Below are 288,358 nucleotides of genomic sequence, written 5' to 3' on the forward strand. Positions count from 1 at the left end.
AGAAGCCAAAAATATGCAGTGGAGAAAAAAAAAGCATCTTAAATAAAGGGTACTGGTCTAACTGCCTGTTTATCTGTAGAAAAATGAAAATAGACACACATTTGTCACCTTGCACAAAGCTCAAGTACAAGTACATTAAGGACCTCAACATAAAATCAGATACCCTGCATCTAATAGAAGAGAAATTGGGAATGAGCCTTGAACTCATTGGCACAGGCAGAAATTTCCTAAACAGAATTCCAATTGCTCATGCTCTAAGACTGAGAATTGATAAATGGGACCGCAAGAAGCTGGAATGCTTCTGTAAAGGCAAAGAACGTTGTCACTAAAAAAAAATTAACAACCTACAGATAGGGAAAAAACTTCACTAAGAGCACAGATGATACAGGGCTAATATTCAAAATATACAAAGAACTCAAGAAACTAACCCCCCCCCAAAAAAAAAGAAAGAAAGAAAGGGTGGTGCAGAACTTCCTGGTTGCTGCCGCTGCAGTGAGCTTGTAGGCAGCACCCCAGGAGCAAACTTGAGCCTCGGGACAACAGGTAAGACCAACTTTTCTGCTGCAAGCGACCTGCCTGGTGAAGTCAGGACACGCAGAGGCAAAATTCCTCTAGAACCGGGCACTTCCAGTATTTAGCAGGGGGAGTCCCAAACCGGCGGATCCCTGCCCTCAGCAGCTCTCTGCTCCCAAACCCCTTGGGAGAGAGACCTCACCGCCTGGTCAGGTGGGCACTCCTGACGCTGCAGCGCGGAAGAGACCACCAACACTGCCCACCCCAGCTCACATCCCTGGCCCAAGAGGAAACTGTATACGGTCACTGGGTCCCCATAGAGGAGTGCCCAGGAGCTGCAGATCCACTGTGTCTGAGACACCACCAGAACCTGATGGGACCGACCTGATAAACAGTTGTCTCCACCCAAATCCTATGGGAGGGAGAGCTAAACCTTCAGAGAGGTAGACACGCCTGGGAAAACAGAAGAGACTGCACTCTGCACACATTACTGATTCCAGAGGAAAACACCATCTGGAACCCTGGTGCACCTAAGCTCCCGGAAAGGGCGGCACAGATCTTCCTGGTTGCTGCCGCCATGGAGAGTTCTTAAGCAACAACCCATGAGCAAACTTGAGCCTCGGGACCACAGGTAAGACCAACTTTTCTGCTGCAAGTGACCTGCCTAGTGAACTCAAGACACAGGCCCACAGGAACAGCTGAAGACCTGTAGATAGGAAAAACTACACGCCCAAAAGCAGAACACTCTGTCTCCATAACTGGCTGAAAGAAATCAGGAAAACAGGTCTACAGCACTCCTGACACACAGGCTTATAGGACAGTCTAGCCACTGTCAGAAATAGCAGAAAAAAGTAACACTAGAGACAATCTGATGGCAAGAGGCAAGCGCAGGAACCCAAGCAACAGAAACCAAGACTACGTGGCATCATCGGAGCACAATTCTCCCACCAAACCAAACACTGAATATCCAAACACACCAGAAAAGCAAGATCTAGTTTCAAAATCATATTTGATCATGACGCTGGAGGACTTCAAGAAAGACATGAAGAACTCCCTTAGAGAACAAGTAGAAGCCTACAGAGAGGAATCACAAAAATCCCTGAAAGAATTCCAGGAAAACGTAAATAAACAAGTAGAAGCCCATAGACAGGAGTCACAAAACACCCTGAAAGAATTCTGGGAAAACACAATCAAACAATTCAAGGAATTAAAAATGGAAATAGAAGCAATCAAGAAAGAACAAATGGAAACAACCCTGGATATAGAAAACCAAAGGAAGAGACAAGGAGCCGTAGATACAAGCATCACCAACAGAATACAAGAGATAGAAGAGAGAATCTCAGGAGCAGAAGATTCCATAGATCATCAACTCAACAGTCAAAGATAATGTAAAGCAGAAAAAGCTACTGGTCCAAAACATACAGGAAATCCAGGACTCAATGAGAAGATCAAACCTAAGGATAATAGGTATAGAAGATAGTGAAGACCAGTAAATATCTTCAACAAAATCATAGAAAAAAAACTTCCCTAACCTAAAAAAAGAGATACCCATAGACATACAAGATGCCTACAGAACTCCAAATAGATTGGACCAGAAAAGAAACACCTCCCATCACATAATAGTCAAAACACCAAACGCACAAAATAAAGAAAGAATATTAAAAGCAGTAAGGGAAAAAGGTCAAGTAACATATAAAGGCAGACCTATCAGAATCACACCAGACTTTTCGCCAGAAACTATGAAAGCCAGAAGATCCTGGACAGATGTCATACAGACCGTAAGAAAAAACAAATGCCAGCCCAGGTTACTGTATCCTGCAAAACTCTCAATTAACATGGATGGAGAAACCAAGATATTTCATGACAAAACCAAATTACACAATATCTTTCTACAAATCCAGCACTACAAAGGATAATAAATGGTAAAGCCCAACATAAGGAGGCAAGCTATACCCTAGAAGAAGCAAGAAATTAATCGTCTTGGCAACAAAACAAAGAGAAGAAAAGTACACAAACATAACCTCATATCCAAATATGAATAAAACAGGAAGCAATAATCACTATTCCTTAATATCTCTCAACATCAATGGCCTCAACTCCCCAATAAAAAGACATAGATTAACAAATTGGATACACAACGAGGACCCTGCATTCTGCTGCCTACAGGAAACGCACCTCAGAGACTAAGACAGACACTACCTCAGAGTGAAAGGCTGGAAAACAACTTTCCAAGCAAATGGTCAGAAGAAGCAAGCTGGAGTAGCCATTCTCATATCAAATAAAATCAATTTTCAACTAAAATTCATCAAAAAAGATAAGGAAGGACACTTCATATTCATCAAAGGAAAAATACACCAAGATGAACTCTCAATCCTAAATATCTATGCCCCAAATACAAGGGCACCTACATACTTAAAAGATACCTTACTAAAGCTCAAAACACACATTGAAACTCACACAATAATAGTAGGAGATTTCAACACCCCACTCTCATCAATGGACTGATCATGGAAACAGAAATTAAACAGAGACTTAGACAGACTAAGAGAAGTCATGAGCCAAATGGACTTAACAGATATTTATAGAACATTCTATCCTAAAACAAAAGGATATACCTTCTTCTCACCTCCTCATGGTACTTTCTCCAAAATTGACCATATGATTGGTCAAAAAACGGGCCTCAACAGGTAAAGAAAGATAAAAATAATCCCATGCGTGCTATCAGAACACGACGGCCTAAAACTGGTCTTCAATAATAATAAGGGAAAAATGCCCACATATACGTGGAAATTGAACAATGCTCTACTCAATGATAACCTGGTCAAGGAAGAAATAAAGAAAGAAATTAAAGACTTTTTAGAATTTAATGAAAATGAAGGTACAACATACCCAAACTTATGGGACACAATGAAAGCTGTGCTAAGAGGAAAACTCATAGCGCTGAGTGCCTGCAGAAAGAAACAGGAAAGAGCATATGTAACCAGCTTGACAGCACACCTAAAAGCTCTAGAACAAACAGAAGCAAATACACCCAGGAGGAGTAGACGGCAGGAAATAATCATACTCAGAGCTGAAATCAACCAAGTAGAAACAAAAAGGACCATAGAAAGAATCAACAGAACCAAAAGTTGGTTATTTGAGAAAATCAACAAGATAGATAAACCCTTAGCCAGACTAACGAGAGGACACAGAGAGTGTGTCCAAATTAACAAAATCAGAAATGAAAAGGGAGACATAACTACAGATTCAGAGGAAATTTAAAAAATGTTCAGATCTTACTATAAAACCCTATATTCAACAAAACTTGAAAATCTGCAGGAAATGGACAATTTCCTAGACAGATACCAGGTACCGAAGTTAAATCAGGAACAGATAAACCAGTTAAACAACACCATAACTCCTATGGAAATAGAAGCAGTCATTAAAGGTCTCCCAACCAAAAAGAGCCCAGGTCCGGACAGGTTTAGTGCAGAAGTATATCAGACCTTCATAGAAGACCTCATACCAATATTATCCAAAGTATTCCACAAAATTGAAACAGATGGAGCACTACCGAATTCCTTCTATGAAGCCACAATTACTCTTATACCTAAACCAAACAAAGACCCAACAAAGAAAGAGAACTTCAGACCAATTTCCCTTATGAATATCAACGAAAAATACTCAATAAAATTCTGGCAAACCAAATCCAAGAGCACATCAAAACAATCATCCACCATGACCAAGTAGGCTTCATCCCAGGCATGCAGGGATGGTTTAATATATGGAAAACCATCAAAGTGATCCATTATAAAAACAAACTGAAAGAACAAAACCACATGATCATTTCATTAGATGCTGAGAAAGCATTTGGCAAAATTCAACACCCCTTCATGATAAAAGTCCTGGAAAGAATTGGAATTCAAGGCCCATACCTAAACATAGTAAAAGCAATATACAGCAAACCAGTTGCCAACATTGAACTAAATGGAGAGAAACTTGAAGCAATCCCACTAAAATCAGGGACTAGACAAGGCTGCCCACTCTCTCCCTACTTATTCAATATAGTTCTTGAAGTTCTATCCAGAGCAATCAGACAACAAAAGGAGGTCAAGGGGATACAGATGGGAAAAGAAGAAGTCAAAATATCACTATTTGCAGATGATGTGATAGTATATTTAAGTGATCCCAAAAGTTCCACCAGAGAACTACTAAAGCTGATAAACAACTTCATCAAAATGGCTGGGTATAAAATAAACTCAAATAAATCAGTTGCCTTCCTCTATACAAAAGAGAAAGAAGCCGAGAAAGAAATTAGGGAAACGACACCCTTCATAATAGACCCAAATAATATAAAGTACCTCGGTGTGACTTTAACCAAGCAAGTAAAAGATCTGTACAATAAGAACTTCAAGACACTGAGGAAAGAAATTGAAGAAGACCTCAGAAGATGGAAAGATCTCCCATGCTCATGGATTGGCAGGATTAATATAGTAAAAATGGCCATTTTACCAAAAGCAATCTACAGATTCAATGCAATCCCCATCAAAATACCAATCCAATTCTTCAAAGAGTTAGACAGAACAATTTGCAAATTCATCTGGAATAACAAAAAACCCAGGATATTTAAAGGTATCCTCAACAATAAAAGGACTTCAGGGGGAATCACTATCCCTGAACTCAAGCAGTATTACAGAGCAATAGTGATAAAAACTGCATGGTATTGGTACAGAGACAGACAGATAGACCAATGGAATAGAATTGAAGACCCAGAAATGAACCCACACACCTATGGTCACTTGATTTTTGACAAAGGAGCCAAAACCATCCAATGGAAAAAAGATAGCATTTTCAGCAAATGGTGCTGGTTCAACTGGAGGGCAACATGTAGAAGAATGCAGATCGATCCATGCTTATCACCCTGTACAAAGCTTAAGTCCAAGTGGATCAAGGACCTCCACATCAAACCAGACACACTCAAACTAATAGAAGAAAAACTAGGGAAGCATCTGGAACACATGGGCACTGGAAAAAATTTCCTGAACAAAACACCAATGGTTTACGCTCTAAGATCAAGAATCGACAAATGGGATCTCATAAAACTGCAAAGCTTCTGTAAGGCAAAGGACACTGTGGTTAGGACAAAAGGGCAACCAACAGATTGGGAAAAGATCTTTACCAATCCTACAACAGATAGAGGCCTTATATCCAAAATATACAAAGAACTCAAGAAGTTAGACCGCAGGGAAACAAATAACCCAATCAAAAAATGGGGTTCAGAGCTAAACAAAGAATTCACAGCTGAGGAATGCCAAATGGCCAAGAAACACCTAAAGAAATGTTCAACATCTTTAGTCATAAAGGAAATGCAAATCAAAACAACCCTGAGATTTCACCTCACACCAGTGAGAATGGCTAAGATCAAAAACTCAGGTGACAGCAGATGCTGGTGAGGATGCGGAGAAAGAGGAACACTCCTCCATTGTTGGTGGGATTGCAAACTGGTACAACCATTCTGGAAATCATTCTGGATGTTCCTCAGAAAATTGGACATTGATCCTGCCTGAGGATCCAGCTATACCTCTCTTGGGCATATACCCAGATATGTCCCAACATATAACAAAGACACATGCTCCACTATGTTCATAGTACCCTTGCTTATAATAGCCAGAAGCTGGAAAGAACCCACATGCCCTTCAACAGAGGAATGGATACAGAAAATGTGGTACATCTACACAATGGAATATTACTCAGCTATCAAAAACAATGACTTTATGAAATTCGTAGGCAAATGGTTGGAACTGGAAAATATCATCCTGAGTGAGGTAACCCAATTACAGAAAAACACACATGGTATGCACTCATTGATAAGTGGCTATTAGCCCAAATGCTTGAATTACCCTAGATGCCTAGAACAAATGAAACTCAAGATAGATGATCAAAATGTGAATGCTTCACTCCTTCTTTAAAAGGGGAATAAAAATACCCTTGGCAGGGAATATAGAGGCAAAGATTAAAACAGACACAGAAGGAAAACCCATTCAGAATCTGCCCCACATTTGGCCCATACATATACAGCCACCCAATTAGACAAGATGGTTGAAGCAAAGAATTGCAGACCAACAGGAGCCGGATGTAGATCGCTCCTGAGAGACACAGCCAGAATACAGCAAATATAGGGGCCAATGCCAGCAGCAAACCACTGAACAGAGAATAGGACCCCCGTTGAAGGAATCAGAGAAAGAACTGGAAGAGCTTGAAGGGGCTCGAGATGCCATATGTACAACAATGCCAAGCAACCAGAGCTTCCAGGGACTAAGCCCCTACCTAAAGACTATACATGGACTGACTGTGGACTCTGACCTCATAGGTAGCAGTGAATATCCTAGTAAGATCACCAGTGGAAGGGGAAGCCCTGGGTCCTGCTAAGACTGAACCCCCAGTGAACTAGATTGTTGGGGGGAGGGCGGCAATGGGGGGAGGATGGGGAGGGGAACACCCATAAAGAAGGGGAGGGGGAGGGATTAGGGGGATGTTTGCCTGGAAACCGGGAAAGGGAATAACACTCGAAATGTATATAAGAAATACTCAAGTTAATAAAAACAAAAAACAAAAAACAAAAACAAAATCAAACAAACAAACAAAAAAAACCAGCACAATAAAATAAAGTAGAGTATAGAACTAAACCAAGAATTCACAAAAAAGAAATCTTGAATGGCTGAGCAGCTTCTAAAGAAATGTTCAAGTCGTTAGTGATCAGAGATTTGCAAATCAAAATGACCCAAACATTACACCTTATAACAATCAGAATAGCTAGGATAAAAACCTCAGGTGACAGCACTTGTTGGTGAGGATGTGGAGAAAGAGGAATGCTCCTCCATTGCTGGGGGAATTGCAAACTGGTACAACCACTCTGGAAATCAATCTGGAGGTTCCCCAGAAAATGTGAAAGAGATCTACCAGAAGACCCAAGAATACCACCCAAAAGATTCTCCACTATTCCACAGGAGCATGTATTCCACTATATTCATAGTGACCTTCCTTTTGATAGCCAGAAGCTGGAAACTTCCCATATGTCCTATGACAGAAGAATGCATATAGAAAATGTGGGTCTTTCACACAAAGGAATACTGGTCTGCTATTATCAACCCTGAGATTCCACCTCACACCAGTCAGAATGGCTAAGATAAAAAAAAAAAATCAGGTGACAACAGATGCTGGCGAGAATGTGGAGAAGGAGGAACACTCCTCTGTTGTTAATGGGATTGCAAATTGGTACAAACACTCTGAAAATCAGTCTGGAGATTCCTCAGAAAATTGGACATTGCACACTTGAGGACTGAGCTATACCTCTCCTGGGCATATACCCAAAAGATGCCCCAACATACAACAAAGATACATGCTCCACTGTGTTCACAGCCTTATTTATAATAGCCAGAAGCTGAAAAGAACCCAGATGTTCTTCAACAGAGGAATGGATACAGAAAATGTGGTACATCTACATAATGGAGTACTACTTAGCTATCAAAATCAATGACTTCATGAAATTCATAGGCAAGAGGATTGAACTAGAAAATATCATCCTGACTGAGGTAACCCAATCACAGGAAATCACACATGATATGCACTCATTGATAAGTGGATATTAGCCCAAAAGTTTGAATTACCCAAGATACAATCCACAGACCACATGAAGCTCAAGAAGAAGGACAAAGTGTGGATGCTTCAATACTTCTTAAAATGGGGAAAATATTTATAGGAGTAGGTATGGAGGCAAAGTTTGAATAGAGACTGAAGGAACGGCCATTCAGAGCCTGCCCCACATGGAGATGGTATATATATATATATATATATATATATATATATATATATATATATATATATATATATATATATATATATATATATATACCAAAACTAGATAAGATTGATGAAGCTAAGAAGTGCATGCTGATAGGAACTAGATATGGATGTATACTGAGAGACAAAGCCAGAGCAGGTCAAATACAGAGGTGAATGCTAGCAGCCAACCATTGAACTGAGAATGGGATCCCCATTGAAGAAATTAGAGAAAGAATTGAAGGAGCTGAAGGGGCTTGTAACCCCATAAGAACAACAATACCAACCAAGCAGAGCTCCCAGGGACTAAACCACTACCCAAAGACTACACATGGACTGATTCATGGCTCCAGCTGCTTATGTAGCAGAGGATGGCCTTGTTGGGCATCAATGGGAGGAGAAGCCCTTGGTCCTGCCAAAGCTGGAAACCCCCAGTGTAGGGGAGTGTCAGGGCTGTGTGGGAAGGGGTTGTGGTTGGGGAGGGGATCACCCCTATAGAAGAAGGGGAGGAGGATGGGAGAGGCTGTTTATATCCGGGAATCCAGGAAAGGGGATAACAGTTGAAATGTAAATAATAAAGAATCCAATAAAAAAATGAAGACATCCTGAGATTTGCACACAAATGGATGGAAATAGAAAATATCATCCTGAGTGAGGTAACTCAGTCTCAAAAGGACATGCCTGGTATGTACTCACTGACAGGTAGATATTAGCAAAATTTAAAAAGTATAGAATACCCAAGATACAGTCTACAGAACTTAAAATGTTCAACAAGCTAAGGGCCCAAGTGAGGATACCTCACTCCCATTTGGTTGGGAGAAGAAAGCAACAACAAGGAGGGAGGTAGAGAGGGAGGGACAGCAGAAGGAAAATGGGGAAAGGGACATGATTTGGTTGGGTGAGGGAAAAGGACTGAAGCCCTCAGGGCCAGCAGAAAGAATAGAAACAGGCAACCCCCAGAGGAAGGAGATTGGAAAGACCTTCCAGAATGTACCAGAGACCTGGGAAGTGAGAGATCCTCAGGACTCGAAGTGGGGAACCCTAGACTAAAGGTCCTACAGTGGGGACATGGAACTTATTGAATCCACCTTCAGCAGAAAGACAGGACATCAAGTGAGGAATGAGTTTGGTATCCCACAGTCAAAGCTCTGATCCATATTTCTTCACATCTGAAAGAAATGCAGGGATGGAGATAGAGAAGAGCCTGAGGAAAAGAAGGTCCAGAGACAGGGCCCAAGTGGGATCTAGGTCAAGAGGAAGCCCCACAGTCTGACACTATTACTGAGTCTATGGAGTGCTCACAAAATGGGACTTGTCTTGACTGCCCTCCAAAAGACCCAACGAGCAGCTGAAAGACTCAGATGCAGATATTTGTACCCAACTAAAGAACAGAAGCTGCTGCCCCTGTGTTTGAATTAGAAAAAAGCTGGAAGACATTGATGAGGAGGGCCAAGCTGTAGGAAGACCAGCAGTCTCAATTTAACTTGGACCCCTGAGATCTCTCAAACACTGGACTACCAAACTTGCAACATACACCAGCTGATATGAGGCCCCAATATATATAAGGCAGAAGACTGTTGAGTCTGGGTTCAGTCAGAGAAGATGCTCCTAACCCTCAAAAGACTGGAGGCAGCATGTTGTTTAGAGGTCTACTGGGGTGGTGACTCTATTTTGCTCGTGAAAGTAGAGGGGCGGGGAGTGGGTATGGGATATGGAACTTTCAGATGGTAGACTGGGAGGGGAATGGAATCTGGAGTGTAAAATGAAATTAAATAAAAAGAAGGAAAAAAAGAATGCAAAACTCGGGGTTGGGGATTTAGCTCAGTGGTAGAGCGCTTGCCTAGCAAGCGCAAGGCCCTGAGTTCTGTCCCCAGCACCTGGAAAAAAAAAAAAAGAATGCAAAACTCAGCAACAACCTACTTTTATGGTAAGCACGGTCATTTAAATCTCACAAAACCTAACTCATTCCTGAAATAAGGGCATTAGGCCCGCTCAGGATGAATCACTCTATGATTCAAATCACTCCCTAAAGTTTATACCAGTGTTAAACACTGCCACAGTAGGGACTATGCTTCTGCATGAATTTTGGTGAGGACAAACCTTATTCAAACCATAATATTTAAATAAAATCTTGAGGTCCTTGCCCAGACCCCCAAGGAAAAGTTGCTATGCTTATTACCTTATGTTCAAAGGGAGTTTTTTTGCATTTGTATCATACCAACAACTTCTGCAACACTGCAGGATTAGTGAATGACAAAGGTGCAGATCTACTTGTTGAGCTTTTGCTATGAGGTGTAATCAAGTTTAGAATTAATTCTTCTCCTCCTACTCCTCCTGTTTATTCTTAAGTAAAACTTGCCAGCCCTGAGTAAAGTGATCCCAAGACCTGTGTGGGTAGGGACAGTCACCAACTGACTGTAATTTGCAGGTGATTATAGAACTCATCTTTGCTTAAAATTATTCATCACAGGAAAAGGGCCTCATTTTGGTGATTTCAGTGCCCTTTAAAATACTCCATTGAAAAGAAAACTGTTTTCATCTGGGATGTTTGTTAGTCATTTCTATTCAAATGCATATTAATCACATTGAATATTTTCTGCCTAATGCTTAAATAAAAGCTGGGTCATGGGCTGGGCTTGGATGGGATGGCTGAGTAAGCATCACCTAGCAAAGAGTTAGGAAGTGGGTGTTAAGGATTTTGATAGGAAAAAGAGGAGCAGAATGAGTAAAGTTGGAGAGGATGTGCTATTTATGCAGGTTGCTGTAGAATGAGTATGTCAGAAGGGAAATGGGGCAAGTGTTGAAGGCAATACTTAAAAAGACTAGGGTGAAAGCATGGGCTAGAAAACAGGAAGAAGTCGGGACAGAGATGGCCCAGCTGTAAAAGAGCTTGCTGTGTAAATCTGCCTATTTGAGTTCAATTCTTTCAGAATGGGTTAGACCCATGTCTCTCCAAGATAAAATGGGATGTAGAGACAAGAGAATCAGCTGGAAGTTATATACACAGTGCTCCTTCTTCAAAAACAAAGCAGACAGAGAAAACCTCCATACACAGATTGTAGTATATGCGTAACCCCTCCTACACACACACACAAACACACACACACACACACACACACACACACACACACACAGCTTAAAGAGACAAGAATAAAGCATCAGACTCTAGAGCTACTCTGCAATGGACATTAGATTTGCTGATAAATGGTATGTGGCATGAGAAAGGAAGAAAGAAAGAAAAGGAAGAAAGAAAGAGAGAAAGAAAGATCAAACACTGTAATTACTAAAAATTTAAAAGACACCTTCCTATTTCATTTGCTTCAAGAAAATCATCTCTTGTGGGCTATAATTTCAGCATTATCATATGGGCTGCTTACTATACCCTATCTGAACAAATGACCAATCCAATCCAACTGTACCTAGTCTGTTCCTTATTTTTTTTCCTGTCAAAATCCTCTAAATCCCACTCCTTGACTCTTTGCTGTGTAATGATTATTCAGTCATATGGTAAAAAAGCCTCACTGCCTGAGAATTTTTCATTTAGGCATTACCCAGGAAATATTCAATGTAATTAAATGCATCTGGGTAGAAATGACTAACATCCTAGATAAAAACAGTTTTCTTCTCACTTGGGTGTTTTATAGGGCACTGAAATCACCCAAATGAGGCCCTTTTCTTGTGATGAACACTTTTAAGTGATGATGAGTTCTATAATCACCTGAAAATTACAGTTAGTGGGTGACTATCCCTACCTACACAGGCCGTATGGTGACTTTATCCAGGTCTTACAAATTTTACTTGAGAAATGAAGGAACATTTGCTTCCAACTGTGATCACCTTTCGTAGCAGAAGTGTAGCACTTGTCATAGACACCTATAATTCACTAGTCTTGCTTGCCATGTACCCACTACCCTGAAGATGCTGATGTGCTACAAATGCAAAGCAGCCCATGGGAGCAAAGTCTGAACCCTCTGAACCCATGAGTTGCAATAAAATATTTATTCAGTTGTTTATGACAACGATTTAGTCAGAGTGAAGATCAATAGAACCAGTACACCTTATAAAGCATCCCTCTCTTTAAAACTAGGGGCCCTAGACCAGCCTGAAGTAATTGGAGTAAAAGCAAGGCTTGCCAGTATGTCATTTGTGCTAACAGCAAGAGGTATCACTCCCATTTCCATTCTCGGATCTGGGAATATCGATGTGGGAAAAAACAGGAACATATGCTGAATGGCCAATTTACTTTATCTGGTGTTAACTAATGTAAATTTCTTCAAAAGTTGGCAGAGACACATAAGTGGAAGCAAGCACGTTTGAACGGAAGAGATCATATAGGAAGTTCAGGTGAGCAAAAAACACAAAACTCAGCAACAACCTATTTACACTGTCATTAAACTCCTGCAATACAGGCTTTAGGTCCTCTCAAGAGGAATGGCTCTATTATCCAATTTGCTACTTAAGGTTTCCATTACACACTGCCATAGGAGAACCAGGTTTCTGCATGAGTTTTGGTGATGATAAATCATATTCAAACCACATAACTCTACAGATGTTCTTGCAGTCCTTGTCCTAGCCCCATAATAATGGTTATCCGTCATTGTGACCTCCCTAATAAGGAAAAAACCTATTTTAAGGAGTTTTGGAGTATCCTAGATATTTAATATGTGTTTGACTTCTGTAAAGTCAATATTTCTCTTGTGGTTAATCCTTATAATTGCAAATTATTCGAGCTTGATCAATATTTTAATTTGACTCTTGCCTTACTTTGGATTCTATTTTGAGCAAACTATCTTGTAATGGTTCGTAATATGTTAACTTGCTAAAATTGTACTCTACTTCCCCATCTGCATCCATGTGTTCATTTTGGACTAAGGCCAGTAAAACAGTATATTACTGAGGATGGGCAGGCTAGATGGGAAGAGCTGTCTATTCTGAAGCCCATATGTGTTGTTCTGCTGTCTCACACCATTAATGTGAAGCAACATGTGGCCTTAGAAATGACTTGCATCCCCCTGATCCTCCTTCAGATTTTTCAGATTCTTAAATCATATAGATGCATTTAACTTCATAACAAAGGGCACCATTTCTGTTGGATATCATTATTACCAAGGTCTAGAACCACAAGAACTGAGGTAGACTTGGTAGTTTCATCCTGCTTATGGGTCTACAGTTTTGGGTGCCATCGCAGGGGACCTGGGATGTCTCCTAATTTGATTTTTGTTGCTGTGATAAAAACACTAACAAAAACAACTTGTGGAAGAATGTATTTATTTGACACATATTTTGGTTATGATGTGTCATCAAGGGGATAAAAGGCAGGAACCTGGAGGCAGGAAAAGAAGCAAAGACCTTGGAGGAAAACTGCTTACTGGCTTGTTCTTCATGTTCACTTAATCTGCCTTTATATACAACCCAGAACCACCTCTCCATGGTTGGCACTGGACAAAGTGGGATGGGTCTTTCCACATGAGTCATTAATCAAGAAAATGCCTCCAAAGACTTGCCTACTGGCCAATCTGATAGAGACCAATCTGAAGAAGTTACATCTTCCCAACTCTCTCTAGTTTGCGTAAGGTTGACAAAAACTAACCAACAGAGAGAGCCTTGATATCAAATGGGAGAAAATAGTCATACAGAGACTACATATCCAGCTTCAATAAATCACATGAACTCAGTAGTATATAACAAATCTCTGTCTCAGAAAGACACAAAACTGAGAAATAAATATAGATGATAGGGATAGGCATACTGTTGGTTCTCACCAGACATCAATTTTGTCCCTCAGAGAACATTTGGCAATATCTAGACATTGTTCTGACTCAGTGTCAGTGTGTGTCCTTTTCTATTGATATCTAATAAGTAAAGATTAGGAATATTGATTGGTAAAATCCCCACAATTCACAAAATTATCTACATCTCCAAATTACAAATAATGTCACTTTTAATGAAATTCTGATGTGGATATAGAAATATCTAGAGATAGATATTAATGATTTCCTCTGATTAAAATCAAAGATACAGATTTTTTTTATACCAAATACAGTTGCAGAGCAAATGACTTCTTTGAATTGTCTTTGGGTGTTACAGAAGTAAGATTAGAGTTCAAAGTGCTAATTAGCACATTTCCAGTGATTAAGAAGGCATTTGTAGTTAACAACAGACTACAGAATTGGAGATACAAAGAATATTTCCATATGGAAGGCATACTTGGTACCTTAGAATATGTTGTGCCAGAAAATATAAAAGGACTGATGGGTTTCCCTTAATTGTGATGGAGAAAGGAGAAAAAAAAAAGACAAACTCAGGGATTAAATGGCCACAGAGAGTTTGGAAAAGTGCTTTTGTCTGACTTGAAAGAATGTTTATCATTTTTACCTAAAGGGCTGAGATTTGTAAAAATCAAGCCCAGGTTTCTTCCTGCCACTGCTGAATTATACAAACTACATTCCCAGTCTCACAGCACCTCTAGGAATAAACTGAAAACTTGTTTGTGGAGAAGAATGAGATCTTAAAACTGGAATGCCATCCTATGAGAAGCTCCTAAGAAAGCAGAGCATTTCTCACTGTTCTAAATTCTGTTTCACCAATAGAATCAGCTCTTCTAGGACCTTCTGAGAAGATAAGGCTCTCAGCAACCTGAATTGACCTGTAGTGAAATGGTTTACCTGTAAGGCACTGATAACTGCCTTCTGGACTTAATCCACAATTATCCTTGCTTCTCCATATCTACCTAGTTCCAACGTGAAAAGCAAAGAACAGCACAGTTTTGTTAGGTACAGAAATTCCTGCTAGTCACCCATCTCTTGAGAGATAGAGGCAGGAGGAATAGGAGTTTAAGATCATCCTCAGCTATGCTGGGAATTAGAGCCTAGGCTATGACAGACTTTGTCTCAAAAAAAAAAAATCAAAGAACAACTTGGAAAAAAGACCTGCAGTTGCATGATTCATTTATGTGGTCAAGGACCTGGGAAATATGTGTTTCAATCAATTCTAAAATGACAGGGTCAAAGTGAAAAAAATATTAAGTACAGAATTTATCGATGCCAGCCTATATTAGTCTGCCACAGCAGAATGTCCCAAAGACAAGGGAACTTAAATATCTGCAAAGCTAGAACTTGAATAACAAAATCTATTTCCTCAGAATTTTAAAAGACTTGGGGTTTGTGATCAAGGCTCAATCAGGCTTGGATTTGGATGAGGGCTCTCCCACTCTACTTTCAATGGCCTTTATACTGGACATGTGTGCTGGAAAAAAGAGAAAATTCTTTGATGTCTCTTCCACTTCTCAAGACACCTACTCTGTAGGATTACCGCCATGTATTTATTCCTTTGCTTAGCTTTAATGACCATTCTAAAGGTCCTATATCCAAGTGCTGTGACTTGGAGATTAGTGCTCACTAAATCTGAAGGGGAAAGTGGTCACAGAGTAGTTTTAAATAGAATAAATACTCTGGATTCATCATTTCAACTTGAATGGCTTAAAATAGTTTTGACAAATTACTTCATCGGTTGTATAAAACAGACTCAAAAGTGATCTACAATAAATGAGTTTGACATGCCAAAACTACCTTCTATATCACAGAAGAAGGAATACAAGGGATTCATGATGTTGAGATGTTGGTTTCTTTATCCACTAAGCCTTCTCACTCTCCCTAACAGAGTTGTGAGAGAACACTTCTTGCTTAGTGCTGACTTCATTCCTGGTCAATATTTACTATGGGAACTGATCCCACAAAGCTGGAAGGTCTATATGCAAGAAGAATGTGGGAACTCCAAGATGACAGCCATCTGGCACTTAATTGTTTTTTCTTTCTTTTTAAGATGAATTGTATCCTTCAAAAATATATATAAGAAACCTATCCCCTGGTAAAATGGGGTCTCTTCAGATGCTAGCAAGTTAAGATAAGGTCATGATGACTTAAGGTGGTCTATGTTCATGTCACTGACTTCCTTATAATAGGAGGAAAATTTAGACATAGAGGCATATAGCACTGATAACAGAAGCAGAGGTTAAATTGTCACAGCTGCAGGCTAAAGAATACCAAGTACTGCCAGCAGCCACCAGAAGCTAAAGAGAAATAGAGCAGATGGGCTCTCACAGACTCCTGAAAGAACCAACCTTGATAAATCTTTGATTTCACACTATTGAACTCCAGACTAGGAGAATAAATTCCTTCTGTTTAAGTCAATAAGCTTGTTTAGTAGCCATAAGAAACTATTCTAAAATTTTTAAAGACAAGATGGAAGGATGTATCATAATTATATGTAGAGTGAATGCAATGGCCACTATAGACTGACTGAAAGAGATTTTTATTGTAAGACTGTTCAGTAAGTTTAGTTTAGATCTTTTCTGCTTACAAATCAAGTGAGAATTTATGAAATGGGATTCTTGGTCCATGGGTTCCTAAGATAACAAGTATGAATTGCCTCTAGTCATATAGGAAGTTAGTACTTACTTCTGCACATTTGAAAATCTAACACTGCCTTTGGCTAGACTCAGAAGCAAGGCAGAATACACCTGAGGAGAAAAGATGTAGCAAATAGTGGTGGCTGAGAAGCTGAAAAACTCTGGTTTCTGCAAGTTTCATAGGCTTCAGCATATAGTAGTGGGGAGGATTTCTGATTGCAGCTTGTGAAGAAGGAATGGCCTCAAAGACATCTATTTTAAGAATAATACTGCATAGTAAATAGTTCAGACTTATGAGTGACTGATGGCTGTGAAACAGCTCCATGCCTGATTGGTTGGGTATCCTCTAACATCACTGCCATACAGAAACAAAGGCATGTCCTCATTGGAGGAAGAAATTATAACCCAGTGTTTTAAAGTGCCAATGATCATTTCCAGTGGGAAATCAGTAGGGGTGGTATTATGGTTCAATGGTAGATGTGTGATCCCTCAGGTTACAGTCTAAGCACCATTAAATAAAAAGAAAACCTTTAAAAGAGAAGGTCGTTGTTGTCATATTTAGACTCCAGTAAATATCCAGAAGCTACTGATTTAAAATTCCAATAGAAATTTTGTAAGAGGAGTAGAATAACAAAACTATAATTATTGAATGTGGAGAAAATAAGAGAGGAAAGAAAAACCAAAATATATTTAATATGTAGGAGGCAAATATGGTGACAGATATAAATAAAAATATGTAAGCATTCACATTAAAAGTAGATGGTTTGAATATTTTGGAATATTTGTGTTTTTGCTGTTGCTGTTGTTTGGTTGGTTAGATGCTTGGTTGGTTGTTTTGTTTTGAGGCAGGGTCTCATTGTGTGGCTCTGGTTGTATTAGAATTTACTGTATAGACCACACTGGCCTAGAAAGTTTGCCTGACTTCTGAGTATTGTAATTAAAGGCGTGCACACTATGTCAGCCTTGTGATTTAAAAAAATAAAACTATTATTTTCTAATGTAATTAGATTGCATCAATCCTCCATTCTATATCCACCTCCTTCCAGAACTCCCAACTTCATAATGGCACTGAGCTTTTAGTGAGTAGCTAATCCCCAGCCAGAGGACTTTGGCCAGATTTACAGTGCCAGGCTTGGGTTACCTCTTGTGGAGTAATTCTTCAGTCCAATAACAAAGTTGTTAAATTGTGAGATTTGAAAAGAAATGAAGTTCAACTATATTTTCTCTACACAATAAATATCATTAGTATAATAATAAAAGCATTTAAAAAGAGAATGTAGATACTTCTTTTCCAATACATGACTAGAATAATATCAGACAAAAAAATCCTTAAGGCACAAAGCATTCGGGTAAGAATAATATGTTAGAAAATTATAAAAATGTGAGACTTGTTTGTGTCTAAGAACATAATTTCCAAATCCATAAATCAAAGGTGGCAGAACAAAATAAAGCAATGAACATATTTAATATATGGTAAATTTTAATTAATTTTTCTTGGTTACCAAAATTTCTAGTTTATGCCACATTTTTCCTCTTTGGAACTATCAATTCATATTTTTGCTTTTCCTATAAGTTAATATGAGCCCAACATATTACAATTATTTTTAAACTAATTATTTATCTGATTATTTATTTCCTTGCTTGTTTATATCAACAGAGTCTTAGCCCATAGCTCAGGATAGCACTCTGCCTGGAAACTTTCTCTTTCAGCTTCCAGAGTCCTGGGATTACAGGATTGAGCAACTGTTCTTGGCACAACAGTTAGTTTCATTTTATTGAATTATAGCATTTTTACTTCCCATATTTGTATAATTCTGCATCATTGATTTATTAATAAATGTCAAGGTTTATTAATTAAATGTAGTTCTATTTCTTGTACCTTGTTTTATGAATGACAATTCATTAGGAATATATATATATATATATATATATATATATGTCACAGATATCCTTTATAATTGACATGTATCAATTTAAAATTATATCATCTTATATTACAAAGACCCTTACAAATGGTACTTTAGGAATAACAAAAGTTGTATTATTTATATTAAAATCTCCGGAAGATGGAAGTCCAGGGTAAGTAAGAAAGCTCTTAAAATTAACATGCTAACTGGGTGGGGACTAACATCACTTAGTAGGTAAAGATAATTGCAATGCAATTACAACTGTCTGAATTTGATGCAGGGACAATATTCTCTGGTGTAAGAAGAGAGTTAATTGTTGAAGTCTGTCCTCTGACATCTAAATGTGCACCATGACAAAGGCATCATATCATCGTCATCAACATCATCATCATCACTATAATTAAATTACATTAAATTGAACCAGAACTTCTCCAATTGAAAAGGTGGGAAGATTTTCATTGATAGAAATAAAAAGATAATAAACAAAAACATAACCAAAAAGTAAAAGAAGAAACATTATAATAACTGTGATTTAAGGCTAATGACTAAAACCAAATTTGTCTGTAACTGGTAAAATGTCAGCAGCAACCTTAGTTTTAAATATTCTTTAAAAGATGTTTTTCTTTTTATGCTGTATGTATGGGCATTTTGCATGTATGTATGACCATGTGTATGCAGTGTTCTAGTAAGGCAACAGAGGTTATCCAGTCCTCTAGAACTAGGGTTAGCCACCATGTGGATGCTGGTAACTAAACCCAAGGTTCTTATCCAACCACTGAACCATCTCTCAAGCTCTATACAATCTAATAATTAAAAAAAAAGATTAAGGAGGGGTTGAAAACAAAACTGTCAGGAGGAAACATATGGGGAATAAATGCAAGTAGGTGCAAAGACAAATATGACAAAATGCAGTGATAACCACAAGAAATAGAATTTGAAGTCCCCAGGAGGCACATGCTGGAAGAATTGACAAGCTTGAATTCTTTTCTAACCTCATGCGAATATTGCAGCTTTTGTGTGTGTCTCTGTGTGTATTTACATAAAAATTATAAATAAGGATAAAAGCATTAGCCTTTGAAAGTATTCTATTTTCACTTAGATTTGGCTCTATTACTCTGCTGTGATATTCTGAAAACTACTGTGTGTTTTGCAGCAATATTCTCTTTGAATTGTTTGTGACTCCTGGAAAACTACAAAGGCAAAACTAGTATGTGGATGATTCACTCATGTGGTAAAAACAACAACAACAGACTCACTTAAAATCTCTTTTTAAAATCAAGCATGATAAAATTCTCTAAACAGAGCAAGTGGTGGGAAAATCAGTCCATGATATGAACAGACTATACTGTTCGGACATGTGATGTTAATGTACTAGTTTGGCTCTACTTAAAAATTAACTGCTATAAAAGTTAGTGTTCTTTAAAGTGTATTAGTCACATGATATAATTAATTCAACTTTTAACTTATATTGTATCATTACAAAGGAGAAGAGAGCATATATATATATATATATATATATATATATACATACATATATATATATATGTATATGTATATATTCATTATAAAGGTTTCACCCTGGGTTTGTACTTATATGTAATTATAAACCATTATAATTTTAAAGAGTTTCTGTCACCATGATTGGCCCAGTAAAAGTAGTCTTTTTCATAAATTAAAACATGTCTAAACAGAACAGTTTTGCTTAAACTGGTTTTGCAGTTGGCAGGCTGCAGATGATATCTAGCTAGGTAACTCTGCCAATCTGTCCTGAAGCACAGGAGATAAAACTTTAAGCTTCTGCAGAACAACAAATGACAATATGCTCCAGTTAATCAAAACTATTCCTAAATACAAGCATCTTTCATTTATTGGACAAAACTCAAAATTAACAAGTCCTCCAACAGCATGTTTACTTAGCAGAAAATAACAAATATACAAGTGTCTGTTTTTCATGCTTTTGTGTTTTATCCTAAGTCACCCCCCAACACTACCCATCATATGCCCCCCCCCCAAAAAATAAGAGTCCCACATGCTCTTTGGACATAATGTAATATCTGGGAATCAAAAAATGAGGGAAAGGAAGATTTTAGTCAGGGAAGGGGGAAATCCCAATTGAAGACAATACTTCATCAAGACATTCACAAAGGCACAAGAAAACCTGGCTGATTAATCAGGTGTGTAGGTTCTTTTCTTCCCCATGATTTCCTGAAGCATTTTGTTGCATTGGAAGAGAGGGCCATGAGTTTATATGAAAACTTATTTCTGTCTGGTGTCTTATCGGTTCGAGGTCACCCTGTTCTAATAATCGGTTACTGGATTTGAGTCTCAGTAATCAGACCCGGGTAGTGGACTGAGACCACTTCTGGGGCAAACATGATCAAGGCAGTGAGCTCTTGATCCTAGAGAGAGGGGACTCAGTCTATGATGTTGAAACAAAAATCCAGTACTGAAATTAGCACCATGGTTCCAATATCTCCATACAATTGAATACATGGTACAGAACATGAGTGAAGCTACTTTCTGTAATGTGGCAGAGAAAATAAAATGGTTGGACAAGGAAGAGTTAAATACAGCTGATTCTCAATGTTCTTGTTTGCCACGAATATTAGTGACCTTAGAGTATAATGGTCAGGAAATTACCAGTGTTCCACATCTAAAATTAAACGCAGAAAGCTGTACTTTGAGCATGAGACTATATCAGAGATATAATTTCTGTCTTTAAGGTAGAATACCACAGACTCCATGATTAAAAGAGATATTTTGGCCAGGGTATTTCTATCTATGTAACTATCTACTTTGACTTCTCCAAGTCTGTCTGATTTACCAGTCCTTTCTTTGAGAATCCTCAATCCTTTCTTTGATACATTGGTTTACCTAATAGCATTCAGCAGAAATGAGAGTATGCCTGAGACTAGACTTCAGGAGGACTTGAATGTTTGTGCTTGCCCTTTGGAAGAACTTCTCAGAAGCAAACTGAAGTATAAAACTACACAAAGAAGAGATTAATTGTTGAACAAGAAGTGCTTTGGGAAAAGTCAACACCTAGCCAAATTACAAATTCACAAACAATTATAGGAGGCACCAAAGAACATGTTATTAAGAAGAATATAGCCTGAACTGCCAAAACCCAATAATTTAATCATTATATGGTTTCCATTTAAAATTATCAAACTTGGGGTATTTCATTAAGTAAGGAAAGTCAATGGCTATTAAATATCTAAAAATGGGCAACTATCTTAGTTTTCATTCATTAATCACATTCTAGGCTTATGATGTTAATTAAAATGTTGACTCTAAAGCTGAAAGTTTTATTAACGGAAGGTCAGCCAATGAGAATGTTAACTGCTAATTTAATTAACAAATGTATACAATTATTTTGAGGCAGGGTCTCTATAATGTAGCCAAGACAGGTCTCTGACTCAGTCCTCAAAAATTTGTAGGCAATAGAGGCATGTACTAGAATACCTAACTCTCAAAGGTCATTTTATTATGTTTTATCACAGCAAAAAATTCTGTACTTCTGTTTATATATCCATTCTGTTAGTCTATGTCTTTTGATTGGGGAATTGAGACCTTTGATGTAAAGAGATATTAAGGACCAATGATTGTTGCTTCCTCCTATTTTTTGTTAGAGGTAGAATTATGTTTGTATAGCTCTCTTCTTTTGAGTTTGTTGTAAGATTAATTTCTTGGTTTTTCTTGAGTATAGTGTCCCAGAACTTAAAGTTTCTTAAGAAAGAAATCAAAGAAGACTTGAGAAGATGGAAAGATCTCCCATGCTCAAGAATTGGCAGGATTAACATAATAAAAATGGCCATCTTACCAAAAGCAACCTACAGATTCATTGCAATCTCCATCAAAATTCCAAATCAGTTCTTCACAGAGATAGAGAAATTCTTGAATTCATCTGGAAATACAAAAAAGCCCAGAATAGCAAAAACTATTCTTAACAATAAGAGAATTTCTGTGGAAATCACCATCCCTGACTTCAAAAGTATTACAGAGCAATAGTGATAAAAACTACATGATATTGGTACAGAGTCAGACATGTAGATCAAATGAAATATAAGTTAAAACCTAGAATTAAATATACATGCCTACCTGATCATTTACAAAGAAGCCAAAACATCCAGTGGAAAAAAAGACAGCATATTCAACAAATGATGATGTCTCAAGTGGCAATCAGAATGTAGAAGAAAGCAAGCTGATCCATTCTTATCTCCTTGTACAAAGCTAAAGTCCAAGTGGATCAAGGCCATCCAGGGACTACCCCTCTTGGGGATCCATTTAGTCTGCAGACATCAAACCCCAACACTATTGCTATTGCTGAAAGGAGCACAGGCTTCCCAGGTCTGCCCCTACCCTTTTGACCTTTCCTCCCTACAAAAGAAGGAAGAAGAAGAAAGAGGAGGGGGAAGAGGTGGAGGAGGAGGAGGAAGAGGAGGAGGAGAAGGGGAAGGGGAAGAAGAAGAAGAAGAAGAAGAAGAAGAAGAAGAAGAAGAAGAAGAAGAAGAAGAAGAAGAAGAAGAAGAAGAAGAAGAAGAAGAAGAAGAAGAAGAAACAACTCACTGGAGCAAGCTCAAACTCCCAATAGCCAGTACCTTAAAGGGAACTGAGTCTCCCTCCCTCTCCCCATGTAACCAATACTAGAAACCCTCAGTTGTGGAAAGCTATACCTCAGCATCTTTGTCACAAATCTTAAAAGATCTCTTCTTTGTTTCTTGTTCAGGCTGTTACTTTTTTGGGTGGAGCAGTGAAGTAGGAGAAGTATAAATGTCACAAAGCCATTTATGTACCTTTAAACTATAAATCTGCAGTCACCAATACCACTGTAAATGTATCTTCCTTGCCCTTTACAGTCAGCAGAAGCATATAGATCATGTGCTACCTTATGATTTCTGGCTTTAGTATGTTCCTTGGACCTCAGCATGGTCTCCTGAGGCAGTACAGAGCACAGACATCAACGTGGTCCTAGTTTGCAGCATGAACTACAGACATCCTGGCTGTAGCCCATGGCAAGGACATAAACATGGCCTCGGGGGTAACAAAGGTCAAGGATACCAATGTGGTCCCCAATAGCAGCCCAGCCCAAGAGCATCAATATGTTCTCAGGTAAAAGAGATATATCAGAGTCCATGGTCCTTCTCCATCAGGGGATCATGTTGATGTTCATGGCCCATGTTACCACCAAGGGCCATACAAATGTCCATGGTCTGTACTGATGCCTAAAGATATGTTAATGTCCATGGAAATGCTGTTGCTAGTAGTCATGTTAATATGGATGGTACAGTGACCTTTAAAAATTGGATAGTGGGATATGCATATTTGTGTGTGTGTGTGTGTGTGAGAGAGAGAGAGAGAGAGAGAGAGAGAGAGAGAGAGAGGCAGAGAGACAGAGAGACAGAGAGACAGAGAGAAAGAGAGACAGAGAGACAGAGAGAGACAGAGAGGTGGGGAGAGAGAGGAAGATAGGGGGGAGAGGATGTAGAGACAGATACAGATTCAGAAACAGAGACAGAGAATCTTGTTTCTTTTGTCAAGAGCTAAGTATATTTTCCAGTATATTACTGATTAGTGATAAATATAGGAACTGAAACCCTGAACATAATTTTATTCACATAACTTTACATGCTAAAAGTATGTTGTTTGGTGTTTTTGTTGTATGTTGTTGGTATGTTTTGTTTTTCAGAACAAACCTAGGAAGTCATTATATTAGTAATTTCTAGGTTCCTCAACTCAGACAGGCTTCATAGTAGCAAAAGGGCAAGAAGAGAAATTAAGTACAAAAAAATTAGTTCAAGAAGCATTTAAATGGTGATATGTTATATAATAGTACTTATATGTTTGTGGCAATCTTGGGAGATGAAAGATACCAAATTCATAAGAAATGTTAATATTTCACAATAAACATATTGTGACATTTGTTGAATAAGTATTAGTGAATGCTGCCTATATATCAAACATTCTAAGCCCTGAGCATATTTCAAACATGATGAAGATAGGTACTGTCCTCATTGAAATTCCATTCTAGAGCAGAGAAACCTATGATAAGCCAGTCAGGAAGTAAATAATCAAAGTAAATTCCAACAGAAATAAAATGCAGAAAATGTGATGTTGACTAAGGCAAGTTAGGAGTAAGGGCTGGCGGTTTCAAATTGCATTTCATGACAAAGCTGAGTTGAGATGGTGACATTTGGGTTGAGGTTTAAATGATGAGAAATAGCAAGTCCTTTGACAAGCTGTGATTGAAAGTTCTTAGTAGAGGAAATAACAAGTAGAAAGGTCCAAAGTTGAGAATAAACTTAGCATGATCAAAAGTCAGGAAGGCTGGTGCGGCTGCAATGTGGTGAGCTGGGAATGAATCATTCTGAGCCTTAGAAACCATGGCAATGAATTGAGGTTGCATTTTAAATACAGTGGAAATTCATGGAAGAGGTTTCACCGACCACAAACATAATACAGACTAAACTTTTAAAGAGCATTATAGAACTATAAGAAGTAATTTAGTTGGAATTTTGTTGTACTCAATCAGCAAAGAGCAGTGATTTTTCTAGGTCCTAGAGTCAATGGTATTATCAGTGAATTATGTTTGTGTTTTCATGGAAAAAATAGATTTGAAATATGCTGTAGGGATAGTTATGGTGGTTAAGGATAAGGAGTGATGAAGGATGACATTGGACTTCTCAGTTGTACCATTCAATAAGAAAAGAGACAGGCTCGGGTACCAAATTTGGGGTGCAAGTGTTTGAAGGTAAGGAGGGTTATAGAGAATTTGTTGAATGTGAGACCACTTAAAATTTTTGAAATGAGGAAGTTGACTGTACAGTGGATATGGTGGCCTGGGACTCAAAGAGGAAATCTGGGCAAGTGTAGCTGCCATGATCACCTTTAACAACAACACAACCATTCATAGCGGCAGGCAAGATAAGCATAGTTTTGGTCAGCCAAAAAAAATTACAAAGAAAATGGGTAGAACTGAATATCATAATTAATAAAGTCAGTCTCGGACAAATATGTTTCTCTCATTTGTGGTTTCTAAATTTTATAAAGTTACTGAAAAGCAGGTATACACATATAAAATAAAAATGGTGAGAAGAAAAAGGAAAAACTGACATGAGGAAAGGGGAAAAAGGAGCGGTGGCTAGATATGGACCGTCTTTGTTCAGCACACAATAGAAACTAACATGAAAATAATTTCTGTGAAATTACCTTGAAAAATATTAAAGGGTAGGTGTAAAGCACAGCTGCTCCTTGTGGGCTCTCCCTCTAGGTCTGGCAGTAGTCTCTCTGCATTTAGAATATAAGTTCATAGAGATCAGACATCCTTAGGAAAGATAAAAATTACTTAACACACATCTTGAAAATGTCAGAATCTTGGATATTAATGATTGGTCTCAAAAAATAATGTTGGTTTTATTTTAAAAAGATTATTTTAAAATTTATTTTCTTCTCCCATCATATCAGCTCAACTCTTCACCATTCCTATTGTCCCTTGTTACTAGGAGACAAGCTCTGTATGATAATCCCTATTCCCAACATCATGTAAACTTGATATAGATGCTTTTTATCTTTAATGTAATATATTCAGTCCTCAAACAAAACAACCTGACATTATCTCATATCTTTTATAAACTGTGATTTCATTTTCATCCTCTTTTTACAGCAATGCTTTTCCTGAAAAGTACCTAGACCTTCTGTCTCAGATTCCCCATTTTGTTCCCTCACTTTAGTCCAATCTACACAAGCATCTTCCTTTCCATCCATTTTTGGGAATCAGACCTTGTAATGGTGAAAATGGCAAATAACCAATTCAAAAGCTACCCTATATTATTTTATGCAACTATTCAAGAATATTTAACAGTCAATCATTCTTCTTTTTTCACTTTTTAAAAATTAGTTTTACTTTGCATGTAAAATTATGAGTTTCTTTATATTTATGCAAGCTCATATTTACCTCAATTATACTTTTCCTGTTTCCTCTGTTTCCCCAAGAAATCTGTTGGCTTTCAAGGCTTATGTTTCTATATACTATGCATGATAGCAAGTGTGTAGTATTCATTCATTAGTTCTTCTATTGCTCTCCCTTGCTTCTCCCTCACACTTGTCTCCTTCTCCATCAGATGGTCTGATTCTACAGTCAATTTCATTTATGATGTATACAATCTTCCCTTTCCATCCAAGCTGTCCCTTCTTAATCTCACTTGCTGGATTTTCCCCACCTCTCTGTATAAATGTTCCTAAGATTTAGCTGTTTTGAATCCTTCCTATCTTTAATTTTAGTATTTATTTAAACAAATTCTACAGTTTCACGATGTTAAGTGTCAGGTCTGTGCCTTTGTCTTCATTCCAGAGTGTTCCTTTTGAGCAGAAGATTCACATGCCTGGAACACATATATGACTAAAGACACATTGGCCAAAATTCAAAGGTTTAGTATTTGTCCACAACTCCATTTATAGCCTTCTACATCAATCCTTATATGTGCTATCAGCTCTGTCTTCAAAATGTATCCTGGTGCTGATTTCCATTCATTACCACTCAATACCAGACAACAGCCAATTGCTAGATACTTCCCTAAACTGTTTTCTCTCCAATCTTGTTTTGTTCTCTATTGAGCAACCAGAGATTTTTGTAAACTATAAAGCAAATCACATCATCACATCACTCCCCTGTTAGAAACTCTTTGGAGTTTCCCATTAGACTCAGAAAAGAATTTGAATTTCTATCTCTGACTGCAGAAGCATTGCTTATCTTTCTGGTTTTATCTCCTTACTATTCCCCACGTTCCTCACACTACTCCCTTCTTATAATCATTTAAACATGAACAATCCAAATTCATTGTTGCCTCAGGCTCTTTCTGTCTGATGATCCTTCTTTCTGGAATGATTTTCCTCTATGCATTCTTACTCTGATCCCTTCTGGTCAACTAGCATTCTGCTCAGGGGTGACTTTGTCTGGGGCTTTCTGTAAGGTAATATCTGCAGTTGCCACCATTCAGTGCCCTTCCCCCATATTCACACTGTGTTTTATTATTATACTTTGCTGGCCAAATGTCATCTGATTAATCAGTTTGTGTATATATCTTTCCCTGAATGTGTCTTCACCAGAACATAGACATTTTTTGTGTCTGCATTCTAATAGCCAGGCAATAACTATACTGTAGAAACAAATATGTAACTTTGTGAATAAGTAGTTGTCATTAAAGAATAAATAAGGGAAATCATAAGAATCCATAAGAAGAATGGATACTTAGAGACAGAGATTTACTATGTATCCCAAGTTGTCTTTGAGTTTAAAAACCCTGTTCTACCCACTGAGTGGTAAGATTATAATGGATGTTACCAGTAATGCGGTGATTTTAATGTTACTTTTACATGAGATGCTAGTGAAGCTTCCAAGTAGAAATGTCTATAGGATATTAGCTTTGTAACTTGCAGGAATTTCAGGCTGAGAATTTTTAAAATATGAAAATGACATTTATGGTAATTTTCTGTAATCATGTTACAAATCACCAAAACATGGTACTTTCAAATAACAGTAACTCATCACTGTGATATTAAGAAAGTTAGAAATCTTAAAGGCAACAAATAGGCAGGAGTGTAATTCTCTGGAAGTTCCAGGATACACTCCATTTCCTGGATTTCTTTAGATTTTACAGGCCATTTACTTCCCTTGGCCAAGGTGCCTTATGACCATCTTCAAGGCCAGTGACATGCCACCTGCTTCTTACTATGTTGAGCCCTTGTGGATAATCGAAACATGATCTCCCCATCTCAAATTCTTCAACATAACGTGATCTTCAAATTGCCATTACAACACAAACAGGCAGAAGATTAGGTAAGTATATCTTTAGTAGGTCAATATTCTGATCCTAGAAGTTAATGAAATATGCTCAAGAAAGATCTATAGGAAAATGTTGCTATTTCCTACTCTTCAGATGTATGGGTAAAGGACTAAAATATTGGGATGTTAACAATGACTACATAAAATTCATAGGCAAATGGATGGAACTAGAAAATATCGTCCTGAGTGAGGTAAGGCAATCACAAAAAAACTCACATGGTTTGCACTCACTGAGAGTGGATATTAGCCCCAAAGATTGGATTACCCTCCCCTGCCCACATCCCTGGCCCAAGAGGAAACTGTATAAGGCCTCTGGGCTCCCGTGGGGGAGGGCCCAGGAGCGGCAGGACACCTGCCTGGGACACCGCCTGAAACTGAAAGAAACAGACCGGATAAACAGTTCTCTGCACCCAAATCCCGTGGGGGGGGAGAGCTAAACCTTCAGAGAGGCAGACAAGCCTGGGAAACCAGAAGAGACTGCTCCCTGCACACACATCTCGGATGCCAGAGGAAAAAGCCAAAGACCATCTGGAACCCTGGTGCACTGAAGCTCCCGGAAGGGGCGGCACAGGTCTTCCTGGTTGCTGCCGCTGCAGAGAGCCCCTGGGCAGCACCCCACGAGCGAACCTGAGCCTCGGGACCACAGGTAAGACCAAATTTTCTGCTGCAAGAAAGCTGCCTGGTGAGCTTGGGACACACAGAAGCAGAATTTCTCTAGGACCGGGCACGTTCTGTGTTTACCGGAAGTCCCACACCCGCGGATCCCGGCCCACAGCAGCTCTCTGCTCCCAGACCTGGTGAGAGAGAGACCCAACCGCCTGGTCAGGTGGGCACTCCTGAGGCTGCAGAGCAGAAGAGACCACCAACACTGCTCACCCCTGCCCACATCCCTGGCCCAAGAGGAATCTGTATAAGGCCTCTGGGCTCCCGTGGGGGAGGGCCCAGGAGCGGCAGGACCCCTGCCAGAGACACCACCAGAACCTGATAGAAACAGACCAGATAAACAGTTCTCTGCACCCAAATCAGTGGGAGGGAGAGCTAAACCTTCAGAGAGGCAGACAAGCCTGGGAAACCAGAAGAGACTGCTCCCTGCACACACATCTCGGACGCCAGAGGAAAAAGCCAAAGACCATCTGGAACCCTGGTGCACTGAAGCTCCCGGAAGGGGCGGCACAGGTCTTCCTGGTTGCTGCCGCCGCAGAGAGCCCATGGGCAGCACCCCGCGAACGAACTTGAGCCTCGGGACCACAGGTAAGACCAAATTTTCTGCTGCAAGAAAGCTGCCTGGTGAGCTTGGGACACACAGAAGCAGAATTTCTCTAGGACCGGGCACGTTCTGTGTTTACCGAAAGTCCCACACCCGCGGATCCCTGCCCGCAGCAGCTCTCTGCTCCCAGACCTGGTGAGAGAGAGACCCAACCGCCTGGTCAGGTGGGCACTCCTGAGGCTGCAGAGCAGAAGAGACCACCAACACTGCTCACCCCTGCCCACATCCCTGGCCCAAGAGGAATCTGTATAAGGCCTCTGGGCTCCCGTGGGGGAGGGCCCAGGAGCGGCAGGACCCCTGCCAGAGACACCACCAGAACCTGATAGAAACAGACCAGATAAACAGTTCTCTGCACCCAAATCAGTGGGAGGGAGAGCTAAACCTTCAGAGAGGCAGACAAGCCTGGGAAACCAGAAGAGACTGCTCCCTGCACACACATCTCGGACGCCAGAGGAAAAAGCCAAAGACCATCTGGAACCCTGGTGCACTGAAGCTCCCGGAAGGGGCGGCACAGGTCTTCCTGGTTGCTGCCGCCGCAGAAAGCCCATGGGCAGCACCCTGCGAGCGAACTTGAGCCTCGGGACCACAGGTAAGACCGACTTTTCTGCTGCAAGAAAGCTCCCTGGTGAACACAAGACACAGGCCCACAAGAACAGCTGAAGACCTGTAGAGAGGAAAAACTACACGCCCGAAAGCAGAACACTCTGTCCCCATAACTGACTGAAAGAGAGGAAAACAGGTCTACAGCACTCCTGACACACAGGCTTATAGGACAGTCTAGCCACTGTCAGAAATAGCAGAACAAAGTAACACTAGAGATAATCTGATGGCGAGAGGCAAGCGCAGGAACCCAAGCAACAGAAACCAAGACTACATGCCATCATCGGAGCCCAATTCTCCCACCAAAACAAACATGGAATATCCAAACACACCAGAAAAGCAAGATCTAGTTTCAAAATCATATTTGATCATGATGCTGGAGGACTTCAAGAAAGACATGAACACACTTAGGGAAACACAGGAAAACATTAATAAACAAGAGGAAGCCTACAGAGAGGAATAGCAAAAATCCCTGAAAGAATTCCAGGAAAACACAATCAAACAGTTGAAGGAATTAAAAATGGAAATAGAAGCAATCAAGAAAGAACACATGGAAACAACCCTGGATATAGAAAACCAAAAGAAGAGACAAGGTGCTGTAGATACAAGCTTCAGCAACAGAATACAAGAGATGGAAGAGAGAATCTCAGGAGCAGAAGATTCCATAGAAATCATTGACTCAACTGTCAAAGATAATGTAAAGCGGAAAAAGCTACTGGTCCAAAACATACAGGAAATCCAGGACTCAATGAGAAGATCAAACCTAAGGATAATAGGTATAGAAGACAGTGAAGACTCCCAGCTCAAAGGACCAGTAAATATCTTCAACAAAATCATAGAAGAAAACTTCCCTAACCTAAAAAAAGAGATACCCATAGACATACAGGAAGCCTACAGAACTCCAAATAGATTGGACCAGAAAAGAAACACTTCCTGTCACATAATTGTCAAAACACCAAACGCACAAAATAAGGAAAGAATATTAAAAGCAGTAAGGGAAAAAGGTCAAGTAACATATAAAGGGAGACCTATCAGAATCACACCAGACTTCTCGCCAGAAACTATGAAGGCCAGAAGATCCTGGACTGATGTCATACAGACCCTAAGAGAACACAAATGCCAGTCCAGGTTACTGTATCCAGCAAAACTTTCAATTAACATTGATGGAGAAACCAAGATATTCCATGACAAAACCAAATTTACACAATATCTTTCTACAAATCCAGCCCTACAAAGGATAATAAATGGTAAAGCCCAACATAAGGAGGCAAGCTATACCCTAGAAGAAGCAAGAAACTAATCGTCTTGGCAACAAAACAAAGAGAATGAAAGCACACAAACATAACCTCACATCCAAATATGAATATAAAGGGAAACAATAATCACTATTCCTTAATATCTCTCAATATCAATGGCCTCAACTCCACAACAAAAAGACATAGATTAACAAACTGGATACGCAACGAGGACCCTGCATTCTGCTGCCTACAGGAAACACACCTCAGAGACAAAGACAGACACTACCTCAGAGTGAAAGGCTGGAAAACAACTTTCCAAGCAAATGGTCAGAAGAAGCAAGCTGGAGTAGCCATTCTAATATCAAATAAAATCAATTTCCAACTAAAAGTCATCAAAAAAGATAAGGAAGGACACTTCATATTCATCAAAGGAAAAATCCACAAAGATGAACTCTCAATCCTAAATATCTATGCCCCAAATACAAGGGCACCTACATACGTAAAAGAAACCTTACTAAAGCTCAAAACACACATTGCACCTCACACAATAATAGTGGGAGATTTCAACACCCCACTCTCATCAATGGACAGATCATGGAAACAGAAATTAAACAGTGATGTCAACAGACTAAGAGAAGTCATGAGCCAAATGGACTTAACGGATATTTATAGAACATTCTATCCTAAAGCAAAAGGATATACCTTCTTCTCAGCTCCTCATGATACTTTCTCCAAAATTGACCATATAATTGGTCAAAAAACGGGCCTCCACAGGTACAGAAAGATAGAAATAATCCCATGCGTGCTATCGGACCACCACGGCCTAAAACTGGTCTTCAATAACAATAAGGGAAGAATGCCCACATATACGTGTAAATTGAACAATGCTCTACTCAATGATAACCTGGTCAAGGAAGAAATAAAGAAAGAAATTAAAAACTTTTTAGAATTTAATGAAAATGAAGATACAACATACTCAAACTTATGGGACACAATGAAAGCTGTGCTAAGAGGAAAACTCATAGCGCTGAGTGCCTGCAGAAAGAAACAGGAAAGAGCATATGTCAGCAGCTTGACAGCACACCTAAAAGCTCTAGAACAAAAAGAAGCAAATACACCCAGGAGGAGTAGAAGGCAGGAAATAATCAAACTCAGAGCTGAAATCAACCAAGTAGAAACAAAAAGGACCATAGAAAGAATCAACAGAACCAAAAGTTGGTTCTTTGAGAAAATCAACAAGATAGATAAACCCTCAGCCAGACTAACGAGAGGACACAGAGAGTGCGTCCAAATTAACAAAATCAGAAATGAAAAGGGAGACATAACTACAGATTCAGAGGAAATTCAAAAAATCATCAGATCTTACTATAAAACCTATATTCAACAAAATTTGAAAATCTTCAGGAAATGGACAATTTCCTAGACAGATACCAGGTACAGAAGTTAAATCAGGAACAGATAAACCAGTTAAACAACCCCATAACTCCTAAGGAAATAGAAGCAGTCATTAAAGGTCTCCCAACCAAAAAGAGCCCAGGTCCAGACGGGTTTAGTGCAGAATTCTATCAAACCTTCATAGAAGACCTCATACCAATATTATCCAAACTATTCCACAAAATTGAAACAGATGGAGCCCTACCCAATTCCTTCTACGAAGCCACAATTACTCTTATACCTAAACCACACAAAGACACAACAAAGAAAGAGAACTTCAGACCAATTTCCCTTATGAATATCGACGCAAAAATACTCAATAAAATTCTGGCAAACCGAATTCAAGAGCACATCAAAACAATCATCCACCATGATCAAGTAGGCTTCATCCCAGGCATGCAGGGATGGTTTAATATACGGAAAACCATCAACGTGATCCATTATATAAACAAACTGAAAGAACAGAACCACATGATCATTTCATTAGATGCTGAGAAAGCATTTGACAAAATTCAACACCCCTTCATGATGAAAGTCCTGGAAAGAATAGGAATTCAAGGCCCATACCTAAACATAGTAAAAGCCATATACAGCAAACCAGTTGCTAACATTAAACTAAATGGAGAGAAACTTGAAGCAATCCCACTAAAATCAGGGACTAGACAAGGCTGCCCACTCTCTCCCTACTTATTCAATATAGTTCTTGAAGTTCTATCCAGAGCAATCAGACAACAAAAGGAGGTCAAGGGGATACAGATGGGAAAAGAAGAAGTCAAAATATCACTATTTGCAGATGATGTGATAGTATATTTAAGTGATCCCAAAAGTTCCACCAGAGAACTACTAAAGCTGATAAACAACTTCATCAAAATGGCTGGGTATAAAATAAACTCAAATAAATCAGTTGCCTTCCTCTATACAAAAGAGAAAGAAGCCGAGAAAGAAATTAGGGAAACGACACCCTTCATAATAGACCCAAATAATATAAAGTACCTCGGTGTGACTTTAACCAAGCAAGTAAAAGATCTGTACAATAAGAACTTCAAGACACTGAGGAAAGAAATTGAAGAAGACCTCAGAAGATGGAAAGATCTCCCATGCTCATGGATTGGCAGGATTAATATAGTAAAAATGGCCATTTTACCAAAAGCAATCTACAGATTCAATGCAATCCCCATCAAAATACCAATCCAATTCTTCAAAGAGTTAGACAGAACAATTTGCAAATTCATCTGGAATAACAAAAAACCCAGGATAGCTAAAGCTATCCTCAACAATAAAAGGACTTCAGGGGGAATCACTATCCCTGAACTCAAGCAGTATTACAGAGCAATAGTGATACAAACTGCATGGTATTGGTACAGAGACAGACAGATAGACCAATGGAATAGAATTGAAGACCCAGAAATGAACCCACACACCTATGGTCACTTGATTTTTGACAAAGGAGCCAAAACCATCCAATGGAAAAAAGATAGCATTTTCAGCAAATGGTGCTGGTTCAACTGGAGGGCAACATGTAGAAGAATGCAGATCGATCCATGCTTATCACCCTGTACAAAGCTTAAGTCCAAGTGGATCAAGGACCTCCACATCAAACCAGACACACTCAAACTAATAGAAGAAAAACTAGGGAAGCATCTGGAACACATGGGCACTGGAAAAAATTTCCTGAACAAAACACCAATGGTTTACGCTCTAAGATCAAGAATCGACAAATGGGATCTCATAAAACTGCAAAGCTTCTGTAAGGCAAAGGACACTGTGGTTAGGACAAAAGGGCAACCAACAGATTGGGAAAAGATCTTTACCAATCCTACAACAGATAGAGGCCTTATATCCAAAATATACAAAGAACTCAAGAAGTTAGACCGCAGGGAAACAAATAACCCTATTAGAAAATGGGGTTCAGAGCTAAACAAAGAATTCACAGCTGAGGAATGCCGAATGGCTGAGAAATACCTAAAGAAATGTTCAACATCTTTAGTCATAAGGGAAATGCAAATCAAAACAACCCTGAGATTTCACCTCACACCAGTGCGATTGGCTAAGATCAAAAACTCAGGTGACAGCAGATGCTGGCAAGGATGTGGAGAAAGAGGAACACTTCTCCATTGTTGGTGGGATTGCAGACTGGTAAAACCATTCTGGAAATCAGTCTGGAGGTTCCTCAGAAAATTGGACATTGAACTGCCTGAGGATCCAGCTATGCCTCTCTTGGGCATATACCCAAAAGATGCCTCAACATATAAAAGAGACACGTGCTCCACTATGTTCATCGCAGCCTTATTTATAATAGCCAGAAAATGGAAAGAACCCAGATGCCCTTCAACAGAGGAATGGATACAGAAAATGTGGTACATCTAGACAATGGAATATTACTCAGCTATCAAAAACAACGAGTTTATGAAATTCGTAGGCAAATGGTTGGAACTGGAAAATATCATCCTGAGTGAGCTAACCCAATCACAGAAAGACATACATGGTATGCACTCATTGATAAGTGGCTATTAGCCGAAATGCTTGAATTACCCTAGATCCCTAGAACAAACGAAACTCAAGACAGATGATCAAAATGTGAATGCTTCACTCCTTCTTTAAATGAGGAAAAAGAATACCCTTGGCAGGGAAGGCAAAGATTAAAACAGAGACTTAAGGAACACCCATTCAGAGCCTGCCCCACATGTGGCCCATACATATACAGCCACCCAATTAGACAAGATGGAGGAAGCAAAAATTGCAGACTGACAGGAGCCGGATGTAGATCGCTCCTGAGAGACACAGCCAGAATACAGCAAATACAGAGGCGAATGCCAGCAGCAAACCACTGAACTGAGAATAGGTCCCCTATTGAAGGAATCAGAGAAAGAACTGGAAGAGCTTGAAGGGGCTCGAGCCCCCAAAAGTACAACAATGCCAAGCAACCAGAGCTTCCAGGGACTAAGCCACTACCTAAAGACTATACATGGACTGACCCTGGACTCTGACCCCATATGTAGCAATGAATATCCTAGTAAGAGCACCAGTTGAAGGGGAAGCCCTGGGTCCTGCTAAGACTGAACCCCCAGTGAACTAGTCTATGGGGGGAGGGCGGCAATGGGGGGAGGGTTTGGAGGGGAACACCCATAAGGAAGGGGAGGGGGGAGGGGGATGTTTGCCCGGAAACCGGGAAAGGGAATAACACTCGAAATGTATATAAGAAATACTCAAGTTAATAAAATAAATAAATAAATAAATAAATAAATAAATAAATAAATAAATAAAAAAGATTGGATTACCCAAGATGCAATCCACAGACCACATGAAACACAAGAAGGATGACAAAAGTGCAGATTCTTCAGTCCTTCTTAGAAGGGGGAACAAAAATATTCACAGGAGGAAATATGGAGACAAAATTTGGAGCAGAGACTGAAAGAAAGACCATCCAGAGGCTGTTCCACCTGGGGATCCAGTCCATTTACGTACAGCCACCAAACCCTGACAATATTGCTGATGCCAAGAGTGCAATCTGACAGGAGCCTGATAGAGCTGTCTCCTGAGAGGCTTTGGCAAAGCATGACAAATACAGAAGTGGATGGTCGCAGCCAACCATTTGGACTGAAAATGGAGTCCCCAATGGAGGAGTTAGAGAAAGGATTGAAGGAGCTGAAGGGGCTGGCAACCCCAGAAGAGCAACAATACCAACTAACCAGAGCTCCCAGGGACTTAACCACCATCCAAAAATGGACAGACCAATGGCTCCAGCTTCATATGTAGAAAAAGATGGCCTTGTTGGGCATTAATGGGAGAAGAAGACATTGGTCCTGCCAAGGCTCGATGCCCCAGTGTAAGGGAATATCAGAGCAGGGAGGCAGGAAGGGGTAATTGGGTAGGGGTACACCCTCATAGAAGCAGGAGGAGGGAGAATGAGATAGGGGGTTTATGGAAGGGAAACTGGGAAAGGGGATTTTTACTTACATTTGAAATGTAAATAAAAATATCCAATAAAAAATAAAAATAAAAATAAAGAATTTTTACATTTAAAAATTATTGGAATGTTATGGAAGAGAAAAATAATATATTTTCATGAAAAGGCAATGAGTTCACATCCAATGCTGGAAAAATCAGCACCAACTATCAGAAACAAAAACTTGCAAGATTTATTAGCTTTTAAGAAAATAATGTCTATAAAGTTTGGTGGAGGTAACCAGATTAGTAGTTAACTGCTAAATGAGTAGTACACAGTTAAAAAATAGATATCAAACTTTGTCCTGTTGAATCAATTCACTAGCAGCTGTTCTGGTTATCTGAAGTAGAAGAGATCATTCAAGGTATGAAATAGTGTCATACAGTGTCATTTCTTCAACTAATATCCAGTTTTCTAAAGAGACTCTGAATCAACTTGTCTGCCATTTTTTTTTTATATAAGAACTAACATCAGAAATGTAACTGACTTAGTGGCATTGGAAGGAGGGTAGAGCTAAGCAAGAACATTGGTTTATGCCAGTTTAAAAGGTCCCTGCCCCATAAGGGTACCCTGTTGGCATATTAGCTATAAACTCTACTCCTGAGTCAATGTAATGGATTTTCAAGCCAATGCCTTGCCAAATTGATTTATGAGATGAATTGCTGCTGTAGCTGAGTTGAGCATTTGAGTTCTGAGTCTGAACCTAACTGAACAAAGCTGCCTACTGCTGTCTTGCCACACTTACTCTTCCCTCTCATTCTACAATCTCTAAAAGTTGTGGGGTGAACATGGCAAACACACAGTACCAAAGAAGCCCAGAGGCAGAGACCTTTTTTGTAAATACAATGTCACTGCATAAGTAAATACAACAAAAAGTATATTCTTAAGATAGTTAAAATAGTAGGTTGTCTCCTAGCCCTGCACTAGTGACATCCAAATGAAGTTATACTTGGTAACACGATTGTTCAGAAATGTGTTCATGGTATGTTCTGGTTTATATTGAGAATTGGTGATCTTCTCTGTGCATCATTTTTTTTTCACCTGGAAAATTATGGTAATAAAAGCTAATTTAAGCTCCACACACGAACAAAGGTGAAAGAAGCAAAGACAATAATTACAACAATTCAAGCAATGGCTGCCAATAGAACAAGAAGTCCCAGGAACATACATGAGTACTTTGTATATGTTCTGTCATTTACTCTTACAACATCATGGGGTGCACACTAATTTATTACTCCTTTCAAAAAGATCTGAGGCATATAGAAAGAAGTGATAGGCTAGTGCATGGAAGACCCAGATTCATGATAGGCTGACAAGGTACTAATCATAATGCAGATGAGGCTTAGCATAAAATTGAGAGCAAGCAAATGCATATGCATAGAAAGAGAAGTACTTTGAGTTTTTTGAGAAAATAGTTTTACTTTTAATATTATCCTTTGAATCATTAGCTGCTCGATATTATTTTAGTATCAGGGTACATAGGTGGTTACTTTCTGTATTTTTTAATAAACTATGTAATTCCCTTTTGACATTTTTGCCAACTTGGTAACAACAACAACAACAACAACAACAACAACAACACCTGCTTTTCTTCATCTGCAAACAAAGCAATCTACAGCTCAAAATGTCATTTGTCATGGTGTCAGACTTATAATCCATAAAACAGTATACTGTTGTATCTTTAATATGACTTTCTTTTGCATTTAAACTAAAATATAATTATATAGTTCTACCAAAGGAAATTAATAGTGGCTCAGTGAAGAAACTTCTTTTCTTAACAGATCATAGCAAAAGACAGTATAGAAAGAAAACGAGATAAAATTACAAAATAAAAATAAAGTTCCCTCTGTGTGTCCTGAGTTCACCGGGCAGGTTTCTTGCGGGGGGGGGGGGGAGGTTGGTCCTGCCTGTGGTTCCGGGGCTCGGGTTTGCTCCTGGGGTACTGCCTGGGTCCTCTCCGCTGTGGCAGCGGCCGGGGGGTCTGCGCCGCTCTTTCCGGGAGCCTCCGTGCACCAGGGTTCCGGATGACGTTTGGTGTTTTCCTCTGGCGTCTGGATGTGCACGGAGTGCAGTCTCTTCTGGTTTCCCAGGCGTGTCTGCCTCTCTGGGGGTTTGGCTCTCCCTCCCTTGGGATTTGGGTGCAGAGAACTGTTTGTCCGGTCTGTTTACTTCGGGTTCCGGCGGTGTCTCGGGCGCAGGGGTCCTGCCGCTCCTGGGCCCTCCCCTGCGGGAGCCCAGAGGCCTTGTGCGGTTGCCTCTTGGGCCGGGGATATGGGCAGGGGTGGGCAGTGTTGGTGGTCTCCTCCGCTCTGCAGCCTCGGGGGTGCCCACCTGATCAGGCGGTGAGGTCTCCCATCTGGTTATTTCTACTGCTACCTGTCCTTCCTGTCTCCAACTGGAGACTGTCCTTCATCTGATCCTAGTTGTGTCAGAACCCCTCAGACTCCAGCTATTTCTCTGATCCTGGGATCCTGAGATCCTGGGTGTGTCGGAGCTCCTGCAGAGTCAACCTGCCTCTGGGATCCTGAAATACTGATCTATTTTAAGAATAGACGAGCCAGAGAATGTTAGAAGTGTAAACAATTGCCTGAAAATATTGGAATTGGACTTCATTCTAGGCCTACCTACCCCAAAGGTGGTGAAGTTTCACTTTCTGCTACTAGTACAGAATCTGTGTGCCAGAGACATTTAGATGTCAGCTGTTCGCCTCAGTTTAGACCATCGAAGAACTTTCCTCACCAGGAATCCAACTTATTCCTCCCTGATGAGCCCTTGGAAGAGGCTGTACAAGGACCAGCAGCAGGAGATAGTATTGTAGATCAGTTACCAGTTTGTCACAAGACCAGCAAAACCAGCTGCAGCCCACAGTCTAGTCTTAACCCAAACTCCACAGTCCATCACAGCTATGGCAGCTGGGAATCCGAGGGAGATTGCATTGCTCAACAGACACTTACAGAAGATGTTCAAGACCAGACTGCCATCCAAGACCAACTCTTCCTTGAACAACTCAGTGAATTGGATGCTGCCTTAGACCAAGGGCCACAGCCTGACTTCGCTGCGTACTTCTCATTCCTGGATGTCATTTAAGAACTGTTGATCCCGAGGTTAGGGACATTCCTGTCTCCATCTACCAAAGTGCATGGATGAAATTTAGAGACTGAATGTTTAACATATGATGTAGAATACTTTAAAGGAAGATTTTTTGAAAGTTTCCCAGTTAATATAGTATTATATATTTTCAGTATATTCCAAATATACAGCCAAAACATAGCATTTGTGTTGATTTTCTCACATGTTTAACATCAGATACCACCTGGCCAGATGCACTGTCTTTCCACCCACTCTTTTAGTCACCCTGTCCCCCAAAGAGTAAAAAAATAAAACTAAACCAGATTAAAAAAAATAGTAAAGTTCATAGTTTCATTTCTTAACACTTAGTTTGTTAACATAAAATTACAGCTGAATTTACAGATCTCAGTGGTCTATATTTTCAATTTTAGAACTGGCTAATATTTCATTCCATAAAATACAATATATTAGTGTAAGTGAAACAGAGAAGAATGTTTTGATAAACAATAAAGGGCTATAGAAACAGAAATAAAAAAACCTTTAGTCATTTAAAAGAACAGAAAAACATTACACACACACACACACACACACACACACACACACACACACACTCTCACACACAAACTTATTAACATTTAGTGACTTTAAATTATCTCCTTTCTCTTTGTTTCTGTCTCTTTCTCCCTCTCCCCACCACTGTGGTGTGGGGGTGTGGTGGTGTGAATATTTACATATGTCTATACTCTTGCATGCACATGCATATAGGGATTAGGAATAGGCAACATCTCTATCATGTTAGATGAAATTGTGTTTTCTGAGAAATGTGGCTATCACCTCTTTAGCCCTAACTTCTTTTTTTTTTTTTTTTTGGTTCTTTTTTTTCCGGAGCTGGGGACCGAACCCAGGGCCTTGCGCTTCCTAGGCAAGTGCTCTACCACTGAGCTAAATCCCCAACCCCTAGCCCTAACTTCTTTTTCTTTATGTCTTGTACTTTAAAAAAAATTATTGGTTATTTTATCTATTTACATTTCTTGTTATCGCCCTTCCCAGTTACTCCTCCATAAACCCCATTCCCACCTGCCTCCCTCCTGCTCTTATGAGGGTGCTCCTTCACAGCCTCCCCTACCATTGATGCCACATAAGTCCATTGTGAAGGTTTAAATATGCTTGGCCTAGGAAGTGGCACTATTTGAAGATGTGGACTTGTTGGAGGAAGTGTGTCACTATGGAGGTGGGTTTGGAGACCCTTCTCCTAGCTTCCTGGGGATGCTCGAACTGTGCCTGGCTTCCTTCGGGTGAAGATGTAGAGCTCAGCTCCTCCTGCACCATGCCTGCCTGTGTGTGGTGATGTTGCCATGTTCCCACCTTGATAATAGTGGACTAAGGAATCTCTGAACCTCTGAACCTATAAGCCACAGTATTTGACCTTATAAAATTTAAATTGGCCATGCTGTCTGTTCACAGCAATAAAATCCTAACTAAGAAGTTTATACCAGAGTGGAGTATCGCTGTAATAGGCCTGACCATGCTTTTGTTTGGAAGAATGTGGATTTGGGGACTTTGGATTTGGAAAGCAGTGGAATGCTTTAAGTGGGGCTTAATGGGCTATCTTAGTAGGAATTCAGAAGTCTTTGTTACTGAGAGTGATTTGAATTGCAGGCAAAGCCCAAAGGGTTTCAGAGAAGAATTTTGGTATGTGTTAGAAAGACTGCATTTGTGGTATTTTGGTGAAGAATGCGGCTGCTTTTTGCCCTTGTCTGAAGAGTCTGCCTAAAGCTAAGGTGAAAAGACTCAGATTAATTTCATTGACAAAGGAAGTCTCAGAAACACCCATCATAGATTTCGTTCTCTGGTTAAGTCTCATGAAGAGCATTTTAATGAAAAAAGAGAAGGTGAAAAAGAAAAAAATACAAAATATATGGTTCACATATTAAAGGGACACCCAGAAGTGAAAAGGACCTGAATCTTTTGTTCAAGGATACTAAATTGAATTAAGGAAGTAATGACCTTAAGGAAAGATCACACCCAGTTAAAGTTAGCTCCAGGCAGCTTAGGATAAACCTTTAATCCCAGAAGGCAAAGACAAGAAGATCTCTGAGTTCAAGGCCAGCCTAGAACAAAGCAAGTTTTAGGTGAAGAAAAACTTAAATCCAGGTGTGGTGGTTCACACCTTTAATCCCAGGAGACAGGCATACAGATCTCTAAATTCAACATCAATCTACAGAGAAAAATCCAGGACAGCCAAGTTTAGGCAATGAAGGAGTTAGAAAAGAGAAAACTAGTGATAATGTAATAGAACAAGGGTGCCATGTTCCAGCTCCTACAAGCAGCAGCTTTGGCCTTGTGTCTCTGGCTTTATATTCAAAAGGAGAAGGAGACTACTGGGACAATTGATGCTGGTTAGTGGTAGCTAAGAAAGAGATCAGTATTGAAAGATCCCTGAAGAGAGACCCTTACTCAAGTCTCGGGAAGTCACGGACCCCAGACACAGAGAGACCATTTTGGATGTAATATGCAAAGGCGAGGTTTATTACAGAGAACTACTATGGAGATCTCCGGGCCAACTAGTATCCCACACAGGAGACAGAGGTGTCGACACCGAGAGGCTGGGAGAAAGGGTATTTAAAGGGAGAAACCACAACCCATGGGGGCAAGGGTGGTATCGTTGGAAAATCACAAGAAGCTTTTGGTCTCTCAAGATTGCTTAACTTTATGGTCCGCTAGTTCCTAGGGGAAGCTTCCTGCTTCTCAAGGTTGTTCTCTTAAGATTCTAATTTAACTTTATGCTCAGCTAGTTCCCGGAACCTTTCTTTACTAGGTCAGGATCACCTATCTAAGGGCCTTATCTTAAGACCTTTTATCTAGTTCTTGGGAGAGCAGGCTCAAGAAATGTGACCTTTTACTTACAGGTAGAGGGAAGGGTCTGGAATTTGAGGTATTTAGGGCTGTTTTAAACTTCTGACCTCTTAGCTGCATTTTTTTTTTTTTTTATCCTTTCAGTATCACTGAGGTGAAATCTGGGAAGTTTTGTTTTTTTTTTTTTTTTTTTTTTTTTTTTTTTTTTTTTTGAGTTGTGTTCCATAGATGCCAAGGTTGTACCTCATGCTGTGACTGGACTTGGTAATGTGTAAGAGTCACCCAAGCGATACTGGTTTTGAAGGCATGAAGGGGTCACGAAGAGCAGCTGAGGCTGGGCACTGTGAGAGGCTGGGGGCTGCCATTGGTGTAGGTGCACCCTCAGTTGCAGTTGATGACCCAGGACTGAAGGGTTCAGGCAAGGGGCTTGAGGCTTATCACCATGAAGAGAGCCAAGGAGAGGCTATTGGTGAAGTGTAGATGCAATGGAAGACTCCAGTATATTGGACACGCCAGTATCATAGGATGGTCACCAAAAACAAAAGCAACAGTGTAGTGTGGATCAACCTGAAGTTAAACTGCTACAGAGGGCAGAACTGGAGAAGTGAAACCGGCCCATGGAGAATCATGTGTGGATCCCAGACATTGAAACAAGCTGTAACACTGAAGCTGCCTTGGAGACTCAAAGATTTTACAGATGCCAGAGTCACCGGCTATCTGCTGAGGAAAGCTGCTAACAGGGAGTGGAACCAGATCAGAAGAAAATAATTTGTTCTAGTTAACAAAGATAAAAAAGAAGTTGAAGATCTGAAGACCCCTTTGATATCAGACATGGAGATGGTCGAGTTTGAAGTTTGCGCATCTGGTTGCCAGTCTTAACTTGGGGATTACAGTTTAAGTGATTAGATGGATCTTGGAAGAGACTAAACTTTGGACTTTTAACATTGTTGACACTGCCATAGACTATTGGGACTTTGGAAGTTGAACTTAATGTACTTTTTTATTATGCTAAATATAGGTATGGCCTCCATAGACTCATGTGTTTAAACAAGCCTATACACGCCTAGGAGTAGAACATGATGGTTTGCATATGGTTAGTCCAGGGCGTGGCACTATTAGTAGGTGGGGTCTTGTTGGAGGAAGTGTGTCACTATGGGGGTGGGCTTGGAGACCCTCCTCCTAGCTGCCTGGGATACTCAGATGGTGCCTGGCTTCTATCAGGTGAAGATGTAGAGCTCAGCTCCTCCTGCACCATGCCTGCCTGTGTGTGGTGATGTTGCCATGTTCCCACCTTGATGATAATGGACTAAGGAATCTCTGAATCTCTGAACCTGTAAGCCAGCCCCAATTAAATGTTGTCCTTATAAAACTTACATTGATCATGGTGTCTGTTCACAGCAATAAGACCCTAACTAAGACAGTTATCCTCTGCTACATATTCAGGTGGAGCCATGGGTCCCTCCATATATATTCTTTGGTTGTTGATTTAGTCCCTGGGAGCTCTGCGGTTTCTGGTTAATTGATATTGTTGTTCTTCCTATTGTGTAGCAAACCCCTTCAGTCTTTCCCCTAACTAATCAGATTCCCTTGCTCAGTCCGGTGTTTGGCTGCAAGCATCCATGTTTGGTGAGACAGTCTCTGGATGGCCTTTGCTTCAGTATCTGCTCCACTTTGTCCCTGTATTTCCTTTAGACAAGGGCAATTCTGGGTTAAAATTTGTGAGAAGGGTGGGTGGCCCCATTCCTCCACTAGGGCCCATTCCTAAACTCCATATGTTCTCCACAGTTTCTCTCTTCACTTTGTTGGATATTTCAGCTAATGTACTCTGAAGTTGGGTCCTGGGAGGCTCTTGCTTTCCTGCCGTCAGAGACTTTTTAGTGGCTACACTGTTCCCCGTGCCCCATTGATACACACCTCTGTTCAATTTCCTGACCAACTATATATCTCCACAGTTTTCTTCCACACCTGATTCTGCCCTCCTTTTTCTCTCCCTCTCTTCTCTTCCTCCTAAGTCCCTCCTACCCTCTACTTCCTGAGATTATTTTGTACCCCCTTATGAGTAGAACTGAACCATCTGCACTTTGGTTTTCCTTCTTCTTGAGCTTCCTTCATATGGTCTATAAGTTATACTGTGGATTTTCTGAACTTTTTGCCTAATATCCACTTATCAGTTTTATCAGTGAGTGCATGCCTGTATGTTCTTTTGTGACTGGGTTTTCTCATACTAGATGACATTTTCTAGTTCCATCCATTTGTCTAAGTATTTTGGGAAGACATTCTTTTTAATAGCTGAATAGTACATTTTCTGTATCCATTACTCTATTGAAGGACATCTGGGTTCTTTCCATCTTCTGGTTATTATAAATAAGGCTGCTATGAACATAGTGGAGTATGTGTCATTGTTATATGTCAGAGCATCTTTTGGGGATATGCCCAGGAGTAGTATAGCTGGGTTCTCAGGTAGTACTATATCCAATTTTCTGAGGAATCACCACACTAATTTCCAGAGTGAAATTAGTACCAGGTTTCAATCCCACCAGCAATAGAGCAGTTTTCCTCTTTCTCTATATCCTCACAAGCATCTGCTGTCACCTTAGATTTTGAAGACCAAATGAACAATCTAGTTTCACCATGGTGGTATGGAGCCTAATCATAAGCAATGTTTATCCTGGTGCATTGGAGACTACAGCAGGAGCTTACTCAGTATACATGGCATAGTTTTTCGACTCTTGAATTCACTGAAGCTGTGTAAATCTTCACTTGTCTGGATTCACCAACATTCATCATGGTTGAGGAAGGGGCATATGAGGTCCCAGTCCTTTCTGAGGATCTGAATTGGCAGTTAACCTTGGTTGTGGAGACAGGTAGAATTTAAAAAAGAAATTTAGTGCTTATCTTCTTTTTTTTTTTTTTTTTTTTTTGGTTCTTTTTTTCAGAGCTGGGGACTGAACCCAGGGCCTTGCGCTTCCTAGGCAAGTGCTCTACCACTGAGCTAAATCCCCAACCCCCTGTGCTTATCTTCTTAAAATGCAAATTTTGTCCATTTTCCTTATACTTTTCATGTAGTGTTGGGGGTTTGTCTGAATGCTGCTATGTAGTCAAATGCTAAATTCTGTACCCCAAGATCTGGTTGTCCCTGACTAGGAAATTTTCACATAGACCAAAAGATGCTATTTAACCCATGTTCCCCATTTTACAGTTAATTGGTTAATAAAGGCTAGTGATTATGATTGGTCAGTAGGAAGAGAAAGGCAGAACTTAAGGATTCAATCAGGGGACTGAGGAAAAATGAGAGGAAAGAATGAGTTAGTAGGATACAGGAAGATGCCACCATGAGAGGATTTGGACCATAACACACAGCCAGGAGAAGCAGCAAAAAACAATGGTCAAATGGCTTGGAAATAAGTTAGAATAGCTCAAAACCTGTCCAACCTAGGCTTTCAGCTTGTAAATAAAATGCCAGAATTGTGTGTCTTTTATGTGGGGTGGCTAGAATAAATGATTTTTTTTATGCTATATTATTTCTTTCCTAAATCTTTTGGATTTTTGTTTGCACTTAGTACTTAATTTTATCATCAGTTCACAGTGTGTTTCCATGCATGAACCCACCTCTGAAGTGCATGTTTATTTTTTATTGGATAATTTTATTTATTTACATTTCAAATGTTATCCCCTTTCTCAGTTTCTCATCCATAATACCCCCTCCCATCCCCCTCGCCATTCTTCTATGAGGGTGTTCTCCCACCCATCCATCCACCCTTTCCTGCCTTCCCACCCTGACATCCCCCTACACTGGGGCATCAAGCCTTGGCAGGAACAAGGGCTTCTCCTCATATTAGTGCCCAACAAGGCCATCCTTTGCTACATATGAAGCTGGAGCCATGGATCCACCCATGTCTACCCTTTGGAAGGTGGTTTAGTCCCTTGGAGCTCTGGTTGGATGGTATTGTTGTTCTTATGGGGTTGTCAACCTTTTAGTTCCTTCAATGCTTTCTCTAACTCCTCCAGTGCAGACCCCATTTTCATTTCAATGTTTGGCTACAAGAGTGTGCCTCTGCATTTGTCATGTTCTGGTAGAGCCTCTCAAGAGATATCTATATCAGGCTCCTGTCAGCATGTATGTCTTGACATCCCCTTTAGTGAATGGATTTGTTGGCTGTATGTATATGGGCTGGATCCCCAGGTGGGTCTGTCTCTGAATGGCCCTTCCTTGAGGATCTACTCCAAATTTTGTCTCCGTATCTCCTTCTATGAATATTTTTGTTCCCCTTTCTAAGAAGGACTGAAGCATCTGCCCTTTGGTAGTCCATTTTCTTGAACTTCATGTGGTTTCTGTATTTTATCTTGGGTAATCCGATTTTTTGGGCTAATATCCACTTATCAGTGAGGGTGCACCGTGTGTGTGTGTGTGTGTGTGTGTGTGTATGTGTGTGTGTGTTGGGTTTTTTATTTGTGTGTGATTGGTTTAATTCACTCAATATTTTCTAGCATACATTTGCCTATGAATTTCATGAAGTCATTGTTTTTAATAGCTGAGTAATACTCCATTGTGTACATATACCATATTTTCTGTATCCATTCCTCTGTTGAAGAGCATCTGGGTTCTTTCCAGCTTCTGGCTATTATAAATAAGGCTGCTATGAGCATGTGTCCTTGTTATATGTTGGAGCATTTTTGGGTATATGCCCAAGAGAGGTATAGCTGGGTCCTCAGGTAGTGTAATATCCAATTTTCTCAGGAATCTCCAGACAGATTTCCAGAGTGGTTGTGCCAGTTTGAAATCCCACCAGCAATGGAGGAGTGTTCCTCTTTCTCCACATCCTTGCCAGCATCTGTTGTAACCTGAATTTTTGATCTTAGCCACTATGACTGGTGTGACTTGGTCTCAGGGTTGTTTTGATTTGCATTCCCCTAATGACTAAGGATGTTCAATATTTCTTAAGGTGCTTCTTATCCATTCCATAGTTGAAAAATTCTGGGGTACAGAGCTAAACAAAGAATTCTCAACTGAAGCCCATTTTTCAGTTTATTGTTCAGGTAAGATATCTCTTTTAAGATATGACACAGCAAACGGTGTCATTACCAGAAACTCACTTTTCAGCACTAAGAATGAAGTACATAATGAAAATAGTAGTGATGCTCTTGCCCATATATAATGGTATCTACAAAAAGAGTGCTCATCACAAGCATGATAATTGGAAAGAAATCACTTCCAAAGACCCCATACATACTGAATGAATATATCTAGGAAAACAAAAGAACATGTGTTTTGGGTTGCTAAACTACTCCTAGGATGTGGCCTACCCTGGAGTACAGTTGATATAATCAGTGCCACAACATTGAAACAATGAATTTTGTTTTGTCCAGCAGATATCAATTTTAAATATCAATTGCAAGTAACTCCTTCTTTCAGTGTGTGGCTTTGTGTCCAATTGTCCTCAGTGATGGAATTTTGTTTGGATTGAACCCGGGCAGGCCTTGTGCATGCTGCCATACTATCTGTAAGTTGGTTATCAGTTCTATTGTGCCTAGAAGATGGTTTGCCTTACAATCATCTGGCTCCTCTGTTTTTTACTTATTTTCCACATCCACCTGTCCATAGATTACCTAGCCATGAGCAGAGAAGGGTGATAAAGACATCCCATTTAGGGCTAAGGCCTCGAAAATCTCTCACTTGATGCAGATGACCCAGTTGTGGGTCTCTGTGTAAATCGCCATCTACATCCCGAAGAAACATCTCTGATGAAATTGTTTTCTCTTTATTCTGCCTTTGGTATTACTGGATTTGTTTGTGTGTTGCGATTTTCATTTGGGTTTTGTTCGTTTGTCTGTTTGGTTGGTTGATTGGTTAACTTTTTAGACAGAGTGAGTATAAATTTGAGAGAATAGGTAGGTGGGGAAAAAGAAGAAAAAGTGGGGAAGAATCTCGAATACATAGGCACTGGGGAAAATTTCCTGAACAGAATACCAATGGTTTATGCTCTAAGATCAAGAATGGACAAATGGGACCTCATAAACCTTCAAAGCTTCTGTAAGGAAAAGCACACTGTCTTTAAGACAAAACATCAACTAACAGATTGGGAAAAGATCTTTACCAATCCTACATCGGACAGAGGGCTAATATCCAATATATACAAAGAACTCATGAAATTAGACTCCAGAGAGCCAAATAACCCTATTTAAAATTGGGGTACATAGCTAAACAAAGATTTCTCAGCTGAGGAATATCAGATGGCCAAACTGCATCTAAAGAAATGTTCAACATCCTTAGTTATCAGAGAAATGCAAATCAAAACAACCCTGAGATTCCACCTCACACCAGTCAGAATGGCTAAGATCAAAAACTCTGCTGACAGCAGATGCTGGTGAGGATGTGGAGAAAGAGGAACACTTCTCCATTGTTGGTGGGATTGCAAACTGTTACAACCACTCTGGAAATCAGTCTGGAGGTTCCTGAGAAAATTGGATATTATACTACCTGCGGACCCAGCTATACCTCTCTTGGGCATATACCCAAAAATGCTCCAACATATAACAAGGCACATGCTCATAGCACCCTTATTTATAATAGCCAGAAGCTGGAAAGAAACCAGATGTCCCTCAACAGAGGAATGGATACAGAAAATATGGTATATGTACACAATGGTGTATTACTCAGCTATTAAAAACAATGACTTTATGAAATTCATAGGCAAATGGATGGAACTAGAAAATATCATCCTAAGTGAGGTAACCCAATCACAGAAAAACACACATGGTATGTACTCACTGATAAGTGGATATTAGCCCAAATGCTCAAATTACCCAAGATGCAATGAACAGACCACATGAAACTCAAGAAGGATGACCAAAATGTGGATGCATCACTCCTTCTTAAAAAGGGGAACAAAAATTTCCATAGGAGGGGATAGGGAGGCAAAATTTAGAGCAGAGGCTGAAGGAACGGCCATTCAGAGCCTGTCCCACATGTGTCTCATATATATATATATACAGCCACCAAATCTAGACAGGATTGATGAAGCTAAGAAGTGCATGCTGACGAGAACTGGATATAGGTCTCTCCAGAGAGACACAGCCAGAACATTTCAAATACAGAGGCGAATGCTAGCAGCAAACCATTGAACTGAGAATGGGGACCCACATTGGAGGAATTAGAGAAAGGACTGAAAGAGCTGAAGGGCCTTGCAACCACATAAGAACAACAATGCTAACCAACCAGAGCTTGCAGGAACTAAACCACTATACAAAGACTATTTATGGACTCACCCTGGGCTCCAACTGCATATGTAGCAGTGAATAGTCTTGTTGGGGCACCAGTGGAAGGGGAAGCTCGGGGTCCTGCCAAGGTTGAACCCCCCCCAGTGCAGGGAAATGTCTGGGGGGGGTTCGGTAAGGGGAGGTGGATGGGGAGGGGAACACCCATATAGAAAGAAAGAGGGAGGAGTTAGGGGGCTGATGGACAGGAAACCAGGAAAGGGAATAACATATGAAATGTAAATAAGAAATACCTAATTTAATAAAAATGGGGAAAAAAGAGTTGGGCATGGGAAATAATATGATCAAAATATACTGTTTGAAAAACATATTAAAACATTAATAAAAAGAAAGAAGTGAGTGAATAAAAGGGGAGATTTACTAAGAAGCCAACATAATAAAGATCTGAGCTGGAGCCAAAGAACAAAGTAAATAATTTTGTGAGCAGGAAAGGGAGGAGACATATCTAGTAAGCAGAAGGGTAGGTATAATAGAATGTGATACTCCAGTCCGTAATACAGCATGGGAAATAAGGCCTAGGTAAGAAGACATTTGGCTACTGTCATTACTGTCACAAGCATATATCTGGTGAACAGTGTTTAAATGAATACTAACATAGAAAGACAGGAAAAATATGGGTATGACAGGGTTTATATGCAGAATTTAGTAAAGAAATGCCTGGAGGATGATGATTTGTAAAAAGAAAAACTATGCAATAAATAAAGCAAAATTCCTTTCAAATCTGGTCCAACACACACACACACGCAGAAAACACAATACCTGAGAGCAGGTTGGCCCATGGGCTTCTGCCACCCTTATCCAGTGCCAACACTTTTGTATGGGACTGATACGAGTGTGGGGGGATACAGCTGGGCAAGAATTTGTGATCAACTTCTGTGTGCCTATGGGAGAAAATCATGTTGGGTTGGAGGAGGGGGCTGTGGAGATTGTGTAGAACTGAATGCAAAATTGGAAATGAGGTCACACACCATTAATTCTTGTCATCATAACTGGGCCGGAATGAGAGACCGAGATGGCTTTTGTTTCTTGGAATTTTGTCTCAAGAGAGTTCTCTTTAAAAACAAATATTAAGCTTTGCAGATGCAGCTGTCACTTTTCGCTGCTTGCTGCAGTCATGGTCAACCCCACTGTGTTCTTTGACGTCACGACTGATGGTGAGCCCTTGAGCTGAGACTCCTTCTAGTTGTTTGCAGAGAAGTTCCAAAGACACCAGAAAGCTTTCATGCTCTGGGCACTGGGGAGAAAGGTTTTAGCTATAAGGGTTCCTTCTTTCACAGAATTATTCCAGGATTCATGTGCCAGGGTGGTGACTTCATATGCCATAATGACACTTGGTGGCAGGTTAATCTATGGGGAAATATCTGAGGATGAGAACTTCATCCTGAAGCATAGAGGTCCTATCACCTTGTCCTTGGCTGGACCAAACACAAATAGCTCCCAGGTTTTTATCTTCACTGCCAAGGTTGAGTGGCTGGATGGCAAGCATATGCTCTTTGGAAAGGTGAAAGAAGACATGAACATTGTGGAAGTCATTGAGCATTTTGGGTCCAGGAATGGCAAGAATTGCAAGAAGATCACCATTTCTGACTGTGGACAATTCTAATTTCTTTTGACTTACGGGCATTTTACCCATAAAACCATTCTTTCTGTAGCTCAGGAGGGTGCTCCCAACCCATCTGCTCACAACACCCTGTAATCTCCGCTCTCATTGAAGTTCTTTGGGTTCCACATTTTTCTCATTCTCTTTCAAATCTAGCTGGATTGCAAAGTTAAGTTTATGATTATGAATAAACACTAAGTAAGAACTGTTAAAAACATTTAAAAACAAATATTTACTTATTTATCAATCTATGTTTTATGAGTATGTTGTGCTGTTGTGTAGGGATGCAAGTCAGAGGACAACTGTAGTGTGTAATATTAAAAAGAAAATCCATGCTATGCCAGCTAGGCTCTAGCTTGTGTTCTTGGTCTGGTCCCAGCTCAGTACTGAGACCACATGCTTCCCCTTGTGAGTGCCTCTCCCATAAACCTTACCAGAGCTCCGAAATCTCACTCTCTCCTTTTCTGGCCTGGCTGTTGCCAAACCTGTTAACCTCCCAAATTTTTATGGCTAGCTGGGTAGCACTCTTGCAAACCCATGCTCTGCTGTGGTTACCTTTGCCTGGAGCTCAGTTGAATCATTGTGAGATGGAAGACACCAAATAATCTTAGTTTAGAACGAACAGATAACACAGCCACTGGGTACAGAATTTCACCAACTATTCTATATTAGAAATCTTCCAGTGGCAGATCATCTGTCTCCTGAAGTAACATCCCTGAGCCTACAAGTTGGTTGCCTTGCCTCTGCAATCCAAAAGGAAGTCCTCTTCTCTTGCTATCCCCTTTCTCATAAGTCCCACCTCCTGGCCTAGTGATTCCTGACCCAGTGACTGGTTTCCTTGTATTTATTATTTTAATCAATTAGGGAAAATTCTGTTACAGACAATTTGTGGAAGTCAGTTCTCTTCTATAATTTGGGCCTCTGGGATCAAACTCAGATCTTCAGGATTGTGGTCAGGTACCTTCGTGTGCTGAGGCATCTCACCGTCCCCAAATGGCTTATCCTTTATCTCTTGCATCTTAGCCACTGACTAGGAGATGGAATCAAGGGGTGAGAGAGAATATGGAGATCAGATACAACACTATGAAAAATAGGATGGTACAAAACAAAGTTCCTAAATGAGACTTGAGCTCAGTGTCAAAAATTGATGGGTACGCACTCAAAAAGAGCAAATGGCGGGATTTTTCCCCCATGGATAAACCAAATGTTTGATCACAAACAACTCTGAAGACATGAATACTCCTAAATAGGCCCATCAGTTTCCCACTCTGAGATCACATCTTGGCAGTAGTTTGGGGAGTAAAGCTGGCCACCTTTAGTATTTCTATTGTTGTGATAAAATTCCATGAACAAAATCAATTTTGGGAGGAATAAATTTATTTCATCTTTTATCGTGTACTTTACAATAAATGGATATCAGGGTAGGAACTGAAGTCAGGAACTTGGAGGCAGAAACTGAAGCACAGGCCATGATGGTTACTAGCTTGTTTTTCAAGGATTTCTCATCTTGGTTTCTTACTAAACCCAGAACTACTGCCAAGTAGTAGCATCACTCATAGTAAGTTGTGTCCTACCACATCAATCATCAAATATTAATTAAGAAAATGGATTACAGGTTTGCCCACAGTCCAATCTCATGGGAGCATTTTCTCAATTGAGGCCTCCTCTCCCAAAATGACTCTGTCTTGTGTCAAGTTGACATAAAACTAGTTAGCACACTGAGGAATAGCTCACCATCTCTAAGCTTTACTCTTTTGCTTTCCCATAGATTTCATTGAAGAGTTCTTTTCTAACAAAAAGAGCAATTACTGTTTTATCCCACAATCCCTGCTATGTGTAGAAGATAGTGACACAAAGGAACCTGATGTTTACACTGTAGGAATGTTGATTGCCAGCTTTGTGCCCCCCAGAAATGGACCACTGAGAGACTCTTTTAATCCCTGGATATATTGGGCTATTTTCTTGTGATGAAAGAAGAAGGGAGGGAGAAGAAGAAGCCTGAGAGTTTATTGTCTTGGTCCATTTGGGAAGAGGACATCAGTAGTCATCAAATGCAAGCTGATAGATCTATAGCATTCAGTGGCTAGTACTTCTTTGAGACTCTCAGGCTAGGAGCAAGTAGTGGTTACTAGTAGTCCTGGTTTCATCTATAATGTTTTCATAAACCCTACCCTTTGGCAAATAGTCCTTTCAATGTCACAGCAGGACATAAAAAACCAGGCAAGCAAAATATTCTGCTGGCTTTTGGAGGTCTAAACAAGGAGAAGTGAGGTATGGGGCTTTCTAATTTAAAACTTTATTAAAGATTTGTTTTATTTTTAAAATTCATATATGTATATTTGTCTGTGAGTGGGTATGTGCACATGAGTGTGAGTGCACATGGAGGTGAGAGGTGTCAGATTTCCTGGTGCTAGAGTTACACACAGTTGTAAAGCACTATACACAGGTCCTGAAAATTGGACTCTGGTCATCTGGAAGAGCTATATGTACTGGTAAATACTAAGCAAACTTTCATTGTAAATTTAGCCAAAGAAATAATGTTTAAGTATCAAATGAAATAAAAGAATAAAATAATCTGTTATTAGTCCTACAGCCCATACATTAGTACTTCTTTTAGCAAAAAATAGAATAGATTTTTATTGATCTGTTAGAAGTTACTGACTTAGTAAGTTATGAATTAGAATTGTTAAAAGTAAAGCCAGATTGAAACTATGACTATTCTGAGTTATAGAACTGCATATGACTTCCAAATATGTGTGGACATATATGGATTAATGACATATCATAGATTGTCAAACAGTGATTCATCCATATAAGCTTTAATTTTATGGAAAAGTAATACTTGATTACAATGATCTCAAATAACAGTTCATACCAATTCATCTTGTTTAATCAGATGAACCATTTCTCTGCCCTCTTCTTCCTAATAGTTTTTTTTTTTACTGACATTCTATTTATAATTAACAAACTTCAAAACCACAATATATGTGCTTGGATCCTGTAGACAGATTTAAACACATTTTGTTCAATGCGGTTGTGTACTCTAAGGTTTAACTGGGAGGAATATTGTCTTCATGATGGGATTTTCAACATGATTTGATGATGCTGACATTAAATATACTGTATACTTAGAGAGGGTCTACTGACTAATCTGTATAGTCTTATTCTGTATAGACATTTGGAAGTATTGTAGGATTTGAGAGCAGATGTTGACATGAATCATTTCTTTCTGCACTCAGATCTCAGATCTTAACATCTGGAATATCTATTCTTAGAAACATAATTTATGTTCCTATATTGCAGTGTCTTTATTTAGAAAATAGACCTGCATAAAAGAGTAGTTATAAAGATAATGTAGATAACACATTTTGTACTTTACATAAGGACTGGTCCATGATAAGTAATTCATAATGGTGAGCATTATAAAGCAGAAAATTGATATTATGCCTTGTGTTTCTACTTTCTACTTGCATCACAAGGAAATTCAAAGCTCTCCCTTTGTTGGATCCAGATTGTAGCACAACGGATGCCTAGTTGTAGGCAGTATTCTGACCGTAGAACCCAACATGTAGACTCTAACACCAGACAAAAATGGTAGCAAAGACTTACTCTGTCAAAGACATAGGACACCATTTCAGGATCCAGGAAATTCCCTAAATGTTTTAACATTGCTCTTTTGGCTTCTGTGATTTTGCTTCTCACTAACAGTTCTTTCTAACCAAAGTATGTCAATCAGGATAGATTGTGTGTGTGTGTGTGTGTGTGTGTGTGTGTGTGTGTGTGTGTGTGTGTATGCATAAAACAAAAAAGAGTGGTGAGGCTCAGGGATGCATGATTTGGGCAACTGCCTATGTGACCAACTTCCAGCAAAAAATACAGATTTTCTATCCATCTTTAAGAATCTCTGAGTGTTTCTTCTAGTGGAGTTACATCTTCCTATCAATCCTTGCTTTGTATTTTGTGGAAATTGAAAGGGTTGGACCTAGTATTATTTTCCAGCTCCTGGATGGGGAAGCTTTGTGAATATAGGATTGGAAACTATTGAAAAACTATTGAAAAAGTCAACCTGCAGAACCTTTGCTCCATATTGGTATTGTGAGGTATTCATTTATGCTTATTATGAACACACAAGCTGTTTTATTATAACTCACCTGAAAAGTCACTTTCAAATTTTCTCTATTCAAAATTGGATGAGGACTGAGGAAAAAGTGGCATTAGGAGAGTAAAAAGACCATCCATTCTAAAATGGCAGAATGACTTGATTATTTAAGTCATTCTGTGATAAAAATATCCTTCTAGAGTATATTTTCCCCTCCGAGTTAAAGAGAAAGTCTTAATAGGGGTTGTGTCTTTGGGGATTATAAAAAGAATGATATTCTATAGAGGTGACACTGAATAAAGAATTTTCAGAACTCTCAAGACACAATTTGAAAGTTTATTAGTCTGGTGATAGCCACATTTCATTATCAAGGTGAATTAAAATTTCAAATAGTGTTTAGAACATACAAATGAAAAGATAAAGGGAGATTCTTGTGCAATTACATATATATATATATATATGCACAAGAATGTATGTATATATATGAGATATATACTGAAATACATATTCATATATATTGAAATAAGTAATGAAAACAACAGAGCTTAGCTTTAATTATAAAGATTAACAAATACCATTGAAGCTCTTTTTTTGATTTGCCTGATTCCTTCAGATTTTTTTTATGTTTCTGTTAGCTCCTTCCCAGTTTGATGATGGTTTTATTTAGAATGACCTGTAGTTTTTATATTTCTACAGAACTATTGAACCACTTTGTCTTAGCACACTAAAAGACTGAAATGTCTTTTATATGTCTAATGTAGATCTGCTTAGCAAATGACTGGCAGGTATGGAGGAGATTTGATTCTCCTGCCTGTTAACAACAGATAATTTAAATTGTAAATGATATAGTCTGAGCTTCCCCTTAGGGCTTCAACTTCCCACAGCTTCTTCCCCTTTTCTGGCCTGAATCCTCACTCTAATACTAGTTTAAGAAACCACTTGTATGGAAATCTTTTAGCACTGATTGAGAGGCACCTAACATAAGACATAGGAGAGCAAAAGGAAATTGATGGCAATGGTAAGTACTGTGGAAGAATGTTTCATTGAAGAAATGCTACTTGAACTGGTCTTTGTGTTGTGGACTTTCAATAAGAAACAGAAAAGAGAGCTGAGGCTCAAAGAAGTCTTGCATGAAGGCACCAAGAGCAACTACTTTAATAATGAGAGGACTGGAAGGAAGGACAAATCCACAATTCTATCTGTTTATGATACCTTGGAATATAACAAATGCCAGAGTGGCACACTAATGCTAAGGGTATGGTGGTGGCATATATACCTTGGTAGTAACCAATCGATCTCTAATGTGGCTTAAGACCTACTCAACAAGAGGGAAATCAAGCCCAGTATGGAAACCTAGTCAGTTACCCAAAGCTAGTCAAATCATAGATCTTGTAGAAGAACCCAAATCACAATTTTAATAGGCCAGCATTAGCCATAATTACATCCCAAATATTTATCCTTATCTACACAGATATTTGTAGTCCTCCTCAATATCAGGGAAACATCTCTTTGGAACAGATAAAGACCATCATAAAAAAACATAACTAATCAAACTGCATGTTCGTGGAGCCCAATTCTAATGGATATATCTGCAAAACACTCCTACAATTGAGTCTCAGGGAACATTGCACAAGAGAAGGCACAAAGACTGTGAGATCCAGAGAATCAGGGAGAATGTTAGATCTTCTACCTATAAAAATATCACCAGCACACGTGCCTACCTATGAACTGAATGATGACAACAAAAATCGATATGCCAAAGTGGACAGAGAACAGACTATGGGGCCTTAATTCTATACAAAATAGTCAACTATGGAATGCTGAGAGTGTGAGAAATAATCTCACCCATGGAAAACCCATCAAATGCATACTTACTACAACAATGGATTGTTCCTGAAAACATAGTACAGTATCATTCTATAAACTAAGTTATATTTATGAGTCCATATATGTATGTTTATATATAACCACATATGCATATAACACGAATTAATGAGAAATAGGCCATGAATTTGAAGAAAAGCAATGAGGGTGTCTATAGCAATTTTTGGAGGGAAGAAAGGGAAGAAATTAGTTAATTATAATCTCAATCAATAGAAAAAATTTTAACAAAAGAATGAAGAAAACACTTGGAATTAATCACTCTCATTTCTATTGCAGCCTTTTTAGATTATGGACACATTATGTAATACCTCTGCTCTTTAGTTCTCTTACTCTGACTTGTCTCAGCTTTCTAATGTCTACACTGGGAATAACAGCTGTACTTGTCTTTTATATTTTTTACACAAAATAAAATGTTATTTGTGAGTGTTTAGCACAGCACATGTGATAATGCCATTTTCTATCAAAGCTATTGTTTTTATTATGACTTTGGTTGATAAGAACCAAAGATATGCAATATACACATTGAATATTTTAAATGTATGTTATTTAGTTTAACTTTGATTAATTTTTGTCTTCCCAAATTTGGGAGTTTGGAGAAGCAGTATATGAATGTCAAGAATTGGATGGAGGCACTCGAACAGCAGATCCCCCACAGTCCAGACACTGCCTAGACCTGAAGGGACCAATCAACAGTTCTCTGCACCCAAATCCTATGGGAGGGAGAGCTAAACCTTCAGAGGGGCAGACATAGCTAGGAAGCCAGAAGAGACTACACTCAGACCACATTTCTGACTCCAAAGGAAAATACCTAACACCATCTGGGACCCCAGTATACGGGGCCTCCAGGAAAAGGCAGTGAAGGCCCTCCTGGTTGCCACCCTCATAGAGAGCTCAAAAGCAGCCCCCCACAAGAAACTTGAGCTGCTGGACCACAGGAAAGACCAACTTTTCTGCTCCAAGCGACCTGCCTAGTGGACTCACAACACAGTCCCACAGGAACAGCTGAAGAACAGTAGGCAGGAAAGACTGCACGCTCGAAAGCAGAAGACTCTGTTCCCTCAACTGGCTGAAAGAAAACAGGAAAACAGGTCTACAGTAATCCTGACACACAGGCCTATAGGAAGGTCTGCAACTGTCAGAAATAGCAGAACAAGGTAACACCAGAGACAATCTGATGGCAAGAGGCAAGCACAGAAAAGCAAGAATATAAGATGCCAAGCAACAGAAACCAAGAATACATGGCATCATCGGAGCCCAATTCTCTCACCAAAAAAAAAAAACCGCTGAATATCTGAACACACCAGAAAAGCAAGATCTAAATGTAAAATCACATTTTATCATGATGCTGGAGGACTTCAAGAAAGACATGAAGAACTCACTTAGAGAAATGCAGGAAAACATAAATAAACAAGTAGAAGCCTATAGAGAGGAATCAAAAAAAATCCCTGAAAGAATTCCAGGAAAACACAATCAAACAAGTGAAGGAATTAAAATAGAAATAAAAGCAATAAAGAAAGCACAAAGGGAAACAACCCTGGATATAGAAAACCAAAAGAAGAGACAAGGAGCCCAGATACAAGAATCACCAACAGAATACAAGAGATAGAAGAGAGAATCTCAGGAGCAGAAGATTCCATAGAAATCATCGACTCAACAGTCAAAGAAAATGTAAAACGGGAAAGGCTACTGGTCCAAAACATACAGGAAATCCGGGACTCAATGAGAAGATCAAACCTAAGGATAATAGGTATAGAAGAGAGTGAAGACTCCCAGCTCAAAGGACAAGTAAATATCTTCAACAAAATCATAGAAAAAAATTTCCCTAATCTAAAGAAAGAGAGGCCCATAAACATACAAGAAGCCTACAGAACTCCAAATCCATTGGACCAGAAAAGAAACTCCTCCCGTCACTAATAGTCAAAACACCAAATGCATAAAATAAAGAAAGAATATTAGAAGCAGTAAGGGAAAAAGGTCAAGTAACATATAAAGGCAGACCTATGAGAATCACACCAGATTTCTCACCAGAGACTATGAAAGCCAGGAGATCACGGACAAATGTAATACAGACCCTAAGAGAACACAAATGCCAGCTTAGGTTATTATATCCTGCAAAACTCTCTATTAACATACATGGAGAAACCAAGATATTCTATGACAAAACCAAATTTACACAATATTTTTCTACAAATCCAGAACTACAAAGGATAATAAATGGTAAAGCCCAACATAAGGAGGCAAGCTACACACTAGAAAAAGCAAGAAACTAATCATCTTGCCAACAAAACAAAGAGAAGAAAAGCATACAAACATAATCTCACATCCAAATATGAATATAACAGGAAGCAATAATCATTATTCCTTAATATCTATCAATATCAATGGTCTCAACTCTCCAATAAAAAGACATAGATTAACAAACTGGATACGCAATGAAGACCCTGCATTCTGCTGCCTACAGGAAACACACCTCGGAGACAAAGACAGACACTACCTCAGAGTGAAAGTCTGGAAAACAACTTTCCAAGCACATGGTCTGAAGAAGCAAGCTGGGGTAGCCATTCTAATATAGAATGAAATTTATTTTCAACTAAAGTCATCAAAAAAGATAAGGAAGGACACTTCATATTCATCAAAGAAAAAAATCCACCAGGATGAACTCCCAATCCTAAATATCTATGCCCCAAATACAAGGGCACCTACATACATAAAAGAAATCTTATTGAAGATCAAAGCACACATTGCACCTCACACAATAATAGTAGGAGATTTCTACACCCCACTCTCATCAATGGAAAATCATGAAAACAGAAATTAAACAGAGACATAGACAGACTAAAAGAAATCATGAACCAAATGGACTGAACGGATATTTATAAACCATTCTATCCTAAAAACAAAAGAATATACCTTCCTCTCACCACCTCATGGTACTTTCTCCAAAACTGACCATACAATTGGTCATAAAATAGGCTTCAAGAGATACAGAAAAATAGAAATAATCTCATGTGTCCTATCAGACCACCAAGGGCTAAAGCTGGTCTTAATAACAATAAGGGAAAAATGCCCACATATACAGGGAAGTTGAACAATGCTCTACTCCATGATAACCTGGTCAAGGAAGTAAAAAAAAAAAAAAAAGAAATTAAAGACTACTTAGAATTTAATGAAAATGAAGGTACAACATACCCAAATTTATGGGAGACAATGAAATGTGTGCTAAGACGAAAATTCATGGCTCTGAGTGACTGCAGAAAGAAACAGGAGAGAGCATATATCAGCAGCTTGACAGCACACCTAAAAGCTCTAGAACAAAAAGTAGCAAATAACCCCAGGAGGATTATAAGGCAGGAAATAATCAAACTCAGAGCTGAAATCAACCAAATAGAAATAAAAAGTACCATAGAATCAACAGAACCAAAAGTTGGTTCTTTGAGGAAGTCAACAAAATAGATAAACCCTTATCAGACTAAGGAGAGGACACACAGTGTCTGTCCAAATTCAAAAAATCAGAAATGAAAAGGGAGACATAACTACAGAATCAGAGGAAATTCAAAAAATCATCAGATCCTACTACAAAAGACTATATTCAACAAAACTTGAAAATCTGCAGGAAATGGACAAATTTCCTAGACAGATATCAGGTACCAAAGTTAAATCAGGAACAGATAAACCATTTAAAGAACGCTATAACTCCAAAAGAAATAGAAGCATTCCTTAATGGTCTCCCAACCTAAAAGACCCCAGGTCCAGACGTGTTCATCGCAGAATTCTATCAGACCTTCAAAGAAGACCTCATACCAATACTATCCAAACTATTCCACAAAACTGAAACAAATGAAGCACTATCAAATTTCTTCTTTGAAGCCACGTACACTGTTATACCTAAAACCCACAAAGACCCAACAAAGAAAGAGAACTTCAGACCAATTTCCCTTATGAATATCGATGCAAAAATACTCAATAAAATTCTGGCAAACCAAATCCAAGAGCACATCAAAACAATCATCCACCATGATCAAGTAGGTTTCATCTCAGGCATACAGGGATGGTTTAATATACAGAAAACCATCAATGTGATCCATTATATAAACAAACTGAAAGAACAAAACCACATGATCATTTCATTAGATGCTGAGAAAGCATTTGACAAAATTCAACACCCCTTCATGATAAAAGTCCTGGAAAGAATAGGAATTCAAGGCCCATACCTAAACATAGTAAAAGGCATATACAGCAAACCAGTTGCTAACATTAAACTAAATGGAGAGAAACTTGAAGCAATCCCACTAAAATCAGGGACTAGACAAGGCTACTCACTCCCTACTTACTCAATATAGTTCTAGAAGTTCTAGCCAAAGCAATCAGACAACAAAAGGAGATCAAAGGGATACAGATTGGAAAAGAAGTCAAAATATCACTATTTGCAGATGATATGATAGTATATTTAAGCGATCCCAAAAGTTCCACCAGAGAACTACTAAACCTGATAAACACCTTCAGCAAAGTGACTGGGTATAAAAGTAACTGAAATAAATCAGTAGCCTTCCTCTACACAAAAGAGAAACAAGCCAAGAAAGAAATTATGGAAAAGACACCCTTCATAATAGTCCCAAATAACAAAAAATACCTCAGTGTGACTTCAACCAAGCAAGTAAAAGATCTGCATGTTAAGAACTTCAAGCCTCTGAAGAAAGAAATTGAAGAAGACCTCAGAAGATGGAAAGATCTCCCATGCTCATGCATTGGCAGGCTTATCATAGTAAAAATGCCCATATTACCAAAAGCGATCTACAGATTCAATGCAATCCCCATCAAACTACCAATCCAATTCTTCAGAGAGTTAGACAGAACAATTTGCAAATTCATCTGCAATAACAAAAAACCCAGGATAGCTACAACTATCCTCAATAATAAAAGGACTTTTGGGGGGAAATCACTATCCCTGAACTCAAGCAGTATTACAGAGCAATAGTGATAAAAACTGTATGATACTGGGACAGAGAAAGACAGATAGATCAGTGGAACAGAAGTGAAGTCCCAGAAATGAACCCACACACGTATGGTCACTTGATTTTTGACAAAGGAGCCAAAACCATCCAATGGAATAAAGATAGCATTTTCAGCAAATGGTGCTGGTTCAACTGGAGGTCAGCATGTAGAAGAATGCAGATTGATCCATGCTTATCACTATGTACAAAGCGTAAGTCCAAGTGGATCAAGGACCTCCACATCAAACCAGATACACTGAAACTAAGAGAAGAAAAAGTGGGGAAGCATCTCGAACACATGGGCTCTGGAGAAAACTTCCTGAACAAAACACCAATGGCTTATGCTCTAAGATCAAGAATCGACAAATGGGATATCATAAAACTGCAAAGCTTCTGTAATGCAAAGGACACTGTTGTTAGGACAAAATGACAACCAACAGATTGAGAAAAGATCTTTAACAATCCTACAACAGATATAGGACTTATATCCAAGATATACAAAGAACTCAAGAAGTTAGACTGCAGGGAGGCAAATAACTCTATTAAAAAATGGAGTTCAGAGCTAAACTAAGAATTCACAGCTGTGGAACGCCGAATGGCTGAGAAACACCTAAAGAAATGTTCAACATCTTAATCATAAGGAAAATGCAAATCAAAACAACCCTGAGATTTCACCTCACACCAGTGAAAATATCTAAGATCAAAAACTCAGGTGACAGCAAATCCTGGCAAGGATGTGGAGAAAGAGGAACACTCCTCCATTGTTGGTGGGATTGCAGACTGGTACAGCCAATCCGGAAATCAGTCTGGAGGTTCCTCAGAAAATTGGACATTGAAATATCCGAGGACCCAGCTATACCTCTCTTGGGCATATACCCAAATATGTCCCAACATATAACAAAGACACATGCTCTACTATGTTCATAGCACCCTTGTTTATAATAGCCAGCAGCTGGAAAGAACCCAGATGCCCTTCAACAGAGGAATGGATACAGAAAATTTGGTACATCTACACACTGGATTCTTACTCCGCTATCAAAAATGACTTTATGAAATCCACAGGCAATTGGATGGAACTGGGAAATATCATCCTGAGTGAGGTAACCCAAACACAGAAAAACACACATGGTATGCACTAATTGATAATTGGCTAGTAGCCCAAATGCTTGAATTATCTTAGATGCACAGAACACATGAAACTCAAGAAGGATGACCAAAATGCGAATGCTTCACTCCTTCTTTAAAAGGGAAACAAGAATACCCTTGGGAGGGAATAGGGTTGCAAAGTTTAGATCAGGGCAGAAGGAACACCCATTCAGAGCCTGCCCCACATGTGGCCTGTACATATACAGCCACCAAAGTAGATAAGATGGATGAAGCAAAGAAGTGCAGGGTGACATGAACCGAATGTAGATCTCTCCTGAGAGACACACCCAGAATACAGCAAATACATAGGCGATTGCTAACCGCAAACCACTGAACTGAGAATGGGACCCCCGTTGAAGGAATCAGAGAAAGGACTGGAAGAGCTTGAAGGCCCGGCTTGCGACCCCATATGAACAACAATGCCAACCAACCAGAGCTTCCAGGGACTAAGCCACTACCCAAAGACTATACATGGACTTACCCTGGGCTCCAACTTTATAGGTAGCAATGAATAGCCTAATAAGAGTACCAGTGGAAGGGGAAGCCCTTGGTCCTGCCAAGACTGAACCCCCAGTGAAGGTGATTGTTAGAGGGAGGGTGGTATTGGGGGGAGCATGGGGAGGGGAAGCCCATGTAGGAGGGGGAGGGGTTAGGTGGATGTTGCCCGAAAACCGGGAAGGGGAATAGCAGTTGAAATGTAAATAAGAAATACTCAAGTTAATAAAGATAAAAAAAAAAGAATTGGATCGAGCCCAAATAAAACTTTAATAATGATGTTAAAGTTGATAATAAAATATTCAAGTACAGTGTACTCAAGCAAGGTCCAAATTTAAAATTGTATTTGTGTTTTAGCTTAAATAGGAAGCTTCCAATCCTCATGTAAGTCTTGATCTTGGGATCCATATGTTTTGTTGACCAGTCTTACAAAGAAATGAATGGCTAGTCAGGATAGAATTTAGGACCATTACTTGAAGGACGGGAAGAATATAATAAAATATATTCAAATTACAAATTCTTTCATATATTAAAACTGTCATTTAGGTCCATTAATAACTTATTTGATGCAATACCTGGGAATCAAATAAGTAGTCTCTAAATGGTACTAAGTGTTAAGGATTATAGGATTATTTTTAATAGAATACTTTTAATATTCCTTAAAATTTGCCTTTAAGTGATCCTGTTTGATTAAGAAACTTATATGTGAAGTTGCAAACAAAACAAAAACTTCTCAAAAGCAGTACAAAAGCCAGGCAAGATGTCACACGCTTACAATCCCAACATTTAGGAAACTAAGGCACAAAGATTGTGGAAGGCAATTTGAGCGACATGACCACTTGCCATCTATCCTCTGTACATAGCACATAGAAAGACCTTCTATGTAAATAAATGAAAAGAAAGAAAGAAATAATCAATAAAAAAATTAAATGCAATTTTATGTGCTGTACCCAGAGGGATAAGATTATGGACAATGAAACTTTGAAGAAGAATTCTCTTCAGATTCTATGTAATCACCTACATGATCAAGGGCTCTATATAGAAATTGTATATACTCTGTCTGAATTAACTTCAAGGGTGTGTGTGAGATTCAAAGGTGCCTTCCTCAAACTCAGTGAAAAAGAGAATACCAATCACAACATCACTACCAATGTTGTTTTATAGTTTTTGCATTAAATGTTAATTTTATCGAACATTCTTATCTTTACATTTTTAGTGTTAAATTAACTGCTGGACACTGTGACTTAGAATTTTTAGCATTTGGGAAGCTGAAGCAGGAAGACTGTAGTTAGCTCAAGACCAGGCTAGGTTACATATGGTGTAAAATTTACTTTTTATTTATAGATAAAAATTTTAATAGCTTTTAGGAACTTTCTTCTTTTAAGTTTCCTTCTACATCTGTGTTGTCTCTGTTTCTTTTAAATTTATTTTTTTCTGTATGCTGATATTCTGTTTCTTTTTCAGACTGCAATTTTTCCTCATATATCTGGTGATATTGATGTCATAGGGAATAATAAGAATAATTTCATTTATGGCAGCAAAAATGGAGAAAACAATAAAATTAAATAAAATATAAAATTTGGTAGACCTCAATAGATTTGAAAAAGTTGTTCCCTGATTATATTTGTATAGCAGGGGGGTAAGGGCTATTGGAGGGAAAAATTTTACTGAGCAGCAAAAGAAAAGTTTGTTTTGACAAATGTGCTGTTGTCATATTGGAAGCGTATTAGTTTACCATAGTGAGCAAAAGAGGGTCAGCAAGATGCAGTTGAGCTAAGATCATTTGTATAACTCCAGAAGTGCCTAGTGAACCTTACTTCAAGGCTGTAGAGCCTAAGGTAGAAAGTTTAGTGGTTCATGGCACAATGTTCCAGAAGTCTAACACAGCAGATGGAGCCTCTTATGGGGAAACTTGAAAGGATGGGGAGGAAATGGAACAGGAGCTAGAAAGACTCATTTTAGAGGTCCCCACCCACTTTTAGTGTATAATCAGTGATTAAATCAGGGCCTAAAATCTGAAAAGAAGATAAAGTCTCTTCCTTAAATTATGATGCCCTTGAGGCTCCAAGGCCTGACTCTCTTACTAATGCTTTTGTGTGTTTACAGACAGGAACCTAGCATGACTGACCTCTGAGATGCCCAACAAGCAGTTGAAAGAGTCAGTTGCTTACACAAAACAATGGACTGAAGTCGGGGCCCCTGTGGTTTAATTAGGGAAAAACTAGAAGAAGCTGAGGAGGAGGGTGACTCCATAAGAAGACCAGCAGTCTCAACTAATCTGGACCCCTGTGATCTCTCTGACCATGAGCCACCAACCAGGCAGCATACACTAGCTGGTCTGAGGCCCCTGACACATAATACAGCAGAGGACTGCCTGGTCTGTCCTCAGTGGAAGAAGATACACCTAACCTTTGAGAGGCTTGAGGCCTCAGAGAGTAGGGAGACCTTTTAGGAGGCATCCTCATGGAATTGCGGGGGAGGAGTAGTGGAATGAAAAACTAAGTAGAGCAGACCAGGAGGGGGATAATAACTGGGCTGTAAATAGATAAATAAATTGCAGGGAGCTGCGATGTGCCGTGCCTCAAAGATGGCGCTGGTTTCTGCCTTCCACCCTCCCAATGGTGAGCGCTCCTTGTAGTAAACAAGTCCTTATTTGGCTATGCCTGCCTGGCCTGCTAGCTTCCGCATAGTGACAGCCTATCTGCATGACCCACGTGGCTTGATAGGATTGGCCAGTGCTAACTATTTAACTGTGGTTCGGGGGCTGCCCTGGGTCAGAAGATTGTATCAAGGTTCCTGAGTAAAACTGCTTGAAGAAGATCTCTTCTGGTCGTGTCTTCCTTGCTGGTCAAGGTTGGGGGCAGCAATAAAAATAAATAAATAAATAAATAAATAAATAAATAAATAAATAAATAAATAATAAAAAGGTCTGGTGCCCTCACAAAGTCTATATCTTCATATGAGCCATTCATTGAGAAGCTTCCTTTAAATTAAAGGATTTAACATGAAAGCACATCTCTACAAATGCAGACATGGATGACTGGGAAAATCCAGAGAGCACAGTCCTATCTCTATACACATAGTTGATTGTTTCTAGGATATCCTCCATTCAAATACCCAAGTCTACAGAAGCTTGAGTCCCTTATGTAAAATAATATAATAGCTGCATAAAACTTGTTCCTTTCCTCCTATATATTTCAAACCAGATCCAATATAAAATAATAAAATACACACAATGAAGTATAAAATATTTTGTTTTACAAATATTTTGTAAAATAAATATGAAATATTTTGTATTTGTAAATCTATTATACTCTATTAGGGAATAATGACAATAAAACCCTATATGCACATATTTGAAGTTGGATAGATCTGCAGATGTGGAACCTGATAATATAGAGGGGGTAGTGTACTAGACTTTGTCCTAAGTCTGAATGAGGCACATTCAGACTTTGTTTAATCCCAGACTGAGCTTCCTCTCATAAAAACCTGGCTCTTTCAGCCTGCTCTTATTTGATTGAGGAAATTGGCTAGGTAAATCAATAAGCATACTTATAAGGGCTGAGGAAAACAAAAGCAGGTGAGATGAAATGGGCTGACACTCATAATCTAGACTTGCAAGACCACATGCACCAAGGGTGCTTGAATCCCACTCTGCATCAGATTGGAATCAATAGGGGAGTTAATGAAAATATCATCGCCTGGGATTATATATAAGCTGTTGATTTATAAAGGCGGTTATAACTATAGAAGCTAATCTGGTCACTGTACCCTGAATCTAGATATGGCCTTCTACGTTGCTTTTGTGCTTTTCCTGATGTAATATGTATTACGTGTTAGGCGATTATGTTTAAACTGGTCTGTCTTTAGAAAGTTCTGGGAAAAGAGTTGTTCTGCTAATATTTACTATGTGCTTACTGGTGTTGCAGTAAAATAAATGATTTCTTTTATTCCGCACTAGGTCTGGCACCATAGTGCCCCATTACATCTGTTAGGTATCTTCATCTCAGTCAGCAAAGCATCTCACCCACTTTGCTCCATCCCATATCACACTGCTGATGGCTACTCTCTGAGCTTGGCAACATTCTCTCTACCCATCTAGTTCCCAAGGCAGTTTGCCACCATGCCAGATATACATATCACAATTCAGTTCAGTGTCTCCAGCCACCACACATTCTCTTCAACTCAATTAAATCGCCACACCAAAGAACACACAACACAGTAACATCTGATCCAATTGATAATATATAATTGCCCACCATACAAAGCCCTGTACACATTCATCCCATAAGAATATTCATAACAACCTGTAAATGTGCAGAAAGGAATATTAACATCCACCTCCTTGTTCTCTCTGCTGCTTCTCTCCTCCTCCTCTCTAAAACTTTTCTCCCGCCCATCGTTCCTTCTTGTCCAATGACAGGGCTCATTCTATCTTGTACCTGCCTTCACCTGCATAATGACATCATCCTATATACTGACCTTTATTACATGTTGTCCTGATCATGTTTTCTGAACTCAAACAACCTTCTTTGATTCATTGCTTGCTTTGTTTCATTCATGTATTAAAAGTGCAAGGAAACTGAAATAAAGGTGTCTGCATCATTCGATAGGCTTCCTACTCTTTCAGATCCTGAGCTTCCAGGTCTCATAGACACAGTACTACATAGGTCACTGAAAGTTAGCATATGTCCTTATCCATGTTTTGTTGCTAAAACTCAACAGTACAAACTGAATAGTTACCAAGAAAGGTGGTTTTTTTGGCTTTTGGTTTTGGTTTTTTTTTTTTTTTTCATAGTTACTACTATATACCATGATAACCAATATGAGGCAGCTCTAATTGATGTGATTCTCACATTGCTTCAACTCAAGAACCAAAATGGCAGGGGTCTGGGCACATGCAAAGGAAAACAAGGGAGCTCTTTTGCCTTTCACTTTCTGCTGAGACAGACTGCTAGCTAGTCTGCTCCCTGGAAGAGGCTCTATCTTCAGACATACCAGCGGACCCGCTGAACATTTGACATCATATCCTGAAGCATACCAGAAGAACACTGTACACAAAACATTTCATAACACATCTTGTGGCATCCCAGGTGATCTGCTGCACCTAGGGAAACACAGCTTGAAGGCGACCCAGGAGTTCCTCTGTACATAGGGCAACTGGGCAATTGACAGTCTGAAGACCGAAAACATTGAAAGCCTCTCTGGACTGTGACTGCACACAAGGAAACAGAAACCACAGTCCAACCCCACCCCCCAGAACAGCTTCTCACAGGACAACATTGTGACTGCTCCTCTGAAGACCCAACAGTCTGAAGTCCTCCCAGCAGATATACTGCATCAGGGCAACAAATCAGCAGCTTCTCTGAATACTCTCCAGTTGGAAGGCCACACAGGAGGTCTGCTGCAGTCAGGGTCACAGGCCTACCAGAAGACCTGTTGTAACCCAGAGACAAAAGAGGCAGACTCTAGAGAGAGTCACTCAGACCAGCAAACACTAGGGATAACAAGATGGTGAGAGGTAAGCACAAGACCACAAGCAACACAAGCCAAAATACATGGGCATCATCAGAACCCAGTTCTCCCACCGCAGCAAGCCCTGAATACAACAATACACCTGAAAATCAGGAAGCTGACCTAAATTCCTATCTCATGAATATAATAGTTATTTAAGGAAGATATAAATAACTCAATGAAAGAAATATAGAGAAACACAAGAAAACAGGTAGAAGGCCTTAAAGAGAAAACAAATAAATCCCTTAAAGAAATGTGGGAAAACACAATCAAACAGGTGAAGGAATTGCATATAGCAGTCCAAGACCTAAAGAGAAAGTAGAAAGAATAAAGAAAAAACAAATAGATTCAAATCAGGAAATGGAAAACCTAGGAAAGAGGTCAGGAATTACAGTTGTAAGTATCACCAACAGAATATAAGGGATAGAAGAGAGGATCTTAGGTGTAAAGAGACCATAGAAGAGATTGACACAATGGTCAAAGAAAATTCAAGACATAAAAATACTCCTAACCCAAAACATCCAGGAAATTCAGGACAAAATGAAAAGACCAAATCTAAGAATAATTGGAATAGAGGAGAAGAAAGATTTCCAGCTCAAAGAACTAAAAACATCTTCAACAAAATCATAGAAGAACACTTCTCCAACCTAAAGAAACAGATGACCATAATGGTCCAAGAAGCCTACAGAACACCAAATAAATGGGACCAGAAAAGAAAATCCTCTCATCACATAATAGTCAAAACACTAAATACACAGAACAAAGAAAGAACATTAAAAGCTACAAGGGAAAAGGGCCAAGAACACACAAAGGCAGATCTATCAGAATTACACCCAACTTCTCAACAGAGACTATGAAAGCCAGAGAGCCTGGTCAGAGGACATGCAGACTCTAAGAGAACACAAATGCCATCCCAGGCTACTGTACCCAGCAAAACTCTCAACATGGACAGAGAAACCAAAATAATCCAGGACAAATCCAAAATCAAACAGTATCTATCTACCAATCCAGCCCTACAGAGGATCCTAGAAGGAAAAATCCAATACAAGAAAAAAACCTATACCAAAGTAAAAACAAGCTATTAAGAATTGCACAACAAAGCCAAAAGGAAAAAAACCACAAGCACATAAAGCTATCTTCAAAAGTAAATATAATAGGAACCGACAATCATCTGTCTATATCTTTCAATATTAATAGAAAAACTCACCTATAAAAAGATATGAGCTAACAGACTAGATATACAAACAACATGCAGCATTTTGCTATGTACAAGAAACACACCTCATTAACAAAGACACACACTATCTCAGAGTAAAATGATGGGAAAAGTTCTATCAAGCAAATGGTCCCAAGAAAGAAGCTGGAGTTGCCATGCTAATATCCAATAAAATAGACTTTCAACTAAAAGTTATCAAGCATGATGAGAAGAGCACTTCATATTCATCAAAGGGAAAATCCAAGAGAGTCACAATTCTGAACATCTATGCCCCAAATGCAAGGGCACTCACATTCACAAAGGAAACTTTAGTAAAGCTCAAACCATACATTGAACCCCACACAATAATACCCAATACCCAGTGCTTACCAATGGACAGGTCATTGAAACAGAAACTAAACAGAGACACAGTAAAAGTAATAGAGGTTGTAAACCAAGTGGATTTAACAGATATTTACAAAACACTTCACCCTAAAACAAAGGAATATATCTTCTTTTCAGCACCTCACAGTACCTTCTCCAAAATCAACCATATAATCGGTCACAAAACAACCCTCAGTAATTACAATTGAAATAATCCCATGTAGTCTATTAGACCACCATGGACTAAAGCTGGTCTTAAATAACAACAAAAGAAATGAAAAACCCACATACATGTGGAAACTGAACAACTCTCTACTTAATAAAAATTTTGTCAAAAGGAAATAAAGAAATTAAAGACTTCCTGGAATTCAATTAAAATATTGACACATCATACCCAAATCTATGCGACACAATGAAAGCAGTGCTAAGAGGAAAATTTACAGCACTAAGTGCACTGGTAAAACAATTTGAGAGATTTTACACCAGCAACTTAATAGCACACCTGAGAGCTCTAGAACAAAAAGAAGCAAACTCACCAAGAGGAGTAGAAGGCAGGAAATAGTCAAACTCAGGACTTATATCAACCAACTAGAAACAAAGAGAACAATACAAAGAATCAGCAAAACCAAAAGCTGGTTCTTTGAGAGAATCAGCAAGATAGATAAACCCCTAGCCAAACTAACTAAAGGACCCAGAGGCAGTATACAAATCACCAAATTAAAAATGAAAAGGGAGAGATAACAAAAGAAATGGAGGAAATTAAAAAAATTATATCAGATCCTACTACAAAAGCCTATACTCAAGAAAAATGGAAAATCTAGACGAAATGCATGACTTTTCTAGAGAGATATCACATACCAAAATTAAATCAAGAGGAGGCAAAATTTCTAAACAGGCCCATATCCCATAAGTAAATAGAAGACATTAAAGGCCTCCTAACAAAACAAGAAAATCCAGAACCAGATGGATTTAGTGCAGAATTCTATCAGACCTTCAAAGACCTGGTACCAATATTCTGCAAACTATTCCATAAAATAGAAACAGAAGTAATACTACCTAATTCATTCCATGAAGCACAATTACTCTTATATCTAAACCACATAAGGTCCTGACTAAAAAAGAGAACTTCAGACCAATCTCACTTATGAGTTTCGATGCAAAAATACTCAATAAAATTCTTGCAAACCAAATCTAAGAACACATCAAAAAACATCATTCACCATGAACTAGGCTTCATTCAAGGGATGCAAGGTTGGTTCTATATATTAAAATCCATTAATGCAATCCACCATATAAACAAACTCATAGAAAAAAAAAACATGATCATTTACTTAGATGCAGACAAAGCACTTGACAAAATACAGCACCACTTCATGATAAAAGTATAAGAGAGAACAGGAATTAAAGGTCCACACCTAAACACAGTAAAAACAATTTATTGTAAACCAACAGTCAATATCAATTTAAATGGAGAGATACTTGAAGCAATGCCACTAAAATATGGGACAAGAAAAGGATACCCATTCTTCCCATATCTATTCAATATAGTATTCAAAGTGCTAGCTAGAACAATAAGACAACAAAAAGAAATTAAGGGGATACAAATTGGCAAAGAAGAACTAAAGGTATCACTATTTGCAGATGACATGATAGTATACATTAGTGACCCCCAAATTTCTACCAGAGAACTTCTCCAGCTGATAAACAACTTCAACAAAGTAGCCAAATATAAAATTAAATCAAATAGATCAGTACCCTTCCTTTATACAATTGATAAACAGGCTGAGAAAGATATTCAGGAAACAGTTCCCTTCACAACAGCCACCAATAATAAAAAATATCTCAGAGTAACTCTAACCAAACAAGTGAATGACCTTTATGATAAGAACTTCAAGTCTCTCAAGAAAGAAATCAAAAATCTCAGAACATGTATAGATCTTCCATGCTCATGGATTGGCAGAATTAATGTAGTAAAAATGCCCATCCTACCAAAGATAATCTACAGATTCAATGTAATCCCCATCAAAATCTCAACACAATTCTTCAAAGACATGGAAAGAGCAATTCTCAAATTCATCTGGAAAGGTAAAAAATGCAGAGTAAGTAAAATAATTCTTAACAATAAAAGAACGACTGGAGGAAATCACCATCCCTGACATCAAGTTCTACTACAGAGCAATAGTGATAAAAACTGCATGGTATTGGTACAGAGACAGAATGGTTGATCAATGGAATAAAATTGAAGATCCAGAAACAAAACCACACATGTGCACACACTTGATATTTGACAATGAAGCCAAAAATATACAATAGAAAAAAGGAAGCATCTTCAATAAATGGTGCTGGTCTAACAGGATATTTATATGTAGAAAAAGGAAAATAGACCCATATTTCTCCCCATGCACAAAGTTCAAGTCCAAGTGGATCAAGGACCTCAACATATCACCAGATACACTCAATGTAATAAAACAGAAAATGGGAAAGAGCCTTGAACTCATTGGCACTGGCAGAAATTTCCTAAACAGAACTCCAATGGCTCATGCTCTAAGATCAAGAAATGAAAAGTGGGACCTCATGGAAGCTTCTGTAAGGCAAAGAACAAAAACAATAAGACAAATTGGCATCCTAAAGATTAGGAAAAAAACTTCACTAACCCCACATCTGATAAAGAACTTATATCTAAAATATATAAAGAACTCAAGAAGCTTACCACTAAAAAACTAAACAACCCAATGGGAAAAATGGACTATAGAACTAAATGAAGAATTCACAATAGAGGAAACTTGAATGGCTGAGAAGTACCAAGAGAAATGTTCAAAGTCCTCAGAGATCAGAGGAATGCAAATCAAAATGATGCTATAGTCTGAATGGCTAAGATGAAAACCTCAGGTGACAACACATGTTGGTGAGGACATGGAGAAAGAGGAATATTCCTCCCTTTCTGTTGGGATTGCAAACTGGCACAAACACTCTGGAAATCAATTTGGAGGTTCCTCAGAAAACTGGAAATAGACCTACCTAAAGATCCAGAAATACCACTCTTGGGAATAGACTCAAAAGATGTTCCACCATGCCACAGGAGCACATGTTCCACTATGTTCATAGCTATAAGATGATGACACAGGTGAGGCAGGTACAGGATAGAAGGAGGCCTGTCATTGGAGGAGAAGGAAGGATGGGCGGGAGAGAAGTTTGAAGGAAGAGGAGGAGACTAGGGGGGAGAGGAGGAAAGGAGGAGACGGAGCAGAGGAGAGGGAGAGAAGCCATGGCAGGTGATGTTAAGATTCTGCTCTGTGTATTTACAGGTTGTTATCAATGTTCCTAAGGGATGGATGGTACCAGGCTTTGTATGTTTAAGTGGGCAATTATATCTTATCAATTTGATCTAAGATTACTGTGTTGTGTGTTCTTTTATGTGAGGGTTTGAGTGTAGGAAAGTGTGCAGCTGGGCTGTGTTTCCGCCAAGATATCTAGCAGATATCTTGGGGCACCCGCAGTGAGGACCTAGCGGGGTAAAGACAATTACACCTTTTTATTTTTATATTTTTACAACAACACATAGCGACCTTATTTTTGATAGCAAGAAGTTGGAAACAATCCAGATGTCCCATGGGTACAGAAAATGTGGTTAATTTACACAATGAAATACTACTCAGCTATTAAGAATAAGGACATCCTGAGTTTTGCAGGCAAAGATGGTACTAGAAAAAAATCATCTTGAGTGAGGGTCTCCACAAGGACATGCATGGTATATTCTCACTAATAATTAGATATTAGCCAAAAAAGTACAGAATACTCAAGATATAGCCCACAGAACTCAAGAAATTCAACAAGCTGAAGAGTCCAAGTGAGGACACATCATTTCCATTTGGAGGGAGAAGAAAGCAACCACAAGTAGGGAGGGAAGGGAGGTCAGGGGAGGGAAAAGAGATGGGGTTGGGGGGAAAGGGGAAACATGACCTTTTTGATGGAGGAAAGGACTGAAGCTCTGAGGGCTAGCACAAAGAATGGAAACAGGCAATCTCAGGAGGAAGGAGGTTGGGAAGACCCTTTAGAATGTACCAGCAACCTGGGAAGTGAGAGACTCTCAGGACTCAAAGGTGGGGGGAGCACTAAATTAAAGGCCATACAGTGGGGAGAGAGAACTTATGGAATCCACCTCCAGCAGGAAGACAGGGTATCAAATGAAGCATGGGGGGGGTTGGGTTAGGGTTCGGTTCCCAGCTCCGAAAAAAAGAAAAAAAAAATGAAGCATGGGGTTGCTATCCCACAGTCAAACCTCTGACACATAATTCTTCCTGTCTGAAAGAAATGCAGAGATGGAAATGGAGAAAAGCCTGAGGAAAAGAAGGTCCAACGACACACCCAAAGTGGGATCCAGGTAAAGGGGAAGCCCCAAGACCTGACACCATTACTGAAGCTGTGGGGCGTTCAGAAAAAGAGACCTACCATGACTGCCCTCCAAAATACCCAACAAGCAGCTGAAAGAGTCAGATGCATATATGTACATCCAACCAACAAACAGAAGATGCTGACCCCTCTGGTTGAATTAGGGTAAAGCTGGAGTAAGCTAAGGAGGAGGGTAATCCTGTAGGAGGACCAGCAGTCTCAATTAACCTGGATCCCTGAGATCTCTTAGATACTGGATCACTAACCAGACAGCATACACCAGCTGAGATGAGGCCTCCAACACATACAGAAGCAGAGGACTCCCGGGTCTGTGTTAAGTCAGAGAAGGTGCACCTAATCATTAAGAGACTGGAAGCCCCAGGAATTTTAGATATCTGGTGGGTGGGTGGGGTGGGGACATCCTTGTGGAGATGGGATGATGAGAGGGGATGAGGCAAGTTTTGGAAGGACAGAGAGGTATGGAATATGTAACCCTGGAGGCAGGGGGTGGAGTGGGAGGGGAATAAAATCTGGAGGGTAAAAATAAATGAATGAATGAAAGAATGCATAAATAAGTAAGAAAGGAAAAGAGGGGAAACTGATTTTGCATTTGCTTTAAACAATTTTTCAGTCACTAATTAGATCCTACTAGCAAGGGCATATAAACCTTGGATATTTCACTATGACATTGTTAACTATAAATGTGTTTATTAGACTGCATGCCTAACTACCTTTAGATGCATGTGGTCTGTAGGACACAGATTGGAATATACTGAGAATGAAATTATAAAAGAAAAGCATTAAGATAAGCATGGAGTCTCCAACCCCATGACGAAACATCTCTCAGGGGGCCCCATCTCCCAGCATTATCAGGTTGACGGATAGTTTCGGAGACATGAACTTTCAGGGGATACACTCAAACCTTCAGTAAATGAGGACAGAAAGACTTCATATTCATATCTCAGTGTGTTCTACATCCTTAAACACGGTACATGGGTACAGACTGTAAACTTCTTAGCCAAGAATAACATTTGATATATAACAAATTGTCACTAGTTAATAACTTGACACACAGATCCCAGAACTATGACCTGTCTTACATAATCCCTCTTTGTACTATTCCCATTTTTGAGCCTATATGTCTTCCATTCAGATGAGGAATCTGATCACACAACCCTATGGAGAGAAACAGGAAAGAGAGTAGTCCACCTTGTAAAGCAAACTAACAGCACTGTGGACACCAGACAACATGGACAAATGAATGTGTATCCAGAAGCATTTTTTCACTGTGTTTTAAACCACAGGCTTTGATAGGGCTCGTTTCCTATGCCAGTTAAGGAATTAAAAGACAGGAAAAGGGCTGGAGAGATGGCTCAGCTGTTAAAGACTAGGCTCACAACCAAAAAGACAGGAAAATTATCAAGCTCACAGTTAGCAGCAGGGAAAATCTCTGGCCCAGCAAAAGAATTAATCCATGAAGAAAGACTTATTTGACATGAGTAAACATATACACAGGAGGCATGCAGAGAAAAGATCCTGTGCTTTGCAGAGCAGAGGGACTCAGGGAGCCAAAACTTGTTCTCTCCTACAGGACTGAGGGTTTTAAGGGTCTTTGAGGGCCGTTTCTTCCTGATTTAGTTTGAACAAATACAGGGAAACCAATAGACCTACAAATTTGGATAAATGTATACTGGTCCAGGCCTTGAACTTGTTGGACTCGTCCTTTGTTTCAGGCTGCCTTTGTTTCAATGAATGAGAAAGAAGCCAAAATTTAGTGGTTCCTCTTTCTATTGTGATAACAGATGCTTTATCAGGGCAGGATCTGTCTAACTCCTAGCCCCTCAAATATTTTCTCACGGCTGAAACACACTTGTGGTACAGTAAAGGTCCCAGTGGTGCTAACCAGTGAGGATGGTGTTACAGAGCCTGGATTAGAGTGGAATGCATTGCAGCAGCATGTCGGGATTATCCACAAAAGATAAAGAGGAGAGGCAAGGGTCAGATATTACTCAAAGACAACCACACTGGCTGACTGAATATTTTTTAGTGGGTATTGTTTCCTGCTGTGACAGAAGAGCTTAAGCACAGGGACATGGTGCCAGTAAAGAAAAAAATTAAGCCTTTAGTCTTCGCTGCTTTTAATGTACAACTGTGAAGAGCCATGAAATGAGAAATAACTGCAATAGAGGGCAATGTGTGAAGCTTTGGAGGACATACTCAAACTATAGCACTGCAGTGAATACGGAAAGAGATAGGCTACATTTTCAACCTGTTGTGTGCCATGCAGGTGAAAACATGTGCTCTGCTACAGATAACGAGACTGTAAGCACTTGGTAGCTGTAATATGTGGAGACAAGCAATACCGAGTTGCTAGCAGACAGGGCTATAGAAGAAATGAGAGAAATCACATTTCTGGGCTGAGTTGTGGACAATGATAGCAGGGTGGTCCAAATGAAAGCACAGAACACAGTCAGTGGCAGAGAGAGAAAACATCTACTGAGGAGAAGCAGAATTACAGGGCTGCAGAGCTGAGCATGAGTTTGCAAAACAGACAAGGAACATTGGTAAACATAAATTTCCACAATTAACTGCAGCTATTTAGGAGATCTTCTGTTCATGGAAACTCTAAAGACAGGAACAGCAATATGATGTTCTGTGAACATTCAGACAGCGAGGAAGAATCCTGGAAATGGAGAAATCCTGAGGAGAGTCTGAACCTACAAAGCCATCATTTGGTTAAAAATAAGCTAAGGGTGCTTTGTTTTGATTGGCCAACAGACTAGGCTTCTGAAAAAATTCAAAGTAATATGTCCAAGCCCCTGAAGACAGACACATCCTTATCTTGCAAAGCTTTCTGTGTGAGCTAAGAAGTCTGCAGGCAGAATCGATGGGAGGGTGCAGCAGATTTTCTGCCTAGGGCAACTAGGGACTCCATTTGTTTTTATTTCTACTAATGAAAACAAATAAGCACAGACAGTTCTAGGGAAAAGAGATACTCTCTGGATTCTAGAAAGGATCAGAGCCTGCTCTTCTGGGGAGCTGGGATGGGCAAGGCCATTAGAAAAGAACCTTTAAATAATTGGGAGAATTGCCAAGACAATCCAGAGAAAGCATATTGTTCCTAGGGGTCTCTGTAATAGCCACTTTCCTCCCCATTCCTCAACATGTACAGAAAAAAATAGGAAACACAAATTTCATTGTTCCATTTCCCAATTCATCCAGTTATTGTTGGTGTTTTTTAAAAATTAAAATCATTAAAAAGGTTTGCCATATTTTATGACTAACTGAAATGTGATGGAGTTTGAGCACTTTTCCAAAGTTGAAATAAAAGACCTCTTGAAGTATATTGTGTTTATTATTCATTCCAGGGGACATCTACTTTAAAGGCACTACTCACCTATTCACACTCATTTGTTTATTGAAAGATGGATTGAAACATGGTCTCACTTGACAATTCATGCTGGTCTAAAACTATGTAGACTATTCTGTCATTGAACTTGGCATGGTCCTTGTGACTCATCCTTCTAAATTGTGGGATTGCAGTTATAAGCCATCCTTCCTAGCTTCATTTTTCAAATATAGTGAACTACCACGCCCACCTTAAAATTTTAAGTAATTCTATATTTTTTCCTGTCTCTTAATAGTGTCAAACTGGATTGTTGAATTCTTGCCTTCTGAATAACCTGAATGAAAGTTATCTATAAGATTGTTTAGGAGAGTTGCAAACAACAAAATCTACTTTGATTGATTTGACTGAAAATTAAATTTATAGATATTAGGCAACTCAAATAATCTTTTCCTATATGAATGCCAATATCATATCCTGTAGCCTAAAGAAAAAGCACCTAGACTGTCCCCGTGCCAAGCCAAACACTAAATGCTAAGAATCTGGTCCTACCACACACTAGTACTGCTATCAGCTTTAATTTTTTTTTATTATTTCTACATCAAGAAATAAGCTTGAAAATCTGCCTTTAAGCTTAGAAATCTCAAAAACCCCCACTTCTAGGTGAAATTATACAGGTAATTATGTTTGCCAACAGAGGAAGATACCCCAATAGATCATCAAATCCCAAGCTGTCAGTCCTAAACACTTAAACAGATGTATATATGAGCAATACTAAAAGAATGCAGTAGGGTGTGTGTGTGTGTGTGTGTGTGTGTGTGTGTGTGTGTGTGTGTTAACAATTCAGCTGTTCCCAACCAGTGAGTCAGGATCCCCAAAAAACCATCAGAAAACACAGACATCTACATTATGATTCATAATAGTAGCAAAATTACACTGATGAAGTAGCAACAAAATAATTTTATGATTGGGGAGTAACCACAACATGAAGAACTGAATTAAAGGGTTACAACATTAGGAAAATTGATAACCACTGAATAATTAAAGAAGCACCAATTAAAAAATAGAAGAATGAAGGAGGGCATGGAGGCATTGGAGGTGGAAAATGGGAAGGTAGAAGTGGTGCATATAAATATAGTACTCCTGTATATTTTTTTAAAAAAAATTAAAAATAATTTAAGCTTGAGCCAACAAGATATCTCAGCAAATACAGACCTTTCCAGAAAAATCCTAATAATCCATGTTTGATACATGGAATATTTGATACCCCATGCCACTGCATACATTACATTGTAAAAGTATTAGTAAATAAAGGAATAATTAATATGAATAACAAATAATTCATATTAATATAAATAAAACAATAATTTAAGCTCATCAACACCTTAGCATTTATTTCTACTTACACAAGAAGAAACTCCATGCAAAGATTGTTTTGTCATTGTTGTTGCTGTTGTTTTACTTCCAAATTTAAGTCTTTGATGTGTCTGATTCATGGAGCCTATAGCATGTTTTTTACTGCATAGAGGTCAGGTATTTGGATTCACATTTCAGTATTATGGAGACACAATACTGAGGAGGTGGAGGTTTTCTCAAATGTACATATGCTTTGGAAAGCAATAAAAAGGGAGCTCTAATAGAAGTCTCCTAAAACAGACAACTCTCCTTCTGGCGGTTCCTATGTGTTACTTCTCTTCCCCAACTGAATCAGTAGGATCTGATGCTAGTTTCCAAAAAATGTTATACTTTAATATATACAGGTATAAACAACTTCTCATCCCACTATCTGAGATAAACTGGTCATATTAAAGGTTCACTGTTAAATAATTCAAAGTACTCAAAGTTTAGTTTACATGAATACTGTTCTATTTTAACAAATTTCTTTTTTTTTAATAGTTTTTTTTTATTAACTTGAGTATTTCTTATATACATTTCAAGTGTTATTCCCTTTCCCGGTTTCCGGGCAAAATCCCCCTCCCACCTCCCCTTCCTTATGGGTGTTCCCCTCCCAAACCTCCCCCCATTGCCGCCCTCCCCCCATAGTCTATTTCACTGGGGGTTCAGTCTTAGCAGGACCCAGGGCTTCCCCTTCCACTGGTGCTCTTACTAGGATATTCATTGCTACCTATGGGGTCAGAGTCCAGGGTCAGTCCATATATAGTCTTTAGGTAGTGGCTTAGTCGCTGGAAGCTCTGGTTGCTTGACATTGTTGTACTTTTGGGGTCTCGAGCCCCTTCAAGCTCTTCCAGTTCTTTCTCTGATTCCTTCAACGGGGGACCTATTCTCAGTTCAGTGGTTTGCTGCTGGCATTCGCCTCTGTATTTGCTGTATTCTGGCTGTGTCTCTCAGGAGCGATCTACATCCGGCTCCTGTTGGTCTGCAATTCTTTGCTTCATCCATCTTGTCTAATTGGGTGGCTGTATATGTATGGGCCACATGTGGGGCAGGCTCTGAATGGGTGTTCCTTCAGTCTCTGTTTTAATCTTTGCCTCTCCCTTCCCTGCCAAGGGTATTCTTTTTCCTCATTTAAAGAAGGAGTGAAGCATTCACATTTTGATCATCCGTCTTGAGTTTCGTTTGTTCTAGGGATCTAGGGTAATTCAAGCATTTGGGCTAATAGCCACTTATCAATGAGTGCATACAATGTATGTCTTTCTGTGATTGGGTCAGCTCACTCAGGATGATATTTTCCAGTTCCAACCATTTGCCTACGAATTTCATAAACTCGTTGTTTTTGATAGCTGAGTAATATTCCATTGTGTAGATGTACCACATTTTCTGTATCCATTCCTCTGTTGAAGGGCATCTGGGTTCTTTCCATTTTCTGGCTATTATAAATAAGGCTGCGATGAACATAGTGGAGCACGTGTCTCTTTTATATGTTGAGGCATCTTTTGGGTATATGCTCAAGAGAGGTATAGCTGGATCCTCAGGCAGTTCAATGTCCAATTTTCTGAGGAACCTCCAGACTGATTTCCAGAATGGTTTTACCAGTCTGCAATCCCACCAACAATGGAGGAGTGTTCCTCTTTCTCCACATCCTCGCCAGCATCTACTGTCACCTGAGTTTTTGATCTTAGCCATTCTCACTGGTGTGAGGTGAAATCTCAGGGTTGTTTTAATTTGCATTTCCCTTATGACTAAAGATGTTGAACATTTCTTTAGGTGTTTCTCAGCCATTCGACATTCCTCAGCTGTGAATTCTTTGTTTAGCTCTGAACCCCATTTTTTAATAGGGTTATTTGTTTTCCTGTGGTCTAACTTCTTGAGTTCTTTGTATATTTTGGATATAAGGCCTCTATCTGCTGTAGGATTGGTAAAGATCTTTTCCCAATCTGTTGGTTGCCGTTTTGTCCTAACCACCGTGTCCTTTGCCTTACAGAAGCTTTGCAGTTTTATGAGATCCCATTTGTCGATTCTTGATCTTAGAGCATAAGCCATTGGTGTTTTGTTCAGGAAATTTTTTCCAGTGCCCATGTGTTCCAGATGCTTCCCTAGTTTTTCTTCTATTAGTTTGAGTGTGTCTGGTTTGATGTGGAGGTCCTTGATCCACTTGGACTTAAGATTTGTACAGGGTGATAAGCATGGATCGATCTGCATTCTTCTACATGTTGCCCTCCAGTTGAACCAGCACCATTTGCTGAAAATGCTATCTTTTTTCCATTGGATGGTTTTGGCTCCTTTGTCAAAAATCAAGTGACCATAGGTGTGTGGGTTCATTTCTGGGTCTTCAATTCTATTCCATTGGTCTATCTGTCTGTCTCTGTACCAATACCATGCAGTTTTTATCACTATTGCTCTGTAATACTGCTTGAGTTCAGGGATAGTGATTCCCCCTGAAGTCCTTTTATTGTTGAGGATAGCTTTAGCTATCCTGGGTTTTTTGTTATTCCAGATGAATTTGCAAATTGTTCTAACTCTTTGAAGAATTGGATTGGTATTTTGATGGGGATTGCATTGAATCTGTAGATTGCTTTTCGTAAAATGGCCATTTTTACTATATTAATCCTGCCAATCCATGAGCATGGGAGATCTTTCCATCTTCTGAGGTCTTCTTCAATTTCTTTCCTCAGTGTCTTGAAGTTCTTATTGTACAGATCTTTTACTTGCTTGGTTAAAGTCACACCGAGGTACTTTATATTATTTGGGTCTATTATGAAGGGTGTCGTTTCCCTAATTTCTTTCTCGGCTTGTTTCTCTTTTGTATAGAGGAAGGCAACTGATTTATTTGAGTTAATTTTATACCCAGCCACTTTGCTGAAGTTGTTTATCAGCTTTAGTAGTTCTCTAGTGGAACTTTTGGGATCACTTAAATATACTATCATGTCATCTGCAAATAGTGATATTTTGACTTCTTCTTTTCCGATCTGTATCCCCTTGATCTCCTTTTGTTGTCTGATTGCTCTGGCTAGAACTTCAAGAACTACATTGAATAAGTAGGGAGAGAGTGGGCAGCCTTGTCTAGTCCCTGATTTTAGTGGGATTGCTTCAAGTTTCTCTCCATTTAGTTTAATGTTAGCAACTGGTTTGCTGTATATGGTTTTTACTATGTTTAGGTATGGGCCTTGAATTCCTATTCTTTCCAGGACTTTTATCATGAAGGGGTGTTGAATTTTGTCAAATGCTTTCTCAGCATCTAATGAAATGATCATGTGGTTTTTGTTCTTTCAGTTTGTTTATATGATGGTTCACGTTGATGGTTTTCCGTATATTAAACCATCCCTGCATGCCTGGGATGAAGCCTACTTGATCATGGTGGATGATTGTTTTGATGTGCTCTTGAGTTCGGTTTGCCAGAATTTTATTGAGTATTTTTGCGTCGATATTCATAAGGGAAATTGGTCAGAAGTTCTCTTTCTTTGTTGTGTCTTTGTGTGGTTTAGGTATAAGAGTAATTGTGGCTTCGTAAAAGGAATTCGGTAGTGCTCCATCTGTTTCAATTTTGTGGAATAGTTTGGATAATATTGGTATGAGGTCTTCTATGAAGGTTTGATAGAATTCTGCACTAAACCCGTCTGGACCTGGGCTCTTTTTGGTTGGGAGCCCTTTAATGACTGCTTCTATTTCCTTAGGAGTTATGGGGTTGTTTAACTGGTTTATCTGTTCCTGATTTAACTTCGATACCTGGTATCTGTCTAGGAAATTGTCCATTTCCTGAAGATTTTCAAATTTTGTTGAACATAGGTTTTTATAGTAAGATCTGATGATTTTTTGAATTTCATAAGAATCTGTAGTTATGTCTCCCTTTTCATTTCTAATTTTGTTAATTTGGACGCACTCTCTGTGTCCTCTCGTTAGTCTGGCTAAGGGTTTATCTATCTTGTTGATTTTCTCAAAGAACCAATTTTGGTTCTGTTGATTCTTTCTATGGTCCTTTTTGTTTCTACTTGGTTGATTTCAGCTCTGAGTTTGATTATTTCCTGCCTTCTACTCCTCCTGGGTGTATTTGCTTCTTTTTGTTCTAGAGCTTTTAGGTGTGCTGTCAAGCTGCTGACATATGCTCTTTCCTGTTTCTTTCTGCAGGCACTCAGCGCTATGAGTTTTCCTCTTAGCACAGCTTTCATTGTGTCCCATAAGTTTGGGTATGTTGTACCTTCATTTTCATTAAATTCTAAAAAGTTTTTAATTTCTTTCTTTATTTCTTCCTTGACCAGGTTATCATTGAGTAGAGCATTGTTCAATTTCCACGTATATGTGGGCATTCTTCCCTTATTGTTATTGAAGACCAGTTTTAGGCCGTGGTGGTCCGATAGCACGCATGGGATTATCTCTATCTTTCTGTATCTGTTGAGGCCCGTTTTTTGACCAATTATATGGTCAATTTTGGAGAAAGTACCATGAGGAGCTGAGAAGAAGGTATATCCTTTTGCTTTAGGATAGAATGTTCTATAAATATCCGTTAAGTCCATTTGGCTCATGACTTCTCTTAGTCTGTCGACATCACTGTTTAATTTCTGTTTCCATGATCTGTCCATTGATGAGAGTGGGGTGTTGAAGTCTCCCACTATTATTGTGTGAGGTGCAATGTGTGTTTTGAGCTTTAGTAAGGTTTCTTTTACGTATGTAGGTGCCCTTGTATTTGGGGCATAGATATTTAGGATTGAGAGTTCATCTTGGTGGATTTTTCCTTTGATGAATATGAAGTGTCCTTCCTTATCTTTTTTGATGACTTTTAGTTGGAAATTGATTTTATTTGATATTAGAATGGCTACTCCAGCTTGCTTCTTCTGACCATTTGCTTGGAAAGTTGTTTTCCAGCCTTTCACTCTGAGGTAGTGTCTGTCTTTGTCTCTGAGGTGTGTTTCCTGTAGGCAGCAGAATGCAGGGTCCTCATTGCGTATCCAGTTTGTTAATCTATGTCTTTTTATTGGGGAGTTGAGGCCATTGATATTGAAAGATATTAAGGAATAGTGATTATTGCTTCCCTTTATATTCATATTTGGATGTGAGGTTATGTTTGTGTGCTTTCATTCTCTTTGTTTTGTTGCCAAGACGATTAGTTTCTTGCTTCTTCTAGGGTATAGCTTGCCTCCTTATGTTGGGCTTTACCATTTATTATCCTTTGTAGTGCTGGATTTGTAGAAAGATATTGTGTAAATTTGGTTTTGTCATGGAATATCTTGGTTTCTCCATCAATGTTAATTGAGAGTTTTGCTGGATACAGTAACGTGGGCCGGCATTTGTGTTCTCTTAGGGTCTGTATGACATCAGTCCAGGATCTTCTGGCCTTCATAGTTTCTGGCGAGAAGTCTGGTGTGATTCTGATAGGTCTCCCTTTATATGTTACTTGACCTTTTTCCCTTACTGCTTTTAATTTTCTTTCTTTATTTTGTGCGTTTGGTGTTTTGACAATTATGTGACGGGAGGTGTTTCTTTTCTGGTCCAATCTATTTGGAGTTCTGTAGGCTTCTTGTATGTCTATGGGTATCTCTTTTTTTAGGTTAGGGAAGTTTTCTTCTATGATTTTGTTGAAGATATTTACTGGTCCTTTGAGCTGGGAGTCTTCACTCTCTTCTATACCTATTATCCTTAGGTTTAATCTTCTCATTGATTCCTGGATTTCCTGTATGTTTTGGACCAGTAGCTTTTTCCGCTTTACATTATCTTTGACAGTTGAGTCAATGATTTCTTTGGAATCTTCTGCTCCTGAGATTCTCTCTTCCATCTCTTGAATTCTGTTGGTGAGGCTTGTATCTACAGCTCCTTCTCTCTTCTTTTGGTTTTCTATATCCAGGGTTGTTTCCATGTGTTCTTTCTTGATTGCTTCTATTTCCATTTTTAATTCCTTCAACTGTTTGATTGTGTTTTCCTGGAATTCTTTCAGGGATTTTTGCGATTCCTCTCTGTAGGTTTCTACTTGTTCTCTAAGGGAGTTCTTCATGTCTTTCTTGAAGTCCTCCAGCATCATGATCAAATATGATTTTGAAAATAGATCTTGCTTTTCTGGTGTGTTTGGATATTCCATGTTTGTTTTGATGGGAGAATTGGGCTCCGATGGTGCCATGTAGTCTTGGTTTCTGTTGCTTGGGTTCCTGCGCTTGCCTCTCGCCATCAGATTATCTCTAGTGTTACTTTGTTCTGCTATTTCTGACAGTGGCTAGACTGTCCTATAAGCCTGTGTGACAGGAGTGCTGTAGACCTGTTTTCCTCTCTTTCAGTCAGTTATGGGGACAGAGTGTTCTGCTTTCTGGCGTGTAGTTTTTCCTCTCTACAGGTCTTCAGCTGTTCCTGTGGGCCTGTGTCTTGAGTTCACCAGGCAGCTTTCTTGCAGCAGAAAATTTGGTCTTACCTGTGGTCCCAAGGCTCAGGTTCGCTCGTGGGGTGCTGCCCACGGGCTCTCTGCAGCGGCAGCCACCAGGAAGACCTGTGCCACCCCTTCCGGGAACTTCAGTGCACCAGGGTTCCAGATGGTCTTTGGCTTTTTCCTCTGGCATCCGAGATGTGTGTGCAGGGAGCAGTCACTTCTGGTTTCCCAGGCTTGTCTGCCTCTCTGAAGGTTTAGCTCTCCCTCCCACGGGATTTGGGTGCACAGAACTGTTTATCCGGTCTGTTTCTTTCAGGTTCCGGTGGTGTCTCAGGCACAGGGTTCCTGCCGCTCCTGGGCCCTCCCCCACGGGAGCCCAGAGGCCTTATACAGTTTCCTCTTGGGCCAGGGATGTGGGCAGGGGTGAGCAGAGTTGGTGGTCTCTTCCGCTCTGCAGCCTCAGGAGTGCCCACCTGACCAGGCGGATGGGTCTCTCTGTCACTGGGTCTGGGAGCAGAGAGCTGCTGAGGGCCGGGATCCGCGGGTGTGGGACTTCCGGTAAACACAGAACGTGCCCGGTCCTAGAGAAATTCTGCTTTCCTGTGTCCCAAGCTCACCAGGCAGCTTTCTTGCAGCAGAAAATTTGGTCTTACCTGTGGTCCCGAGGCTCAGGTTCGCTCGTGGGGTGCTGCCCACGGGCTCTCTGCAGCGGCAGCAACCAGGAAGACCTGTGCCGCCCCTTCCGGGAGCTTCAGTGCACCAGGGTTCCAGATGGTCTTTGGCTTTTTCCTCTGGCATCCGAGATGTGTGTGCAGGGAGCAGTCACTTCTGGTTTCCCAGGCTTGTCTGCCTCTCTGAAGGTTTAGATCTCCCTCCCACGGGATTTGGGTGCAGAGAACTGTTTATCCGGTCTGTTTCTTTCCAACAAATTTCTTATAAACACCTTTACAACTTTAATGTCCTGTATCACTTGTATTTTTAAAAACTAATTTCTTTTAAAAATATTAGGCATGTTTATCCTCTGAGAGACTCTACCAGCACCTGACTGAGACAGATGCAGATAGCTACATTCAACTATTGAACTGAAGTCGGAGACCAATATGGTTGAATTAGGGGAAGGATTAAAGAAGATAAAGCAGAAGGTGACCCACTAGGAAGATCAGCAGTCTCAATTAACTTCCACCCCAAGGAGCTCCCAGATACTGAGCTACCAACCAGGCAGCATACAAGGGCTAGTTCAAGGCCCCTGATACATATAGAGCAGAGAACTGCCTGGTCTGGCTTCAGTTGGAAAAGGGGAAGGAGTAAAGGGATGAGGAACTGTGGAAGTGGGGCTGGAAGAGGGGCAATGACTGGAATATAAATAAAATAAAATAAAAATTGGCATGACTTCTGAGGAAAGGGCTCTGTACACAAAGTACTTGCTACCCAAACACCAGGTTCTGAGTTCAGTCCCCTGAACATGCCTAAACAATCTGGGCTTTGTAGTACATGATTGTAATTCCATCCTTTGGGAAGTAGAAGCTGGTGAATCCCTGAAGTTCACTGAAAAGCCAACTTACCCTACTCAATGAACTCCAGGCCAGTCAGAAACAGTCTTGAAAAACGAAGTGGATGATTCCTGAGGAACAATATTCAAGGTTTTACTTTGTCCTCCACAAGGACACACACACACACACACACACACACACACACACACACACAGAGAGAGAGAGAGAGAGAGAGAGAATACCCTTTTTCATATTTAATATACACCAAAAATCTGTTATTGACATCATTATCTTGACAACATTGAGGATTTAACACGGGGCCTTAGACATAATAGGTAAGTGCTCTACCACTGAATTAAAATCCCAGCATTTTCTGAATTTTTTATTTTGCAATATTTCCAAGCCTGACCTTTAACTTCTAATACTTCTTATATACCCTAGGCAACCCTTTAATTGGCAATCCTCCTGCTTCAGCTTCCCTAGTAGCTGGGACAACAAGCTTTGCTCCACTAGACCCAGAGAATAAACGTTTCCTTTAGAATACCAAATGCCATTTCTTTTTCTTGAATGAGAACTGTTCCTGTGCACACATATTCTCTGGTATCATCCTCATAGATTCTAAGACTAAACCTCTCCGCTACAACTTTATGTCTCTCCCAGTCTGTATTTACTGGAAAAACTTATGCATCTAAAATGAGCATCTGTTTCAGAAACAGAGTCATACTAAACCAACAACACAATAGCGAACTGGAATCCATAAAAGGGAATATTTATTCCACACCCACTGAGCACATTCACAATATGCTGGGCACTGAATAGCAGACGAGGGATACAGAGATAAATAATAGACTGTTATTGCTCTTCATAGTGCTAAGGATCTATCTAGTGAGGGAAACAGAAATGTGCAGCCTTATGTAAGAAGAAAAAGCTACTGAATGGAGTTTGGGTAGATATAGAGAAATATTTGAGATCCTATTTTGTGCATCTTGGAAACAGCTTGCATTTTGGACAAGGTTTTCATTTAATATTATTTGTATAGACAAAGCAAATATTCAGACTTGTCTAAAAACATGGCATTAGATAAACACTGTGTGGAGAATGGTTGTGCTAGCCTAGAGACTTTTCTAGAGATCTATACATATATCAATATATAGACTTCCAACAGAATGAAAAGCATCTCAGGCAATTGTGATTTCATTAATCACCTATTATCTCCTGATATTAGTTTTATAATCTGGTTTAGAGGCAAGGCATGTACATCTTTGGGGCTTAATTCTAGTAAGCATTTTAAACATTCTTGACATCACCTCACATGCAGAAGAAATACTCAGCTGCATGCTTACCCTGCATTTAATTCCACCAGCAAGAACAATAGAATTTTTAAAAAAGATTGGGTTGAAGCATAAGAAATTTAGAAGATACCCACTCAGTCACCACACAAGTAGTGACAAGACTGACAGATCATTTCAGTTTTATGTATGTGTATTTGTGTAGTAGCATGTGCCACTACATTTGTGTCGGTACTAGTGGGCAACAAAAAAAAAAAAGAGTGTTAAATATTCTGGAGGTGCAGCTACAGGCAATTGTGAGCCACCCAACCTGGGTGCTAAGAATCAAATGCCAGTTCTCTAAACAGCAGTAACTGTTCTTAAGAACAAAGCCCTTCTTCCAGCCTTAAGAAAAACAATATTTTTAAAATGAATCTGGAAGGAACTAAAGAGGGAAGTGTTTTAGAGTTTTTAAAATGAAATGCAAACAATAAAAACAATTAACTAGGGGTTGGAGTGATAACTCAGTGGTTAAAAGCACTTGCTGTTCTTGTAGGAGACCTGGTTTTGATTCCCAGCACCATGTGATAGCTCAAAAACTTCTGTAACTCCAGTTCTGGGGAAACAGATGAATTCTTCTGCCTCTGAAGGCCCAACACATACAGGTGATACACATACATACAGGCATGCAAAACATCAGTACACATACAGTAAAAATGAAAACAAAATCATATACATTTAAAAATAAAGTAACACAGATTTTAATATATCATATTCTTCTGTGTGTGTGAGTGTTTGAGTCAAAAGATAGTTTTCAGGAACTGGTTCTTTCCTTTTATGTTGTTTTTGAAGCAAGGCATCTTGATATTTCTGCTGCTGTATCATACACACTACAGGGTATCCAGTTCAAGAGCTTCCAGATGATTCTCCTAGGTTTTCTATCTCACTTTAAGAATGTTACAATTACATATGTATGCTATTACATCGAGCTCTTCCCAAATATTCAACTCACATAGCCAGACTTGTTTGGGAATTGCTTTAACACACTGAACTACTGAAGTTCCTAAGTATATCATATTCTTTAAAAGGCATATAAAATACAGTTCTTATCTCATTAACAGAATGTCTAAAGGGTGTTTAAAAATATCAAAAGCTCGTACCCAATTCCAGTGAGAGACAGATCTGGATTCTGAATTGTGTACAATCCTGAGAAATCAGGGGAGACTACCACTTCTGCTCACATCCCAGGCCCGAGAGGAACCCATCTGGTGCTCTCTGAACACAGGAACCTAGAAGCAGTCAGGGACAGGTTCCTTACAGTCTATGCCTATGCCCAGAGCTGAAAGCCAGTCACCAGGAGCACTGAAACACCTGAGAGCAGAGGTAAGACCATCATTTCTGCACCAAGGGACCCGCCTGGAGCCCTCAGGACACAGTAACCCAGGAGCACTCTGGGACAGGAGCCATCTGGCTTCTACCTGCACCTATAGCTGACCGGGTCCCCAGATCCCATGGGGGAAGAGCAGGACTCTAAGAATTGCAAACATTTCTTAGAGCACAGGGGAGACCAATACTTCTATTCACATTCTTGGCCCAAGACGAACCTGCCTGGAGCCCTCTGGACAGAGTAACCAAGGATCAGTCTGGAACAGGATTCTTCCAGCTTACACCTACAACTGGAGCTGATCCTGTGACACAGCTCTCTATACTCAGATCCTGCTGGGATAAAGCATTTCAACAGGAGCCCTGACACACAGTCATACATGAGGGTCAAGCCACCGTCAGAACCAGCAAGACCAGCTAACATCAGAGACTTCCAGATGGCCAGAGGCAAGCACAGGAAACTATACAACAGAAACCAAGGCTTCATGGCATCATCAGAGCCCAGTTCTCACAACAAAACAAATACTGGATATCCCAACACACCAGAAAAGTATGGTTTGGATTTAAAACCACTTCTCATGATGGATATAGCAGCCGTTAAGGAGGATATAAATAATTACCTTAAAGAAATACAGGACAACACAGGTAAACAAGTAGAAGCCTTTAAAGAGGAAACATAAGGAGCTGGACAGATGGCTTAGCAGTTAAGAGGACTAACTGCTCTTCCTGAGGTCCTGAGTTCAAATCCCACCAAACAGATGGTGGCTTACAGCCATCTGTAATGTCAGCTACAGTGTACTTATATATAATAAATAAATAAATCTTTAAAAAAATAAAGAGGAAACATAAAACTCCATTAAAGAATTATAGGAAAACACAACCAAACAGGTAAAGGAATTGAACAAAACCATACAGGATTTAAGTTGGAAATAGAAACAATAAAGAAATCACAAAGAAAGACAACCCTGGAGATAGAAAACCTAGGAAATAGATAAAGAGTCATAGACACAAGTATGACCAACAGAATACGAAAGATAGAAGAGAGAATCTCAGGGACAGAAGATACCATAGAAAACATTGAAACACCCATCAAAGATAATGTAAAACACAAAAAGCTGTTAATGCAAGATGTCCAGGAAGTCCAGGACACAATGAGAAGATCAAACCTAAGGATAATAGGTCTAGAAGAGGTGAAGATTCCCAAATTAAAGGGCCAGTAAATATCTGCAACAAAATTATAGAAGAAAAGTTCTATAAGCTAAAGAAAGAGATGCCCATAAATATATAAAAAGCCCAAAGAACTCCAAGTAGATAGACTAGAAAAGAAATTCCTCCCATCATGTAATAGTTAAAACACAAAATGGACAAAACAGAGAAAGAATATTAAAAGCAGTAAGGGGAAAATATCAAGTAACATATAAAGGCAGACATATCAGAATTACACCAGACTTCTCACCAAAACCTATGAAAGCTAGAAGAAGATCCTGGGGAGATGTCAAATAGACCCTAAGAGAACAAAAACGCCAGTCCAGGCTACTATAACCAGCAAAACTCTCAATTAACATAGATAGAGAAACAAAGACCAAATTTACACAATTTCTTTCCATAAATCCAGCACTACAAAGGGGAATAGATGGAAAACTCCAACAGAAAGAGGGAAGCAACACCCTAGAAAAAGCACGAAGGGAATAATCTTGCAACAAACCCAAAAGAAGAGAAGCACACAAACACAATTCTACATCTAACAACAAACATAAAAGGAAACAACAAGCACAATTCCTAAATATCTCTTAACATCGATGGACTTGGTTCCCCAGTAAGAAGACTAGATAAAGAGGATCCAGAATTTTGCTGCATACAAGAAACATACCTCACTGACAAAGACAGACACTACCTCAGAGTAAAAGATTAGAAAACAATTTTCCAGGCAAATGGTACCAAAAAACTACATGGAGTAGCCATTCTAATACCTAATAAAGTCGACTTTCAACCAAAAATTATCAAAAAAAGATAAAGAAGGACACTTCATATTCATCTTAGGAAAAATCCACCAAAATGAAATCTAAATCCCGAATATTTATGCTCCAAACACAAGGGTACCTACATTATTAAAGAAACCTTAATAAGGTTTAAAGCACACATTTTACCCCACACAATAACAATTGGAGACTTCAGCAATACATGCTCTTCAATGGACAGACCATGAAAACAGAATATAAAAAGAGATTCATCTGGAATAACAAAAAACCCAGGATAGCTAAAGCTATCCTCAACAATAAAAGGACTTCAGGGGGAATCACTATCCCTGAACTCAAGCAGTATTACAGAGCAATAGTGATAAAAACTGCATGGTATTGGTACAGAGACAGACAGATAGACCAATGGAATAGAATTGAAGACCCAGAAATGAACCCACACACCTATGGTCACTTGATTTTTGACAAAGGAGCCAAAACCATCCAATGGAAAAAAGATAGCATTTTCAGCAAATGGTGCTGGTTCAACTGGAGGGCAACATGTAGAAGAATGCAGATCGATCCATGCTTATCACCCTGAACAAAGCTTAAGTCCAAGTGGATCAAGGACCTCCACATCAAACCAGACACACTCAAACTAATAGAAGAAAAACTAGGGAAGCATCTGGAACACATGGGCACTGGAAAAAATTTCCTGAACAAAACACCAATGGCTTATGCTCTAAGATCAAGAATCGACAAATGGGATCTCATGAAACTGCAAAGCTTCTGTAAGGCAAAGGACACTGTGGTTAGGACAAAATGGCAACCAACAGATTGGGAAAAGATCTTTACCAATCCTACAACAGATAGAGGCCTTATATCCAAAATATACAAAGAACTCAAGAAGTTAGACCACAGGAAAACAAATAACCCTATTAAAAAATGGGGTTCAGAGCTAAACAAAGAATTCACAGCTGAGGAATGATGAATGGCTGAGAAACACCTAAAGAAATGTTCAACATCTTTAGTCATAAGGGAAATGCAAATCAAAACAACCCTGAGATTTCACCTCACACCAGTGAGAATGGCTAAGATCAAAAACTCAGGTGACAGCAGATGCTGGCGAGGATGTGGAGAAAGAGGAACACTCCTCCATTGTTGGTGGGATTGCAGACTGGTACAACCATTCTGGAAATCAGTCTGGAGGTTCCTCAGAAAATTGGACATTGAACTGCCTGAGGATCCAGCTATACCTCTCTTGGGCATATACCCAAAAGATGCCTCAACATATAAAAGAGACGCGTGCTCCACTATGTTCATTGCAGCCTTATTTATAATAGCCAGAAACTGGAAAGAACCCAGATGCCCTTCAACAGAGGAATGGATACAGAAAATGTGGTACATCTACACAATGGAATATGACTCAGCTACCAAAAACAACGAGTTTATGAAGTTCGTAGGCAAATGGTTGGAACTGGAAAATATCATCCTGAGTGAGCTGACCCAATCACAGAAAGACATACATGGTATGCACTCATTGATAAGTGGCTATTAGCCCAAATGCTTGAATTACCCTAGATCCCTAGAACAAACGAAACTCAAGATGGATGATCAAAATGTGAATGCTTCACTCCTTCTTTAAGAGGAAAGAGAATACCCTTGGCAGGGAAGGGAGAGGCAAATATTAAAACAGAGACTGAAGGAACACCCATTCAGAGCCTGCCCCACATGTGGCCCATACATATACAGCCACCCAATTAGACAAGATGGATGAAGCAAAGAAGTGTAGACCAACAGGAGCCGGATGTAGATTGCTCCTGAGAGACACAGCCAGAATACAGCAAATACAAATTGGGGAAACGACACCCTTCATAATAGTCACAAATAATATAAAATAACTTGGTGTGACTCTAACTGAGAAAGTGGAAGATCTGTATGACAAGAACTTCAATTCTCTGAAGAAAGAAAATGCAGATCTCAGAAGATGGAATGATCTCCCATGCTCATGTATTGGCAGGATTAATATTGTAAAATTGGCCATCTTGCCAATAGCAATCTACTGATTCAGTGCAATCCCTATCAAAATTCAAAAACTCAATTCTTTGAAGAGTTAGAAATAGCAATTTGCAAATTCATTTGGAATAATAAAAGATCAGGACAGAGAAAACTATTCTCAACAATAAAAGAACTGGGGGAATCACCATCCAGACCTCAAGCTGTATTACAGAGCAATAGTGATAAAAACTGTATAGTATTGGTACAGAGAAGACAGGTACATCAATGGAATAAAATTGAAGACCCAGAAATGGACTCACACACCTATGGTCACTTGATCTTTAACAAAGTAGCTAAGAACATCCAGTGTAAAAGAGGTAGCATTTTCAACAAATGGTGCTGTTTCAACTGGAGGTAAGCATGTAGAAGAAGGCAAATTGATTCATTCTTATTGTCCTGTATAAAGCTCAAGTCCAAGTATATCCAGGACCTCCACATACAAACCAGATACATGCAAACTAAAAGCAGCAAATTGATGAAAAGTCTTGAATACATGGGTACTGGGAAAATTTTCCTAAAGAGAACACCCTGGCTTGTGCTCTAAGATCAAAATTGACAAATGAGACCTCATAAAATCGCATACCATCTGTAAGGCAAAAGACACCATCATTAGGACAAAATGGAAACCAACAGATTGGGGAAATATCTTTACCAATCCTACATCTGATAGAGGGCTAATATTCAATACATAAAAAGAACTCAAGAAGTTAGACTCCAGATAATCAAATAACGCTATTAAAAATGGGGTACTTTGTTAAACAAAGAATTTTCAGCTGAGGAATATCAAATAGTGAAAAGCACCTAAAGAAATGTTCAACATCTTTAGTCATCAGGGAAATGCAAATAAAAACAACACAGAAATTCTACCTCACAGGAGTCAAAATGGCTAAGATAAAAAACTCACGTGACAACAGGTATTTGTGACGATGTGAAGAAAGAAGAACACTCCTCCTTTGTAGGAAGGATTGCAAACTGATACAACCACTCTGGAATTCAGTCTGGAGGTTCCTCAGAAAATTGGACATTGCACTTCCTGAAGACCCATCTATACTACTCCTGGGCATATATCCAAAATATGTTCCAAGGCATAACAAGGACACATGCTACACTATGTTCATAGCAACCTTACTTATAATAGCCAGAAGCTGGAAAGAACCTAGGTGTCCCTCAACAGAGGAATGGATACAAAAATTGTGGTACATGCACACAATGGTGTACTACTCAGCTATTAAAACAATGACTTCATGGAATTCACAGACAAATGGATGGAATTAGAAAATATCCTGAGTGAGGTAATCCTACACAAGGAAACAGACATAGTGTGGACTCATGGATATTAGCCCAAAAGCTAGGATTATCCAAGATACATTCCATAGATTCCATGAAGCTCAAGAAGAAGGATGACCAAAGTGGGGATGCTTCAGTCCTTTTTAGAATGGAGACAAAAATATTCATAGGGGGAGATATGGAGACAACATTTGGAGCAGAGACTGAAGGAATGGTCATTCAGAACCTACCGCACCTGGGGATCCAGCCCATATACATACAGTAAACAAACCCAGACAATATTAGTGAAGCCAAGAAGTGCATGCTGACAGGAGCCTGATTAGGCAATAGGAAATGTAAAAATGGAAGTTAAATTAGCACCAGGCTCTCTCCTGAGAGGCTCTGCCAGAGCATGACAAATGCAGAGGCAAATGTTCATAAGCAACTATTGAACTGAGATTGGCTTCCCCATTGGAGGAGTTAGAGTAAGGACTGAAGGAGCTGAAGTGGTTGGAAACCCCATAAGAATATCAATAACAACCAATCAGAGCTCCAAGGGACTAAACTACCATCCGAAGGGTACACATGGGCAGATCTGTGGCTCTAGCTGCATATGTAATTAGAGGATGACCTTGGTGGGCACCAAAGGGAGAAGAAGCCCTTTGCCCTGCCATGGTTTGACTCCCCCCACCCCTATTGTAGGGGAATGTCAGGCTGGGAAGGCAGGAAGTGGTGGCTAGTTGAGTGGAGGAAATGGGATAATATTTGTAGTGCAAATAAAAAATATCCAAGAAAAATATCAAAGGCTCTATAAATTCTTAGACTGTAGAAAGAAATTAGCACTAAAAGAGGCTTGAAAGTGGGGAGGGCAGTTCTAAAGAAAGCAATGTGCCTACAAAGTGTGTTCCTTAAACATCTAAAAGATAAAGAAGAGATCATGCTAGCCTGGTGCTAATTTAACTTCCATTTTTACATTTCCTAATGCCTAATACACAACACTGTAAGACGCGGTTGAAGCGTAAGAAATTTAAAAGATACCTGCTCTGTCAGCACAAGAAGCAGTGATGTGAATGACAGATAGATCATGCTCTCCACTAGAAATAGAATACCTCCTGTGTCTTAAAATTCTTTAAGGATACATAGAATTGAGAATACATAGCATGAGAAATTTTCTTGGCTTAAGTTTTCAATCTCCTGAACTCCTACTGCTTGATTTTTGAGGATGTGAATACCAATGTACATTTATGTACTCAAGGTACCAATGTATATTTAAGTGTTCACAGAAAGAACCAACTCAGGTCTTAGGTTTGTCTGAATTGCATTTCTTATTCTCTATATAATGTTACCTAAGAGTGTGTGTGTGTGTGTGTGTGTGTGTGTGTGTGTGTGTGTTTCTGTGCTTGCATGTAGAAGAATCTTCTACCTTTCTTTTTTAAGTCATATTTCTCTTTTTTCATGCTTATTTAATATATGAATGCTTACCTGTATGTGTATATGTGTACTGCATGTGCACCTGTTGTCTATAGAGGACAGAAGAAGTCACTGAATCACCTCAAACAGGAGTTTCAGATGTGTGGAAGTCACCCTTTGGTAGCTGAGACCCAAATCAAGTTCCTCTGCAAGAACGGCAAGTGCCATCTGAACCAGGGAGGCATCTCTCCAGTCCTTCTACCTTATGTCTTTGAGACAGTACTCTCACTGAATCTAGAGCTAGGCTGGCATAGAGAAAACCTCAGCAATTCTCCTATATGTACCCTTTAAGGTATTTGTGTTACAGGCACACATGTGGTCATGCCTGAAGTTTTCCACTGTTGATGGGCTCTGAACTTGTTTTCTTATATGTGTGCAAGTGCCCTTCTTCACTAGTCATAACCCTAGATCTAAATTTAGTTTATCACAGCAAATATTAGGACATTTATAAGTTTATATGGTTATATGACTGTCCAGGCAAACTGCAATCACTTCTTAATCATCTCAGCAGAAGATTATATTTCAATTTTCTATAATGAATTAATTATACCACTTCTTCAGTTGAACAGTAATTTCTATTCTTCCTCTTTTTAGTGAGAAACTGGCTCACATTGCTTTGTCTTTTTCCTGTGGATATTATATTACATTTCTTTTTTAGCTCTAACCTAGTTTTAGAGCTTTATTTAATGCTCTAATTAACGTAGGGAATATTGCTACCTTACCCAGGCATGCAAACAGTCTCTATTAGAGACCAGCAACCATCAATCCTCAGCAGTACTGTTTATGTCTAGAGACATTTTGGTAGTCACAATTTGGTAGGAATACTATAGTCATCTAATGATTATAGGACAGGAATATTGCAAAATACTCTCTAGTCCCCAGGTCAGCCTCCTGCCCCCTGTCAAATTCTCTAGCCCAAAGGTCTGTGGTTTATAAACTCCCTCCTTTTTGGATTAATTTTTTTGACAGTTTCATGAATGCATGTGATATATTAGAATTATTCCTTGCCCCATCCCCCACTTTCTTCTCTCCTCTCATCCCTAGCGACCAACCCTCTCTTCCTTACCAGTCCCTTAATTATAGTCATGAATCATTCTCAATGATTTTGTAGGATAAGCATGAACACTCTCAGCCTTAATCATAGAATTCACTCCTTTAAGTGAACAGTGGCATACTAGTTATTTTTTTGTTTCTTTTCCTTAATAAAGCAACTTGACACAAGCTAGAGTCATCATCAAGGAAGAGAGAACCTCAGTTGAGAAAATAGCACCATCAAATTACCATGTAGGCAAATTTGTGTAGTATTTCTTGATTAATGACTAATGTGGAAAGGTCCAGCCCTCTGTGGGTGGTGCCACTACTAGGAAGGTGGCCTTAGATGCTGTAAGCAAGCAAGCTTGCATGAACAAGCCATGGGAAGAAAACCTTTACTCTGCAATCTTTGTTTCAGTCTCTGTCTCCTAGTGCCTGCCTTGAGTTTCTGCCCTCAGTTCACTTCATTATAAACTGTAAATTTTAAGCTGAAATAAACACTTTCTCTTTAAGTTGTTTTTGGTCTTGGTGATTATCACAGCAAGATAAAGAAACCTATGATACTGAAAGAAGAGACCCAGGGATGAACACAGTTTTGAGAAGAAATGAGTTTTAAACAAAACAAAACCAAAACAAAAACTAAAACTTCTACATTTAAGCAAAACTCTTATATCCTTGTTTGCCACGCCAGTAGACAACATCTTAAAATGGCCTCTGAGACATTCCAGGATCACAGGATTAAATATCACCAATACCTCAGTCCTAGTCAATAATATACACTCACAATGAAACCCCTAGACTCCCCGAGGTTTATATAGCCCTTATTACCTCCAATAAAGTGAGCAGTAATACTGAGAACTGTCTGAAAGAAGTGCCCACCACCCTCTTTTTCATTATCCACTTCTTAGTTAAGATCAGTAAAAATTGTCAAAGAATTAATAAAAGTATGTTTTATAAAATAAACAGTTCATAGATAACCATATTAAAAATCTTGCAAGTTCAAATTATGTTATTAGCTACTGTATTCATTCTACAAACTTTCAGATTTGTATTAGGTAATATTCAACTTGTACTCTGTTTGAACTCTTGAAAATATGAATCTAGTCTATTTTATTCAATGTATTCTCTATCACTTCCAAAGCCAATGTATGTCAGTTGTTCATTCATACAATGGAAAATGGATACATAGGGGTTTAAACCAGTAACTGGAGTACTATTACATAACTAAAGTCTGGAAAAATGTAAATAGGTCTTATGTTCAGAAAAGTCTAAAAAATGTAATTAGGTTTCATGTTCAGAAAAACCATGGGAAACACAGACTTTTTCTTTATTTTTCTTTTCTTTTCTTTTCTTTTCTTTTTTTTTGTCATGTTGTGTCATCATGACACTTGCAGTGGTACTGAAAATATGTTGTTCTCATGTTCATGGCTACAAATAGGCTGGGGAATCTTCAAGTATTACATCCACATTCCAGATCAGAAAAGAGGTTTCTTTGTTGCAGTTGTTTTCTCTTTACTTGTAATATAAGTTTGTCCTAAAATTATTTTCATAGAGTTCATAGTTTCAAACTGTTCATCTGTCACTGCAAACAGAAATGTGGAATGTTTTTAGCTGGATATATATAATGCATTGTACAAAATCATAGATCTTTGAGTAAAGAAGAAGGCAAATTGAAAAGAGGAGTCTACTTCACAACTCATCATCATGCTTTATAACCAAATAAGACTATTTTTTAGTTTCCTAGAAATACTAAGCAATTCAACACACATTTTTTTCTCTTTACACCCAGCTACTGCTATATAGAATGTCTCCTTGCTTCTAAGATGGAAGGAAGGAAGGAAGGAAGGAAGGAAGGAAGGAAGGAAGGAAGGGAGGGAGGAAGGAAAAAAGGAAGGAAGGGAGGGAGGGAGGGAGGGAGGAAGGAAGGAAGGAAGGAAGGAAGGAAGGAAGGGAGGAAGGAAGGAAGGAAGGGAGGAAGGAAGGAAGGGAGGAAGGAAAAAAGGAAGGAAGGGAGGGAGGGAAGGAGGGAGGAAGGAAGGAAGGGAGAGAGGGAGGGAGGGAGGGAGGGAGGGAGGGAGGGAGGGAGGGAGGGAGGGAGGGAGGGAAGAAGGAAGGAAGGATCGATCCACTCATCCTTCCTGGTCAACCCAGAATGCCTTTTTTTTTTTTGAGGTGGGATTAATTGTCCTTGAATCCAGGAGTGGTGGATATATCTATATGGGTATAATATTATTATTTAACCATGTGCTTAAGATGAGAAATCAGTATCATAGTTCACTTTTGTCCAGATGACACACATTTAGACATATCAGAGAGGAAGTATTCTTTTTTTTTTTTTTTTTTTTTTTTTTTCGGAGCTGGGGACCGAGAGGAAGTATTCTTTTTTTTTTTTTTTTTTTTTTTGTTTCTTTTTTTCGGAGCTGGGGATCGAACCCAGGGCCTTGCGCTTCCTAGGCAAGCGCTCTACCACTGAGCTAAATCCCCAACCCCGAGAGGAAGTATTCTTAATTGAGGAATTAAGAGACTTTGAATTTATAAACAGAACTTACATTTTTAAGGCATAGAAACTTTTAAAAACTGTGGGACACTTAACAGTATACTACGCTTTTTACATTCATTCATGTGATCTTAAGATAAAAATCTTGATATTAAGATGAAATATTCACACAGTTAGAGATGTGATATTAAAATGAAATCATAGGGCAAGAAATTCCAATTTGGGGTATGGGTTAGAATGTTTTAGATTGTAGGAGTCAGAATGGTCAAGGACACCATGAGAATATGACCTACAGAGTGAACTAAGCAGGGCTCATAGGAGCTCAGAGACTGAAATGAAAATCATGGACCTTATAAAAGTCTGAGTTAGGTCTCTGCATATAATTTATAGTGGTATAGCTTGGTGCTCTTGTGGAATACCTAACAGTGAGAGTGGATGTGTGGATCTGTGACTCTTTTGCCTGCTTTTGGGACCCTTTTCCTACTATCAGTTTGCTTCATCCAGCCTTAATGTGAGGGTTTCTGCCTAGTGTTATTGTACTTAAAACTAGAATTTTATACTTTTTGTCACCTGACACAAATCTAGATATACCTGAGAAAAGAGAATATCATTTGAGGAGTTATTGCTATCAAATTGATTCATGGCTACATCTATGAGATGATTCATTGATTATTGGTTAATGTAGGAGGCCTTAGTCAACCTCTCCATGTTCTCTAATTCAATCTCCTTCCTTGAGTTCTTGCAATGACTTTTCTTGATGGTAGTCTCTCTCTCTCTCTCTCTCTCTCTCTCTCTCTCTCTCTCTCTCTCTCTCTCTCTCTCCATATATAAAACCTGTAAGGCAAATAAACCCTTTTCTTCTCAAGTTGTTTTTATTGCAGCAATAGATATCAAAGAAAGTAAACTAGGGTAATCATTGTTCACAAAACTGAATGACTTCAATGGAAACTTTCTTTTCCTCTCAGTAATACTTGTAAATATTATCAGACTCAATTCACAGACAAGAAAGCTAAACAGGAGGAAAATAAATAAATGCATTAATTCCAGAAAGTAATTAAGATTAAACTTCTCATATGCCATTAGGACCTTTCTACCTTTTCGGTTCCTTTGTGCATGTTAAATTCAGGTAAATATAGGGTTCGTCGCTGTAAAACCACTTTTTTTTTCTTCAAATAAAGTGCTGTTTGAAGATAAACTCACGCATTCTTTTATGTATAACATATATCATTTTTGCATACATTGTAACATAAGACTTAAATCATCAAGAGCAGGTCATATAGACTGCTATCCCTAACATAATGAATATCTGGCTTTTTACAGAAAATAAGTACTGACTTCTATGTAAGTTATATTACATTCACTTGTGAATTAGACAGATAGATATTACAAATCAGACTGTTAAATAGTTACATTAAATGCAAGACCAAATCTCTTGGGTTCAAACTCCATCTTAGAGAACTTGACCTAAGGTTGAAGTCAAGTTGACTAACAAATATGAACCTCATACCAGTTTCCAGGCTACCCCCCAACAAAACCTGTAGCTAGCACCAGTTTCCAAGTTACCATGCCACAACAAGACCAGTGTCTAGCATCGGTTTGCAGGTTATTCCCCAACAAATCTGCAACTGCAGATTACAAGTTTGCCCCTGGCATTCCACTTTCTAAGAACCACCAAACAGGAAAAACATAGAAGGTAAGTAAGTTTACGGTTCGGCTCCCAGCACCAGCCAATAAATCAAAACAACCCTGAGATTCCACCTTACATCAGTCAGAATGGCTAAGAGCAAAACCTCAGGTGGCAACACATGTTAGCGAGAATGTGGAGAAAAAGGAACACTCCTCCATTAATGGTGGGCTTGCGAACTGGTACAACTGCTCTGGATATCAAATTGGAGGATCCTTAGAAAATTAGAAATAGACCTACCTAAAAACCCAGAAATACCACTTGTGGGAATATACCCAAAAGATGGCCCACCATTCCACAGGATCACATCTTCCATTATGTTCATAAAGGATTTATTTGTGATACCCAGAAGCTGGAAACAAACCAGATGTCCCACAACTGAAAAATGGATACAGAAAATGTGGTTCATTTACACAATGGAATACTACTCAGTTATTAAGAATGAAGACATCCTGGATTTTGCAGGAAAATAGATGGAACTAGAAAATCTCATCCTGAGTAAAGTAACTCAGACCCAAAAGGACAGGCATGGTATGTTCTTACTAATAAGTGCATATTAGCAAAAAAATATAAAAGTATACAATACCCAAGAGACAGGACATAGAACTCAAATACCCAAGAGACAGGTCATAGAACTCAAAAAGTTGAACAAGCTGAGGATGCCTCAGTCCCTCTTGGGAGGGAGAAGAAAGCAACCACATGAGTGGGGAGGGAGGGGGATATGATGTGGTATTGAGTGGGGGAAAAGGATTGAAGTCAAAGGGCTAGCAGAAAGAATGTAACCTGGTGACCTTGGGAGGAAGGGGGTTGGGAGACCTGAGAAGTGAGAGACTCTCAGGACTCAAGGTGGGGGTACTCTAGAGGAAATGCCCTACAATGAGGAGAGGGAACTTGTAGAACCCACCTCCAGGAGAAAGACAGGTCATCAAGTAAGGGATGGGGTTGCTATTCCCCAGTCAAAGCTCTGACCCATATTTCTTCCTGTCTGAAAGAAATGCAGGGATGAAAATGGAGAAGAGCCTGAGGAAAAGAAGATCTAGAGCAGACCCAAAGTGGGATCCAGCTCAAGAGGAGGTCCACGGCCTGATATCATTACTGAGGCTATGGGGAATTTACCAAAAGGGACCAATCATGGCTGCCCTACAAAGGACCCAACGAGTGGCTGAAAGAGTCAGATGCAGATATGTCCACCCAACCAATGAACAGAAGCTGTTGACCACTCTGGTTGAATTAGGGAAAAACTGGAGGAAGCTCAGGAGGAGGGCAACCCTGTGGGACGATGAGCAGTCTCAATTAGGCTGGACCCCCAAGATCTCACTGGATCACCAACCAGGCAGCATATACCAGCTGAGATGAGGCCTCCTAACACATATACAGCAGAGAAATCCTGGGTCTTGGTTCAGTCAGAGAAGATGCACCTAACCCTCAAGAGATTTGAGACCCCAAGAAGTTTAGAGGTCTAGTGGGGTGGGGATATCATGGTGGAGAGACAGGGTTGGGGGCAGAGAGACATTATGGGATGTGGAAATGTGGGGGTGGGGTATGTGACTGGGAAGGGAATAAAATCTGGAGTGTAAAATTAAATAAATAAATAAAATGTAATAAAGACCATAATGCCCCTCCCCTCAATCAGATGTGTGCTAGGCAAGAAACACCCACACTTTTCTCTATAAATGCTTGCCTGAAACTAAGATTAGGCTTGTTCCTCCCCATTCTCCTGCATCTGAGACAGTGGTGTGGCCAAAGCTCCAGCTTGAATAAAGAGACCCTAATGCAGTTTATTGGATCCACAACCTTGGTAGTCTTTTGGGGGTTCAAGAACATTTCCTGGCACAATAAAAGATACGGTAAGTATTAAGAGGAAAATCAAGGATTCTCAACTGAAAAATATATAGAGTTAAAACTGATAGAAAGAAAAGGAAAGCTGTAATTTGAACTTTTCCACACTCTGTGTTTGACAGGAAAGGAAAACAGCCTTAAAAAGAACTTGGGTTATAAAGAAAAATAATTGATGAACAACTCCAAGTATATTTCTCACTTCACAATGCTGCTGAAGAAAGGAAATGAACTAAAAGATGATGACATAAGGAATGATAGCCAAAGATGTAGCCAGGACACAGTAAGCACTCAGAAATCATACACTGAAATGTGGCCCGGTCTTTGGCAAGTATGGTTTCTTCTGAACATGGCCCTTCTAAGTCCTCTGTTCTAGTCACTACTCCTTAAGTATCGGGGAGAAAAATGTCATTTGATCCACTTCAACACCAGAACTACATGAGGTTGGAAGGTGTATGGCTAGAGCCCCATCTATCTTAGTTCCATTTCCTCCAGAGAACTAGTCTTCTATCTTGAAGGAACTTGCACTGCCAGTGTATATATATGTAGTCTGACACTAATATATTAGTTTTCCTTCTGTCTGTGCAATCCAAAGAATTCTATGTGTCATCATCACCACCCTCACACACAAGGGGTCATGTGTAGCAGAGACAGGATGATAAGAGGGTCCCTTGGCAACTGCAGTAATGTTCAGGAAAGCTCATCATAGTCCTCTCAGATTCCTTAGTGTAATGCTTTCCAGATATATTCTGGGAGGGAAAAGCCTGCCTTGGTAGAAGCTTCCACAATCCCAGTGCAGAAACCAGCTGGATCCTAGCAACTACAATGGATCCATCTCATCTGAGTGCTGTGTGTTTAAATTATTAATGAACTGAGAAAGAGGACAACTGTAATTTGAAGGAAGGTGAGCAATTGGGAAATGACAGTCATGTGGATCAAAGGAACAAAACATTCCATGCACATGGTCTATGACTTTCTTACCTGAAATGACTTATTTAGAATGGCTAGTTTGAGCTTGTGGAGAAGTGAGCTTGAGTGTATGACATCTGTGGTGACTTGTTTTATAGCCCAGGTTGTGCTCTGGAAAGACATTTGGGAGGCAAGTATTATTATATATCCTTAATGATTGTAAAGTGTCAGAATTTACTGCATGAAAAATGTAGGCTATAAAAGCCAAGTGGTGCATGCTCTATCCAAACTGCTGTTTGCTCCTCTCTAATAGAATAAAGTCAAATTGTGGCAATATTCAGTGTAAAGTTGCAGTCAGAGAGCAATAATAGATAAAATACCCCTTAATGATGCAGTTACATGGGAACTCGCCCATCAGTAAGTCCTTAAGTATGCAAGCTTATTCTCCAGAACAAACTAAGTACACAAAACCCCATCTGAGTGGGAATTCTCAGCTAGGTAGGAATTCTCCTGTCCATGTGACTAATTTTGACAAACTTCTGAATACTAATGAATAAAATACATCAAAATAAAACACAGCAATGACGACCAGGAGGGCCTATAACAGAACCGCTTTTTTTCTTTTGCTGAGTCATACAGAGATCAAAGTAACAGCCTCTATTTCTTTTCTTTATGTCTCTTGATTGAATAGCCTTAATTTTATACTCTCATATACTCTCTTTTTCAAAAGAAAAATTGGGATATATCACTATTACTGGTGACCAAAGCTATCTTCAGCAGACTGTGGACTAGTCACTCTAAATTTTTGCCACTTAATGGCAGCCAATAAATATCATTTCTCATTGCAATGTTATTTTCTGAAGTATACATTCTATTTGTTAGAAGATTTCATTCTGTTAACCCTACATTAACTTTTATTATTTTTAGTACAATGTTTACAAAAATCTTTGACAAAAAAGGGAGAAAACTGTATCCTAAAATAGCTGTTATGTATAATATGAATTCTACATCTAGCATATTTGATCAGTATGTCATCTATGGTGAGATCCCAGAAATATGGATTCTTCTTAAATGTACATGTTTATGGCCTTTTCAAGAGAAATGCCATATCTCATGTACCTTTTGAAACATAATATAAAAATATCCAACTGGACCTATTTTCAATAATAAATTTCATTGAAATCAAGTCAAAGGGGAAAAACACCCCTAAAGCTTTTATGTAGGTTGTATACTTTTTGCTGTTGCTTATGATTTGCTTGTTTGTATTTGTGGCATTGGACGTAGGGCCTCCCACATGCCACATAAACACTCTATCCCTGAACAGAATCTCCATTTCCAGATTACAGTTTTCAAACTACTGCCTGTAATATTAGAATGTGTGAGGCTAATGGAATAAATGGTAGCTACAAAAAAGTTATATAAGGAACTGAATTCTAAGCTGAAAGCAGTTTGAATGCTACTTGTGAATTATGGCATAGCCTCTCCTTTCTCCTTTACAAAAATAATATTTTCCTTTCTTTCTCTTCCTTGTCAGTAGTAAAGCTTATTTTAGTTTGATGTAAAATGGCTAGGAATGAATGACTTTATGAACACTTTGCCTAATTTCACCCATTGGATTTGAGTACACAGAACATGGCCCTGTGTTATTAGAAGTGATTTTGCAAATTAAGCTTGACTTGAGTACTAGATGGAAAAAACTATCTTCAAATCTTCTCCTTAATATTCTCTAATAATTACAAAGGCAGTGGGGTGAAATGGATGGGAACCTGGCATCTGGAACCAAACTGCCTGGATTTGAATCCAAGCCTCATTTACTTTGTGATTTTTAACAATTCGTTATCTTTGCCATATTTCATCATTTGAAGAATGGGGGTGATAAGAGCAAAAACTTTAGGACTACTGTAAAAATTAATTAATTTATATAAAATGTAAGGTGTTTTGAGAAATGCCTTGTATATATTAATTTTATCAATAGTATCTTGTTTAAGTCCCCCAATTTATGTCACAAGGTCTTTCCACATAGGCCGGAGAGATACTGAAGTCATCATAAATCTGAAACTGTCCTCCTACTTGTAATAATTGTCTATCTTGTACATCCTAAATGCTAGGAGTACATATATGCAAGAATATATCAGATTTATTTTAATTACAAGAAGTTGCTTTTCTTCAATGTCTTTATTTTTTATTATTATCAGATTTTTAATTTACATTCCAAATGTTATTCCTTTTCCCAGTTTCCCCGGCCATAAGCCCCATATTCCATTCCCTTCCCCTTCTTCTTTAAGGCCACTCCCCCTCCCGAACCCCCCCTTCCTGCCACCCTCTGACATTCCCCTATATTCAGGGGTCCAGCCTTGGCAGGACCAAGGGCTTCTTCTTCCATTACTACCCAAAAGGCCATCCTCTGCCAATGGGTCTGTCTATGTATAGTCTTTGAGTAGTGGTTTAAACACTAGGAGCTCTGGTTGGTTGGTATCGTTGTTCTTATGGGGATGCAAGCCCTTTCAGCTCCTTTAATATTTTCTCTAATGCCTCCAACAGGGACTCCATTGTCAGTTCAGTGTTTTGCTGCTAGCATTCAGCCCTGTGTTTGTCACACTCTGGCTGAACCTCTCAGGAGACAGCCATATCAGGTTCCTCTCAGCAAGCACTTTTTGGGTTCATCAATATTATCTAGTTTTGGTGACTGTATATATCCCAGTCGCTGTATACCCAGGTAGGGCAGGCTCTGAATGATTGTTCCTTCAGTCTCTGCTACAAACTTTGCCTCCATATCCCCTCCTATGAATACTTTTGTTCCCCCTTCTCAGAAGGATTGAAGCATCCATACTTTGGTCATCCTACTTCTTAAGCTTCATGTGGTCTGTAGATTGTATCTTGGGTAATTTGAGCTTTTGGGCAAATATCCCCTTATCAGTGAATGCATACCATGTGAGTTTTTTGTGACTGGGGTACCACAATCGTGATGCTATTTTATAGTTCTATCCATTTACCTATGAATTTCATGAAGTCCTTGTTTTTGATAGCTAAATAATAGTGCATTGTGTAGATATACCAAATTTTCTGCCCCCATTCCTCTGTTGAAGGGCATCTGGGTTCTTTCCAGCTCCTAGCTATTATAAATAAGGTTGCTATGAATCTAGTGGAGCATGTGTCTTTGTTGTATGTTGGAGCATCATTTTGGTATAGCTAGATCCTCAGGTAGTGCAATGTCTAATTTTCTAAGGAACCTCCAGGCTGTTTTCCAGAGTGGTTGTACCAGCTTGCAATTTCACCAACAGTGAAGGAATGTTCCTCTTTCTCCACATCCTTTCTGCCAGCATCTGTTGTAACCAGAGTTATTGGTCTTAGCCATTCTGACTGGTGTGAGGTGGAATCTCAAGGTTGTTTTGATTTGCATTTCCCTGATGACTAAGGATGTTGAACATTTCATTAGGCGCTTCTCGGCCATTCGATGTTGCTCAACTGAGAATTCTTTGTTTAGCTCTGTACCCCATTTTTAATAGGGCTATTTGGCTCTCTGAAGTCTAACTTCTTGATTTCTTTGTATATTTTGTATATTAAGCCTCTATTAGATGTAAGATTTGTAAAGATGTTTTCCCAATATGTTGGTTGCCATTTTGTCCTAATGACAGTGTCCTTTTCCTTACAGAAGATTTGCAATTTTATGAGTTCCCATTTGTCAATTCTTGATCTTAGAGCAAAAGCCATTGATGTTTTCTTCAGGAAAATTTCCCCTGTGCCCATGTGATCGAGACTCTTCCCCACTTTTTCTTCTACTATTTTGAGTGTATCTGGTTTGATGTGGAGGTCCATGATCCACTTCGACATAAGCTTTGTACAGGGCAATTAGAACGGAACAATTAGCATTCTTTTACATGCTGACCTCCAGTTGAACCAGTACCATTTGTTAAAAATGCTATCTGTTTTCCATTTGATGGTTTAGCTGATTGTCAAAGATCAATGACAATAGGAGTGTGGGTTCATTTCTGGGTCTTCAATTCTATTCCATTGATCTATCTGCCTGTCTCTGTACCAATACCATACAATATTTATCACTACTGCTCTGTAATACTGCTCGAGGTCAGGGATGGTGATTCCTCCAGAAGTTCTTTTATAGTTGAGGATGGTTTTCAATATCCTGCATTTTTGTTATTCCAAATGAATTTGCAAATTGCTTTTTCTACCTCTGTGAAGAAATGAGTTGGAATTTTGATGGGGATTATGTTGGACCTGTAGATTGCTTTTGGCAAAATCATCATTTTTACTATATTAATCCTGCCAATCCATGAGCATGAGACGTCTTTCCATCTTCTGAGATCTTCTTCAATTTCTTTCCTCAGAGACTTGAAGTTCTTGTCATACAGTTCTTTCACTTGTTTGGTTAGAGTCACATCCAGGTATTTTATGTTATTTGGGACTATTGTGAACCCTATCATTTCCCTAATTTCACTCAGCTTGTTTATGCTTTGAGTAGAGGAAGACTACTGATTTGTTTAAGTTCGTTTTATACCCAGACACTTTGCTAAAGTTGGTTTATCAGGCTTAGTAGTGAGTTTTCTGGTAGAACTTTGGGGGTCACTTGAGTATGCTATATTGAATAAGTAGGGAGAATGTGGGCAGCCTTGTCTTGTTCCTGATTCTAGTGAGATTGCTTCAAGTTTCTCTCCGTTTAGTTTAATTTTAGCTACTGGTTTGCTGTATATTGATTCTACTATGTTTGGGTATGGGCCTTGAATTCCTGATCTTTCTAGCACTATTATCATGAAGGGGTGTTGAATTATGTCAAATGGTTTCTCAGCATCTAATGAAATGATTATGTGATGTTTTTTTCTTTGAGCTTGTTTATATAGTGGATTATGTTGATGGATTTCCGTATATTGATCCATCCTTGTATCACTGCAATGAAGCCTATTCGATCACGAGGGATGATCGTTTTGATGTGTTCTTGGATTTTTTTTTTTATTCTTTTTTTTTTTTTATTAACTTGAGTATTTCTTATATACATTTCAAGTGTTATTCCCTTTCCCGGTTTCCGGGCAAACATCCCCCTCCCACCTCCCCTTCCTTATGGGTGTTCCCCTCCCAACCCTCCCCCCATTGCCGCCCTCCCCCCATAGTCTAGTTCACTGGGGGTTCAGTCTTAGCAGGACCCAGGGCTTCCCCTTCCACTGGTGCTCTTACTAGGATATTCATTGCTACCTATGGGGTCAGAGTCCAGGGTCAGTCCATGTATAGTCTTTAGGTAGTGGCTTAGTCCCTGGAAGCTCTGGTTGCTTGACATTGTTGTACATATGGGGTCTCGAGCCCCTTCAAGCTCTTCCAGTTCTTTCTCTGATTCCTTCAACGGGGGTCCTATTCTCAGTTCAGTAGTTTGCTGCTGGCATTCACCTCTGTATTTGCTGTATTCTGGCTGTGTCTCTCAGGAGCAATCTACATCCGGCTCCTGTTGGTCTACACTTCTTTGCTTCATCCATCTTGTCTAATTGGGTGGCTCTATATGTATGGGCCACATGTGGGGCAGGCTTTGAATGGGTGTTCCTTCAGTCTCTGTTTTAATCTTTGCCTCTCCCTTCCCTGCCAAGGGTATTCTTTTTCTTCATTTAAAGAAGGAGTGAAGCATTCACATTTTGATCATCCGTCTTGAGTTTCGTTTGTTCTAGGGATTTAGGGTAATTCAAGCATTTGGGCCAATAGCCACTTATCAATGAGTGCATACCATGTATGTCTCTCTGTGATTGGGTTAGCTCACTCAGGATGACACTCTCCAGTTCCAACCATTCGCCTACGAATTTCACAAACTCGTTGTTTTTGATAGCTGAGTAATATTCCATTGTGTAGATGCACCACACCTTCTGTATCCATTCCTCTGTTGAAGGGCATCTGGGCTCCTTCCAGTCTCTGGCTATTATAAATAAGGCTGCGATGAACATAGTGGAGCATGTGTCTCTTCTATATGTTGAGGCATCTTTTGGGTATATGCCCAAGAGAGGTATAGCTGGATCCTCAGGCAGTTCAATGTCCAATTTTCTGAGGAACCTCCAGACTGACTTCCAGAATGGTTTTACCAGTCTGCAATCCCACCAACAATGGAGGAATGTTCCTCTTTCTCCACATCCTCACCAGCATGTTCTGTCACCTGAGTTTTTGATCTTAGCCATTCTCACTGGTGTGAGGTGAAATCTCAGGGTTGTTTTGATTTGCATTTACCTTATGACTAAAGATGTTGAACATTTCTTTAGGTGTTTCTCAGCCATTCGGCATTCCTCAGCTGTGAATTCTTTGTTTAGCTCTGAACCCCATTTTTTAATAGGGTTATTTTTCTCCCTGCGGTCTAACCTCCTGAGTACCTTGTATATTTTGGATATAAGGCCTCTATCCGCTGTAGGATTGGTAAAGACCTTTTCCCAATCTGTTGGTTGCCGTTTTGTCCCAACCACAGTGTCCTTTGCCTTACAGAAGCTCCGCAGTTCCATGAGATCCCATTTGTCGATTCTTGATCTTAGAGCATAAGCCATTGGTGTTTTGTTCAGGAAATTTTTTCCAGTGCCCATGTGTTCCAGATGCTTCCCCAGTTTTTCCTCTATTAGTTTGAGTGTGTCTGGTTTGATGTGGAGGTCCTTGATCAACCTGGACTCAAGCCCTGTACAGGGTGATAAGCATGGATCGATCCGCATTCTTCTACATGTTGACCTCCAGCTGAACCAGCACCATTTGCTGAAAATGCTATCTTTTTTTCCATTGGATGGCCCTGGCTCCCTTGTCAAAAATCAAGTGACCATAGGTGTGTGGGCTCACCTCCGGGTCTTCAATTCTACTCCATTGGTCCATCCGTCTGTCCCTGTACCAACACCACGCAGTCCCCATCACTACTGCTCTGCAATACTGCTTGAGTTCAGATATAGTGATTCCCCCTGAAGTCCTTTCACTGTTGAGGATAGCTTTAGCTATCCTGGGTTTTTTGTTATTCCAGATGAATTTGCAAATTGTTCTGTCTAACTCTTTGAAGAATTGGATTGGTATCTTGATGGGGACTGCACTGAATCTGTAGATTGCTTTTGGTAAAATGGCCATCTTTACTATATTAATCCTGCCAATCCATGAGCATGGGAGATCTTTCCATCTTCCGAGGTCTTCCCCAATTTCTTTCCTCAGTGTCCTGAAGTTCTTATTGTACAGATCTTTTACTTGCTTGGTTAAAGTCACACCGAGGTACTCTATATTATTTGGGTCTATTATGAAGGGTGTCGTTTCCCTAATTTCTTTCTCGGCTTGTTTCTCTTTTGTACAGAGGAAGGCAACTGATTCACTTGAGTTAATTTTATACCCAGCCACTTTGCCGAAGCCGTTTATCAGCTTTAGTAGTTCACTGGTGGGACCTTTGGGAACACTTAAATATACTACCATGTCATCTGCAAATAGTGATATTTTGACCTCCTCCTCCCCGATCTGCATCCCCCTGATCTCCCCTCGTTGTCCGATTGCTCTGGCTAGAACTTCAAGAACTATATTGAATAAGTAGGGAGAGAGTAGGCAGCCCCGTCCAGTCCCCGATTTTAGTGGGATTGCCTCAAGTTTCTCTCCATTTAGTTTAATGTTAGCAACTGGTTTGCTGTATATGGCTTCCATTATGTTTAGGTATGGGCCTTGAATTCCCATTCTTTCCAGGACTTTTATCATGAAGGGGCGCCATATTTTGTCAAACGCTTTCTCAGCATCTAATGAAATGATCATGTGGTTCTGCTCTTTCAGTTTGTTTATATAATGGATCACGTTGATGGTTTTCCGTATATTAAACCATCCCTGCATGCCTGGGATGAAGCCCACTTGATCATGGTGGATGATTGTCCTGATGTGCTCTTGAATTCGGTTTGCCAAAATTTTACTGAGCATTCCCGCGTCGATATTCATAAGGGAAATTGGTCTGAAGTTCTCCTTCTTTGATGTGTCTTTGTGTGGTCCAGGTACAAGAGTAACTGTGGCTTCGCAGAAGGAACCCGGCAGCGCTTCATCTGCCTCAATTCCGTGGAATAGCCTGGACAATACTGGCACGAGGTCTTCCATGAAGGTTCGATAGAATTCTGCACTAAACCCGTCTGGACCTGGGCTCTTTTTGGTTGGGAGACCTTTAATGACTGCTTCCATTTCCCTAGGAGTCATGGGGTTGTTTAACTGGTCTATCTGTTACCGATTTAACTTCGATACCTGGCATCCGTCTAGGAAATTGTCCATTTCCTGAAGATCTTCAAGTCTTGTTGAATATAGGTCTTTATAGTAAGATCTGATGATTTTTTGAATTTCCTCTGCATCTGTAGTTATGTCTCCCTTTTCATTTCTGATTTTGTTAATTTGGACACACTCTCTGTGTCCTCTCGTTAGTCTGGCTAAGGGTTTATCTATCTTGTTGATTTTCTCAAAGAACCAACTTTTGGTTCTGTTGATTCTTTCTATGGTCCTTTTTGTTTCTACTTGGTTGATTTCAGCTCTGAGTTTGATTATTTCCTGCCTTCTACTCCTCCTGGGTGTATTTGCTTCTTTTTGTTCTAGAGCTTTTAGGTGTGCTGTCAAGCTGCTGACATATGCTCTTTCCTGTTTCTTTCTGCAGGCACTCAGCGCTATGAGTTTTCCTCTTAGCACAGCTTTCATTGTGTCCCATAAGTTTGGGTATGTTGTACCTTCATTTTCATTAAATTCTAAAAAGTTTTTAATTTCTTTCTTTATTTCTTCCTTGACCAGGTTATCATTGAGTAGAGCATTGTTCAATTTCCACGTATATGTGGGCATTTTTCCCTTATTGTTATTGAAGACCAGCTTTAGGCCGTGGTGGTCCGATAGCACGCATGGGATTATTTCTATCTTTCTGTACCTGTTGAGGCCCGTTTTTTGACCAATTATATGGTCAATTTTGGAGAAAGTACCATGAGGAGCTGAGAAGAAGGTATATCCTTTTGCTTTAGGATAGAATGTTCTATAAATATCCGTTAAGTCCATTTGGCTCATGACTTCTCTTAGTCTGTCGACATCACTGTTTAATTTCTGTTTCCATGATCTGTCCATTGATGAGAGTGGGGTGTTGAAATCTCCCACTATTATTGTGTGAGGTGTAATGTGTGCTTTGAGCTTTAGTAAGGTTTCTTTTACGTATGTAGGTGCCCTTGTATTTGGGGCATAGATATTTAGGATTGAGAGTTCATCTTGGTGGATTTTTCCTTTGATGAATATGAAGTGTCCTTCCTTATCTTTTTTCCTTTTTTTTTTTTTTCGGAGCTGGGGACCGAACCCAGGGCCTTGCGCTTCCTAGGTAAGCGCTCTACCACTGAGCTAAATCCCCAGCCCCTCTTCCTTATCTTTTTTGATGACTTTTAGTTGGAAATTGATTTTATTTGATATTAGAATGGCTAATCCAGCTTGCTTCTTCTGACCATTTGCTTGGAAAGTTGTTTTCCAGCCTTTCACTCTGAGGTAGTGTCTGTCTTTGTCTCTGAGGTGTGTTTCCTGTAGGCAGCAGAATGCAGGGTCCTCGTTGCATATCCAGTTTGTTAATCTATGTCTTTTTATTGGGGAGTTGAGGCCATTGATATTGAGAGATACTAAGGAATAGTGATTATTGCTTCCTGTTATATTCATATTTGGATGTGAGGTTATGTTTGTGTGCTTTCATTCTCTTTGTTTTGTTGCCAAGACGATTAGTTTCTTGCTTCTTCTAGGGTATAGCTTGCCTCCTTATGTTGGGCTTTACCATTTATTATCCTTTGTAGTGCTGGATTTGTAGAAAGATATTGTGTAAATTTGGTTTTGTCATGGAATATCTTGGTTTCTCCATCAATGTTAATTGAGAGTTTTGCTGGATACAGTAACCTGGGCCGGCATTTGTGTTCTCTTAGGGTCTGTATGACATCAGTCCAGGATCTTCTGACTTCATAGTTTCTGGCGAGAAGTCTGGTGTGATTCTGATAGGTCTGCCTTTATATGTTACTTGACCTTTTTCCCTTACTGCTTTTAATATTCTTTCTTTATTTTGTGCGTTTGGTGTTTTGACAATTATGTGACGGGAGGTGTTTCTTTTCTGGTCCAATCTATTTGGAGTTCTGTAGGCTTCTTGTATGCCTATGGGTATCTCTTTTTTTAGGTTAGGGAAGTTTTCTTCTATGATTTTGTTGAAGATATTTACTGGTCCTTTGAGCTGGGAGTCTTCACTCTCTTCTATACCTATTATCCTTAGGTTTGATCTTCTCATTGAGTCCTGGATTTCCTGTATGTTTTGGACCAGTAGCTTTTTCTGCTTTACATTATCTTTGACAGTTGAGTCAATGATTTCTATGGAATCTTCTGCTCCTGAGATTCTCTCTTCCATCTCTTGTATTCTGTTGCTGAAGCTTGTATCTACAGCTCCTTGACTCTTCTTTTGGTTTTCTATATCCAGGGTTGTTTCCATGTGTTCTTTCTTGATTGCTTCTATTTCCATTTTTAATTCCTTCAACTGTTTGATTGTGTTTTCCTGGAATTCTTTCAGGGATTTTTGTGTCTCCTCTCTATGGGCTTCATCTTGTTTATTTATGTTTTCCTGGAATTCTTTCAGGGATTTTTGTGTCTCCTCTCTATGGGCTTCTACTTGTTTATTTATGTTTTCCTGGAATTCTTTCAGGCATTTTTGCGATTCCTCTCTGTAGGCTTCTACTTGTTCTCTAAGGGAGTTCTTCACATCTTTCTTGAAGTCCTCCAGCATCATGATCAAAAATGATTTTGAAACTAGATCTTGCTTTTCTGGTGTGTTTGGATATTCCATGTTTGTTTTGATGGGAGAATTGGGCTCCGATGGTGCCATGTAGTCTTGGTTTCTGTTGCTTGGGTTCCTGCGCTTGCCTCTCGCCATCAGATTATCTCTAGTGTTACTTTGTTCTGCTATTTCTGACAGTGGCTAGACTGTCCTATAAGCCTGTGTGTCAGGAGTGCTGTAGACCTGTTTTCCTCTCTTTCAGTCAGTTATGGGGACAGAGTGTTCTGCTTTCAGGCGTGTAGTTTTTCCTCTCTACAGGTCTTCAGCTGTTCCTGTGGGCCTGTGTCTTGAGTTCACCAGGCAGCTTTCTTGCAGCAGAAAAGTTGGTCTTACCTGTGGTCCCGAGGCTCATGTTCGCTAGTGGGGTGCTGCCCATGGGCTCTCTGCAGCGGCAGCAACCAGGAAGACCTGTGCCGCCGTTTCCGGGAGCTTCAGTGCACCAGGGTTCCAGATGGTCTTTGGCTTTTTCCTCTGGCGTCCGAGATGTGTGTGCAGAGAGCAGTCTCTTCTGGTTTCCCAGGCTTGTCTGCCTCTCTGAAGGTTTAGCTCTCCCTCCCACGGGATTTGGGTGCAGAGAACTGTTTATCCGGTCTGTTTCCTTCAGGTTCCGGCGGTGTCTCAGGCAGAGGTCCTGCCGCTCCTGGGCCCTCCCCCACGGGAGCCCAGAGGCCTTATACAGTTTCCTCTTGGGCCAGGGATGTGGGCAGGGGTGAGCAGTGTTGGTGGTCTCTTCTGCTCTGCAGCCTCAGGAGTGCCCACCTGACCAGGTGGTGAGGTCTCTCTCTCTCCTTGGATTTTTTTTTTTGCCAGAATTTTATTGAGTATTTTTGCTTCAGTATTCATAAGGAAAATTGGTCTGAAGTTCTCTTTCTTTGTTGGGTCTTTGTGTGGTTTAGATATAAGTGTGATTGTATTTTCATAAAAGGAATTGGGTAGTGTTCCTTCTCTTTCTATTTTGTGGAATATTTGGACAGTTTTGGTATGAGGTCTTCTACAAAGGTCTGATAGAATTCTGCACTAAACCCATCTGGCCCTGGTCTCTTTTTGGTTGTAAGACTTTTAATAACTACTATTTCTTTAGGAGTTTTGTGGTTGTTTAGATGGTTTATCTGATCCTGATTTAATTTGGCACCTTATGTTTGTCTAGAAAATTATAAATTTCCTTCAGATTTTCCAGTTTTATTACATATATGCATTTGCAGTAGGATCTTATGTTTTTTTTTTTTTTTAAATTTCCTCAGATTCTGTTGTTATGTCTCCCTGTTCATTTCTGATTTTGTTAATTTGGATACACTCTCTGTGCCCTCTGGTTAGTCTGCTTAAGTGTTTACTATCATGTTGATTTTCCCTAAGAATCAGTTCCTGATCTCATTTATTCTTTGTATATTCCTTTTTTTTTTCCTATTTGGATGTTTTCAATCCTGAATTCGATTATTTCCTGCCTTCCATTCCTCATGTGTGTACTTGTTACTTTTTGTTCTAGAGATTTTACTTGTGCTGTCAAGCTGCTAATGTATGTTCTCTCCTGTTTCTTTTTGGAGGCACTCAGAGCTATGAGGTTTCTATTATCACTGCTTTCATAGTGTCCCATAATTTTGGATATGTTGTGCCTTCATTTTCATTAAATTTTAAAAAGTCTTTAATTTCTTTCTTAATTTCTGTTTGACCAAGTTATCATTGAGTAGACCATTGTTCAACTTCCATGTGTATATGTGCTTTCTGTCATTTTTGTTGTTATTGAAGACTAGCCTTAGTTCATTGTGATCTGATAGGATGCGTGGGATTATTTCTATCTCCCTGTATCTGTTGTGGCCTATTTTGTGACCAATTATATGATCAATTTTGGATAAGGTACCATGAGGTGCTGAGAAGAAGGTATATTCTTTTGTTTTAGGATGAAGTGTTTTATAGATTTCTGTTATGTCCATTTGGTTAATAACTTCTGTCCGTTTCTCTATGTCTCTGTTTAACTCCTTTTACCATGATCTGTCCATTGATGAGAGTGGGGTGTTGAAATCTCCTAGTATTATTAGGTGAGGAGCAATGTATGATTTGAGCTTTATCTATGTGTCTTTTATGATTGTAGGTGCCCTTGCAATTAGAGCATAGATATTTAGTATTGAGAGTTCATCTTGGTGTGGTTTTTTTTTTTTTTTTTGATGTATATGAAGTTTCCTTCCTTGTCTTTTTTGTTATCTTTTGGTTGAAAGTCGATTTTATTCAATATTAGAATGGCTACTCCAGGTTGTTTCTTTGGGCCATTTGCTTGGCTTGTTTTCCAGACTTTTACTCTGAGGTAGTGTCTGTTTTTGTCCTGAAGTGTGTTTCCTGTATGTAGCAAAATGCTCGGTCCTCTTTATGTATCCAGTCTGTTAGTCTATGTGTTTTATTGAGGAATTGAGTCTACTGATCTTAGAGATATTAAGGGATAGTGATGGTTGCTTCCTCTTATATTTGTTGATAAAAGTGAAATTACATTTGTGTGTCTCTCTTCGCTTGGTTTGGTTGCAAGATTACTTTCTTGCTTTTTCAAGCGTCTAGTTTCCCTTGTTTTGGAGTTTTCTGTCTATTATCCTTTGTGGGGCTGGATTTGTAGAAAGATAATTTGTAAATTTTGTTTTGTCATGAAATATTTTGCTTTCTCCATCTATGTTAATCAGGAATTTTGCTGGATATATTAGACTGTACTGGCATTTGTGTTCTCTTATGGTCTGTATGACATCTGCCCAGGATCTTATGGCTTTGACAGTCTCTGGTGAGAAGTCCGGTGTAATTCTTTTTTTCTCCCTCTCTCTTTTTCGGAGCTGGGGACCGAACCCAGGGCCTTGCGCTTGCTAGGCAAGGGATCTACCACTGAGCTAAATCCCCAACCTCTGGTGTATTTCTTATGGGTCTGTATTTATATGTTACTTGACCTTTTTTCCCTTGTTGCTTTTAATATTCTTTTTTTGTTTTGTGTATTTGGTGTTTTGACTATTATGTGATGAGAGGAATTTCTTTTCTGGTTCAATCTATTTGGAGATCTGTAGGCTTCTGGTACGTTTATGGGCATCTCTTTCTTTAGGTTGGGAAGTTTTCTTCTATAATTTTGTTGAAGATATTTACTAGCCCTTTAAGTTGGTAGTCTTCACTCTCTTCTATACCTATTATGCTTAGGTTTGATCTTCTCACTGTGTCCTGGAATTCCTGGATATTTTGTGCTAGGAGATTTTTGTATTTTACATTATTTTTGATGATTGTGTTGAAGGTGTTGATGTTTTCCATGTTAACTTCTGCCCCTAAGATCCTCTCTTCTATCTCTTGTGTTCTGTTTGTGATGCATTTATGATTCTTGATCTCTTCCCTACATTTACTATCTCCAGGGTTGTCTCACTTTGTACTTTCTTTATCGTTTATATTTCCATTTTAAAATCCTAGATGGTTTTGTTCAATTCCTTCACCTCTTTGGGTATATTTTCCTGTAATTCTTTAAGAGATTTTTGTGTTTTCTCTTTAAGGGCTTCTACTTGTTTACTTGTGTTGTCCTGTATTTGTTTAAGGGACGTATTTTTGTCCTTCTTATCCTGCTCCATCATCATAAAATGTGATTTTAAATCTAAATCTTCCTTTCCCAGTGTGTTTGGATTTCCAGTGTTTGCTTTGATGGGAAAACTGGGCTCTGATGATGCCAAGTATTCTTGGTTTCTGTTACTTAGTTTCCTGTGCTCGCCTCTCGTTATCAGGTTGTCTCTGGTATTAGCTTGTCTTGCTGTCTCTGACACTGCCTTGACACTCCAGTAGGCCTCTATGTCAGTACTCCTTTAGACCTGTTTTCTTTCAACTTCATCTGGGAAGAGAAAGCTGCTCTCAGGTTTGTGTGACCTGTAGCCACCAGTCAGATTGCTTGATGCAGAAGAGTTTGTCTTATCTCTGCATTCTGGGCACAGATGTCACTCAGCAAATTACACTTGGGTCAGGAATGTGGGCAGCTACTTATCTTCTCTGAGTTCTAAGGAGAGTCCACACTTCTGAGGGCCCAGATCTCTCTCCCAAGGGATTTGGGTGCAGGTGGCTGTGGGATTGGTTCAATTCAGTTCTGGGCAGAGCCAGAAACAAGAAGTGTGACATAGCAATTTCTATGGATCCTCAGATTTTCTTATATCTTCTTACAGCTTATATCTTCTTAAAATACAAGTCCATTTTCCCTTACTATCTATCAATTGTTTGCCCATATATTATTAGACATGATGGGGAATCTAGTAACTTGTTTCACTGAAACCTATAGCACAATCAGATTGCTACTCCTTTGTTTATGTTTGATAATATAATTATAATCTTTCTCCTTTCCTTTTCCTCTCTTAACCCCTTCCTGTTTTCCTTCACTGTTCAGGGCTGTTTGCCATAGAGGAAAATACTGTGAAGTAATAGAGAAAAAAATTCTCGATGTAAGTCCTGTCTATGAAGAGATTATTAATTTTTAAGAAAGATTAATACACTGTGGCACTAAAGATTGATAACATTTTATCAAGCAGAGTTAAGGGCATGCAAGATACAACTTTCCCCTTACCATTAATGCTACAGAGAAGAAATATGAGTTATAAATGATGTGTCAAGTAACGTAGTGGAATGACTCTAACTTGAAGACTCTTCTAAGAAAAACATACCTCATTTATTTTTGTCTTTACTCCTTTTACTTCGTGGTACACCATGCTGCAATTCAGCCTTTAGTTTCTTCTCACACATGTTTTCATGATTGATTTGGGATTAAATACAGAAATTTCTAGTACTTCAACTCTAACTTTTTGCCTACTTAACTCTAACGTTTTGCCTACCTATGGCTTCCAGACTTTATCATAATGCTCAAGACAGTGATAGCCATGCCCAATGACATGATTGCTTATGTTTCCAAGAAAAGGTAGGGGAAAATATTTTGTGCACTATTTTCTAGTATTTTCTCAAATATTTGAAATTTCTATTAGCCTATTTCCTAATGAATACTCTTTTCATTGCTGATTTTCAGTTACTGACAATTTTTGAAAATAATAATAACTAGTATTAGTTATTTGATCCTAAAGAAATAATCCCACTTTAGGACACAATATTTCAAAATATTCTTGCCCAAATGATAAAAATTTTGTAGGGAGAAACCTTCCTTGATAAGAGTTGAATTAACACTGATTATATTTAGATGAGAAAGCCTGCAATTTTAAGTATAAAATTTTGGTACTTGGATTTCTACTTTTGATGATGAAATAGAAGCTGTCTCTGTGTGAGCTGGTAAAGGTGAAGAGCCAAAATAAGGAAAGGAGATTGGATTCTAAAGTGAGGAGCAGAGGAAGAAAGGAAGAGCTTCAGAAAGTCACAAGTCGTGATAGGGTAAGTAACACACAGAATTGGAGTATGCTGAATCAATCATAGATACAGACACATGGATCCCTGGTGGGTGCAATGAAAGAAAAGCCTCTTCTCAAGGGAAATTTAGGCAGCCCTGATGAAAAGAGATTTTTACAATAATATCCCCAGGAAACCTCACAGCCCTTGAAAACCTCCAAACCAGCAGCAGAGTTTGATTAGACAGAAATCCTTCCATAGACATGTCAGCCGTAGAGGGTAATTCCATCTGTCTTGGAAGGGGAAGGCACTGTCTTAAATGAAAATCCATTTGTTACCTGAGCTACTCTACAGGCCTGAGAACAGGGGGAAGTCACAAGTCAGGAAGCCTGAATTAAATCTGCCATTTCCCTATGGTAAGAGATAGTTTTAAGAGGTGGATATGGAGAGTGAAAAGGCTGAACAAGAATATGCAGGCCAAAAAGTACCAGTTGTAGGCAGTTATAGACAGCTCAGGAAGCAAAGTTCATAGTGAAAATAACCACGATCTGTATCTTGGAGGAAATGATCGTCTAAGAATACCATTGCTGTTTGATATCATTGAACCCAAGGCCAGAAGGCACACCAACCTCTGAAGCACTTTGTTTGCATTTCTCTGAGAACACAAAAATTCCAGCAGTCTATGTGACATTTACAGCTATGTCTCAAGTGAATAGTAATTACTCATTAGGTCTTGAAAATAGTCAGATTGTCGGCCGGTACAGTTTTCAGTACTGTGATTGCTCCCCAAAATCACTATGGGCTTAAGAGCAATACACCTCAACTGCACCTTAGAAGATCTTGCAGGCTCAAGATCTAAAGATACACAAATATAGAACCTTGAAAATGATTATCAAAACAACCAGAAATGGAGTGGAAAATATTGATTATTTTTATTTATGGGCATGTATGTGTGCTAAGTGAGTTTATGTATACCAGTGCACAATGTGTGTGCAGATGATCACAGAGGTCAGAGGAGGTAAGATCCCCTGCAACTGGAGTTACAGGCATTTGTAAGCCACCTGATCCAGGTACTAAACACAGAGCCTGAATCCTCTGCAAGAGCAGTAAATGCTTGCTCTTAACTACTGAACTATTCCTTCAGCCTGGAATGCTTTTGTTAATCCTAGAATCAAATGGAACAAAAGCTCAAAATATCAAATAGATTAAGATATAGTTGAGGCAAGTACAACCTAAAGCAAAAAATAATAGAGAGAAAAAACTAATAAAAGTAAGAAATTAATGATATGAATATCAAAAAACAATAGTAGAATTAATGAGACTTGGCTCTTTGGGAAAACAAGAAAAATCAACAATGTTCTAGCTAAACTAAACACTAGAGAAAGCCAACACTAGTTGATTAAATAAGGAATGAAAGAGGAGGTATTATAACAGATTCTAATAAAACTCAGAGAGTCATCAGAGAATCATTGTAAAGTTTATATTCCCCAATATTGAATATTTTGAAGCAATGGCATAGTTCCTGGGCATACGACAGACCAAAATCAAATTAAGGAGACTTAATAAATTAAAGAGATCCAAAACAACAATGAAATTAACTTCATTAAAGAACATTTCCCAAAATGATAATCCCAGAGTTGAATGAATTTACTGCTGAAATCTGAGATCTATCAAATCATTAAAGGGCTAGCACCAACATCCCTCAAACTACTCTCACTCTCACTCTCTCCTTCTCCTCTTCCCCTATTTCTTTCTCTTGCCTTTCTCCCCTTTCCTTTTGATAGGCTGTCCCAAAAATCATAGGTTATCCTATTTACATAAATTCTGTGTATTTGTACCTCAGTCTTTTGAAACTTAAACTCTTAGTTTATCAAAATGCATTTTATAACCTTTTTTCCTTCTACCTTTAGCAACAACTTCCCTCCTACCCTTCCCTTATTGTTCCTCTTCTTTTTATTGTACCCGTTTTCTATTTAAATACCCTCCTTTCTTTATCAACAAAAAACTAATCAGTAATCTTACTCTGATTTTTTCTTCTTTGAAAAAGGAATGAAATCATATATTCAGTAACTTGTATTAATAATACTATTTTTACTTGTTAAAATCATTGTGGTTTAAGGGGTGATTATTAGTTGCTTAAAATAATACTTTTGACACTAAACTAACAAAAGAAATAAAAGATCGCTACAATGACAACTTTAAAACATGGAATAAAGAAATTAGAGAATATAATAAAAGGTAGAAAGATTTTTCATACCCATGGACTGTAGAAATTGACATTCTAAAATGGGTAGATTACAAAATCAATCTACAGATTCAGTGCAGTCCCTACCAAAATCCCAATGCTACTCTGCATGGAAATAAAAACATCTTAAAATTCATATGAGAGCTTAAAAGAGCCAAAATAGCCAAATCCATCACAAGAAAAAAGGATTAATGCCAGAGGTAATACCTTATGTGGCTATAATCTATATTATAGAACAACACAAAAACCACACAAAAACTGTGTGGTAGTGGCACAAAAACTGACACAAGGACCAAAGGAATAGAAGATCCAATCATGTACCTACAGTCATTCTACAGCCATATGAGCCTTGAAAATGATGACAAAAAAAAATCTTTGATGGAATTTTATTATATAAATACAGAAGAATTAAACTAGATCTCTATGACCCTGCATAAACTGAATTTTAAATGGATCAAATTTTTTTTTGGTTCTTTTTTTTGGAGCTGGGGACCGAACCCAGGGCCTTGTGCTTCCTAGGCAAGCGCTCTACCACTGAGCTAAATCCCCAACCCAAATTTTTAATGTAAAACTTCAAACTTGTAGAAGTATGGAAAAGTTTTCAAGGCATGTGCATAGGCTTTCTTTTTAAATTTTATTTATTCAGTTTACATCCTGTTCACTGCTTCCCTGTCATTCTCTCTCGTAGGTCCTTTCCCCCTACTCCTCTCCTTTTCTGAGAGGATGGAGGCCATCCTGGGTATGCCCAAACCCTGGCACCTCAAGGCTCTGTGGAGCTAGGCACATCCTCTCTCGCTGAGGTCAGACAAGATAGCCCAGCTAGAAGAACATGTTCCACACACAGGCAACAGCTTTTAGAATAGCCCCTGCTCCAGTTGTTCAGGACTAACATGATAACCAAGTTGTACACTTGTTACATTATGTGTGGGGGCAGGAGGAGTGGCTAGGTCCAACCCATGTATTCTCTTTTTGTTGGTAGTTCAGTCTCTGAGAGCCCCAAGGATCCAAGTTAATTGACTCTTGCCATCTTCTTGTGGAGCCAACAATCCTTGCCCCAACTCTTCCGTAAGAGTCCCCAAGTAACATCCACTGTTTGATTGTAGGTGTCTCGATCTCAGTCAGCTCCTGGGTCGGGCTTCTCAGAGGAGAGCCATGCTAGACTCCTGTCTGCAAGTATAACAGAACATCATTAATAGTGTTAGTATTTGGTGCTGTACCATGGGATGGGTCTCAAGTTGTACTGATTGTTGGTTGGCCGTTCCTTCAGTCTCTGTTCTATCCCCCATCCCTACGTTTCTTGTAGACAGGATACATTGTGGGTTAAATTTTTGCTGGTGTGTTGGAGTCCCTATTGCTCCACTGGAGATCCTGCCTGGCTACTAATGAATAAATAGGCCAGACTCAAAGATGAAATACAAATGGCTATAAACACAAATGTGCTTCATTACTATCACTTGTAAGAATTTCTTTTAAGGAGATATGAACAGACATCTGCTTCCCTGACACGGGGAGTGAAATGTTTCCCAACAATGTAGCCTGGTACAACTGCAAGTTAATTTAATTGGGGTTATTTACCAGAGTATGAGTGAGGGGTTATTTATATGAATGTGGGCAACCTATACACAGTTACAGCACTGAAGAAAAAATATCTCTCCCAGTGACTGTTAATGCTCTACAAATCCTTGGAGAGGTTTGGATTTTCATGAACATCTTCCCTTAGGAACAATTAACTGTCTGTAAATTTTGGAAGCAGTCCTCATGAATCCCTGCCCCTTGATAATAACTATCTAAAATCCTTTTGGGGACAGTGGGAGTCTATGAACTACACAGTTAACTATCCTTGAGAAGGAACCAAGACCTCCCCTTTAGCAATCATTAACTATCTATGGATCCTTGGGAAATGACAAAGTCTCATGAATCCCTTCCCCTTGAGAAACTGCCAACGACCTATGAATTTGCAAGGGGAAACAGAGACTTATGAGCCCCGTTCCTTTAACAATTGTTAACTATCTATGGATCCTCGGAATGGGACAAACTTGGGATTCCCTCTGTCTGATTAACAGTTAGTTGTCTATGGATTTATGAAGAAGGTCATAGACACATAAGTCCTTCCACATTAGCAATTGTTAACTATCTATGAATTCTAGGGAAGGGGTGGGGCCTTATGATTGTTATGTATCCTCCATAGCAGAAAACTATGAGGTCTAATTGTATACATGTCTCCTAGAGGTTATCACAGTTGCTGCCATCTCATGCATAGCAGTCAACATCCTATGCTACCAGTCATCAGAGAAATGCAAATTGAAGGTCATCATTATATACTTTTAGCTGGAAATGCAAATTAAAGTTACAATGAGATTCCATCTCTAGTAAGAATAACAGTGACACAAAAAATAACAAATTATGATAAAGACAAAATATAAACTAGTCTAATCAGTGCAGATGTTTTTCAAAAATTAAAATAAAGCTAGGGCCTGAAGAGATGGTTCAGCAGTTAAGAGCACTTATTGTTCCTGAAGAGGGCCCAGGTTTACTTCCACCAAAAATACCTCTCCCATAGGATTCAGTCATACCACTCTTAAGTATTTACCCAAATGACCCTAAGTCAACATATCACAGAGAGACTTGCTTGTAAAGGCTTATGAAGCACTATCCACAAGTGTTAAGTAGTAGCACTAACTTAGGTGTCCATCAACAAAAGAATTTATAGAGAAAATGCTGAATATATACACAACAGAATTATTTTCTGCTATAAAGAAGAAAACTATGTAATTTGCAGGAAATAATGGTAATTGTATTAAGCAAATTTAGCAAGTCTCAGAAAGACAAATATTTTCTCTCATACAGTGTTCCCAGATTCTATAAGATATGTAGTCATATATATGCATATATATGTATACATATATATGTGTATGTATGTGTATATATATATATAATACTGTAGAGGAATAAATAAAACTCAGAGGACGAAGGAAGAGGAAAGGAAATGAATGATCAGGTTAAGGGAGTACGGGGAAACATTCTTAAAATATAATGAATACATAAAAAAAGTTTCCTTTATGTAACACAGTATTATGCATGAATATACACAGTGAAAATTGTAAACTAATTTTAAAAAATCATGAAACCAATTTTGGGTTGAGAATAGGATGGAATTTTCAGGAACTTCTAAATTGGACAGAAGTATACTAACGTTATGACCTTTTTATTCTACATATTTGTGTTCAGGTGAGTTCTTAGTATCAATTCTTATGAAACTAAACAATCAACTCTTAAATACATTCAAAAATTTCTTCATCCCATAGTATCCAATATTCAGCCAAAATTTAATTATTTACATAAAACATAAAGAAGCACATTTATTTCATTAGTATGTAAATTTGTTTTCCTTTTTAATAAAAAGAAAAATTGTATGTATACCAAAGATTTGTTTTAAAATAAATTTCTTTGTGGTTTATATCAGTAAGATGCCTTTCAGTAAAACTATGGCAAACTGAATTCAATCATACTTTAAAAATATCATCCATTATGACCAAATTGATTTCATTCCAGGGCTACAAGAATGTTTTAGCATATAAAAAAGTATAAGAAAGGATATGAATAGGTTTAATAAAAAGCAAAAATTACATTGATAACTCAATCTATGCAGAAAAGACCTTCAATAAATTTCAATGCTTCTTCCTGTCTAGTAATTTCATGTGTAATCCTGATAAAAGCACTGAAGAAAACAGGAATAGAAACAACATACCTCAATATAAAAAAGGCCATGTATGACAGACCAATGACCAATATCATAAACATCTTGAAAGGAAAAATGTTATTTTAAGGAGATACACCTATGTCCCTGCTCTTTGGCTCTCAGACTGTAGAAATGATCTCATGATGGGAGAAGGAAAAGGCTGAGAATCTGTCTCAGTCAGAGGAAGAAATTCCTCAGTTCCAACAATGATCCATCCACCTTGCTGGACAGACTGGACTCCTAACATGAAGTGAACAATCATGGGCAGGACCACACCTCAATGAATACTGCTTAGGTATGGATACCTCTTCCTTTCTACTAAATTTCATGTGTGATCCCCAAAATTGACTTCCTTATTCTTCTTTGAAACGTGGCAGTATCAAATTAAGTCTTCTTTTTAACACTACTTGCTTATGTAAACCATTTACTGAAGACACATAATCAAATCTACACTGTTAAGACTGTGAAAGTACAGGCTTTAACCTTAATAATTTCAGTAAAACATTGTCCAAAGTACATCGAAGCACTGAAGCATTTGTTTCAAAATATGGAATGAGACAAAGTCACACATTTTGCTCTTATTCAATATAATTTTTAAAGTCTTCGCCAGAGCAATAAACCTGGTTGGGGTAGAGAAGAGAGAGAAGAGAGGAGAAACTCAAAACCCACATGCCTCTAATCTCTACAGTAATTTGCTATAGCCAATTTTATTTAATCAATCATTTTAAATCATGGATCAAGGGTTGCATGACAAAAGCTTGTAAACAGAATTTACTATAAGACCTAGATCTTAGGGTACAAAATATTACATTATGCATTACAATATGTAGCAACAGAATGAGTGTCATCAAAAAAGGATATGACAACTGCAGGATGAACACAAAAAGTATCCCCTTTTACAGTTAGGTAAGCTGATGCACTTATTTTGGAAGTTGCTTGTAGAATTTATTATAATAAATGTAAAAATAGAATTAACATAATGGCCCATCTATACCATACTGATTATATTCCTAAAGGAATCTAAGTAGATATTACATAGATGATACACATATATAGAAATAGATATATATGTACACACACACACACACACACACACACACACACACACACACACACACTGATGTTTACTGCCCTAGTATTTGTAGTAGCTAGGAAATGGACCAGCCTAGATATCCATCCACAGATGAATAGATTAAAAATGTGTTTCATACACAGAATGTAATTTTATTCAGCTAAAAATAAAACTACATTTAAAAAATGTGCATAATAGTAGATGGAATTAGAAATTATTGTTTAAATAAAATAAGCTAGGCTCAAGTCAAGATTTGTGTGTGTGTGCCTGTGTGTGTGTGTGTGTGTGAGAGAGAGAGAGAGAGAGAGAGAGAGAGAGAGAGAGAGAGAAAGAGAGAGAGATGACAATATAAAGAATGCAAGAATGCACGAGAGAAAAGAAGTATGACTTTAATTTTCAAAGCCTACTTTTAATGAGGATTCTTAAACATTTTAACCTTCCTACCTCTGGTGGGTAGTTGAAAAGAAAGGATACCAGGAAAGTGGACCTGTTTAGAAATGGTACTTTGGAGCAAATCCCATATGCAATGTCAGAAAATAAGCAGTTCATTACACAGATGCAGCTTGATCTACTCACAAACACTTTGTGGATGTACCAGCAGTTCAGTTTGGTACAATCAGGATAGCAAACAAGAATTATAAGCAGTGGCACTACCTAGCAGAGACAGCCAGGCCTGAGCCTCAGCACAAGTCAGCATGAGGGACCCAGAGGGACCCCAGGAAAAGTTCTCAGCTGTGACTTTCTCAGCAAGGTGAAGATCAGTAAAGACATGAGAGCAACAATCATTTAGCTATGCAAGTAAGCCAAGTTCTCAGCCACCATCACTATCTAAAAAACTTTTTTATAGTTCCTTCAAATACCATTTGTCTTTCACAGGTCTTGCCTCAGCTCATGCATCTGTCTCAGATGACATCACTCTGCCAATCAGGTTGAGTCTACAGAAGCAGCAGGAAACTACAGCACACCACCAGAATTTTTTGGTATGTTTCTCTCTATGGAGTCCTGATATATGGAGCTTAACTACACAATGTAAAGCATACCAATACATGTGTGTTTGTGTGTTTTTAGAGAATAATCGTTCATCACATGTCCTTTCATGTGCTTGCTTTAGCATAATCTTTCACCAGTATCTGGTTCAGAAAATGTTCCTTCTTGAGTCTGTATTAGCCTTTTACCTGTGTCCACTTCAGAAAAACACTTCTTCACATGTTTGACCCAGTAAAACATGATCCAACACTACTGATTTTACAAAGAAATCTTAAGTTTCCACTTCAAAGAAGTATGACAAGAAGAGTAGGGGATGAAAGGGTAATGAAATGTATTACATGAAAGCAAACAAGGGTAGACAGGAAGCAACAAGAGGGGGTATCAGGTAGAACAGTAAATTAGAACAAGGCATTGGCTCTCGCTGATCCCAGCCCACAGCTCACTGCTCCCAAACCCCTTGGGAGAGAGAGCTTGCCACACAGACAGGTGGGCACTCCTGAGACTGCAGAGCACGAGAGACCACCAATACTGCCCGCCACTACCCACATCCCTGGCCCAAGAGGAAACTGTATATGACCTCTGGGAACCTGAAAATAGGGGCACTCTTACAGCAGACACCCTGCAGTCCACACACCACCTGGATCTGAGGGGAATTGGCCAACAGTTCTCTACACCCAAATCCTGTGGGAGGCAGAGCTAAACCTTCAGAGCAGCAGACACATCTAGAAAGCCATAAGAGACTACACTCTACCCAAATATCTGACTCCAGATGAAAACACCTAATACCATCTGGGACCACAGTGCACCGGGCTCCGGAAAAAGGGGGCACAGACCCTCCTGGTTGCTACCCTCACCGAGAGCTCAAAAGCAGCCCCCCACAAGCAACTTGAGCTGCGGGACCACAGGTAAGACCAACTTTTCTGCTCCAAGAAACCTGACTGGTGGACTCAGGACATAAGATCACAGAAACAGCTGAAGACCAGTAGACAAGAAAGTCTACACACCTGAAAGCAGAACACTCGTTTCCCATAACTGGCTGAAAGAAAACAGGAAAACAGGTCTACAGTACTCCTGACACACAGGCCTATAGGATGATCTAGCCACTGTCAGAAATAGTAGGAGAAGGTAACACCAAAGAAAACATGATGGCGAGAAGAAAGCACAGGAACCCAAGCAACAGAAACCAAGACTACATGGCACCATCGGAGCCCAATTCTCCCATCAAAACAAACATGGAATATCCAAACACACCAGAAAAGCAAGATCTAGTTCCAAAACCATTTTTGATCATGATGCTGGAGGACTTCAAGAAAGACGTGAAGAACTCCCTTAGAGAACAAGTAGAAGCCTACAGAGAGGAATCGCAAAAATGCCTGAAAGAATCACAAAAATCCCTGAAAGAATTCCAGGAAAACATAAATAAACAAGTAGAAGCCCATAGAGAGGAGACACAAAAATCCCTGAAAGAATTCCAGGAAAACACAATCAAACAGTTGAAGGAATTAAAAATGTAAATAGAAGCAATCAAGAAAGAACACATGGAAACAACCCTGGATATAGAAAACCAAAAGAAGAGACAAGGAGCTGTAGATACAAGCTTCACCAACAGAATACAAGAGATGGAAGAGAGAATATCAGGAGCAGAAGATTCCATAGAAATCATTGACTCAACTGTCAAAGATAATGTAAAGCAGAAAAAGCTAATGGTCCAAAACATACAGGAAATCCAGGACTCAATGAGAAGATCAAACCTAAGGATAATAGGTATAGAAGAGAGTGAAGACTCCCAGCTCAAAGGACCAGTAAATATCTTCAACAAAATCATAGAAGAAAACTTCCCTAACCTAAAAGAAGAGATACCCATAGACATACAAGAAGCCTACAGAACTCCAAATAGATTGGACCAGAAAAGAAACACCTCCCATCACATAATTGTCAAAACACCAAACGCACAAAATAAAGAAAGAATATTAAAAGCAGTAAGGGAAAAAGGTCAAGTAACATATAAAGGGAGACCTATCAGAATCACACCAGACTTCTCGCCAGAAACTATGGAGGCCAGAAGATCCTGGACTGATGTTATACAGACCCTAAGAGAACACAAATGCCGGCCCAGGTTACTGTATCCAGCAAAACTCTCAATTAACATTGATGGAGAAACCAAGACATTCCATGACAAAACCAAATTTACACAATATCTTTCTACAAATCCAGCACTACAAAGTGTAATAAATGGTAAAGCCCAACATAAGGAGGCAAGCTATACCCTAGAAGAAGCAAGAAACTAATCGTCTTGGCAACAAAACAAAGAGAATGAAAGCACACAAACATAACCTCACATCCAAATATGAATATAACAGGAAGCAATAATCACTATTCCTTAATATCTCTCAATATCAATGGCCTCAACTCCCCAATAAAAAGACATAGATTAACAAACTGGATACACAACGAGGACCCTGCATTTCTGCTGCCTACAGGAAACACACCTCAGAGACAAAGACAGACACTACCTCAGAGTGAAAGCCTGGAAAACAACTTTCCAAGCAAATGGTCAGAAGAAGCAAGCTGGAGTAGCCATTCTAATATCAAATAAAATCAATTTCCAACTAAAAGTCATCAAAAAAGATAAGGAAGGACACTTCATATTCATCAAAGGAAAAATCCACCAAGATGAACTCTCAATCCTAAATATCTATGCCCCAAATACAAGGGCACCTACATACGTAAAAGAAACCTTACTAAAGCTCAAAGCACACATTACACCTCACACAATAATAGTGGGAGATTTCAACACCCCACTCTCATCAATGGACAGATCATGGAAACAGAAATTAAACAGTGATGTCGACAGACTAAGAGAAGTCATGAGCCAAATGGACTTAACGGATATTTATAGAACATTCTATCCTAAAGCAAAAGGATATACCTTCTTCTCAGCTCCTCATGGTACTTTCTCCAAAATTGACCATATAATTGGTCAAAAAACGGGCCTCAACAGGTACAGAAAGATAGAAATAATCCCATGCGTGCTATCGGACCACCACGGCCTAAAACTGGTCTTCAATAACAATAAGGGAAGAATGCCCACATATACGTGGAAATTGAACAATGCTCTACTCAATGATAAGCTGGTCAAGGAAGAAATAAAGAAAGAAATTAAAAACTTTTTAGAATTTAATGAAAATGAAGGTACAACATACCCAAACTTATGGGACACAATGAAAGCTGTGCTAAGAGGAAAACTCATAGCGCTGAGTGCCTGCAGAAAGAAACAGGAAAGAGCATATGTCAGCAGCTTGACAGCACACCTAAAAGCTCTAGAACAAAAAGAAGCAAATACACCCAGGAGGAGTAGAAGGCAGGAAATAATCAAACTCAGAGCTGAAATCAACCAAGTAGAAACAAAAAGGACCATAGAAAGAATCAACAGAACCAAAAGTTGGTTCTTTGAGAAAATCAACAAGATAGATAAACCCTTAGCCAGACTAATGAGAGGACACAGAGAGTGCGTCCAAATTAACAAAATCAGAAATGAAAAGGGAGACATAACTACAGATTCAGAGGAAATTCAAAAAATCATCAGATCTTACTATAAAAACCTATATTCAACAAAACTTGAAAATCTTCAGGAAATGGACAATTTCCTAGACAGATACCAGGTATCGAAGTTAAATCAGGAACAGATAAACCAGTTAAACAACCCCATAACTCCTAAGGAAATAGAAGCAGTCATTAAAGGTCTCCCAACAAAAAGAGCCCAGGTCCAGACGGGTTTAGTGCAGAATTCTATCAAACCTTCATAGAAGACCTCATACCAATATTATCCAAACTATTCTACAAAATTGAAACAGATGGAGCACTACCGAATTCCTTCTACGAAGCCACAATTACTCTTATACCTAAACCACACAAAGACACAACAAAGAAAGAGAACTTCAGACCAATTTCCCTTATGAATATCGATGCAAAAATACTCAATAAAATTCTGGCAAACCGAATTCAAGAGCACATCAAAACAATCATCCACCATGATCAAGTAGGCTTCATTCCAGGCATGCAGGGATGGTTTAATATACGGAAAACCATCAATGTGATCCATTATATAAACAAACTGAAAGAACAGAACCACATGATCATTTCATTAGATGCTGAGAAAGCATTTGACAAAATTCAACACCCCTTCATGATAAAAGTCCTGGAAAGAATAGGAATTCAAGGCCCATACCTAAACATAGTAAAAGCCATATACAGCAAACCAGTTGCTAACATTAAACTAAATGGAGAGAAACTTGAAGCAATCCCACTAAAATCAGGGACTAGACAAGGCTGCCCACTCTCTCCCTACTTATTCAATATAGTTCTTGAAGTTCTAGCCAGAGCAATCAGACAACAAAAGGAGATCAAAGGGATACAGATCGGAAAAGAAGAGGTCAAAATATCACTATTTGCAGATTATATGATAGTATATTTAAGTGATCCCAAAAGTTCCAACAGAGAACTACTAAAGCTGATAAACAACTTCAGCAAAGTGGCTGGGTATAAAATTAACTCAAATAAATCAGTTGCCTTCCTCTATACAAAAGAGAAACAAGCCTACAAAGAAATTGGGGAAATGACACCCTTCATAATAGACCCAAATAATATAAAGTACCTCGGTGTGACTTTAACCAAGCAAGTAAAAGATCTGTACAATAAGAACTTCAAGACACTGAGGAAAGAAATTGAAGAAGACCTCAGAAGATGGAAAGATCTCCCATGCTCATGGATTGGCAGGATTAATATAGTAAAAATGGCCATTTTACCAAAAGCAATCTACAGATTCAATGAAATCCCCATCAAAATACCAATCCAATTCTTCAAAGAGTTATACAGAACAATTTGCAAATTCATCTGGAATAACAAAAAACCCAGGATAGCTAAAGCTATCCTCAACAATAAAAGGACTTCAGGGGGAATCACTATCCCTGAACTCAAGCAGTATTACAGAGCAATAGTGATAAAAACTGCATGGTATTGGTACAGAGACAGACAGATAGACCAATGGAATAGAATTGAAGACCCAGAAATGAACCCACACACCTATGGTCACTTGATTTTTGACAAAGGAGCCCAAACCATCCAATGGAAAAAAGATAGCATTTTCAGCAAATGGTGCTGGTTCAACTGGAGGGCAAAATGTAGAAGAATGCAGATCGATCCATGCTTATCACCCTGTACAAAGCTTAAGTCCAAGTGGATCAAGGACCTCCACATCAAACCAGACACACAAAAACTAATAGAAGAAAAACTAGGGAAGCATCTGGAACACATGGGCACTGGAAAAAATTTCCTGAACAAAACAACAATGGCTTATGCTCTAAGATCAAGAATCGACAAATGGGATCTCATAAAACTGCAAAGCTTCTGTAAGGCAAAGGACACTGTGGTTAGGACAAAACGGCAACCAACAGATTGGGAAAAGATCTTTACCAATCCTAAAACAGATAGAGGCCTTATATCCAAAATATACAAAGAACTCAAGATGTTAGACCGCAGGGAAACAAATAACCCTATTAAAAAATGGGGTTCAGAGCTAAACAAAGAATTCACAGCTGAGGAATGCCGAATGGCTGAGAAACACCTAAAGAAATGTTCAACATCTTTAGTCATAAGGGAAATGCAAATCAAAACAACCCTGAGATTTCACCTCACACCAGTGAGAATGGCTAAGATCAAAAACTCAGGTGACAGCAGATGCTGGTGAGGATGTGGAGAAAGAGGAACACTCCTCCATTGTTGGTGGGATTGCAGTCTGGTAAAACCATTCTGGAAATCAGTCTGGAGGTTCCTCAGAAAATTGGACATTGAATTGCCTGAGGATCCAGCTATACCTCTCTTGGGCATATACCCAAAAGATGCCTCAACATATAAAAGAGACACGTGCTCCACTATGTTCATCGCAGCCTTATTTATAATAGCCAGAAAATGGAAAGAACCCAGATGCCCTTCAACAGAGGAATGGATACAGAAAATGTAGTACATCTACACAATGGAATATTACTCAGCTATCAAAAACAACGAGTTTATGAAATTAGTAGGCAAATGGTTGGAACTGGAAAATATCATCCTGAGTGAGCTAACCCAATCACAGAAAGACATACATGGTATGCACTCATTGATAAGTGGCTATTAGCCCAAATGCTTGAATTACCCTAGATCCCTAGAACAAACGAAACTCAAGACGGATGATCAAAATGTGAATGCTTCACTCCTTCTTTAAATGAGGAAAAAGAATACCCTTGGCTGGGAAGGGAGAGGCAAAGATTAAAACAGAGACTGAAGGAACACCCATTCAGAGCCTGCCCCACACGTGGCCCATACATATACAGCCACCCAATTGGACAAGATGGATGAAGCAAAGAAGTGCAGACCGACAGGAGCTGGATGTAGATCGCTCCTGAGAGACACATCCAGAATACAGCAAATACAGAGGCGAATGCCAGCAGCAAACCACTGAACTGAGAATAGGTCCCCCGTTGAAGAATCAGAGAAAGAACTGGAAGAGCTTGAAGGGGCTCGAGACCCCAAAAGTACAACAATGTCAAGCAACCAGAGCTTCTAGGGACTAAGCCACTACCTAAATACATGGACTGACCCTGGACTCTGACCCCATAGGTAGCAATGAATATCCTAGTAAGAGCACCAGTGGAAGGGGAAGCCCTGGGTCCTGCTAAGACTGAACCCCCAGTGAACTAGACTATGGGGGGAGGGCGGCAATGGGGGGGGGGTTGGGAGGGGGACACCCATAAGGAAGGGGAGGGGGGAGGGGGATGTTTGCCCGGAAACCGGGAAAGGGAATAACACTTGAAATGTATATAAGAAATACTCAAGTTAATAAAAATAATAATAATAATAATAATAATAATAATAATAATAATAATAATAATAAAAGAACAGAATACAAGAGATAGAAGAGAGAATCTCAGGAGCAGGAGATTCCATAGAAATCATCGAAACAACTGTCTAAGATAATGTAAAACTGAAAAAGCTACTGATCCAAAACATACAGGAAATCCAGGACTCAATGAGAAGATCAAACCTAAGGATAATAGGTATAGAAGAAAGTGAAGACTCCCAGCTCAAAGGACCAGGAACTATCTTCAACAAAATCATGGAAGGAGACTTCCTTAACATAAACAAAGAGATGCCCATAAACATACAAGAAGCCTACAGAACTCCAAATAGATTGGACCAGAAAAGGACCTCCTCCCATTACATAATAGTCAAAACAGCAAATGCACAAAATAAAGAAAGAATATTAGAAGCAGTAAGGGAAAAAGGTGAAGAAACATATGAAGGCAGACCTATCAGAATCACACCAGACTTCTTGTGAGAGACTATGAAAGCCAGAAGATCCTGGACAGATGTCATACAGACCCGAAGAGAACAAAAATGCCAGCCCAGGTTACCGTATCCTGCAAAACTCTCAATTAACATAGATGGAGAAACCAAGATATTCCATGACAAAACCAAATTTACACACGATTTTTCTACAAATCCAGAACTACAAAGGATAATAAATGGTAAAGCCCAACATAAGGAGGCCAGCTACACACTAGAAAAAGCAAGAAACTAATTGTCTTGGCAACAAAAAAAAAAGAGAGAAGAAAAGCACATAAACATAATCTCACATCCAAATATGAATATAACAGGAAGCAATAATCACTATTCCTTAATATCTCTCAACATCAATGGTCTTAACTCTCAAAGAAAAGGACATAGATTAACAAACTGGATACGCAATGAGGACCCTGCATTCTGCTGACTACAGGAAAAACACCTCAGAGACAAAGACAAACACTACCTCAGTGTGAAAGGCTGAAAAACAACTTTCCAACAAATGGTAGGAAAAAGCAAGCTGGAGTAGCCATTCTAATATCGAATAAAATCGATTTTCAACTAAAAGTCATCAAAAAAGATAAGGAAGGACACTTCATATTCATCAAAGGAAAAATCCACCAAGATGAACTCTCAATCCTAAATATCTCTGCTCCAAATAAAAGAGCACCTACATAAATATAAGAAACCTCACTAAAGCTCAAAACATACATTGCACCACACACAGTAATAGTAGGAGATTTCGACCCCACACTCTCATCAATGGACAGATCATGGAAACAGAAAATAAACAGAGACAGAGACAGAGACAGACTAAGAGAAATCATGAACCAAATGGACTTAACAGATATTTATAGAACATTCTATCTTAAAGCAAAAAGATATACCTTCTTCTCATAAACTCATGGTACTTTCTCCAAAATTGACCATATAATCAGTCATAAAACAAGCCTGAACAGATACAGAAAGATAGAAATAATCCCATGCGTCCTATCAGACCACCACGGGCTAAAGCCGGTCTTCACTAACAATAAGGGAAGAATGCCCACATATACATGGAAATTGAACAATGCTCTACTCAATGATAACCTGGGCAAAGAAGAAATAAAGAAATAAATGAAAGACTTCTTAGAATTTAATGAAAATGAAGGTACAACATACCCAAACTTATGGAAAACAATGAAAGCTGTGCTAAGAGGAAAACTCATTGCTCTGAGTGCCTGCAGAAAGAAACAGGAGAGAGCATATATCAGCAGCTTGACAATACACCTAAAAGCTCTAGAACAAAAAAAAGCAAATACACCAAGGACGAGTAGAAGGCAGGAAATAATCAAACACAAAGCTGAAATCAACCAAGTAGAAACAAAAAGGACCATAGAAAGAACCAACAGAACCAACAGTTGGTTTTTGAGAAAGTCAACAAGATAGATAAACCCTTAGCCAGACTAACAAGAGGACACAGAGAGTGTGTCCAAATTAACAATATTAGAAATGAAAAGGGAGAAATAACTACAGAATTAGGGGAAATTAAAAAAATCATCAGATCCTACTACAAAAGCCTATATTCAACAAAACTTGAAAATCTGCAGGAAATGGGCAATTCCCTAGATAGATACCAGGAACCAAAGCTAAATCAGGAACAGATAAACCATTTAAATAATCCCATGACTCCTAAGGAAATAGAAGCAGTCATTAAAGGTATTCAAACCAAATAGGGCCCAGGTCCAGATGGGTTCAGTGCAGAATTCTATCAGACCTTCAAAGAAGACCTCATACCAATACTATCCAAATGATTCCACAAAATTGAAACAGATGGAGTGCTACCTAATTCCTTCTATGAAGCCACAATTACTCCTAAACCTATACCACAGAAAGACCCAACAAAATAGAGAACTTCCAACCAATTTCCCTTATGAATATCGACGCAAAAATACTCAATAATATTCTGGTAAACCGAATCAAAGAGCACATCAAAACAGTCATCTACCATAATAAAGTAGGCTTTATCCCAGGCATGCAGGGATTGTTTAATATATGGAAAACCATCAATGTGACCCATTATATAAACAAACTGAAAGAACAAAACCACATCATCATTTCATTAGATGCTGAGAAAGCATTTGACAAAATTCAACACCCGTCATGATAAAAGTCCTGGAAAGAATAGGAATTCAAGGCCCATACCTAAACATAGTAAAAGCCATAAACAGCAAACCAGTAGCTAACATTAAACTAAATGGAGAGAAACTTGAAGCAATCCCACTAAAATCAGGCACTAGACTGAGGCTGCCCACTCTGTACCTACTTATTCAATATAGTTCTTGAAGTTCTAGCCAGAGCAATTAGACAACAAAAAAAGAGATAAGGGGATTCAGATTGGAAAAGAAGAAGTCAAAATATCACTATTTGCAGATGATATGATAGTATGTTTAACTGATCCCAAAATTTCCACCAGAGAACTACTAAAGCTGATAAACAACTTCAGCAAAGTGACTGGGTATAAAATTAACTCAAATAAATCAGTAGCCTTCCTCTACACAAAAGAGAAACAAGCTGAGAAAGAAATTAGGGAAATGACACCCTTCATGACAGTCCCAAATAATATAAAGTACCTCGGTGTGACTTTAACCAAGCAAGTAAAAGATCTGTATGATAAGAACTTCAAGCCTCTGAAGAAAGAAATTGAAGAAGACCTCAGAAGATGGAAAGATCTCCCATGCTCATGGATTGGTAGGATTAATATAGTAAAAATGGCCATTTTACCAAAAGCGGTCTACAGATTCAGTGCAATCCCCATCAAAATACCAATCCAATTCTTCAAAGAGTTAGACAGAACAATTTGCAAATTCATCTGGAGTAACAAAAAGCCCAGGATAGCTAAAACTATCCTCAACAATAAAAGGACATCAGGGGGAATCACTATCTCTGTACTCAAGCAGTATTACAGAGCAATAGTGATTAAAAACTGCATGGTACTGGTCCAAAGACAGAAGGATAGAACAGTGGAATAGAATTGAAGACCGAGGAATGAATCCATACAACTATGGTAGCTTGAATTTTGACAAAGTAGCCAAAACCATCCAAAGGATAGCATTTTCAGCAAATGGTGCTGGTTCAACTGGAGGTCAGCATGTAGAAGAATGAAGATCAATCCATGCTTATCACCCTGTACAGAGCTTAAGTCCAAGTGGATCAAGGACCTCCACATCAAACCAGATACACTCAAGCTAATAGAAGAGATGGTAGGGAAGCATCTGGAACACATGGGCACTGGAGAAAATTTCCTGAACAAAACACCAATGGCCTATGCTCTAAGATCAAGAATCAACAAATGGGATCTCCTAAAACTGCAAAGGTTCTGTAAGGCAAAGGACACTGTTGTTAGGACAAAACGACAACCAAGATTGGGAAAAGATCTTTACCAATCCTACATCAGATAGAGGGCTTATATCCAAAATATACAAAGAACTCAAGAAGTTAGACTTCAGGGAGACAAATAACCCTATTAAAAATGGGGTTCAGAGCTAAAGTAAGAATTCACAGCTGAGGAATGCCATATGGCTGAGAAACACCTAAAGAAATGTTCAACATCATTAGTCATAAGGGAAATGCAAATCAAAATAACCCTGAGATTTCACCTCACACCAGTGAGAATGGCTAAGATCAAATACTCAGGTGACAGCAAATGCTGGTGAGGATGTGGAGAAAGAGAAGCATTCCTCCATTGTTGGTGGGATTGCAGACTGGTGCAGCAATTCTGGAAATCAGTCTGGAGGTTCCACCGAAAATTGGACATTGAACTACCTGAGGATCCAGCTATACCTCTCTTGGGCATATACCCAAAAGATGGCCCAACATATAACAAAGACACATGCTCCACTATGTTCATAGCAGCCTTATTTATAATAGCCAGAAGCTGGAACGTACCCAGATGCCCTTCAACAGATGAGTGGATACAGAAAATGCGGTACATCTACACAATGGAATACTACTCGGCTATGAAAAACAATGACTTTATGAAATTCATAGACAAATGGATGGAACTGGAAAATATCATCCTGAATGAGGTAACCCAATCACAGAAAAACACACATGGTATGCACTCATTGATAAGTGGCTATTAGTCCAAATGCTTGAATTACCCTAGATGCACAGAACACATGAAACTCAAGAAGGATGATCAAGATGCGAATGCTTCACTCCTTCTTTAAAAGGGGAACAAGAATACCCTTGGCAGGGAATAGAGAGGCAAAGTTTAGAACAGAGGCCGAAGGAACGCCCATCAGAGCCTGCCCTACATGTGGCCCATACATATACAGCCACCAAAGGAGATAAGACGGATGAATCAAAGAAGTGCAGGCTGACAAGAACCGGATGTAGTTCTCTTGAGAGACACAGCCAGAATATAGCAAATACATAGGGGAATGCCAGCAGCAATCCACTGACCTGAGATTGGGACCTCAGTTGAAGGAATCAGAGAAAGTTCTGGAAGAGCTTGAAGGGGCTAGAGACCTCACATGAACAACAATTCCCACCAACCAGAGCTTCCAGGAAATAAGCCACTAACCAAAGACTATTCGTGGACTAACCCTGGGCTCCAACCAAATAGGTACCAATTAAAAGCCTAGTAGGATCACCAGTGGAAGTGGAAGCTCTTGCTCCTGCCACGACTGAACCCCCAGTGAATGTGATTGTTGGGGGGAGGGTGGTAATGGGGCAAGGATGGGGAGGGGAAGCCCATATAAAAGAGGAGGGGAAGGGGTTAGGGGGATGTTGGCCCAGAAACCGAGAAGAGTAATAATAATTGAAATGTAAATAAGAAATACTCAACTTAATAAAGATAAAAAAAGAACAAGGCATGTGCACACATACTCATACACACACACACACACACACACACACACACACAAACAAACAAATGTTATAATTAAGACCCATTACTTTGTCTAACAAAATAAATAATTAATAATAGATATTTAATATTCTTACTGTTTATTTTCATGAGTATTAAATATATATTATCGTATACAATTTTGCAGTTTTTCATTTAATTTACTTGTACACTGGTCTGTCACTTTGTCTCCTTATTCTGGTTAAGATGCTTTTATCATGCAGGCCTACCAAGATGAAATGTTGTTATATGTGAAGATCTGGATATTGAAAGAAAATGAATGTATTGCACCGAAAGAGAACTATAGATAGTTAACTTTAGCATAGTGATACATAGTAAACAATAACTGGAAATTATTTATGTGAGTTTTTTTTTCACTATAATTCTAACTAGGTTTGTCATAGCAGTCCTGCAGGATAAAGACCTCTTAGCTAAAATTTTGAATCTCTAAACTCCAGTCGACTGCTACTGTCACAAAAGGCAGATTTGATGAAGGGACATATTAGCCAATGTGGGCGCTCTGATCTTGTTAGGTCTGTGATGAAACAAAACCTACCTTTTTGCTTCTGTATGAAGACTAAAGTTTAAAAAACAAAAAACTTATCAGACCTTAGGGTCCTTTGCTCCCAACTACAACAGCTTATCATGAGTTTCATCAGATTCCAGGTAATAGAACATGAAAAGTTAACGGAAAAATATAATTCAATGCAAAGTACAGCAAGATAAATGCCTAATATCTTCAGAGATGAGTGCGTCTATCCTTTTGTGTCAGTCCACACACTTGAAGACAATTTGTTTTTTTACAAGATCTCACAATTGTTTCTCAGGCTGTCCTTGAAAACATAATGTTCCTTCCAGCACTTCCTGAGTACTGTTATAAGTGAAGGCCATCACTACCAAAATGAATGAACAATTCAGAGAGTCAATTATAAACCAAAGAAAAGTTGACTTGGAACTTCTATCAAAGATGGAACAGCAGGAACTACAATTACTCTCACCTGAAGCAAAAGAAAACATTAGATAAAAATCTATGAAACAAAAGCTTTTTAAGTGACTAGAAAAAAGAGTATGATTATTGCAACTCCAAAGATGGAAAACTAACAAGATTAGTCATACTGTTGAGCATCTTGCTAATTTGAAAATGTTTTCAGGACACTATATAGTATTGGAGAACTCAAATGGAGTGCATCAGATTTGGAGATGAAGAATTTGAACTTGTAAAAAGGTTTAGAAAGTCAAAATGTTTTGAGTGAACAAAACAGTAATGGCAATAAGAGAGCTGCTGAAAGAAAATATTCTAGAAATATAAACTGGGTTTATAACAAATATTTGAGAAAACACTAACCAACACATAAATATAAGAAAATTATTTGAGGCCCATGAACTCACATTCCGAAAGAATGAAAAAGAAAGCCGCAATATGAGAACTCCTCTCACTAGGAAAATGTAAGCATCATCCTTTGTAGAATGTAAATAGAATAATCTGAAATCTCTTGCTTCTGCGGTGCAGAATAATGACTGAATGCCACTCTGTTTCTGACAAACAGTTCTTAAAAGCAAGACCCAAAAAGATCAAACTGTTTTGGGGTAATTTAATTTCATTCTAGAATAAGCCAAGAATACAATCTAGGAAAATGGATAGAAATACAAAATGTCCAAGGATCCAACAAATAAAGTTTCACAATCTCTGCCATACTGTTAAGGATTCTCAGGAAAGCAAAATGAGAAAACAGCCCAGAATGAGAAATATAAGTCAAGCTAAACAGACCTGAAACTGACAGGGATGTATAAATTGGCAGACAGTGATATTAAAATAGCTAATAGAACTAAATTGTATATATGCAAAAAGCTAAAGCTGAAGAAAATATTGGATATGTTAAGTAAAGACATTGGATATATTCAAAAGATTCAAAATGACACTAGGGAGAAAAAAATAATTGAATAGATGAAAATACAACGATTTGATGAATGACACTTAGAGAATAAGGAAGAAATGGTTGATGCACCTAAAGACATGGTGATAATAACTATCAGTAATGAATTAAAAGAATAAAAATTAGTGTACACATTACTAGTGATCTGTAGTACAACATCACATGCTTAATTTACATGCAGTTGGTATTACTAAACAAGGGAAAGGATAAAGGAAAGTCTGGAAGATCATTGGAAAAAATGATAGCCAAAACTTATTCCAATTTCATTGTGGTATGTAGTTTTAAAAACTGAACCCATAGTTATCCCGGCAAGGCACTGGCATCGGCGGCAAAGAACACAAAACTCAATATAAATACAAGTTGCACACCTAGATTGGGCCATCCTACAATACTGTATTGCTCATGTATAAAGTCCCTAGCTACTTGCACCTCCTCCAGGCCACCTTGTGGTTCTGGTTCATCTTCATCTCCTTCTCACTCCATCTCTTCTCCCCCCATCCTCTGTCTCATATCTTCTTCTTCCCCTTTCCCCATCTGTAAAACTTTTAGCTCTGCCTTTTCCTTCCACTACTGAATCACAGGTCCTAGCCTTATCTGACCAATTAAGATTTCACCTGACCTCACCTGAGTTTGTGATTTACTCCTTGTTAGGTCACCCCTCTTGAGGGAGCAGAAAATATAAAGAACAATCTGCAACAGTCCATAAAATAAAAATTTACCTTTTTTTACATATTTTAATAAGCAGGAAATATGATTTACAATTCTTATACTTAATTTGAAGTTATATAATATTAAATAAAAGTAGATATGATAAATTACAAATATATAAAATAAACTCTAACATGACCACTAAAAGAAAAAACAAAGAGTTACAACACCCCAACAAAGTAATTAAAATGTAATTTTAAAAATTATCTAATATAAAGGAAGAAAAAGGAATAGGGAAACAATGGAGACATTTGTGACAAATAGAAAACAAATATCAAGGTAGTAGATGGAAACCTAACTGCATTAATAATTACATTAAGTACAAATTGTCTAAACACCCCAATCAAAATTATACAAAAGATAAATTTCACTCTGTGCTACTGTCTTGCTTACTGTTTCTTTTTTGGTGATAAAACACTATGACAAAAAGCAACATGGGAAGAAAAGGGTTTATTTCATCTTAAGGCTTCTAAGTCCATCATTAAGAGAACTCAGGTCCAGGAACTCAAGGTAGGAATTTGGAGGCGAGAATTGATGCAGAAACCATGGCTTGTGTCCATGGCCTCCTCAGTTTGCTTACCTTCCTTATCTTACCTTCCAGGACCACCAAGCTAGGAGTTGTACCAACTATAATAGGCTGGGCCCTCTATTGTTAATCAGGAATTAAGAAAATGTTCTCTAGACTTACTTACACACCAATTCTATGGAAGCATTTTCTCAGTTGAGACCACCTCTTCCAAGATGACTCTAGCTTGTTCCAGGATAATGTAAATCTAGCCAACATAGTGCCTACAATAAAAACATGTAAGCAGAATGACATACCCAGTTTTGAAGTAAAATAAGTAAAAAGATATGCCATTCTAAAACTGCTAAAAGCACAGTTGAAATGGTTATATAAATAATTACTCAAGAGAAATGAAAGTATATAGCTATATAAATGTTTGAATGCAAATATTCAGAGAAATTTTATGTGCAACAACCTAAGACTGCAAACAACTCAAACCTCCATTAACAAGTCAATGAATAAACAAATTGGTAAGTATTCTTATAGTGGAATATCACTCAGCCATATAAAAAAAGGAAATATTAACATAGCTGTAAGAATGAATATCAACTTAATTATGTTAATCAAAGAATCCATACCAAGAGTGTACAGTTTCTTTTACATAAAAATCTGGATAAATGCATGTATTGAAAAAAGTTTGTGCAGGCATGAAATGGTGTCTAGCAGAAACATGACAAAGGATTAAAAAGCAGCACCAAAAGCAACAGGCATGCTAGCACATGTTTAATGCCATAGCACAAAGGAGGTAAGACCGGATAATAAAGACTATGAGGCCAGCCTGAGCTATACAGCTAAGTTCCAAGCCAACTAGAGGAGCATATGAGGTCCTCTCTCAAAACATACCAACAGTAAAACCAAAAAACAAGCAATAACAAAAAGGTGTGAAGGCATGTCAAGAAACTCTTGGTGGAACACAGAATCATGGGATGGTAGTTATTTTTATCGTACTGATGAAGTCATGGATGTAGGTATAGATCAAAATAGAGCCACTGTATGTTTTCACCTTGATCAATTTATTACTTACCAATTTAAACCAACGATATTACCTAACTTAAAGCAAAGAAGACCCTGAAGATGCTTCATGAAGTCTATGTTCAAACCCACAGATGAGGATCAGGTGGTGACTCTTACAAAAGTCATTTTTGAAGCTAAATTTATGGGTAAGGTAGGAGGAAGAAGACAGTTTTGAGCTCACATTAGAACAAATATCAATCAGCTTAAGACAGACAAACACACACAGCGTGGGGAGGAAGGAAGAGGGAGAAAGGGAAAGAGGGAGAGTGAGAAAGGGTAGAGAGAGAAGGAATGAGGGAGAGCAAATATTTGAGAAATAAAAAGCAAAATGGAAACCAGAAGTGAATCTGGAAAACAAAATATTTATTGTAACTATCTCAAAAAAAAAAAAAACATAGATTTGATGTTTAGCCCTTATAAGTCAACACAAAGAAGAAATCTATTCTGTTCATATGCCAGGAAAATAAAAATTTTAAGGTAACGGATCCTGCATTAGTACATAGAAATCTAGACAGGAACTTTTCCCACAAGATCACATAAGAGAAAATATATTTCTTTTGTTTGTTTGTTTGTTTTTTTTTTTTTCGGAGCTGGGGACCGAACCCAGGGCCTTGAGCTTCCTAGGCAAGCGCTCTACCACTGAGCTAAATCCCCAACCCTGAGAAAATATATTTCAATAAGGAGAACTATTCAAACGTTCTCAGTAACGTAGTACAATGAATACAACTAGCATTTGATCTAAACTTTTCCTCAATGTTTCTCAATTTCTCAAAGTTCTAAAATTAAAATATAATCAATACCACTGAAATTTAGGGGAGTTAGGAGAGGGGATTTGGAAAATCAGGGAGTGTATGCATGGCTCTCTGATGGTCTGGGTTAATCTTTAAGTCCTTAGAGAAATAGTTACCTGTCTTTTGGAATCATCTATTGAGAATGAACAGAAGAGGCTATGAAGAAGTATCAGTCAGCTTTTTGTTTCCATAACAATTACCTAAGATAAGCAGTTTGTAAACAAGACAAAAGGTTATTTGAGGTCACAGTATTGGACTTCTGATCCATAATGGATTGACCCCATTACAATAGATCTATAATGTAGTAATATATTAGGACAGATGCTGATGTCAGAACAAATCATTCATCTCATGCCTTGGAAGTGAATCAAAGAGATATAAAAGTGTTCTAGTTCACTATCTTGAGAGCACTCCCTCAGCCAACTAACCTTGGTCCCACTTCATTGAAAGATCCAACATTCCCAAAGGCACTAAAAGGAGGTACCAAGGTGTAGTGGTTTGAATAGAATGATCCTCATAGACTCACAGGGAATGACATTATTGGAGGTGTTGACATTTTTGGAGTAGGTGTGGCCTGGGGTGTGGTCTGTGAGGTTTCAGAAGCTCAAGTCAGGCCTAGTGGCTCACTCTCTCTTCTGCTGAATGCTGATCCAGTTGTAAAACTCTCAGCTACCTCTCCAGCACCATGTCTGCCTGAATGCCACCATGCTTCCCACCATGATAAAAATAGATTGAATATCTGAGCTATAAGTCAGTCCCATTTAAATATTTTCCTTTAAAATACTTGCTATGGTCATGGCATCACTTCACAGAAATAGAGACCCTGAGACACCAGATTTTCATGCATGAGATATTCAGGAACCTTCCATATCCTAACTATATCAAAAAGTGGATTGAGGAAAGTTATATATGTTGAGAGGAATAATGCCTAACTTTCTACAAGGAAAAATATGGTACAGAGAAGAACTGTCTATGAAATCTGACTATTTCATTTCTTTGTTCAATATGGTGAGTACTCATCCACTCATGAATGTTTTAGCTATATTCATGGTTCTGTCCTTCTTGGTCTTTATTCTCAGTATCTCTTGTTACATTGCTTGTCTCTAGTAGAAAAATGGATTTATGGCAGCAATATGTACAGTTCCATTTTTTTCAATAGTAGTAATGACCAAGTTAGCCTCAAATCTAAGAGTAGATGCTTTGATTTGTTGATGGTAAAGAAAGTTTAAATATGAACCACTTTGTAGCCCCTACACAAATATTGTCTGCTTCCAGCAACTTGGAAAGTTATAAAATTATTAGCTCAACATAAAGAGGAAAGCTACACCCTAGAAAAAGCAAGAAACTAATCGTCTTGGCAACAAAACAAAGAGAAGAAAAGTACACAAACATAATCTCACATCCAAATATGAATATAACAGGAAGCAATAATCACTATTCCTTAATATCTCTCAACATCAATGGTCTCAGCTCCCCAATAAAAAGACATAGATTAAGAAACTAGATATGCAATAAGGACCCTGCGTTATGCTGCCTCCAGGAAACACACCTCAGAGACAAAGACAGACACTATCTCAGAGTGAAAGGCTGAAAAACAACTTTCCAAGCAAATGGTCTGAAGAAGCAATCTGGAGTAGCCATTCTAATATCAAATAAAATCGATTTTCAACTAAAAGTCATCAAAAAAGATAAGGAAAGACACTTCATATTCATCAAAGGAAAAATCCACCAAGATGAACTCTCAATCCTAAATATCTATGCTTCAAATACAAGGGCAACTACATACATAAAAGAAACTTTACTAAAGCTCAAAGCACATAGTGCACCTCAAACAATAATAGTAGGAGATTTCAACACCCCACTCTCATCAATGGGCAGATCATGGAAACAGAAATTAAACAGAGAAATAAACAGATTAAGAGAAATCATGAACCAAATGGATTTAACAGATATTTATAGAATATTCTATCCTAAAGCAAAACGATATACCTCCTTCTCACCAGCTCATGGTACTTTCTCCAAAACTGACCATATAAAAGGTCATAAAACAGGCATCAATATATACAGAAAGATAACAATAATCCCATGCATACTATCAGACCACCATGGGCTAAAGCTGGTCTTCACTAACAATAAGGGAAGAAGGCCCACATATACATGGAAGATGAACAATGCTCTATTCAATGATAACCTGGGCAAAGAAGAAATAAAAAAAGAAATTAAAGACTTCTTAGAATTGAATGAAAATGAAGGCACAACATACCCCAACTTATGGGACATAATGAAAGCTGTGCAAAGAGGAAAACTCATAGCTCTGAGTGCCTGCAGAAAGAAACAGGAGAGCGCATATATCAGCAGCTTGACAACAAACCTAAAAGCTCTAGAACAAAAAAAAGCAAATACACCAAGGAGGAGCAGAAGGCAGGAAATAATCAAACTCAGAGCTCAAATCAATCAAGTAGAAACAAAAAGGACCATAGAAAAAATCAACAGAACCAAAAGGTGGTTCTTTGAGAAAGTCAACATGATAGATAAACCCTTATCCAGACTAATGAGAGGACTACAAAAGCCTATATTCAACAAAACTTGAAAATCTGCAGGAAATGGACATTTTCCTAGACAGATACCAGGTACGAAAGTTAAATCAGGAACAGATAAACCATTTAAACAACCCCATAACTCCTAATGAAATAGAAGCAGTCATTAATGGTCTCCCAATCAAAAAGAGCCCAGGTCCAGATGGGTTTACTGCAGAATTCTATCAGACCTTCATAGAAGACCTCATACCAATACTATCCAAACGATTCTACAAAATTGAAACAGATGGAGCACTACTGAATTCCTTCTATGAAGCCGCAATTACTCGTATACCTTAACCACACAAAGATCCAAAAAAGAAAGAGAACTTCAGACCAATTTTCCTTAAGAATATCGAAGCAAAAATACTCAATACAATTCTGGCAAACCGAATCTAAGAGCACACCAAAACAATCATTCACCATGATCAAGTAGGCTTCATCCCAGGCATGCAGGGATGGTATAATATATGGAAAACCAAGAATGTAATCCATTATATGAACAAATTGAAAGGACAAAACCACATGATCATTTCATTAGATGCTGAGAAAGCATTTGACAAAATTCAACACACCTTCATGACAAAAGTCCTGGAAAGAACAGGAATTCAAGTCCTTACCTCAACATAGTAAAAGCCAAATAAAGCAAACCAGTAGCTAACATTAAACTAAATGGAGAGAAACTTGAAGCAATCCCACTAAAATCAGGCACTAGAAAAGGTTGCCCACTCTGTTTCTACTTATTCAATATAGTTCTTGAAATTGTAACCAGAGCAATCAGACAACAAAAGGAGATAAGGGGATACTGATTGGAAAAGAAGAAGTCAAAATATCACTATTTGCAGATGATATGATAGTATGTTTAAGTGATCCCTAAATTTCCACCAAAGAACTACTAAACCTGATAAACACCTTCAGCAAAGTGGCTGGGTATAAAAGTAACTGAAATAAATCAGTAGCCTTCCTCTACACAAAAGAGAAACAAGCCAAGAAAGAAATTAGGGAAACGACACCCTTCATGACAGCCCCAAATAATATAAAATGCCTCGGTGTGACTTTAACCAAGAAAGTGAAAGATCTGTATGATAAGAACTACAAGCCTCTGAAGAAAGAAATTGAAGAAGACCTCAGAAAATGGAAAGGTCTCCCATGCTCACGGATTGGTAGGATTAATATAGTAAAAATGGCCATTTTACCAAAAGTGATCTACAGATTCAATGTAATCCCCATCAAAATACCAATCCAATTCTTCAAAGAGTTAGGCAGCACAATTTGCAAATTCATCTGGAATAACAAAACCCCAGGATAGCTAAAAAAAACTCTATAATAAAAGGACTTCTGGGAGAATCACTATCCCTGAACTCAAGCAGTATTACAGAGCAATAGTGATAAAAATTGCATGGTATTGGTACAGAGACAGACAGACAGACCAGTGGAATATAATTGAAGACCCAGAAATGAACCCACACACCTATGGTCACTTTATTTTTGACAAAGGAGTCAAAACCATCCAATGGAAAAAAGATAGCATTTTCAGCAAATGGTGCTGGTTCAACTGGAGGTCAGCATGTAGAGGAATGCAGATCGATCCATGCTTATCACCCTGGACAAAGCTTAAGTCCAAACAGGTCAAGGAACTCCACATTAACCCAGATACACTCAAACTAAGAGAAGAAAAAGTGGGGAAGCATCTGGAACACATGGGCACTGGAGAAAATTTCCTGAAGAAAACACCAATGGCTTATGGTCTAAGATCATGAATCAACAAATGGGATCTCCTAAAACTGCAAAGGTTCTGTAAGGCAAAGGACACTGTTGTTAGGACAAAACGACAACCAAGGTTGTGAAAAGATCTTTACCTATCCTACAACTGATCGAGGGCTTATATCCAAAATATACAAAGAACTCGAGAAGTTAGACCGCAGGGAGTCAAATAACCCTAATAAAAATGGGGTTCGGATCGAATCAAAGAATTCATGGAAAAGGAATGTCAAATGGCTGAGAAACACCTAAAGAAATGTTCAACATCTTTAGTCATAAGGGAAATGCAAATCAAAATAACCCTGAGATTTCACCTCACACCAGTGAGAAGGGCTAAGATCAAATACTCAGGTGACAGCAAATGCTGGCGAGGATGTGGAGAAAGAGAAGCATTCCTCCATTGTTGGTGGGATTGCAGACTGGTGCAGCAATTCTGGAAAACAGTCTGGAGGTTCTGCAGAAAATTGGACATTGAACTACCTGAGGATCCAGCTATACCTCTCTTGGGCATATACCCAAAAGATGGCCCAACATATAACAAAGACACATGCTCCACTATGTTCATAGCAGCCTTATTCATAATAGCCAGAAGCTGGAACGTACCCAGATGCCCTTCAACAGATGAGTGGATACAGAAAATGCGGTACACCTACACAATGGAATACTACTCAGCTATGAAAAACAATGACTTTATGAAATTCATAGGCAAATGGATGGAACTGGAAAATATCATCCTGAATGAGGTTACCCAATCACAGAAAAACACACATGGTATGCACTCATTGATAAGTGACTTTTAGCCAAAATGCTTGAATTACCCTAGATGCACAGAACACATGAAACTCAAGAGGGATGACCAAAATGTGAATGCTTCACTCCTTTAAAAGGGGAACAAGAATACCATTGGGAGGGAATAGGGGGGCAAAATTTAAAACAGAGGCAGAAGGAACACCCATTCAGAGCCTGCCCCACATGTGGCCCATACATATCCAGTCACCAAACTAGATAAGATGAATGAAGCAAAGAAGTACCGGCCTACAGGAAGCAGATATAGATCTCTCCTGAGAGACCCAGCCGGAACACAGCAAATACACAGGCGAATGCCATCATTAAACCACTGAAGTGAGAATGGGATCCCCGTTGAAGGAATCAGAGAAAGGACTGGAAGAGCTTGAAGGGTTTCAAAACCCCATATGAACAAGAATGCCAACCAACCAGAGCTTCCAGGGACTAAGCCACTACCCAAAGACTATACATGGACTTACCCTGGATTCCAACCTCATAGGTAGCAATGAATAGACTAGTAAGGGCACCAGTGGAAGGGGAAGCCCTTGGTCCTGCCAAGACTGAACCCCCAGTGATTGTTGGGGGAAGGGCGATAATGGGGAGAGGATGGGGAGGGAACACCCATAGAGAAGGGGAGGTGGAGGGGTTAGGGGGATGTTGGCCTGGAAACTGGTGAGGGTAATAACATTCGAAATGTAAATAAGAAATACTCAAGTTAATAAAGATGGAAAAAAACAAAAAAAAAAGAAAAATTTTAGCTGAAGTTATACTTAAGTTATTTATTATTTATTTAAGAAATTTATTCCATTCATGTATATAATACATCTTCATCAAATTCACCTGTCATTCCCTTTTTACTCTTCTTGGATTCCTACACGGTCAACACTCTTCCAACCTTATATCCTCTTATTATGTACCCTTAAGAACCCATTGAGTCCAATTAGTTTTGCCCGTATGGGCATTGGAATAGGGCCAGGAACTCTGTAATGGAAAAACCAACAAAGGATCTCTATCTTGAAGCAAAATTGATACTTGCTCTCCAATCACCCATCAAATGCTAATAAATCCTCAGATAAAGGTGAGACTTTATGAGCCTTTCACCCATTTCTTTCTTAATTGTTGATTGACTTGATCCTTCACAGGTCTTATGCAGAAAATCACACCTGTTGAGTCCACGGGTATATCTACACCATGGCCCAAAGATTCACAGCTGTATTTCTTCATTCTCTAGCTCTCATGATCTTTCTACCCACACTTCTGTGATGTTTCCTGGACCTTGAAAAGGGACATGATATGGAGGACCCATCAAGGGCTAAGAACTCTATGGTCACTAGTCTCTGCATTACATTTCATCCTTTGCAAAGATAACTATTCCCTACTGTGAAGAGATTCTGAAACCTGCACTGATCTATGCGTGTAAAGAAAAGTATTGGGGGTTGGGGATTTAGCTCAGTGGTAGAGCACTTGCCTAGCAAGCTCAAGGCCCTGGGTTCGGTCCCCAGCTCCGGAAAAAAAAAAGAAAAAAAAGAAAAGTATTGATACTATGATACTTAATAAAATACTATGTTCACTTAATAAAATGATAGTAGTAGGTTCTTACCTAGGAGTATGACTTACCTATCTAAAAATTCTTGTCCAGATTTATATTTCCAGGTTCCTGGGGATGCCTGATTAGCAAGAGGAGGAGTTTCAGGTATTGTTGACACATCATACCAAAACCTATGGGACACAATTAAAACAGTAATAAGAGGAAAATTCATAGCGCTAAATGCACTGGTAAAGAAACTGGAGATATCTTGCACCAGCAACTTAACAGCACACCTGAGAGCTCTAGAACAAAAAGAAGCAAACTCACCAAAGAGTAGCAGAAGCAGGAAATAGTCAAATTAATGGCTGAAATCAACCAAATAGAAATAACAAGAATAATACAGAGAATCAGCAAAACCAAAAGCTGGTTCTTTCAGACAATCAACAAGATAGATAAACCTCTAGCCAAATAAACCAAAGGTCCTAGAGGCAGTATACAAATTTAAAAAAAAATTCAGAAATGAAAAGTGAGACACAACAAGAGAAATGGAGGAAATACTTGAAGTCATCAGATTCTACTACAAAAGCATATACATCCCTGGCCCAAGAGGAAAGTGTATAGGACATCTGAGAACAACATGATAGGGGCAGTAAAGCTGCAGGAGCTCTGTGGTCCAGACTGTGCCAAGATCTGAATGGACCCAATCAAAGCTTCCTGCACCCAAATCCCCTGGGAGGGAGAAATAGACCTTCAGAGGGGCAGACACACTTGGGAAACCAGAGGAGACTACTCTCTGCCCACCATAAAGACTCTAAAGGAAAACACCTAGCACCTTCAGAGTCCCCTGCACACAGGGACTCAGAAGACAGGGCAGGACTTTCTGGTTGCTGCCCTCACCGAGAGCTGAAACCCAGCCCCAAGGAGCAGTTTCAGGCCTGTAAGACTAACTTGTCTGCTCCAAGTGACCTGCCTGGTAGACTCAGGACACATGCCTACAGGAACAGCTGAAAGCCAGTGAACAGGAACAATTACATGCTGAAAGCAAAACACTATGTTCCCATAACCGGCTGAAAGGAAACAGGAAAACAGGTCTACAGCACTCCTGACACACAGTGCTATAGGATGGTAACCCACTGTCAGAAATAGCAGAACAAGGTAATACCAGAGACAACCTGATTGCGAGAGGCAAGCATAGGAACCCAAGCAACAGAAACCAAGACTGCATGGCATCAACAGAGCCCAATTCTCCAACCAAAGCAAACACTGAATATCCAAACACAGCAGAAAAGCAAGATCTAGATTTAAAGTCACATTTGAACATGATGCTGGAGGACTTCAAGAAAGACATGAAGAACTCCCTTAGAGAAACGCAGGAAAACATAAATAAACAAGTAGAAGCCTATAAAGAGGAATCACAAAAATCCCTGAAAGAATTCCAGGAAAACACAATCAAACAGGTGAAGGAATTTAAAAGGGAAACGAAGCAATAAAAAAAGCACAAAGGGAGACAACCCTGGATATAGAAAACCAAAGGAAGAGACAAGGAGCCATAGATACAAGCATCACCAACAGAAAACAAGAGATAGAAGAGAGAATCTCAGGAGCAGAAGATTCCATAGAAATCATCGAAAAACCGTCAAAGATAATGTAGAATGGAAACAGCTACTGGCCCAAAACATACAGGAAATCCAAAACACAATGAGAAGATCAAAACTAAAGATAATAGGTACAGAAGAGAGTAAAGACTCCCAGCTCAAATGACCAGTAAATATCATCAACAAAATCATACAAGAAAACATCCCTAGCCTAAAGAAAGAGATACCCATAAACATACAAGAAGCCTAGAGATCTCCAAATAGATTGGACCAGAAAAGAAACTCCTCCTGTCACATAGTAGTCAAAACACCAAATGCACAAAACAAAAAGAATATTAAAAGCAGTAAGGGGAAAAGGTCAAGTAACATATTAATGCAGAACTATCAGAATTATACTAGACTCCTCACCAGAGAATTTGAAAGCAAGAAGATCCTTGATCAATGTCATACAGATCCTAAGAAAACACAAATGCCAGCCCAGGTTACTGTATCTAGCAAAAGTCTCAATTAACATAGATGGAGAAATCAAGATATTCCATGACAAAACCAAATTTAAACATCTTTCTACAAATTCATCCCTATAAAGGATAATAAATGGTAAAGCCCAACACAAGCTACACCCTAGAAAAAGCAAGAAACTAATTGTTTTGCAATAAAACACAGAGAAGACAAGCACACAAACATAATCTCACCTCCAAACACAAAGATAACAGGAAGCAGCAATCACTATTCCTTAATATCTCTCAACAACAATGGACTCAATTCCCCAATAAAAAGACACAGATTAACAAACTGGAAATGTAATGAGGACCCAGCATTTTGCTGCCTACAGGAATCACACCTAAGAGACAAAGACAGACACTACATCAGAGTAAAAGGCTGGAAAACAACTTTCCAAGCAAATGGTCTGAAGAAGCAAGCTGCAGTAGCCATTCTAATATCGAATAAAATCAATTTTGAACCAAAAATCATCGAAAAAAATAAGGAAGGACACTTCATATTCTTCAAAGGAAAAATCCACCAAGATGAACTCCCAATCCTAAATGTTTATGCTCCAAATACAAAGTCACCTACAAACATAAAAGAAACCTTACTAAATCTCAAAGCACACATTGCACCTCACACAATGAAAGTAGGAGATTTCAACACCACACCCTCATCGATGGACTGATCATGGAAAGAGAAATTAAACAGAGACATAGACAGACTAAGAGAAGTTAAGAAACAAATTGACTTAACAGTTATATATATATATATATATATATATATGTATATATATATATATATATATAACATGCTATCCTAAAACAAAAGGATATACCTTCTTCTCACCACCTCATGGTACTTTCTCCAAAATTTACCATGCAATTGGGCACAAAATAGGCCTCAACAGATACAGAAAGATAGAAATAATCCCTTGTGTCCTATCAGACCACAACGGGCAAAAGCTGGTCTTCAATAAGAATAAGGACAAAATGGCCACATATACTTGGAAGTTGAACAATGCTCTACTCAATGATAACCTGGTCAAGGAAGAAATAAAGAAAAAAAACTAATGACTTCTTAGAATTTAAAAAAACTCACAGCTCTGAAGGCCTCCAGAAAGAAATAAGAGAGGGAATATATCACAGCTTGACAGCACACCTAAAACCTCTAGAATGAAAAAAAAAAACAAATACAACAAGGAGGAGTAGAAGGCAGGAAATAATCAAACTCAGAGCTGAAATCAACCAGGTAGAAACAAAAAGGGCTATACAAAGAATCAACAAAACCAAAGGCTGGTTCTTGGAGAAAATCAAGAAGATAGATAAACCCTTAACCAGATTAACAAGAGGACACAGAGAGTGTGTCCAAATTAACAAAATCAGAAATGAAATGGGAGAGATAACTACAAAACCAGAGGAAATTCAAAAACTCATATATCCTACTATAAAAGCCTATATTCAAGAAAACCTGAAAATCTGGAGGAATTGGACAATTTCCTAGACAGATACCAGATACAGAAGTTAAACCAGGAACACATAAACCATTTAAACAACCCTATAACTCTTAAAGAAATAGAAGCAGTCATTAAGATCTCCCAACAAATAAGAGCCCAGATCCACAAGCATTCAGTGCACAATTCTATCAGACCTTCATAGAAAACCCCATACCAATCAATACTATCCAAAATATTCCACAAAATTGAAACAAATGGAGTGCGACTGAATTCCTTCTATAAAGCCACAATTACTCTTATACCTAAACCACACAAAGACCCAACAAAGAGAACTTCAGACCAGTTTCCCTTATGAATATCGACGCAAAAATACTCAATAAAATTCCTGCAAACCGAATCAAAGAAAACATCAAAACAATCATCCATCCTGACCAAGTAGGCTTGATCCCAGGTACACAGGGATGGTTTAATATATGGAAAATCATCAATGTAATCCACTATGTAAACATACTGAAAGATAAAAAACATATGATCATTTCATTAGATGCTGAGGAAACATTTGACAAAATTCAACACACCTTCATCATAAAAGTTCTGGAAAGAACAGGCATTCAAGGCCCATACTAAACATCGTAAAAGCTATAGACAGCAAGCCAGTAGCTAACATTAAACTAAAAGGAGAGAAACTTGAAGCAATCCCACAAAAATCAAGGACTAGACAAGGCTATCCACTCTCTCCCTACTTATTCATTATAGTTCTTGAAGTCCTAGCCAGAGCAATCAGACAAAAAAAGGAGATCAAAGGGATACAGATTGGAAAGGAAAAAGTTAAAATATCACATTTTGCAGATGTTATGATAGTATATTTAAACAATCCCAAAAGTTCCACCAGAGAACTACTAAACCTGATAAACACCATCAGGAAAGTGACTGGGTATAGAATTAACTCAAATAAATCAGTAGCCTTCCTCTACACAAAAGAGAAACAAGACAAGAAAGAAATTAGGGAAAGGACACCTTTCATAACAGTCCCAAATAATATAAAATATTCGGTGTGATTTGACCAAGCAAGTGAAAGATCTGTATGATAAAACTACAAGCCTCTGAAGAAAGAAATTGAAGAAGACCTCAGAAGATGGAAAGATCTCCCATGCTCATGGATTGGCAGGATTAATATAGTAAAAAGTGGCCATTTTACCAAAAGCAAGCTACAGATTCAGTGCAATCCCCTTTAAAATTCCAATCCAAGTCCTCATAGAGTTAGAAAGAACAATTTGAAAATTCATCTGGAATAACAAAAAACCCAGATTAATTCCTCAACAATAACAGGATTTCCTGGGGAATCACTATCCCTGAACTCAAGCAGTATTACAGAGCAATAGTGATAAAAACTGTATGGTATTGGTACAGAGACAGACAGATAGACCAATGGAATAGAATTGAAGACCCAGAAATGAATCCACACACCTATGGTCACTTGACTTTTGACAGAAGAACCAAAACCATCCAATGGAAAAAAGATAGCATTTTCAGCAAATTGTGCTGGTTCAACTGGAGGGCAGCATGTAGAAGAATGCAGGTCAATCCATTCTTATCACCCTGTACAAAGCTTAAGTCTAAGTGGATCAAGGACTACCACATCAAACCAGATACACTCAAACTAAGAGAAGAAAATGTGGGGAAGCATCTGGAACACATGGGCACTGGAGAAAATTTCCTGAATAAAACACCAATGGCTTATGGTCTAAGATCAAGAATCAACAAATGGGATCTCATAAAACTATAAATCTTCTGTAAGGCAAAGGACACTGTTGTTAGGAAAAAAAGACAACCAAGATTGGGAAAAGATCTTTACCAATCCTACAACTGATAGAGGGCTTATACCCAAAATATACAAAGAACTCGAGAAGTTAGACTGCAGGGAGACAAATTACCCTGTTAAAAATGGGGTTCAGAGCTAAACAAAGAATTCACAGCTGAGGAATGCTGAATGGCTGAGAAACACCTAAAGAAATGTTCAACATCTTTAGTAATAAGGGAAATGCAAATCAAAACAACCCTGAGATTTCACCTCACACCAGTGAGAATGGCTAAGACAAAAACTCCAGCAACAGCAGATGCTGGCGAGGATATGGAGAAAGAGGAGCACTCCTCCATTGTTGGTGGGATTGCAGACTGGCACAAGCATTCAGGAAATCAGTCTGGAGGTTCCTCGGAAAATTGGACATTGAACTACCTGAGGACCCAGCTATACCTCTCTTGGGCATACACCCAAAGGATGATGCCCCAACATATCACAAAGACACATGCTCCACTATGTTCATTGCAGTCTTATTTATAATAGCCAGAAACTGAAAAGAATCCAAATGCCCTTCAACTGAGGAATGGAAACAGAAAATATGGTACATCTACACAATGGAATGCTACTCAGCTATCAAAAACAATGACTTTATGAAATTCATAGGCAAATGGATAGAACTGGAAAATATCATCCTGAGTGAAGTAACCCAGTCACTGAAGAACACACATGGTATGCATTCATTCATAAGGGTATATTAGCCCAAAAGCTCGAATTACTCTAGATGAACAGAACACATGAAATTCAAGAAGGATGACCAAAATGTGGATGCTTCACTCCTTTTTAAAAGGGGGAACAAAAATATTCATAGGAGGGGATATGGAGGCAAAGTTTAGAGCAGAGACTGGGTGATTGGCCATTCAGAGCCTGCCTCACATGTGTCCCTTACATATACAGTCACCAAACTAGATAAAGTGAATGAAGCAAAGAAGTGCAGGCTGTCATGAAACAGATGTATATCTCTCCTGAGACACACAGCAAGAATTCCGCAAATACATAGGTGAATGCCAGCAGCAAACCACTGAACTAAGAATGGGACCCCCACTGAAAGAGTCAGAGAAAGGCCTTAAAGAGCTGAAGGGGCTTGAGACCCTATAAGAACAACAATGCCAACCAACCAGAGCTTCCAGTGACTAAGCTTCCAGTGACTACCCAAAGACTATTCATATACTGACCCTTGGCTCCATCTGCATAGGTAGCAATGAATAGCCTAGTATGGCACCAGTGGAAGAGGAATCCCTTTGTCCTGCCAAGGCTGGACCCCCAGTGAATAGGATTCTTGGGAGCAGGGCAATAATGGGGGTAGGATGGGGAGGGGAACATACATATAGAAGGGGAGGAGGAAGGGTTAGGGGTTTGTTGGCCTGGAAACTGAGAAAGGGGATAACGTTTGATATGTAAATGAGAAATACCCAATTTAATAAGGATGGCAGAAAAATCATATACTCAACAAAACTGGAAAATCTAGATGAAATGGATAGTTTTCTACACTGATACCATATACCAAAGTTAAATCAAGTGTAGGTAAACTTTCTAAATGGGCCCTTATCCCATAAGAAAATAGAAGAAATCATTAAAACTTTCCAACCAAAAAAAGCCCAGGGCCAGATGGATTGAGTTCAGAATTCTATAGACCTTCAGAGAAGACCTAATATCAATATTCCTCAAACTACTCCATGAAATAGAAACAGAAGAGCACTACCTAATTCATTCTATGAAGTCACAATTACTCTGATACCTAAACCACACAAGGACTCTACCAAAAAGAGTAAACCTCAGACCTAACTCACTTAGGAATATCGATGCAAAAATAATAAAATTCTCGCAAACTGAATCCAAATCAAATCCAATCCACATCAAAACCATCAATAACTACACTCAAGTAGGCTTCATCCCAGGGATACAAGGTTGGTTCAACATATTAAAATTCATTAACTCAATCTACCATATAATCAAACTGAATTTAAAAAAAAATCACATGATCATCTCCTTAGAGGCAGAAAAAGCATTTGACAAAATATAATACCCCTTAATATTAAAAATATTCAAGAGATCAGGAATTCAAGGTCTATACCTTAACATAATAAAAGCAGTTTACTGCACACCAACAGCCAATATCAAATTCAATGAAGAGATGCTTGAAGCAATCACACTAAAATCTGAGACAACAATGCCCACTCTTCCCATATCTATTCAATATAGTACTCAAAGTGCTAGCTAGAACAATAAGACAACAAAAATAAATCAAGGAGGTACAAATTGGCAAAAATGAATTAAAGATATCACTATTTGCAGATAATATTATAGTATACATAAGTGACCCCTAAAATTCTACCAGAGAACTTCTCCAGCTGATAAACAACTTCAATATAGTGGCCAGATATAAAATCAACTCAAGTAGATCAGTACCCTTCCTTTATACAAATGATAAAACAGGCTGACAAAGAAATTATGGAAATAATTCCCTTCACAATATCCACAGATAATATAAAGTATTTTGGAGTAACTCTAGCCAAGTAAGTGAAAGACATTTATGATAAGAACTTCAAGTCTCTCAATAAAGAAAACAAAGAAGGTCTCAGAAATGGAGAGAACTTCTATGCTCACGTATTGGCAGAATTAACATAGCAAAAATGGCCATCCTACCAAAGGTAATCTACAGATTCAATGCAATCCCCATTAAAATCTCAACACAATTCTTCAAAAACATGGAAGGAGCAATTCTCAAATTCATCTAGAAAGGTAAAAAACCAAGAGTAACTGAAACAATTCTTAGCAATAAAAGAACGGCTGGAGGAATCACCATCCCTGACCTCAAGCTCTACTACAGAGCAATAATGATAGAAACTGCATGGTATTGGTACAGAGACAGACAGATTGATCAATGCAATAAAACTGAAGACCCCGAAACAAAACCACACATGTATGCACACTTGATCTTTGACAAAGAAGCCAAAAATATGCAGTGGAAAAAAGAAAGCATCTTCAATAAAGGGTGCTGGTCTAACTGGCTGTCTGTATGTAGAAAAATGAAAATAGATCCATGCTTTTCACCTCGCACAAAGCTCAAATCCAAGTAGATCAAGGACCTCAACATAAAATCAGATACACTGAATCTAATAGAAGAGGCAGTGGGAAAGAGCCTTGAACTCATTGGAACGGGCAGACATTTACTAAACAGAACTCCGTTGGATCACACTCTAACATCAAGAGTTGATAAATGGGACCTCATGAAACTAGAAAGCTTCTGCAAGGCAAAGGACATAGTCAATAGGAGAAATTGGAAACCTACAAATTGGAAAAAGAAATCTCCACAAACCCCACATCTAATAGAGGGCTAATATCCAAAATACATAAAGAAACGCAAGAAGCTAAGCACCAAAAACCTAAACAACCCAATCAAAAAATGGGGTATAGAACTAAATAGAGATTTCACAATAGAGGAATCTCAAATAGCTGAAAAGCACCTAAAAAATGTTCAATCCTTAGTGATCAGAAAAATGCAAATCAAAACGGTTCTGAGATTCCACCCTACACCACTGAGAATAGCTAAGATCAAAACTCAGGTGACAGCACATGTTGGAGAGGATGTGAAACAAGAGGAACACTCCTCCACTGATGGTGGGATTGCAGACTGGTACAACCACTCTGGAAATCAATTTGGAGGTTCCCCAGAAAATTGGAAATAGACTGATGTTAAGATCCAGAAATACCACTTTTGGGAATATATCCAAATGATGCCCCACCATGCCATTATATGTTCATAGTGGCCATATTTGTGATAGGCAGAAGCAGAAAACAACTGAGATGTCCCACAACAGAGGAATGGATACATAAAATTTGGTTCATTTACACAATGGAATACTACCCAGCTATTAAGAATGATGACATCCTGAGTTTTGCAGGCAAATGGATGGAACTAGAAAAAAATATCATCCTGATTGAGGTTAACTCAGACCAAAAAGGACATGCATGGTATGTTTTCACTAATAAGTGGATATTAGCCAAAAGAAAAAAAAGGTACAGAATACCCAACATATAGTCCACAGAACTCATAAAGGTCAACAAGTTGAAGGGCTCAAGTGAGGTTGCCTCACTTTCACTTGAAAGGGAGAAGTAAAGCAACCTCAATGGAGGAGAGAGGGAGAGCCAGGGGAGGGAAAGAGGACGGGGTGGTGGGAGAGAGGAACATGATCTGGTATTTGGTGGGGGGAAAGGACTGAATCCCTGAGGACCAACAGAAAGAATGGAAGCAGGTTACCTCAGGAGGAAGAAGGTTGTGAAGACCCTTTAGAATATACCAGCAATCTGGGATATAAGAGACTCTCAGGACTCAAGGGGAACCCTAGATGAAAGGCCCTACAGTGGGGAGAGGGAACTTATTGAATCCATCTCCAGCAGAAAGACAGGGCATCAAGTGAGGCATGGGGTTGCTGTCCCACAGCCAATACTCTGACCCATATTTCTTCCTTTCTGAAAGAAATGCAGGGATGTAAATGGAGAAGAGCCTGAGGAAAATAAGGTCCAGAAATGAGCCCAGAGTGGGATCCAGCTCAAGGGGAGGCCCCAAGGCCTGATACCATTACTAAGGCTGTGGAGCAGTCACAAAAATGGGGCTACCACGACTGCCTTCCAAAAGACACAACAAACAGCTGAAAGAGTCAGATGCAGATATGTGCACCCAACCAATGAACAGAAGCTCCTGACATTTCTGTTTGAATTAGGGAAAAGCTGGAGGAAGCTAAGGAGGAGGGCAACCCAGTAGGAGGACCAGCAGTCTCAATTAACCTGGACCCCTGGATCTCTTAGACAGTGGATCACCAACCAGGCAGCATATACCAGATGAAATGAGGCCTCCAACACATATACGGCAGAGGACTACTGGGTCTGGGTTCAGTCAGAGAAGACACATCTAACCCTCAAGACACTGGAGGCCCCAGGAACTTTAGAGGTCTGATGGGATGGGTGGGGTGGAGACATCCTTGTGGAGAAGGGGCCAGTTCAAGGGGGGAGGAGGTATGGGATGTGAAAGCCTCAGGTGGTAGACCAGGAGGGGAATAAAATCTGGAGTGCAAAAATAAATAAATAAAATATAAATTAAAAAAAAGTTTCAGTGTTCATGTTGTCTGTTCACAGCAAAAAAACAAAAAACAAAAACAAACAAATAAACCAACAAAACACTAACTAAGGCACCCCCACTATCACTGGCAGTGCTAGAGATAGAATTCAGAGCCATATGAATGATAAGCAAGCACTAGACCATTCAGCTGTGTCTCAAACTCTCCTATCTTCCTCTTTCAATTTCATTGAAAACCTAGTCCTCTATATCATTCTGTAAAGTTAATTGGAAGCCTGATATCCAATTCCTGTTTAGTTAACATGCTTATCACAATACTCTAATACACAGCTATGTGGAAACTATCTTAATACCACCTAAAATGGGTTAGAGTATTAGATATGTATATAGTAGTAGGTATATGTTAATTTGAATAAGATATTAATACTTAGTTTTGCCTTGTTCTCTCCTGGTTCATCAGAAAAATGTGAATGATAGTACGTAAACTTTTCATTTACCCAAACAACAAATTTGCAAAGGTAAAAGGACAAAGCTTTTTTAAAATTCTAGCCATCACTTCCTGTGCCACTCACATCAGTTTGGGCCTACAGTCACTCCCTGTAGTGACAAAGTTTGTGTTTAATCAATGTTATTACCACTCCAAAGGCTTCAATGATAAATGGGCAGTTGGTGGAAAATGTACTCTGAGGTCATGCCCCAGGCCCATTAAGTGAGCAATACCACTAGGAGGCCCAGTGATCTTTCTTTTAAAAGTTCTCTAAGTAATGCTGATGCACTATGAAGTTTTGCTGGCTGACTTCTAATAATTCTATTTATCTGCACTGCTTTACTTCAATGTTATTTGTTTAGATAGTTCCATGATATTGGAAACTTCCTGAGAGCAGTTTTAATAGCTGCCCCTATTCCATATAAAGTCTCATTGAAGGATTATTTCAGGGTAAATTGTCATAATGTGAATCTCTATTGCAGTCTGAAAATAAAAGTTACTGTTTTCTGTTTTGAAAGGATCATTTATATTTTAATACTTCCAGTCAACTATTCCATTTATTTGAAACAACATGCTGAAAAAGTGTCAAGCAAGACAGTGACATATGGAAAGCTCAAATAGTACCTCAGATAAGCCTCTATCCTTGGACAATTTCCCTAGGACTTCAAACACCAAACACAGCAGTAAACAGGAAATGGAGAATGAAAGCTATAGGCAAGCAAATGAAAGAAAATTTGAACTTCACCAAATGCATTAACATTAAAATAAATGTAGTACCCTATGGGTCACTCTACCCATAAGTGTCTGATATTCATTGAAGCCATTAAGAAATATATTTTAATAGAGTTAAAATTATATGAATTAAAACTTTCAGATATAATTCAATAGAGTATATTTCAATATAGCAATATAATATTGACATTTTATGGTGATATAGTAATATAATAAATATTCTCCGTTTTGTTGTAGTATGTGTACTAGGTGCATCACTCGTCACTGCAAGAGTCAGATCAGGGTATCAGATCCCCTGGAACTGGAGTTGTAACTGCTTAATCTAGCCTCTGATTATGTTTTCTTAAAGTGACAAACCTTGTGACTATTCGAATATAGTTCCCTGTGAGTGTGATGGGCAAGAATAAGTGAGCACCTTAGCTAGAGTTGTATGAAATATTAAAAATGTGGCAGGTGATCTTTCATTATACCACAGACAAAATCCTAAAAACTGCTTGTCAGGCCATCTTCTGAGAGTTCAGCATTAAAAAAAAAATATAAGTCCACAAAGGATTCTCAATATTGGTTTTTATTGACATCCCTATATTTCTGGTTTAATTTTGGAAAAGGAAGACAATGGAAAACTAAGAAGCAATATCTTCCTGGCTTGTGAGACTGCAAAAAAAGGTCTTGCATTGCACTCATGAGGCAAGTAAAAGCAATCTTTTTCTATTATTCTGTCAATATTGACTTCTAGGAAATTGTTCCTTTCAATGTCAGCTGGTGTCCTGTGAAACAGCTTTAGTAATAAAATTCCAGAACCTTGTTGACTACACACTTTTATTTCACTTTTTATTTTATATTAATTTCCGGTCCCCAATATCACATTGTTGCTTCGGTTTTCATATGCACTTATCCCTCAAATGAGTTTTCTCATTTTTCAGACTTTCCGTTATGGTGATTTGAGAATTTAATATTGAAAAACACCAGAGAACTATATTTTCTTAGAATGATAAAATGTGTTTTATTATATTTTTTATTTTGATCCTTTGAAAGTTATTCTTGAATTGTTATCTTCTATGTGGCATGTTAAAAAATTGTTAATTGAATGGAGTACACTTACAAAATAAAAATCGAGGTAACTATTAATATAAAATTATATTAGACTTACTATTTTGTCTTTTAAAAATATCAATATTAAAGTAACTTTATTGTATCACAGTCAAATATCTCTAACTTTCATACCTCTATCACCTGTTTATTTATTCAGACAATAAAAAATAAAAAAAACCTTAAACTTATATTCATGAGAATATTAAAAGATGATACTTTTAGGCTTGCTTATATAAATTCCTATGGAATTGCTCTCTGCCCTTCCAACATCATTTACAGAAATTAACTTCTTACAGAGTTTAGTTTCAGTTCATTCTCTATTGCTACCACAGATACCAGAAACTGGACTGTTTATAAATGAAAAAGATAAGCTCATAGGTCTAGCAGCTAGAAGTCCCAGGTTGGATAAGCTCTCAGCAAATAACCTGTAATGGGTTAAAACATGGAAGAAAGGTAGAGAAACAAGCAACCATGTATTAAAGAGGAAAGATAGAAGGAGTTACATTGAATTATACCAAGCAGCTCCTATCACGATTAATTCAACTCTGTAAGAACAAGAACTCAGCACACAAGACAAGAATGGACGACAAAATGGCCTAGCCTTTCCTCTCCCAGCATTGTTACTTGTACTATGACCTAAAATGTACATGTTTTTGAACAGACAATCTAAATCCAAACCATAGTATCTTAAAAATCACAGACCTATGTTTCGTGGCTACTAAGAGCCTTTTTTGTATGCTACTAATGACATTTTGTTTATAATTACAATTGCTACATTTCACTATTGCAATGACTTCATGCATTTCTATGGTCCCCAACAATAGCTATTCAATCTCATAAAACCCAATACACGGTATTTCTCCTGAATAGGCCAAAATGCCTATGATATTTACCCCCAAGTATATTCCATGGGAGCTGCCAATTGGAGGACACTTCTATAATTTTAATGCCATAATATATAAAAATTCCTATACTCCAATTATTGCAGTGCTGATACCCAACACACACAGTATTCTTTCAAATACCCTTTTAGAAACTGCTGCATAGGACCATTTATCATGTGACGTTATTTTATAAAATAACTTTATAGTATCATAGTCACTAACTTTTGTCACTATCTTTTATATGTCTAACACCTATGCTTATTTTTTTCATCTTTATTAAATTGGGTATTTCTTATTTACATTTCGATTGTTATTCCCTTTCCTTGTTTTCGGCCCAACATCCCCCTAACCACTCCCCCTCCCCTTCTCTATGGGTATTATTGAAGACCAGCTTTAGCCCATGATGGTCTGACAGGACACATGGGATTATTTCTATTTTCCTATATCTGTTGAGGCCTGTTTTATGACCAATTTTGTTTATATGATCAATTTTGGAGAACGTACCATGAGGAGCTGAGAAGAAGGTATATCATTTTGTTTTAGGATAGAATGTTCTATAAATATGTGTTAAATCCATTTGGTTCATGACTTCTCTTAGTCTGTCTATGTCTCTGTTTAATTTCTGTTTCCATGATCTGTCCTTTGATGAGAGTGGGGTGTTGAAATCTCCTACTATTATTGTGTGAGGTACAATGTGTACTTTGAGCTTTAATAAGGTTTCTTTTATGTATGTAGGTGCCCTTGTATTTGGAGCATAGATATTTAAGATTGAGAGTTCATCTTGGTGGATTTTTCCTTTGATGAATATAAGTGTCCTTCCTTATCTTTTTTGATGACTTTTAGTTGAAAATCGATTTTATTTGATATTAGAATGGCTACTCCAGCTTGCTTCTTCAGACCATGAATTTTCTTAAGGTCAATTTTCTTTTCTTTTCTTTTGTATCGGTTATTTCATTGACTTACATTTCAAATGTTATCTCCCTTCCTAGTTTTCCCTCCACAAATCCCCCATCCCTTGCCTCTGTGAGGGTGTTCCCCCATCCATCTACCCACTCCCACCTCAGTGTCCTAACATTTCCCTATGGTGAATTATCAAGCCTTAACAGGAGCAAGGGGCGTCCCTCCCATTGATGTCAGATTATGCAATCCTCTGCTACATATACAGCTGGAACCATGGGTCCCTCCACGTGTACTCACTGGTTGGTGATTTAGTCCATTGGAGCTTTGGGGGGTCTAGTTGATTGATATTGTTATTCTTCTTATGTGGGGTGGGGGGTTGCAAATGGCTTCAGCTCCTTCAGTCCTTCCCTTAACTCCTCCATTGTGGTCCCTGTGCTCAATCCAATGGTTGGCTGTGAGCATCCACATCTGTATTGGTAAGGCTCTGGAAGAGCCTCTCAGGGGACAGTTATACCATGCTCCTCTCAACAAGCACTTTTTGGCATCAGCAATAATGTCTGGGTTTGTGTAAGCAGCTGGGCTGGATCCCTTGTTTGGGACAGTCTCTGGATGGCCTTTCCTTCAGTCTCTGCTACATTCTTTGTCCCTGCATTTCCTTTTGACAGGAGAAATTCTGGATTCATATTTTTGAGATGGGTAGGTGGCCCCATCCCTCAACTGGGGGCCATGCCTATGCACTGAATATGTTTTCTACTGGTTCTATCTCCTTGGGTATTTCGGCCAATGTCATCTTTGTTGGGTTGGAACCTCTTAGGTCCCTGGCATCTGAGATTTTATAGTGGCTATCTCAGTTCCCCATCTCCTACTGCTACACATCTCTGTTCAATTTCCTAACACTCTGTCCTTCTGCAGTCTCTTCCCACATCTTATCCTGTGCCCCCTCTCCCTCCAAAACTCCTCCTTCCCTCTATATCCCAAGATTATTTTCTTCCCACTTCTGAGTAGGACTGAAGCATTCATACTTTGGCCTTTCTTCTTCTTGGGTCTAATATGGTCTGTGAGTTGTTTTATGGGTATTCTGAGCTTTTTTTGGATAATTTCTACTTATCACTGAGTACATACTATGTCTGTTCTTTTGTGACTGGGTTACCTCACTTGGGATAATATATTCTAGAACAGAACACCTATAGTTCATGCTCTCAGATCAACAATTGATAAATGGTACCTCATAAACTTGTAAAGCTTCTCTAAGGCAAAGCACGCTGTCAATAGTACAAAATTGCAACCCACATATTAGGAAAATATCTTTACTAACCCTACATATGATACAGGACTAATAACCAAAACATAAAAGGAATTCAAGAGGTTAGAATCCAGAGAACCAAATAACCCTCTTAAAAGTGGGGTACAGAGCTAAACAGCGAATTCTTAAATGAAGAATCTCCAATGGCTGAGAAGTACTTGAAGAAATGTTCAACCTCCTAGTCATCAGGAAAATGCAAATCAAAATGACTCTGAGATTTTACCTCATACCAGTCAGAATGGCTAAGATAAAAAATTCAGGTGACAACACATGCTGGAGAGAATGTGGGGGCGCGTGGGAGGGCAGGAGAACACTCCTCCATTGCTGGTGGGATTGCATGCTGGCACAACTACTCTGGAAATCAGTCTGGAGGTTCCTCAGAAAATTGGAAGTAGTATTACCGGAGGACACAGCTATACCACTCTTGGGCCTATACCCAAGAGATTCTCCAACATATAACAAGGATACATGCTTCACTATATCCATAGCAGCCTTATTTATAGTATCCATAAGTTAGAAACAACACAGATGTTCCTCAACAGAGGAATGGATACAGAAAATGTGGTATATTTACGCAATTGAGTACTACTAACCTATTAAAAACATGAAACTTGTGGGCAAATGGATGGAACTAGAAAATATCATCCTGAGTGAGGTATATTTTCTTGAGAAACAGATTTTGAGATGCTAAGATTGCATAAAAAGGATGTTCTTGGATAAGAATGTTCAGAAGATATAGGAGGCTTAAAGGTATTTGTGCATTGGGGGAACCTGTAATGTTAACCCTACAAAGTTGTTCTTTCAAAGAAAGGGATGCAAAAGATGTTTTCCAACCAGAAAGTTGGAACAGATATGCTTTATAGCCTGGTAACCTTTGTGAAATCTATGTGGCCAAAGACTTTCTGGCACCAGTCTGTACTCCAGACTCATTCTTATTAGTTTATTTTTAGTCAATTTATAGAACCAACCTATCTTTATGAAAGATGCCATATGTTCTTTACAAAGAGGTTTGAAATAGACATGCCTGATATGCATTTAGCTTAATTTGTTCCTCAAGGAGATTTAGGTATGCTTTGGTTGTGAAGGTGGGATTGAATTTAACATCACAAGAATAGTTTTCTCCAGATTGTGCAATGCTTCAATAAGCCTAAAATAAACCACTTGGGTTCAGACTCACAAAGTTTGAACCAAATCTAGCTACTGAGTTCTGTTGTGCTGAATTGTCTTCTTGCCTTGCTTAATCAATTGTCACTTTGCTGCCCCATGAAGTTTGCAGAGACCTCTACTAGTAGGAGAACAAGGGAAGCAGGATTGGGTAGAATGAGAGGCTAAAATAGGACACAGTGGCACTATGAGCTTTAGCTAATCAAATGGGAAATTCTGAAGGACTTTAAAATAAATTTCATCTAGAGACTGGAGAGATGGCTCAGTGGTTGAGAACACAAAATGCTCTTTCAGAGAACCTGCTATCAATTTCCCAAACCCATTTTGGTAGCTCACAACTTCCTGTAAACTCACCTTTAGGGGATCTGGCACCTCTAGCTTCCCAAGTCATCTTTGGCATACACACTCAGTCAAGCATAAGCAAAAAATAAAATTAATCTAAGAAAAGAAAATACTCTAAAAATACTCTTAAAATACTCTGAAAATATTCTTAAGGTAAAGAGGTTAGGCCTTTGTATATCAATCATTAAATGTGACATAGGAAGTTGTAAGAGTCTCTTCCTAAAGGTAATACTCAGAGAGGATGCTGTTATAGCCTGTGTATAGGTAACACTCTCAGAAAATAGCATAATGATTCTTTCATGAAAGTGCCTAATATAACGTTTAGATACATAGATATACATGTTTCTAGCTGCAGATATTTATAGCACTAATTGTACTAGTATCAATTTAAAATAATGGCTTACAAAGGGGTCATTCAAAAGACTTCAACACATAACAATCCTTAAAGGAACGTTGACCTCATTAGTACAATTTCCTAAGCAGACAAATATCTAAAACACAAATAGCAGAAAATGTAAAATATTTTAAGTAATTATTTAATTATTTACATTCCACATGTTGTTTACTCTCCTGGTTTTCCCTCCCAGAGTTTTTCACACTGTCCCCTTCACCTTTGTACATGCCTCTTCCCTGGGCGCAACAAGTCTCTACAAGATTAGCGGCATCCTCTCTCAATGAGGTCAGACAAGGTAGTCCTCTGCTACGTATATTCCAGACCATGTGTGTTCCTTAGTTGTTGGCTTAGACTCTTGGAGCTCTGAAGGATCCAAGTTAGTTGATACCGTTGGTCTTCTTATAGGGTTACCATCATCATCAAACACTTTTGAACCTTTCCCTTGTTCTTCCATGGGGGTCCCTGAATTCAGTCCAATGGTTGGCTGTACATTTCTGCATCTGTCTCAGACAGCTGCTGGCAGAGCTTCTCAGAGGACCTATGCTACAATAAAGAAGAGCTATTTTTTAATAAAAATAATCAAATGCAGGTCTTAATTGAGTAACGAACTTGACACAGTGTGGCAAAATGGAAAATTATAAAATTGGTTGTTATGTAATTTATATATCCTATGTCATACACACACTAAGATGAGAGTTCTAAACCAATTGACTAGTCAAAATATTGAGATGTTAGCTAGCCTTAGGATAAACAATCAAAAGTAGATACAATGGATAACAGAGAAAACATGTACAAACAGTGAGTTTTATTAGCAAAGCTTTTGTTAAATTTATACTCATGGCTATAGAGATCATGCCCATCTGTGGAGCTTGCAATTCATATATATTCTCTCTCTCTCTCTCTCTCTCTCTCTCTCTCTCTCTCTCTCTCTCTCTCTCTCTCTCCCTTTCCCTCTCCCTCTCTCCCAACTCTTACACCGACTCACGTGTACTCTTTCCCTTGTACAGAATGAGGATTCTTTCCTCTACATATGCTAGCTGCTATACAAGAAAAGAACAGATACACTACTGAGACTCTGCCTGTGAATCTGATTTTGATTTTATTAAAGAGAAGCTTCCTGAGTCCTTAAGCAGTACAGAGCACATTTCACTCAATGGACACACATTGGCTAAACCTTCCCTCTCTTTTTCTTCTACTAAGACCTTACATGTAGTTCATCGAACATATTAACAAGCACAGAGTCATAACAGAAGAAATAAGGCATACATTACACTCTAAAATATACAAAATACTTCACATAGTTTATTGTAACAACAAGCTTTTCAAAAACACAAGCCTTATATTTCAAAGAAATGTAAATATTTGAACAAAAAGAAAAAAATTGAGGAAGTTGTCAGGTGAAATTCAAGGAAAAATCCCATTGTCTTTTATCAAAAAAAAATCGGAAAAGGAAAAAGTAAGCCATCAAATGGAGTTGATATTGATGTTGTCAGTTATGTAACATATGTAACTATATGCATGCATAATAAGAACATTTTATCTATAAATGTAAATATTGAGCTTAATAATTCAATGAATATAGACTCTAAATATAACACTACCATTTGTAAATGATAGTTTTTATATTAACTAATTTACAATGTACATTTACACCAAATTTTTTTCTCTCCCTTAGCACAGTTATTTACCAGATCTTTTCTGTTAATATTGTCTCTCTCATAAATATACATCTTAAATAAACCAATATAAATATATGTCTAGTATAGGATATAGATAGATAGATAGATAGATAGATAGATAGATAGATAGATAGATAGATGATTGATAGATAGATCCCAAATCCCAAGATCTGTCCTGACACTGGACAAAGTTATTGCTTTTATGGTAACAAAATAGACTAAAGTTATAGAAGAGCAATAAATGCATGAAGAAGGAACTATGTCTTTTTAAGCAGCAAGTGGCTGTTTTTAGCTAAGCACTTATGTAAGAGGTAAGGAAACTTGGCCAGACTTAACTTGTTGACTCACTGATCACCATTATTTACAGGTAAATAATCCTTCTTCACTTGGTGCTCTTTCTGGAGACATCTTATTACCACCTATTATTCATGTGTTAAGACAGAAATAGCAGGGTAAACCTCTACTCTTCGAAGAAACAATTTCTACCAGACAACAAATATTTACGTAATCAAAATTTTTCATCTGTCATGCATAAAAATCTGAGACCACCTCTCAACTTTGAAAATGGGGACTGACTTTTTGTGAATCTCATGGTCTGTATTCCTCTATTCTAAGCCCATACTTTAATAAAATGATCTCCTTCAGCAATTTTGATCTCCCGATTTGTTTTGGGAGAGGCAATAGATAGTAGGTCTTCCAGGCCCAAGGTCTAGCCTGTTTAGTTCCCCCTTCCAACTAAATGGTCCTCAAACTTCCTTCCTTCCCCTATTTTCAAATTCTCCCATCAACAAGAATAAGAACCAGGGAAATGGAGTCCTAGTAACATGTTTAGATATGAAAATACATTCTCTCAACAGAATGCTTTAGTTCTTAGCAACTATTGTGTTATTGGATTTTGGAGTCACAATTTGTGCTTCAAGTCATGTGGCCGCCCATCTTCTGGATGCCATTTCAAAGAGTCAAGTGAAAAGTGGAAGTATAAACCAAGCTGGCTTCAAACTCATGGTCCTTCTGCTTTCACCTCCTTCAGCAACACCTACTGGCATGACCTTTATAAAATGGAGTATTATTCACCTGTTAAAAAATGGCATCATCTTTTGGGTATAAACCCAAAAGATGCCTCAACATATAAAAGAGACACGTGCTCCACTATGTTCATCGCAGCCTTATTTATAATAGCCAGAAGCTGGAAAGAACCCAGATGCCCTTCAACAGAGGAATGGATACAGAAAATGTGGTACATCTACACAATGGAATATTACTCAGCTATCAAAAACAACGAGTTTATGAAATTCGTAGGCAAATGGTTGGAACTGGAAAATATCATCCTGAGTGAGCTAACCCAATCACAGAAAGACATACATGGTATGCACTCATTGATAAGTGGCTATTAGCCCAAATGCTTGAATTACCCTAGATCCCTAGAACAAACGAAACTCAAGACGGATGATCAAAATGTGAATGCTTCACTCCTTCTTTAAATGAGGAAAAAGAATACCCTTGGCAGGGAAGGGAGAGGCAAAGATTAAAACAGAGACTGAAGGAACACCCATTCAGAGCCTGCCCCACATGTGGCCCATACATATACAGCCACCCAATTAGACAAGATGGATGAAGCAAAGAAGTGCAGACCGACAGGAGCCGGATGTAGATCGCTCCTGAGAGACACAGCCAGAATACAGCAAATATAGAGGCGAATGCCAGCAGCAAACCACTGAACTGAGAATAGGTCCCCTATTGAAGGAATCAGAGAAAGAACTGGAAGAGCTTGAAGGGGCTCGAGACCCCAAAAGTACAACAATGCCAAGCAACCAGAGCTTCCAGGGACTAAGCCACTACCTAAAGACTATACATGGACTGACCCTGGACTCTGACCCCATAGGTAGCAATGAATATCCTAGTAAGAGCACCAGTGGAAGGGGAAGCCCTGGGTCCTGCTAAGACTGAACCCACAGTGAACTAGTCTATGGGGGGAGGGCGGCAATGGGGGGAGGGTTGGGAGGGGAACACCCATAAGGAAGGGGAGGGGGGAGGGGGATGTTTGCCCGGAAACCGGGAAAGGGAATAACACTCGAAATGTATATAAGAAATACTCAAGTTAATAAAAAAAAAAATGGCATCATCAATTGCAGGCAAATGGATGGAACTAGAAAAGACTATCACAAGTGAGATAAGCCAGACCCAGAAAGACAAACATGGAATGTACTCCTAATGTATGTTAGCTGTTGAGTAAAGCTGTTAAGTCCATAGACACAGAAAGGCTAAGTAAAAAGAAGGGCTCAAGAGAGAGATGCATTAATCTCCCAGGGAAGTTAGAATAGATACAATGGGTGGACTGTATGTGGGCACTGGAACAAAAGAGATCAGGCAGGTAGAGGATGGAAAGTGTTCTACTGAAGGATATATCTATTTAACCAGTCTTAAAGTGTGATTCTATGATTCTGCCAAACACTGACATATAATTATCTGTACTTCACAAGCTATAATGAAATCTGACAAGGCATTAGAATTGGGTAAAATCTCTTTCTGGTAGTCAGGTTCCCACTCTGACTGAAGCCCTTAACTTTCCCCCATATAAGATCACTGGAAAATTCCCATTTGCAGGGAGGCCCTCTATTTTCATTGTCTGATAGTCAAATTAAAAGACACAAGCATCTCTTCCAAATATCTTCATTTCTGCCAGACTTTTTCCAATTCCAAAGCCAAAGTTAGTCTATTTCAACATTGTCAATATGTGAACATTTAAATGGCCAAAGGAAAAAGTATCTCTGCATAGAAATCAACCTCGAAATTAATCTTTAATTTTACACTTTACATTTGTTTAGAAAAAGCAGTTTATATTTTTCAGCACTTGATAAATACTATTTTACTTATTTTAAGTAATGTCTCCTAAATTCTTTAATCAGATTTGAAGTAATAGCAACAATAACAACAGCAAAAACAAGAACAGCAAACTCTTGTGGTTTGAAACTAACAACAGAAAGTGGGACTTTCTGTTTAGGAAGTAAATTTAAAATAGGCATTTCAATCAGTACTTTAGATAAGACTGCCTGTCACAGGTAAAGTCCAGAAGCAAGTTTCTCCTCTTCCTCCTCCTTCTCCTTCATTCTCCTCCTCCTTCTGTTTTTAATGTTCTAGATACTTGAATATTATTAACTTTAAAAAAATAGACAGAGGGCCAGCCTGCCCACAGAACTCTCCCATTTCCTCAGTTTGGTTTCCAAAGACCAAATCTGCTGTGAGCTTCCTGTACTCTATGCTCCAGCTACACTGTCACTGTACCAAACAGAAATCCACTGCTCAGGTGTAGGTTATAACAGCCAAAAGAAAATGTAGGCACACTCAGGCAGAGATAACACATTGCTGGACAAGAGGCCACATCAGCCACCAGAACTGCAAGCCCTCACTGGGGCAGACTCCCTGATCAAACCAGTTGACAGAACACCAGGTAGGCATCCCACATACAGACTGTCTCCGTTCTTTCAGTACCCCAACCACAATATCACCAATCCTCATTCCACTCCTCATCACCTTGTCTCACCAAACCCAACTTAAGTAGAAATGTCCTGCTAAACCAAAGGCCACAGTATAGGCCAGAAGTCTAGCCACCAACTTGGATGGAGACTCCATGCTATACTAGATGTCATACTGGTTGCCAGAATTCTAGGTCACAAAGACCAGAAGACCAAAGGGAAAAAAAGAAACTAAGGAAATAAATATCCATCTAGCAAAAAAGAAACTCAGAAACTGGCAACACCCAAAACCCAGATGCCTAGACACCAGATTAAGAACACAATCAATAACAGCCAGGGTAATATGCCTCCACTAGAACCCAACTAATCTATTACAACAAGCCCTAAAAATTCCAACACAGCTGAAACATAAAAGACAGACCTTAAAACCAACTTTATGAATATTATAGAGTTCTTTAAGTAGGAAATAAATAAATCCCTTGAATAGAGCCAAGAAATGAAAGTAAAAACAAACAGTTGAAGAAAATGGATAAAACTGTTCAAGACATGAAAATTAACATAGAAGCAGTAAAGAAAACAAAAACTGAGGGAATTCTGGAAATAGACTATCCAGGTAAAGAAACGGGAATGCCAGAAACAACATCACCAACAGAAAACAAGACATGGAAGAAAGTATCTCAGGCATTGAAGATATGATAGAAGAAATAGATAAATCGTCAGTGAAAATGTTAAATCTAAAAAACAGTCTTGGAACAAAGCATCCAGTATATTGGACACATTGATTAAATAACAAACCTAAGAATAACTGGAATATAGGAAGAGGAATCCTAGGTCAAATACCTAGAAAATATTTTAGCAAAATCAGAGAAGAATGTTTTCCTAACCTAAAGAAGGAGATGCCCACAAACGTACAAGAACCTTACAGAACACCAAATAAATTAGACCAGAAAAGAAAGTTTTCCTTGTCATATAATATCTAAACACTAAACATACTGAGCAAAGAAATAATATTAAAATCTGGGGGTTGGGGATTTAGCTCAGTGGTAGAGCGCTTGCCTAGGAAGCGCAAGGCCCTGGGTTCAGTCCCCAGCTCTGAAAAAAAAAGAACCAAAAAGAAAAAATCTGTAAGCAGAAAAGGCCAAGTAACATGTAAAGGCAGACCTATTAAAATTATACTCAAATTCTTAATGGAGAATCTAATAGACAGGAAGGCCTAGACACATGCCCTTTAGACATAAGAGACCAGAGATGGCAATGCATACTACTATACCTAGCAAATCTTTCAGTCACCATAAATGGTTAAAATAAGACATTCCATGATAACGGCAAATTAAACAATATCTATTGACAAATCTAGCCCTACAGAAAATAATAGAAAATCCAACCCAAGGAGGTTAACTACACACATAGAAACACAGGAAATAATCTCATACAAACAAAGTTGAAAAGCAGAATGTGTTCATATCACCACCACCAACAACAACAACGAGGACAACAGCAACAACAATAAAGAACAACAAAATAAGAATAACAATCATTGTTCATTAATATCTCTAAGTATGAATGTATTCAACTGCCAACTGAAGAGACACTGACTGATTGAATGGATAGGGAAACAGGATCCATCTTCCTGTTGCATTTAAGGAAAACATCTCAACATCAGAGATAGACATCAACTCAGCGTAAAGAGTTAGAAAATGATTTTCCCAACAAATGGACCTAAAAAAGCAAGCTGTTAAAAGAAATGTTACTAAAACTTAAATCACATACTGATCCTCACACATTGATAGTGAGAGACTTAAATACCCTACTCCCAAAAAAGGACAGACTGTCCAATTGTAAACAGAGAAATATTGAAGTTTACAAAGATTATGAATCAAATGGACTTAGCAGATATCTACAGAACATTTCACTAATTACAAAAACACCATTATTTCTTCTGAGTACATTACAGAAGTTTCTCTAAAGCAGACCACATACTTAGTCATAAAGGAATTCTTAACAGATACAAGAAAATTGAAATAATCTCCTGCATCCTATCATACCACGATAGATTAAAGCTAGATCTCCACAACAAAAGAAACAACAGAAAGGCTACAAACTCAAGGAAAATAAACAACTCTCTACTGAATAACTACTCTCTCAAAGCAGAAGAAAGAAATTAAATATTTTCTACATTTCAATGAAAATGAATGAAAAGCACACTCAAACTTATGATACACAATGAAAGCTGTGTTAAGAGGAAGATTCATGGCATTAAGTGCCCTCCTGAAGAAGCTGGAAATACTTCGTACTAGCAACTTCGCAGTATACCTGAGAGTTTGAGAACCAACAAACAAACAATCAACAAGCAAGCACATCTAAACAGAGCAGTTGGCAACAAATAATAAAACTGAGGGCTGAAATAAGAATAGAAACAAAGAGAACAATGCAAAGAATCAACAAAACCAAGAGTTGGTTTTTTTTAATTAATAAAAAAACAGCTTTTCTATTAGATATTTTTATTTACTTTTCAAATGTTATTTCCTTTGCCTGTTTCCCATACATAAGCCCCCTATCCCATCCTTCTCCCTTTCTTCTATAAGAGTGTTCCCTTTCCCCAACCACGCCCCTTCCCGCCTCCCCACCCTGACATTCCCCTACAATGGTGAGTCCAGCCTTGTCAGGATTAATGGCTTCTCCTCCCACTGGTGCCCAACAAGGCCAACCTCTGCTATTTATGCAGCTGGAGCCATGGGTCTATCCATGTGTAAGTCATTGGGTAGTAGTTTAGTCCCAGGGAGCTCTGGTTAATTGGCATTGTTGTTCTTATGGGGTTGCAAGCCCCTTAAGCTTCTTCAATCCTTTCTCTAACTCCTTCAACTGGGACTGCATTCTCAGTTCAATGTTTTGCTGCTATCATTTACCTCTATATTTGTAATGTTCTGGCTGAGCCTCTCAGGAGACAGTTATATCAAGGTTCTGTCAGAATGTACTTCTTGACTTAATATTATCTAATTTTGGTGGATGTATATATACGGGCTGGATACCCAGGTGAGGCAGGGTCTAAATGGCCATTCCTTCAGTCAGTGCTCCAAACTTTGTCCCCATATCTGCTCCTATGAATATTTTTAAGAAGGAGTGAAGAATCCACTCTTTGGTCATCCTTTTTCTTGAGGTTCATGTCGTCTGAGGATTGTATCTTGTATAATTCAAGCTTTTGGGCTAATATTCACTTATCAGTGAGTGCATACCATTTGTGTTTTTCTGTGACTGGGTTACCTCACTCAAGAAGATATTTTCTGGCTCCATCCATTTGCATATGAATTTCATGAACTCATTGTTTTTGATAGCTGAGTACTACTCCATTGTATAGATGTACCTCATTTTCTCTATCCATTCTTTTGTTGAAGGACATCTGGGTTCTTTCCAGCTTCTGGATACTATAAATAAGGCTTCTATGAATATAGTGGAACATCTGTCTTTGTTGTATGCTGGACCGTCCTTTGGGTATATGCCCAGGAGTAGTATAGTTGGGTCCTCATGCAGTATAATGTTCAATTTTCTGAGGAACGTCAAGACTGCTTTCCAGAGCAGTTGTACCAGCTTGCAATCCTACCAACAATGGAGGTGTGTTCCTCTTTCTTCACATCCTTGCCAACAAGTTGGTTCTTTGAGAACATCAACAAGATAGGCAAAGCCTTGGGCATATTAACTGAATGGCAGAAAGAGAAAATATCCAAACTGACACAATAAGAAATTAGAAAAGCGACATAAAATACAAAAAGGAAATCCAAAGAATCATTAGGTCACTCTTTAAAAACCTGTACTCCACAAAACTAGGGAATCTAAAAAACCTGTATAATTTTCTCCATTCTCACTATTTATGGAAGTTAAATCCAGATCATATGAACAATTTAAATAGACCTATAAGGAAACAGAAGCTTTCATTAAAAGTCTACACTAACAACCGAGAGAGAGAGAGAGAGAGAGAGAGAGAGAGAGAGAGAGAGAGAGAGGGAATGCCAATACTCCTCAAATTATTCCACAAAATAAAAGGAAAAGGAGCATTTGCCAAATTCAATGTGTGAGGTCAAATCACCCTGATATCCAAACCACACAAAGATCCAACAAAGAAAATTACAAACCAGTTTCTCTCATTAACATTGATTCAAAACTTACTCAATGAAATACTTCCAAATTGAATCCAAGAACCCATCAAAAATATCATCCACCATGATCTAGTAGGCTTTATCTCAGAGATTCAGGAATTGTTCATCATATAAAAATCTGTTGTTGAAATCCACAATATAGACAAACTGAAAATAAAAATAATACATGATTATCTCTTTAGATGCTAAAAAAATCCAAAGTACAACAACACTTCATGATAGAGGCTTGGAGAGATCAGTGATACAAAGGACATACCTTAACCTAATAAAGATAAATAACAGCAAGCCTATAGCCATCATAAAATTTAATGGAAAGAAACTCAAAGCAATTCCACTAAAATTAGAATAAAGAAAAGGCTGTCTACTCTCTCCATATTTATTCAGTATAGTTTTCTAAAGTTCTAGCTATATAAATGTCATATGATTTTGATTACCATAGCTCAAGGAGGTCAAAGGGATACAAATAAGAAAAGAAGTCAAAATAGCATTATTTGCTGATAGAATACATAAGGATTTCAAAAAAGTCTATCAGGGAACTTAGATGAAAAAAAATCTCTTCAGCAAAGTGGCTGGCTACAGGACTGACAAAAAAATCAGTAGTCATCATATATTCAAACAACAAACAGGGTGAGAAAAAAAATCAGAGAAACACCATCCACAATAGCTACCAATAAGAAAGTGAAATCTTGTATGAAAAAACTTAAAGTCTTTAAAGGAATAAAGTGAAAAAGATATCTGAAGACAGAAAGATCTCCCATGCTCATGGATCAGTAGGAATTATCTACAGACCTTGAAAGAACAATATTCAACTTCATGTAAAAACAAAACAATAAAAAAAAAAACTCAGGACACCTAAAACAATCCTAAACAGTAAAAGAATTTTAGGACATATCATCATCCCTGATTTCAACCTGTACTACAGAAATATGGTAATAAAAAACACATGACATTGGTATAAAGACAGATAGGATGGTCAATGGAATCAAACTGATGACCCAGATAAAAACCCATACACGTATTGACACCTAATTCTTAATAAAGAATCCAGAAATCTATAATGGATAAAAGGAAAGCATCTTCAACAAATATTGCTGGTCTAACTGGATGTCTGCATGTAGAAGAATGCAAATAGATCATTATCTATCACCCTGCACAAAACTATGTACAAAAGATCAAAGACCTCAACATAAAACCAAATACTCTGAACCAGACAGAAGAGAAAGTAGGAAATAGCCTTGAACCTTGAATGCATTGATACAGGAGATAACTCCTGGATAGAATACCAAAAGCACAGGCATTAAGATCAACAACTAATAAATGGGACCTCATAAAACTGAAGCTTCTGTAAGGCAAAGTTCACTGTCAAAAAGACAAAATGGCAACCTACAGAATGAGAAAAGATTTTCACCAATTACACAGTTTACAGTGGGCTAATATTGAAAATATGTCAAGAACTCCAGAAACTATACATAAACAAATAATCCAATTAAAAAAATGGGATACAAGCTCCCAAACCCCATGGGAGAGAGAGCTCACTGCCCGGACAGATGGGCACTCCTGAGACTGCAGAGCAGAAGAGACCACCAACACTGCCCACCCCTGCCCACATCCCTGGCCCAAGAGGAAACTGTATACGGCCTCTGGGTTCCCATAGAAAAGGACACAGGAGCAGCAGGTCCCCTGGGTCTGAGATACCACTGGAACCTGAAGGGACCAACCAGATAAACAGTTCTCTGCAGCCAAATCCCATGGGAGGGAGAGCTAAACCTTCAGAGAGGCAGACACACCTGGGAAACCAGAAGAGACTACACTCTGCCCACATCTCTGACACAAGAGGAAAACACCAAATGCCATTCGGGACTCTGGTGCACGGGGGCTCCCGGAAAGGGTGGCGCAGGTACCCCTGGTTGCTGCCCCCATGGAGAGCTCATAAGCAACACCCCATGAGCAACTTGAGCCTCGGGACCAGAGGTAAGACCACCTTTTCTGCTCCAAGCACCTGGCCTGGTGAACTCAGGACACAGGCCCAAAGGAACAGCTGAAGACTTGTAGATAGGAAACACTACAGGCCCAAAAGCAGAACACTCTGTTCCCATAACTGGCTGAAAGGAAACAAAAAAACAGGTCTACAGCACTCCTGACACACAGACTTATAGGACAGTCTAGCAACTGTCAGAAATAGCAGAACAAAGTAACACTAGAGATAATCTGATGGTAAGAGGCAAGCGCATGAAACCAAGCAACAGAAACCAAGACTACCTGGCATCATCAGAGCCCAATTTTCCCACCAAAACAAACACTGAATATCTAAATACACCAGAAAAGCAAGATCTAGATTCAAAATCATATTTGATCATGATGCTGGAGGACTTCAAGAAAGACATGAAGAACTCCCTTAGAGAAACGCAGGAAAACATAAATAAACAAGTAGAAGCCTACAGAGAGGAATAACAAAAATCCCTGAAAGAATTCCAGGAAAACACAATCAAACAGTTGAAGGAATTAAAAATGGAAATAGAAGCAATCAAGAAAGAACACATGGAAACAACCCTGGATATAGAAAACCAAGGAAGAGACAAGGAGCCGTAGACACAAGCATCACCAACAGAATACAAGAGATAGAAGAAAGAATCTCAGGAGCAGAAGATTCCATAGAAATCATCGACTCCACTGTCAAAGATAATATAAAGCAGAAAAAGCTACTGGTCCAAAACATAAAGGAAATCCAGGACTCAATGAAAAGATCAAACCTAAGGATAATAGGTATAAAAGAGAGTGAAGACTCCCAGCTCAAAGGACCAGTAAATATCTTCAACAAATTCATGGAAGAAAACATCCCTAACCTAAAGAAAGAGATGCCCATAAGCATACAAGAAGCCTACAGAACTCCAGATAGATTGGACCAGAAAAGAAACACCTCACGTCACATAATAGTCAAAAGACCAATAGCACAAAATAAAGAAAGAATATTAAAAGCAGTAAGGGAAAAAGGTCAAGTAAAATATGAAGGCAGACCTATGAGAATCACACCAGACTTTTCGCCAGAGACTATGAAAGCCAAAAGATCCTAGACAGATGTCTTACAGACCTTAAGAGAACACAAATGCCAGCCCAGGTTACTTTATCCTGCAAAACTCTCAATTGACATAGATGGAGAAAACAAGATATTCCATGACAAAACCAAATTTACACAATATCTTTATACAAATCCAGCGCTACAAAGGATAATAAATGGTAAAGTCCAACATAAGGAGGAAAGCTACACCCTAGAAAAAGCAAGAAACTAATCGTCTTGGTAACAAAACAAAGAGAAGAAAAGCACACAAACATAACCTCACATCCAAATATGAATATAACAGGAAGCAATAATCACTCTTCCTTAATATCTCTCAACATCAATGGTCCCAACTACCCAATAAAAAGACATAGATTAACAAACTGGATACGCAATGAGGGCCCTGCGTTCTGCTGCCCACAGGAAACACACCTCAGAAACAAAGACATACACTACCTCAGAGTGAAAGGCTGGAAAACAAATTTCCAAACAAATGGTTGGAAGAAGCAAGCTGGAGTAGCCATTCTAATATCAAATAAAATCAATATTCAACTAAAAGTCATCAAAAAAGATAAGGAAGGACATTTCATATTCATCAAAGAAAAAATCCAACAAGATGAACTCTCAATCCTAAATATCTATGCCCCAAATACTAGGGTACCTACATATGTAAAAGAAACCTTACAAAAGCTCAAAGAACACATTGCACCTCACACAATAATACTAGGAGATTTCAACACCCCATTCTCATCAATGGACAGATCATGGAAACAGAAATTAAACAGAGACATAGACAAATTAAGAGAAATCATGAACCAAATGGACTTAACAAATATTTATAAAACATTCTATCCTAAAGCAAAAGGATACACATTCTTATCAGCACCTCATGGTACGTCCTCCAAAATTGGCCATATAATTGGTCAAAAAACGGGCCTCAACAGGTACAGAAAGATAGAAATAATCCCATGCATGCTATCAGACCACCACAGACTAAAGCTGTACTTCAATAAAAATAAGAGAAGAATGCCTACATATACGTGGAAGTTGAACAATGATCCACTCAATGGTAACCTAGTTAAGGAAGAAATAAAGAAAGAAATTAAAGACTTGTTAGAATTTGATGAAAATGAAAGTACAACATACCGAAACTTATGGGGCACGATGAAAGCTGTGCTAAGTGGAAAAGTCATAGCTCTGAGTGCCTGCAGAAAGAAAGAGGAGAGAGCATATGTCACCAGCTTGACAACACACCTAGAAGATCTAGAACTAAAAGAAGCAAATATACCCAGGAGTAGTAGAAGGCAGGAAATAATCAAACTCAGAGCTGAAATCAACCAAGTAGAAACAAAAAGGACCATAGAAAGAATCAACAGAACCAAAAGTTGGTTTTTTGAGAAAATCAACAAGATAGATAAACCCTTAGCCAGACTAACAAGAGGACACAGAGCATGTGTCCAAATTAACAAAATCAGAAATGAAAAGGGAGACATAACTACAGATTCAGAGGAAATTCAAAAAATCATCAGATCTTACTATAAAAGCCTATATTCAACAAAACTTGGAAATCTAAAGGAAATGGACAATTTCCTAGACAGATACCAGGTACCCAAGTTAAATCAGGAACAGATAAACCAGTTAAACAACACCATAACTCCTAAGGAAATAGAAGCAGTCATTAAAGGTCTCCCAACCAAAAAGAGCCCAGGTCCAGATGGGTTTAGTGCAGAATTCTATCAAACATTCATAGAAGACCTCATACCAATATTATCCAAACTATTCTACAAAATTGAAACAGATGGATCACTCCCGAATTCCTTCTATGAAGCCACAATTACTCGTATACCTAAACCACACAAAGATCCAACAAAGAAAGAGAACTTCAGAACAATTTCCCTTATGAATATCGACGCAAAAATACTCAATAAAATTCTGGCAAACCGAATCCAAGAGCACACCACAACAATCATCCACCATGATCAAGTACGCTTCATCCCAGGCATGCAGGGATGGATTAATATACGGAAAACCATCAACGTGATCCATTATATAAACAAACTGAAAGAACAAAACCACATGATCATTTCATTAGATGCTGAGAAAGCATTTGACAAAATTCAACACCCTTCATGATAAAAGTCCTGGAAAGAAGAGGAATTCAAGGCCCATACCTAAACAAAGTAAAAGCCACATACAGCAAACCAGTTGCTAACATTAAACTAAATGGAGAGAAACTTGAAGCAATCCCACTAAAACCAGGGACTAGACAAGGCTGCCCACTCTCTCCCTACTTATTTAATATAGTTCTTGAAGTTCTAGCCAGAGCAATCAGACAACAAAAGGAGATCAAGGAGATACAGATCGGAAAAGAAGAAGTCAAAATATCACTATTTGCAGATGATATGATAGTATATTTAAGTGATCCCAAAAGTTCCACCAGAGAACTACTAAAGCTGATAAACAACTTCAGCAAAGTGGCTGGGTATAAATTAACTCAAATAAATCAGTAGCCTTCCTCTACACAAAAGAGAAACAAGCCAAGAAAGAAATTAGGGAAACGACACCCTTCATAATAGACCCAAATAATATAAAGTACCTCGGTGTGACTTTAACCAAGCAAGTAAAAGATCTGTACAATAAGAACTACAAGACACTAAAGAAAGAAATTGAAGAAGACCTCAGAAGATGGAAAGATCTCCCATGCTCATGGATTGGCAGGATTAATATAGTAAAAATGGCCATTTTACCAAAAGCGATCTACAGATTCAATGCAATCCCCATCAAAATACCAATCCAATTCTTCAAAGAGTTAGAACAATTTATAAATTCATCTGGAATAACAAAAAACCCAGGATAGCTAAAACTATCCTCAACAATAAAAGGACTTCAGGGGGAATCACTATCCCTGAACTCAAGCAGTATTACAGAGCAATAGTGATAAAAACTGCATGGTATTGGTACAGAGACAGACAGATAGACCAATGGAATAGAATTGAAGACCCAGAAATGAACCCACACACCTATGGGCACTTGAATTTTGACAAAGGAGCCAAAACCATCCAGTGGAAAAAAGATAGCATTTTCAGCAAATGGTGCTGGTTCAACTGGAGGTCAACATGTAGAAGAATGCAGATTGATCCATGCTTATCACCCTGTACAAAGCTTAAGTCCAAATGGATCAAGGACCTCCACATCAAAGCAGACACATTCAAACTAATAGAAGAAAAACTAGGGAAGCATCTGGAACACATGGGCACTGGAAAAAATTTCCTGAACAAAACACCAATGGCTTATGCTCTAAGATCAAGAATCGACAAATGGGATCTCATAAAACTGCAAAGCTTCTGTAAGGCAAAGGACACTGTGGTTAGGACAAATCGGCAACCAACAGATTGGGAAAAGATCTTTACCAATCCTACAACAGACAGAGGCTGTTTATACTTCTATCCAAACTATACAAAGAACTCAAGAAGTTAGACCGCAGGGAGACAAATAACCCTATTAAAAATGAGGTTCAGAGCTAAACAAAGAATTCACAGCTGAGGAATGCCGAATGGCTGAGAAACACCTAAAGAAATGTTCAACATCTTTAGTCATAAGGGAAATGCAAATCAAAACAACCCTGAGATTTCACCTCACACCAGTGAGAATGGCTAAGATCAAAAACTCAGTTGTCAGAAGATGCTGGCGAGGATGCGGAGAAAGAGAAACACTCCTCCGTTGTTGGTGGGATTACTGACTGGTACAACCATTCTGGAAATCAGTCTGGAGGTTCCTCAGAAAATTGGACATTGAACTGCCTGAGGATCCAGCTATACCTCTCTTGGGCATATACCCAAAAGATGCCCCAACATATAAAAAAGACACGTGCTCCACTATGTTCATCGCAGCCTTATTTATAATAGCCAGAAGCTGGAAAGAACCCAGATGCCCTTCAACAGAGGAATGGATACAGAAAATGTGGTACATCTACACAATGGAATATTACTCAGCTATCAAAAACAACGGCTTTATGAAATTCGTAGGCAAATGGTTGGAACTGGAAAATATCATCCTGAGTGAGCTAACCCAATCACAGAAAGACATACATGGTATGCACTCACTGATAAGTGGCTATTAGCCCAAATGCTTGAATTAACCTAGATGCCTAGAACAAATGAAACTCAAGACGGATGATCAAAATATGAATGCTTCACTCCTTCTTTAAAAGGGGAACAAGAATACCCTTGGCAGGGAAGAGAGAGGCAAAGATTAAAACAGAGACTGAAGGACACCCATTCAGAGCCTGCCCCACATGTGGCCCATACATATACAGCCACCCAATTAGACAAGATGGATGAAGCAAAGAAGTGCAGACCGACAGGAGCCAGATGTAGATCGCTCCTGAGAGACACAGCCAGAATACAGCATATACAGCGGCGAATGCCAGCAGCAAACCACTGAACTGAGAATAGGACCCCCGTTGAAGGAATCAGAGAAAGAACTGGAAGAGCTTGAAGGGGCTCGAGACCTCATATGTACAACAATGCCAAGCAACCAGAGCTTCCAGGGACTAAGCCAATACCTAAAGAGTATACATGGACTGACCCTGGACTCTGACCTCATAGATAGCAATGAATATCCTAGTAAGAGCACCAGTGGAAGGGGAAGCCCTGGGTCCTGCTAAGACTGAAAACCCAGTGAATTAGACTGGTGGGGGGAGGGCGGCAATGGTGGGAGGGCTGTGAGGGGAACACCCATAAGGAAGGGGAGGGGGGAGGGGGATGTTTGCCCGGAAACCAGGAAAGGGAATAACACTCGAAATGTATATAAGAAATACTCAAGTTAATAATAAAAAAAAAAGAATCAACAGAACCAAAAGTTGGTTTTTTGAGAAAATCAACAGGATGGATAAACCCTTAGCCAGACTAACAAGAGCACACAGAGAGTGTGTCCAAATTAACAAAATCAGAAATGAAAAGGGAGACATAACTACAGAATCAGAGGAAATTCAAAAAATCATCAGATCTTACTACAAAAGCCTATATTCAACAAAACTTGAAAATCTGCAGGAAATGGACAATTTCCTAGAAAGATACCAGTTACTAAAGTTAAATCAGTAACAGATCAACCTTTTAAACAACCCCATAACTCCTAAGGAAATAGAAGCAGTCATTAAAGATTTCCCAACCAAAAAGAGCCCAGGTCAGGATGGGTTTAGTGCAGAATTCTATGAGACCTTCAAAGAAGACCTCATACCAATATTATCCAAACTATTCCACAAAATTGAAACATATGGAGCACTACTGAATTCCTTCTATGAAGCCACATTTACTCTTATACCTAAACCACACAAAGACCCAACAAAGAAAGAGAACTTCAGACCAATTTCCCTTATGAATATCAACGCAAAAATACTCAATAAAATCCTAGCAAACCGAATCCAAGAGGACATCAAAACAATCATCCGTCATGATCAAGTAGGCTTCATCCCAGGCATGCAGGGATGGATTAATATATGGAAAACTATCAACATGATCCATTATGTAAAAAACTGAAAGAACAAAACCACATGATCATTTCATTAGATGCTGAGAAAGCATTTGACAAAATTCAACACCCCTTCATGATAAAAGTCCTGGAAAGAATAGGAATTCAAGGCCCATACCTAAACATAGTAAAAGCCATATACAGCAAACCAGTTGCTAACATTAAACTAAATGGATAGAAACTTGAAGCAATACCACTAAAATCAGTAAGGATGCCCATCTCTACCTTCTTATTCAATATACTTCTTGAAGTTCTAGCCAGAGCAATCAGACAACAAAAGGAGATCAATGGGATACTGATTGGAAAAGAAGAAGTCAAAATATTACTATTTGCAGATGATATGATAGTATATTTAAGTGATCCCAAAAGTTCCACCAGAGAACTACTAAAGCTGATAAACAACTTCAGCAAAGTGGCTGGGTATAAAATTAATTCAAATAAATCAGTAGCCTTCCTTTACCCAAAATAGAAACAAGCCGAGAAAGAAATTAGGGAAACGACACCCTTCATAATAGTCCCAAATAATATAAAGTACCTTGGTGTGACTTTAACCAAGCAAGTAAAAGATCTGTACAGTAAGAACTTCAAGACTCTGAAGAAAGAAATTGAAGAAGACCTCAGAAGATGGGAAGATCTCCCATGCTCATGGACCGGCAGGGTTAATATAGTAAAAATGGCCATTTTACCAAAAGTGATCTACAGATTCAATACAATCCCCATCAAAATACCAATCCAATTCTTCAAAGAGTTAGAGAGAACAATTTATAAATTCATCTGGAATAACAAAAAACCCATGAAGGCTAAAACTATCCTCAATGATAAAAGTACTTCTGGGGGAATTACTAACCCTGAACTCAAGCAGTATTACAGAGCAATAGTGATAAAAACTGCATGGTATTGGTCCAGAGACAGACAGATAAACCAGTGGAATAGAATTGAAGACCCAGAAATGAACCCACACACCTATGGTCACTTGATTTTTGACAAAGGAGCCAAAACCACCCAATGGAAAAAAGATAGCATTTTCAGCAAATGGTGCTGGTTCAACTGGAGGTCAACATGTAGAAGAATGCAGATAGATCCATGCTTATCACCCTGTGCAAAGCTTACGTCCAAATGGATCAAGGACCTCTACATCAAACCAGATACTCTCAAAGTAATAGAAGTAAAAGTGGGGAAGCATCTTGAACACATGGGCACTCGAATAAATTCCTGAATAAAACACCAATGGCTTATGCTCTAAGATCAAGAATCAACAAATGGGATCTCATAAAACTGCAAAGCTTCTGTAAGGCAAAGGACACTGTGGTTAGGACAAAACGACAACCAACAGATTGGGAAAAGATCTTTACCAATCCTACAACAGATAGAGGCCTTATATCCAAAATATACAAAGAACTCAAGAAGGTAGACCACAGGGAGACAAATAACCCTATTAAAAATGGGGTTCAGAGCTAAACAAAGAATTCACAGCTGAGGAATGCCGAATGGCTGAAAAAACCTAAAGAAATGTTCAACATCTTTAGTCATAAGGGAAATGCAAATTAAAAGAACCCTGAGATTTCACCTCACACCAGTGTGAATGGCTAAGATCAAAAACTCAGGTGACAGCAAATGCTGGCAATGATGTGGAGTAATAGGAACACTCCTCCATTGTTGGTGGGATTGCAGACTGGTACAAATATTCTGGAAATCAGTCTGGAGGTTCCTCAGAAAATTGGACATTGAACTACCCGAGGACCCAGCTATACCTCTTGTGGGCATATACCCAAAAGATGCCCCAACATACAACAAAGACACATGCTCCACTATGTTCATAGCAGCCTTTTTTATAATAGTCAGAAGCTGGAAGGAACCCAGATGCCCTTCAGCAGAGGAATGGATACAGAAAATGTGGTACATTTACACAATGGAATATTACTCAGCTATCAAAAACAATGCCTTTATGAAATTCATCGGCAAATGGTTGGAACTGGAAAATTTCATCCTGAGTGAGGCAACCCAATCACAGAAAAACACACATGGTATGCACTCATTGATAAGTGGCTATTAGCCCAAATGCTTGAATTACCCTAGATGCATAGAACACATGAAACTAAAGCTGGATGATCAAAGTGTGAATGCTTCACTCCTTCTTTAAAAGGGGAACAAGAATACCCTTGGCAGGGAATAGAGAGGCAAAGATTAAAACAGAGACAGAAGGAACACCCTTTCAGAATCTTCCCCCCATGTGGCCCATATATATACAGCCACCCAATTAGACAAGATGGATGAAGCAAAGAAGTGCAGGCCGACAGGAGCCCGATGTAGATCTCTCCTGAGAGACACAGCCAGAATACAGCAAATACAGAGGCGAATGCCAGCAGCAAACCACTGAGCTGAGAACAGGACCCCCGTTGAAGGAATCAGAGAAAGAACTGGAAGAGCTTGAAGGTGCTCGAGACCCCATATGAACTTCAATGCCATGAAACCAGAGCTTTCAGGGACTAAGCCACTACCTAAAGACTATACATGGACTGACCCTGGACTCTGACCTCATAGGTAGCAATGAATATCCTAGTAAGAGCACCAGTGGAAGGGGAAGCCCTTGGTCCTGCTAAGACTGAACCCCCAATGAACGTGATTGTTGGGGGGAGTGCAGCAATGGGGGGAGGATGGGGAGGGGACCACCCATAAAGAAGGGGAGGGGGTGTTAGGGGGATGTTGGCCCGGAAACCAGGAAAGGGAATAACACTCAAAATGTAAATAAGAAATACTCAAGTTAAAAAAAAATGGGATACAGATCTAAACAAAGAATTGTCAACAGAGGAATCCCAAATGGATGAGAAACACATAAATAAATGTTCACCAATCTTAGCCATCTGGGAAATGCAAATCAAACTACTTTGAGAGTCTATCTTATACATGTCAGAATGGCTAAGATAAAAAACACAAATGACAGCTCATGATTCTGAGGATGTGGAACAATGAAAACGCTCCTCCATTGCTGGTGGGAGTGCAAATTTGTATAACCACTTTGAAAATCAATATGGTGGTTCATTAGAAAAATGGCAATCAATGTACCTCAAGACCCAGCTGTACCACTCCACAGCATATACCAAAGGAGGCTCCATCATACATCAAGGGCACATGCTCAACTATGCTCATAGCAGCTTTATTTGTAATGGCCAGAAACTGAAATAACATAGATGTCCTAAAATAGAAGAATGAATAAAGAAACTGTGGTACATTTACACAATGGAGCTTTACTCAGCTGTTAAAAGATATCATGAGCCTTGCAGGCAATTGGATGGTATTAGAAAAGATTTTTCTGAGTAAAGCAACCCATACCCAGAAAGAATAAACATGTCTTTGCTTATAAGTGGATATTAATTAGCTTTGAAGTAAAAGACAATCATGCTACAAACCACACACGTTGAGAGTGCTAAGTAACAAGGAGGGATCCAGGGTGGATAGATGAATCTTACTGGGAAGAAGATAAATTAAATTTTGTGGGTGAACTAGGGGCAGGTGGGCATGAAAACAGGAGGGGAATCTGGTTGTAAGGAAGGATGAAGGGAGAGTATACCAGAAGAGATAACTGGAATTGGGAGGCATGGGTGCAATGAGGAACTTCCTGGAATCTACAAGGGTCAGCCTTATGAAGACTCCTTGTAATTGGAGATATGGAGCCTGAAGTGACCATCATCTGTAACCAGGCAAGGCTTCCACTGGTGGGACTGGGACATCAGCCCAGCCACAAAACCTTCAACCTCCACTTTGTTCTGCAGGAAAGATAAGTTGGTATAAAGGTGTCATAGAACTTGAGTGGCCAATCAATGACTGGGCCAACTTTAGACTCATACTACAAAGAGGGAGCCCACCCTTGATGCTGCCTGTATGGCCAAGAACCAGAGTATGATAGCTGAGAAACCTGAAGTAGAACTATACACAGCTGCTTCACCAAAGTTCACATAATTGTTTCTAATGATATTATGCTATATTCATACATTGCAGTTATCACAGTGTCATGAGAGAAGTTTCATTCAGTAACTGATGGCAGCAGATACAGAGACCCACAGCCAAACATTGAACAGTGCTCAGGGAATAGAGAAAGGATGGATTGGAGGAGCCAGGGATATTGTTGTGTAGTTTGGTGTTCTTGTGGGATTCCCAACAATAGGAATGGGGCTTTTTCTGACTCTTTGGAGACACTTTTACTCCTACTGGCTTGCATCATCCAGCCTTGATATGAATGTATGTGTCTAGTCTTATTATAACTTGCATCATGATCTGTTGATAGTCCTAGAAAGTCTGCGCTTTCCTGAGGGAAAATGGAAAAGGAGTAATGGATCTCTAGAAGAGGAGAGAAGTGGGGGAGGTCTTGGAGGAGTAGAGGGAGGTGAAACCACAATCATGGTGTAATATATAAGAGGATTTTCAAAAGAATATAATAGACACAAAAGTAATTGCTCTTATATTAGCCAAAACTGGCCCTGAGCACTTTTGTACACATAAACACACAGGAAGTGTTTAAAGATGTGACCATCATGAATATAAGCACATACCAAGTTAAAAACAGAAATGCAATGCTGAAGGGGCCAGAGTTTCCTCTTCAGGAACTCCAGACACAGAGATTAGATTTTTTTGTTACATTGCCTTCTTAGAAATCACCCTAAACCTTAAAAGACTACTGAACTGTAATTCTTCCTAGAGGGTACCAAAGACAGAAAAATTTAATATTTTAATAAATGTATAAATCACAAAAAGATCTCCTCGAGACCCTTGGCTATGTCACATAGTTCATCAGAACCCCAGTGGCTCAAAGAAGCCTGCATTCTTTGCTGTCATATGTCTGTTGACCAGAATTGTTCCACAGATCACAAAATTTGCTTAAGAGTTGTTAAATTGACAAGGTTTGTCCAAAAAAATTGGCATTTGTTAGATTTGGGGTCAGTTACATTTAGAGACTCATGACTCTAGAATATCAGACCTCTTCTCTTGAAAAATAATCATGCCATGTTCCCAGTTAAAAATGACAGATTCCTTCTGTAAGGATTAAAATATCATGTTCATCTGTAGGGACGTACAGGAAAGGAACAAATCGAATACATAGGAGACCTAATGATGTCTTATTGAAGCCCGTGACTTGTAGGAATGTCAGACGGATATCTTCCTATCTCAGAAGTACTTGGCTTTAAGTTATGGCCAGATTCCCAATGCCTTCAAAATCTCTTTATCCCACCACTGTGGTGACCATGTTTCTCTGTTTAACAGTGTTAGATTTCTGAGGCATTGTAAAGATAGAGAAGGGCAGAAAAAGACCAGAGTCAGACCTTCAACAAATATAACTGTTTATTAACACAGTAAGGGGCAGCCTCTCTGCCACAGGAAATTGAGGGCTATGCCAACAGTAAAAGCTGACTGTGACTCTTTATCAGGGCAAGGTAAGATGTTTTTAAAAGACTTCTCACCACCCCAACTGACTAAACCAGTATAAAAAAAATTCTTGAGAAAGAATCTTAAGGATATCGCCTACAATCTCCCCTTCCTAAAATTGTTTGCCCAAAGTAAGGGAAAAGTAGATATAGGATTGTCTTCCAAGAGTTGAGTTGGGCAGTAAATAGGGAGGTAATGGCCATGTTTTGATATACAGAGGCCTTTTAAAGTATAGCCAGTCAAATTAAAATACTAATTTTGTGCTATTGTGAAGAGATCTTAAAAGTGTGATTCAAGTCCAGAATTGGTTGAATTTAAGTTCATCAAAAGGAATATCGTAAAGCTTAGGGTGTATCTAGGTAATAGAACATTGAAATGGCACACACAGGCCTTGACTTACCTCTCTAGCTCCAGAAAGGAAAAACAAACAAGCTAAACAAAAAAACTATTATTTTTATACTAGTTTAATGAGTGGGGAAGGTACAAAATCTTTTTAAATGATCATAGGCCTCTACTACATTCAGAGATTCACAAAGGCACTTGGGTCTTTTGTTGCTTTCCCCATGCTTCTTGGATCATTCTTCCTGAATGTTGGGCAAGCAAAAAGCTTAGCTTATGCCTTTGTGATTCTCATTGTGCTTTATTGCTAGCAGATGAACATGTGCTATAACTATGGTGTTCCAACAAGCTTTTTAGTTTTTCTATATGTTTGTACTGCAGGTTTGGAGCTTCATTAAATAATCCCCACAAAACATACTACCAATAAAGAAAGTAGTTGATATACACAGTTAAAATTGGTAACCTCTCACTAGAAATAACAGACTATCTGGCAATATCTATACATTCACAAAATAGTCTACAATGTATTAAAATACTCCTGCAATGTACTAGAGAGAAGGCTTATTAGTTGGTTAAGAGAAGTTGCTATTTTTGCAGAGGACCTGGGTTTGATGTACAGTATCCACATGGTGGCTCACAACAGTCTGTAATTCTAGTTTCAGGGTATCATATGTCCTATTTTGGCCTCCATGGACACTGTATGCATGTGGCATACACACCTACATGCAGGCAAAACATGGATACACATAGAAAGAAAAAGAGAAAGAAAGAAAGAAAGAAACAAAGAGGGAGGAGGAGGGGAGAAGGAGAGAGGAGAGGGAGAGGAAAAGAAAGGAATGGAAAGGAGGAAGGAAGGAAGGAAGGAAAGAAGGAAGGAAGGAAGGAAGGAAAGAAAGAAGGAAGGATGAAAAATACTCTTGTAAATCAGGATGAAATAGAGAAATAGCTAATTTTTGTCCATAACAGGCATTTTAAAAGAGAAACTAGAAAAATGTCTGGTAAGGATATATTCACTAGTTATTAAAGAAACACAATCAGAAGCACAATGAGATTCATAATAGCTAAGTTAAAATAACAACAGCAGTAAAAATAAAGCTCTTAAAATATCAGGTATTGACTAATATGTAGAAAAACAGAAAGTATCATATGCTACTGGTGAGACTATAAAATTTCTTCAGAAATTTACTTTTGGAAATCAGAATAATTGTATGTGCTTGCACATGCACACACGTGTGTGTGTCTGTGTGTGTGTGTGTGTCTGTGTGCCTCTATGTGTGTGTACATACAAATGTTTGTGTACAAATGCATATGAATATAAGCATACTCTTCCAATTCAAGTTTTACAGTTTATCATAATTTATCTGTCTTGTTAGGAAATCACTTACTCCCAGGTTATGCCTATATTTTATATTTTTTCTAGAAACTTTACAGCACAGTAGTATAATTTACAATTCAGGCCTATTATCCTTTCAGAATATCTATCTATCTATCTATCTATCTATCTATCTATCTATCTATCTATCTATCTATCTATCATCTATCTATCTATATTTTCCTTCTCGAGACAGGTTTTAGCTCAGAATCTCTGGCTGTCTTGGCCAGGTTGGCCTCAAACACAGAGATTCACCAGCCTCTGCCTCCTGGGTGCTGGAAATAAAGGCCTGCACCATCACCACCTGGGTGATTAATTTTATAATTTAAAATTTTAATATTTGAAATAAAGACACAAGTGTCTTACCATTTTGTTTTGTTTTTCTATTCAGATATTCAGTGTCTTGAGGCAGTGTTGAAAAACTCTTCCCACCATTGAATTTCTGTTGATATTTTGGTTCCTGATATCTTTTTCTGTGGGCAAATCCTTATATTTTAAAGTACAGTTTTGTTTTACTTTTGTTTTATTTTAAGTACATGCAAGGATTCATGCCATGGTCCTTAGCTTTAGTAAGAGAACTTTAAAACTTTGCCACCTTCATAGGAGAATGTAGAAAATGTTGAAATTACCAAGTAAATCTTTCCCTTTGTTTAATTTAAACAGTAACAAACATTGTGGGGATGTAGGGAACAGATTATGAATCAATTTTTGTACTTTCTCTGTTATTTGATGTATCATCCTGCAGTAACTCCTTGCTCTAGTGATTCACAAAAGTTTCAGGGGGGAGCTCTAGTAATCAAACAGAGGGTGTGATATTTCCCTGTTATTTCTATTGCAGGTCTTAATGTCTTGTCCCTTGTATGTACAGTGCTTGTGTATTTGTCCTGGTTGGTGCTGTTAATGCACTTAGTATCACGTGCACAATCATATTTTACCCCTCTTTTCAACCACAGGGTAGCCCCTTCCAGCACAACTATAAGTTATAATAGGATGAAAGGACAAGCAAAGAACCCTTTCCCGCCTTAAATGATATCTCTGAATTCATTTTTCCTGGTAAATAATTACTTCCTGTGCATGAATCCTACATCATTATATGGCTCCTCTTTCATTTCCAAATTTCATTATTAATAGGGATACAAGCCTTTTAAACTAGATACATAATAAGATGAGTTCAAAAGGCTAGCTTTGAACACAAGCGATGCCATTAACATGGACTACACTTCTTATATTCCAAAAATCATGCTGAGGATTCATCTGTTCTCCCTTTTAACTTTCCAATCTAATTAAGCTTTTTCTGAAGGGCTTGTTCCCGTTTACTCACCAGCATGCCTCAGTGGTGTCAATGTGCAGCACAGTGACCTTGAGTGAGAAACAATTTTCACCCCGTTCTTTTCCAACCAATTATTTTTAAAAGGTACAAAGAAGGAGTATTTACTGTGCACTCCCATCTCACAAGGGAAGAACATCAAAAAATTACTTATGTTTCCTTAAGAGATTATTAACATATGGCATAATACATTATGACAGGAACATGTATGGCTGACATGATTTCAATGTATTTCTGTATTTTTGACAGTCCTAAGTACATCTCTAAATAGTGTCTAAATTATCTATAATGTCTGCTCAGTAAAGGAAAAATGGCTAAAACATAGAGGTAGAAGTATTTCTAAAACAGAATTGGGAGATTTTACATTAGCTGCATAAAGGTCATAAGAACGAACATCTAATTTAGTGACATCTTGAGTCTCAAAATAAGAATATAAGTTGGCTCTGCATTTTTCTTGATGCCCCAGAGAAGGGGGTTGCTGGGGGTGAGTGAGATGGGGATTGGGGATGGGGAGCACCCTCTCAGATGCAAATGGGAGGGGGGACCAGTGGCAACATTTACAATGTAAATAAATAAAATAATATAATAAAAAGGCTAAGGGCAATAAAAGTCCACTTTGCTTTTGCCTTCAATTTGCAGCCACACTTGAGACACAAAAAAGTAAAAGAAAAATGGAAAATTCATAACCCAGTGAAAATTGTTGTGAATTTAAAAAATAATGTAAGATTCATTTACAGGATCATAGTGAAGTCTCTGAAAACAGAGCTAATTCAGGGAAGGTCTTGAATGCCTTGCTTTACAGTCAGTAATGTAACAACTAATTCTATGACATGACCAGGCTCATGACAATGACAGCTCAGCTGACAATGTAGCTCAGTTGTACAGATATTACTTAACCTGTCCATCCTGGAATGTTAATTGGCTTGATCTGGTGCAATCCTTGCATAGGTAGCCATATATTCTATGACTTCATAAATGTAATGACCCTGTCATGTCCAGTAGACACTATTTTTCAGTATTCCCCCCTAAGCTCTGGCTTTTCCAATCTTATTACTGTAGAACTGTGATTAACTTAATGTGGCTCTAGAAAGAACAGAGATTAGAGTGGGGTCAAAGTTATAATTGGTAGACAATAGCAACAACCAAAACCAGGCATTCACTCAAAGAATGCCTGCTCTCTCTCTCTCTCTCTCTCTCTCTCTCTCTCTCTCTCTCTCTCTCTCTCTCCCCCTCTCGCCATGTGAAGATATATATATATATATATATATATATATATACATATATATATATATATATATCTTCAGAAGTTCCAGTCTGCTGATCATGCTCCAGTATCCTGGACTCTTTCAGGTGTCTCTGACTTATCTATAGTAATAACCCCCCCTTATCCATTCCATAGAGCAGTTATGTCATCTGTTTACGCAGGTCTTAATTTTTATTTTTAAAAAAGGAGAAAGAATGCTCTACTTTATATGTATTTGTTTATACATACCTTTCCATAAAAATAAACATTATTCCCAAGTGTCGTGTTTTTGTTACCTATTGTCTAAAAATGGTTTCTATTTTACTGTTGTGGAGGTTTATTTAATTGTGTGTGTGTGTGTGTGTGTGTGTGTGTGTGTGTGTGTGTGTGTGTGTTAAAGAGGAAAGGGCTAGATGACTTCCCATATATCACAATTGTTTGTCTCTCATTCAAAAGGAATAGATCCTATGTAAATAGAATCATACATATGAATTAATACACTAGAGAGTAGACAAGCATAGAGACACATACTTGTGATTCTAGGACTCAGGAGACTACTTCAGGAAGGTCATGAATTTGAGGACAGCTTGAGCTCCAGAGTGAGAGTTTCTCTTGAACAAACTAACAAATATACTCAGGACTAAAGTTACTAAGTGTAATTGAAAAGAGTCCATAGACTCTATTTTATATGCAAGCAAATCATATTTCTATTTCTACTTCTTTTTCTATTTCTATTTCTCAACTTACCTGGTAGTTACATGTGTATTTATGTTATAAAAATCGTCAAAATGAATTATTTGGGGGGGACTTTTTCTTTTCTTTATGTGTTTTATTCTTCAGAAATTTTGATTTTATTTGCTTAACATAATTGACTTTGAAGTTTAAATTCAAACTTTTCTAAGTTTGAATTTATCTCTATACAGACTTTCTCAAAATAGCTATGAAAATAACTAAGCAAAATAAATTCTGTAAAGAGAAGAGAACCAAGGCTTAAGTCTTGAAAAACTTCAATTTTAACTTTGTATGTACCAAAAAAGACAAAATACATGTGGCCAAAAGGAAATGACATAATTGGGAATATTTTGTTACATAGCTTGTGAATGCTATTTTATATGGAGGAGGAACTTAGCAATGAAGCAACAGATCTTGAGATGGGAAGACTTAACCTGATTTATGAGTGTGTGGCAATTGTAATCACAAACGCCCTGATAAGATTTAGCCAGTTGGGACTTCAATTGTAGACAAAAACACTGAAATAAGACAAAACCAAATGCTAGATGGCTGCTCATTCCTATTATTCTATAATTCATAGATAAGATATTTTGGAATTTATTAACTTATCAGATCACTAGATTTTACCAACCCCAAAGGTAGAGTATCTTAGGCCTATATGAAAATCCCACCATCTTGTAACTAGTCTCTATGATGTTTCTTCCAACATAATTTTAAAACACCTTGAGTTTTAATGACTTTTGCTCTGTTACAAAAAAATAATCTCTACAAATTTGTTTCCACATAGTAACACAGAATCTAGGATAAATTCACTCAATGTTTCCCAAGCTATGATCACTCCAGAGTAAATTCAGTATTGCATTTGAGGTGAGACCTCTGCGATTGTGAGTGTGTGTGTGTTTGTGTGTGTGTGTGTGTGTGTGTGTGTGTGTGTGTGTATGTGTATGTGTGTGGGTTTAAGAGAGAGACCAGAGAGAGAGAGAGAGATGAAGAGAGAGTGGATAGAGAGAGAGAGAGAGAGAGAGAGAGAGAGAGAGCGCAGCAATCAGATGGAGAAGATAATTCCAACATACCTCTGAAAATTAAGAAGTAATTCTTCAGCACTTAGATAGTCACCAATTTATACCAGTGTGTCTTTTTGTTTTTAGGAGCAGATCATAGAAGGAGAGAAACGGTTATACTTCCTCATCAAGGAATGATATAGGGTGAACGAGGAGGGGAATAAAACCTGGAGTGTAACAAGAAAGAAAGAAAGAAAGAAAGAAAGAAAGAAAGAAAGAAAGAAAGAAAGAAGGAAAGAAAGAAAGAATATACTAATTTTATCATATTTTTATAGAAATATGATATAGAATTAACAATATAAACAGCAACATGTTACAGAAGCAAAGGTACAACTACAAGCATTGTAAGACCTTAAATGAGTAGAATTATAATGTAATGTCTGTATAGTGGGCACAAATAGACAATATGCATTGACCCGTCCAGTGGGTCCAGTTATTTAGGGTCCCGAAGAGGCGCTCTACCTGTCAGTCAAGGGGGTGGAGAGAAGAAGACCAAGCAAAAGTTCTGTTGTCAAGGTCTCGTTTATTGAGAGAAATGTACAGCATTTAAAGCTCTGAGGCAGAAATAGAAGTGGGAACTGAAGCTTAGGGTGGGGGAGTATTGGGAAGTGCCCAAGGATATAGGGTGAATCACTAAACTGCAAGATATCCCCCTTAAACAAAGAGGCAACAGTCTTCCGGGGACATGTTCTTTGAAAAGGTCGAACCCTTCTCAGGAATCTGCTCAGGGACATCCAGTGTTTTGCTCAGGCTGAAACATCCTGTGATTGATCCCGGGGTCTTCCTGGGAGAGGCTTTTGTCCAACAATCTCATAATCTTACAGCAGCCACCTTAGGGGTGAGCTTCTGTGGCTATACAGCCCAGAGTCACGTAGCCACCTTGAGCTATGCAGTCACAAAGTGTCCAGGCCCAAATCCAATTCAGCTCCCTACAATGCATTATTACCCAAAAGGGACTACAATATACTATAAAGCATGTAGTATATGAAGACAACCCAAAACCTGTGAATCATAATCTTGACCAAAACTGTTGTGCTAAGTATAACAAATTCTAACTAAACATTTACTGTATTATCATGTCCTGTGCTTTCATTAAAATTAAAGTGTTTGGGGATGAAGGGTAATTTATATCTAAATTATCTTTTGGCAAAGATATCTAGGAACACTTTAAATAAATATACTTCTTTATTCATAATTTTATAATAGTATAATAAATTGCTGAATATTACCTCTGACCTTATAGTTATCTTAACAAGAATAGGGTGATAGGATTTAATGCAACATGTTTATTTGTGTACTTACTACACATTAGATCTGTACTAAGTGTTAGAAACGCAGTGAAGCTAGGACATACCTATGTTTAACGGTGCCTCCAGATCAGCCTCTTCTGGTTACCTCCTTTCTCCAAGTGATTCATGTTGTCCTTTTGTCATTCTTACCTCTATACAACACTAAGCAGTGAAGTACTTGAAACCAAGTTTTCCATTTACTAATCTACATATTCTAAACTTCTAATAATGTGCCATCTACAAAGTAAAAGTTAACACCTTTTTATTGAACCACTGAACATATAATTCCTGTTTCATTAAAGTAGTGTGAATGTTAAAATGGATCTAAATTGATTAATTTTGCTACCTACCCTTAATGTGATAGATTATTTGAGAAACAATTACAACTATTCAATCTCTAATACAAATAATCAGATATGGGACAAAAGTAGTGATGAGAGAAAGATAGTTGCAGTTATAGGGGAAAACTGTTCAAGTCATTTCTTAGTGTTCACAATTTCAGAGAATAGAGAGCTCTTGGCAGCTATTAGAAGAACTTCATACTTCATTGGAAAAGCATAAAAAAACAATTACCAGATCTTTGGCACAGAAATCTCAAGAGGAGCTTCAAAAATGTCTCAGAATTACTACACAGGCATAAAGTGGAAAACTACTATTGGTTCCTTCTTTTTTCTTTGATTTAGACAGTAAGACTTTGAAAATCTGGATAACTGGAAAGAAAACTGAGGTAATGGTGTTAATAAGGGGCAACGTTTTACTGGGATTCATCGAAGACTGAGATTGACTTAAAATAAGTGTCTACAACCATGCACAGGCAATAGTAGCACTAGCATTTTAGATAAGACCTGATCAAAATTGGGAGGGGAAAATGAACTTTCATCATGGGAAAGGGTTAAGCTCTCAGTATAGGCATGGGTTTCTTTCTTTCTCTCCCTATTTCAAGATAGGCTCCACTATGTAGACCAAACTGGCTATAAATTCATAAACATCCTGTTTCAACATGGGAGTGCTATGATTACAAGTGTGTATAGATATGGACTTTTGGGAGTTATGTATGTTCTCTTGGTCATGAGTAAACCAATATAAATGTAAAGATTTTAGTCTGGTATTCCTAGTAGTTCAGACATGTAGAGTAGGGGAAGTTAAGGGAAACATGAATTAAGTTATTTTAAAAAAGTTAATACTTTCTTCAACTTATAATTATACTCCAGTGCAGTGACCAGTTAATAACTAAATGAAACTGGGAAATCTTGAGGATGCAAAACTAAAAGAAACAATAGGACAAGAATGTGATGGTTTGTATAGTCTAGAGAGTGGCACTATTAGAAGGTGTGGCCTTGTTGGAGGAAGTGTGTCACTGTTGGGGTGGGTTTGGAGACCCTCCTCCTAGCTGTCTGAGGATGCACAATTTGCTCCTGGCTTCCTTTGGATGAAGATATAAATCTCTGAACTCCTCCTGCACCGTGCCTGACTAGATGCTGCCATGCTCCCTCCTTGATGATAATGGACTGAACTTCTGAACCTGTAGGCCAGCCCCAATTACATGTTGTTTATAAAACTTACATTGGTTATGTTGTATGTTCACAACAATAAGACTCTATCTAAAACAAAGAATATTCTATTAGCATACATTTACTCAAAGCATTATGTGTGCATGTTTTGAGTCACATCACACCCCATGGAAACACACACATATCAGATTAATCAAAAATACAAAAACCAATTACATTGCAAGTATGGGTTCCCAGTTAACATTTTAAAACACACTTGTTAGTATGCATACTTTTTGGTAATGACTACTACAATTCAAACATCTTCTATTTCTTTTATGCATATCAACTAGATGTTAGTTCTTGACCATAGTTATAAAGAGATCATGTGTGAGTCATGAGCATTGGCTATTGAGAAGGTTAATTAATTTCAGATTAATTAAATGGAAAGATGGAGGTGATCACACTTTCTCAGCAATAGACTAAGCAAAATCCTGGGAGTGAAAACCACCAATAAAATATAGACAGTGAGTTATCTTATTTTAGTTCCAATTTGTGTAAGCCTGAGAATTGAACTTCTGGAGTCTTGGACCATCTTTAAAAGGCAGACAGGAATGCTGTCCCAGTCACTAGAGATGAAATGTCATTTCTGTATCAAGAGCAAGGCAATTAATTTCATTATAAATCCATCAAACATGTCTACCAAATAAAATACACAGCAACTGAGAGCCTTTCATGGTTTTTGAAATTCAGGGTAGTTAAGGTAGTTAAATACTCATTTGGAGTAGAGGGAAGTGATAACTGAAACAAAATTTTGGCCTTTTTTCCTTGAGGCTGAAAAAAAGTGCTGTATTGCTCTACACAATAATCCTTTGTGTTTTGGTCATAATTGAGGCAATAGCTAAGCAGGCTAACTAAGTCAGCCATAAGAAAGACCAGTGGGAGACTATAGGGCAATAAAGTCCACCATAAGACAGCTGCTACCAGACAACCCCAGGCAACAATGGCAATGTATTGTATGTGTCTATAGGCACTCAAAGTTTGTTTTACAACTATTTTCAGAAATGATATTTATTCCTCTTCTTTGTATTTTTAGAACAGATGCTTAGAATATGAATTTGGCTTTGGTATACAGGGCAGTCAACTTGACCTCCTGTTAGTCATCTAAGAGCAAGTCAGTAGACTAGGATGTATAAAATCATTCCTCTACAAGAACCAAAAATGATAACCTAAGATACCAACAACACTTGGTATTGTCGCCTTCCATTTTGTGAAATGCAGGTCAGACTGTGAGCTGACTTCATTTTCCCTTTAATTGCTAAGTGTCTTATAGCAGTATTCCAATGTGCCTGACTAATAGAAATATGAATACTATGTAATTTATTGTTTATACTATTATAATCCAGTTAACATAGTTCAAAATGAAATGGAAATATATATCATTTTCATCCTAATGTAAAAAAATATGATCAGATTCTTCTTTATATTTTAGGATTTTATCTTTCTTTTTGTTTATTTATTTACTACTTTATAATTGTATGTTTATGTGTGTATTTCAGTATTGGGGTCATGTGCATGTTAAGCAAGAACCCTCTGTTCAGCTACATTCACATTCAGGTCAACCTTTTAGTTTGATAGAGTTTTCCTCATTAAATTGCCTAGGCAGGCCTTGAAATTGTAATCCTTTTGCCTTATCTTCCTACGTAACTAGGATTAAAAGACTGGGCCATCAGGACAAGTCTGACCTTCTGTTTTAAACACATTGTTTTAGTAGGTTTGTTTCTATAATTGAATAATGCAAACCATTTTTTTAATTAAATGAAAGTTGCCAAGTGTGGTGAAGTATGCTTGTAATGGTAGCATTCTGGAGGCTAAGGTAGAAGAAGAGTAAAGTTGACATCATAGTGAAATCTTGTCTGAAAACCCTAAATTAATAATCTGAGAACTACTGTAAGAACAAGTTTAGCAAGACATATACATATTGGTGAAATAATGGCTTGAAATTCTTGAGCTTAGCCAGAAACTTTCTGATTGGATTTAAAGTTCATGACACAAGCAGCTATTCACACACACCTGGTCCAATAAACCTAGTCAAGAATTCATAGCTATGGAGGTCATATTCCTTTGGGGGAAAACCTGTTGTTGTTTTACTGTACGGGCACAGCATCAAACATCCTTCTCAACACTTATCTTTGTATGCATAAAGTAGTATAGCTCTCACCTCACATAAAATGTGTCTTAATATAGTGTATAGAGGTTAACAAAGATACAACTAGTTAGTGTACAGAATAATTGCTGAAGTGTTCAGGACACAATAAGACATTTATATCACCCCCTACTTCCAAGATTTAAGGATTATTGTGGAAGAGACCACATAAGTATTGTAAGACCCAGAGGTGAGGAAATACTGCTTTGAAATAATATCTTCTGGATATGACAAGACCATTGCTTTCATGAATTCATAGCAACTCTGGCTGCCTATACACAAATTAAGCCAGTGCAAAATCTGCACAAGATCAAGCCATCAATATTACAGCAAAAATGAAAGAGGAGTTCACACAATCCGACACTTAATTTAGCAGCTGTGACAATTGATGGCTATTAGGAAATGGAGTCAGTTTTCTACAGAACTGTGACCTCTACTAGGTCGTCCATGCTCCAGTGGATAGATTTCCACCTATTTGCATACAGAAGCACCAACTGTACTCAATGTGTTATTAAAACACATTACATTTGTACGTAAGTGCAGGGTGTCTGCGAGAAGGTGAGAGAGGGGATTAAGGTTTGGATATTATCTAAATTCATTGTACACGTATATGAAATTCTCAAAGAATAGATAAATAAAATAAAAATTTTAAAAGAAACTAAATAACAAAACAAAGGTTATTTTGGTTTATTAATCTCATGATTCTATAGGGCTGAAATGGGTGTGGGACAGCTACACTACTAAGGGCTCTCTTACTGTTGGAGACTGTTATGAGTTTCAAGGATATACAGAGCAAGCTTCCTAAATTGGGTGTCTGTTCCTTTCCCTATAAATCCACCATTTGAATCATAGGACTGCAATCCCTTATGCCCTTACCTAATCTTGCATGCTTTTAAAAGCCTGACCTACACAATCAACACCAAAATGGTAATGGGGACTATTTTTCCAACAAACAAAATCTGGGTGCCCCATCCCAATGATGTCAATACAAATCTAGTCTTTCCCTCTTAACATTATGGAATGGTTTACAACCACTATTATTCTTGCCCATTTCTTTGAGCATTATTGTTTTATATCCCCCATATGTATCTTCTAAATCATTACTAATGCACATCCCAGCACTCTTTCTGCAAGGTTAGATGAATAATAAATTTCCCTGGTTATAACAGAACTTGAATGGTTTAATTTGACATAGAATTCTAATACATTATTTTTTTTCTCTCAAGTCTTTGGAGATAATGTTCTTATCTCAGAACAAGGCAAAAGTTTACTATCTCTGCCTTGTCCATTCATGTATATGTGATTGTTTGTTTGTTTGTTTGTTTGTTTGAGACAGGGAATCTCTGTGTAGTTTAGGCCTTCCTCAAACATATGTCGGACGTCCTACTGCTTTAGCTTCCTGAATCACAGGCATGCAACATACCCAGCTCAACAATATACTGTCTATCCTAAGTAAGTTATGTTTTCTCTTTGATTTATTTAACACTTTTCTCTTTGTGGTTCTACACATTTATTATTAGATATCTAGGTATGGAGTGACTCTTAATAATTCTCCCTGATATTCAGCAACTCTCAGGAAACCAAGGCAAGAGGCATGATGGTGCTAAGAAAATACTGCTGGTTAAATTTTCACTCTTCTTTGTACATTTTCAAACAGCTTTAAATTACTGTCCATTGAATTTTCATTTTAGTCTTAAGGACTGCCTTTATATGTCTTTATAATAGCTTTAATGGACTATGCTTTATGTCCCATACAATTTATTCATTTATAGTGAATAGCTGAAGTTTCCAGGTATGTTCAAACATCATCACAAAGTTAGAACAGCTTTATCACGTCACTCCTCAGCATTGATATAATTATTAATATGTTTTTGTCACTATAATCTTACTGTATAGTTTTATTTAATATGTTTTCAATAGTGTCCATGTTATAGCAGTAGTATATAACAATTGTTTTGATGGTTATTATATCAATATCACTGATTGTTTTGTCTATCCATTCATCAATGACTCTATAGTTTCAACCCTTTATCTTCTGTGAATGGTGCTAGGGATGTTGCTCCATGATAAAGTGCTTTGCTCAGCAAGTTTGAAGATCTCAATTTGATCTACAGCACTGGAAAAGAAAAATTTACAAACATAAACCTCTCAGAATCAATGCACAGCACATTTTCTAAGTAGTTTTTAGTCCAGTCTAGTTGACACCTAAAATTAACCACCACATCTACATTTATGCCATGTGAGACCACTGATGTCTTGCTTAGTTACTTAATTAAACATATTTTCCTGAAGGTGTTGAACCAATACATCTGTGTTAGTCTTTGCTGAGAAGTTCTGCATGCGTATTTGAATACATATTATCGCTTAGAGAAACGTTTTACTGTTTTGCCATAACCTAACTTTCCTGCCACCATAAAGGCTCAAGATGCGTCAGAGGTGATCAGTTAGGGCCATGCCATTCTAGGTCTTCCCTGAGCTTATATATAGCCCTGAGTATGCAAATCTTTTCAGGCATGTAACTAACCTTTTTCTCCACAGTCTGGAATTATACCAGGTAAGACTTCTTAGCTCTGGGATTATAGACAGGCATCACCACACCTAGTTTATGAAGAGCTAGGCGTTGAATCTACTGAGTACATAACCAGCATGTAATATGCCTTCTAAATTTCCAGAAATATATTATGCTTTTTGAGGAACCTCATTCTTCAAAATTTCCTTTCAACCTTTTTGGATTGGTCTGTTATTTATTTCAACATATATATATATATATATATATATATATATATATATATATATATATATATATACTGATTCAAACTGCCAAGAACTTAAGCAATTGTTTGTAATTTATTTTGATACATGTCTCCAGGGAAAAGGCTTCTCACACTGAGTAATCTTTGCATCAGGTAAATATAGACAGCTTGCAAATATGGGATTCCAAGAAAGTAGCACAAATTACAATTATTGCCTGAAGTTTGAGGTTTTACATTGTTCTGGTTTGATTTGTTCAAGATGGTCTAGCTATGCATCCCAGGCTGATCTCAAATTTGAGACATGGTGACAAATACCTGTAATTGAAGCTCTCAGGAAGCGGAGGCAAAAGGTATGTAGTATGTGGCTGTATAGCAAGATCTCTCAATAGCAATAAATAAATTCCTCAGAAACCAATTAAATAATGGGTTGGGGTGGCACTCTATGGTAGAATGTGTCTGGCACATGTGTGGCCTTGGATTCCTGCTTCAGAGTTACAAATGAATTCCACATCCTCTCTCGGGGTTCTTAGTCACATTAATTAGAAAAGTTAAAAATAGACTTAAAGCACACATCTTCCATTTAAACACTCAAGACACAAAGACAGTTAGATCTCTATGAGTTTGAGGCCAATCTGGTCTTTATAGCAAGTTACAGGTCAGTCAGAGATACATAATAAGACAGTATCTTTTAAAAAGAAATGGACTGAAAAGGAAGCTCAAGGACAATTTTATCAGAGGTGAAAGGAAAAAAGAAAACCCGGGACAAGGAAATCTTGATAGCTGCCTAGAGGAAGAAGATGGGAATAAAGAATCAAAGCTATGTTGCTCAAGTTAACCTGATATAAAGGTCAGCCATATGGTGGACAAGCAGTCATGTGGCAGTAAGAAGAGCTTAAAAAAGGAAGCCAAATGTGCCAGTGGGGAAATATACTTATGTTCCAGCCAGCATCCTAAACAAAAGTCAGATCATAAGAAAGATGTAAAGTTATGTCTTTTGGGGTGTGGAATAAGAAAGGTAGATAGACCAAAGAACCTGATAGTGGCTCAGAGTAGCTGATAGGGAGCAGACATTCTGGGGAGAAAAAGCAAATTATCCATTAAAGGACTAATTATTCCTCCTATGTCTTTAGTGTGGCTTAAAGATCTATTCTGAGGGCTGTTGTTCCATAGTCTATCTGAGTTAACACTTAAGGGAGGTCACATTGGATGTCTCCACCAAAAGGTAGATTCCTTTTTTGGCTAAAATGGGGTAGCAATCTATTAACTGAACTTCAATGCTTCTGTAATATGCACACCAAAAAAATTATTTTATGAGTTGCCATAAGCCTTTGGTTAGTTTCCAGAGTGCTGACAAAACTGGTGATTTTCACCAGCCTTTCCGTTACCATTATGGTGGGAAAAGTTGCTAAAAGTCCTAATTTACCATTTTAACTCTTCATCTATACATTCAAATTATACCTTTAAAATCCAATCTCTTAAGCAGTTGAGCAATGTTAAAGTGGGCATATTCCTTCTTCCAATTCCTTTCTTTGCCTCACTTCACCCTTACTCAGTTTTAATTAATTATATTACAGTTCTGTTTACCATTTCTATTTAATGATGCTTATGCTTCTATGACTCCATTTGCAAGCTGAAATGATTTCCATGGACTCCCAGCAATTACAGATGAAGCAATTAGATACATATAATACTTCCTACTCACTTTCTTCTCCTCCCAATCAATTTTGGCTAGTTATATTGTCTTCATTTGAGTTCCCTCTGAGGCAGAGTAGGAGACAATGATTTAAGGAAACTGTTTGTGAAGGGCAAGAAACATAGGAAGTACACAGAAAGACAAAGCAAACAATAAAAGAAGCTTTAAGCTGGCTATGTCTGTGGGTGACTGAAGCTTAATCTTGTGAAGAAATTTCAGAAAAGATTTAGTACACATGCCTTACAATTATCTCACCAAGGATAAAGGGATCTGAAGTATTTACTCACCAATTCCCATCAGTCATTTGCTGAAGGCTATTCCTGGGGGACTTTAATTCTTTGCCACTTCTTGAATGCTACCCTCAGGCTAAAGAAAGAGATAGATTCATATAATGGTAGAATTCTTTTAGAAGAAACAAAAGTGAAAAGCTTATGTGATAGGGCATGCTGACAGTGTTCTGTAGGCCTGTAGACCTCTCTATTGTTGATATATGAATTTTATATTCCATTTTATACTTCATTGCCCATAGGCATATTTGTTTTTGTCCTTTTACATATATTTAGAATTCACTGTTTTTCTCCTTCCATTGATTTTTGCATCTCTCCCTCCTTCCCTCCCTCCCCAGTTTTCTGCCCATTCCTTACTCCCTCCCCCACTCTCTTTCCACGTATGTTTATTTGACTTAAATTATTTCCTTCACTAGTTTTCACAATAACTAGTCACAGAAATGAGCCTCTGAATTCTTGCATAATCAAAGCTATTTGTCTTTATCCTTGTGTGCTGCAAACACAATTATTGGATCAAATGTTTCAGGCTCATGTTTTGGCCAAGGTACTGCTGGGTGACTATGAGCATCAGTGGTGGGTCTGCGTGACTTGCCTAACTACTGTTCTAGGTAGAACAGCAACCTCTAAAACTTTAATGTTTACTTAAACCTCATGAAGGAAACTTATTTCTATATAAATTCTGTGCAGATAGAATCCAATTATGTTGAAATTCTTCTGGAAGTGGGTCTCTTAGGAAAAGATGCAGACATGCACAGAGCGAGGGCAAAGTGGAGGTAAACAGGAAGCATGCCATGTGATTCAGCTTTCTCCCTCTGAGACAAAAGTGAACCAAACCCCCATCACATAAAAATCAAGCACACAAACAAACAATAAAACCAAATATCTCTGAAATTAAGAGTTAGAGAAAAAGACTTGTTTGGGCTCATGGTTTGTAGTCTGTAATCAATGGTTATTTGTGTATCAACTTGTTGCAACACAGAACCATCAAGATAAAAGCGAGGTGCCCTAAAAGAGGATATTGGCTTGCAGGGTTTGCCACAAGAGACTGAGGATTAGAATTTCCCTGGAATGGATACTGCCAGTGATCTATTCCTTCAAATATATTCCATCCAATAGCCAGACTAGCACATATATTAATCCACTGACCAATAAAGATAACACTCTTAGGCTCTTAGGAAACAAGCACTTCTCATCAGCATTACCAAGTAGATACTCACTTGTCAACTATAGGCTTATACTACAGTTCAGATTCAAGTCATGATATTAAAATGGAATTGTTCCCATAAATCTTCTTTCTTCATAGTTGATAGACTTTGTTTTGTAAATGTAACTATAGCATAATATAATCTTTTTTTACAAAAATGTTGAAATTATACTTAGATTTTTTTTATTTTTTTAGATTTATTCATTTATTTTTTTATATATTTTTTTTATTAACTTGAGTATTTCTTATATACATTTCAAGTGTTATTCCCTTTCCCGGTATCCGGGCAAACATCCCCCTCCCACCTCCCCTTCCTTATGGGTGTTCCCCTCCCAAACCTCCCCTCATTGCCGCCCTCCCCCCACCAGTCTAGTTCACTGGGGGTTCAGTCTTAGCAGGACCCAGGGCTTCCCCTTCCACTGGTGCTCTTACTAGGATATGCATTGCTACCTATGAGGTCAGAGTCCAGGGTCAGTCCATGTATAGTCTTTGGGTAGGGGCTTAGTCCCTGGAAGCTCTGGTTGCTTGGCATTGTTGTACATATGGAGTCTCGAGCCCCTTCAAGCTCTTCCAGTTCTTTCTCTGATTCCTTCAACGGGGGTCCTATTCTCAGTTCAGTGGTTTGCTGCTGGCATTCGCCTCTGTATTTGCTGTATTCTGGCTGTGTCTCTTAGGAGCGATCTACATCCGGCTCCTGTCGGTCTGCACTTCTTTGCTTCATCCATCTTGTCTAATTGGGTGGCTATATATGTATGGGCCACATGTGGGGCAGGCTCTGAATGGGTGTTCCTTCAGTCTCTGTTTTAATCTTTGCCTCTCTCTTCCCTGCCAAGGGTATTCTTGTTCCCCTTTTAAAGAAGGAGTGAAGCATTCACATTTTGATCATCCATCTTGAGTTTCATTTGCTCTAGGCATCTAGGGTAATTCAAGCATTTGGGCTAATAGCCACTTATCAATGAGTGCATACCATGTATGTCTTTCTGTGATTGGGTTAGCTCACTCAGGATGATGTTTTCCAGTTCCAAACATTTGCCTACGAATTTCAGAAAGTCGTTGTTTTTGATAGCTGAGTAATATTCCATTGTGTAGATGTACCACATTTTCTGTATCCATTCTTCTGTTGAAGGGCATCTGGGTTCTTTCCAGCTTCTGGCTATTATAAATAAGGCTGCAATGAACATAGTGGAGCACGTGTCTTTTTTATATGTTGGGGCATCTTTTGGGTATATGCCCAAGAGAGGTATAGCTGGATCCTCAGGCAGTTCAATGTCCAATTTTCTGAGGATTCCCCAGACTGATTTCCAGAATGGTTGTACCAGTTTGCAATCCCACCAACAATGGAGGAGTGTTCCTCTTCCTCCACAACCTCGCCAGCATCTGTTGTCCCCTGAGTTTTTGATCTTAGCCATTCTCACTGGTGTGAGGTGAAATCTCAGGGTTGTTTTGATTTGCATTTCCCTTATGACTAAAGATGTTGAACATTTCTTTAGGTGTTTCTCAGCCATTCGGCATTCCTCAGCTGTGAATTCTTTGTTTAGCTCTGAACCCCATTTTTTAATAGGGTTATTTGTTTCCCTGCGGTCTAACTTCTTGAGTTCTTTGTATATTTTGGATATAAGGCCTCTATCTGTTGTAGGATTGGTAAAGATCTTTTCCCAATCTGTTGGTTGCCGTTTTGTCCTAACCACCGTGTCCTTTGCCTTACAGAAGCTTTGTAGTTTTATGAGATCCCATTTGTCGATTATTGATCTTAGAGCGTAAGCCATTGGTGTTTTGTTTAGGAAATTTTTTCCAGTGCCCATGTGTTCCAGATGCTTCCCTAGTTTTTCTTCTATTAGTTTGAGTGTGTCTGGTTTGATGTGGAGGTCCTTGATCCACTTGGACTTAAGCTTTGTACAGGGTGATAAGCATGGATCGATCTGCACTCTTCTACATGTTGACCTCCAGTTGAACCAGCACCATTTGCTGAAAATGCTATCTTTTTTCCATTGGATGGTTTGGGCTCCTTTGTCAAAAATCAAGTGACCATAGGTGTGTGGGTTCATTTCTGGGTCTTCAATTCTATTCCATTGGTCTATCTGTCTGTCTCTGTACCAATACCATGCAGTTTTTATCACTATTGCTCTGTAATACTGCTTGAGTTCAGGGATAGTGATTTCCCCTGAAGTCCTTTTATTGTTGAGGATAGCTTTAGCTATCCTGGGTTTTTTGTTATTCCAGATGAATTTGCAAATTGTTCTGTCTAACTCTTTGAAGAATTGGATTGGTATTTTGATGGGGATTGCATTGAATCTGTAGATTGCTTTTGGTAAAATGGCCATTTTTACTATATTAATCCTGCCAATCCATGAGCATGAGAGATCTTTCCATCTTCTGAGGTCTTCTTCAATTTCCTTCTTCAGTGTCTTGTAGTTCTTATTGTACAGATCTTTTACTTGCTTGGTTAAAGTCACACCGAGGTACTTTATATTATTTGGGTCTATTATGAAGGGTGTTGTTTCCCTAATTTCTTTCTCGGCTTGTTTCTCTTTTGTGTAGAGGAAGGCTACTGATTTATTTGAGTTAATTTTATACCCAGCCACTTTGCTGAAGTTGTTTATCAGCTTTAGTAGTTCTCTGGTGGAACTTTTGGGATCACTAAAATACACTATCATATCATCTGCAAACAGTGATATTTTGACTTCTTCTTTTCCGATCTGTATCCCCTTGACCTCCTTTTGTTGTCTGATTGCTCTGGCTAGAACTTCAATAACTATATTGAATAAGTAGGGAGAGAGTGGGCAGCCTTGTCTAGTCCCTGATTTTAGTGGGATTGCTTCGAGTTTCTCTCCATTTAGTTCAATGTTAGCAACTGGTTTGCTGTATATGGCTTTTACTATGTTCAGGTATGGGCCTTGAATTCCTATTCTCTCCAGGACTTTTATCATGAAGGGGTGTTGAATTTTGTCAAATGGTTTCTCAGCGTCTAATGAAATGATCATGTGGTTTTGTTCTTTCAGTTTGTTTATATAATGGATCACGTTGATGGTTTTCCGTATATTAAACCATCCCTGCATGCCTGGGTTGAAGCCTACTTGGTCATGGTGGATGATTGTTTTGATGTGCTCTTGGATTCGGTTTGCCAGAATTTTGTTGAGTATTTTTTCATCGATATTCATAAGGGAAATTGGTCTGAAGTTCTCTTTCTTTGTTGTGTCTTTGTGTGGTTTAGGTATAAGAGTAATTGTGGCTTCCTAGAAGGTATTCGGTAGTGATCCATCTGTTTCAATTTTGTGGAATAGTTTGGATAATATTGGTATGAGGTCTTCTATGAAGGTTTGGTAGAATTCTGCACCAAACCCGTCTGGACCTGGGCTCTTTTTGGTTGGGAGACCTTTAATGACTGCTTCTATTTCCTTAGGAGTTATGGGGTTGTTTAACTGGTTTATCTGTTCCTGATTTAACTTCGATACCTGGTATCTGTCTAGGAAATTGTCCATTTCCTGAAGATTTTCAAGTTTTGTTGAATATAGGTTTTTATAATAAGATCTGATGATTTTTTGAATTTCCTCTGAATCTGTTGTTATGTCTCCCTTTTCATTTCTGATTTTGTTAATTTGGACGCACTCTCTGTGTCCTCTCGTTAGTCTGGCTAAGGGTTTATCTATCTTGTTGATTTTCTCAAAGAACCAACTTTTGGTTCTGTTGATTCTTTCTATTGTCCTTTTTGTTTCTACTTGGTTGATTTCAGCTCTGAGTTTGATTATTTCCTGCCTTCTACTCCTCTGGGTGTATGTGCTTCTTTTTGTTCTAGAGCTTTTAGGTGTGCTGTCAAGCTGCTGACATATGCTCTTTCCTGTTTCTTTCTGCAGGCACTCAGCGCTATGAGTTTTCCTCTTAGCACAGCTTTCATTGTGTCCCATAAGTTTGGGTATGTTGTACCTTCATTTTCATTAAATTCTAAAAAGTTTTTAATTTCTTTCTTTATTTCTTCCTTGACCAGGTTATCATTGAGTAGAGCATTGTTCAATTTCCACGTATATGTGGGCATTCTTCCCTTATTTTTATTGAAGACCAGTTTTAGGCCGTGGTGGTCCGATAGCACGCATGGGATTATTTCTATCTTTCTGTACCTGTTGAGGCCCGTTTTTTGAACAATTATATGGTCAATTTTGGAGAAAGTACCATGAGCAGCTGAGAAGAAGGTATATCCTTTTGCTTTAGTATAGAATGTTCTATAAATATTCGTTAAGTCCATTTGGCTCATGACTTTTCTTAGTCTGTCTACATCTCTGTTCAATTTCTGTTTCCATGATCTGTCCATTGATGAGAGTGGGGTGTTGAAATCTCCCACTATTATTGTGAGAGGTGCAGTGTGTGTTTTGAGCTTTAGTAAGGTTTCTTTTATGTATGTAGGTGCCCTTGTATTTGGGGCATAGATATTTAGGATTGAGAGTTCATCTTGGTGGATTTTTCCTTTGATGAATATGAAGTGTCCTTCCTTATCTTTTTTGATGACTTTTAATTGAAAATTGATTTTATTTGATATTAGAATGGCTACTCCAGCTTGCTACTTCTGACCATTTGCTTGGAAAATTGTTTTCCAGCCTTTCACTCTGAGGTAATGTCTGTCTTTGTCTCTGAGGTGTGTTTCCTGTAGGCAGCAGAATGCAGGGTCCTCGTTGCGTATCCAGTTTGTTAATCTATGTGTTTTTATTGGGGAGTTGAAGCCATTGATGTTGAGAGATATTAAGGAATAGTGATTATTGCTTCCCGTTATATTCATATTTGGATGTGAGGTTATGTTTGTGTGCTTTCATTCTCTTTGTTTTGTTGCCAAGACGATTAGTTTCTTGCTTCTTCTAGGTTATAGCTTGCCTCCTTATGTTGGGCTTTACCATTTATTATCCTTTGTAGTGCTGGATTTGTAGAAAGATATTGTGTAAATTTGGTTTTGTCATGGAATATCTTGGTTTCTCCATCTATGTTAATTGAGAGTTTTGCAGGATACAGTATCCTGGGCTGGCATTTGTGTTCTCTTAGGGTCTGTATGACATCAGTCCAGGATCTTCTGGCCTTCATAGTTTCTGGCGAGAAGTCTGGTGTGATTCTGATAGGTCTGCCTTTATATGTTACTTGACCTTTTTCCCTTACTGCTTTTAATATTCTTTCTTTATTTTGTGCGTTTGGTGTTTTCACTATTATGTGACAGGAGGTGTTTCTTTTCTGGTCCAATCTATTTGGAGTTCTGTAGGCTTCTTGTATGCCTATGGGTATCTCTTTTTTTAGATTAGGGAAGTTTTCTTCTATGATTTTGTTGAAGATATTTACTGGTCCTTTGAGCTGGGAGTCTTCACTCTCTTCTATACCTATTATCCTTAGGTTTGATCTTCTCATTGAGTCCTGGATTTCCTGTATGTTTTGGACCAGTAGCTTTTTCCGCTTTACATTATCTTTGACAGTTGAGTTAATGATTTCTATGGAATCTTCTGCTCCTGATATTCTCTCTTCCATCTCTTGTATTCTGTTGGTGAAGCTTGTATCTACAGCTCCTTGTCTCTTCTTTTGGTTTTCTATATCCAGGGTTGTTTCCATGTGTTCTTTCTTGATTGCTTCTATTTCCATTTTTAATTCCTTCAACTGTTTGATTGTGTTTTCCTGGAATTCTTTCAGGGATTTTTGCGATTCCTCTCTGTAGGCTTCTACTTGTTTATTAATGTTTTCCTGTGTTTCACTAAGGGAGTTCTTCACATCTTTCTTGAAGTCCTCCAGCATCATGATCAAATATGATTTTGAAACTAGATCTTGCTTTTCTGGTGTGTTTGGATATTCCAGGTTTGTTTTGGTGGGAGAATTGGGCTCCGATGTTGCCAAGTAGTCTTGGTTTCTGTTGCTTGGGTTCCTGCGCTTGCCTCTCGCCATCAGATTATCTCTAGTGTTACTTTGTTCTGCTATTTCTGACAGTGGCTAGATTGTCCTATAAGCCTGTGTGTCAGGAGTGCTGTAGACCTGTTTTCCTGTTTTCTTTCAGCCAGTTATGGGAACAGAGTGTTCTGCTTTTGGGCGTGTAGTTTTTCCTCTCTACAGGTCTTCAGCTGTTCCTGTGGGCCTGTGTCTTGAGTTCACCAGGCAGCTTTCTTGCAGCAGAAAAGTTGGTCTTACCTGTGGTCCCGAGGCTCAAGTTCGCTCGTGGGGTGCTGCCCACGGGCTCTCTGCAGCGGCAGCAACCAGGAAGACCTGTGCCGCCCCTTCCGGGAGCTTCAGTGCACCAGGGTTCCAGATGGTCTTTGGCTTTTTCCTCTGGCGTCCGAGATGTGTGTGCAGAGAGCAGTCTCTTCTGGTTTCCCAGGCTTGTCTGCCTCTCTGAATGTTTAGCTCTCCCTCCCACGGGATTTGGGTGCAGAGAACTGTTTATCTGGTCTGTTTCCTTCAGGGTCCGGCTGTGTCTCTGGCAGGGGTCCTGCCGCTCCTGGGCCCTCCCCCACGGGAGCCCAGAGGCCTTATACAGTTTCCTTTTGGGCCAGGGATGTGGGCAGGGGTGAGCAGTGTTGGTGGTCTCTTCTGCTCTGCAGCCTCAGGAGTGCCCACCTGACAAGGCGGTTGGGTCTCTCTCTCACAGGGTCTGGGAGCAGAGAGCTCCATAATATAATCTTAATGGTTTCATTCTGTTCAAATGTACTTCAAAATATGTGTTTTCGGTGTTTTGTTTTGTTTTTTTAAGATTTATTCATTTATTATATATAAGTACACTGCAGCTGTCTTCAGATACACCAGAAGAGGGCATCCGGTCTCTCTACAGATGGTTGTGAGCCACCATGTGGTTGCTGGGAATTGAACTCAGGAACTCTGGAAGAGTAGTCAGGTGTTCTTAACCACTGAGCCATCTCTCCAGCCCTTGGTGTTTTTAGTTATTTCAGTGTGTCAAGGATATACAAAGGTGATTATATATAACATATAGTTAATAAATATTTAATAATAGTTATGTTTGTTATATATGACATATCATATATCATATCATATAATTCTATATCAAAATATAGCATTATAATTTTTCCTTAACATGTTCTAAATGTTAGCAATTTCCCCATGATTTATCCCGTCTTGTTTGAAGCAATATTAATTTTTGTAGTCAATACACAAAACTGAAAATATTTACTAACATCTCAAAAAAAAGGAAAGGAAAAGAAAGAAAATGTGAAAGCAGATATTGAAGTTGCATTTTGAAACCAAAGGGTGTTAGGCATTGCAGGCAACTTCCAAAAGCAGAATAGGAATAGGGGACAAATTATTCTACAGAACTTCCAGCCAGAATCAACCCTATCATAACCTTGATTTCAGAAACCAACCTTCTAATCTGTGAGAAGATACATTTCTGTTGTTTTAAGCTACCCAGCATATTATACTTTTCTACGGTTGATAAAGAAAATAATACACTGTGTTCTTTTGATTTTGAGACTGTATATTATTTATCTCACTCCTAATCTTATTGTCTCCACCTGTGATATGTTGGGATTACAGATAATGCCACCATTCCAAGCCAACACAATTATTACATAGAATTTTATGATTCTAGGAAACTTGAATTATCTTTCTAAAAAGAGTTACATGTAGGTTGATGTCATTATGCATGTGAAGGCAGACAAGCTAAAGCAAGGCCTGTCATTGGATGAGAAGGAAGGGAGGTGGGAACCAATAATTTAGAAGGAGAGAGAGAAGCAGGAGAGAAGAAGCTGGGAGAACAAGAGGGCAGATGTTATGATTCTTCTCTGTGCATATATACAGGTAATGAATATTTTTAAGGTATGGGTGTATACAGAATTTTGTGCTGTCTAGATGGGCAAAATGTATCTTATCAATTGGATAAGAGGTTAATGTGTGGTGTGTCCTTTCATGTGGTGACTTAATTGAGTTCAAAAGAAGGTGTGGTAGTGGTACACACCAAGCCTGCCATGGAATTGGAATGTGTATGCCTGGTGTGGTAACAACCTGCCGAGGGAACTGTGAGTGAAAGCAAAGAAGCAATTCAAGGTACCACCTGGAATGGCTGGTGGACCAACCGGGTTACAGGGTACCATGAGAGCCAGCGTGGAACCAATGAGATGAATTAGCACAAGTTCTTTTGGCCTGACAGAGCCAGAACTCGCAAGAGAATGATCTTTTTTGTTAATACCACAACAGTTACAAATGTTGTTTTAAAGTTAATTCCTTAATTTATACTCCCTTTCTCATGTATATTGTTTATTCAGAGTTAATATCACAGACTGGGTACAATTGAAACCTTTCCCTCAGATAAAATTTTACCACAGCTCTGAGGACACAGATGGCTGGATTTTGCAGATTTACAAGGCTGAGAGGTAGAAAGCCCCAAATAAACACATATTCTGTACACACTAATTTACTGCAATTTTCCTTCTGATTCCTAAGATGGGCTTTTGCTGATATTCTTACTGTTATGGTGCTTGAATCCGATGGGAAAGACCAAAAACTTAGATTCAATTTAAATCCTAAAGTGGTCTTTTGATGATACTACTGTAACTGTCCTGACAGGAATGAAAGTATCTCTAGGCAGAGAGAGAGAGAGAGAGAGAGAGAGAGAGAGAGAGAGAGAGAGAGAGAAACAGAGACAGAGACAGAGAGGAGAGAGAGAGAGAGAGAGAGAGAGAGAAACAGAGACAGAGACAGAGACAGTAGGAGAATGAGAGGGAGAAAGAAAAGAGGTCATAAGAATGAGAGAGTGAGAGCAAGAGAGAGAAAAGTGAGAGAGTAAGAGAGAACAAGAGAGTGACAGAGTGACAGAGAGAGAGAGAGAGAGAGAGAGAGACAGAGAGAGACAGAGAGAGACAGAGAGAGAAAGAGAGCTGTGTCCTTTCTTGGGAGCCTCATAGTAGCAGAGAGAAACTGATGAAACCTGGTAGAGGAAGAACTCTCACAAATTTTTTTTAATTTATTTTTTTAATTTTTATTTTTGCAAATATTTTTCTTTTATTGGATATTTTTGTTTACATTTTAAATGTTATCCTCTTTTCCAGTTTCCCATCCAAAAAACCCACTATCTCCCCCTGCATCTATGTGGGAGGTTCTCCACTTACCTACTCCCTCCCACCTCCCCACACTGACATTCCTCTACACTGGGGCATAGAGCATTGACAGGACCAAGGGCCTCTACTCCTATTGATGCCTAACAAGGTCATCCTCTGCTACATATGCCATCCCTGTCTATTCTTGGGATTGTGGTTTAGTGCCTGGGAGTTCAGGGACATGTAGTTGGTTGACATTGTTGTTTTTCTTATAGGGTTGCAAATCCCTTCAGCTCCTTCAGTCCTTTCTCTAATTGCTCTACTGGGGACACCATTCTCAGTTCAAAGGTTGGATGTGAGCATCCACCTCTGTATTTGTCAGATGCTGGCAGAGTCTCTCAGGAGACAGCTATGTCAGGATCCTGTCAGCATGCACTTCTTGGCATCTGAAATGTTGTCTGGGTTTGGTGGCTGTATGGGGGATGGATCCCCAGGTGGGGAAGTCTCTGGATGGCCTTTCCTTAAGTCTCTGATCTAAACTTTGTCTCCATATTTTCTCCTGGGAGTATTTTTGTTCCCCCTTCCAAGAAGGACTGAAGCATCCATACTTGGGTCTTCCTTCTTCTTGAGCTCAGATTACCCACGATGCAATCCACATACCAAATGAAGCATTTTACATTTTCTTTGATGGTTTTGTCAATGTTTTCTGTGGTATCTTCTTCCCCTGAGATTCTATCTCTTATAGTCTGTTGGCAATGTTTGTTTCTATGACTCCTGATCTCATTCCTAGGTTCTCTACCTCCAAGGTTGTCTCCCTTTGTGATTTCTTTATTGTTTCTATTTCCATTTTTAGATTATGGATAGTTTTGTTCAATTACTTCACCTGTTTGGTTGCATTTTCCTTTAATTCCTTAAGGGATTTTTGTGTTTCCTCTTTGAAGGCTTCAACATGTTTATCTGTGTTGTCCTATATTTCTTTAAGGGAGTTATTTATGTCCTTCTTAATGTCCTCTAATGTCATCATGAGATATGATTTTAAATCAGAATCTTGCTTTTCCAGTGTGTTGGAGTAGCCAGTATTCACTATGGTGGGAGAACTAGGTTCTGATAATGCCAAATGGCCTTGGTTTCTGTTGTTTAGGTTCTTGCATTTGCCTTGTGCCATCTGGTTATCTCTGATGTTATCTGGTCTTGCAGCCTCTCACAGTGGCTTGACCCTCCTTTAATTCGATGTATCAGCACTCCTCCAGTGGGATCTGGACACAGAGAGCTTTGGAATAGTGTCAGCTCCAGACACGGACAGAAACTGGAAAGATCCTGTCCCAGACAGCTCCTTGGTTCTTATGTCCTGAGGGCTCCAGGCAGGTCCCTCTGAACAGAAATGGTGGTCTCATCTGTGGTTTCAGGTATGCTAGCACTCCTGAGAAACCAACTCTCTCTAGGCTGGGTCTGGGTTTAGAGAGCTTGACACAGGGTTGACTCTGGACACAGACAGAAACTGAAAGGCTTTAATAAACTTTTAATTAATTATTTTATTTATTTATTTATAGATGAAATATTTTCCCCTCCCAGTCTCCACTCCCAGAGTTCTTCACCCCATCCTCCTCCCCTTTGTCTCTGAGAGGGTGTTCTTCCTACTTCTTGGCATCCCCCTTCCCTGGGGCATCAAGTCTCTACAGAATTAAGCAAATCTTTTCCCTCTGAGGCCAGACAAGTCAACCATCTACTACATATGTGCCAAGGGACTTGGACCAGATAGTGTATGCTTTTTGATTAGTCCTTTAGTCTCTGGGAGAACCCAGAGGTCTCAATTACATCATGAATTTTGCAGGCATATGGATTGAACTAGAAAATATCATTCTGAGTGACATAACCGAGACCCAAAATGACATTCATGGTATGTACTCAATGATAAGTGGATACTAACCCAAAAGCTTGGAATACCCATGATACAACTCACAGACCATATGAAATTTAACAAGAAGGAAGGCCAAAGTGTGGCTGCTTCAATCCCACTTATAAAGGGAGAAAATAATCATGGGGGGCAGAGGGAGGGTGGGACCTTGGTGGCAGATAGGAGGAAGGGAGAAAGGAGGGGAGCAGGTATGTGAATAGACAGGAGAGAAGTCCAGAGAGGCAGAGGAAATAATAGAAATATGTAGCAGTGGGTTTGGGGAACAGAAGGCCAGGGAGAACTACTAGAAATTTTCAACCACCAAGGATTGGAGAAGCTCCCAGGACCCAATGGGTTTGACATTATCAGAAATACCCAACAGCAGGGAGATAGACCTGAAAAGACCAGGTCTATCATCTGAACATATTTAACCCAGAATTGCCTCTTGTCTAAAGGAAAATCAGGGACAAAAATGGAGCAGAGGCTGAAGGAAAGGCCATCCAGATACTGCCCCATCATTTGATTCATTCCATTTGCAGACACCAAACCTCAACACTATTGCTGATGCTAAGTGCTTGCAGACAGGACCCTGGTATGGCTGTCCTCTGAGAGGCTTTGCCATCACCTAAGAGAGATACAGATATTCATAGTCAGCCATTGGATTGCGCCCCAAGACCTTTATGGAAGAGGTAGGGGAAAAACTGAAGGAGCTGAAGGGGATTGCAACTTCATGGGAAGACCAACAGTGTCACAAAAAGATTTTACACCATTGTGGCAATTTAGACTTGGAGCCAGAAGCAGAGACTAAGGTGTGTCAATGATGAGAGGAACAGACCTTGAGCAGGACTGCTCAGCTGTGCATATATCTTTCCTGCTATTTTTACCTGAGTCTCAGGTTAGTACCCTGAAGATAAACTTCAGAGTTCCTTATCTTGCAAGACTGAATTATTATTTGCTTTTCATTAGTGTCTCTTTAATTAGTGCATTGAAGACAGGTAGGCAAACCTAGATTGTAACACCTTCCTGGTGCCAGAATTTGACCGTAAGACTTTTGCAGTGAAGTTTTCACCCACTCTTAGGAATAAATTTATTAAATGTAGAAAGGAAGAAATTCTTGGAAAAGATAATTCCAGTAAATAGTAAAACTACTAAAAAAGAGTAAAAGCAGAGAGATTAAAAATTTAAAAAGCCTACATACAAGTAATCAGGTAAAATATTTAACAGAGAGAAACATTTCCATAGAGGAAAAAATATAAAAGGAACAGGCATATAATTAGAAAAGGGAAGGATAAGGATTTCTGCAAATCTATTTCTCCATAAAAGTACTGAAAATACTGGCAAATATATTAAAACAATTTTTCATAACTCTAGATATTAATTGAATACTTGCATCACCCTGCAAAATATTAATTCAATGAAAATTCCTAACCTTTTTTAAGAGTGACAATCCTTGTAGCAGTTTAACTTTCCTCAACCCCATCTCTTTAGTTCCACACTAGCCATAAAAATATGAGTAGCCTGATTACTGACTATGGGAGCTGAAACAAAAGGGGCCTTACAGCCACCAGAGGAAATAAGTCAGCTTTAGAATGCCTCAAAAATCCCATTCTCAGAATATTCTTACCATTTGATCCTCCTTGTAGGTTTCTAGAAGAGCAGAGGAGAAAAAGAAAAGCAAAACAAAACATTTTAAACCACACAGATCTAACACACATATGCGGTTTCTCCCAAACAGCCAAAAATGTATACTTTTGAAGCATTACATGGGTGTTCTCGAGGTTCAACCATGTTAGGTAATAAATAAAGCCCCAAATGAGTGTGTCAATAATTAAAAATATATGAAACATGTTTTTTAGCTGCAAATAATGAACTGTGAGAAATCAGAGAAATATTTGAAAATTAACATGTGGAGATAAAACATGAGCCTAAATAACCAACAATGCAAAGGTTAAATCAAAAGAACAATACAAAAATACATTGAGTTAAACAAGTAAAAAAAATATCAAAACAACAAAGAGGATCTGCAAGGGAAATTTTGTCTGTGAATGCTTCCATTAAAGAGAATGTGCTTCCATTAAAGAGAATGGCAACAAGTCAACAACCTGACTCTCAGACTTAAGACATTATGGAGTTGGGAGGAGCCTAACCCCCAAACAAGCAGGCTACAAATGATCAAGAATACAGTACACATGGCTACCAGAAAGAGTAGAAAACCAATATAGAACTAATAGCTGGTTCTTTGAAAAAAAATCAGTCTTTACAAATCTTTATTGATACTGACCATGAAAATCGGAAGAGAATGATTAAACTTGGCCCATCAGCACATTCCTATTATCACAGTTCCTGTGCAGGTTGAGATTTATGATTTTGGAAATTCAAGGCCATCCTGGGCTAAGACTTTGTCTCAAATAAACTAAACAAAACTGAAACAAACCTCCTCTATTTACTGAAATTATGCATGGAATCACAATTGAGCTAAGACAAGTACAAATGTTTTTTATATAAGAAAATACTGTGACAAAAATTGAATAATTTTGATATAAGGGAAGTAAACTACTGAAAATGACTCAAGAAGCAGAAAACAGAAATAAACTAATAGTAACTAATATGAATAGATTAATATTCCCAGTGTGTACAAATATGAGCCAACTAATAATGATGAAGTATAATCGTGGTAGTGGTGATGATATTGTAGGTGGTGATAAAATTTTATACAATAGCCCAGCTCCCAATGCCTATACCCATGAACTACAGTAAATGCTATAAGAAAACTGATACCACTCTTTCGATTTATTTTCTTTAAATTAGAAGACAATACTTCGCACATCAGTCAGAATTATTTGACACTAAACTCACATAAAAACATAAAACCAAAACAAATCAACATGTGAATAATAATAACAAATCTACAAGTTAATCTTTTAGGAGTATGGATGCAAAAGAAATGAGAAAACCAAATTCTATAACATATAAGAATTGTAAAATATGAGTACTAGCATTCATCTCAAGAATGTACAGTGGGTATTATAAATACAAATTAATCACTGTAATTCATATGTTAATAGAACAAAGGGTGTGCCCCAAACATAATAATCTTGGTATATTCAAATAAGAAATATTTGAAAAATGCAGTATGCCTTCATGATTAAAATTTTTTGATTAAAATGGAAATAGAAAGGACTTCCTCATTGTGTTTATTTTTACCGATATGAATCCCCAAACAAGTATCAATTTAATGATCAAGAGAAAATAAATCTAACAAGAAAAAGATATATACTCATGTTACTCCTATGCAACATTAAACAGGAAGAAAAATGATAGAAAAAAGCCTCAAAGTTGGATGGAAACAAGTAAAATTATGTTCATTCACAGATAACATACTCCTGTGTATGGCGAATCCTAAAAAGTCCATAAACACTATTACAACAAATAGAGTATTTCAGCATTGTAGTAAGGTAAAAGATCAATATGTAAAAATAAATTACACTTCTATATTTGGAAAATAAACAACCAGAAACTGAATTGCTTTAATTATAAGAAATACTCCACCTAGACATTATAATTCACCAAATAAAACCTCCAGTATCAAGAATAGGTTATCATTTTGAATTTTTCATCAATAGCATCTTATTGATGAAAATCTGAAATATTGTATGCTATTGCCAATATTCTTAGTTACTCTCCAGAACTTGATAGTAAAACCCTACTGACGAAGACTCTACATACTTGAGTCATTGAAGGCATAGAAATCAAGTTGCTATTCACTTAGAAGCTTCACTTTTAATGGCTAGCATTTGTCCTGATGCATGCTACCAAAAGAAAAAAAAGTATTCAACATTAACAGCCATCAGCAAACTCTACAGCCTATAATTGGGACCTGCTTACTAGACAGGTTGCCGCAATGGTGTTTAGTGCTTAGTATGTTATGGGAGTAACCAAGTCTCCCCATCTTTCATTAGATTTAATGCCTATAAGATGGAAACAATATGTGACACTGACAAAGTAACCAAGTATCTGAGACAAAATAGATCATAAAAAAAGTGTTAAACCTACTACCATTATTCTGCTAAATAAACATAACAATAAAATAACTCCTAATGCTGTACTTCCAAACCCGCAAGTCAGTACCTTGTTGAACTCTTTCTAGTGGTAAATGGCAATTAATACAGAAACTAACAACAGGTTCATGTTCAAAGAATAAAAGTTTGTAATGCTTAGCCCTAAATGGTATGTTTACATCTATACTCCTTTCTATAACCGTACAGGAATTCATGTGGAAGTGTTCACAGAAAGATTGTCAGAGACAATGATGGAGTGTGCCTTCAAGAAAACACAATTTTCTAAACTCCACAAGCCTGGTACACATATAAACACACAGCAAATGACACAGAATATACAAAATCAGTAGAAGCTCAAACCAGACAAAAATCCTAGAATGGAATAGAGGGGGTATACACAAAGTTCAATCCATAGATAAGGCACATTTGGCATTTGATCGCTGTCAGGTGAAATAAAATTGTTTTTTTTTAAATATTGATAACACTCCAGGGCAGTTTCTATATTGAGGAGTAATTGACCAACACAAACTTACCCTATGATTTTTTTTTTGGTTTGTTTCTTTGGTTTTCTTTGTTTTGTTTCAGAGGGAAAGAAACAGAATATAAAGTTGGCTATAGAGAGAGGTAGAAGAAATGGTAGGAGTTAGGGGAGGAGAATCAATATGATAAAATATATTATATGAAAATAAATTACAAATATTATTTTAAAAGATGCAAACAAAGCAATAAACGCCTAAAATTCAACAACTATTTTTAGATTTATTTTATGTCTATGATTTTTTTGTCTTTACCTGAATGTATGTATAAACACTATAGTTGTGCAGATTCTGAAAAGGACAGAAAAGAGTGCTGGAACTTGTGGAACTAGAGTTATATATACTTGAGCACAACCAACTGGGTTCAGGGAACCAAACTCTGGCCTCCACAAGAACAATACTTGCTCTTAAACACCAAACCATTTCTCCAGTCCCAAGCACAGCAAAGGGAAATTATCCAATCTCTCTCTCTCTCTCTCTCTCTCTCTCTCTCTCTCTCTCTCTCTCTCTCTCTCACACACACACACACACACACACACACACACACACACAAACACACACACACACACACACACACACACACACACACACACACCTAAATATATAAAATCTCCAGGTAGGGCCAGGTACATGTAGTTTCAGCACTTGGCAGTCTTAGGTGGGATGATTACTGTGGCCTGACTCTGAGTCTGGTCTTTATCATGAAAATCTGTCTCAGAAAACAAAATAGGTAGGAACCACTTTAGCAAAACAAGTGAAAAACTTTAAAGCCAATCACTGTAAAGCATTGCTAACAAAGGTGAAGCAAAACCTTACAAATGGAACTATTTCCAATATTGAAAGTGTTACTTGAACATATACTATTATGTTTTAGGTGAAGATAGCAATATTACTCAAAGCAATGTTCAGCTTCAGTATAATTCCCATTAAAACATACAGATTTCGTGTTTATTTAGACATACTGTTTCATTTTATAGCAGTCCAGGCTGACCTACTATTCACTACATAGCTCAGATTGGCCTCAGTATTCCTGCCTCCAAGCACTGGGATTACAAATGTAAGCTACTTTTCTTGGTTCTTTTGGTCTACAGGGAAAACTAAATACTGAAATTCATGTGAACGTGTAAGAGATTCCAAATACTCTTTAATCATTTTGAAAAAGAAAAAGAAAATTGGAGAATTGGCATGTCTCAATCTGAAAGCTTACTACAAATTATAGTCATCAAAACACCAGCACAAGTATTGATCAATGGACTATAGCTGAGAGTTAAAAATAAACCCATATATCTGGGTTGATTGATTCTCAACAGGAGCTCCAAAACTACTTATAGGAATGGAGGACAGAGTTCCTTCAACAGCAAGATAGAACAAAATGATATCCACATTCAAATTCAAATCTCTCTCTCTCTCTCTCTCTCTCTCTCTCTCTCTCTCTCTCTCTCTCTCTCTCTGTGTGTGTGTGTGTGTGTGTGTGTGTGTACATACATATATGCATACACATATCAGATGAGGAGAGTGAAGTAGAGAAATTTGAGGTCAGTCTGGAAGAAAATAATGTGTATCAAAGATTAAAATAAAGGAAATTAAAATAATACCCAAAAGTTGATGAGGTTTAGATGTATACAGTTCTTAATTTAAAAAAAAAAGACAGGGCAATACAAAATACAGGACAACTAAAATACAGGTATCATGCTACATTCCACAGACCCAAAGAAGCTAAACAAGAAGGAAGGCACAGGGAAGGATTCTTGAATCTCACTTAGAAGGGGGAGTACAACAGTCATAAGAGGCAGATAGAGAGTGGGAACTGGGAAGGAGAGAGTATGAGGAGGAGAATGTATAGTCATAAATTTTTACAACTTACTTCAGTAACTGTTCTACCTCCCCTCTAGCTCACCATCCACCACAGTTACAGGAAAAGAAAAGTAATTAGTACACGAGGAAGAAGACCTGTTTAGAAACAGTCCTTTGGGGGCAAGTCCAATCTTTTTTGTCAGGATATCAGGAGTTCAGTCCTGTAGGAAATTCAAAATATGAATCAGCAGCTGCAGTCCAGTCCACTTGACAGTCACTACACATGAACCAGCAAGGACAGATCAATCCGAAAGAAACTGCAAGTCTTGCCCACAGGCCCAAGGCTGCAGAAGCAGGAAGAAGCTTCAGGAACCTTATGAGAAGTTCTTTGGCTAGTTTCTCTTTATGGTGTCCTCACAAGTGGAGCTCAATGATGAGATGTAATGTGAACCAATACATGCAAGTCATTAGGTAAGAATATTGAGGTGGAGGTGGAACAAAACAAATCTATGTTTCAGCTTCCACTGTCTTTGGAGTCATATTTACATTCCATCCTCATGCATCTTCTCATATCTGCTTTAGCAAAACATCCTTTCTCCTGTGTGCTCAGCAAAACATCATTTGACATAACTGACTTTCCAAAGAAACCAGAAGCTTCCACTTCAGGAATGGAGAATTTCAGGATTAAGTATGGGGAAGAACAAAAGAGATGGCCAGATGGTCATGAAAATTAATGGAAATCTGCAACTAGTAGGGGTGAGGGGGCATCTCTAGCATGAGACAAAGACCTGGATAAGGGAGGCATCCAAGAATCAATGAGGGTGATCTTAGCTGTGACTCACAACATAGGAAATAAGGAAGGAATCTGAAGAGGGTACCTCCTGTAGCCAGGCAGGAACCTTAGTGGAGTGATAGAACCAACCAACCCACCCACAAAACTTTCAGCCCAAAGTTTATCCTGTCTAAAAGAAATGCAGACATTGTGGATAGAACAGAGTCTGAGGAAATGGCTGACCAATGGTTAGCCCGGCTTGAGATACATCTGATGGGCAAACACCAATCTCTGTCACTATTAATGATACTCTGTTATGCTTGTGGACAGGTGCATGTTTTCCTCTTAGAGGCTCTACCCCAGCAATTGACTCAGACAGATGCAGACATGCACAGTCAAATGGAGCTTGGGGAATCTTATGGACGAGCTTGGGGAAGAATTGCAGACCCCAAAGATGATAGGAACTTTACAGGAAGAACAACAGAGTCAACTGACCTGGACACGTGGGGCTCTCAGACTCTGAACAACGAAACAAAGATCATACATTGGCTGGACCTAGGCCTCCCCTCATATATCTAGCAGATGTACAACTTAGTCTTCATGTTTGTCCTGAACAACTGGAGTAGGAAGGGGGCCTATTCCAAAAATTATCACTTATATGTGGGATATGTTCTACCTGGCGTACTTTGTTTGGCCTCAGTGGGAGAAAAAATGCATAGCATTGCAGAGTCTTTAAGTGCCAGGGTTAGGGAAGACCTAGGGAAGTCCCCACTCACCCAAAGGAGAATGGGGAAAGATTATGGGAGGGGGCAGTAAGCCAGATGTAAAGTGAATAAGTAAAAAGTCAAATTAATTTAAAAATACAGGGCAAATCTCCATGACTTTAAACTAGCCTGTATTTCTTTATATAGGACATGAAATTTACCAGGAAAATGATGAATCTGACCTCATTGAAAATACTTTCTGCTATAAATGATATCTTCAGGAAGTGAAAAGACAAGAAAAGAAGTGTAAGACATATTTACAAAACAGTTAAGAGACAAAAAATATATAAGGAGTACAAGCTTTATAATGAAAAGAAAAATTTCCCCCTTAATAAGAACACCAATTTCAAATAGATATTGTGTAATGGATGTTCACAGACAGTGTATACATCAAAAGATTTTCACTATCCAGTGTCATTAAGAAAGTGAAAATGAAAACTGCAGTGGAATATCATTTTATGTGCCAAGGAGGCTAAGAAAAAAATTGCAGCTTAGTACTTTGGCAGTAAGAGGGAAAAACCAGAAGTCTCAGGACTGTAAAGTAGTGTTGCTGCTGGAAAAAACAACCAGTCAAAATTACAGTATGGAAAAGAGAATGGGGGAAGGGCACACAAGCCCCTACCTCTATCTCAGGAGCCATTGGCAGTTCATGGTTGCTTGGGGACGAAGAATCATCGTTTTTTGTTTTTGTTTTGGTTTTTTTCTGTGATCTCTAATAAATCATACTATAAATGTGGATAGTCCTACAGTTAAATTCATGAGTAGGACTAATCAGATTCAGTAGGCTTAAAATAGGGGGAATGTGAAATGGGCAGGGAGATGTTATGGGAGTGGTCTGGGAGATGTTGAAGCAAGAAGTAGAGGTGGAAATGATTAATGTACCTTGTATACATGAGTGGAAGCCTCAAAAAATTTGTAAACAAAATGTTAAAATGTGAAAGAGTAATTATATGAACCAGACATTCCACTGCTATGTACCCAAGGACATTGAAAACATAGCCAAAAACAAATGAAACAAAAACAAAACAAAAGCCCTGCACTAATATGCAGAGACGTGTTGCTTAAAATAGCCAAACAGTGAAAATCACCCAAAAGTACAACAACAGATGAGAATATAAATAAGCTTCAACTACCTACAGAGGAAAATATTGTTTGGAACTTAAAAGGAATAAAATATTTGGACCGACCTATCCTGAAGGGACCAGATCAGCGGTTCTCTGCACCAAAATCCCGTGGGAGGGAGAGCTAAACCTTCAGAGGGGGAGACACGCCTGGGAAGCCAAAAGAGACTATACTCTGCCCACATTTCTGACTCTAGGGGAAAACACCTAATGCCATCTGGGACCCCGGTGCACGGGGACTCCCGGAAAGGCAGCCAAGGCCCTCCTGGTGGCCACCTTCGCGGAGAGCTCAAAAGTAGCCCCCCACGAGCAACTTGAGCCATGGGACCACAGGTAAAACCAACTTTTCTACTCCAAGCAACCTGGCTGGTGGTCTCAGGACACACAGAGACAAAATTCTTCTGGGACCAGACACTTCCGGTTTTTGGCTGGAGTCCCAACCTCAATGATCCTGTCCCGCAGCACACTGCTCCCAAACCCTTTGGGAGAGAGAGCTCACAGTCCGGACAGGTGGGCACTTCTGAGACTGCAGAGCAAGCGGGATAAACCACCAATACTGCCCACCCCTGCCCACATACCTGGCCCAAGAGGAAACTATATATGGCTCTGGGAACCAGAAGATAGGGGCACTGGAGCTGCAGGTCCCCCAGGCTCCAGACACCACCTGGAACTGAAGGGACCAGATCAACAGTTCTCTGTACCCAAATCCGTGGGAGGGAGAGCTAAACCTTCAGAGGGGCAGACATGCCTGGGAAGCCAGAAGAGCTACACTCTGCCCACATTTCTGACTCCAGAGGAAAACACCTAACTCCATCTAGGACCACTGTGCACTGGGGCTCCCAGAAAAAGCTGCACAGGCTCTCCTGGCTGCCGCCCTCACAGAGAACTCAAAAGCAGCCCCCCAGGAGCAACTTGAGCCTCGGGACCACAGGTAAGACCAACTTTTCTGCTCCCAGCGACCTGCCTAGTGGACTCAGGACACAGGCCCTCAGGAACAGCTGAAGACCAGTAGACAGGAAAGACTACACGCCCAAAAACAGAACACTCTGTTCCCATAACTGGCTGAAAGAAAACAGGAAAACAGGTCTACAGCACTCCTGACACACAGGCCTACAGGAGGGTCTAGCCACTGTCAGAAATAGTAGAACAAAGTAACACCAGAGACAATCTGATGGAGAGAGGCAAGCGCAGGAACCCAAGCAACAGAAACCAAGACTACTTGCATCATCGGAGCCCAATTCTCCCACCAAAGCAAACATGGAATATCCAAACACACCAGAAAAGCAAGATCTAGATTTAAAATCACATTTGATCATGATGCTGGATGACTTCAAGAAAGACATGAAGAACTCCCTTAGAGAAACACAGGAAAACATAAATAAACAAGTAGAAGCCTATAGAGAGGAATCACAAAATTCTCTGAAAGAATTCCAGGAAAAGACAATCAAACAGTCGAAGGAATTAAAAATGGAAATAGAAGCAATAAAGAAAGAACACAGAGAAACAACCCTGGACATAGAAAACCAAAGGAAGAGACAAGGAGCCATAGTTACAAGCGTCACCAACAGAATACAAGAGCTGAAGAGAGTATGTCAGGAGCAGAAGATTCCATAGAAATCATTGACATAACTGTCAAAGATAATGTAAAACAGAAAAAGCTACTGGTCCAAAACATACAGGAAATCCAGGACTCAACGAGAAGATCAAACCTATGGATAATAGGTATAGAAGAGATTGAAGACTCCCAGCTCAAAGGACCAGTAAATGTCTTCAACAAAATCATGGAATAAAACTTCCCTAAACTAAAGAAAGAGATGCCCAAAAAAACATACAAGAAGCCTATAGAACTCCAAATAGATTGGACCAGAAAAGAAACTCCTTCCATCACAAAGTAGTCAAAACAGCAAATGCACAATATAAAGAAAGAATATGAAAAGCAGTAAGGGAAAAAGGTTAAGTAACATATTAAGACAGACTTATCAGAATCACACCAGACTTCTCACCAGAGACAATGAAAGCCAGAAGGTCCTGGAAAGATGTCATACAGACCCTAAGAGAACACAAATGCCTTACCAGGTTACTGTATCCTGTAAAACTCTCAATTAGCATAGATGGAGAAACCAAGATATTCCATGACAAAACCAAATTTACATAATATCTTTCTACAAATCCAGAGCTACAAAGGATAATAAATGGTAAAGCCCAACATAAGGAGGCAAGCTATACCCTGGAAAAAGCAAGAAACTAATCGTCTTGGCAACAAAACAAAGAGAAGAAAAGCACAAAAACATAATCTCACATTCAAATATGAATATAACAGGAAGCAATAATCACTATTCCTTAATATCTCTCAACCTCAATGGTCTGAACTCCCCAATAAAAAGACATAAAGTAACAAACTGGATATGCAATGAGGGCCCTGCATTCTGCTGCCTACAGGAAACACACCTCAGAGACAAAGACAAACACTACCTCAGAGTGAAAGGCTGGAAAACAACTTTCCAAGCAAATGGTATAAAGAAGCAAGCTGGAGTAGCCATTCTAATATTGAATAAAATCGATTTTCAACTAAAAGTCATCAAAAAAGATAAGGAAGGACACTTCATATTCATCAAAGGAAAAATCCACCAAGATGAACTCTCAATCCTAAATATCTATGCTCCAAATCCAAGGGCACCTACATACATAAAAGAAACCTTACAAAAGCTCAAAGAACACATTGCACCTCAAACAATAATAGTAGGAGATTTCAACACCCCATTCGCATCAATGGACAGATGATGGAAACAGAAATTAAACAGAGACATAGACAGACTAAGAGAAATCATGAACCAAATGGACTTAACACATTTTTATAAAACATTCTATCCTAAAGAAAAGGATATACATTCTTCTCACCACCTCATGGTACTTTCTCCAAAATTGACCATATAATTGGTCATAAATCAGGCCTGAACAGATACAGAAAAATAGAAATAATCCCATGGGTCCTATCAGACCACCACGGGCTAAAGCTGTTCTTCAATAAAAAATAAGGGAAGAACACCCACATATACATGGAAGTTGAACAATGCTCTAATCAATGATAACCTGGTCAAGGAAGATATAAAGAAAGAAATGAAAGACACCTTAGAATTTAATGAAAATGAAGGTACAACATACCCAAACATAGGGTTCACAATTAAAGCTGTGCTAAGAGGAAAACTCATAGCTTTGAAATGATATCAACCAAGTAAAAACAAAAAGGACCATAGAAAGAGTCAATGGAAATAAAATTGTTTCTTTGAGAAAATCAACACGGTAGATAAACCCTTTGTCAGGCTAACAAGAGGACACAGAGAGTGTCCATATTAACAAAATCAGAAATGAAAAGGGAGACATAACTACAGAATCAGAGGAAATTCAAAAAATCATCAGATGCTACTACAAAAGCCTATATTCAAAAAAACTTGAAAACCTGCAGGAAACAGACAATTTCCTAGACAGATACTAGGTACTGAAGTTAAATCAGGAACAGATAAACCATTTAAACAGCCCCATAACTCCTAAAGAAGTAGAGGCAGACATTAAAGGTCCAGATGGGTTCAGTGCAGAATTCAATCAGACCTTCTTAGAAGACCTCATACCAATACTATCAGACCATCATAGAAAACCTCATACCAATCAATACTATCCAAACTATTCCACAAAAGTGAAACAGATGGAGTGCTACCGAATTCCTTCTATGAAGCAACAATTACTATTATACATAAACCACATAAAGACCCAACAAAGAAAGAGAACTTCAGACCAATTTCCCTTAAGAATATCGATGCAAAAATACTCAATAAAATTCTGGCAAACCATATCCAAGAGCACATCAAAATAATCATCCACCATGTTCAAGTAGGCTTAATCCCAGGCATGCAGGGATGGTTTAAAATACAGAAAACCATCAAAGTAATCCATTATATAGACAAACTTAAAGAACAAAACCACATGATAATTTCATTAGATGCTGAGAAAGCATTTGACAAAATTCAACACCCCTTCATGATAAAAGTCTTGGAAAGAATAGGAATTCAAGGCCAAAACCTAAACATAGTAAAAGCAATATACAGCCAACCAGTACCTAACATTAAACTAAATGGAGAGAAACTTGAAGCAATCCCACTAAAATCAGGGACTAGACAAGGCTGCCCACTCTCTCCCTACTTATTCAATATAGGTCTTGAAGGTCTTGCCACAGCAATCAGACAACAAAAGGAGATAAGTGGATACAGATTAGAAAATAAGAAGTCAAAATATTACTATTTGCAGATGATATGATAATATATTTAAGTGATCCCAAAAGTTCTACCAGAGAACTACTAAAGCTGATAAACAACTTCAGCAAAGTGGCTGGGTATAAAATTAACTCAAATAAATCAGTAGCCTTCCTCTACACAAAAGAGGAACAAGCCAAGAAAGAAATTAGGGAAACAACATCCTTCATAATAGTCCCAAATAATATAAAATACCTCGGTGTGACTTTAACCAAGCAAGTAAAAGATCTGTACCATAAGTACTTCAAGCCTCTGAAGAAAGACATTTAAGAAGACCTCAGAAGATGGAAATATATCCCATGCTCATGGATTGGCAGGATTAATATAGTAAAAATTGCCATTTTACCAAAAGTGATCTACAGATTCAATGCAATCCCTGTCAAAATACCAATACAATTCTTCAGAGAGTTAGACAGATCAATTTGCAAATTCATCTAGAATAACAAAAACCCCAGGATAGCTAAAACTATCCTCTACAATAAAAAGACTTCTGGGGGAATAACTATCCCTGAACTCAAGCAGTATTACAGAGCAATAGTGATAAAAACTGCATGGTATTGGTACAGAGACAGACATATAGACCAGTGGAATAGAATTGAAGACCCAGAAATGAATCCACACACCTATGGTCACTTGATTTTTGACAAAGGAGCCAAAATCATCCAATGGAAAAAAGACAGCATTTTCAGCAAATGGTGCTGGTTCAACTGGAGGTCAACATGTAAGAAAATGCAGATCGATCCATGCTTATCATCCTGTATAAAGCTTAAGTCCAATTGGATGAAGGACCTCCACATTAAACCAGATACACTCAAACTAATAGAAGAAAAAGTGGGGAAGGATCTCAAACACACGGACACTGGAGAAAATTTCCTGAACAAAACACGAATGGCTTATGCTTTAAGATCAAGAATTGACAAATTGGATCTCATAAAACTGCAAAGCTTCTGTAAGGCAAAGGACACTGTTATTAGGACAAAATGGCAACCAACAGATTGGGAAAAAATCTTTACCAATCCTTCAACAGATACAGGGCTTATATCCTAAATATACAAAGAACTCAAGAGGGTAGACTGCAGGGAAACAAATGACCCTATTAAAAATGGCGTTCAGAGCTAAACTAAGAATTCACAGCTGAGGAATGCCGAATGGCTGAGAAATACCTAAAGAAATGTTCAACATCTTTAGTCAAAATGGAAATGCATATCAAAACAACCCTGAGATTTCACCTCACACCAGTGAGACTGGCTAAGATCAGAAACTCAAGTGACAGCAAATGCTGGCGAGGATATGGAGAAAGAGGAGCACTCCTCCATTGTTGGTGGGATTGCAGACTGGCACAAGCATTCAGGAAATCAGTCTGGAGGTTCCTCGGAAAATTGGTCATTGAACTACCTGAGGACCCAGCTATACCTCTCTTTGGCATATATCTAAAAGATGCCCCAACATATAACAAAGACACATGCTCCATTATGTTCATAGCAGCCTTATTTATAATATCCAGAAGCTGGAAAGAACCCAGATGCCCTTCAACAGAGGAATGGATACAGAAAATGTGGTCCATCTACACAATGAAATATTACTCAGCTATTAAAAATAATGACTTTATGAAATTCATAGGCAAATGGATGGAACTGGAAAGTATCATTCTGAGTGAGGTAACCCATTCACAGAAAAACACACATGATATGCACTCATTAATAAGTGGATATTAGCTTAAATTCTCTAAATACCCTAGATGCACAGAACACATGTAACTCAAGAAGGATGACCAAAATGGGAATGCTTCATTCCTTCTTTAAAAGGTTAACAAGAATACTCTTGGGAGGGAATAGAAAAGCAAAGTTTAGAACAGAGGCAGAAGGAACACCCATTCAGAGCCTGCCCCACATGTGGCCCATACATATAGAGCCACCAAACTAGATAAGATGGATGAAGTAAAGAAGTGCAGGCCGACAGGAACCGGATGTAGATCGCTCCTGAGAGACACACCCAGAATGCAGCAAATAGATAGGTGAATGCCAGCAGCAAACCAGTGAACTGAGAACGGGATCCCTGTTGAAGAAATCAGAGAAAGGACTGAAAGAGCTTGAAGGGACTCGAGACCCCATTTGAACAACAATGCTAAGCTTCCAGGGACTAAGCTACTACCCAAAGACTATACATGGACTGACCCTGGGCTCCAACCTCATAGGTAGCAATGAATAGCCTAGTAAAAGCACTAGTGGAAGGGAAAGTCCTTGGTCCTACCAAGACTGAACCCCCAGTGAACATGATTTTTGGGGGGAGGGCGATAATGGGGGAAGGATGGGAAGGGGAACACCCATATAGAAGAGGGGAAGGGGTTAGTGGGATGTTGGCCCAGAAACTGTGAAGGGGAATAACATTCGAAATGTAAATAAGAAATACTCAAGTTAATAAAGATAAAAAAATATTTGCACATGCTTCAACATGGATTAACCATGAAAATACGGTAGTAATTTAAAATAGCCACAATGACTGGATATTATATTCACTTGTTGTAGTGATTCTATGCATATGAAATATGATGCAATAGAAAAATGTGCTGAGTGTTATAATAAAGTGAAGTGGCAATTTATGTTTTCATCAGAGACCCAATAGTATTGTGTGATATTTTTCTGGAAACTGTCTTATGAGAAGATATTTTGCTGAAGCAGACATGTGGGAGGATGTTTTGCTAAGAACAGACACATGGTGTTTTTTAAGAAGCTGCCTGGGAAAAGGGCATGTGGTGTTTTGCTGAAGTGAATGTTTGAGAGGACATAAGATGCCTGGAAAAGGTATGTCAACAGGCAGTGGACAACACTGTGGCATTGGTTTTGCCTTGCCTCCTTCACTGTTGTGGCTTCATAGGGAGAAACACACCAAAGAATTTCTCATGATACTCCAGAGGCTTCTTGCTGCTTCCACAGGATTGTCAAATCCTCATGGTTTCTTCTGAATCAAACTGCTATTATTGATTCGTTAGTAGTATTTCTGAGTAAATTGAGCTGATTTGTGTGAACTGAACTCCTGATATGCTGAAAATTAAGATTGGGATTACTCAGAAAAACTATTTCTAAACAGTTCCACATCCCCTTTGCCCCATTAACTTTTCCTTTGCACTACCTCTGATGAGTTAGAAGAGAGATTGAAGTGTTTAAGATTTGAAAAATCTAAACCTACACTAGAGTTTGCCTAATATAGCCCTTTGGGGGTGTAGGGAAATGGAATGAGTAGGCATTTTATTTTGTTAGTGAACAAAATATTCTAAAATTAGATCATCCTATTAGCTTCATAGCTTTATGAACATACTAAAAATATGAGAATATGAATTAAATTTATAACTAGTGATTTATACTTTAGCAATACTAATGTAACTAGGTGAGAAGTGCTAAAAGACCAAGAATTTAAAAACTAAAATTTTTTCAATGAAATACATAAATATATAAAAACATAAATTAGAGAAATGCTTTTCAAATATAGTGAAAGCAAAACAGAAATGACAGAGGAAGGGCAGAAATAAGGCAATATCTGTGTCAAAGCAAGGAATATACCTTACAAAGATTCCAGATTATGCCTTAGGAAGCATCCATTTTGCAGTGTCTGCTGCTCCGCTGTAGTGCAAATCTATTGTCCCTACTTAGGATGAAGTAAGCCAAATAACACCTTTTCCTACATTCCCCTCAGCTGAAACCAAAGGTCCTCCTATTGACTATAACAGGAGGGCACTGGCCTCTTCAATCATACCATGGACTCCTCTGAAGAAACTCAAGGTTCAGCTAGTTAGCAGTGTTTCAGCAGTCTTAATATCTCTTTCAATATCTCCTTGATTGAGTTCATCTGTAAATAATACTTGATTCTTTCACGTTTTATGTGGTTCTATTTGATAAAAGAAATCCTTAAAAGCCAATTTTGTCTAAGTGTAGTATGTGTGACATGGAATACCAAGCATATTGAAGTATCCATATGTTTACTGTTTCTTTAACTTACACTCAATTTCCCTCTAAGTTACATTTTCTATATACTTTTCCTTCTCAAAGCAGAATCTCCCAGAGGCATGTTAGCAAGATATTGGGAACAGAATAGTTTTCCTTCCTCTTTCACTTGTTAATACCATTCCACCCTACAACTTGTCACCAACCCATCGGCTTTCTTATTTTAATATATATATATATGTATATATATATATATATATATATATATATACATATATATGTATGTGTGTGTATACAATTAAAATATAAAATGATAAATTATTTTCTGACTCTAGTTTGTATTATGTAGTGTTAATGAAACAGACCCTTATGAATTATATGCTACTAATGGATGAAGGCTTACATTTATGAAAAGTTACTTCAGTAAATGTACTAAAAGCTTTAAACATGGAAAGATTAATAGACTAAAAGAGAATGTGAACTTGTTTAAAAATAGTTCTATGGGTTGAATCCAATCTGTGTTGCCAAGATATCAGCAGTTCAGTTCACACGAATCAGAAGTGATAGCTTGATCCACTCACAAGCACCATTCACAAGTCAGCAGGAGCAGTTTGTTGCAGAAGAAACAGAGAGGCTCTGCCAATAGGGCCAAGCCTGTGCAGCAAAAAGCAGTCAAACCACCAAAACTTCTTTGGTGTGTTTTACTCTATGATGTCATGACAAATGATGATCAGCAAAGAAGATAAGATGAACCACTAACACCATTGTCATCAGCAAGGAACAGTGTCAGGAAAGCCCAACAAAGACCAGAAAGGGTGGCAAGGCAATCCAATACCACACACTGTCATCCACTGTCTGTTGGGCTATATTTATATACTTCCCAAACATCACATGTTCTCTCAGAAGTCCACACTAGCAAATACCACATGCCCTATTTCCAGACAGCTTTGAGAAAAACACTACATGTCTTTTCTCTGCAAAACATCCTCCCATTTGTCTGCTTCAGCAAAACCATCCTCTTATAAGACAGTTTCCAGAAAAACATCACATGACACAACTGAGTCTCCAAAGAAGCCAGAGATTTCCACTTCAAATGGATTCTTGGAGAAAGGCAGACATTGAATTTAGTTACGTATCACTAATGAGCCCACCAGGCTTCAATGGATGGGAACAAACTCATGTCACACACAGGGCTCTGGTTGAGCTCATTTCATCCCCCAAATTAAATAGAAAGATTGTGAATGTAGAAAAATTACTTGTGGGGAAGAAGGAAGAATGATGGATGTGGAAATATGGTACAGGTGAGATTAATCAGAAATTGAGAGTTAGTGATGGTTTTTGTTTGTTTGTTTGTTTTGCCAATATGAACCTGCTAAGACATTAAAGACATTGAACTATAAGCACTCTTCTTAACAAGAAAAGTCAAAGGATAAAATAAAAGAGAGCCAAAAATCTTTATATGTTAACTCTGCTATTGCAGCACTGCAAGGCACAAAAGGCCAGGTTTTCAATGGAGTGTGGCTTCCTATCATCAACATTCCCTTTGTCACCAGTCTTGTCATCATCTCATACGCTTTCAAGATTATCTATAATAGTCACTCTTTCAAAACAGAAACATCATCTTGTAGATCTCCTGCTGACAACACCAATTATGTTTTGTTAGGTCCTGAGAATGATCTATAACATTTATCATTTTATATGAACTTTCAATAAAGTTTTCAGTGAGTTCGCTAAATATTCAGCAAGCAAAAGCAAAAGATTATCAACCAGAGGATAAAGACACTGTGGAAAGATAGCGGAACATTGTGAAAGTGGGCACTCACAAAATCCAGTAGAGACAACTGGAATACCAAAATTGAGCAAGCAAGCAAAATATAACACAATAAAATCAGGGCTTAAATATCCAGCACAAATTGACCAGGGAAGCTTTATGGAAGCACCTCACTGGAGCTCTCAATACCGAGTCCCAGATGAAGTGGAAAGTTTGCTTGGGTGAGTTTTACAAGTGAAAAAATAAATACTAGCAGACGCATAATATCATTCAGCAAAAATAACTAGAGAAGCCCAGCTGACATCGTGATAATATAGGTTTTGATAGAAAGTTTGAGCAAAAGCAAGGTACTTGTTCTATGAATCGTTCTCTGTTCCACCATTAATTTATTTTTGGTATTGTGGAATAACAGTAACCTGTTATCTTCTAAATAATCACAGGGACTCAACATTTTCAGTACTGGTTATTGATCTACTGTTCCCATTCCTGATCCTGAGCCAGGGTGCCAACCTGGCCAAGATCAAGGGCTGGGAGATAACTCTTTCAGAGAACACACAAAGTCCTAAAGTCAACACAAATTCATTATTTACTAGCTGGTATACTTCATGAGGAACTTGCGCAAGTTTTGTGGGCACAAGCCTTATTTTTCTTGGCTTTTTGTGCACTAAAACCATATCCTGGTTGAGTCACTTCAATTAGCAAAAACAGTTAGCAATAAGCAGAGCTACAGAAGCCAAAAAAACAGGCTTAATACATTTAGGAACCTTCCCAGAACTATAAGCTATGATGGATTAGGTCTTTATTCTTGTTTTGGCAGGTGTTGGAGGTCTGGACTTTTAGGTCAGAATGGTGTCTTAGTGCCTATAATATGGTATCAGTCTGTGGCCCTGTTAGAAAAAGGTTTTCAGAAGAGACAAAGGATATCATCCTGGATTCCAGAGTCAACTTGTAACAATCTTAAAATCATGCGACATTTTACCAAAATAATTAATATAATATATAATATATTTCTCCTTACTCTTCATCCATAATTGTGTGATAGTTGTGTGCTACCAAAAGTTCGTTTATGACCTATGCATTGTTAAGTACAGAGAGCATATGATTATGTTCCTAATTTGAGTAATCTTACCAGAACAATCATATAATGAACTGATGGACAATACAAGTGATATAGAATCTTTCTATACTGATAGTCATCTTCAGGAAAAAATGTCTTCCATAACTCTCTGACCTCCAACATTCATAAAACATATATTCAGATGAGATCAGTTGAACCATACTCTTGCAAAAGAGCCTGTGGAACAAATTGATTTTCCAAATGTGCTTTAGATATAGATATCAATAAGGAATAAAGCAGAAATAGAATATTAACCAGATATTGGTCATATTTATGCCATTTTCTTGGTGATTAAGATTTGCTTAGATGTAGGGAATGAGCCCTTTTCTCTTTTATCTGTATGTAGCACTTCCTTACTTTTGGCTTTCACAGGCCTTAGCGATACATTGCTAAACATTAGGCCTCAATGAATTTTTAGCATTGTTAGTCATGAAGTATTGAATTTCCCTTTGACAATTAATGAAGGATGACTTAGTAATTTGTTTGGTCCAATAAAATGCAACAGAAGTTATCCTATAAGGTTTAACTGCCTATGTTCTTACTCTCTCAAAGATCTATACTGTCAATCAACTAGGAAGACAATAATACATGGATATAATGATCTACTCTACTCCAGGCAACGTTACAGCAAGACCAACCAATTCAGAGAACTTGGAGACTAACACAATGCTATAAAGTATTAATTATCGAGATTTCTTTGTTATGTAAAATTAGATACCTAATCTATTTACCTTTGTAAAAGTTTCAAGCCATGAAAACCAATTCCCATTCCAAGGAGAACTGCCAGGGACTGATAGCCACAGAGTTCTTCATGTGCCCACAGCTAAGGAAGGAAGGAAGGAAGGAAGGAAGGAAGGAAGGAAGGAAGGAAGGAAGGAAGGAAGGGAGGGAGGAAGGAAGGGAGGAAAGAAGGAAAGAAGGAAAGAAAGAAGGAAAGGAGGAGGGAGGGTGGGAGGAAGGAAGGAAAGAAGGAAAGGAAGGAAGGAAGGAAGAAAGAAAGAAAGAAAGAAAGGAAGAAAGAAAGAAAGAGAAAAAGAAAGAAAGAAAGAAAGAAAGAGGAGGAAAGAAAATAAAGCTAGATCCAAGATTTTCATCTGAGCCTGAAAGGCAAATTTGTTTTTTTTTGGTTCTAGTATATATTAGTACATGCACAGTCTGAAGGCACAGAAGACATGACCTGCTTTCTTAAGCACTACTGGCAAAATGCCTAGTGAAGAAAGGCAAGTACAAAAAGCTTCTGCAACTCTAAGTAACTCTGTCCATGTTTTATTATTTCATTTTGCAATGTCAGTGGCCCAGTCATGCAACAGTGGCTCTCCAGCTATGTCAGGGCTGCAATGCAAAGTCTTCCTAATTTCTCCCCTCTATCATTTTCTTATCCATGTGTGTTGATTTCCCTGTATAATTTATCACTGACAAGACTTGAGGTAAAGTACCTTGGCTGTTACAGTGTTATTTATACCATTTATCATCCTAGAAAAATGATGAGGTATTATTGTTTTATCTTATTTCACTGTTTTGATAGTTCTGAGGGTGGAAGCCAATGCCTTACACACACTAGGCAAGTGCTCTACAACTGAAATATATGGCCAGACTAAGTATCATTTTACAAGCACAACCAGTGAAATAAGGGCCTCACCAGCTAACAAGGCAGAACGATGTACAATAATAACAACTAGAGCTTCTATACTCACATTGCTTGCTTTTCAGTCCCGGGTCTATAAATTACAGTGTAACCTTATAGAGATTACTTAGCCTCTTCTTGGGTAATTTTTCTCATCTGACAAATAGATTTAGTAATAATTATACCTCCTTTGTTGCTATTATAAAATTAGATGTGAACTTGTCATGTATCAGCTATGGAAGTTTGGCTGCTAGCATTATATTTATTATTCTGGAAGAAAATGAAATAATTGGGCAAAATAACCACTTTGGCCAATTACCATATATCAAGACCTTTGCAGGTCTAAAATTCAACTAAACTGTGAGATGTTCAAAACCGGATTAATTTTCACTAGTGAGAGAAAAAGTCTTTCTAAAGTCTCTCTCCTCTTTCAGAGTGGGCCAGAAGAGTCATGAACAATAGGCAGGGGCTTTTGAAATTTATATATTTACTTATTGCTCTTTTAGAATTATTTATGTGTATATGAACATTTTGCCTGCATATATATATATATATATATATATATATATATATATATATATATAATGTGCTCTTAACCACTGAACCATCTCTCTAGAGGTAGAGTTTTTAAAATATATAAATGAAGGCTTTCTTTTGTTTGGATATGGATTTCAATTTTAAAGAAGAAAATTTTTCACCAGAGAATAAGAAATCGTGAAAGGTAAGAAATATTTAGTATGCAGTCAAGAAGAAACCATGTAGATATATGCTTTAGGTAGAATTTCATTAAGACATTTGAAAATCAAGGTAATAAGTGAAGTTGGCACTCTGGTGTTTGCTCTACACTGTCTCAATACTATAAAAATTTACAATAAAATGTTATATCATTCCTAATATATACTATTTGAGTAGTCTAAAAGATCCATCTGTACTGAACATGTGAAGACTATTATTTTTCTTGCCATTATTTATAACTATTTATTACACAAATTAAGTATCATCCATTCTAGGTATAAATACACACCTGTGAAGATCTTTAAAAGCTTATATTTACCCGATAACAGGGCTATTAGTAGTCATGTTGAATGTGTGCTAGTTTCAGCCCAAAATGAATCAAAAGAATCATGACTTCAGAACAGAAATAATCTAAACAACCCTCTCCTTTCCCAATTTTTCTTCTATATCCCCAAGCCTTTACTTTGCTAAAGAAAACAAATGACTACATACTTCTCTTCTCCTCCAGGATGCTATTAAAATAATAGCAAAACTACAGAAAGAAGGATGAAGCCATAAGAATGGTACTTAGAAATGGGAGAGAATCAGAAAAGGAATCCAACAACTTCTGGGATACAGAGAAGTAGAAATTGATAATAGATGAGGCAAAGAAGAGAAAATAAAAATGATGATTGGGAACAAAGGCTAAATTTCCCTCAGTCCTCCTCTAATGTAGGCATGCAAAACAGCATCCAATATACCCATCTCTTAAGATACAAAGAAAAAGGTTATTCATATAAAACAAATTAAATTTTCTAAGAATAAATTAGAACATCTGTTTGACCTAAGCACTCAGAAGACAGCCTCCTCACCATGAAATTGGGGAGTTCTATCATGAGAGCCATAGCCCAACATGATCTTTTTCATATAAAACAAACACTAACAATTTTCATATATTTCTCAAATTATAAGTTGGAATTCTTGAAACACAGCACGACACAACACACACAACACTCACATACGTGTTGAGGCAGAGATGGGGAGAAAAACAATATTTATTATGAGGCTCACATGATTATGGATTATGAGTTTGACAAGTCACAAGATCATCAGGATGGCATGGCATGCTGGGGACTTGAGATAGTTAGTGGTTTAGCAACAGCCTGGGTCTTCAAACCTTCGACCTGGGATGCTAGGACAGTCGACAGCCAGAAAGAGTGGCTGGCCAAAGTCTGAAAGGGTTTAATGCTTCATTCTGAGCCTGGGGGCTAGGAATAAAAAATGTGTCAGATGAACCAGTCAGTACTTTTTATTTTGTTTAGAACTTCAATTGATAGGAGCCCACCCACACATCAAAATTGTTTTACTTCTTCTTCTCATTTGACTATTACTCACTTGAAGAAACTCTCTCATAATCACTTTCATGATAAGGTTTAAACACATATGTAGGTTCCTCATAATTCTGTAGAGTTATGCATAAAAGGAGCTATTATAGTCAGTCTTCCTGTATTTCTTGTAATTTTACTACATACTAAGAATCTTCAGACATTTGAATGAAAAACTATCCATGAATGGAAAAGATAAATAGGCAGAAAATTAGCTTTTAGAAAAAAAAGATGTTTAGGACTAGAAAAAATATGAAATCAAATACACAAAGAAAGTTACAGTGTTACTATATGAAGAAAAAAAAAGAAAAGATGCCATGGTTAAAGGACAGTCCTGATCAATTCCAATCTCTCTGAAATGGAAAGCACAAGAAGTACAGTTTCAAATTTCATAAAAGTTTGTAGAAACATTCAGAAACTTTCCCTGAATATTAGCTCTTTGAAACAAAATGAATAAGCTAAAAAAATGTGTCTGAGCTAGATTCAGGGAAAACAATCCATATATTTCAGAAAAATAAAATCAAAAAATACAGAGGAATACAGAGATCAAAATTAGTAAATAAAACATTTCCAAACATCAGAAAAGTGCTTCTTTATTTGTACAGTTTAAATTAAAATATACCAGGCAATATTTAATAACAGAATGGAAGTTCAAAACACTGAAAATAGAGAAAAAATTCTAAAGCCATGCAGAAGAATGAAAAACAGGCAAGTCCAGTATGAATGATAATTACTTTGGCCTTAGTATAATGACTCAATGTTCCATGTCAGGTGACTGTAGCAACCTTTTTTCTCTCTCCTTTATAGAGTATCTCATCCCTCATATTATTATTAATAGCTTTTCTCCCTGCATATAATATATCCTGATTATTGTTTTTACTCTCTTATCTCTTCCTATTTCCTCTCCATCTCTCATCTCATCTGAATCCAACACCTTTCTGTCTCTCACATGAAAACAAGCAGGCTTCTAAGGGATAACAATAACAAAAAGATAAGATAAAACAAAGATTAACACATTAGACTAGGACAAAGCAAATGGAAGAAAAAGAGCCCAAGAAAAGGAAAAAACAAAACAAATCCCAGATATAAATACAGAGATCCACTCATTCACATACTCAAGATTCCCATGAAAACATTAAACTGAAAACCATAGTTAGTACATATGCAAAGCACTGTAGAATGTATATGTATATGAAAAAAACCTGACACAACATTATGAGATAAGGAACTTCCAAAGATGTTACTGAGTTCATTTCTTTGCTGGGCATCTACTGCCGAGCATGCAGCCTATCTTTAAGATTACTTTGTTCTCCAGTGATGCTGTCAGGCAGAAAACTAAGTTTTCATTTACAAATGGTTATCAATTGCAAATGACTTCTGGCATCTGAGTTTGGGAAGATTGTAATTCTAGGTGCTGATATCTGGACTGTTTCCTGTGGCTGTGTCTGGTTCTTAGGTGGTTGTGGTTGCTGTGTATTGCCTATTGGGAAATTCTGAGATCCTGCGAAGTATGACCACTGATGGTTCCAGGTAAAATGTGTTTCTAAGTATTAATAGGGACATTTAGGAATGTGGATAGGCTAGGAAGGAGTGACTAAGGAAGTCCACAGGAAATAGGAAAGCAGACTATGATTGCTTAGCTTTGAAAATGTTGTCAGAGAGTAAGTAGAAGCCATAAAAGATAAATCTGCTGCAGAGCTTAGAATGGGTGAGGTTATTGTATATGGAGGGGAAGAGGGAGAGTAAAAATCAGACATTCATGTACCTGCTTAGTTGGTAGATTTGTTTCTCTGGCAAGCTTGACTCATAGGCTCATTCCTAGGGAATGCCTGCTGGAGTTGGGGGCTGGGATAACAGGATGAGTGGGGAGGAATGCACAAGGAGAAAATCCTCTAGAGATGGGGCCTAGAGAAGGGAGATGCCATAGCAGGTGGTCTGCTGCAGAGTGGGGTTGGCAGGCTGAGACTAAGGGATTGGATTTGGAAAGGAGGAAAGGCCTTTTTAGTTGTTTCCCAGTGAATGCTTGCTGGTGTTGGGGATTGGGAAAAGGTAATGAGTGGAGAAAAAGAAGGTTGGAGGAGAAGATCTGTGCGATCCACTGGAGATGGGATAGGTAGAGTGCAGGCTGTATCAGATGGTCTGCTATAGAGCTGGGGGTGAGGCTGGGAGATTGGAGTTGGAGGAGAAGAGGAAGGGGTGAATATATGCAGCTGACCTACGTGTTTCTCTGGCTGGTGTTGACACGCTCCCGGGTGGAGTGATCATTTTGGTTTTTAACACTCCAACCAAAATTAATTTCTTTACCCAGAAATTTTATCCCAGCCAAGTCATCATAAATAGTAATTAGTTCATGGCTAACAAAACACTGTTAGTGTAAAAATATATGTAATAAATATGAAAGTATAATATTTATTTTTTTTTTTGGTTCTTTTTTTCGGAGCTGGGGACCGAACCCAGGGCCTTGTGCTTCCTAGGTAATCGCTCTACCACTGAGCTAAATCCCCAGCCGTAATATTTCTTTTCCACTATGTGAAACCATAGAACAGCCTCTCATAAAACAAAAGCACAGGTTATCAATAACTTCTGTCATGTGCACATTTTTATTTTGGTAGTATTCTTAGAATATATATATATATATTATATATATATATTCTTGATTATATCTACTTCTTAATTTCCCTCAAACTCCCTCAGTTTCTCTTGCACCTTTACAGCCCATTTACTTTTAATTTTAAGCCAGATGTATGGAGGTAAGGGAATCATTCACTAGGGCACAGGCAATGTACGAACATACATTCCTAAAGAAAAGTGCTTCTCCATTCCTCAGAAGCCAGCAACTGCCAATAGCTCCTCAGGAGCTTTGGTTGTCCCTGTTCCAACCATATTGGAAATAGTTTGCATGATTTTATGTATACATGTCTTGTACTGGTAAGCAAAGCTTACATTAGGTATATATATATATATATATATATATATATATATATATATATATATATATGTGTGTGTGTGTGTGTGTGTGTGTGTGTGTGTGTGTGTGTGTGTAACATAAATAACACAACTTTTTTTTTTTTTTTTTTTTTTTACCAAATAGAGATAGAGTTTGGCTTTTCAAGAGAACCTATCTGTATTCTTTCTACATATGTATCCAGGGACACAAGAATTTATAGGGATGTATATAATGTGTATTTTTTCTGGTTTTGTCATGTTCTAAGATGTAACTGCCCTATTATGACTTACTTAATGACTCAACTATTGCTAGGTAGATGAACTGCTTTCAGCTTCTTTTATTTTATAAACATGATACAGTATATCCCATTGTAGAAACATTTAAGTGCCCAAGGTTTAATTTTTTTCTGCAAAACATAGTTTGCTTTCTAGTCTTCTTTAATCACAATGAATGTTTCTAAGCCTTTTTTATTCCTGTTTTGTCTCCCTGTAAATGTAGCAAATTTGTTGTGTCACCCAGGGTTGATGATCTTTTCTTCCCCTCCATGTTATGTCTGGTAAGATTAAGGGGCCTTCTGACAGGACTCTTCAAACTTTCATTTTTTTTATGATTCATTTCTGTATGGAGACATTTACTCCATATTATAGAATTATGGTTTTCTATCTCAGGGGACACAGACATAACTAAATTCCCTATGAAGCTTTTCTTAACAAATACTTAGAGGGAAAGATGAAACTGATAAATCATTATAGTATGTCTATTAGCTTTGACTTATTTAGAAATGTGGTTTCTGGGTCAAATCAGCTGTTCTAGCTAATACAAGGAAGAAGTAGACAGCATTTAGGTCCTAAAAAAAATCTGTACTTTGTTATTTAAGCTGGACACAGCATCTCATACCTATAAGGTGAACACGTAAGAAGTGGAAGCAAGAGGATAAGGACTTCAAAGCCTGCCTGGACTATGTGCAACTCTCAAAAGTAGTAGGTCTCAAATATCAACAATCCTCTAGTGTTGCATCAGTCTTTTGTAGCCATTTTATAGATGCTTTTTCTTATATCTGATGATTACTCTTGAGCATCACAAAAAAGTGTACACTCAAATGCTTAACTATGTTTGTTGGTATTCTGTCTAAGCTTCACCCCCACAGCTACTTGGCAGCAACCAGGTATGCTCCGCCCCACAGTCGCCTAGCAAGAGCTAGCTGTGCATGACTATTTAAGGGGCTGTTTGTCCCCTCCTCTTCCTCTTACTCCCCTCTTACTCTTTGTTCCTCGCTGCTCTTGCCCCCTTCCCCATAACCCCCTCCACTTGTCCATGGCCGGCCTTTCCTCTCCTATCCTCTTCCTCTCTCATTAAACCTCTCCACATGGAACCATGTTGTCTGGCTGTGTTCTGTCTGGGCACAGGCAGAGATTTAAACCCTAACATTGCAGCTGAGACTCGGATGCCCTGTATGAGGTTTATGATCTCCCTGTAATCACCTGGCCTGCCGCCAGGCCACTATGCACCACAGGCCACAGCAGCAGCCTACAGCATGGTCCACTGGCTCAGGCAGAGTCGCAGTCCCTCACCATGGTCTGTGCACTCACACGGAGCTGCAGTGGGTAGGAATAAAGCTGTGCACTCCCTCCACAATGCCCACCAACCCCCAGCGCCCGCCAGTCTGCAGTGGTCACTGTCGCCTGCTAGCTCACGGGGATCCCAGGAGCCTTAGTGGAGATGGATGGGGTCATATGCTCCCACTGCATCTCTGCATCGCTTGCAGTCCACCCTGGGCCTGGGGCACAGTCGTGGTCATTCACCATGCACTGTGCACTCGCACTGGCTGTGGTGAGGAGGACTGAAGCTGCAGGCTACTTATGTGCACAGCACCCAAGATCATGGCCTCTCACCTGACATTGGGCACCACCATTACATCCACTAATGCTTCCACACACACAAGTTGATGGCAACTGCTGCCTCCACCACACTATCTACACCAACCATCCGACCACCACCACCTGCTGGCTGCTGTGGGACTCAGGACTTCCACCACTCCAGCAGGCCTCCCCATTGCCATGATGCCTTGCTTACAGCTGTCCACCAAGAAGAGTGCCTTCTTCAAGCACGTGCTGGTGAGCAGTACCTAATCAAGCTCTGTGTGCTTTCTTTACCTCAGAACTTGACTTTCCATGGTGTACACATGGTCTCAGAGGAGCGTTCTTGGGCTTGACGCTACCCGTGCTGCCCCTGAGGATGGATCCTTTGACTGACTCTCATCCTAGGACCTTTTTCCTTGGATGAGGCTTCCCCCTTTCTTTTTCTTTTTCTTTCTTTCTTTCCTTTTTTTTTTTTTTTTTTTGAGATAATTTAATGCCAGGCAGGGCCTGAATAAGCTGCTCTCTAGCTTAGGAGCACTGATTCTAAATCTAGTCCCAATATTGGTAGGGGCAATTAATCCCTATACCCGGGTCTATCGGTCTGCCTGTCCCCATTTTCTGGGATGTTTTGGTCTAATTTACACTAAGCAGAAAAATAATATCTCTCTCTGGCCCCATCCCTAGGCCTCCTCCTCCTCCTCCCTTCCTCATTGTTGTAGCTCCTGGTTCATGCCCCTTGAAAAGCAGGTCTAACCCCGACCCTTGCTTCCACAGGGACTCTGTCTGTGAGGTCTGCTTTCCCATGCATGTTCAACCCCTAAGACCCTCGTACAAGCGAGCTCTTTCTGTGTGCACCAGTGTCCCAGCTGTGCGCACTTGCACACTCAAGCCTCTCCCTTGCTCTGCAGATCTTAAAAAATGTCCATGTTGTTGACTCATATTGTTATCTCTTTTGTAAACTTATAAGCTACAAGAAACCCACTCATACCTACTGCTCATGGGCTAAATAAACTCCACCCAGATAAGTACATCTGCCTAACCTATTCCAAAGGGTAGGATCCCTCTGGGTTTCAAATGTACATCTAAGAAAATTTTTCTTTTCTCCCAAACAGGATTAATCTTATTATCAGCCTATAATAAATATGTATGTGTGTTCCAGCATCTTGTCAAATCCAGGTGCTTACGACACCCAGGACAGCTCCAGAGAAAGGACCTCCAGATGTTCTAATTTCCTTTCACAGACACAGATGCTTCTACTGGACCTGTTCCTTCTGACCTATCCTCAGATGGTTCCACAGACCCTGGACAATCAGGAAACATCCAACTCTTAAGACTGGACAAACACCCATACCCATTTTTCTAGGTTCCCTAGAGACACGTTGCCGCAAAGCAAGCAGGAAATAATCAAACATCACGACGACCCTATTCCTGCTCTTTTCAATTAAACCAAAACGGGCGCGGGGTGGGGGGGGGGATGTTGGTATTCTGTCTAAGCTCCACCCCCACAAATACCTGGCAGCAGCCATGTATGCTCCATCCCACAGTCGACTAGCAACTGTTAGCTGTGCCTGACTATATAAGGGTCTGCTTGCTCCCTCCTCTTCCTCTTACTCCCCTCTTACCACCTCTTACTCTTGGTTCTTCCCTGCTCTTGCCTCCTTCCCCATCCTTCCTCCACATGCCCATGGCTAGCCTTTCCTCTCCTCTCTTCTTCCTCTCTCATTAACCCTCTCCACATGGAACCACGTTGTCAGGGTGTGTTCATTCCAAGCACGGGCTGAGATTTAAACCCTAACAATGTTACCACTGTTTAAGGAATGGAGAAGTCACTGATATTTATTTGTTTCTTAGACTTTGTTATTTGATTATATTCATTGTGTTATTCAATCCTTAAGAATAAATATTAATGAGAAATATTCTCTGCATGTTAAAAGATTATAATGCTCATTCCAGTCTCCATCTGTGCTCTGAGCTAAGGCCATCCCACAGCCCTCCAGACCCAAAACCTGCCCAGCCAGAGCTCATCTTTCAAGAGTGCTGTCATTCCTAAGCCCACAAGTGAGACCCCCTCATTTTTGGCCCACTGACTGTCCAAAGAGGGACCCACCAGGAGTGCACAAGAAACAAGAAACGCAGAGCATCCCCCAAAAAAACTTTATGTGCACCCAGAGGTAAAGCTGTCCCACAGCCCTCCAGACCCAAAGTCTGCTCTAGAAGAACTGGTCTCCTAAAAGTGCTCTCATACCTAAGATCACAGGTTTATAAGCCTACATGAGGAACAAGTTCCAGTCAGAGAAAACAAGACCAACCAACTTCAGAGATAACCAGATGGCCAGAGGCAACCACAAGAATGTAATCAGCAGAAACCAAGACTACTTGGCATCAACAGAACCCAGTTATCCCACCACAGCAAGTACTGCATAGATCAACACACTGGAAATGTAAGATTTAGATTTAAAATCACATCTCATGATGATGATGACAGAGGACATTAAGAAAGACATAAAGAAACCCATTAAAGAAATATAGAAGAACACAGGTAAATAAGTAGAAGCCCTTAAAGAGGAACCACAAAAATCCTTTAAAGAGTTACAGGAAAACACAACTGAACAGGTAAAGGAATTGAACAAAACCATCCAGGATCTAAAAATGGAAATAGAAATAATGAAGAAATCACAAAGGAAGACAACTCTGAAGACAGAAACATAAGAAAGAGATCAGGAGTCATAGATGTGAGTCTTACCAACAAAATACAAGAGATAGATAGACAAGAGAATCTCAGTGGCAGAAGATACTATAAAAAACATTGACACAACTGTCAAAGAAAAGGTAAAACGCAAAAAGCGCCTAACACAAAACATCCAGGAAATCCAGGAAAAAATAAGAAGACCAAAACTAGGGATAATAGGTATAGAAGAACAAAGATTCCCAGTTTAAAGGGCCAATAAATATCTTCACTAAAATTATAGAAGAAAACTTCCCTAACCTAAAGAAAGAGATACCCATGAACACACAAGACCCCTAGAGAACTCCAAATAGACTGGGCCAGAAAAAAAGATTCCTTCTTTCAGATAATAATCAAAACACCAAATGAACAAAACAAAGGAAGAATACTTAAAGCAGTAAGAAAAAAGATCAAGTAACATATAAAGGTAAACCTATCACAATTATACCAGACTTCTCAACAGAGACTAGAAAAGCTAGAAGATTCTGGACACGGATCATACAGACCCTAAGAAAAAACAAATGCCAGCCCAGGCTATAAATCTAGCACACTCTCAATTACCATATATGAACAGGAGATTCTATGACAACACCAAATTTACATGGTATCTTTTCACAAACCCAGTCCTTCAAAGAATAATAGATGGAAAACGCTAACACAATGAGGAAAGCCACATCCTAGAAAAAGCAAGGAAGTAATCTTCTTTGAACTGACCCAAAAGAAGATAGCCATACAAACATAATTCCACCATTAACAACAAATATAACAAGAAACAAAAATCACTATTTTGTAGTATCTCCTAACATCAATGGATTCAATTCCCCTATAAAAAGACATAGACTAATCGACTGGCTATATAAACAGGACCTAGACTTTTGCTGCATACAGGCAACACACCTCAGTACAAACACAGGCACTACCTAAGAGTAAAAGACTAGAAAAAAATTTTTACACGCATATGGTCCTGAGAAACAAGCCTGAGTAGCCATCCTAATATTGAATAAAATCAATTTTCAACCAATAGGTATCAAAAATGATGAGGAAGTCACTTCATATGCATCACAGGAAAAATCTACCAAGATGAGCTCTCAATTATTAATATCTATGCTCCAAATGCAAGGGCACCAATATTCAAAAAAGAAACTTTACTAAAGTTCAAATCACATATTGTACCTCAAACAATGATACTGGGAGACTGCAACAGCCCACTTTAATCAAAGGTGAGATCATGGAAACAAAAGCTAAACAAAGATACAGTGAAACTAACAGAAGTTATGAACCAAATGGATTTAACAGATATCTATAAAACATTTCATCCTAAGACAAAAGAATATACCTTCTTCTTAGCACTTCATGGTACCCTCTCAAAAATTTACCATGTAATTGGACCCAAAACAGGCCTGAACAGATGCAAGATGATTGGAATAATCCAGGCATCCAATCAGATCACCACAGACAAAGGCTGGTTTTCAATAACATAAATGGCAGAAAGCTCACATACACATAGAAGTTGAACAATACTGTACCCAATGATAACTTGCTCAGGGAAGAAATAAACTAAGAAATTAAATACTTTTCAGAATTTAATGAAAATGAAGGCACAACATACCCAAACTTATGGGACACAATGAAAGCAATACTAAAAGGAAAACTCATCACTCTGAGTACCTCAAAAAAAAATCTGGAGAGAGCATACATTAGCAACTTGAGATAATACATAAAATCTCCAGGACAAAGAGAAATATACCCAAGAGGAGTAGATGGCAGGAAATAATCAAACTCAAGGATGAAATCAACCAAGTAGAAACAAAATGGAGTATAGAAAGAATCAACAAAACCAGGAGCTGATTCTTTGAGAAAATCAACAAAATAGATAAATTCTTAGCCAGACTAACCAGAGGGCACAGAGAGAGTATTCAAATTAACAAAATTGGAAATGAAAAGGGAGACATAACAACAGAATCTGACGAAATTCAAAAAATCATCAGATCCTACTACAAATGCTATATTCAATGAAACTGGAAAATATGTAGGAAATGGACAATTTTCTAGACAGATATCAGGTATCAAAGTTAAATCAGGATCACGCGAACCAACTAAATAGTCCAATAACTCCTAAAGAGTTAGAAGCAGTTATTAAAATCTACCAACCATAAAAGCTCACAACCAGATAGGTTTAGAGTAGAATACTATCAGACCTTCATGGAAGATCTCATACAAATACTGTCCAAACTATTCCAAAAAGTAGAAACAGAAGGAACAGTACCCAATTCCTTCTATGAAGCCACAATTACACTCATACCTAAACCACACAAAGACCCAACAAAGAAAGAGAACTTCAGACCTGAATATCGACACAAAAACATGCAATAAAATTCTCACAAAATGAATCCAAGAGAACATCAAAATGATCATCCATCATGATCAAGTAGCTTTCATCCCAGGGATGCAGGGATGACTGAATATATGGAAAGGCATCAACTTAATCCACTATGTAAACAAACTCAAAGAAAAAAAAACCACGTGATCATTTCACTATATGTTGAGAAAACATTTGAGAAAATTCAACACCTCTTCATATTAAAAGTCTTGGAGAAATTAGGAATTCAAGGCCCATACATAAACATAGTAAAAGCAATATACTGCCAACCAGCAGCCAACATGAAACTAAATGGAGAGAAACTTGAAATAATCCCACTTAAATCAAGGACTAGACAAGGCTGCCCACTCTCTCAATACTTATTCAATATAGTACTCAATGTCCTAGCCAGACCAATCAGACAATAAAAGGAGGTCAAAGGGAAACAAACAGGAAAGGAAAAAGTCAAATTATCACTATTTGCAGATGATATGTAGTATACTTATGTGACCCCAAAAGTTCCACCAGAGACCTACTAAGTCTGATAAACAACTTCAGCAAAGTGGCTGGATATAAAATTAACTCAAAAAAATCAGTAGCCTTCCTCTACTCAATGGATAAACAGGCTCAGAAATAAATTAGGGAAATGACACCCTTTACAATAGTCACAAATAACATACGATGTGATTCTAAGCAAGCAAGTGAAAGATCTGTATGATAAGAACTTCAAGTCTCTGAAGAAAGAAATCGAAGATTTCAGAAGATGGAAAGTTTTTCCATGCTCATGGATTGGCAGAACTAATATAGTAAAAATGGCCAATTTGCCGAAACCAATATACATATTCAATGCAATCCTCAACAAAATTCCAACTCTATTCTTGACAAAATTAGAAAGAGCAATTTGCAGATTTTCTTGGAATAACCAAAAATCCAGATATCAAAAACTATCACTTATCCATGTTGAACCACTTTGGAAATCTTTCTGAAGTTTCCACACAAAACTGGATATAGTACTAACTGAGGCTCTAGCTATGCCACTCCGGAACCTATACTCAAATGATGTTCTAACATATAACAAGGACACATGATCCACTATGTTCGTAGGGTCCCCTTTGAAGAAATTAGAGAAAAAAATTGAAAGAAATGAAGGGGCTTGCATCCGAATAAGACTAACAATACCAACCAACCAGAGCTCACAGGGACTAAACCACTAAGCAAACACTACACATGAACTGACCCATGACTTCAGCCACATAGCAGCATAGGATGGCCTTCTCGGGCACCAATGGAAGGAGAAGCTTTTGTTCTTTCCAAAGCTGGACTCCCCAGTGTAAGGAAATGACAGGGGGAGGGAGGAAGGAGGGTGAGTGGGGAGGGAGAACAACCTCATAGACGAAGGGAGGGGGATGGGATGGGGGGTTCACGGGAGGGAACCTGGGAAAAGGAATAACTTTTGAGATGCAAAATTAAAAAATCCAACAAAAAATAAAAGCAACACAAACAAACAAACAAAAAAGAGTCAACAAATGGGACCTCATAAAATCGCAAAGCTTCTTTAAGGCAAAGGACACTGCCAATAGTACAAAATAGCAGCCAATAGATTATGAAAATATCTTTAAAAATCCTACATCTGGAGCTGAAGCCCCAACGTCACTGATCCCGGCCTGTAGCTCACTGCTCCCAAACCCCTTGGGAGAGAGAGCTCACCACCTGCACATGTGGGCACTCCTGAGACTGCAGAGCAGGAGAAACCAACAATAATGCCCACGCCTGCCCACAACCCTGGCCCAAGAGGAAACTGTATATGGCCTCTGGGAACCTGAAGATAAGGGCACTGGAGCTGCATGTCCCCTGCTCTCCAGACACCGCCCTGACCTGAAGGGACCAGATCAACAGTTCTCTGCACCCAAATCCCCTGGGAGGGAGAGCTAAACATTCAGAGAGGCAGAAACACCTGGGAAGCCAGAAGAGACTACACTCTGCCCACATTTCTGACTCCAGAGGAAAACACTTTATGCCATCTGGGAACCCAGTGCACGGGGTCTCCCGTAAAAGATGGCACAGGCCCTCCTGGTTGTTGCCCTCACAGAGAGCTCAAAAGGAGCTCCCCAGGAGCAACGTGAGCCTCGGGACCACAGGTAAGACCACCTTTTCTGCTCCAAGCCACTTGCCTAGTGGACTCAGGACACAGGCCCACAGGAACAGCTGAAAACCAGTAGACAGGAAAGATTACATGCCTGAAAGCAGAACACACTGTTCCCATAACTGGCTGAAAGAAAACAGGAAAACAGGTCTACAGCACTCCTGACACACAGGCCAACAGGACAGTCTAGCCACTGTCAGAAATGGCAGAACAAAGTAACACCAGAGACAATCTGATGGAGAGAGGCAAGCGCAGGAATCCAAGCAACAGAAACTAAGACTACATGGCGTCATCGAGCCCAATTCTCCCACCAAAGCAAACACTGAATATCCAAACACACCAGAAAAGCAAGATCGAGATTTAAAATGACATTTGATCATGATGCTGGAGGACTTCAAGAAACACATGAAGAGCTCCCTTAGAGAAATGCAGGAAAACATAAATTAACAAGTAGAAACCTATAGAGAGAAATCACAAAAATCCCTGAAAGAATTCCAGGTAAGCACAATCAAACACTTGAAGGAATTAAAAATGGAAATAGAAGCAATAAAGTAAGAACACAGGGAAACAACTCTAGATATAGAAAACCAAATGAAGAGACAAGGAGCCATAGATACAAGCATCACCAACAGTTTATCACAAATAGAAGAGAGAATCTCAGGAGCAGAAGATTCCATAGAAATAATCGACACAACTATCAAAGATAATGTAAAATGCAAAAAGCCACTGGCCCAAAACATACAGGAAATCCAGACACAATGAGAAGATCAAACGTGAGGATAATACGTATAGAAGACAGTGAAGACTACCAGCTCAAAGGACCAGTAAATATCTTCAACAATATCAAGGAAGAAAACTTCCTAACCTAAAGGAATAGTTGCCCATAAAAGTACAAGAAGCCTACAGAACTCCAAATAGATTGGACCAGAAAAGGACCTCCTCCCAGCACATAATAGTCAAAACAGCAAATGTACAAAATAAAGAAAGAATATTAAAAGCAGTAAGGGAAAAAGGTCAAGTAACATATAAAGCAGAACTATCAGAATCACACCAGACTTCTCACCAAAGACTATGAAAGCCAGAAGATACTGGAAAGATGTCATACAGACCCTAAGAGAATACAAATGCCATCCGAGGTTACTGTATCCTGTAAAACTCTCAATTAACATAGATAAAGAAACCAAGATATTCCATGACAAAACCAAATTTACACAATATCTTTCTACAAATCCAGAGCTACAAAGGATAATAAATGGTAAAGCCCAACAAAAGGAGGCAAGCTATACCCTGGAAAAAGCAAGAAACTAACCGTCTTGGCAACAAAACGAAGAGAAGAAAAGCACAAAAACATAATCTCACATTCAACTATGAATGTAACAGGAAGCAATAATCACTATTCCTTAATATCTCTCAACATCAACAGTCTCAACTCCCCAATAAAAAGACATAGAGTAACAAACTGGATTTGCAATGAGGACCCTGCATTCTGCTGCCTACAGGAAACACACCTCAGAGACAAAGACAGACACTACCTCAGAGTAAAAGGCTGAAAAACAGCTTTCCAAGCAAATGGTCTGAAGAAGCAAGCTGGAGTAGCCATTCTAATATCAAATAAAATCAATTTTCAACTAAAAGTCATCAAAAAAGTTAAGGAAGGACACTTCATATTCATCAAAGGAAAAATCCACCAAGATGAACTCTCAATCGTAAATATCTATGCTCCAAATACAAGGACACCTACATACATAAAAGAAACCTTACAAAAGGTCAAAGTACACATTGCACTTCACACAAAAATAGTAGGAGATTTCAACACCCACTCTCATCAATGGACAGATCATGGAAACAGAAATGAAACAGAGACATAGACAGAGGAAGAGAAGTCATGAAACAAATGGACTTAACAGATATTTATAAAACATTCTATCCTAAAGAAAAGGATATACATTCTTCTCACCACCTCAAGGTACTTTCTCAAAATTGACCATATAATTGGTCATAAACCAGACTCAATAGATACAGAAAGATAGAAATAATCCCATGCGAACTCTCAGACCACCACAGGCTAAAGCTGGTCTTCAATAACAATAAGGAAAGAATGCCCACATATACATGGAAGTTGAACAATGCTCTACTCAATGATAACCTGGTCAAGGAAGAAATAAAAAAAGAAATTAAAGACTTCTTAGAATTTACTGAAAATGAAGGTACAACATACCCAAACTTATGGGACACAATGAAAGCTGTGCTAAGAGGAAAACTCATAGCGCTGAGTGCCTGCAGAAAGAAACAGGAGAGAGCATATGTCAGCAGCTTGACAGCACACCTAAAATCTCTAGAACGAAAAGAAGCAAATACACCCAGGAGGAGTAGAAGGCAGGAACTAATCAAACACAAAGCTGAAATCAACCAAGTAAAAACAAAAAACACCATACAAAAGTCAACTGAACCAAAAGTTGGTTAATTGAGAAAATCAACAAGATAGATAAACCCTTAGCCAGACTAACGAGAGGACACAGAGAGTGCGTCCAAATTGACAAAATCAGAAATGAAAAGGGTGACATAACTACAGAATAAGATGAAATTCAAAAATCATCAGATCCTACTACAAAAGCCTATATTGAAGAAAAATTGAAAATCTGGAGTAAATAGACAATTTCCTAGACAGATACCAGGTACCAAAGTTAAATCAGGAACAGATAAACTATTTAAACAACCCCATAACTCCTAAGGAAATAGAAGCTGTCATTAAAGGTCTCCGAACCAAAAAAAACCCAGGTCCAGACAGGTTTGGTACAGAATTCTATCACACCTTCATAGAAGCCCTCATACCAATACTATCCAAACTACTCCACAAAATTGAAACAGATGGAGCACTACCGAATTCCTTCTATGAAGCCACAATTACTCTTATACCTAAACCACACAAAGACCCGACAAAGAAAGAGAAGTTCAGACCAATTTCCCTTATGAATATCGATGCAAAAATACTCCATAAAATTCTGGCAAACTGAATCCAAAAGCACATTAAAACAACCATCCACCATGATCAAGTAGGCTTCATGCCAGGCATGCAGGGATGGATTAATATATGGAAAACCATCAACGTGATCCATTATATAAACAAACTGAAAGTACAAAACCACATAATCATTTCATTAGATGCTGAGAAAGCATTTGACCAAATTCAACACCCCTTCATGATAAAAGTCCTGGAAAGAATAGGAATTCAAGGCCCATACCCAAACATAGTAAAAGCCATACACAGCAAACAGTAGCTAACATTAAACTAAATGGAGAGAAACTGGAAGCAATCCCACTAAAACCAGGGACTAGACAAGGCTGCCCACTCTCTCCCTACTTATTTAATATACTTCTTGAAGTTCTAGCCAGAGCAATCAGACAACAAAAGGAGATCAAGGGGATACAGATTGGAAAAGAAGAAGTCAAAATATCACTATTTGCAGATGATATGATAGTATATTTAAGTGATCCCAAAAGTTCCACCAGAGAACTACTAAAGCTGATAAACAACTTCAGCAAAGTGGCTGGGTATAAAATTAACTCAAATAAATCAGTTGCCTTCCTCTATACAAAAGAGAAACAAGCCGAGAAAGAAATTAGGGAAACGACACCCTTCATAATAGACCCAAATAATATAAAGGACCTCGGTGTGACTTTAACCAAACAAGTAAAAGATCTGTACAATAAGAACTTCAAGACACTGAGGAAAGAAATTGAAGAAGACCTCAGAAGATGGAAAGATCTCCCATGCTCATGGATTGGCAGGATTAATATAGTAAAAATGGCCATTTTACCAAAAGCAATCTACAGATTCAATGCAATCCCCATCAAAATACCAATCCAATTCTTCAAAGAGTTAGACAGAACAATTTGAAAATTCATCTGGAATAACAAAAAACCCAGGATAGCTAAAGCTATCCTCAACAATAAAAGGACTTCAGGGGAAATCACTATCCCTGAACTCAAGCAGTATTACAGAGCAATAGTGATAAAAACTGCATGGTATTGGTACAGAGACAGACAGATAGACCAATGGAATAGAATTGAAGACCCAGAAATGAACCCACACACCTATGGTCACTTGATTTTTGACAAAGGAGCCAAAACCATCCAATGGAAAAAAGATAGCATTTTCAGCAAATGGTGCTGGTTCAACTGGAAGGCAACATGTAGAAGAATGCAGATCGATCCATCCTTATCACCCTGTACAAAGCTTAAGTCCAAGTGGATCAAGGACCTCCACATCAAACCTGATACACTCAAACTAATAGAAGAAAAACTAGGGAAGCATCTGGAACACATGGGCACTGGAAAAAATTTCCTGAACAAAACACCAATGGCTTATGCTCTAAGATCAAGAATCGACAAATGGGATCTCATAAAACTGCAAAGCTTCTGTAAGGCAAAGGACACTGTGGTTAGGACAAAAGGGCAACCAACAGATTGGGAAAAGATCTTTACCAATCCTACAACAGATAGAGGCCTTATATCCAAAATATACAAAGAACTCAAGAAGTTAGACCGCAGGGAAACAAATAACCCTATTAAAAAATGGGGTTCAGAGCTAAACAAAGAATTCACAGCTGAGGAATGCCGAATGGCTGAGAAACACCAAAAGAAATGTTCAACATCTTTAGTCATAAGGGAAATGCAAATCAAAACAACCCTGAGATTTCACCTCACACCAGTGAGAATGGCTAAGATCAAAAACTCAGGTGACAGCAGATGCTGGCGAGGATGTGGAGAAAGAAGAACACTCCTCTATTGTTGGTGGGATTGCAGACTGGTAAAACCATTCTGGAAATCAGTCTGGAGGTTCCTCAGAAAATTGGACATTGAACTGCCTGAGGATCCAGCTATACCTCTCTTGGGCATATACCCAAAAGATGCCTCAACATATAAAAGAGACACGTGCTCCACTATGTTCATCGCAGCCTTATTTATAATAGCCAGAAACTGGAAAGAACCCAGACACCCTTCAACAGAGGAATGGATACAGAAAATGTGGTACATCTACACAATGGAATATTACTCAGCTATCAAAAACAATGAGTTTATGAAATTCGTAGGCAAATGTTTGGAACTGGAAAATATCATCCTGAGTGAGCTAACCCAATCACAGGAAGACATACATGTTATGCACTCATTGATAAGTGGCTATTAGCCCAAATGCTTGAATTACCCTAGATCCCTAGAACAAACAAAACTCAAGACGGATGATCAAAATGTGAATGCTTCACTCCTTCTTTAAATGAGGAAAAAGAATACCCTTGGCATGGAAGGGAGAGGCAAAGATTAAAACTGAGACTGAAGGAACACCCATTCAGAGCCTGCCCCACATGTGGCCCATACATATACAGCCACCCAATTAGACAAGATGGATGAAGCAAAGAAGTACAGACCTACAGGAGCCGGATGTAGATCGCTCCTGAGAGACACAGCCAGAATACAGCAAATACAGAGGCGAATGCCAGCAGCAAACCACTGAACTGAGAATAGGTCCCCCGTTGAAGGAATCAGAGAAAGAACTGGAAGAGCTTGAAGGGGCTCAAGACCCCAAAAGTACAACAATGTCAAGCAATCAGAGCTTCCAGGGACTAAGCCACTACCTAAAGACTATACATGGATTGACCCTGGACTCTGACCCCATAGGTAGCAATGAATATCCTAGTAAGAGCACCAGTGGAAGGGGAAGCCCTGGGTCCTGCTAAGACTGAACCCCCAGTGAAGTAGACTATGGGGGGAGGGTGGCAATGGGGGGAGGGTTGGGAGGGGAACACCCATAAGGAAGCGGAGGGGGGAGGGGGATGTTTGCCCGGAAACCGGGAAAGGGAATAACACTTGAAATGTATACAAGAAATACTCAAGTTAATAAAAAAAAATCATCAGATCCTACTACAAAAGCCTATATTGAAGAAAAATTGAAAATCTGGAGTAAATAGACAATTTCCTAGACAGATACCAGGTACCAAAGTTAAATCAGGAACAGATAAACTATTTAAACAACCCCATAACTCCTAACGAAATAGAAGCTGTCATTAAAGGTCTCCGAACCAAAAAGAACCCAGGTCCAGACAGGTTTGGTGCAGAATTCTATCACACCTTCATAGAAGCCCTCATACCAATACTATCCAAACTACTCCACAAAATTGAAACAGATGGAGCACTACCGAATTCCTTCTATGAAGCCACAATTACTCTTATACCTAAACCACACAAAGACCCGATAAAGAAAGAGAAGTTCAGACCAATTTCCCTTATGAATATCGATGCAAAAATACTCCATAAAATTCTGGCAAACTGAATCCAAAAGCACATTAAAACAACCATCCACCATGATCAAGTAGGCTTCATCCCAGGCATGCAGGGATGGATTAATATATGGAAAACCATCAACGTGATCCATTATATAAACAAACTGAAAGTACAAAACCACATAATCATTTCATTAGATGCTGAGAAAGCATTTGACCAAATTCAACACCCCTTCATGATAAAAGTCCTGGAAAGAATAGGAATTCAAGGCCCATACCCAAACATAGTAAAAGCCATACACAGCAAACAGTAGCTAACATTAAACTAAATGGAGAGAAACTGGAAGCAATCCCACTAAAACCAGGGACTAGACAAGGCTGCCCACTCTCTCCCTACTTATTTAATATACTTCTTGAAGTTCTAGCCAGAGCAATCAGACAACAAAAGGAGATCAAGGGGATACAGATTGGAAAAGAAGAAGTCAAAATATCACTATTTGCAGATGATATGATAGTATATTTAAGTGATCCCAAAAGTTCCACCAGAGAACTACTAAACCTGATAAACAACTTCAGCAAAGTGGCTGGGTATAAAATTAACTCAAATAAATCAGTAGCCTCCCTCTACACAAAAGAGGAATAAGCCGAGAAAGAAATTAGAGAAATGACACCCTTCATAATAGTCCCAAATAATATAAAATACCTCGGTGTGACTTTAATCAAGCAAGTAATAGATCTGTACAATAAAAACTTCAAGCCTCTGAAGAAAGACATTGAAGAAGACCTCAAAAGATGGAAAAATATCCCATGCTCATGGATTGGCAGGATTAATATAGTAAGAATTTTTTAAAAATGAGGTTCTGAGCTAAACACAGAATTCTCAAGTGAGGAGTACAAAATGGCCTCGAAGCACCGAAAGAAGTATTCAACACTATTAGTCATCAGGGAAATGCAAATCAAAACAAACCTTATTTTCCACCTCATACCAGTCAGAATAACTAAGATCAGAAACTCAGGTGACAGCTGATATTATCAAGGATGTGGAGAATGAGGAACACTCCTCCATTGTTGGTGGGATTGCAAGCTGGCACAACCACTCTGGAAATCAGACTTTAGGTTCCTCAGTAAATTGGACATAGTATTACTTTAGTACCCAGCTATACCTCACCTGAGCATACACTCACAAGATGCTACAACATATAATAAGGACACATGCTCCACTATATTCATAGTAGTCTTATTTATCATAGCCAGAAGCTGGAAAGAACCCAGGTGTCCTTCAACAGAGGAATGGACACAGAAAATGTGGTACATTTACACAATGGAGTACTACTTAGCTATTAAAAAGAATGACTACTTGAAATTCTTAGGCAAATGGATGGAACTAGAAAATATCTTCCTGAGTAAGGTAAGCCAGTCACAAAAGGACACATACGGTATGAACTCTCTGATAACTGGATAATTTTCCCAAAATCTCAGAATCCCCAAGAAACAATTCACAGATGATATGAAACTGAAGAAGTAGGAAGACCAAAATGTGGATGTTTCAGTCCTTCTTAGAATGGAGAAGAAAATACTCATGTGAGGAAATACAGGGACAAAGAGTGGAGTAGGGACTGAAGGAAAGGTCATCCAGAGACTGCCACAACTGGGGATCCACCTCATATGCAACCACCAAAACCAGTCACTGTTGCTGTCGCCAAGAAGTGATTTCTTACAGGAGCTTGATATGGATATCTCCTGAGAGACTCTACCAGAGCCTTACTGATACAGATGAGGATGCTTAAAACTAACCATTGGACTAAAAGTGGGGACCCCAATAGAGGAGTTAGGTAAATGACTGAAGGAGCAGAAGAGGTTTACAACCCCATAGGAAGAACAACAATATCAACTAATCAGACCCCCCAGAGCTCCCAGGAACTAAACCACCAACCAATAATAACACACAGAGGGACCCATGGCTACAGTGCTAAAGTGTAGGGGAATGCCAAGGTGTTGAGGTGGAAGTGGATGAGTGGGAGTGGAGCATTGTCATAAAAGCAGGAGTAGGGTGAAGGGGGGATTGGAGAGGGGGAAAAATCCAAAAATAGATTCAAAACTGCACACCTGATATATTAGGAAATAAAAAATGAGCTGAAATGATAAAGATACCTTTGAAAGGCCTTCTGTTAGTTTAGATTTAAATAGTCAAAAAAGTATGTAGTGAAAATAAAGGATTATGACTAAACAATGAAAGTAAAAATAAATTTATATAAAAGCCAGGATCCAGAATGAGAAAAAACATATTTGGCCTTTTGAGTCTGATTTGATTTGCTTAATCTGAGGTTCTATTTTTTGGCAAATGACATATTTTATTTTTTATAAATAACATAATCCTTCTTTATGGATGAATAAAACTCCCTTGTGCATTTATATCACATTTTTTTTTACCCAATCATCTGTTGACGGACGTAGGCTGATTTTTGAACTTTGTCTCTGTGAATTCTGCTGCACTAACACTGACTCACAAGTGTTTCTGTTAATGTTAATTTATAGTCCTTAAGTTGAATATCAAGGGGTGTCAGTCCTGCATGTGCAATGTGAATGAAGTGAAACTCTCTAAAGGAATGAAGGAACTAACTGGGGGAATGAGAGGCAAGAAAGAGGAAACACATTCAAAGTTCATTGTATATCTTTATGAAGATGTCATATGAAACAACACCATGTAGAAATAAATAATAATACAACAATAACAATAAGAAAAGGCATCTTTCAGTGTAAATGATTTATAAGCAACAAGAATCACATAAAATATGCTGTGTGATCTGGTTGTGTTTGTTGAGCTTAGGTAGACTATACTATGTTGTTTTAATGTCATCTGTTGAAGTTCTAATTGGCCAGGTTGACTGTACTTGGAAATAAGACCTTTAAAGAGGTAAAGTTAAATGAAGCTATAAGGTGGGAGCCTAGACCACTAGGACTGATACACTTATCAGTGTAAGATATACTACAGAATTATCTTTGTGTAATTTTACAAAATAAAGACTTTATAAAGATGCTTGGGAAAATTAGCCATTCTCAAACAAAGATAAAAGACATCACTACAAAATCAAACCTGGTACTAGATATCTGTCCTCTAAACTATGAGAAAATGAACCATTTTTGTTGTTGTTGTAGTTGTGCTTTTAAGACACAGGCTAAGCAAGAAATTACAAATCTGCCCCAGTTTTCTAAGTGCTGGGATTTCATGTGTTTGCCATTGTAGCTGGCAGAAAATAAATAATTTTTTATTATTTGATCTATGGTATTTTCTTATGGCATTAACCAGAGTTATTAGGGGCAGACAGGCTCTGGTGTCTCTAAAAATATAGGCTTCCCATACATCCTCCAGAAGCCAATAAGTAGACAGTGTAATAATAAAAAGAAGACACCTGAAAATAGTAAATAAATGAATATCAAGTAAACAGTTCATACATTGAGGCCTCCACTACACAGGATAGCAAAATTATTTGGTATCTACTCTATCTTGCCTGATGTTTCATATGCTGTACATGCTACTCTCCCACTACTTAGCAACTATTTTGTTATCAATCTGACTGATTGTTGGCATTTTTTGTAATCATACACCATTTTGTAATGATCTCAAGATGAATGAATTTTCTTATTAACAATTTGAATATACCACAAAGAGACCTGTCTTAGTTTGGATTTTATTGCTGTGAACAGACACCATGACCAAGGCAACTCTTATAAGGACAACATTTAATTGGGGCTGGCTTACAGGTTCAGAGTTTCAGTCCATCATCATCAAGGTGGGAGCATGGCAGTATCCAGTCAGGCATGGTACAGGAGGAGCTGAGGGTACTACATCGTCATCTGAATGCTGCTAACAGAAAACTAACTTTACAGGCACTAGGATGAGGATCTTATAACCAAGACCCAGAGTGCCACACCTACTCTAACAAGGTCACAGCCCACAATAGTGCTACTCCCTGAGCCAAGCACATTCAAACCCCCACAAAACCTTCCTTAACTAAAACAAGTCAAAAACAACAAAAAAGAGAGTGATTTATTTTGAGAGAGGGGGAAGGAAGAAAGAAGAGAGAGAGTAAGATTGAAAGAAATGGAATTAGATAATTTTAATATATGGTCGTATTTATCCTGTTTTAAATGAGATATTTTGAAAAAAAAGGTGGAGAGGGAGAAAGGAAATGAAGAGAGAATGCATATTCAAATAAATTTTATTTTAGGATATTATTATAATTGTTTGGTTGCTAATATTAAAATTGTTCAGTTTTATGATATTGTAGTTAATCTTTGCCCATCATCATTGTCTGGGCTCCAATTTCTCTGGGCATTTAAACTTTGTCACACATAAGTATACATAGGAAAAAATCAGTTTATATAAGGCACTATTCCTACTTTGAGGAATTTGGTGGGAGTCTTGGATCATTCTCTCACAGATGATACAGGATTATGTAATATTGGTGCTATTATTGGGTAATTAACAATCAGTAAATAAGAAGTTAAAGTGGTTTACTCTGATTCCAGCTTAAGAAATACATTTTTTCAAAAGTAAGCCACACGAGAGTGACAATCTGTCAAAATGATATAACAAAACATATTCATTCATTTGAAAATGTCTTCTAAATGTCTACTATAGGTCAAAGAGTCTGCTGAGCATAACAATGAACACAAATAAATACAAATCTTCCTATTTGGAAGCAGAAAATATAATAAAGAGAGAGACTGATTTTTTTTTTTTCGGAGCTGGGGACCGAACCCAGGGCCTTGCACTTGCTAGGCAAGCGCTCTACCACTGAGTCAAATCCCCAACCCCGAGAGACTGATTTCTAACTAACAAACAATTAAGAAGCACTGGGCGAGGCTAATGACTCCTAGCATATCCAAGTTGTAATCATGGAAACCTTTGTACATACTAAATTACATGGCTAAAGAACTTTGCAGATAATGTTAAATTAAAGGTTTTTTGAACTAAGGAGACTCTTCCAGGTCACTTATGTGAATTTCTTATAATCCTGTGTATCCTGTAAGTGGGTGGTTGACGGAGAGGTTCCTGAAAGCAGTGTGATAAAGCAAGCACCATGTTTTCATCATAATCTTTGCAAAAGAAGGGAGGCCACAGCCAGGAAATGTAAGGAAGTTTAGAAGAAAACTTAAGATACCTTGCCTTGGACTTGTGAACCTTCAGGTTCTGACACTCTGAACAGTGAAAGAGTAAATGCCTTATTTTAAGCTATCAAACTTGTGATTGTTAAAAACCAGTAGAGATCTGGTATGGATATGTAGCCCTACTGGTCAACATGCTGCCTGGAACATGTGATCCACAGTCCGAGTTTGAGAATCACAATTTGACTGTAGCCATATCAAGAACAGTTGTATATGTTCTCAAATATGCTAACCTCAGAATATTTATAATAGGAAATTTCTGAACTGAGAAAAACAGCTAGTACTTGGCCAGAAGAGGGGGAAAAAGATAAATATCCAGTGTAGATTTGAAAGAGTGGAAGAAATTATGACTCACAAACCATGAGGACATGAAGGAGGGAGTTAGAGTCTTTCTCAGGGGAAGTGATAACTTGGCTAAGATGTAAAAACAGGAATAGGTAGATGTTTAACTTGGTAGAAGCGTGGATGTCATTATGAAAGTCTTAAGGAAAAATGGTCCATTGGCAGACCAGAAAGTTACTGTGCTTAGAACAGGACAATCCAGAAGGAATATGGACAAAGATGAGTAAAGGATGCCCTGCAGTCAGGCCGTGAAGATTATGATTTTTCACTTTCCAAATTATAAAGCTGAGTTAAGCATTCTATTGGTAAATTGTCAAGTGCTGTTCAACCCTGTTGAAAGCAACCTCTGAGAGTGAAAAAAAATTCTTTCTTTGACAGGACATTAGCGTATTTATTTCAAGTGTCTCTACACTCTGTCCTAAGGCAGACAAGCCCACTAACTCTGTAACAGGGAGAAAGAAAAACAGATAAAAGTTAGGGATTTAATCCACTTAAGTTTCTATTGCTGTAATAAAGACTATAACCAAAAGTAATTTGGACAGAAAAGAGTTTATTTCATTTAATTGGTCTTCTATGGAAGTCAGGGCAGGAGCTCAAAGTGTGATCCTGAAGGCAGGAGCTAATGGCAAGGCCATGGAGTGGTGATTCTTACTGCCTTACTCCCCATGGTTTGCTCAGCCTGCTTTCTTATACCATCCACAATTACCTGTCCAGGGATGGGACCACCCACAATGAGCTTGTATCTTCCCATATCAATCATTAATTAAGAAAATACCCCACAGGCTTGCCTATAGGCTAATTGAGGATCCTCTTCCCAGATGACTCAAGTTGACAACTAAACAAAAGATGAACACTACCAGTATATATATACATATACATATACATATACTCTACTTGTGTATTTCTTCAACATTTGTATATTAGATTTACTTCTCTTAAGTTTTATAGCCTTAAGGCAATTATATTTTATCTATTTTTTACAGTTTATGTATGTATACATGGAATTATAATTATATGTATCCATGCTACTCTGCCTTATCCTCTCACTCATACCAAAGCCATTCTTTTCAACTAGTTACCCTCCTATTTTCATACCTTTTGTTTTCTGTTATCCACTAAGTTTAATTAGGTTTACTTGTACACGCATGGAGAAATGATACCTCCTCCACTGTCAACCATTATCTGTCAATAGCATCATAGGGAGGGGTAGAACTTCAGGAATCCATCACCCATCCATGATAGACTGTTGAAAGGCTCAATCCTATGTAGGGAATTATAGCTGCTATCCATTCATAACCTTATGATTGCAATGGCCATGTCATAGAAGTCAGATTTCTTAATACTCCCCCCTTATACTATGCATCTTACATTATTTTTTCCATGTCTTCCACAAATCATCCCTAGGTCTTACCCAGATTTTTACAAATGTCCAGTTTATGGCCAAGCACCCAATGGATACTTATTCTTATCATGTTGACTATGAGTCTCTGAATTAACCATTGACCACTGTAAAAAGAAACTTCTTTGACCATGGCTGAGAGAAGCACTAGTCTATGGATATAAAATATAAATATTTAGAATGTAGTTTGTCTACATGTCCATTTAACAAAACAACAATAATGATTCCCTACTAGGGTCTGTGATCACCCCATCCACAGATTTTTGACCAGACTTACAGTACTAGTCATGTGTTAGTATGTGTATGTTACCTGGCAGGACAGTTCTATAACATACAGGATCCACAGCTTGGCATGGTCAAGGCTTTCATTCCCATCCAAATAGTCTCTTACTTGACATCTGCATGTCTATGTATAAAATGTTCTCAGATGTATTAATTTCAAAGTCAAAATCATGATCTCTCATTCTTAGACTTATACTACTTTGGCCTATTTTGATAAATGATCCTACTCCTTATAATAATACACAACACAGAGTAAAGCCTAAAGTCACTTTGAAACCCTTACTTATTATTCATTTACTTACTATTCATCACTCTTTCCTACCATTCAGTCTTTCAGATTGTCGTTAGCTTCGCTACAGGATCTCTTCATCTCTATTTCCACCACAATCTTTCCAAGTCTAGAGGCCTTCAACTCCAATAGTCTCCTGAATTATTTCCTTGCTTCAATTTTTAAATCTTTCTAATAAATTATCCACAAAAGAGTCTGAGCAAGTCTTTTAAAATGGCAGTTTGATCATGTCAACCAACCTTCCTCTTTCCCAGTTATCTGTAATAATACAAAGACCGGTTCAAAGACAGATCTATGACAGACAGCTATACTTATTGTTTCGCAGAAGAGAGTTTATTAAGTATTTAGCAAGCAAATGTAAAAGAAAATGAAAGTACTAGAAAGATTGAAGCAGCAAAATATCAGCAGATCAGGAACTCTCACTATCTAGTAGAGACACCAGACTGAGGTAACACGACAAGATCAAGAGATTACAGCAACCAGGAGATATTGATTGCAGTAAGAAGCAGTAATGGTGGAGTCCCTGAATAAGAGTCTCTCTAATTACTTTCTAGATTTTCTTTTCCACAAAAGACATTTTATATCAAAATGTAAATAATAAATAAATAAATAATAGTAACCTCAGTTTGAAATGGTTTACTTTCTAGCTGTTCTTAAGAATGCAATATTTTTAATGCCTATACTGGTAGAGTTCTTCTTTTGTTTAGTTGTTGTCGACTTGAGTCTTCTGGGAAGAGGGATCCTCTATAGGCAAGCCTGTGGGGTATTTTCTTAATTAATGATTGATATGGGAAGATACAAGCTCATTGTGGGTGGTCCCACCCCTGGACAGGTAATTGTGGATGGTATAGGAAAGCAGGCTGAGCAAGCCATAAGGAGTAAGGCAGTAAGAATCACCCCTCCTAATGGCCTTGCCATTAGCTCCTGCCTTCCAGATCACACTTTGAGTTCCTGCCCTGACTTCCATAGAAGACCAATTAGATGATATATCTGAACATTTATGGAAGGTTTCTTTTTTCCTGTAATAGTATATTTTTTGGGTCAAAATTTATTTAGCCCATCTAAAGTTTCAAGTTTAATAAAAAGAAAGTATTAGCAGACAAATAAACTCATTTAAGACTCAATTTTTGCCTCTTGGCTACAGCAAATAAGTTCTACTTGGGGGATATTATAAAGGGCCTTGGCATAGACAATGTTTACAAAACATGTGTGAGTGACAGCAGAGTACTGCTATTTAGATTAGAAACTGTTCCTTGTAGTAGCATAGAGTGTGAGGCAGATAGAGAATCAAAAATATTAGAGATCTTTAATTCTGTGAGGAGAAAAAAAGCTGGGATTTTCTTTTTGTTTCAGTGTCTTAGAGAGTTGGCAAGATATCATGGAAGTTGGAAGATGAAAAACAAATATATCTATACCATAAGTGCCTATTTGATTTCTCGAGCTGCAACATAATCTAGGCGAGAAAGTGAGCAGGATCTTTGCATAGGTTTAACATTGCCTTGAACTGTATGTTGGTCCTTAGCAAAGATGTGAAGGTTTGCTTTCCCACCCCTGCTCACCATATGAATTGTGAAAACAAAATTAATATTACAAACCAGAGTAAATATTACATATGTCTGTGTTATATATCCATCACTATAACACAGTACCCTAAAACTATTATTTCTCTTTTTTATTATGTACAATTACATTTTTTATTTAATTTTTTACACTCCAGATTTTAGTCCCCTCCCAGTCTACCCTCTGACTGTTCCACATCCCATAACTCTTCCTCGCCTCCTGTCACCACCCACCACCCACCAGACCTCTAAACTCCCTGGGGCCTCCAGTCTCTTGAGGGTTAGGTGCATCCTCTCTGACTGAACCCAAGCCAGGCAGTCCTCTGCTGTATATGTGTTGGAGGCCTCATATCAGCTGCTGTTTGCTGCCAGCTTGATGGTGCAATGTCTGAGATATTTCGGGGGTTCAGGTTAATTGCTGATCCTCCTACAGGGTGGCCTTCTCCTCAGCTTCTTCCAGCTTTTCCCTAATTCAACCACAAGGGTCAGCAGCTTCTGTTCATTGTTTGAGAGAAAATACCTGCAATTGACACTTTCAGCTAGCTACTAGTTGGGTCTTTTGGAAGGCAGTCGTGATAGCTCCCTTTTTATGAGCACTCCCCAGCCTCAGTAATAGTGTCAGGCTTCGGGGCTTCCCCTTGAGCTGGATCCCACTTTGGGCCTATTTCTGGAAGAGAAAAATGTTATAGTTGCATAGTTTAGAGGTTTCAGTCCATGACTGGGTATATCCTTGTGTTTAAGACTATGATAGGGGTGGTAGACTGCAATTGTTGAAAGTGAGTATAGCTGAGAAAAACTGATGAATACATGACATAAGACAAACTAAGAGGAAAGAGTCAGGACCTAAGGCTAGGTCTCACCTCTGTACAGTTCTACCACCTTGCAGTAGAATCACTTTGGGGACCAAGCTCTTAAAAGTGGGCCTTCAAGAAACATTCACTGTCTAAACTATAGGCATCTTGTATCAATCAATTCCATATTCAAATTTCTGTTTCAGGGCTGAGGGGAAGAATATGTGGAGAAAGTATTTTCCACACAACCATAAGGTTGAATTCAAATCACCAACTCCAGTGTAAAGAAAGGCTCCTGTGGCCCAGTGTCAACTTTTAGTCTCTACCTACAGACACATGTGCACATATACACACAGAGTATAAGTATACCTCATTCTAAAACTATTCAAGTAAAACGCCTACAGTCTTAAACCATTAGAATTAAAGTACCATTATTATGTCATGGTCCCTAAATATATTTCAACATAGCTGTTGTCACCTTGGAAACTCTATGAATAATCTACTCTCTTCATTATGCCCACTTCTGACAAAACTGTCTACAATGGGCTCTGGGGCTTACAACCACGAATTTTTCATTAGACTCTAAGAATCATAGAATTTTCAACTGTATAAAACACATAAAGGTCACTTCCTCCAATGCCCTTCAATCTCAAATAACCCATTCTTTCATTTTCCCACTTGAAAGATTTTTACTAGAAAATTAAATTATCCTTGACTATTCACCTATCTTATAAGAGGCATAAAAGTGTTAATCGTTCCAAACTAATAGCATCCTAGACAAGGCCTTAAATTACTATTATATTTGCTCTCTACACAGTCTATCAACAAAATATAAGATTTCCATCATCCATTTTGAAATATTAAAATAGGAATTATCTATTATTTCTCATTCTAGTTTGAAAGGTCCTGATGCATCAAGTACACTATGCTATGTGGACACCCTGTATACTATCTCATGTCTAAACAAGGAAGAACTTAGGTGAGAAACTGCCTCTAAATAATAGTATATTTAATGGATTCCCAACAAACATGCTCCCTCTCAGATCATAACCACATTATAGTAGAATCCCTCAAGTGCCAAAGAAAGAAACACAGGAAACAGCCACATGAGCTGATCAGAATCCTTTCGTGAACATGTAAATCTCCCACATGAAAGCTATAACTCCCTTACTCCACATTTCCCCATCCTCAGCCTCACTGCTTAGTATCTTAAAGCACCCAATCAAAGTATGAACCACAATAAACAGAAGACAAATAAGTTGAAATTACATATATAAAAAAGTTTAGTTCCAGTAAGTTACAACTTTCTTTAAGGCATAATCTTGCAGAGACATTGCTACCACATAGTAAACTGCATCCTGGTAAAAATAAAATAAAAAAGACTTGGGCTCTCATTTCTTTGACCAGGAAATCTACAACAATATGGTTCCTGTGCATATTGAGTGCTTATTCTGTTACTGGACTTTATTTGGGGACTGGAGATGTACCAGTGAAGATGCCTAAGTTATTGGCTTCATGTTGTTATCAAAGGTAGATAGCAAATGAGTCAACAGAAAAGACAATTAGAGTGAACAGTGAGTGTTAGAGTAAAAAGATATTTAAAAACTCAAAAGGAAAGAATACCTAGAGGTTGGTGCTAAGTTAGAATAATCAAGAAATGGAAGGCTCCACAGCCTACTTGACTATAATGCACCTGTCTTCTAGGGTGGTAAAGGAAGGCCTTACTGAAAATGACACAGTTGAGCTGAGATTTAAAAGCCTTACACTGCAAACAATCAGAGACAAGGCATTCTAAACCTAGAAGAGTCACAGCAGAATTCTGTAGTTGGAGAAAAATGAGCATTTGGAGAAACTGCCAGCGGGTGATGGAGGAAAGCTTGGGAACCAGCCAGAGCAGGACCCAGATAATATAAGATCTGTCAGAGAGGGAATTGAGGGGCCTCTCCAAGATATATCAGAAAGACAATAAAACCTTTTGAGCGAGGGAATAACATAATAGGTTCTACTTTTTAAAAAGATCACTCAGGGTTCTGCCTGGAAAAATGGATGTTAGAAAGGATAAAATGAATCTAAATGTATTGTATATGGTTTTATTTGTCTGTTGGCTCATTTATTTCATGTTAGTGTGTAGAAAGATTTAACCCAAAAGACAGGAGACAATGATCTAGAGGCCAAGTTCACTCATCTATTACAATATCTATAGTAAAGAGGAACTAATACATGTTAGGGAGACGATAATAAGGCAAACAACTCATTCTATTCTAAGGAAATGCAGACTTACAACTACTAAATTATACATCAGAAATGCTACACCTTCTAACCACGTAGTCACATTATGACAGATTTGAAGTATTTGCTTTTCTTAGTTGAAAGCCTCGCTGCAGTATCTTTTCTACTATAGATACATATTAATTTCATGACAGCTGAATATTCAGATTGTTTGGCATAATAGATGGCAATAGTTCTGAAGAAGCAGAAACAGTCTGTCAATTAGAGTGTGTGTTTCAGCAGTATCTAACTGTGCAAACTGTAATGACTCCAAATGGGTTTGCTAAACTGGAACTGAAAGTCAATTCCTTTTTTGAGACACAGCCTCATTATATAGCCCAGGTAAGAAGTTAATCTTGAAACCTCTTTTGAAGGCAGTGAGAGACCAAAGAATTACTTTGCTCAGACTTGTCAAATAGTCAACTTCGGATGATGAAAATATGCAAATGCACAAATGGTTAATACTCTCTTGTATGTTGTTCATAAGTTTATGTTATTTGGCTTAAAATAGGAGCCATAGTCAAATTAGAGAAGTTGAGTTACAATTTGGCTATATTCTCTCCAATAAAGTAGTGTAAGGGAAATATAATAAAACAAATATAGAAATATATGTTGGAACAAATATCTTATTATTGCTAGTAAGAATACTGGTAATTGTCAGCGAGGTACTGAGCTAGTTAACTAAGCAGCTGATGTGTGCCAAACACTGAGGTAGTGCTATAAACTGTATCTAGTTGATGTTCTCTCTAGCTCTATCTAGAAGATATTAACATTTATTCTGTCTTTTGTACTTGGGAGAAAGTTCAGGGTAAGTAATTAATAATTGGTTGGAGTTAACAGAGTTTGCTACAAAGCTAAGTATAAGACCTGCCCTCCTCACTCTGATAGCCGCCTTCTTCTTCTTCTTCTTCTTCTTCTTCTTCTTCTTCTTCTTCTTCTTCTTCTTCTTCTTCTTCTTCTTCTTCTTCTTCTTCTTCTTCTTCTTCTTTATCTTTATTAACTCGAGTATTTCTTATTTACATTTCGATTGTTATTCCCTTTCCAGGTTTCTTGGCCAACATCCCCCTAACCCCTCACCCTCCCCTTCTATATGGGTATTCCCCTCCCCATCCTCCCCCCATTACCGCCCTCCCCACAACAGTCACGTTCACTGGGAATTCAGTCTTGGTAGGACCAAGGGCTTCCCCTTCCACTGGTGCTCTTACTAGGCTATTCATTGCTACCTATGAGGTTGGAGCCCAGGGTCAGTCCATGTATAGTCTTTGGGTAGTGTGATAGCCTTCTCTTTATTGGACTGCAGTAGAAATTATATCAACTTCAAGTACCAACAAAAGATAACCTGCCCATACTCATACTACATAAGGCAATGTTTTGAAAATAGATCTTTTGTTAAACTGCCAGGGTCCAAGGGAGTTCTTCAAGTTTGCGGGACACATTGATTTTCATCTGAAAAGGTGTAGAAATGCATCCAAACAAGTTCAAAGTTTTAGTGTCTCTTTATAACTAATTCTTCCCCAAGCAAAGAGATCTTTTTCTTGTCCTAAGAACTTCAAATTCTAGGTGTTACCATTCTGTCTAAGCTCTGCTCCATAGTTACCTGGCAACAGCCAGGTATATCTGACACTATAAAAGGGGCTGCTTGTCCCCTTGCTCTTTGATCTTGCCTTCCTGCCCCCCCCCTTTATCCCTATTCCCTTTCCCCCTCTTTCTCCACATGTTCATGGCCAGCTTCTACCCTCTACTTCTGTACACTTCTTGCTCTATCTATCTATCTATCTATCTATCTATCTATCTATCTATCTACCTATCTATCTATCATTTATCTACTTACCTGCCGACCTATCTATCTATCTACCTACCAACCTATCTCTCTATATCTATCTATCTATCTATCTATCTATCTATCTATCTATCTATCTATCTATGCATTTCTCTACCTCTACTACCCTCTTAACTCCCTGCCCCATGACGTGAATAAACTCCAGGGGAAGGGATGTCTCGACACGGGTCCCCAGAGACTCCCCCATTCCCCATACCTCACCACACTTCCATAGAATATATTCCCCCTCTTTATCTTTTTATAAACACATCACTAGGTATCCTAGATAATCCAGAATAACTTGACTTGATTTTTCATCCCCAGCTTGGGTCAAAGTCCACAGGCTGGTGCACTTAAGCAGTACAGAACAAAATATGCTTAAGCATTTTCATCTTCCAATTCACAAAATGCCTATCTAGAGTTCTAGAGTTCATTTACTTGTAAGATTAGCCTGATAATTTACTAAGTCCTTGTAAAGGTTTCTAGGATTCTAAGGACTAATTCTGTGCTAAGGGATAAAGGTTCTCTCTCTCTCTCTCTCTCTCTCTCTCTCTCTCTCTCTCTCTCTCTTTGTGTGTGTGTGTGTGTGTGTGTGTGTGTGTGTGTGTGTGTGTATGTGGTCCCACATCTATTCTCACACACAGTTTTATTTTGCTGTCAAATTTATATACTTGTTCCCTAGGTTTGGATGTTAAAGATATATTTTTTTCCAGTGGGGTATAGCTCAGTAGTAGAATGGTTGCTGACTCAGTGTGTGTGATCCTTAATTTTATTGTCAGTACCAGAAAAGAAAAGGTAAATTTAATTGAATGAATTAGCACTTATTTTTAAAGAATGAAGATTGTACCCAGAACCTTATCTAAGCTAGGTGAACACAGCAGCACAGAGTTATAGCCCCAGACTTGTTATTTTAATGTTTTGAGACAAGACACTAGGTAAGATGTCCAGGGTAACCTTGAACTCACTCTGTACCCTATGAATGTTTCAATTCTCCTGCTTTTGCCCCTTCAATATATACCACAACTCCTTTGACCATCATATTAAATCACACATAATTTAATAAGTACCATCCAGGACTTGAGCTTGTTTCTTGAAAAGAGATTTTACACTGTTATGACAACTTGTGATACTACCTTTCTGGAGTGAGTAACTGTATCCCGGAAGAGAATGGTAGGTGGGCATACATCTTGACCAGGACTGTGTAGCTGTGCATATCTCTTGCCCTCTATTGAACCTAAATACAGACTTGGGGTCTTATAACTGGTTCTTTTTGCTTGCTCATCTACCTAATGTGGCCATGTAGATACATCATCTTTCTGGCCTTGGATTATTACTTTGTGTGTCTTATTGGCCCATTGATTTGCTTTGGTAAGGCTATCATGGCCTAGGCTCTGACCCTAAAACTTTAGTAATAGTTTCTTTAAGGTAATCTTGCAAATAAAGAAATGCATAAACATTTTTCATAATGTTAGAGTTAAGAAAACCCTGTTTGATAAACCATCACACAAAATTATATGAACACACATAGTTCATCCATCTACTATGTTGATCTCTAGTGATTACACCAAAAGGAAATGTTCTATTGATAAATGGCAAGCCTCAAACATTTGCTTGTAAAGGTATTCTGAACTTTCTTATTATCCCCCAATCACCCTGACACTGGCTGAAGTTGATTGATTAAAATTAATATTTATCAGGCCCTCACCAAGTATAAGGTTGTACATTTTGCAACATATGTGATCCAGATAGAAACTGACTTGACCCCATCAGCATGCACTTACAAAATCCAAAGAAAATACTCTGATGTCAGTCTTCCTCTTAATAAAAGTGGTCTATGGATTATAAAATAGAATCCAAATCTAAGAAAATTATTTTAATATAGGAGTAGTGGGACATATATTTAATCCCAGCATTTCAAAGTGTGAGGCAAAGAAAAAGAAACATTATTTTGAGGTCAGTCTGTACCACATAATAAGGCTCTTTACCCTAAAGAATGAAACCTAAAACAGCACAAAAACATCAAAGACATTTTTCTATATAAATTTCTGAATGGGCTTCTCTGGTTAGCCTCCAAAATTCCTGTTCGTATTTTACTATATTGTTATGTTAACATGTATGATGTGTGTGCATGTGTGTGTGTAATAAATTTAATTAAAGGAAAAATCACGAATTTGAGAGGAAATGAGAGAGCACAGAAGGAGTTGGAGGGGAGAGGGAGAAAATTAGCACACTTTAGAATAATAAAGAAACAAACTAGAAGAATTGAGAATTGAATATCATTGTTTATCCTCAGCCTTTCCTCTTATGAAGTGTTCTTTAGTTTAGTTAATAACATTTTAAAGCTTATTGTATTTACATGAGTCTCGCATGTTTGTTTTTATTCATTTTAAAGGGATATATCAGGCTGAAAAAGTGCCTCAGCCATTAAAGGCTAGGCCCACAGCCAAAAATATGAAAGTTATTATTTAAGAGTGTTTTTCCTGCATATATGCCTAAACATCATGTGCATGCCTAGGACCCAAGGAATCCAGAAGAGGGCATCTGCTCACCTGGAACTGGAGTTAGAGATGATTGTTAGTCGCTATGGGGTTAGTGGGATTTGAATTTGGGTGCTCTGAAAGTGCATAGTGAGCCATCTCTCATTAAGTGATAATTTTCTATAAAAACATTTCTTGTTTTTTTTGTTGTTATTGTTGTTGAATTATTTGATTGATTAATGTTTAAGACAGAGTCTTACTATCTATGTAGTCCATTCTGGCAGTCCTCCCTACCTCAGCTTCCTGAATGCTTTGGTTACAAGTTCTCAAAAGAGACAACATAATGATGTGGAATATGAAAAGTTTCCTATTTCTGAGACTGTTCAAACAAATATCAAGCACATTATACCCTAGTTTAGCAACTCAAGACCCTTTCTCTACCAATGACACACAACACTCAAAGGTGTAACACAGTTCCAGAAGCATAATTGTGTCATTGTGCAATTTCCTGGCAAGGATCTTTCTTTTTTCTCTTCCATGAAACACATTGTGCCAGAAGCTAGATGTCAAGGAGAGAAATGTTTGCATGAGGATAACCTTTAATTCATTCCACTCATTGATATAGATAGAAATAAAGACACAATAATATATATATTATATTATAATAATATATGTATATTATAGACATAGCTATTATAGTTGCTGTTACAGTGGAAGAATACTTTGATAATTGAACTATAATTAGTAATGAGTTACCTAAGATATGATTAATATCAAAGCTAGGATGCCGAAAAGGTTTACATAAATTACAGTATGGATCTAGAATGCTCATCAAAGGCTAGTGTTTTGCAAGGTCTTTTTCTAGGAGATGGAGGACTCTGAAGCCTCTAAGGACTGGCATAGAAAGTATGTCAGTATGAAGGACCTTTGAAGGTTATGGTCTCATCCCCTCTAGTTCCTGCCATTCTTTGTTGCCATGGGGACAGCAATTCCAACTGAAGCCAACTGCCAATCCATAGTGCTATCCCCTTTGAAATTATGGGCCAAAATAAATGCATCCTCCTAGAAGTTTATACATTTTCTATTATGTGTTTTTATCACTATGCTATAACATCAATGAATGCACAGTAAAACATATAGGCTATAAATCACACTACTATTCAAATTATGTTCTACAAAACAGGAGTACTAGTCTTACCCTAAAACAAAATCAGACCTTGCAAATGTATCCAGATGATACATTTGTATGTGATGTTCAGGTGTGTGTATGTGCCCATGTGCATTCTTGTGTGTGTGTGTGTGTGCATTTGTGTGTGTGTGTGTGTGTGTGTGTGTGTGTGTGTGTGTGTGTACAAGTCAGAGAATCATTGGCCCAGATAAATATTTAATTCTCTCCAAGTAATATGGACATAAAGATTGCTGGAGCAGATATGAAGTCAGTAACTACAAATGGCCCCTACTTCTATGTCTCCAAATGTTTAGACAACTTTCAACCTTCAAGTGCAGCAATGTTACCAAAGGAGAATAGCTGCCTTTGGAGAAAAGGTCCTAATGAGCATTAAGTTACTGGCAGATGATCCATGTGAAACTGTAATCCCTAATGAGCATCTGCACTCATCTCCAAGATTCCAAGTATTATCTGTGACAGATTTGCAGTTACGTTTTCATTTTCATCCCTGCCCTCACCCCCCAGAACTCCTGGCACATACCTAAAGATCTTATAGAAAATAAAACGGCTAGTACAATTTGAAAGACAAGAATACTTTGAAACTTTTCATTATGCTGTCAAACAGGAAAAAGAATGCTTTTAAGTGTTCATTATTTCATGGTTGTTTTTGTTGTTGTTGTTGTTTGTTTTGTTTTGTTTTAATGTACAGTCTCATGAAAAGGCTCAGTTTTGTAGCACCTCATTATTTATGCATGCATGTCCTATTAATGACTTTTTCCCTATAGTTTGAAACCAATCTGGAATTGACTTTCTGTCCTATCATTTTCTTGATGGGAGATAGTGAGAGGGAGTTGTTTTTTTTTTGTTTTTGTTTTTGGTTTTGGTTTTGGTTTTTTTTTTTTTGTGACAAGATTGGGTCACTACTGCAAAAAGCCTACTGAAAAGTAATAAAAAAATAAATCCCAAGGTACATAAAATCTCACTTTGCTTTATGTGTTTTCTTTTTTTTTTTCAGTTTTCTTTAAGGGGAAAATTTTGAGACAACTTTTAAAGTGTTACCAGTCTCAGACAAAATTCCTAAAGTCATTATTTTTTCTGTTCTCCTTGGATTATTGCCTTCCCTGTGTTCTTCCCTTGTTCTGATATAAAGGGCATGCATCACATTTTTTTAAATGCTCAGAGTGCAGATGTCACCTTAATAATAGTCAGAAGTGGCTCAAAAGCCGTTCCTCATTAGGTGATGTCAGGTCCTGTCATACTCAATATGTCCTTATGTAGAAGTGAAGTGAAAGGAAGTGGGATTTATATCTAAACTGCTTTGGGAATATAATTACAGGGAGAAATGGGAAATGGAATAATTCAGGGCACAACTGACCCTAACAATAGAGACCTAAGCAGCTCTTTTGCCTAGGCTTCATCATAGTATTCTATTTGGTACCTTTCAAGTGTATATTTCTCAAAAACTAAGTTATAATCTATACCTTTCGAAGGCAACCATCCAAAGAAAACTTTTACTGTCAGGATGGGAGCTAATATCTTTGAATACTTGTTGACTGTTCACTACAGGGACACTTTCAATTAAAATTTGGCAGTCTTCAGCTCTTGACATCCAAGTGCTGAGCACTGTTTATTAGTAGAACATCTATTAATTTCCTACTGTGTACATTAGGAAGCATAAAAGACATAAAGTACACCACAAGGTCAGAAAATTGACTCTGCCATGTGAAGTACTGTCTCAGTATCAGTTGGAGCCTTTTGAAAACTAGACAGTGATAACCTCTAAGGTACAATGATGTTCGATGAAGCTGGATGAAGCATGCTTTAAAAAATATAGACCACAAAAAAAGAACATTACCAGGCTCTGATTCAGGAAATGAACCAGAAGACCAAGTGGCAGAAGTGATCAGAAAATTACACTATGCAAAAGAAGGTCCTCCAAGCATTACTTGGGTACCTCAAATCCCACCACTGTACACTCCAACTAAATAATTTATAAAGTATGTATCATGCTGGAATGGTAATCACATAGTATTTATCTAATGGACAACTCATTTAGCACCTACTTTGCAACCAGCTTCTGAAGGAAAAAGTAGGAGAAACATGAGGACACTGGATCATTCCAGGGATCTTTTGGTGATGGGGAGAAGGAAATGAAAGCTGTTGAAACCATAACTGAAATAGAGCTGCCATAAGAGGCTGATGATTGCTTAGACACCCAGTAATAGGAAGTAACAGACCTTGTCTCTACAACTGGAGGTGCCATCTCTGAGACCAAGAGTATTTTTAGTGCTTTTGGAGAATGAGAATCCAGTGGGACACATGTGGCAGTAGACTAACAGTGAACTCCTGAGACCACCAGCAATAGACAAGTAAAGTCTTATATAGTAGATGAAGTGAAGTACAGCCAAAATAGAAGAAATAGGAGTAAAATATGTCAGATAAAAGTTCTTCTCACTTATAAGAAGTCAAGCTAGGCAGGAGACTGTTGAAATAGCAGCAGTACATTGTTGTCAGGAAAAAAGATTTCTTTCATTCTATTTTCTCTTCCCTGTTTGGGGCTCTTACCTTTTATAGTGTCTGCTAGTCCAAGGTGGCAGTTGGAGCTCTGACCATTACACACACATGAGCTGAACAGCATCTAAACTTAAAATAAAAGAATGACCCTCTGAGATGAATTAGTTCTCTGTAAAAACTCAGAATATTTTTCTGTTTGTAACTTATTCTCATGGCACACAGATATACAATAGACTAGGGCATGAAATTCTTTGCTGGGTGGCTATACGCTATAAGGAAGAAAGATGGATGCTTAGAAGAAATAGGCAGCCCTTGTATTAAGTCCCACCTGTACACACATGCACATTTTTTGTGTTTTTATTAGGTCAATTTGCAGGAAGCTATTTACCCCAGGTTGTTTTACAACTTTAACACACTCAAGCCAATTCTCTAAATATTTGAGCTGTGAAAGCAGAAAAGCATGTAAGAGTGGATCTTGACAATCAGCCCTCCACAGTTTATAAGTGACTTTCTCATTATATCCGTGCAATACATTTGAGACATAATGAAGTTTTACTTTACAGATGACTAAACTGAGGTTTAGCGAGACTTTGTCAGATGCCTGAGGTAGACCAGCTTGGACATAAATGCAACCATCTTCCCCTTGAATCTAATTTTTCGAAGCAGGAATAACTATGCTTTTTGGCATAGTCAAAGTCCTCTCACCTAAAAACAAACTATATCAGCAGGATACATTCATGCTACTCAATAGTAGAGAGTGATTTGGAGGAAATACCAGGGAACCCATTCTGCTCACATCCTTTTCCACTCTTCTTTCTACAGCTATGTACCAATATATCTCATGCACCAAAGTGAATTTGTGATTAAACGAAGACTAGTGTTCCCCTTTGTGAAAGCAATAGAGTGAGCATCCTTTTGAAACCTCAGCATATTGGACCTTTCCTCCTCATCCTCTACAGTCCACTTTCATTTGTCCTCTATCTGGAGCCCTATTCCCTGGCCCTTCTCCACAAACAGGAACCTTTCTCTACCCAGAGTCCAGATCAGAAGCAGTCTCCTAATCAAACATCCGCCTGGTGCCTCTGATGGGATGAATTCCTCTCCCTTACCCTTCTTGGTGCAGCTGTCTTTTCAGACAATAGAGTGTTGCCTCCAGCTGTGACATATATTTGCCTGAGCCACCTGCCATAAAAGGCAGGGTGGCCTTCTACCCCAGTGGTTCTCAGCATGCTTCCTGGGTTGGGGAAAGGAAGCAGCAGCACCAGGGAACATGTTAAAAGCCTCACAGCTGGCAAGTCAGACACTGGGGCACCATCTCTGTTTTAACAAGCTCTCCAGGGAACTTGACTTGGTTTGATGAGCACTGCTCTAGTGTCTTTGACTTTTTCCTTTCTGTCCCAGTGTCTGAGTGGCTGTTGTGAACTGTTTTGCTGGCTCAGTTTAAACACCTCTGACACATTGGAATCTGACATATAGGCACATCTAAGATAAAGCCTAAACCTCCTACTAGGTTTACCTCTGCTTATTGGAGCTTAACTGTGTTAACCTTACTTGCTGGATTAGTTGTCCGAAGAGAAGGAAATTCTGTCAGGTTATATCACGCAGAATAAATTGCCAGCTGACACTCTTTGCATGTGGTAGTCACAAATATTATAAATCACCAATGGAAGTTTGATGACAGCTTTCATGCCCCACCTCCCTGTGCAAAACATCTTGTTAGCAAGTCACAGAGATGCTAAGCTAACAATACACTTACTGCAGCTTCTCAGAAAGCTGATGATTCTTTGAGTTGTTTCTTTTAGTGTGTGAAACACCTAAAAAAGACTATCAGTGTTTCTTCTAGTTGTCTTATACTTTTTATAATACTCTTTATAAAATATATAGAGATTTATAGTAAAACAAAAATTTGATTCTCTAATAGACCAGATCACACATTTTGTCCCATGGCCTTATGGTGCATGTGTTTTCCTACCTACACACATTTGTTCATGTGTAGAAATAATCCTCTCTATAACATCTTCTTTAAAAGGCTCCTTCCAGTAATTATAGTGTTGGCAAATTGACTTCTGCTGTCCTGGCTACCATTGTTGCTTTTCTAATTTGACTATGGCTCATCCAGAACTAGAAAATGGGGTCAGCTGGTCTATTGATTCCTTGTCCAAAACCCCATCCTTTTGTGCCTCAAGCTGAACTTACACCTTCTATTTTAACTTGATGATCAGAAGACAGATGCCTTATATTTTTAATCCTCCTGGAGGATGCTGTTCTTTTCTGTCTTTCAAAGTGTCAGCACTACTAGAGAATAATGTAGGTTAACGAGGTAGAGGTGTGTTAAATTTGAGACATGTGCAACATTTGCTGATTGTTGTCACCCACTCTGGTTTGCATGGACAAATGGGACAAGTGTCCCAAAAGGTATGATCATCTTAGCTCAATTTCTCTTGTTTTCATTCTTCTCAGTGAGAGAACAAGGAGTATAGCTAAAATTGCTCTTAAGACTTCTTTCCAAACAAAATTAATATATATGTGTGTGTATGCATTACTAAGGATGGACCCCAGAACCTCATGCAGTAGCCAAATTGTCTACCACTGAGCCACATATGGCCTGAAAATATTGCATTATGCAACTAAAATTTACAGTGTTTATATATAGAAATTCTTTATAAAAGCATGTGACATGTAACTTATTCCATATCTAAGCAGAATCAAGAGTAAATCTAAACATACCTCTTGAATCTCCTAACCATGAAATGTCTTCTGAAATTTAACTTATACATCTTTAGGGGTAAAATATGCTGCCTCCATATACATACATGAACTGTAAATTGCCTGTTGAGGTGATTTGAATGAGAACATTCCCCATAGTCTCATGGAGTCGAATGCTTAGTTCCAGGTTGGTGGCACTATTTGGGAAGGCTTAGGAGATATGGCTTGCTGAAAGAAGTTTAATTTCTCACTGGAGGTGAGGGATTAAAGCATACTCTCATCCTGGTTTCATCTAATTCTTGCTTGCTGTTCAAGATGTGAGTTCATAGAATCCTGCTCTAGCTGCTATGCCTACCTGTTGCCTCTGTCCTGACATTAATGACTCTAACCGATTGAAACTATAAGGCAAAATAAACCTTCTCCCATAAGTTGTGTATGTAATGGTATTTCATCACAGCAACAGAAAAGCAACTATGATGCCTAAAATGTGTGATAGGGAAAATTTTAATCTTTCACTGTGTGAAGGGGGGAGGAAGGG

The 288,358-nt window shown here is 38.5% G+C and overlaps 1 pseudogene; it reads left to right on the forward strand.

The window, feature by feature from the left end:
- The first annotated feature begins 51,285 nt into the window (after positions 1–51,285).
- Ppia-ps14 (peptidylprolyl isomerase A, pseudogene 14) lies at positions 51,286–51,774 on the forward strand (annotated as a pseudogene).
- Positions 51,775–288,358: the final 236,584 nt, after the last annotated feature.

Source organism: Rattus norvegicus, chromosome X (genome assembly GCF_021556685.1).
Source record: "Rattus norvegicus strain SHRSP/BbbUtx chromosome X, alternate assembly SHRSP_T2T, whole genome shotgun sequence".
In the NCBI taxonomy this organism is placed as follows: domain Eukaryota; kingdom Metazoa; phylum Chordata; class Mammalia; order Rodentia; family Muridae; genus Rattus; species Rattus norvegicus.